At 35.7% G+C, this 240,540-nt stretch overlaps 3 protein-coding genes across 12 annotated transcripts; 1 reads left to right on the forward strand and 2 right to left on the reverse strand.

Annotated features, from left to right (window-relative positions):
* Nucleotides 1-3,679: 3,679 nt before the first annotated feature.
* LOC126966340 (regulator of microtubule dynamics protein 1-like) lies at nucleotides 3,680-12,025 on the reverse strand. Of its 2 annotated transcripts, XM_050810337.1 has the most exons (4): nucleotides 11,655-12,025; nucleotides 7,685-7,876; nucleotides 6,550-6,804; nucleotides 3,680-4,126 (listed from the first exon to the last, which is right to left on the reverse strand). In XM_050810337.1, the coding sequence occupies exons 1-4, from the start codon at nucleotides 11,757-11,759 to the stop codon at nucleotides 3,764-3,766; spliced, it is 915 nt and encodes a 304-aa protein (XP_050666294.1). In that variant the 5' UTR covers nucleotides 11,760-12,025; the 3' UTR covers nucleotides 3,680-3,763. The 2 variants fall into 2 exon arrangements, with proteins under 2 accessions (XP_050666294.1, XP_050666295.1); XM_050810338.1 differs by lacking the exon at nucleotides 7,685-7,876.
* Nucleotides 12,026-22,101: 10,076 nt separating this feature from the next.
* On the forward strand, nucleotides 22,102-102,901 carry LOC126966314 (septin-7). Of its 6 annotated transcripts, none has more exons than XM_050810296.1 (11): nucleotides 22,102-22,659; nucleotides 76,720-77,025; nucleotides 78,630-78,789; nucleotides 80,789-80,999; nucleotides 84,379-84,634; nucleotides 86,312-86,507; nucleotides 89,008-89,185; nucleotides 94,984-95,062; nucleotides 96,071-96,291; nucleotides 97,397-97,437; nucleotides 97,923-102,901. In XM_050810296.1, the coding sequence occupies exons 1-11, from the start codon at nucleotides 22,570-22,572 to the stop codon at nucleotides 97,967-97,969; spliced, it is 1,785 nt and encodes a 594-aa protein (XP_050666253.1). In that variant the 5' UTR covers nucleotides 22,102-22,569; the 3' UTR covers nucleotides 97,970-102,901. The 6 variants fall into 6 exon arrangements, with proteins under 6 accessions (XP_050666253.1, XP_050666248.1, XP_050666250.1 ...); XM_050810291.1 differs by lacking the exon at nucleotides 22,102-22,659 and adding an exon at nucleotides 48,858-49,510; XM_050810293.1 differs by lacking the exon at nucleotides 22,102-22,659 and adding an exon at nucleotides 48,939-49,510 and having other exon boundaries at nucleotides 89,008-89,176.
* Nucleotides 102,902-113,929: 11,028 nt separating this feature from the next.
* LOC126966312 (alpha-catulin) lies at nucleotides 113,930-238,510 on the reverse strand. Of its 4 annotated transcripts, XM_050810289.1 has the most exons (14): nucleotides 238,410-238,510; nucleotides 232,883-233,069; nucleotides 141,325-141,467; nucleotides 136,931-137,140; nucleotides 129,499-129,636; nucleotides 121,248-121,505; nucleotides 120,096-120,291; nucleotides 119,822-119,904; nucleotides 119,471-119,749; nucleotides 119,232-119,395; nucleotides 118,996-119,149; nucleotides 118,710-118,916; nucleotides 117,854-117,953; nucleotides 117,035-117,176 (listed from the first exon to the last, which is right to left on the reverse strand). In XM_050810289.1, the coding sequence occupies exons 1-13, from the start codon at nucleotides 238,500-238,502 to the stop codon at nucleotides 117,855-117,857; spliced, it is 2,211 nt and encodes a 736-aa protein (XP_050666246.1). In that variant the 5' UTR covers nucleotides 238,503-238,510; the 3' UTR covers nucleotides 117,035-117,176; nucleotide 117,854. The 4 variants fall into 4 exon arrangements, with proteins under 4 accessions (XP_050666245.1, XP_050666243.1, XP_050666247.1 ...); XM_050810288.1 differs by lacking the exon at nucleotides 117,854-117,953 and having other exon boundaries at nucleotides 113,930-117,176; nucleotides 120,117-120,291; XM_050810286.1 differs by lacking the exon at nucleotides 117,854-117,953 and having other exon boundaries at nucleotides 113,930-117,176.
* Nucleotides 238,511-240,540: the final 2,030 nt, after the last annotated feature.

Genomic DNA, 240,540 nt, shown 5'->3' on the forward strand with positions numbered 1-240,540 from the left:
CAGAGTAGGTATATGAAGAGGGAAGCAATTAGCTGAATGCAAGAGATAACTTTAGATTATTGGGCTGATGTTATTCGGTGTGCTTACAACAAACACATGTCACATCCCAACTTAGCAATACTAAGGCTCGGAGCGTTGTGATCGTTAACAAGTTCTGTCGCGTAAGTAGTTTATTTCTCAATTTAAATTATGATTCAAAAATATACACTTCATACTTCAAAAGAGAGTTACGTAAAGGGGTTGTACCTAATTATTATTCAAGAAAAGTCGCTCATCCGCTTTGGCGACTGACGGCCTTTTTAATCACGTCAGGTCCGGCCGGGAGAATCTTCGATAAAACACCCAAGAACTAAAAGTACCTACCGTTTGCATGATGGTGACTGCTTGCTGTCGTTACGCAATTAATATTCATCAAAGGTTTCATCTTAAGGCGCGGAGGTTATATTTCAGTTTCTTGGTATTGGGTATGTACCTTTAATGTATGCATGTATGACTTAATGTTGCATGAGAAATAGTCATTTATTACAATCAGAATTAGAATAAGGGCCCATCCATAAATTACGTCACACGAATTTTATGATTTTGTGACCGCTCCTCAGTCCTTGTAACATTTGTGAGACCCCCCTCTACCTAGTGTGATTTCCTACCTTCTTGTACATTTTGGTTTTTTTATCAGCATAAGCTGCACTGGATGCTTCATATAATTTACGGTAAAGGCCTATAACCTAATCACTTGTTTTGTTCATTTTAAGTGTTTCCGCAAGTTAAAAATCACAAAATAAAAAATTAAATGCGTATTTTTATACAATCTAATTCTAGTTAAAACAATTATTGTTATTGAATCGGTGTCCTCCCGCCGCGGCCCCATCGTCGCCTTGTCACGTAACACGTGCGACACAAGCACATCTCACCTACAACTATGTATATAGTAGTTACAAACCTACCTTGGCTGACACCGACTGCTCGGCATTCAGACGTTAAGAGTGTCATTATTTGCTCCTAAGAATTGAAGAGTTCCGTGAAGCATTATTGTCTTTAGGTCTGAAGGGCCCCGTAGCTAGTGAAATTACTGGGCAAATGAGACTTAACATCTTATGTCTCAAGGTGACGAGCTCTATTGTGGTGCCGCTCAGAATTTTTGGGTTTTTCAAGAATTCTGAGATCCACTGCATAATAATGGACAGGGCGTATCAATTACCATCAGCTGAACGAGCTCATCGTTCCGTTGCTTTGTCGTGGATCATAATCAGAACCTAGCCAAACTACCAACAAATATCACAACTTCCTCTAAAAACTTCCATCATTTGGGCTTCCCGAGAGCTTGTGCAAATGGACCTCCAGCTTCCTCACTGGGCGCAGCATACAGGTCGTTTTCGACGGATATTGCTCGAACCCGAAGCCCGTAAATGCTGGAGTGCCCCAATGCTGTGTGCTATCTCCCACGATGTTTCTTCTGCATATCAATGATGTGTTGGACACCTCCAACATACATTGCTATGCAGACGAAAGCACTGGTGATGCCGTATACACGGACCATGCAGGTCTCTTTCGGGAAATCGTTGACCAGTGCCGGGGGAAACTTGTGTATTCTATCGAGTCCTCTCTTGAGAAGGTTGCGGAATAGGGTAAATTGAACCTTGTCCAATTTAACCCCCAGAAGACTCAAGTTTGCGCGTTTACCACTAAAAAAACCCCCATTTGTCGTATCACCGCTCTTCGACAACACTTAAAGCCTCGCCTAGTATCGGAATACTGAGTCTCGAAATCTCGAGCGATTCCCAATTTCGTGGCCATCTGGAGGGCAAAGCCAAATTGGCTTCGTAGAAACTGGGCGTTATTAATAGAGCACGGCAATACTTCAAGCCGGCCCACATTCTACCGCTCTATAAAACACAGGTTCGGCCACACATGGAGTATTGCTGTCATCTCTGGTCTGGCGCACCCCAGTATAAGCTCGATCCATTTGACCGCGTGCAATGTAGAGCAGCTCGAATTGTCGGGGACCCAGTGCTCTGTGAACGGCTGGATCACTCGGCGTTGCGTAGAGATGTCGCTTCATTGTGTGTCTTCTACCGCATTTATCACGGGGAGTGTTCCGATAAGCTGTTTAACCTGATTCCTGCCACCGAATTCCACCGTCGCACGACACGCCACAAGTTAGGATATCATCCCCACCATCTGGATGTGTGGCGGTCCTCCACAGTGCGGTTTTCAAGGAGCTTTCTTCCACATACTACAAAGCTGTGGAATGAACTTCCTTTTGCAGTGTTTCCTGGACGATACGACATGGGTACCTTCAAAAAAAAAGCACCTTCCTTAAAGGCCGGCAACGCTCCTGTGATTCCTCTGGTGTTGCAAGAGATTGAGGGCGGCGGTGATCACTTAAGAACAGGTAACCCGTACGCTCGTTTGTCTTCCTATTCCATAAAAAAAATCCTTTCCAATAAAAAAATAATCATTGAGTTATTCGTCCATTTGTCGCACGTATATTTAGTGTTGTAATAATTGGGTATAAAATAATTATTATAATTCGAACGTGATGTCACAAAAATTTGGGACACCTCCCCGCCCCTTGTCACACTTCGTCGACCCTCCCTCCCCCTTACCGTATGACGTAGATTATTAAAGGCCTCTAATAGAATTGTGTTTAAAATTCCACAAATCCATTCATTGTTGTTTAGTCAACGATGAATTGTCGGGGATCCAGAATTCTGTAAACGGCGTGCTTTCTTGACATCGCGTCACTGTGCATCTCATTTCTCATACCGCGTCTAATATATTTTCTCTTTCGTGGTTCCGAAGAGCTACTTAAGCTAAATCCTGCGGCCGAATTACATACATCACACCACAAACTTTTATTATCATCACCTGGATATGTGATGTTTCTCAGTGCGTGGAGCTTTCTTCCACCTACAATAAAACTATGAAATTATCTACATTGCTCGGTGTTAGTCGATATGAGAAAATCCACCGAATAAAACCAGCAATGCTCCTGTGACTGTGCCAGAAGAACAAATAATTAACCAAAAAAAAATAAAACTCCGGACAGAACCAGCAGATTTATATAGATAACTAGCTGACCCAGCAAACGTTGTATTGCCGATATTAAAATCGCGATACAAAAGTAACTGTTGATCGTAGATGGGTAAAAATTTGAAGTTGTATGTATTTTTTAATGCTGACTCATAATCAAACAAATTTAAAAAAAATGTCAAAAATTAAAAAAAAATCGTGTGGACCACCTTAACATTTAGGGGGATGAAAAATAGATGTTGTCCGATTCTCAGACCTACCCAATATGGACTCAAAATTTCATGAGAATCGGTCAAGCCGTTTCGGAGGAGTTCAAAATTTAACACCATGCCACGAGAATTTTATATATTAGACTAGCTGAGCCCAGCAAACGTTGTATTGCCGATATTAAAATCGCGATACAAAAGTAACTGTTGATAGTAGATGGGTGAAAATTTGAAGTTATATGTATTTTTTAATGCTGACTCATAATCAAACAAATTTAAAAAAATGTCAAATAATTAAAAAAAAATCGTGTGGACCACCCTTAACATTTAGGGGGATGAAAAATAGATGTTGTCCGATTCTCAGACGTACCCAAAATGCACTAAAAATTTAATGAGAATCGGTCAAGCCATTTCGGAGGAATTCAAAGTTTAACACCATGACACGAGAATTTTATATATTAAAAGATAGAAAATAGTAAGTAAATAAGTACACTCTCATTAGTGAAAAATAAACGAGACAATATTTAATTGCTTGCTTTTTTTAACTTCTTCAACAACTCACTTGCTTCCTTGTTAGCTTGGTGATCATCATTACATTTGGCCGGATAACTTGCTGCAAGCTTCAGGTAATATTCTGCTTGATCAACTTTATTCAACCTTATATAGCAACATCCCAACCTTAGTAAGTTGATACTGTAGAATCGAGGCTGCGCTTCTTCGGCTCTCAAGAAGTATTCAAGCGCATCTTCATAAGATGAATGAGGAAGAGGCGAAAATAAAGTCTCCGCTGTTTTCCGTTGATGCCATGGCACCTCAGTGATCTGGTAGCACCACTCTCCAAGCATATGCAAAAGGGTTGCATCATTTGGGTTTAAACTAACAGCAAGCTAAAATAGAATCATTATTATAAAAATCACATACCTAGTAACTGAGTACCTTATTAGGTAATACTTAGTAATAAGAAGGTAATATTTTTTATCTACACCCATGCTTTAAATCCTCTATGAAAGATTCTGAAACAGTTAGCTTATTGCCAACATTAAAACACCCAATGTTCTAATAACCATTACACCACCCAAAAGAGTGTTGTAATGTTGTACTGACTTTCATAACAACATTCCTATGTTTTTTTTATCCCTTCATGCGCAAAGAGTTTCAACATACAGGCACATTCTTATTGCTCGATGCGTGGTATCTGTATTTCAAAAAAAGAACATTTTCGTTTACGCGCGCTCCACACTCCCAGAACGTCGCGCGCCGTAAAAAAAGTAGGTTATTCGAATCCCCGCCATTTTTCTTTGATTTTTTTATTGTTTTGTTTACAAAAAATGAGCGATTCGAGCATTATATACGAGTGAATTTTAATTATTGCACTTTACAAAATGTACATTACTTAAAATAAATAATTGTTCCATTAATACTTATTTTATTTGTATACAACGTGAACCAGAAAGGGTATAACATCCCGTCAATGGTACGTTATTTGGGTCATATGCAATAGTATGGTGATGTTTAAGTTTTAATAAATAAATAAAAAAAAAGAAAAAAACTTCCCTACGAAATAAAAATATTATTTTTCAATTTCTTTTCTTAGACAACCCCAACTTTTAAAGAGACTGCCAGTTTTAGGCGGAACCTTTGTATATAAACAGAATGAGGTCACCTACCTATGGACTTAAACATAAACAATAATCTATGATTAAGGAGTATGCACACAACATGAAATGTGGCTTGTGTCTATGTATTTATTCATTCATTTTTTACTTCCTGTTATTGCGAAACAATAAACAAAATAAGAAATTACATAACATTACACAGTTTCACATCTGTATTCCTGAAGGGTTAGAGGTGTTTTTTTTTCACCCATGTTTCACCATGTTTAATTCCCACGTAATAGGGGGCGAGCATCTACATTTATGAACTATGGGCTGCTAGTGAGATTTCCTACGAGAAACTCAATAACTGCCCCATTCCATACGAGGATGGTCAAAGATATCCATATTTGACAAAAAATATCCGTGAATTGGAAATTGGAATTGGATAAAACATTTTTGAATTAAAATGTCAAGTCTCATTTGCCCAGTAATAACAACAGCTACAGTCCCATTCAGACCAAACCATAATAATGCTTACACATTTTTGCTTCACGGCAGAAAAAGGTGCCGTTGTGGTACCCATACTCATACAATTACAAATTTGGAATTATTTTCAATGTAACTTGAAGAAAACTTCAAATAATTCTACATTGAAGTGCTTACGTAATAACTTATCAAAAATGTGAACTCATTTAATTTCGAACATAATAAACAAATCTTGAATTAAAAATGGTGCAGTGTGTAGGGTGCCTTTAGAATAGACATTTACACACACACAGAGCAGTAAATATCGTGTTTCAAAGCATAGTTCAAAGAATATTAACGCAGACAGGCCGATCTTTTCAACCTAACATATTTAAATAAACATAAAATGTAAAAACACAGTTACAAGTACACTAGTTTTTATCTTTTAAACGTGTTTTATTTAAATGTGTAACACTTGCGGAAATCAGAGTAAATACTAACACAACATAGTTTCATAATTAGATTAGAATTAACTATCTTTATTGGGTAATACATAACTACAGTAAATACAAATTTAGAAGTATTTTCAATGTCAGCTAAAGCAAATGCACATAGAAAATAACTTTGTCTTCATGGCAAAATGAGAACACAAATTACTTCACAGCTGCAATTAATAGTAGGCATTTTACTATGTCACATCTACGTTTTTCATCTGTTTTAGGTCAAAGATCGTTCAAAAAAACAGCTGATTAGGGTTGAGAGAATCATAGTTTTTGCGAAAACTTAGCACTTTAAATATTGTATTAAAATATAATGCTAATTCATTTCTGACTTCACATAGTCATTAGAGACGACCTAAGGAATGTCTGGTTCAATGCATAGTATACCCATTAAGTTTCACCTTGTATAATCAGTAACGAATGATATTAGGTTACTACTAGGACTGGTGTTTTAATGTTAGCAGTAAGCTAACTGTTCCAGAATCTTTAAGAGGATTCATATTCCGGGTGTAGATAAAGTCTTGTATGCAACTGTTGATAATTAGGCATTAAAACACTCATGTGATACTATTATCACACTCAACTTCGCCTCGTGAGATAAATCCACATTCGTGTTTTAATACCCCTTATTACACAACAGTTGTATAAATAACTATTTCTTTATTATTTTATCACAACTATCTGATCGTAAGTGATAAACGTCTATTTTGCAACACTAGAGGAATCACAGAAGTCTTGTCAAATACTTACTTCCATATGCTTTCTGACATTTTCAAGTTCTTCAATTCTGCTTTTCAAACCTTCACTAGAACTCTTTGCATCTAATATTAAAGCATACCATTTCTGAACTGCAAAGACATCCCAATGATTTTCTAGCTCTCCAGAAATTATGTCATGAGCTCTACAAATAAGATCTTTCTTATGCTCCTTGCTATGAATTGGATCCTTTGCCATATTATATAAAACTCGGCATATCCGCCATTTTATTTCTATATTGTTCTGATCCTATAAGATCATAGTAAAAATCAATATTTTCAGATGAGAACTCTTGAAAAACCAATATATATAGTTATAATGGTAATAGTGACTTTTTTGTTCAATTGACTTCTATACTTATAAATAAGCGCAGTGTAAAGTTACTCCAACTTTAAAATGACACGGAGAACCCTAAGTAAGATAAAAACAAAGAGTTTTAAATTTGGAATAACTTTACTTCTCGTTTATTAATAACACAGTTACAGTACAAAGTAAAATTGGAACACTATTTTTATTTATCAACTAATTTTGATTTGCCAAATCTTATTCATGAATATTTACCTATACTGAAAGAAAAAACTAAATATTAATAAGATTTAAGAATCAATAATTTTACTAAATTTGTTTGATACCATTACTTAAGGCTGGGGACCGAGCCAACGGCCTTGAGGAATCGAGCGGAGCTAGGTTACCTCTCTCGCAGAAGATCGCCACAGTTTTAATTCAGAATTAGAGGTATTGTTAATTTATTACAAACATAATACAGTTTTCTTTACAAATCTAACAAACATGTTAAATAGCATTGGTGTACAATTTATAAATTTTCGTACAATTTTTATGTAGATTGAATGATTAGCATGGCTTCAAATGTAAATGTTAGGGGTATTTTTGTGATTTTTTTTCGCACTGTATACAAAAAATAGAAATGAAAAGAAAACATCAACTTTTTTTCTCATATTCTGTAGGTATACAATTATTTTTTGTAAAAATATAAGCTTTATATAAACCATCAAGAAATGGTTTCAATTAAGCGCTATTTTGGCGATTTCTTGGGATAGGGGCCTTAATAAATTAATTATTTATGAAAACATTATGAAAGATGATGCTGCATATTTCTATTACATATTACCTGAGACCCTATTAGCAGTTTATAACATTCTTCATATTTCCCTGAATCAAATAATTTATCAGCAATGTCAATAACTGTTGGCTCTAAATCTGGTTTTGTTTCAGATATAATTTTGACTTTTGTGGGCCATAAGAACATTAGTGTTACTGGTATAAAGCATACTTTATTGTAGACAGAAACACTGTCCTGGGTCTGCAATCAATCATAAATATAATCAGGTGAAAATCAGGTGTATAGTAAATATTTTAATTTATAATTCGAAATGTATCGATAATGCAGGATTTAAACCTGTATCTCTAGGGGTAACCCAGCGCTCTAACCACTAACAGCCGTTCCCAATGTACTATCTACAGATAGAGATAAATTACTACCTTCTACTGTCTATATTTAGCTGTCAATAAACTGAAGCTGTCCCAATATACCCGATAAGTCATTCTTATCGCCTTATATTGGGACGCGTGCATTGGAATTTTCATACAAACTTTATATCGCTGGTAAGCTATACGTCGTCCCATTGACAGACAGCGTACACGGATAAGGTGAGTTACCGTCGATAAGTTCATTGGGACCGAAAAATCAACGATAGTTAAGATTTTTATCTCAAGTAAGAGATAGACTGAATATTGGGAACGGCTGTTAGTCAACTGTCCAGATGACACATGATCCATAAATATTGGAATGTTTGTTCAACTCTCGAGTTGTGGCGGTATCTGTTGATTTTTCTGATGCTTTTAACAGTTGATAGCCTGCTCAACTCTAATAATACAAACATCTTTACCAAATATATATCTATATATATTATACATCTACATACATATATATACTATCTATCAAACTATATCAAATCAAAACATTTGTTTTCTGTCCATATTTTTATTTCAGTAACTAGGTATTCACAGCCACTTTCTGGAATAAATAATTACTGGCTGCTGTTTCCGAACCAATCGACTTAAGGACCTTCAAGAAAAGTGCATACTCCCACTTAAAAGGCCGGTAATTACGGCTACCTCACCACACCCCATCACGTGAGCCTCTTGCCCGTTACCCCCCTAAACCCTTTAGTTTAAACTTGACAGTAAAAAGTACATGTCATACTAAATGTTGGCAAAATTCCTGACTTATTCATTCTACAAGTAAACGAAACTCAGCCGTGAACTCGGTCCAATGGCGGATAGCTAGCATCAGCTGAACGGCAATCCAAACGAATAAGGGCGGAGCGAGACCATAATGTTGTCCTTTGACTCAAAATGCCGACAATCGCGGAAAATAGAATTATTGCTTTAGCCTTTAGTCACCCGTCAAATCGCTTCTGAATCAGATGTGCCAATTTTGCGCTGGCGACTATTGCGTGATGTTCGGTTTTAGTGCGTAAGTACTCGAATGATGAGTATTTCAACATGCTCATGTGTGTTCTTTATGGAAAAAGAGGTCAAACGAGCGTACGGGTCACCTGGTGTGAAGTGATCACTGCTGCCCACATTCGCTTGCTAGACCAGAGGTATCACAGGAGCGTTGCCGGCCTTTAAGAAAGGTGTACGCACATTTTTTGAAGGTACCCAGATCGTATCGTCCTGGAAACACCGCAAGGAAAATGCCTAGGGCGGAATCATTGTTCTACACAGGGAATACAATAATGTTTTGCACTTCCGCTCGATCTGGAATTGCCGTCGTGCAATGACTTCCAGCGCGTTGACGCAGACCAGCGAAACGTTGCCGGACAGCTAAGCAGATCGTGCTGTAATTGTTCGCCGATGACACGATGAACATTTCCGATTTATGCGTGAGGAGCTAAGCGAGCACTTGGATGAGCTAGGTCTTGCTTTTCTCAGGCAAATGCGGTTTTAACATAACCGGGTTGCACGCGCCGTGCGAGAATATATCCAGAAGCAGACGGCGCTCGTCGGAAAAGGCAAGGACTTGAGTCCTGTTTAGTACTGTCTTATGACAGCGCTCAACTTTTACCTTTGGGGACACACAAAAGTTGCGACACTGACAATGAAATGAGAGCCCGGATCGTTACAGTTTACGATACTATGAAGTCTTACACGACGGTGCTTAAACGAGTAATTGTCAATCTCGTGAAACTGCACAAAATGTAACAAAGTTCGTTGCGGTCACATAGAGCACAACCTGTGTTTGAGAGACGCTCAACAAGTGGACTTAACTATGAATTAAGTATTTTGTACTCAAAATATCTAAATCATAGGTTTTCATTGTTTAACAAATGTCAAACAAAACAGGTGAGTGCACACTATGCATGGTCGCCACATTTCTCAGGGACTTGAATGAAATGAAGTGTGGCAGGGGAAAAAATCAAAATGGCCTATGGTAGGTGTCCAAGCTATAATTGGGTATGTTATTACAATTTTTTTCACTTTCTTCTCACTATTTGATATCAATATGATGTGTGCCTCAAGATATAGTACCTATATATGGATTTTTTTGCATGTATACATACTAAGTAAATTGTAATTACAAACATATCTAAAAAATAACTGTACATATTAAATTCTTTATTATATAGTTACATACTTAATTGCCATCAAAACATAATTTTAGAGATTTTCTTATTACATAAGCTTCAGGTAAATTTGTTAATAAGCAATACAATTAAGAGATGAGTAGCTGCTTTAACAACCAGCAACATTCTACAAATGATTTAAGTTTTCTTTAGTGTTAATTCCGCTAATATTTGTCTTTATGACTTGAGTCTCCTGCCAGATTTTGGTGAGAGAACACGTCCTGAGGATGCCTCGTGTAGAGGCGAAACACGTGTTGAATTGTTTTAAAGACAAATATTGGCGGAATTAACACTAAAGAAAACTTAAATCTTTTGTATAATTATGGATTTCCGCAAAGTAATACCTAAGTCAATAAATTTTCAACCAGCAACATGTTGCATCAAAACTAAAAGTTTATTGTGTTAAATTGTTTTAGTAATGTACCTAGTGACTAGTGGGTAAGTTTTATCATTCTTTTACTATTACATGATATCTTATTTTATTTAAGACATTAATTGAGTTAACAAATATTGCATACTTACATATATATTGTCACACATATTGTTTAACAATTGTTTTATTAGATATAATTAAGAAGCAATTAATATTATATAATATGCTCATACTTTTAAATATAGGTGCTTATTATTAATATGATATAGATAATAATAGTTATTGAATGATGCAAAATAATTAGAAATAATTCTGAAAAAATGAAATGCGTAGTAGGTATCTAATATCTATATACAATATTAATTTATAGATTAAACATGAAAACTGTCGCAGAAATAACATGTTTATGCAGTAGGTTTAATAAAAAATATTTGATTTTGCCATTGTTTCGCAACTGAAATGCATCTCAACAATTTAATATTTAACAAATGAGTTCTTATTTATTGATTTGGGTGATTTAAGCGAAAATCCATTATTATTCAAATGTTGTGAGCCATCTTCAGTGTAAATTCAGTCTCGACTCTCATGCCAGAATTGGTGAGTCAACATCTCTTGAGAATGCCTCATGTAGAGGCGAAACATGTGTGGAACTGATTGAAGACAAATCTTAGCAAAATTTACACTTAAGAAGGCTCACAAAATTTGAATAAATGAGTTGTAGTAAATTAGTCAGAATGGACTAGTTCTCTACTCAGTAGCCATATATGTTAGTTTTTAAAACACTACTATAATAAGGTATGATGCATTAGTAACATGGCACAAATCTAGATTCATTGTAATATTACTGTAACTAATACTAATTATAATACTACTAGACTATATAGGTTAAATGATGACCAATCTACAAATGTTTACGTATTTCATAAAAGTATATAATTTAGTAATATCTTGCTATTGATCTTGTATTAGTTACATTACTTTTTTACATATTGACAGCCTAAACCCATGAATAAATGAATTAAGACTTTGGTCAGGGATAATAATCTATTAAAAGCACATAAAATTATTGTACTTGCCTTTACACAAGCGCTTACTATTGAAAACCTTTTGTAACTATGTAACGTTTGCCGAAGAATTATCTTCACAAAAATATTTTCCACATAACGAACCACAATTTTCATAATTTTAAATTAACTAAATTATATGAACTGACGCCAGTACCTATGTTACATGTGAATGCAAACTTTTCAAACTCGGTATGTTGAACATGAGTAAATATGTACATTGTTATTCGGTAATGAATCGGTTAAACAAATAAGTAATAACACAACACAATAAGTTCTTAATTACAACCTCGTTAGAGCAAGTGTTCTGTTATTACAAGTTATAACTTTAAAATAAATAAAAATTAAATAACCGAGGCACGTCTCAACGACGTTTTTGGACGTTTTAAACAATTATACATAATACATTTATACGATATAGACTGTAGAGTTAGAGTATAGACTATTCACGTCATACAAAAACAGAGCCCAAACATGACACATGCCACAAATGACACCCTAGTAAGCTTCGACTGCTATGTCTATACATTTCTGCGTTTACTCCAGTTGTTCAAAATATTATTGGTCAATAGGGAGAAATTTAAACACTTTTTCAGTATATGCCGCGTATGTTTAATTTACAACCGGATTTGGACAGTGGAGTAGCAAATAAGTATTTTTTTTAACCCTGTCGAAAAAGAGAGTTGTTATAAGTTTTACGTTTATCAGGTTGTCCGTCCCTATTTTCTGGTTAAGGTCTATTCAGTCGGAAGTTTTTTACGTTGTTACTCAAAAATCGCACTCATTAAGGGGAAAGATTTTATGTTCATTTATTGGTTTTTGTTACTCCATAACATTCTAAATGGATTTGGATCTAATAATTATGGTAACCTATAATGAGAGAAACAAACACACAAATATAATATTTTTATTTACATAATATTATAATTAGGTAAATTTGACTGTTATGTGTGCCTCAATTTGACTAAAATATAATATATTGACATTCGACAGAGATTTCAATACTTTCTTAATGTCAAAAAAAATTCATCACACGTTTTGAGCATGAACTCTTAAACGCTTTAATCCTTTAGCCATTGAAACGTCCGAGCAACTAGAGCGGTTTGTTTCTTTAGTGGGTAGTCTCGAGTAAATGATTGGAGCAAATAACACTTGACTTATTTGGGTTGTAAAATTCTTCACATCCCTCTCTTGCTATCAACAGACGCCAATTCTCTTTCATTATGTCAAATATTAAGCTGAAAAAATTAGTTTTTACAGATATGCGGTGTCGATAATTATCAATTATCACTAGCTAACGATACTTCTGTGAAACCGTGTAAATAAAACAGTTTGTAGTTGTTCACGTTCTTGTAAGCAGTTCACATTCACTGGCAAGGACTTTCTGTACACAAAATACAATATTGATAAGCATTGTTCAAAAAAAAAAGAGCGACTCTATAGTTTTCATTTCTGATCATGTGCTGGTCGCGTCCTTGCATCTGTTTTCTTCTGACAAGCGGGAGAGTAAGGGATGTGTATACTTGTCAACAATTGTATCATATTTAATTAAACCGCTTGACGCTATGAATCAGAAATCAACAAAAAAAAACAATCTACTAACAAAATGTAATGCGAAACGGTACTTATTGATGAATCTAGGACGTCATTCTCTCTGATGTTTGATATAGTAGTAAACATTCACGACTGCTGAATTTTATACTTTTAGTTTGTATTGAATTTCTTTATCATTTCAGCTGGAAGTCGTCCACTGTTGTACAAAGGCCTCCCATAAAGATCGCCATGACGATCGGTTCTGTGCTGCCCCTATCCAACAAATTCCGGCGATCTTGACCAAATAGTCGGTCCATCTTGTGGAACCTACCAACAGTACTTCTTCCGGTACGTGGTTCGTCGAGCCATGTGCCACCCTGCCCACTGCCGCTTCTGTTTTGCAATCAAGTGGGCTATGTCGGTAACTTTGGTTATATATCTTAATAATTTTGATATTTAAAACAAAACTGAGTAAATTACCCTTTTTAATCCTTTCAATTTGGAAATAATTTTCAATCCATTTATTATTTGATTATTTCATACTGTCATTATTAAAATAAATTGATAAATTATTTTTCAAAATTTTATTTGTTTTATTTTTATTAATCTTAGAAGTGAGGAATCACTTTAAAAACATAACATATTGTTTAGATTTACAAGAGCGACATCTCAAGTCAATTTGTAAATATGCAAATATTGGGGTTGAGCAGGTTCTTTAAAAAAGATCCTGTAGATGAAGCCACAACCTGAGAGTTGAACAAAGCAAACAGAATTTTATAACGAGGCGGTACTCGAACAGTTAGCTAAGTTGGTTAGAGCACCGGCACGGAACGCCAGAGGTCGTGGGTTCGAATCCCGCATCGTTCATAAAATTTTGTTTTTCAAATTGTATTTGATTATTAAAATGGCAAAAAATATGTATTTCGTTAAGGGGGAGATTTTGCTTATTATTATATATTTTCTTTTTTTTTATACTGTATACTCTGTTCAGTATGTCAACTGTCAAATTCTAACTGAAGGATCTCAATTCTCAACCCAATCGCCAATCCCCAACCAACGAAAACCTAGTCGAATGCCAACCGAAATTATTGGTCTGCAGCGGATTATTGATGTTTTGTGATTTTTATAAATTCAGTTCAGTGTAATCGCGGTATAGAAATATTTGTGTGGCTTTGATTAAGTGGATTGTGTTCATCGAAATAATTGCTTGTGTAGCTATGTTTTTGCCTTGATTACATTTTAAATTCATAATGCAGAGATCAGGTAATTTTGAAAATTTTTATTTGCTCTTCTTAGCTCTACATCTAATAGTTTTAATGTTAAACTCTGTTTTCTACAGCTTTAAAAGGTTAAACTTTAGTTAAGGCTTAATTCATAAGTTATCAAAATATATGTACATATTTTTTCAAAAAAAATTAGAAGAATTATAATAGTTCATAGTAAATAATTAGACGAATGCAAAAAAAAATTGCTAACTGCTCTTCCCTGCAATACCAATTAACTTTTTTTCTGATAAAATTATATTACTGTTGTAGTAAAGACTACTTATTTTGGAAGCAAATTCACCCCCTTTTGTTAATTGAGGCTAAGTTTTGTTTTGCTTTTTTCTTTGCAAGTATGTCTCATAGACAGAAATGTGATATTCAAACCATTTTCTACTTTTTTGCTTATATTCACAGAATATGTTAACAAGTTGATTATCTTTGTAAATTTTTAGTATCTGTTAGAATTTTCAAATAAGCTTCATAATAAATTGTAGTTAGTAATTATTGATTTAGTTATAATTTTTATTCACTACCTGTATCCCCTGGTGTTACATGAGCATACAGGTAATAATCAGATATAAAAATCCAATTGAAGGTTAAGGAACTGCCCCAATCACAGATGTAGTGTATTTACCAAATTAACAAAATATAAATCACACTATGTGAGAGCTTTATGGGTTCTATAGTATTTTTTTATGAAAATAAGAGACAAACAGGATGTTCAGCTGATGGTAATTGATACGCCCTACCCATAACGATGCAGTGTCACACAGGATTCTTGAAAAACCCAAAAATTCTGAGCGGCACTACTATTGTGCTTGTCACCTTGAGACATAAGATGTTAAGTCTCATTAATCATCATAGTTAACAAAGAACTATAAAGTTTTTTACCATGTCTTTCCACTTGTCTGTTGGATGTTGAGGGGTGTTGTACCTTTTGAACAATATGAACGTACAGGGCTAATGAGACTTAACATCTTATGTTGAACAACATTTTTTTTTATGATAATAAGAGACGAGACGAGCAGGACGTTCAGCTGATGGTAATTGATACGCCCTGCCCATTACAATGCAGTGCCGCTCAGGATTCTTGAAAAATTCAAAAATTCTGAGCGGCACTACAATTGCGCTCGTCACCTTGAGACATAAGATGTTCAGTCTTATTTGCCCAGTAATTTCACTAGCAACGGCGCCCTTCAGACCAAAACACAGTAATGCTTACACATTACTGCTTCACGTCAGAAATAGGCGCCATTGTGGTACCCATAATCTAGCCGGCATCCTGTGCAATGGAGCCTCCCACTGATAATAATGAGCAGATGTCGCAATTTTGATGTCTTTATCTCATAAAGAAATGGATCTAAATAAATAATTATTAACAGGTCAATGAGTATTAAACTAGTAGATGATCGACATATTTGGACTAGATTATCTTAATGCAATTACATTGAATAACACAAAGGTCTTCTCTTGTTGAGCACCTTATTTTGTTGCTGAATTGGTGGTAGTGTATTCATAAAGTTAGAAAGTAATTATTATAATGCAGTCAAATTTTAGAATACAAATGACATACTTATATATTTCTTTTAGATCTTGCTTTATGTGTCTTGTCTCACACTAGGCCAATCAAACTACAAACTAACTTTATAAAGAGGGGCAACTTATCATGAAGGTCCTGTATCTTTTGTGAGCATATTACATAGACAGTGTTGGAGTGCTACCATGGTACCAATAGACAATAAGTAATAAACCAAAGATATTCTAACAATAGTACTTTACACACACATTAAAGAAATTGTAAGCAGAAGGTAACCAACTATATTAAGGATCAATCATTTTAAAATCATCTTTTCTGAGAGACCAATCAGGAAAAATGTTCAATAATACCAATGGTTATAATCTCACATACATGCACATATAAAGTCACATTGTCACATGTAAGACTATTTTTCAATTAATTGAGATGTTTTTAAATGGTAGATTTTGTGTTAACTAATATGTTAAATTTTGCAGTTTTAAACGAATGTACTAAGTAAGCATTACATACAAAGTTTATTGGAGTACCTAGTTGATATAACATAAGCTTTTTTTTTAAACAAAATGGACCCTAGGAGTTTACTTGCTGAAACAATAGCACCATACCATAATTTTAATTTTTAAGTTCTTAAGTTAGAAAATTTATTGAATTAGGCGTTACTTTGCGGAAATCCATAATTATACGAATGATTTAAGTTTTCTTTAGTGTTCTAATCTGTATACAGATTTTGGCGAGACAACACGTCCTGAGGATGCCTCGTGTAGAGGCGAAACACATGTCGAATTGTTTTAAAAACAAATATTGGTGGAATTAACACTAAAGAAAACTTAAATCATTTGTATTCTTAAGCTACTACTAGTACATACTAGGACATACACAAAAGTTTATAATTATAGCCCTTTGAGATAATATTAAGATTTCTGCTTACATAAATATGATACCCAAAACCTAATGTTTTTTTTTATATTAACCAAATACCAGAGATAATAGGTGTAAGATTAAGATTTTAAAGAAATTAGCCTTATCAATAAATTACCAAACATATAGGTATTTGTAATATAGATAATGTTTTTAATTGAACAGAATGTTGCTTTTAGGCAAGGTCAATGCTGTTAAAATCAGTCGTTAACAGCAATGACCTAGTACTTGGTCACATTTGATGATTGATAACATCATGGAGACATTTTTCTCATGATGAAAATTAATTTTGAGTTGTTAACTCAATACTCAACAATAAGTTGTGATTTTAAAAATTGTTGTGTTAATAGTCAGTTGTATGAAAAAATATTAGCAAGTGTGCAATGGTCTGTCGAATCACTTGACGATATACAAAGGAGTCATAATTTACTAAATTTAAATATGCTCTGTACATGACCTTGTCCAATGTGTCTGAGGACAATTCTTTGTTGTTAAAACTATAAAACTTTATAATGGCTGTGTGTTTAAATTAAATCTTTAAACTACAGAAGCAATTTGAAAAAAAGTAACATCTTGAAAGCATTTTTTTTTTATATGAGAGGGTGTCTCTGTGCAAGATTAAGAAAATATGTCTCACTGGCAGTAGACTAGGGCGTAAAACACGCAAAAAACTGCAAATTATACTGGTTTTTAAACCTCCATTATTCATAATAGTCTGCTAACTTAAAGCATTCCTAATTCTCACTCTGTCTTCTTCTATTGACCTAAGTCAGACTGAGAAAAAACACTCCTTAGCGGCTGTTTTAAGTTAGCGGACCATTACGAATAAGGGGGTAACACTTTGGCTTGTAATATAATGTCACTACGCAACTATATCTGCTCATTAGTTTTGCTTACCACTGAATATATGTACAAAACCCTATATAAATTTTTTGTATGAATTATTTTGTATGAGTATCCATGTACATGTTGTGGTACAATGGAAGTCATGCAATTTTTGTGATTATTAATCTCGATTAGAGATCACTCCTAAAATTGCCACAACCATATCAGCATACTCGGCGTCGATATATCGAGCGACGTTCAGTTACGTGGCCACTTGGAAGAGAAGGCCAAATTGGCTTCTAAAAAGCTTGATGTACTCAGTAGGGCAAGCCAGTACTTCATAGTGTATGTGCGTTCAGCCGTACATGGAAAAATAATCTCACCTCGGGGCGGGCGCTCCCCTGTACCAGATTCTTTCGTTAGACCGCATACAACGAATTGAATCATCGCCGATCAAGTCATCTCCGATTAGACTGATTCTTTGGCTTTGCATAGAGTTGTGCGATCTCTCTGCATCTTCTACTGTATCACGTGTAGTGCTGAGTGCAGTAGCCGAATTCCACCACCGGACATCACGTTAAAAATGCGAATTTATACTCGCATCAACGCCGTTTGCGAGAAAGTTCTTGCCTTGCACAACCACTTTGGAATTAATTACGGCTGCAGTCATCCCGAAGAGAGACGATTCAGGCATCTTTTGACCCCTGGTCTTGCGGATGTCTATGGGTGGTTGCCTCAACGCTTCCCATTACGTTTAAGTCTTGCCCGTTTGTCCCATCTTATATAAAAAAAAACTGCTAAAAAGTAGATTTCGGGTTGGGGAAAAGTTTCTTCGCATATGATATGACTCAAGACATTTTTTTTTGAAAGTTTATTTACAAAATTTAAATAATTCTGTATGATATTTTTTTGCCATCTTATTGGCCAACTTCTTAAAGCTTTCAAAAAGCTCACAATGAACAATTCTATTCCAATCCCACTTTGCACAAATCGCTGTGTTGGAGCCATGTGCATGGCTTTTTGCGTACCTAGCTTTTTTCAAATTCTTTTCAAAACCTGTTTTGCGGTGAATTCCCAATTCTTCAGCTCTGTCGTAATTTCTGATATGCCGATCTTGCTCCACTTTTTCTATAATAGCGTCAATTTAATGATTAACAGGACGACGGGTAATGTGATGCGTAAAGGTGCTCTTTGACATCAAAATTCCGGGATTGAAAACGCTTAAACCAACTTTGTACTACTATTACTGACAATGCTTTACGTCACAAATGATTTTCGTGGCTTGCGTTGCATTTTTTCATTTTTTTTTGTAATAAAATTTGAATTTCTTCATTGGACTTTACTCATTTTGTCAGAAAGAAAAAAAAGAAAAATATCACGAAACTTTACAAATTTATCAATAAAAAGAGTTTTGAAATTAAAACCTTATTAATGTTATGAGAACCAGCCAGATACAAATAGTATAGCCAAACAGATTTTATTACAAGTTTACACATACTATATGCGAAGAGACTTTTTCCGACTAATTCTTACCTATTCATCGTAAGTATATGGGGTTAAACGTAGCGTATTGCGTTGAAAAAAGTTCTTTGCCCTAAAATTTTAAGTAATTGTTTTTGCGAGGGCTCATCAGCATTATTTTTGTTTTTTATAACACATGATATAAAAAATTTTTAGTTAGCTATATGTAGTTGTATGAACGGTAATGGTCTGCTGGGACGTTCAAGTTGTGGTAGTTGACTGCACTTCTTAAAAGTGTTGGGAACGGTCGAATCAGGCGTTCCTTCTGCGATCAGATCGGTGATGTAGTTGCTGGAAAAGTTTGATGTCCAGATTAATAATGCTTCTATGAAAGGATCGGAATGAAAGGAAATAAGAAGGAAAAGTTGTGAGGACCTTGAGAAACAGTGGTTTTGTCTCTACCTGCCACTCTGGTACTTCAAATTCAAAAACACTTTATTCATGTAGGTCACGGAAATGACACTTATAAATGTCAAAAAAAAAAAAATCGTTTCTTATTGATTTTACTGCTACTTCGTAAAGGGTTGAGCTAATGAGTAGCAAGAAACTCATTGCCACTCTTTTAAGTCAAGATTTACATTTTAATTGTTTTACAAATCATTTCAATTACAATATATGCAAAGTGACGCAACAAAAATACTCAAACGTCAAAAACTGAAAGGCTTACACAAGTAAGTCAATAAAAGAAAAAAAAAAGAAAATTAATAGTTATAAACACAAGAGTTATTGAGTATAGTAGATGCATCAATCCACACATACCGTAAATAAATCTTCTCTATCGTATACCTAGTTATGCTTGCCATTGTCCTTTTAAACCACACGGTTTTTATTAAGTAATATAACTTTCAAAAGGAATCATTAAAATATTTCTATTACGCATGCGCTTATTTTATCCGCGTCTCCCATGCAGTACACAAACTAATTAATATTTAAAAAGTTCGGTCGTAATGCGAAAGTTACTTGTTAATTTTTTAGCTCCACAATATGTTCATCGGATCAGCAACATGTACTGTGTATTTTATACTTAAATTTTTTTCGGATCATGTACGGTTTAAGTTATTTAACTTACCTTAAAACCCCAACCTCACTGATTTTTTTAACATTTATATATTGAGGCTCTTTCAAGCTTAAACCACTGATCGTATCGATATGATACTACCACCATTCGATGCGAAATTTATCCTAGATGGTTTATGGCTACTTATTTTGTTATTGTATTTGTAATAAGATAAATAAAATTTATTTTATTTCCTTTTAAAATTCGCCCAGTGAAGCGGGCGGGTACGGCTAGTCATTTATATCTTTAGTACCTACATTATTTTCTCTGTTTATTGCTTATAGTTTTTTATGATATAAAATATAATATTCGTAATAATAAAAGACCTAGGGTAGTTGCAATGAAAGTTGACCCAGTTATGTGACACATCAGGCCGCGGCCAGTGTCATTTCTACGCTGATAAGAGTCAGCCTCGAGTGGAGAGCATCAGTGTCGTAAAATAGGCCACCCTTGACGAGTCTCGAGAAGAGAATCTGTCGAGTTGCAAATTCCCTGTTTGCGATGAAATATGAAGCGGTGCAGTTGTGTCCGGGCTCTCCGATACTGCGCGACTCGTAGCTACAATCGAGAGTGGTTTAAAGTGAACGCAGGCTAGTTGGCTATCCGGCATAGTGGACGATCATAACGCGCAAAGACAACATAATGATAATTCGCTTATTTGTCATGTTAATACTATACGTAAGAGTCCACAGTTAATTACTTAACGAGAGTACTAAATAATAATTGCTGCGCAGTGGTCGGTAAATGTGTTTGACGACTCTTTATTAGTGCAAGTGGCTTTGATTGTAGTATGTTATTTTTATTATTGTTCTAAATCGGCATTCGTTTCAACTTTACAAATATGGAGAAGTCTGCTGAGATGGAGTCTTTATGTAAGAGATTTTGTTCCAATATCGAAGCGTATATTAATTATAGTTTAAGTTTGTCACCTTTGTTTATTATAATTTTCTTTTAAACAACATCTATAAGATAAACATTGCGGTGGCAAACAATGCCGACATTTTCACTCGTGGATTGAGTCACAGACTTATTGTTGAGTTTTTTATCGTAGATTGTTGTACTCCAGTAACATTTCTAATTCATTAATCGCTCGTCTAGCGTTCCTATTATTGCAATATTTTGCTCAATGATATATTCTAAACGGGTGTGATATTTTAATTTCATGGAAGTTGGTTCATATAGCTCGTCCGATAGCCTCGAAGAAGTAGGTACATGCTGTCTTCCATGCTTCGGTACGATGATATAATATATTGCGTGGTTCAAATATAAAACGTTTGCAATAATCATTTTACTTATTATAATTATTTTGTTACATGTGCCGTTTTTCGCTTCTCTGCATAAACAGCGGTAAGTGAATTTTCATTATTCTTTTTCTAGCCATCAGCAATATTGATTACGATTGTTTCAAAATTAAAATAGTACACGATTTTAATATTGAAGTCAGTAGGTTGTGAGTGTAAACCGTTTTGGTCGGTTGATACTTTATATTGTATGCATAGGTGTTTTATGTTATTGAAATTAAAATATTGGGTCGCGGGGACCGTTCATTGTGTGTAACTCACGTACGAGGTACGAATACATTCTGAACAATTACGGATAGGAATTCGCGTCCGCTATTTGGCCCTCGTTCCTCGTTGCGATGAACGATTGTCGGGCTTCGGGACCATCAATTTGACACAGATATCGATGTCCCCGTGGCCAGGCAATGGCTAGATGACACACAATAAACACGACACGGCCATCAGTGACAAATGTGTTCGTCATCCACTCACACCTTAGCTGTTGTCTTCAGTACGCGATAGATTAATCGCGAAGTGGTCGCTCCTAGTGTAAACCAATGCATTCAATCATTCTGTAAATATACTGCGATTTGCATAAATACTGTGCTAATGAACATTCGTTACTATTTTGGTTTGGTGCGTAAAAGGGCTGGCGAGCAGTAAACTGCTAGGAATGCCGTGTTGGAATGAAACACTTGTTTTAGAAGCGCAAATAGAAACGGCCTGATATATTTATGCCCGCCGGCTTTACAACTAAACAGTTTGGTTATTATTTTTTCGTTTCAAACTGTTATCAGCCAGCTTAAAGCTGTTGTTGATTCACGGTGCTCCGGATGTGATTTGTCGACGGAATATGTGGTATCGCGCTTGCTGGCACCATATTGCAGTAATCGGAACAGTATGTTTCCTTTAAATACCGCCGACGGTCGGTACTTGTAAATAATACAAGCATTTAACTTTGGTATTTGTGTTTGTGTTGTGGATTGTGACAATGGCGTCACTGCCGAAGTCGAATTTTGACAGACTGCGCAATCGGCCCGTCCTATCTCGCTATCCACCCCTGATCTCAGATTCAGGACAGGTGAGCAATTCTTATTAATTTACGCAATATAGTATTTTTCTGTTAAATGAAGTGGTTATTATCTTATCTATAAATTATTATCGGGTATACATGACTCAATCTAACTGTATAAGACTGCACTTGTATTAATAAGTAGAATAAGTGATGGAATTATTTTGTTAATTAAGATTATATTTAATTCAGTTAACAATGTGCATAAAGTTAAATACTGACGTTCACACAGCCAGTTTCGCAGTCAGCGTTGCCTGAAAACTTGTCTGTCCAACAGAAATAGAAAAACCTTCATATTGTAAAATGTTTGCTTTAAAATTTAAATCCATTTTGCTAAGGGAAATCGCTTTTGTTAAGTAAATGAAAAATTCATTTTTAATATGTTATTATTTATGAGTAATTTCTATATTGAATGTTAACTAAGTTATTCGTATAAATTTTTTGTAAGTTTTTGTCACAGCCTCGTGTTAGTAGGTCACTCGTCAAAATATATTTAGTGTTCAGGTTATAGGGAGTCGCCAATTGATGTTAGTTTAATTAACTTTTTATTTATGAAAGACATTAGATATGATTATTTGCACCTATCCCATCCGAAATGGTCTCGTTATTTATGGTTATCTGTGTAAATACATGTCTCGTTAACTTTCATCCAATGAGTCTGTGACCTTGAAAAGCATAGTTCAAGGTCAAACCCATTTTCTAATAATTTTTTAAAAATAGAATTTCAAATCACATATTGAACGTCAAAAATGAATGATGAAAACGAGCTCAAGACACTCAGCAGGCTTCTTTTTAGTTTGATAAATAAAATTTTGTTTCAGTAAATTTTATTTTTTAAATAGCCTGAGGCGGTCGCTACGTAAAGAGAGTAATTAATGTTATAATAACCTTTATCACACAATCGTTTTTTAAAAACTACATGTTTTGAATTTCGTAACACATTTGTTTTGAATATTTTTTGAAATCAAATGGTACTTAACCTAGTAGTACGCATAACAGTGTTACGTTTGTTCGTGGCGTTAATTGATAACACCATGATAACCATACATACATAATATTATCAAGAATATAAATTTTTCAAAAAAAAATAATAGTTCTCATTAGAGTACAGTAATATCCCGACTTACGTTAACCTCGGGGTTAACTTAGTCGGCTAAGCAAACGCGTATTTCAGTAAAACGCGTAACTCTAATTACACGTTTAGCTTAATTCAATTTGTCTATTCGTAACTTGTTTAAGCGACTTGCTTTAAATCAAACTTTTGGGATGAAATAATAAATGAGTACTCACAAGACTTTATTAAGATATTAATTATAATCATAAAATGTTATTTTTTCATTAACTTTTTTATGTGCTTGTTATATGCTCGCGGCTTTATATACGTAAATAAGGGTGAAATTTGTATGAATACTTATTTTTAATTTAAACCATGCAAACAAAAACATTATTCTCTGTGCAGGCTACGTACGTGGAAGGAATTGGTGAAATTTTCATGAAAACCTATCCGACAATATTTTTAAATTTGTTTTTTTTTGTGTTCGCCTAGACTCCCTTTAATATATTTATATTTATACACACTTTTTACACAAATTATCTTGCCCCAAGTTAAGCATATATAGCCTGTGTTATGGGTTACAAGACAATGATATATTTAATACAATATATTTACTTAAACATACATATTACATTCATATAAACACACATAAATACATTTAAACATCCATGACTCGGAAACAAACATCTATATTCATCATATAAATGCTTGCACCTACCGGGATTCGAACCCGGGACCCTTTATCATATACATTCGGTTCTTAGATATCTATAGATAGATTTTTATCCGATACGTCGACTCTACAGTTTAATTACAGTATAGATAGAACGAAGATAGGTTTATGTGTGTAATTACACCCCGATTTATGCGAATTTGACGTACGTCGGTTATTGCTCAGTCCCACCTGTTGCGTAAGTTTGCTATAGATATAAATAAATATAAGGATAGTGTGTGTGGGCAAGTCGGTCGCGGGAGACCTCGTAGAATATTCGTCGACCAAATTGGGGACGTTTTGAGAAAAGGAGAGGTCCGAAGCGACCGCAACCGGCGAGCATGTATGAAAAGAGTAATGAATGTAGAGGAAGCGCGTGAGGTTTGTAAGGATTGAAGCAAATGGCATTCTATTGTCTCTGCCTACCCCGAGGGGAAGAAGGCGTGAGTGTGTATTATTTAATTAAAATTTAATAGAATAATAATAACTATTGTTTATTACAATACTTAAAATACAAATACATATAAAATTTGTGTTGGAATCTCCTTTTAATCATGAGTTGCCTGTAGTGAGAGGCTCGGCTTCTCTATAGCAGAAACATATTTAAACATTTGTATGAGTGTGTAAATTTTTTGCGCTGTGTGTGTGTGTGTTCGTATACTACTCTATATTTAATGATTTTATCTTAGGTACTGTAGGTTTTCTGTATCCTCGCAAATATAAGCCTTTATCCAATAAGTTATTTGCATTCATTTATTTTTTATTTTTATGGAATTGGAGGACAAACTAGCGTACGGGTCACCTGGTGTTAAGTGATCACCGCCGCCCACATTCTCTTGCAACACCACGCGTGTACGCGCTTTTTATTGAAGGTACCCATGTCGTATCGTCCCGGAAACACCGCACAAGGAAGCTCATTCAAGGAAGCTCCTTGAAAACAGCACTGTGGAGGACCGCCACACATCCAGATGGTGGGGATGATATCCTAACTTGTGGCGTGTCGTGCGAAGGTGGAATTCGGCGGCAGGAATCAGGTTAAACAGCTCTTTGGAACATTCCCCGTGATAAATGCGGTAGAAGACACACAATGAAGCGACGTCTCTACGCAACGCCAAGTGATCCAGCCGTTCGCAGAGCACTGGATCCCCGATTATATTGTTGACTGTATTTTTTTATAATGAAGAAAGGTTGCGGATTTTTCATACTGCTATTGTATAGATCAGGGGTCGGCAAGTAGTTTTAGGTGAGGTCCGTCGTACTAACGAACTTCTGGAACGATTTTTTTTTAAATTTTATCTTTGAGGAAGGTGTTTCACATACCTACGTGTGTCGAAGCAAACATAATAGCTCAACCAGGGGCGTGTATATCATATAGGCAATTATGCAGTGCCTACCTCGTTATGAACTAAACTAAAATAATTAAATCAATATAGCAATAGTGTTAAAATGAATTTACTACCTACAGTAGGCAGTCTACAGATTGCATATTATACGAAACAAGCAGCGTTTCATACAACTTATGTCGTACTGTCGGTCTTAAAGCGCAACTACGACTAGTTAGATCTACAGTGCCTACCTTGCGAGAAAAGCAATGCACGCCCCTGGGCTCAACTGATTGTTTTTTGCAATTTTCATAATATTTTTCTTTATCATAATTAGCTGTAAAATATTATTTCAATAAATAAAGGTATACTATACCTTATCTACGTATTAATTTGTACTTGGTCAACAATACATTACATATTTGGCGGTCCGAGGTTCGTACCTATCGCAGTCCGCCTGTTGCCGACCCTTACTATAGATGATAATGTAGTTTCAAACTCTTTACGAGCACCGTGCAAACCTTCTAACAAATATAAAAGTCTCTATCCCACAATATTACGCAGTAATTTTGTTGACCGAATCGGGATAGTATTCCTACGCCACTGCATTTGGGCGTATCCGTGAAAGCGTCGGTTTTCAATCAAAACACAGGATGGATTTTCCCGGCTCGGAGGCTTATTGCTCTACAGAACACCACTGCGCAGCTACGGTTCTCAGACAGTTTTAAAACACCCGGGCTTAAATAATCTTAATATATATAAATTACGTGACACGTTGTTTGTCCGCGATGGACTCCTAAACTAAGAAACGGATTTTAATGGGGATAACTTCATGGATTACAGTTTAGTCCAACTTGAGAGATAGGATACTTTTTATTTCGATTTGGGACCCATAATTATCTTTTTTTCCAATTTTTGTTTTGTATGGACATATTTTCTATGAGACAATTTAGTAACGCACGTTTTGACAGTTCTGCTGTGAAACAATTTCATTATAACAACGCATACGTTACGAAATAATTCTTGATGTTTTGAAATATTATTGTCAAATTCCTATAAAACAGTATTTTTTTTATTATCTACAGAACAACGTCTGTCGGGTCAGCTAGTATATTATATGTTATTAATATATATCACGAAAAATGATACTATCAATTATATGCATGTACCTAATTATATAAATTCAGTTCTGTATTTGCAAGAAAAGAATTTATAGCTAAAGATGTTACAAATTTAGGAGTAGGCACATGTTTCGTCTTGACAGACAGGCAAGTATTTTAGTGTCTACATTTCATGATAAATAAAATAAATTTATTATTGATTCTTTTAAGTGGGTTAACGTAAACTTTCACGTAACTATACATTACAATCTAATTTTTTTTTAACATCCTGTATATATTATACTAGTACAACACCTTCTCGCAAAATCTTCAAAAAGTCTGTGCGCTCAAATTGCTGAAATTATATACTTAATAACTAAGTTGTTTTATGTATTCCTCGTAGGGGAGGTATAAACATATTATAAATCTATATCTTTATATTTACTTTAAGCATTTTATTCAGACGATTCACATTATAACTTAAATTACCATTGACGACAACTATAGCGAAGTGACACCGACATCTTCGTCTTTTTGTCCTACTCAGGCAAAGACCTCCTCCATATATTTTCATTCTTTTCGATCACTGGTCAATCTAGTCCAGGTGGTTCCCACTGTTGAATTTAGCTCGTCCCCCCATCTTTGGAACAGTTCGTCTTTTTCGCGTATTGTATTTTGGATTCCAATGCATTATGCTACTTTAAATATAAAAAATTTCATAAACACTGTGTTCAAATACCCGACAAATGCGAAGCGCACTTAAAGAAGATTTTACTTCAAAAAAAAAATATATAAATTATCTGTGGTCTAGTTATGACCTATAATTAACCTCTAGTACATTATACAAATAATGATGAATATTATGAAGATGCATTGATATAATGACAGATGAGACGACTATTTACATTACCCAGTTACAAGTGGCTATATTCAGCTAGGAATTGTATTACAATTTACATGCGACGTACCACTGTTAGTGTTTAACGGATGCAGAATGTTTTGCAAACACAAATGTGGTTATGATGGCACGTGCCTTTTGGCCAAACAACCGCGCTACGTTCAAACAGTATCAGACTCCTGTGAATGATAAATCACGATTGACGGTACAGCTTGGTAATACTTCAAAATTAACGCGCTCTTAGGCTGATATCAATAGAGGGTACTTTGACTTTGCTCAGACTTTACTTACGTTAAGCTTAGATGAGTGTAATAAGACGCGAACTTGACATTTGCATTGGGCTGTCTTAGCTTAAGCTCAGAATGAATTCAGCTGTTCAATAACTATAAAAACGAAATCAATAAGTAAAGTTTGGAAAAAAAATGGGTACACTCTACAGATCTCAGCTTAGTCTTCTGGAGTGGTAAAAATAATCAAAACTCCAAGAGAATTGTATGAGGTTGGGGATCAAAAATAGAGAAACTCAGCACTGCAACATACAAAGCGCAGGCGCTGCCATATGCCATATGGAGTATTATTGCTCTCATCTTTGGTCTACCGCAACCTGCACCCCAATATCAGACATTTGACGCAGTGCCACAAAGTGCTGCAAGAACTGTAGGGTCTCTGTAAATGTTTCCATTTGACCACATACAACGAAGAGCGGCTTTAATCATCGACGATTAGTCATCTCAATCGGCTTGATTCTTAGGCCTTGGGTAGAGATGTGGATTTCTCTCTGCATCTTCTAACGCTTACCCCTGGTAAATCCAGGGGGCAAATTGCACACCACACTAACGTCAGTATGCTAAATACAACCCGCATCATCTTAACGTCTAGCGTTCCACAAACGCGCGCTATGCAAGATATTTCTTGCCTCGCGCAGCCTCTTTGTGGGATCAATTACCGGCTGCTGTTTTCCCGAATCGATACGACTTAGGAACGTTCAAGAAAAGAGCACACTCCCTTTAAGGCTGGCAACGGATTTCTTGACCCAAGTTGTTGCGGATGTCCATGGGCGATTGCCACACCGCAGTCCCCATCACGTTAGCCTCTTGCTCGATTGCCCCCTTTTGTATAAAAAAAAAATTATCATCGTATCGCCTCAAAGCGACGACCGCAAATTCTAGAAACTGAATTTTTCGTATCCTGCATTTTAGGTGAACGTAATTTTGGAATGGGAATTAAAGGAACATATATTTGCGTAACGAATGAAATGGAAAGCAAAATTACATTTATAATAGCTAGCAATTTTATTTAATGCGTCATATATAACATTCTATGGTATAATTAATATTATTGACGAATGTGTACCGCAAGCATACAAGGACATCAGTATTTTTCCTTGTACTTATGTAAGCATAGACCTCAGCAGGTTGAGTACACAGTTACAATTTGTGTACTTAATGACAAGTGCGTTTAATTGTTTTAACGATTACTAATTACCAACCTACATAACTATCTCTTATGGCTGTTTACTTGACCCTACACACGAATAGCATAATACATTATCTTCCATTATCGTTGAGTTTTACGAGTATAGGGCACTTGATTTAAGTATTGTCAGGACCACCTTTGCTCCTACAACATTTATGATGGAATCGGTAGAGGTTTTTTTTATGAAAATAAGGAACGAGACGAGCAGGACGTTCAGCTAATTGCGCTACACTACAATTGCGCTCGTCACCTTGAGACATAAGATGTTAAGTCTCATTTGCTCAGTAATTTCACTAGCTACGGTGCCCTTCAGACCCAAACACATTACTGCTTCACGGTAGAAATAGGCGCCGTTGTGGTACCCATAGGTAATCTAGCCGGCATCATGTGAAAAGGACTGGTAAAATGGTGATTTTCATATATTTTGAAGCTGTTTGTGGGTATCTGTGTGAGAATCCCTCATGTCTAGACGCTTTGGGCCGGATAAACAACGAGCGCTGGAACTATTGAAAAATAGCCAGCACAATGGTATAGCCTAAAATGAATGCGTCCGTTGTACGAGTAAAGAACAATATGGCTTTATTTCGAAGCGTGTTAATAATACAATAGTAAAATCTAGCGAAAATCCAATAGAAAGAAGTCGTAGTAGCGAATAATTAATGATCATGTCTCGAACATCTGAAGGCCGGCTCTGTCGTGTGAAACTGTGACAATAGTGAATAGAACTTACGAATAGAATAAAAATATCGACTATTTGGACTGAATATCATCAATTTTGATCTTTAGCTAACTGTATCACTACATATTATCAAATAAAGTCGTCCGCTGCGTCTGTCTATCCGTCTGTTCGCGATTAACTCAAAAACTACTGCACCGATTTTCAAGCTGTTTTCACCAATGAATAGCGTGGATCTCTAGGAAGGTTTAATTAATACTTAATTTATTAAGTTTTTATTGTTTTTTTTATTTTTTTTATTATTATTATTGAACCAACAGCACACAAAAATTAAACTATTAACAAAAATATTATGCGATGGCCGACTGCCAATTACAGGTTCACACTATTTATGGTATAACATTTAACGCTCTAATTAAACTATGATTAAATCAAAATAAAAAAAAATAACTAATACATATAAAGGTTTTTGTATACATTTATATAATACATATATCCTATTAATATTATAAATGTGAAAGTTTGTATGTCTGGATGTATGTTTGAACTTCTTTAACGCAAAAACTCCTGATTGGATTTTGATGAAACTTTACAATAATATAGCTTACACACCAGAATAACACATAGGCTATTTATTACTTATAAAACTATCGCGTGAATTATACTTTATATGGCAAAACAACGTTTGCCGGGTCAGCTAGTTTACAATATTTGTTGGAGATGTTGAAAATAAGACTTTCAATGGAAACGCTGTCTAAACCCTTTGATGTATCACAAAATAATGTATGGTGAAATTGCGTATCTAAAGGCTGACTGACAAACACAAGTTATATGCGTAACTTTTATTACTAGCTGCCCCGACAGACGTTGTTCTATAGATGATAAAAAAAATACTGTTTTATAGGAATTTGGCAATAATACTATGTTACTTAGGAAGAGTTATTAGTTTTTGGCCATTCGTTCTTGGCAAATTGGAACAACTCAAAGCAAGTAATACCTACCATTATACCTAGTCTTGCCATAAATAATGAGACAAAAAAAAATTCTATTGCAAATAACATTTATTACTTTTACAGTGTGTTAGTTTAATACATAAATATAAAACAATTTAAAATATATAAAGCTTATTCGAAGTGGTCTCCATTGGCTGCAATACAGTGTCCTTTAAACGTTGAGGCCAATAGAACAAGATCAATAGAAGCACGCCCTCTTTCCATGGCAAAATTCTTCTCTGCCAATCATACGGATTGTTTTAGGAACTCTAAATTGGCGTTTAGAGCAAGCCGTACTCTCTAAAACTGACCATATATCAAACATAAACATAAACTTGTTATGCCTACTACTCGGTTGGGTCGAGTTAGTATGTCTTTTGTTGGGCGATGTATATGCTTCTACAATATGATCCCAGAAAATGTACAAAACAAATGTGTTACGAAATAAAAAAGAATTGTTAAAAAACGTTTGTGTGGGAAAGGTTATTATAGCATAAACGATTTTCTTAATGACACCACGGACTGGGAATAAAGCGAACACCCTCAGGCTCTTTAATTATAAATGTTTATTGTGCGATATTACATTGTAATCCATATTTTATATTAAAAAAAAAAGCCCGCTGAGTTTCTTGCGCCCATTCTTCTCAGGTCTGAGGCAGTCTCTTTTGAATGGGTGGTAGATTTTGACGTTCAATAAGTGATTTTAAATCCTATGTTGAATAAAAATATTTCAATTTGAATTTGAATTTATCATAATCCAAACGATTACGATCGGAACTAGACGACGGCCAGTCTTCAGCTCTGATGAAGACCGAAACGTTCGTTTCCAACTAAGACTGCGTAGACTGATATTTATCACCCGGCGCAGAGTCTTCCTGGAGAACCATTCGTTTTGTTATGAGGCTTCACCACCTTCCCAACAATTATAAGTATATTGATACACTTTTGCCGATGTTTTGATACCTTTTTCACAAAAGTATGGCTCAGTCACTCCTTCATAGCTAATACCCCACCAAACTATCACTGAAGTCGTATAGTGCCCACGTTGCACTCTGTCGACTAATTGGGAAGCTTCCTTAGAGCTTTGAGCATAAATACGGTGATTGTTGAAATGTTGATCAATTGTAAAAAAATTCTCATCCGTAAATAAAATTGTTCTGTGACCTTTGCGTGCCGCTTCAGTAGTTGTTTCGATGTTACGACCCTATTTATCTTTAAATTATTAGTTACGAAATGACCAGTACGTCTCTTATAGGCTGCAAGTGTTTTAAGTCATCTTTTAAAACATGCGACATGGCTTTAGGTGCTATCTTCAGCTCCCGAGATAAAATATTTTGCTTTCGGACAGGATGTTTTCGAATTCTTTTGCTTACTGCTTTGACCACCTTTTTCGTACGAACACTACGTGGACGGCCAGATCTTTTCTGTCACAAACAGAGGAGGTCTCATTGTAAGATGTTTATAGCCCGGAACATAAACATCTTACTAATACCAAGCGTATGGAGAGTTTTAAAAATTGCATGTGTCTCCATACCTACTTTGTGTAGTGCAATCACAGCGATTCGGTTCTCTTTATCACCCCACTCCATTTTAATATCGCAAAGTACCTATGGTAGAATGTATTGGCGCCAAAATGAGAACTGACATACACAGAATGACAGATTCCAAATTCAAATGTTATATTTTGTTTATTTTTAATTGTAACAGTATTTATGGCCAGGCTAAGTAACACAGGCACAGTTTAAGAAATAGACATCAAATAGTTATATTGTTTATGATACTGCTTACCTACAAGGCTGGTGAGATGGAAACAAATTTAAAAATAAATTGTTATTATTAAGGAACCGACCAGACATAACGTGTATTACGGCCTCATCTTCACAAGAGCTTTCAGTATGTTTACGGTTCAACAAACTTGGAGAATTGTGTGCTGTTACAGTTTACCTCGCAAGTAAAGTACTTACTATCGGTGTTATTTCAAAAAAAAAATTAAACATGGCTTAGACACATGTTTTGTTAGACAGTGATCTAACAATAATGACGTCTAAAATGGAGTTGATCTTTTTCTATTACAAAACAGTGTTGGGTTGTGTTTAAGTAAAATTTCGTTAAGCACAGCCTAAACTGAAGTGTACAGGAATTAAAGGAGCGGACGCCATTTTTGTCAGCTGTCATCTATCTGTCATCATATAATCTAAATCTTCCATATGAATATGATCTATCTGTTAGACAAACCTTAGACAAGCTTCGACTCGTGTTTAAATATAAGCAATGTCTTAAGATTGTTGAACGCTAAAACACAGATTTGTAATAGAACTTTTTTAAAACAAGTGTTCAACACGTGTTTAACTCTTTTGTAATCTAATATATAAAATTCTCGTGCCATGGTGTTAAACTTTGAACTCCTCCGAAACAGCTTGACCGATTCTCATGAAATTTTGTGCGCATATTGGGTAGGTCTGAGAATCGGACAACATCTATTTTTCATCCCCCTAAATGTTAAGGGTGGTCCACACGAATTTTTATTTTTAATATTTTGACATTTTTTTTAAATTTGTTTGATTATGAGCATTAAACAATATAAAACATTATATACATACAACTTCAAATTTTCACCCATCTACGATCAACAGTTACTTTTGTATCGCGATTTTAATATCGGCAATACAACGTTTGCTGGGTCAGCTAGTAACACTATATTTGTTTAATTTTAGTTGTGGTATTAGAGATTGAGTAGACTGAAGGACAAAATCTGTCGCTTTCAAGTGTTGTAAGAAGCTATAGCCCGTAACGTAGGTATTGCCAATTTCAGCAACCTGATACTACTAAATATAATCCCGATAATTTTAGGTATAGTCAGCAAATATTTTCTTTTTACAAATGTACTTTAAACTCAAATAATATATTTATTAAAAAAATGGATTAAATGTCAAAAACTACGACGCATTCGTAAATTTATGCGTTAGATCTGAGAAGAATGGCGGAAACACTCAACGGTCATCTTTTTTTTTTAAATAAAATTTATTATCTATGAAGAAATAGCATCCGAGGGGGGCCATCGATTCATTCCCAATCTAGTAGTATGATTAAGAAACACATTTATGCAATAACCTTTTTTTTTCACTAATTATTTTCAGCATTTATCACAGGAGTGTTCCGAAGTGCTGTTTCAACTGATTCCTGCAGCCAAATTCCACCTTCGCACGACACACCACAAATTAGGATATCATCCCCACCATCTGGATGTGTGGCGGTCCTCCACAGTGCGATTTTCAAGGAGCTTTCTTACAGGCAAAAACAAAGCTGTGGAATGAGTTTCCTTGTTCGGTGTTTCCGGACGATACGACATGGGAACCTACAAAAAAGCGCGTACACCTTCCTTAAAGCCGGCCACGCTCCAGTGAATCCTCTAATGTTGCAAGAGAATATGGGCGGTGGTGATCACTTAACACCAGGTGACCCGTGCGCTTATTTGTCCTCCTTTTCCATACAAAAAAACCTTTACCATACAAACGTTTTAATAACAGTTCTTTTCAATTCCTTATGTTTAAGAAAAAAGCATCCCACATTAGAGTTATCACAGTGTCTGTGAGTAAACTCCCTCAAATTCAGAGCGTTTTCATATCTAGGGCAGACCACGCAGCCCCGTCGAAATATCCACTCTGTATAACAAATACGAAATTCGCTGTAGCGTCTCGCCGCAAATTCTTAGCTCCCGTTTCGTTTCTCATATAGTGCGACATTGTCTTGATGGCCCTACTTCTCACGCCTCAGGGACGCTGAACTAAAGACCTATTACATGTAAGTATTTACATGTTGGCTGGTTCAGCAACATGTTATAACCAACATATTATAGTATGTGTTGTGGGGCGTTGTTTATGCTCTTACAACATGATCCCAGAAAATGTTTAAAACAAATTATTGCGAAATTCAGAAGAATTGTTAAAATTTTTTTGAAATATAAATGACTTTATGAAACTACAGATTGGGATCTCAGGCTCATAAATCACAGATTTTTTTGTATGATTTTACATTGTCACCATATTTTTATATAAAAAAAGTAGCCCGCTAAGTTTATTTTATTTAATCATTTTTTTTGGGCATTGAAACCGATTATTCGCCGTAGACATCAACAACAGAGAAGCGACATCTATTGACAATTGTTATAAACGATAACCGTCCTAACCGATCGTACAGAAAATAGCATCCAGTCATTTTATTCGGTTCCACTGATTCCTATAGATGGCGCTGAAACGAAATGGCAAATTTTAATTATTATAAGATGATGAATATGCCGTATTAAATAATATTTATTTAATCGAAGTATTTATTTATTTTGAATGGAGGATGTCGAAGTTTTCTTAATAAAGGTCCTGTGTAGATTTTTCAAGCCGTGTAAGGGCTTGCGTTATGATTGTGAAAATTGGTTTGAAAATATAGCTAAGTTTACGAATTTTTTAACCGTTTTCAAAAAAGATTCTCAATTCGTCGGTATGTTTTTTTATTATGTTTGTTACCTCAGAACTTTCGACTGGGTGAACCAATTTGGATAATTTTTATGGAATAGGATGACAAACGAGCGTACGGGTCACCTGTTGTTAAGTGATCACCGCCGCCCACAATCACTTGCAACACCAGAGGAATCACAGGAGCGTTGCCGGCCTTTAAGGAAGGTGTACATGCTTTTTTTGAAGGTACCCATGTCGTATCGTCCCGGAAACACCGCACAAGGAAGTTCATTCCACAGCTTTGTAGTACGTGGAAGAAAGCTCCTTGAATACCGCACTGTGGAGGACCGCCCACATCCAGATGGTGAAGATGATTACCTAACTTGTGGCGTGTCGTGCGAAGGTAGAATTCGGCGGCAGGAATCAAGTTAAACAGCTCTTCGGAACACTCCCCGTGATAAATGCGGTAGAAGACACACAATGAAGTGACGATTTGAATTAGAATTAGATTAATTAGTTAGATTGCATAAAAATTCGCAATTATTTTTATAATTTTTAGGGCATATTATATCTATTGTTTTGTAATATTGTTTTGAAGTCGGTTGTTTTTTTGTTAAAGTTTTTTTTATATAGAATTGAGAATGGTGAAACCAAACTGGCATGCAAAATAAATGTTTAATAAGTATGTAAAACAGGGACCTGTCTTGTAGGTCTACCCTAAAGATCTATAGATCGTATTAAAACTTTGCTAAGACTTTACTCACGTAAAGTTTAAATGGGTGTGATAAAAACGCGAACTTCACATTGCGCTGTCAATGCTAAGCTTTCAATCAGCTAAGTTTAACCTAAGTAAAGTCTGAGCAAAGTCTAAGTACACTCTAATAGATATCAGCCTTAGTGTGCCAGTACAACTCGCGCTTGACTGCTTATTTATTGTGAAAAAGAAAACATCAACATTTCAATTTATTTAACCCTGAATGAGTTTTGAATCTCATTCACCCGGCTACTAGCAATTCAATCGAGGAATTATAATAAAAGACTGGAGTCTAATTAAAAACGTAGCGAGTGCCTTGAGTTAATTAATCGTGATTATAAAAGTCCGTTTTTATATTTCTTAGGATTTATCTTAATAGGTTCAAGTGCATTAATTGTACCTACAATATCAAAATCTTTTATATTGTGTGCATGCTGTAAAGTACTCTCGTATTTCGTATGAGTATTAAATTTATTTGTTACTAGCTGACCCAGCAAACGTTGTATTGCCGATATTAAAATCGCGATACAAAAGTAACTGTTGACTAGAGAACGTAGATGGGTGAAAATTTAATCAAGCAAATTTAAAAAAAATGTCAAAAATTAAAAGAAAAATTTGGCGTGGACCACCCTTAACATTCAGGGGGGTGAAAAATAGATGTTGTCCGATTCTCAGACCTACCCAATATGCACTCAAAATTTCATGAGAATTGGTCAAGCCGATTCGAAGGAGTTTAACTACAAACACCGCGACATGAGAATTTTATATAGTAGATTAGATTAACAAAAATACACCAACTTGTTATCTACTGGTATAAGCATTCTTTATATGCATAAAATTAGGTTCTTGCCACTATTCATTATGGAGAATTTGTTAAAACCAATAAAGAATTTTATTATTATTATTCTCTTTATTACAATTTCATCTTATTTTATACATTTATTTATATAACATATTTATAAAAAAAAACATTATTACTAATGCAAATATAATAAATTATTATTTATATATTTATATATATATATATCACACATCCAGATGTATATATATATATATACATCTGGATGTGTGACGTTCCTTCACCATGCAATTTTCAAGGAACTTTCTTCCACGTACCACGAAGCTGTGGAATGAGTTTCCTTGTGCGGTGTTTCCGGGATGATATAACTTGGGTACTTTAAAAAAGGCGCGTGCACCTTCATTTAAGGTCGGCAACGCTCCTGCGATTCCTCTGGTGTTGCAGGAGATTGTGGGCGGCGGTGATTACTTAACATCAGGTGACCCGCTTGCCCGGATCTCCTCGTCTTCCATACAAATAACTTTTAGCCGAGGTATGGTTGTGATAGGAATTGTTAGAATTAAACTCTTGTTCTTAATGCGTCTTCTACCGCATTTATCACGGGCAGTGTTCCGAGCTGTTTTACCTAATACCTGTCGCCGAATTTCATCTTCGCACGATCCGCCACAAATTAGGATATCATCCCCACCATCAGGATGTGTGGCGGTTCCACGTATTACAAAGCTGTAGAATGAGCTTCCTTGTGCGGTGTTTCCGGGATGATACGACATGGGTACTTTAAAAAAAGCGCGTACCCCTTCATTAAAGACCGGCAACGCTCCTGTGATACCTCTGGTGTTGCAGGAGAGTGGGGTCATCGGTGATTACTTAAAGGTAAATCAGGTAACCTGTGGGCTCGTTTGTAATCCTGTTTCCGTAAAAAAAAGAGCTAAATGTACTTGTTGCATTTTCTATGAATAAGTATAGTCGTGCATCTTTACAGAGCCCGAGTAACTCGATGTTATATGGTCAGATAGTGGGTGTTAAGGGATGTCACGGCGCATGCGTGTTGAACACTCGGTCGATTTCTGTGACCGTGAACAGAACACGCGTTCGTCACGTGGCCCCCTGCATTTCAGTCTAGACTTATGACAGGGTGACGTCATACAATACAAACGAACATACACCGCGTGTAAGGTGACGATTACATGGGGGCGCTTTTGGACTTGTTGTTATTTATTTATTTATCTTTGAAGTTACACTTCTTTAATCGCGTTATGAAAAATTGATGAGAGTGAAATTTTAAGATGCGCGCGCATCACTGTAACACAAAAGTAACAGGGTGGAGTTGGTTCCTAAAATTTTCTGACGTTTGCGTCATTCGTTATTATTTTTTAGTTTCTTCGTCCATTATAAGCACAGGTAAAGGGTACAAGCCCATACAGCCGTATTCATTATTTAGTAATTTTCCAATTTTTTTTTCTAAAAACGTAGAATTGCACGACGAAATAAATCAATTTAATGATTTTTGCTTTGCGTGCATACAAAAGTACAAACACACTTTTTTATTTATTTATGTAGAGGAAACAAACAGTATTAAAATAATAGATATTTATAGAACTTAAAACTAACACTTTCACCAGAGAAGTGTCCAAAAATTATACAACACTTTTAGTTAAAAGGTAACTATGGATATCGATATTAACCGCAAATCAAATAAGTTATACAAAACAGTAAAGTAATAAGTACCTACTAAGCTATATACGAGGGGCGGTCAAAAAGTTCGCGGAATGGCGGGGTTGGCGGGGGTGAGGTCGCTCCTCCAGGTAGCCGCTACTTGAGTAACTCATAATTACTATATATGCCAATTTCTAGCCTAATTGGGTCATTAGCTTTCGAGTTACAAACGAGTGAACAAGTAAATCGGGAACAAACTAGCCACTATGGAGAAAATTGAACATCGCGCCGTCGTAAAGTTCCTCACCAAACAAGGAAAAACGCCTCAAACTATTTTGCAAGAGATGTTAGCTGTTTACGGAGACTCTGCTCCTGGTAAAACCATGATTTACAAATGGCACGGCCTTTTCAAGCAAGGAAGGGAGTCAATTGAAGATGATCCTCGACCTGGACGGCCCATTGAGGCCACTACGCCGGAAATCATTGAAAAAGTTGAAAAACTTGTATTGGAAGACGGAAGGTTGAAGAAGAAACAACTTGCAGCATCAGTTGGAGTATCAGAAACCACAATTTTAAATATTCTTCATCAACATCTTGGCATGAGTAAAGTGTGTTCAAGGTGGGTCCCGAGAATGCTCACGCCGCTGCAAAAACGTGAGCGCGTCAACTGTTCCCGCGAGTATTTGGACCGCTGTGGAGAAGTTAGGGAAGAAATTATGGCCCGAATTGTAACCGGTGATGAAACTTGGGTTCACCACTATGAGCCTGAGTCAAAGCAGGAGTCGATGCAGTGGCACAAAAAAGGCACACCACCCCCAAAAAAATTTAAAGTGTCGCAATCGGCCGGAAAGATCATGGCGACTATTTTTTGGGATACTGAAGGTATTCTTTTGATCGATTATAAAGAACGTGGTGTTTCTATAACGGGAGAGTACTACGCTTCCCTATTGGACCGATTAAAAGAAGCTATTAAAGAAAAAAGAAGAGGAAAACTGACAAAAGGTGTACTCCTTTTGCACGACAACGCGCCCGTTCACACGAGTCATGTTGCGACGGCTGCCATTCATCGATGCGGTTTTGAACAACTACGCCATCCACCCTACAGTCCAGACCTGGCCCCTAGCGATTTTTATTTATTCCCAAAGATGAAGAAAGAGCTGCGTGGAAAAAAATTTAGAGACGATGATGAAGTCAAGTCGGCGATTTCGGCGTATTTTGACGCCCAAGACAAAACCTATTTTTTCGACGGTATTAATAAGTTATATGCCAGATCCCAAAAATGTATTCGTGTTAAGGGGGAATATATTGAAAAGGAAAAATAACATAATGTATCATTTCATCTTTTTTCCCAGTCATTCCGCGAACTTTTTGACCTCCCCTCGTAAGTTACAACACGACTACAAACTTATTACACAATACTACAAACTGTCTTATATTATCTTCTGAATAAAACTGGAGGGATTAAATATATTTGAAGAGCTACGATAGAAGCTATAGCTTAAGTATTAATTCCATCTTCGCACGACACGCCACAAGTTAGGATATCATCCCCACCATCTGGATGTGTGGCGGTCCTCCACAGTGCGGTTTTCAAGGAACTTTCTTCCACGTACTACAAAGCTGTGGAATGAGCTTCCATGTGCGGTGTTTCCGGGACGATACGACATGGGTACCTTCAAAAAAAGCGCGTACACCCTCCTTAAAGGCCGGCAACGCTCTTGTGATTCCTCTGGTGTTGCAAGAGATTGTGGGCGGCGGTGATCATTTAACAACAGGTAACCCGTACGCTCGTTTGTCCTCCTATTCCATAAAAAAAAAACTTTGCATATTAAAATGAAATATAATACATTTGACCCTTAAAATATTTATTTTTTATTTTATTCTAGGACCGTTGAATCTCAGCGTTAGCCCCGGTTCAATCCTCGCCCACAACCTACCAATGTGTATAATAAGGTTTTGTACACTTAATATAATATATCATAAGGTCGATATTTTTTTTTAGGAAGAGTAACACAAACAAGCACCCTTTGTCTTACAACATCACAGGAATCACAGGAGCTATCAAAGGAAGGTGTACACGCTTTTTTTTTGAAGGTACCCATGTCGTTATGTCACGGTAACACCGCACAAGGAGACCCATTCCACAGCTTTTGATTGATTGATTCCTCTGGTATTAAAGGAGGAGGAGGGGAGTGGCAAAGTCTATGTGACTTAACTGATATTTCGGTACTGCTAAAGTTATGTCACGGACTAGTAAAAAAAGAAGGACTCCGCGCCGTGATATAAGCAAGTGATGCACCTTTATGCCAGTGTGTGGAATTTACTACCAGTTACAAAAATTTTTATCACCTTAAATAATCATATATAATCCACAAATACTTTTATAGTATCGTTTTTACACTTTTTCACAACGCACGATGGCATTTTTAAAATTAATTTATTGCGACGCAAACTGATCTGTCACAGACGATGGCAAATCTCATCATGGCGGCCGATCGGCTTGTTTTAGTGTAAGTGTGCGCGTGGGGCTATGTATTTACACGTTTACCGGCTTGTTTTGGTGACACGGAGTCCTTCTTTTTTTACTTAGTCCGTGTGTTATGATTACATTGTTACATATATACCGCAATTTTATAGTCATATTAATAACAGTAAATTACTTCATGGTAAGAGATCGGTGAAATGGAACACTTTCTAGTTCGTTTCGTTTGCGTAATGCAATGCATAATTGGAGAAATTTTGTAGATTGTATGCTCTAATGAGTTGGTTAACAGGAAATTGAGTATCTGTGCTCATGACTGCCTTTGTCGATGTTTCAACAAGGTCCATTCAGTATTTTAACTTAATTTCTATTGTTTTATGGAGCATGGAAGCAAATAATCGAATAACATCGACGATAGTTACACGGTAGATAATATTATTAATAAATAATAGTTAAAAAAACTAAAAAGCACGCTTTATATAAAATTCAATAATAATATCTTAAAAAGCACCCCACGCTTTTTTTACAATAAAATATATTTTTTTACACTATTTTCAATTTAAATTTATTTTCTATTTTTTAGTTGAATTATATATAAAGCGTGCTTTTTAGTTTTTTTTTAACTATTATTTATTTTTCATTTTTTAGTTAAATTTTCTATAAAAGCGTATTTTTAAAACTATAAAGTACTTTAACATCAATTCCTGCCTTATCGACTATAGATGAAAATTATATAAATTAACAAAAACCAAATTTTGCAAATTGAAAAATTGAATAATTTTATAAAATTAGTGTAATGTCATCGGTCCTCGATAAATCAACAAAGTTTGAACGAAATCTAGCCGTTTAAAGTGGGTCAAAATCGCGCCCAAAGAAGTCGGTTACAAACATACAGGTGAAGCTAATATAAAGCGTATAAAAAAACAATGTACCTAATACCAAAAAAAAGTGTCTGTAAGTCTGTCACATGTGTCACTGACATATAGTTCATAATATAAGAAATAACTGATGTAAAAATACATTTTACTATTGTATATTACAATACTACATTAATTTGTAGTGAAAACCCCCACCAGTATACACGGGTTGATTTTATAGTGTTACTAGTAATATTTCACCAGCTTTGGTTTGCTCAGGATTTCGGCTAGATTATGGGTACCACAACGGCGCCTTTTTCTGCCGTGAAGCAGTAATGTCTAAGCATTATTGTGTTTCGGTCTGAAGGGCGCCGTAGCTAGTGAAATTATTGGGCATATGAGTGAAACACATCTTATGTATCAAGGTGACGAGCGCAATTATTGTAGTACCGCTAATTTTTTTTTAGAAATCTTGAGTGGCACTGCATTGTAATGAGCAGGGCGTATCAATTACCATCAGCTGAACCTCCTGCTCGCCTCGTCCCTTATCGTCATAAAAAAATCATACATGAAAAAGAAAGGTTAACAATAATTATTAAAGTAATACTACATACATTAAGAAGACAGAAATACATTTCATTACCAAGAGAAAGTAAGCAAATACAATGTTTTTATGCTTGTCATAACTATAATTATTAACGTATTTTAGTCGTATAAATACATTAAAATACAAAGACAAATACAAAAATACATTTATTTAAGGTAATAATAATAATATAATATTGACACACTTTTTACACAAATTATCTTGCCCCAAGTTAAGCATATATAGGTAATGAATTAGGGTTCTGCAAAAGCTTTGCAATTTTAAGCAAAATACGGTTTCTTAAGACTTATTCTAGTATTCAAAGTCAAATTAAGTTTATTCAATTAGGCTTAAACTGAGCGCTTTTTGATTTGTCATTAATATTTTAGTGATTTAAATTACTGAATGTACTATATGTTCGGAAAAGTAGAGCTCGTGAGAAGAACTTACAAGAAACTCAACGGCCAGTTTTTTCAATCAAATATAGTATTTTACAATGGCTGTAATATACAATATAACAAATTAGTTGGTAAGGTGCTACATCCAATATATGAATCGTGTTTAAATAATAAAGAATTAACTGTATATATATAAATTATCGTATATTGGATGCAACAATCTTTAGAGCTTGAATTCATTGTTTGTGTAAGGATGCTTCGTGAACATGATGGTATATATATATTGTTAAACATTTATTGAGATAAGTGAAAGTGCAAGATTCTACTTGCATATATCTATCTCATTATAGATGCAAAGCTATCTAGGAGGCGGGGTCACCGATCTGTCACGTGTCATTTCCTTCTTTCACCTATTCAGATCCATTCGTAAGTCATTTTAAAAATAAAAAATAGTTATTAAATTATTAAAACTTTCGTGATTCATTATTAAATTATTTATTCATATGGCTTTACTCACTTTTTTGTCGGTGTCGGTACCGACTAGCTTCGGACCATTCCGGAGGTCCTTCTTCAGGGTGAGTGTGGTGGGTTCGCGATAACGTCCCACCTCTTACTGCGGACTTGGGCTCGTAGTGCGCGGCTGGACAGGGCTGGGGGCGATCGACAAAAACGTGAGTAAAGCCGTATTAAAAAATAGTAGTTAAAAAAAAACTAACAAACACGCTTTTTATAGAAAACCGTACTAAAAAATAGAAAATTTGTTGTGAAATTTTCAAATTAACATCAATTCCTGCCTTAGACTACAAATATCTTATTTTTGCAAATTGAAAAATGGAATAAATTGTCATTGGTCCTCGATAAATCTACGAAGTTTGAACGATATCTGGCCGTTAAAAGTAATAATCTAATCGCGCCCAAATGAGTCGGTTACAAACAAACATACATGTAGGTGAAGCACATAAAAATTGTGTAATAATGATCGGATTTGAATAGGTGCCATTGGCGGCTGCGTTTTCTTTTTTGGAAGAAGACGACAAACGAGTGTACGGGTCATCTGATGTTAAACCGCCACATTCTAAGTAAGTAAGGGTTATATTTCACCATCAAAATATATACAGCTCTATAGAGAGTTACTCACCTGGTGTTTGTGTGGTGAATTGACCAGCTCGGACGGGTCATGACTCTGGTGCCTACTTTGGTAGCTTACGAACACCACGATAGCAGGACCGCTCAGAATTTTCGGATTTTTCTATAATCTTGAGTTGCATTTCTTTGTAATGGTCAGGGCGTATCAATTATCATCGGATGAACGTCCTGCTCGCCTCGTCCCTCATTGTCATAAAAAACATAGGATGAAAAAGAAAGTTTAACAATAATTATTAAAGTAATACATACATTAAGAAGACAGAAATACAAAAGTTTTCATTACAAAGAGAAAGTAAGAAGATAAATAGTAGTTAAAAGAACTAAAATACACGGTGGTAGTGCCTTGTTTAGTAGCATACGAACACCACGATATCAGGACTGGTTGTGCCTTTATAGCGTCACAGTGAATGATAGCACTTACAGTAGAAAGCGAACCCAACACCAAAGGAGTAACAGAAAGAAAAGTGTAAGCGCTTTTTTTGAGGTACCTCGTTGGTATAGTCCTGGAAACACCGCACAAGTAAACTCATTCCATAGATTGGTTATGCGTAGAATAAAGTTCCTTAAAGACTGCCTTGTAGAGAAACGCCACGTATCCAGATGGTGGGGATGAAAACGTAGTTAGTGCGTACTCGGCTATTGGTACATAGTGTTATTGCTTGCAAATTGTTGACCATTATTCGTTAAGTTGTTTAGCATGCCATCAATAATTGCCGCTTGTAACCCATTTATTTGCTGATGCAGAAACGCAATTAAGTACTTTCAAGGCGTTGTACTAAATGGCGATTTGTTGTATAGTTATTGTGAGACCTGCCCTTACTAGACTTTCTTACTAAATCCCACTCCGGATACGGAAATAACTTTATATAAAGATGCCATTGATGAGGGGCAGTATGTGCAGGATGCATTCACCAATTGGCAGGAACACGATTTTTGGACATGGTGTATGATTTTGTAAATTGACATCCTGTGTTTGTGGAACTGAAACAAATATAGCAAATAAGGGTAAAAAGGGTCAATTAATAGCACGTCGCAACCTTAGTCTGTGAATATCATCAGAAGGTATGAAGTACAGTTCCGACAGAAAACTGTTAGGCGAGCTCTGTTTTCGTTGGACGTCAGGAAGTCGAGCGGGCCGGATGGCATTTCTCCAATCGTGCTTAGAATGTGTGCCCCTGAGTTGACGCCGGTGCTAACGCGTTTATTCCGGCACTCTTATTCAAAAGGCGAAGTCCCTGATTCATGGAAGTCAGCCCTTGTCCATCCGATCCCAAAAAAAGGAGACAGTTCGGATCCGGCAAACTACAGGCCTATTGCTATTACCTCCCTACTCTCCAAAATCATGGAGAGCATAATTAACCGCCAGCTCTTGGTATACCTTGAGGGTCACCAGTTGATCAACGACCGGCAGTACGGCTTTCGCCATGGTCGGTCGACTGGCGATCTTCTGGTATACCTAACACATAGATGGGCGGCGGCTATTGAAAGCAAGGGGGAAGGCCTGGCAGTTGGTCTGGATATAGCGAAGGCCTTTGATCGTGTATGGCACAAGGCGCTCCTCGCAAAACTTCCATCATTTGGGCTTCCCGAGAGCTTATGCAAGTGGACCTCCAGCTTCCTCACTGGGCGCAGCATACAGGTCGTTATCGACGGTTATTGCTCGAATCCCAAGCCCGTGAACGCTGGAGTGCCCCAAGGCTGTGTGCTATCTCCCACGCTGTTTCTTCTGCATATCAATGATATGTTGGACACCGCCAACGTGCATTGCTATGCAGACGACAGCACTGGTGATGCCGTATACACGGGCCATGCAGGTCTCTCTCGGGAAAACGTTGGCCAGTGCCGGGAGAAACTTGTGTCTTCTATCGAGTCCTCTCTCGAGAAGGTCGCGGAATGGGGTAAGTTGAACCTTGTCCAATTTAACCCCCAGAAGACTCAAGTTTGCGCGTTTACCACTAAAAAACCCCATTTGCCGTATCACCGCTCTTCGAGAACACTTCCCTTAAAGCCTCGCCTAGTATCGGAATACTGGGTCTCGAAATCTCGAGCAATTGCCAATTCCGTGGCCATCTGGAGGGCAAAGCCAAACTGGCTTCAAAGAAACTGGGCGTCATAAATAGAGCACGGCAATACTTCAAGCCGGCCCACATTCTAGCGCTCTACAAAGCACAGGTCCGGCCTCACATGGAGTATTGCTGTCATCTCTGGTCTGGCGCACCCCAGTATCAGCTCGATCCATTTGACCGCGTGCAACGCAGAGCAGCTCGAATTGTCGGGGACCCAGTACTCTGTGAACGGCTGGATCACTTGGCGTTGCGGAGAGACGTCGCTTCATTGTGTGTCTTCTACCGCATTTATCATGGGGAGTGTTCCGAAGAGCTGTTCAACCTGATTCCTGCCGCCGAATTTCACCTTCGCACGACACGCCACAAGTTAAGATATCATCCCCACCATCTGGATGTGTGGTCCTCCACAGTGCGGTTTTCAAGGAGCTTTCTTCCTCGTACCACGAAGCTGTGGAATGAGCTTCCTTGTGCGGTGTTTCCGGGACGATACGACATGGGTACCTTCAAGAAAAGCGCGTACACCTTCCTTAAAGGCCGGCAACGCTCTTGTGATTCCTCTGGTGTTGCAGGAGAGTGTGGGCGGCGGTGATCACTTAACACCAGGTGACCCGTACGCCCGTTTGTCCTCCTATTCCATAAAAAAAAAAAGGTAGCTTGATGATAAAATAAACTCCTGATGGCTACGTGTTTCTTGTGCCTGTTTTTCTCAGGTCTGAGGCATACTATTTCGAATGAGTGGTAGTTTTTGACTATCAATAAGTGACATCATATCATCATTTTGATAAAATTTTTGAATTTGAATTGTGTCTTCTACCGCAACTATCACTGGAAGTGTTCCGGTGAGATGCTCGACCTGATTCCGAACTTGCCGGCCAATTCGAAGCCGCACAACCCGCCGCAAACTTATTTCACCCTGGATGTGTTTCATTTCTGTTTCAAATGAATTTCAGCATTGCGAAGCCTCGTTGCACATGATAATCCGTCCCTTTTTTTGTCGTGAAGCATTATTGTGTTGCAGTGAGAAGGTCGCCGTAGCCAGTTAAGTTACTGGGCATAATTTGACTTAACATCTGTTTTTATGGAAAAGGAGGGGAGATGGTGGGGATGATATCCTTAAGTGCCTCTTCGCCACGAAAGTGATTTAGCCGTTCACAGAGCACTGGGTCCACGACAATTCGGATTGATGTCCAATTGCGATGTCCCTCAGAATTTTTGGTCAATACGTTATCATCATCAGCTGAATTTCTTGCTGGTCTCGTTTTTGTCGTCAAGAAAACGTTCTTCCATGTACATCCAAAGTATGGAATGAGCTTCCTTGATTCCACTTCATTGTATCCAGGTTGAGACATGTGTATCTTCAAAAAACTATTAGTCAAGATAGTATTCGGTGACCACTTACCATCAAGTGACAAGTACTCTCGTCCGTTGATGATTGGTTAGAAAAATTGTGGAGAGATAATTCATATGCGATCTAAGATTAAAAATAAAGACAAAAATAAAATTAGAAAAACAAAATTTTATGAACGTTGCGGGATTCGAACCCACGACCTCCGGTGTTCCGTGCCGGTGCTCTAACCAACTGAGCTAACCGTTCGAGTACCGCCTCGTTATAAAATTCTGTTTGCTTTGTTCATCTCTCAGGTTGTGGCTTCATCTACAGGATCTACTTTACAGTTGATAACCTGCTCAACCCCAATATTTGCATATTAGGAAATTGACTTGAGATGTCGCTCTTGTTTTGTTCTTGTTTTTTGTTTTTCGAATTTTATTTGTGTATTAATCCTAGAAGTGAGGGTTATCACTTTAAAAACATAATATATTGTTAATAAACACAAACTTAACTGAAGCAACAGTGTTATATTATGCTGTTATCAGCAGCCTCTGGCAATAGTCCTTACATTAATTGGGGTCGAAAGTGAAGCGATTGGCGGCGAGGACCGGTGACGTCGTGGTCTAGACACGATACGAGTACGTTTCCACCAAACAATTGTGACTTAGTTGTACGTGAACGCTTGTTGTCGAAAGTAAAGTGTAATACACCGCTAGTGTAAAAACTGTTAGGACTGATAACTCCAGCATAAATCCGAAAATAATTCATTACACGTCTCCGCAGTCAGTAGTAAACTCCTCTCTAGGTACTGTCTAATGCTGATCGCAAAATGTAACACATAACTCTTAGATAATTTATACGTCTAGATAGTCTCTTGCTGTTAGACAACCGATATAAAACAGGCCAGGAATACGCTACGTCTTTCACTCGTGATTTGTATGACTTTTTGCCGATGTTTTCACAACTGTCATAGTCTACCTAGACGTATTAATGATTTAAGACATAACTATACCTTATTATAGAGATTGCCCTGAATGTTTGAATTTTTATCGTGAGCAGGAAAATACTTACTTACGTAGTGAGGTCGAATGCTTACTAGCAGGGCTCGTAAGTTTGAGGCCGACGTCTCATTACTTCATTTAAATAAACATAACAAAATAAAAATAACATTTAATTTCTTTAGATGTAAAAAATACGTAGAATGAAAATTAACCTCTTATTACGATTATTTACTCACAAAAATCGCTAAGTCGAATAGCTCCACGAGTTTAACTCTTCCGAGGTGTTGGTAAAATCTGTGAAAGTCACAAGTGATTTTTTGACCTAATTGAATAGATGCATATATGAATTTTCTTTTTTTCATTGCCCTAACGTAACATATAAACAGTACCTACTTGTCTGTAGGTTACTGCAAGGTGGTTTTGACCTAAATGTGTTACTATTTCGGTGTTATTGTTTATCGATATTTGTGGCAATAACATCTCGTGGCCACAGCCCCCCTGTTCTCTATGTCGGTCCGCCCGCGCGCCGTACTGCGACCGCCACCCGCTCGTACGGAGCTGTCAAATCGCCTCCGACGGGCAACCAATTCGAACGCACGCCGCGTTGCGCTCGTCCGCGATTAATTCCCACAGCCGTGTGTTTATTTGTTATACATGACGTGTGCACCATAACCCGAGGAGATGAACGGCAGTGCAACCACGACGGTCAACGGTGGCGCCATTAACGGCACTAATGGAAATATCAATGGAAACATCAACGGGATCACCGCTCCGCGCACGGCAACTCTTGGTACTCCCACCAGCTACGGGTATGCGTCAACTGGATCACTGTTGGGCAGGGGCGGTTCAGCCAGGCCGGTGCCGCCTCCGACGCTACCCAAGTACAGTGGATCGTTCAGCGCCGGCAGCAACACTGGACTAAGAGAGAGAGACAGAGAAGGTACCGGCGGCTCGCATCGACTGGCCAGTCTGGAGCGCCTGGCACTGCGGCAACGTATTATTGAGCAAAATGCTAATAATCAGGTGGTGGCCGCGGCTCCGCTCAATGCTGCCTCGACGAACGGAGTTCCCACCTCTGCCACGGTCACCCTCACAGACACAGCCACAGTAAGTCCCCTTTCGCCGTACATCTTACGCACCCTCACTACGGCGCCCCTATTTGAAGGGGAGTCGCGTTATTTCAGTCGACCTTACCCTCTACAACTCACCTTGTACACTAAAAACCTATAATTGTGCTATCATACGTCAACATTTTAGTCGAATTAGTTTACACGAGCCTCAAATGCAACAATAATGAATTGATTTTCGTAGCCGATAGAATGTATTGATACAAGCTGCAACAAAGCGAACAGAATGTCTTCATCATGACTCACACTGTAAACAAATCACTTCTGATATATATTTGCTTTTTAATGGGTCTATAATGAATGAAGTAGCCATTTATGTTTAGAAATTAACAATAATCAATATAAATGAGTATTCATTAAGTTTTGTTCGCGGTATTTTGATTCCACTACCATTCGTATTAGTCATTATTAAAATCTTCCAGATTTACATTGATTCATATTTACATTCACAACAAAAAGCATCGCTTTCAACGCTTTAAATTATTTTACATAATACAACGACCGAGATTGTTCCGCTGCGAAATAAAAGTTATTGAGTTCAAGTATCGTCGAGTCGAATGGTTTTGTGTTTTTTTGTACGTTTTCTTCGGATGTGTACTCTTTATTCCCACGCAAGTTCCTTATGTGATAGGACTGGTCTTCTGGTGGAGGAGTGAGCGGGTTGAGTGACCCCCAATGCCTACGGGGTTAAAAATAACCCGTACATTGGCGGCCATTCTGCTCGCATGTGTCGAATTCACTAAAAGACATTAACCGTTTCACGGTCGCTCCATGACCTGAAAATTCATAAAACTCGCAACCAATATGAGGTTGAGTTTCAACTCCTTTTATGATTCTAGTAATTTGCCAATTTAATTAATCTATTGTTATTTTTAATGCTTCTCTAGATACTAGTACAGATGTATAATATTTTAATAATTGTGATCCTTATATCTAGGGGTGAGGTCCTGGTGATCTGTAATACAGGGTCAACCTATTTCAGACACTAGCTCCTCACAACATACCAACTGTTAAAAAATGTAACACTACTGTACTGATTTAGCTTTAAGATCTTTATGAGGAGTAAATAAATAGATTTATTATTATTTTTTCGATCTTTAAATTCATACATAATAGCTTTAAGGGTAAATGTATACACTTCTATAATAAAGTCCCAGCCACTGTTCAGGCATTATCTATAAATAAATTTAAATGTTTTATAAAAAAATGGCTCTGTAAAAAGCTGAATATCTGAATGATCGGACAGCCTGGGACTAGATTGTGATTATTATATAGCGATAGAAATGACTGTACAATATTGTATATTTTTATTGAAAAGAGCGCAAAAAAAAGAATGCTGGGAGTTTCTTGCGCCGCTCCTTCTCTCTCTGAGCGCCATTTGTTTCCGAAGCGGTAGTAGTGTCTGATATATTAGAAATGACATCAAAAAGAATTCTAAAGGAATCAATTTTGAGAAAATAAATGCCTTTTATGCCATATTACAATGTAACATAAATATTAGCGTTTGGACGAATTCAATATAAGGACACCTCTTGTGAATTAACACTTCTCTTCGTCATAACACACCTGCGATACTTTCTTTCCATTATATAATAATAATTAATACATGTAGTTATCGTTCGGATCACGAGTTTAATAAATATTCGATTGTTATGCAACAGATGTCTCAATGTTTATTTAATGATGAATGCACCGTTTATATGTTGTGAGTAATTAAGATGCGCCCTTTCTGAAGCCTCTTGTCTCCAATCTGAATCCTTATCAACCGTGTTATCAGCGGAAATAGCAGAATACTTAGTAATATTATGAAGATCTTGAGTAATGCCATATTTAACAAAACGGCTCTCAAGATTTTTTACCAAGCAAAAGCGGTTAGGGCACGTTCTCTTCTTGCAGTTATCAATCGCATTCAGGAAAGGCTTAAACGTCCGGAGGTGATTATTAATTTTGAACCTTATTATTAGCGCGGTAAGATCGCGTTAGCAATAGCTTTCTGTCGGTTTAAATTCTTAAGTGCGACTGTCCTTGCTTTTGTGTGCTTGTTGGGTATTAGTGTGACGGACCCGGGATCCTTTTACGTCCACGTATTATATATATATAGCTAGCTACAATTAACTTATACCTGAGTTGACTTATTATAAAGTTTCATACGCGTGCAGGCTATTCAGATAGCCAGAGTTATGGTTCGTTTAAACACTGCAATTAAATTGTTTGTTTGAGTAAAATCTGTGGTAGTTGTGAAAGTTGCTTCTTGAAATGTTTGTGTATGTGTAAGGGCGGACGGGTATAAAACATAGACTCGATAAACATCTGTTGATTCCGTTCCGTGTGATAGGGCCCCGCTTGCCTCGCCCCTACCTACCGGCTTACGGACAGCCGGTAACTTAACCTCAAACTGATACAGACGTGCATCAAGTTATAACAGAGCACTAATTGGTTTAATAGTGATTTTAATAGGATTTGCGCTTGTAATTTTTGTGTAAAACGATACTTTGGCCATAATCGTAGTTTAAAGTAGTTTGTGGAAGTGAATAGCTGCATAAAGACAGTAATTACTTGGTGAAAACGGCTTTACGATGCCTGAGTCGCGATTGTACAATTATTCAAGTCGAGCGGAGTGAGTGTTATTGAGTCGGGACGTTAAGTAGATTTCTGTTGAGTATCTCGTTTTTTGCGTATACGTGACGAGCATGTCGAACCGGGCAGCTAACGGTAACGCGACTACAGACAGACAGACTAGAGTCACTCGGTGTGCCAGCAGCGTCGGTGACAGCGGCCCTGATAAAGGAAAGACGGGATGGACTAGCCCGAGGGATATATGGAGGAACTTATCGCTGCGCAGGAAGGCGGAGGTAAACGAACGTATAATTAGCATCTGTGTATTGTTCTTTCCGTGTTGAATGAATATAGTATATATACATGTAACATGTATAACTATGATTACTTAGTCTGAGATACTTAGACTTAGCTTACGTAAAGCTTCGCTAAGTGCTTAGCATAATCTTTGATTTCGTTTTTATAGTCATTTGACAGCGTAAATAATGCTGAGCTTAAGCTAAGACAGCCCAATGCAAAAGACAAGTTCGCGTTCTATCACTCTCAGCTAATCAAACTTGAATAGTTGCACAATTGAGGAAAATGTATGCTAAGAATTGAATTTTAGAAATTCCTCTAAGAACATATGATGAGGTTGAACGTTTGTGTGAAAGTTCGTCATTTTCAATGTCGGGTTGTAAGACGACAGTAATTTTATATTGCTCCTCCAAGTTAAAAATAATTGTACGTGTAATATAAAAGCGTTTTTTAAAATTATCCCCTAAGAGGGAAAATTAGGGGTTGAAAGCTTATATGGGCAGTTCTTCAAAAGGTTGAGGTACTGTGAAGCCAAGGTCCTAGTAGCTAGTTACTTATTAAGGTGTATTTAAATAGCAGAAAATTGTAAATCTCACCAAAACATTTCTCGTTAAGTTAGTTGCTATGACGTCCAAGTTGATAACTATGTTTATTACGTTATGATATCTCTATTAAACCCACGGTTTAATCATCTGCGCTTTCACCTAGAACGCTCCTGTTATTCCTCTATTATGTCATGATAAGGGAGCTCCTTTCTCCTTTCTGCAGTTGGAGTTTTAATTGGTTCCATATTGCGTGCACGATTGGCCAATTAACTCCAACCCAATTCCTAATTCCCCTTACTCCAGAAGGTTATACCTTACTGAAATGACTTATTGACCTCGTATTTTCAACCAAAAGGACGTTTCTTGGTCGGTCACCCCTACACATTCTTGCAATCGTTTCTTCTTCCGGCAGACATTCTCTTGGGCTATACGTTACGCTGATTGTAAAATTCCTCTTGTATGGGAATAGAGATAATAGGCGGCGGTGATTACTTAGTATCAAACTCCTAAAGAGCCCTGATTCTGCTAGCTATACATCTTGATAAACAGTATAATAGATATTCTCAAGTATTTACACAACTTGTATATTCAGTATTGATTTATTTGCGTATGTAACAACAAGAGCGTCGCGACTCGTAAGCGTCAATGGCGCCTAGATAATGGACAGATAACTCGGCAGGGCATTCGTGACTCCGTTTATAATTATCCCTTCAGGGTTCAGGGCATTGGAATACTAGAGAACAATGCATGGTTAGGCTCTGTGTTTTGAGGTTTTATAGGTACTAAACTGATTAAGCTTGTACAAATCAACTTTTAATAATATTGCCCAATACGTGATGCGTAAACTTTGGATCCCATTTTAAAAGTGAATTATGGCAGTGTCAGTCTACATGCAGAAAAATAGGAGATAGTTGAAGTTTTAACAATATCAAAAAGTGAGAATGAGAGCCACACATGGCATGGCATGAAGCATATTTCTGACTTGTTCCTCAATTGGATCGAACTCGTAGATTTTCCAGTAGGTATATTTGTTTTTGAAAGTCTTTTACTAGGTCTTCTTCCTATGCTCTAGTAATTTAGTATTGGTCTTTAAATTGTTTTAGAGTTTAATACCACGAGATGTATCGTTACTTTAGATTACTTATGAAAGAAAAAGCACCAGTTTTTTTTATAAATATATATACTAGCCGGTCCCGCCCGATTCGCTGGGCGAATTTTAAAAGGAATAAATAAAATTTTATTCATCTTATTACAAATACAACCAGAAAATATGTAGCCATAAACTCATTCGCTCTACATGTCCAAACCATTTCAGCATTTCTTTATCAATCCTTGTCACGACATTATCTTACAGACCACAGCGCCCATGGAGTTGGGTGGATACGGCCACCCTTTCATGTGTCTGCAAATATTTTTCGATGCTGTTTTTTTATGACAATAAGGGACGAGACGAGCAGGACGTTCAGCTGATGGTAATTGATGCGCCCTGCCCATTACAATGCAGTGCCGCTCAGGATTCTTGAAATACCCAAAAACTACTACTAAACAGCACTACAACTGCGCTCGTCAACTTGAGACATAAGCTGTTAAGTCTGATTTGCCCAGTAATTTCACTAGCTACGGCGCCCTTCTGACCGAAACACAATAATGCTTACATATTACTGCTTCACGCCAGATATAGGCGCCGTTGTAATACCCATAACCTAGCCGGCATTCTGTAATCATTTTCATGGTGCTCCCTGATATGATACACTAGGCAATTTAAATTTGTACGAATTTGGGACTGCGCCTGAGTCCCAAAGAGGTAGATTCCATTTGCAACGGTCCTTACATCTCCGGGCTATCCGCGAGCACGTTTTCATCCTTACATGCTTGTACTTTTTAAAAGTATCCTTAATAAGTGTATATTTATTGATAGAAAACTCTAAAAGGAGCTGAACAGTTCTATTTCCAAGCTACAATAATAGGTGACGGTCGTTGACTTGTTGCGTATTACAATAAATCTCGGCCGCATCAGGGTTTCAGCCGGCGAGTTGTTAACTTGCCTGAGACTTGTTTAATGTTGCTATTAAGGGTCTTCAACATGACTATTTACGTATTCGTGTGTATTTGTTAGCGTTCCTAACTATATAGCCCTACTCTGGGGTGTAACTATTGTATTTTTGCTCTAAATAGTGATTTTTATTATTATAACACTAGAAATAAGGGATTGCTTGTTACTTTTTACTTATCGATGTAGTATTCTTTCAAATCTTGAGAGACATCTACATATCTACTAATAGTTATGTTTATCTATTTGACCATTTTGTATCGTATAGTATAACCCCCTTATTCAAAATGGTCCGCTAACTTAAAACAGCCGCTAGGGAGTGTTTTTTCTCTTTCTGACTTAGGTCAATAGAAGAAGACAGAGTGAGAATTAGCAATGCTTTAAGTTAGCAGACTATTATGAATAAGGGGGTAAATGTTTCAGCTTTTTAATTTGTTTATTGCTTGTCTTTTTCGTTAGTTTATTTTAAGTCTTTTTTATTAATTATGTGTACTTACTATACGTTTCAAATACACATTTTTTCTTTCTTTCTTTGTATTGCACTTTATAACTTATTTCTATGTGTATTCACTTTTGGTACTATTACGTTATCTGCCTAACGTACAAAGGTTAAACGTGCCAATTAATTTAACCCTAATTAAAAAGGTTAACATACTTAACTCCTGCGTGTGCAATTACTTGTGGATTTGTCAACAAGGTCTGAACTTTGAAGTAACACAGTTTTAGATCAGCGAATCGATATAATCTACTCCATATCTGACTTAATGATAAATGCTTACTACAATTCATTTTTTCTTATAAGTTTTATAACGCGGGTTTGTTGATACCAATTTGTTTTGACTTAAATCGTAAAGGTGCAGTGTTGCTTTGAACGTAATATGCACTCTTTCTCGTGTGCCAAAGCTCTTGTATACTTTTTTTTATAGAAAAAAGGAGGACAAATGAGCGTATGGGTCACCTGGTGTTAAGTGATCACCGCCGCCCACATTCTCTTGCAACACCAGAGGAATCACAGTAGCGTTGCCAGCCTTTAAGGAAGGTGTACGGGCTATTCATTTGGCAGTCAAAATCTGCAGTCCGCATTATACACGAAATTAGGTTTTTGTAATACCGCCTATACATTTACACATACGAGAAAACGCAAGCAACACAAAATGTTTTTTTTTTGCTGAACCGTGAACTAAACCGAAGCCGACGAAAATTTTTGAGAATACACTGGGCGAAAACACATGTTTTAATGAGTAGCTAAGGCTATAAAAGAAATTGTAACAGAATCCAACATGATGGAAAACGGAATCTGTGGAAACTGCAAACCATGGCAATATGGATTCTGTCATTGTAAATGAAGAGCTAAGATAGAAATAAATTAATGCGACATTTTTAAGAACTCGTTTAAATTATTTATATTGTTACTTACAACAGCTCAATCATTTTGGACCGCCTAGTTCTCCATTGTTAATAGGAAGAGTAAAGGCGTGGGTGTGCGATGTTCAGGCGTAGGCAAAACCAGCTTGGGGGAACAAAGCCTCGTACAAAAAGGCTCAAGATTGAAATAATAATAGCGATTCAGTGTTCACGATATCAAACAGACATCGATCGATAGAGAAGCCTGTATAGTTGAGTAACTTGTAACTGATAGTTACTACTTAGTTTAAATGCAAGAGTTATTTCTTTTATTAAAAGTTTTTTGTTGTTGTTTACGCTGTGACCCTTATTGGAGTATACAATTGCAGAAATAAATTTTGTTTTCAAATTTTATTTCTGTAATTAATTCCAGAAGTGATCTCTTTAAAAAGACTTTATAATTTTTACGAATGAAATCCAATAAAGAAGTAGTACTTTGTGTACAACGCTAGTAGGGAAGATGTTCTACTTACTCCCAACCGCGCGCTTAACCCGCACGATACAATAGTATTTAGAGAATTTGCCAAAGATGTTTTGCTACTGTCATGTGCAATTTTTTTTTTAATTCAAGCATATTGATTTTTTAACGCTCAGTGTATTCGTAATACAAAAAACTTTGGATCATTTTCGCGTGCAGCGTAGAAAACAAAGTAAAAACACAATAAGTCGCCCACAAAGGGTAAAGGAGCAGCGGTTTCGTTTGCGTAATACCGAGTCATAGAAGACAATGGCTGTTGAATTGTAAGAATGTCCCCTTATATTCCTCATATTATGCACTTTTGCATCGACGTGCAGCTTAGAATTACTGTTTCAATAGTTACGTCGACCTCAATAATTGGATCGGTCGCGTTATGTTTATGAAATTTGATAATCGCTATGTCGTATCAAGATATACGAAGTTATTTTACCAGTGGGAGGCTTCTTTGCACATAATGCCGGCTAGATTTTGGGTACCACAACGACGCCTATATCTGTCGTGAAGCAGTTTTGTGTAAGCACTACTGTGTTTTGGTCTGGAGGGAGCCTTACCTAGTAAAATTATTGGACAAATGAACATCTTATGTCTCAAGGTGACGAGGGCAGTTGTAGTGCCACTCAGAGTTTTTGGGTCTTTTAAGAATCCTGAGCGGCATTGTGTTGTAATGAGCAGGGCGTATCAATTACCATCAGCTGATCGTCCTGCTCGTCTCGTTAAAAAAATATCAGAAGTTATTATTTATTTACAGTTAAAATAATGCCCGATTCTTCGCGCAGAATTCGATTACTTAGCTCCCTGAGGAAATTTCAGTGTGAGATGGAGCCTGTGCTCATCTCAGCCTTAGACTTACTATCATATAGACCTTACTTATGAAATTTACTACAAAGTCTGTTGGGTTATGGCCATGGGATATGTTAACAGAGAGATGAAGTTTACTTTCACCATTATGACATTACAGTAACATTATAAGATTTTTCTCTGTGAGATTCTTTTTCATTTGCCGTCATATTACACACCATTGCTGCTTATGCTATATCAATATCCGGAGCGTTGCAAGCCTACTTGGCAATGAAATATAAGTATATATATATATATATATATAAAACAGTCGTCCCGCAAGGAAATAACACTTATTGCCTTCTCATTTAGATTTCTATAGGCGGAACGCACGTTAAAAAGAGATGCAACCTCTGTATGACGTCACGAGGCATTCATCTCTTTGCAAAGTTTATTTATTTGAAGAAAAAAACAGAACAATTAACTAAAATGTACAAGTTAGTGGCTTATAATATATTATGCGAAAACAATTGTTCCTTAGAAATGTCTCACTATGATTTATCAACAGAGACAATGTTTTTGTTGAATGAATTCATAAGTCTATTAATTGGAGCGCGGAAACCTGCATTTGTGCGACATCTGTTAACAATGAATGGTTCTTGCGATTGGTTATTATTGAAGTCTATGCCTGACGTACTAAGATGGCGGCATAACTTAATAGGTCAGTTTCATGTATAAAATTAAATTATGAAATTGAAAAATTTTACCATACGAGATACGCATTCAATACTGATTTGTTTTATAAACATGAGAATTATTTACATTTTCCAAATTAAAACCATAAATTTATTATCATGTATGTCACGTGACCGAAAACACCGACACTGCAGCAGAAACAATTTCTTTTTTAGCAACAAACCAATGATACGTTCTATGAAAGTCTTTTTTTTACGACCTTTTTTGACGCGACTATTTATCGTCTAAACTTAACACATAATCTTAGTCTAAGTCATAGCATAAAGTGGAATTATTTTGAGGAAATAAAAATACCAGTTGGCTATCGAATCTTCACGATATTTTTAGAATATATTTTACAAAATCGAAGAATAGCCTATTTTGAATTTAAATAAAGAAGAATACTTCAAAGTTCAAACCGCTATTAACGATCCACGTTCTGTTCCATAAAGAAGAAAAATCTAAACGTTATAATACCTTAATTCCATAAGTAAATGTCCAACAACTCTCACAAGCTTGACCCGTACTGTAGATAAGATGAGTAACCTGTTATCAGCTCCGTAAACCATATTAGGGTTATCTGGAAGGTGTGGACTCAGGACTGTGGACTGTGGACACGACGTTACTCATTACTTGTAATTTGTTATCGAGGTTGTAACTGCACTTGTTTAAGTTAATAGGAATTATTTATTTATGTAAATATTTTATTCTATTATTATTATCATCAGCGTATAGAAGAGAGCTTGTATTCAGAAATTTATTGTCTATAACGTTGATGAAAATATTGAATAACAGAGGGCCAAGATGAGATCCTTGGGGAATGCCAGAAGTAATGGGGATAAAATTTGAATTATAGCCTTTAATCGTAACTGCTTGAGTTCTATGTGTAACTGTAAGGTAAGTTTCTAGCCATCTAAGAAGGTTACCGTGAATACCGATGCCAGGTAATTCCTTAATTAATATAAAATGTTACTTTAAAACTGGATATCAAATTATTACTATTGCTACTAACTAAAAATAAAACATTTTGCCATTCGTACTTTATTTACTTATTTTTGCTTGATGATATGTTATCTATATATATATAAGAGATTTCCACGTATATAGTCACTCATCACGATATCTCTTGAACCATTTGGTAGGAATATTCTTTTCACCGAGTAGAAGTCAGCTAAGAACGGATTTTCCAAAATTCCATCCGCAAGAGTTTTTTTTTATTATGAACAGAACAACGTCTGTCGGTTCAGCTAGTATATTATATGTAGGATAAATAACACCCCCCCCACCCCTCTTTGTTCATTTAAAAATTAAAATGGCAGCCATATTATATTAATAGTTGATATTCTAGGGTGAGTTTTCGAGCATTTTATGCCATTGAAATTGTGTTGAAAAATTAAATATCATATTATTTATTTAAACTGTGTCTGATAGCTATCCCTTCAAAACCATAATACGATCTTTCTCACAAATAAATTCTTAAAATAATTTGGTCAGGAATGAAAATTTGGAACGAATAGTTGAATGTCGTGCAATGTGCAAACCCGAGGTTTATCTAGTATTAGTTGAGCGTTGCTGTTAGCGCACGTGCAATAGCCTATTAATGTTTACTTCCCGTGAAGCAGGCTTGTTTTGGTGCTGGCTAACGGATACACGAACATAGGTCGACACGATGGCGACTGAATAATAAGGAATGATTATATTAACATCCACAGGCTGGTCGAGTATTAATAGAAAACTTGCGAAAAAGTGTTTGAAAGCTTTCGTAGGAATTATGTTTCTTAAATTTTTAACTGCCTCGGAATCCTCGTAAAACCATTTTAAGTAACCGCGCCTCTCGGATTCCGTCCGAGGCATCGTAAATCTCGGTATGCCTTGCTCCATCTACTGGATCTGCCTTACAGTTGATAACCTGCACAACCCCAATGATTGCATACAAGGAAATTGACTTGAAATGTCGCCCTTTCAAATCTAAACAATTTATTTTAAAGCGAGTCCCGCATCGTTCACAAATTTAATTAATCCCAGAAATGAGAGATCTCACTGTAAAATAACGAATTGTTTGTATTTATATTCTTTAATTAATAATATATTGTTACGAAGGTGACCGGCTGATTATTGCGTATTATGCCGAAGAATTGTGATAGTTTAAATAATTCGATAGGTAGGTACTCAAAGGAGCCTTGACTTTGATATGTCCTACCTGTTTTTGTAAACACAGTGGCTGCCGACATTTTGTGCGCGGAAGCCAACCCAACCCATTCATCTTTTTAAAATTTCATTATAATGTATGGATTCTACTTGCCAGCAACTCTAATAAATTTACTATGTATTCGCCTCGTATATTATATAAATATAATAAAACGGCAGAATTTGGTGTGTCTGCAAGTACTATGAAAGAAAAGAAATAAAATAGAAATGGGGCGATTAAGGGAGAGTAAATAAAACACAAATCGGCGGTTTTAGAAATTATTACTGAGGTTTTTTGATTGTTTTTTAGCGTTAACGTGTTTTCAAGTACTTAGTTTTCATAAGACAAAATATGTACGTTAGTATGATTAAGAGACAAAAAAAATCATATCTTCATCTTAGCTTTATTTATTAAAAATTTGAATGTCCCATTGCATGATTCCACGGAGACAAGCCAACCTTCCTTGTGCGGTGTTTCCGGGACGATACGACATAATTACCTTAAAAAAAAACGCGTACACCTTCCTTTAAGGCCGGCAGCTGTGATTCCTCTGGTGTTGCAAGAGTATGTGGGCGGCGGTGATCACTTAACACCAGGTGACCCGTACGCTCGTTCATCCTCTTTTTTCATAAAAAAAGACAAAACGACGTTTACAATCTAATAGAAACTAACAATAAAAATAGTTTTAAAACTATAAAACACGCCTTGGTTGAAAAGATAATGGTTGAAATTAAAATTGAACATCAATTCCTGCCTTAACGACGATAGATGAAAAAGTTATATAAATTAACAAAAATCTTATTTTGCAAATTGATATTGGAATAATTCTATCAAATTCATGTATTGTCATCGGTTTTCGATAAAACTACGAAGTTTGAACGAAATCTGGCAGTTTAAAGTAGGTCAAAATCGCGACCAAATGAATCGGTTACAAACATACATAAATATCAGCTTGGTTATAGACAGTCTCTCAAAGAAAAAATTAAAGAAATAAATATTATGACTGTTCATTCTCAGTACATTTATGAAAATTTAATATACGTTCACAAAAATCGTCACCTTTTTGCTCTTAAAGTGATTTTCATTATTATAACACTAGAAATAAGGGAATGCTTGTAACTAATTCTAGTAGGCTTCATAAGATACATAATAGCTTTAAGGGTAAATGTATACACTGCTATAATAAAGTCCCAGCCACTGTTCAGGCATTATCTATAAATAAATTTAAATGTTTTATAAAAAAATGGCTCTGTCGTAAATCCTATTACTCCATTGCTGAATATCTAAATGGTCGGACAGCCTGGGACTAGATTGTGATTATTTTATAGCGATTAAAATGATTGTACAATATTGTATATTTTTATTGAATAGAGCGCAAAAAAAGAATGCTGGGAGTTTCTTGCGCCGCTTCTTCTCTCTCAGAGCGCCATTTGTTTCCGAAGCGGTAGTAGTATCTAGTAGTTATTAGAAATGACATCAAAAAGAATTCGAAAGGAATCAATTTTGAGAAGATTAATGCCTTTTTATGCCTTTTAAATACAGGTGAAGCTAATAAAAAGTGTGTACAAACATAATACTGTGTGACCCGTGCCACTTGGGCCGAGATAGCCTTTGTAGTGTAGAGTCGTATACCGAGTAGTAATATCCTTTCATCAATTGTTGATGAATTACGATGTATGTACTCTCGCCTAGTATTATTATTGTCTCGATGGAGTCCTCTAGCGCCGGAAACTTGCTATTGAATTTACATGAAACGGAACACTGCGACATCTACGTCCGTGCGTCGTCCTGCAGGTACCTACTCGATATTCCTATCACCTATTACACCTATACATATGTATAATAAAGTCTTAAAGCAAAAACTGTAATTATATAGTTTGATGCGATAATTCCTTATTGGAGAGCTAAGTAACGTAACGCGTTACGCTGCCAGTCTGTCTGGCTTCCCTTTCTCTCACGCATACGGCAGCGGTAGGTAGGCCCCTCCCCTCTCACTCTAACCAATTGTTACTTTTGTAAGAATAAATAATGAAACTAATAATGTACATTCATATTCAAGAATGTTAACTAAAAATAAAATATATTACTTCCTATTAATATTATAAATGTGAAAGTTTGTATGTCTGGATGTATATTTGAACTTCTTTAACGCAAAAACTACTGATTGGATTTTGATGAAACTTTGCAATAATATAGCTTACTCATCAGAATAACACATAGGCTATTTATTATTTATAAAACTATCGCGTGAATTATACTTTATATGGCAAAACAACGTTTGCCGGGTCAGCTAGTTATAAATAAAATTTAAGTAATAACCTAAGCTTATCTCAAGTTAAACAATTTCAATGTTAAATAGTTCAACTTAGATTAGTTTAAGTTAACAGTTCTGTCGAGCGTCCCGAGGCGACTACTTTATTTTGCGGTTATTGAGGATGATCTGTCACGCTCGGCGTTGTAACACTCGTTTGGCAGACCCAACTCCTTACTCGAGTCGATTATTAAGTTAAAGAGCTTAATTAGTTTGAAAATGCAAAATTTACCAGACCCATTTATACACAATTTTAATTTATATGTATATTTTTGTTAATGAGTTTAGAGCAAAAAATTTAATTATTTTGCATTAATAACTTAGCCTTGATGACGTTTTTACTTCAGTACAGTTTTCATTTAAGCGCACACCGTTCTGTTATTGTCAAGAATGACAAAATTTTAAAATTTTATTTGGTCGCGGTATAATGGCCGAGTTGTGGTATCTTTATTCATTTATTCATTTATTTATCATTTATTTATTTTATTTATTTTTTTATTTATTTATTTTTATTATATTTATCATGTATTTTTTACAAATAAAAAAAGTTTTCAACAATTCTTTTGGATTTTTTTCGACACTTGTTGAAGTTGCCAATGCACTATGTAGAATAATAAATTGAAAACATTTTTTGTTAAGCCATGCAATTTCGGGGATAAAAGGTCCTATTCAAAAATTGTATAAATATTGGCAAACCATCGCTATGTGTATGTGTGACGAACATCAAAAAATAAAAGATTATTTTAAAGAAATCTGCGTAGTTTATAATAATTAAATTATACGGTACTTAATGACTGCAAGTTCTCTCCCACTTCTGAAGGACCCTTCATAATGTCAAGTTATGCTAAGCAGTTCAAGTACGCATCGTTGTGAGAGCATTTTAAATGATGCCTTAATGTTAAGTGTATCAAACGTATCATAACTATTAATTATTGCATGATTTGCGAACCTATTCCATTCTAAAATCTAACCTAACCAAACCAAATTCTTCATGCTATGGGTCAGTATTTTAAACCGCGCCCCTTTTTTTTAAATATGGACAGGTATGTACAGCAATTAAGGTATCAGAAGTGTTGGTGAATGAAAATTTAAATAATAATTAGGGTGTAGTCTAAGAATTGTGTGGTATAATAGACGCCCACACATTTAAATTGGCTTAGACTTTTACTGAGATAAGCGTGTACAGACGGAAAAAAATTTAAACCTTTTTTTTTGGTCTAGGTAAAGTACTTATGTACCTACAACGTGATATTGTATTTTTGTAATATGTACAATTTTTTAACAAAGCAGCCTTATTTTACTAGGTGTATAGATTTTTCTTCTCAATCGGTCACTCTTGTCAGAGTGGTCGTGGCCGCTAAGATGATGCAACATAAGTCGTCGTTGGTCTTCTTAGTTTTGAGTCGCACTGCCTTCCGAGCGATGCTCCTCCACTTTTGTCGATTTATAGCATTGCGGGAGCATTCCACCACGGTTGTGATTAGATCCTTCCATCGCGTAGGTGAGCGTCCTCTCGCTCTTTTCCCCTCCACCTGGCCCTGCACTATCAATCGATCCTTCATCTCTGGAGATGACACCAAAGAACTTCAAAATTCGTAGTTCCACAGTCGACAAGGGCCTTTCTTTTATCTTCAGTTCTTCTAGAAAAGCCGTTCAAGGTATCTTCAGGAGTCGACTCCATCACCACATATCTAAGTCATCAATTTTGCGCTGGACTTACAGTAGTCTATGGGACAAGGTTTCAGCCCCTTAAAGGAAGATTGGAAGCACAAGGCACCTCATAAGTCGAACCCTGGTGGTTTTGGTGATCCTTCTGATCTTATTGAGCCGACTTGGTTATAGCACATCGCCTTCGGATTTCCAGCTCTCAACCCACGGTGTTGGAGATAGTAGAACCAAAATAGATGTAGGTTGGCACCACCTCACAGTTGGCAATGCCTTGAAATTCTATAATGTTGTTATTTACGCGGTCTACTATCATCATCTTGGTCTTAACTCTGTTGATGGCCAGTCCGAATTCAAGGTAAGTTCTTCAATATCCTCCTTTGTTTGGGCAAGTAGTGTAGTGTCGTCCGCATATGTGAGATTGCAAATTTACCGCCTTCCGACATATATGCATTCATCCCAGTCTTCCAGAACAATCCGCATTATGTGCTCTTTGTAAATGTTGAACAGCAAAGAAATGTAGATATAGATAAACAAAGAAAAGAAAGCTTTATTGCAATTATGTAGGGTTGCGATAATAATATAACGAATAGTTGACCAAAATTTATGTATAATAGCTGTATGTATATGTAGCTATAAATACAATCTAATGTAACGCATATTATTGCTATCCAAATAGTTAGGTCACGTGACAAAAGTAAATATGGCGGCTTATACAAAAAGCATATTCAATTTAAAAAGAAACATGTATTATTACGGTTATTGGGCGACCAGTTCTATAATTAATTATTACTTGATAACAATACGTCGCTGCACCTAATAGTAATATAGAAAGACAATAGAAAATAAAATGTGTCCCCGATGGTTAATTGTTCAGCGTTGCGCGACAGTAACGCGGGCGCGACACGACGCGATGCCCCAGCAGCGTTCGTGCGCTTCACGGTCCATCTCTTGTTGTCGCATCTATGTGTCGTGTTGGTACTTGCGTGCATACCTTTATACATTACACTAAATTACTTTATAATTATCGATTGGAAACGATTTCAATGATTTACTTTTTAACCGACTTCGAAAAGGTGGAGGATTCAATTGGTATTTTTTTGTTTAGTTTGATGCGGAATGTTTGGCATTTGGTTCCATAAAAATTTGACATAGTTTGGTCCAGTACTTTTCTTTTTATGAACATTTCTTACAAGCTAAATGTAATAGCAGGTACCTACACTCGCCACGCGGGACTTTGAGCGGGATAGCTTCGTCTAGAATCAAACAACTCAAGCGGGCAAGCACCGACTTAAACCCTATAAATAGGTGGCCCCTACAAATAATAATATTTTATTAATATTAAAGGTGTATTAAATTAAATCTCAATTAGGTTATTTTATACTTTTGAGTTTTTGATGTCTGTTTTTTTAATAATAGTTTTTTTCATTGTTGTGTCGTTGCAGATATTGATAGGTGTTAGTTTTGTGAGATACGCCGATCTTGGCGTACATTCCACTTGTATACATTGAAAAGGGTTGATGCGAATGGAAGAAGAAGGGAAAGTGTGCCAGAATCGTGGCAAATGCAGAACCCGTAGTTTCTGCTTTTGGATACAGCGTTCATTCAATTCATTTAATTATTTAGTTTGAACTTAGGGTTTATTTATCAAAGAGACCTCTATAAATTAAATTTGTAACCAACATTTATGAACGATGTGGACCTCGGACCAGCGACCTCTCGGGTTCCGTCCGAGCGCTCTTTCCAACTGAGTCATCCGTTCGAGTACGCATGGGTCGTATATTTTTGGTATATCTTGTTCAACTGTGGCCGTGACTCTATCTATAGTTCAGTACAGTACAGTTGGTATACGGTTGTTACTATATTAAATCTAAAAATCTATCCCATATACCTTAGAAATATTAGGTATTAAACAAAAAAAAGCAGATTTTCCTCCATTACTTAACATTTCTTTTGTAATTGTGGTTAGTATTGCTTATTTTTGTCTATTTGAAACATGTCGCCTTAGCCCTAAATAATATATCATTAATCGCAATAAAAAATAATTACACAATTGCCCCAAATTTTTTTTTAGAAATAACGATTTTTACCGAACAATGAATTCAACATTTTCAAATTATCTCGACTTTGACAGAGCCTCCGGAAAAAAAATGTACAAATAACTAAAAAAAATTTGTACACATAACTGCCCAACAAAGGACCTTGCTAACTCGACTTATCCGAGTAGTAGGCATAACAGGTTTACTTAAGTATCTACTCAGTACTCCCTCTTTACAATTATTTGTGGATATTGGCTTCCTAAACGATTCTCTTCTGTCCCGTTCTATCAGAGGCTTACCATCTCCAAGATGTTTTCTTCATCTTCCTCGGGTCTTTAACCGCAACGGCACAGTCTTACCATCGCATCTCGACTCTGTCTTGAGGGTTTTTCAATTGCATGATCCACTTTTAATAATTTCAAATCTATTCGTAGTCTCAGAAATCACTATTGGAATGCTGCGTGTGAGCGAGTACGCGCAAATTGTATCCATGATTGATGTTATAATTAGTATTTTGCTAAATAAATACATAAATTAAAGCAGTGGGAGGCTCCTTTGCACAGGATTCCGGCTAGATTATAGGTACCACAACAGCGCCTATTTCTGCAGTGAAGCAGTAATGTGTAAGCATTAAGCTGTGTTTCAGTAAGAAGGGCGACGTAGCTAGTGAAGTTACTGGGCAAATGAGTTTTAATATCTTATATGTCAAGGTGACGAGCGCAATTGTAGTGTCGCTCAGACTTAATGGAGTTTTTCAAGAATCTTGAGCAGCTGAACGTCCTACACGTCTCGTCCCTTATTTTCATAAAAAAAATACAAAAGTTCTAGTATCGTTATTAATAATTATAAGCATTATTGTTAGCCCTTGTAGGTTTAGTATAATAATTAAACTAAATTATGTTATCGAATAATTTTAACTAGTTACGTGTTCAAATTGAATATTTCCTGAAGTTAAAGCAAACAATTTCCTCATTATTAGTTATATATAAACTTCCCATGTGACTAGTTGTTATTGTGGTGGCCCTAAAATGTATTTCTATGGCTCATATTGAACTATGAGATGTTTTAAAAAGTTTTTCGATAAACATATTATTAGCGAAGAAGTTCCGACAGAACAGGCACCATTAGGATCTGTAAGTACTTTAACTGTTAACCATTTCTTTGGCAAGCAACTTAAAAGCGTATGGATATCACTTCTAAAATATGTAGACCTGAGTTCGCATAGTATGTACTTGTATTACCAGTGGGAGGCTTCTTTGGACAGGATGCCGGCTAGACTATGGGTACTACAACAGCGACTATTTCTTCCGTGAAACTGTAATGTGTACCAATACTGCGTCTTCGAGGACTTTACTGCCCCAAGGGCCATCTATTTGTCGAGTTATGTGCTCTGCCCTCTGGTAACTTAATTTTAGATCTCCTCATTTCTGATTCGATCTCGCAGGGAAACTCCGAGCTCTCTCAATTGCGCTCTGAGCGAGCATCCACGAACTTCCTCACAGGGCCCACAGTTAGCGACAACGGCGCCTATTTCTGCCGTAAAGCAGTAATATGAAAGCATTACTGTGTTTCGGTCTGAAGGGCGTCGTAGCTAGTGAAATTACTGCGCAAATGAGACCTCATAACTTATGTCTCAAGGTGACGAGCGCAGTTGCAATTTTAAAAAAAACATGTAAGTGCCGACAATAATTAAACCGTAAATTATTCATACCTCTGTATTAATCCTGATCTAGTTAAACGATATTTTATTAAAGACCGGTTCAATACCTGTAAAATTCTTTTTAAATTATTAAAATCGGACATACCCTTCAAAAGGTATAACGAATTTAAAAATGCCAATCTAAAAAAAAAATATGCTATAATAAAAAAATAACTAAATCAAATAAAACTTTTATGTTAACTAAAATAAATCTATAGTCCGACTTACGGCCGTTCCCAATATTCAGTCTATCTCCGGTTGTGGCCTACTTGAGATAAAAAATCGTAACTATCGTTGACTTTTCTGCCCCATAAAACTTAGCGACGGTAACTCACCTTATCCGTACACGCTGTCTATCAATGGGACGATTGCGGACTTATAGCTTACCAGCGATAGAAGTTTGTATGGAAATTGCAATTCACGCGTCCTAATATAAGGCGAATAAAAATGTCTTATCGGGTATGTTGGGACAGCTTCAGATTATTGACAGCTAATTACTGACAGTAGAAGGTAGTAAATTATCTCTATCTGTTAATACCACTACCACGAGATCGGTATCTACGCGAGTGAAACCGCGGCGCATTGCTAGTGTGATAAATATATTCAAGACATTGTTGAAACAAGAAATAGAACGTTATCTGTTGACGCACGCAAATAATAACCGATGATATCTTCTTTATCGTTTATGTGTTGCCATCAATGCTGTATGTTTATTGAATATTGTTACATTTATATTGTAACGGTCATGTTGATTTACGATTAGTGATGTCCAGCCCTTGCCTTGTATACCTACCCAATTTAAATAAGGGGTAAATGAACATACAAAACTTGTATTTTTAAAGGGGTAATGAAACTGGGTAGTCTCGTATAACAAAAATACCCGAATAATTCGTATACAATTTTTTTTTAATGATAAAAAACAAATTTTACATGGAGGTTTCCACCAAACCACTGAGATTTGTACAATTGCTAAATTTGGTCTACACCAACAGAGTTAAATTAAAGAAAGAAAAAATAGTTCACAATCGTTAGAAACTTAGCTATAGGTAGGCTGGATCACTTGGCGTTGCGTGGAGATGTCGCTTCATTGTGTGTCTTCTACCGCATTTATCACGGGGAGTGTTCCGAAGAGCTGTTTAACCTGATTCCTGCCGCCGAATTCCACCTTCGCACGACACACCACAAGTTAGGATATCATCCCCACCATCTGGATGTGTGGCGTGGTCCTCCGCAGTGCGGTTTTCAAGGAGCTTTCTTCCACGTATTACAAAGCTGTGGAATGAGCTTCCTTATGCGGTGTTTCCGCGACGATACGACATAGGTGCCTTCTAAAAAAGTGCATACTCCTTCCTTAAAGGCCGGCAACGCTCCTGTGATTCCTCTGGTGTTGCAAGAGATTGTGGGCGGCGCTGATCACTTAACACCAGGTGGCCGGTACGCTCGTTTGTCCTCCTATTCCATAAAAAAAAGGTAGAGATAATACTCATAATTTTACAAATAAAAGTAAAAGTACTTGATACAAATAATTGTTAAGCATGATTAGTTGATCGGTGGTCAGTCAAGTCTTTAAAAGTTAGTTATAATTATTAAATATAGAAATAAATATATGTATTCGCCTGGATGGACTTTAAGTTATTTTTTTGCTTTCCTTTTAATTAACTATGATATCCGGACGATCGAGCCTTGCTCGGATTTTTAAGAATGTACAAAACTTGAACAAAAAAAAAATAACTTATAGGACATCTGGATTCGAACCGGAGCCTTCTGCTTTCCGGGTCACCAAATGTCCCATCTGAGTTATTATAGTCTTGTATATAGTCGCCAAATTTACCTTTGTATTCTAATGTTGCTACTTGCTGTTGCGGTTTCTCATTAAATCACGGATAAGACTACATTTTTTTAAATTGAAACCTAGCTTGATCCATTTCTCGCCACCGAAACTACCTGTATGCTAAATTTCATTAAAATCGTTGGAGCCGTTTCCGAGATTTATATATACAAGAATTGCTAGTTTGAAGATATAAGATACAAAACTTGTATTTTTAAAGGGGGAATGAGACTGAGGAGTCTCGTACGGATTTAAGAGGAGTGCGATCAGTTAGAACAAAATATATCCGAGTAATCTGTATACAATTATTATTATTAAATATAGAAAGATATATTGGCCTGGATGTTGTAACTATATTATTTATATTTATCTACAAGATGTTAATTTCAATTCATAATATCATATGAATAAATTATTGTATATATCTATCTTTTTGGGTTGTCTGGAAGAGATCGCTTCAAGCGATAAGCTTAAGATCTTTTCATAAATTATTATGATTTTTAAGTCTATGTATGTAAGTATGCAATAAAGTGTCTATGTATCTGTTTATCTATTTCCATGAAACGGTTAAATTTACCAGCGACAGGCTCCTTTGCACAGGAAGCCGGCTAGATTATGGGTACCACAACGGCGCCTATTTCTACCGTGAAGCAGTAATGTGTAAACATTACTGTGTTTCGGTCTGAAGGGCGCCGTAGCTAGTGATATTACTGGGCAAATGAGACTTAACATCTTATCTCTCAAGGTGACGAGCGCAATTGTAGTGCTGCTCAGAATTTTTGTGTTTTTCAAGAATCCTAAGCGGCACTGCATTGTAATGGGTAGGACGTATCAATTACCATCAACTGAACGTCCTGCTCGTCTCGTCCCTTATTTTCATAAAAGGCATAAAGGATTTTATTTTCTCAATATTGATTCTATTAGAATTCTTTTTGATGTACATTTCTAATATACTAGATACTGCTACAAATATATATAAAAAATACATCGAGATTAAGGCAGCATTTCCCGTCTTTTTGGCTCTTTAGACACGTTACCGTATGTTAGGACCAAAAAAGGAAGCGTGTCGTGACAACCCTACTGATCACCACGTCTCATGGCCTGATAATAAGAGGTCAAGACACTTTGCTGACAGCGTTAAGGCCAAGAACAATTATTAATTTTTGATACTATTATTATGTAAAATAAATAGTATCAAACTTACGGAGGTGAACTATACTTACAGTAATTTTCGTTTGTTTTTGAGTTGTTTCTCGCTAACGGTACTAGATAATATTTTTTTGAAGATATACTTCTTTAGGCGCGTTATGAAAAAATTATGAGAGTGAAATTTAAGATGCGCGCGCATCACTGTAACACGAATGTAACATGGTTAAGTTCCTTTTTGCTTTGTTACGCCAAAATACTTTTTTAAAAACTTTTTTTTAATAATTAAGCTTATTACGATGTTGAGTCATTGAAAAGGGCGGAGACCATCATACTTCAGCCCTATATCACAAATTGGCCTTTGAACAACGGTACCTTTGAGGTACCTCCGTTGTACTTTCAAGAAGAGTGTTTTGTTGTACTTCATATAGGGTTGACAATAATTAGGTATATTTGTACCCTTTATCCGTTATTATGTATTTTTTAGATATATATATCAGGTAAACTAATAAGTACCTGCGCTATGTTACGTAAATGGGAATTTCAACTCTGCAATACTAATTATTTCTATTATCAAAATTTAAAGTTGAGTTACTTGCTATTTCTTCTCCGTAAAGCTCAATTTTTTCGTTGAACATTGTGATTTTGACCTAAGTACATAGATTATTTTTCTTTCTTTCTTGTCTAATGGTACGAAACCCTTCGCGTGCGCAGACTAGACGTTTTCTTTACCGTTTTTTTTAGACGCATAGATACAAAATAAGAAAATTGACAACCCTAATTGCAGGGCGCAATATTTACACAGTCGCGTCCTTCATTAGCTCGAACAAATGTGATTCATGTGCACCATAATAAGAAACGGCAAAGTGAATCATGCCCCAGCTCCGTTATTCTTAAACTATTGTATATATGAGTTAGTAGGTCTTACGTCATATTAGTGTGTTGCCAGTGATGATATACGGAACGAAGACATTTTTTTTATGAAAATTGGGGACAAGACGAGCAAAATTGGGGACAAGACGAGCAGGACGTTCAGCTGATGGTAACTGATATACGCTCTGCCTATTACAATGCAGTGCTGCTGAGGATTCTTGAAAAACCAAAAAATTCTGAGCGGCACTACAATTGCAGTTGCCCAGTATTTTCACTAGCTACGGCGCTTCAGACCGTAACAGTAATGCTTCCACATTACTGCTTCACGGCAGAAATAGGCACCGTTGTCGCTAACTATGGGCCTTGTGAGGAAGTTCGTGGTTGCTCGCTCAGAGGGCAATGGAGAGAGCTCGGAGTTTCCCTGCGAGATCGAATCAGAAATGAGGAGATCTCAACTAAAGTTACCGACATTGCTCAGATGGTTGCAAAACTGAAGTGGCAGTGGGCAGGGCACATAGCTCGACGGATAGATGGCCGTTGGGGCAGTAAAGATCTCGAATGGCGACCACGTACCGGAAGACGCAGTGTTGGAAGGACCCCGACAAAGTTGGACTGATGATATGAGCAAGATCGCTGGAATACAACCTATTCCATGAGGGCAGCACAGGACCGATCGTCATTGAGATCTTTGAGAGAGGCCTTTGTCCAGCAGTGGACATCGTGATGACGTCATATCAAGTATCAAAGCGGTGGTAGTACTCTAAATTACACATAAACTAAAAAGAATATTGAAATACGATAGTGGTGAATCCCAAAATGGCCGCCATGCAAGTTTTTACAATGATGCGAGTCCGAATTGTACCAAATCCCGTCTTATTAGCCAAATAGCCTTTATATCACTGTGTTCAAAAAATTTGCCAACCACGAATTTGAGAGAACAATATTTACATAGTCGCGTCCTTGATTGACTCGAGAAGTTTTACGTTATTCATGTGTACCATAATGAGAAATGGCAAAGTGAATCATACTCCAACTCGGATTTACTTGATATAGAATATCAAAGCGGTGAATTAAACCCCACGGGTTCATATAGGGACAGAACGACATCTTAGTGACGTCAGGTCCATGCAGACACCGCAATATCTAGACGTCGACACTCCGAAGACGTCACGTCAGTTTTGTAAATTAAAAAAGCGTTAAGGTAACATACCTTGGTATATCTACAATCTGCCAGTGAAATTCCTGTAAAAATCGGTTCAGCCATTTCGTAACGAACGCCGTAACGAACGGAGAAACATAATTGTTACAAATACTTTTCTAGTAGGTACATTTAACTTCAGTGTAAATATTAGTGCTATGCATTAATAAAAATATGTACTTTATTTCCACATTATAAACAGACTCTCAGTTTTACTTTTTATGTAAGACTGGATGGTGTCCCTACTTCGTCTGCATGAAAGTCGTAACGCGGGTTATAACTTATAACCCTTTAACCTTTTCTGTACCTCTGATGTGTACAAAATTACATAATGATCGATTTAGTTGTTTAAACGTGAAATCGTATCAGCCTTTATGTTAGTTTCTTAATAAGTAAGGACTTAAAATGCATAGATTGTTTGTATTATTTACTTTAATTGATTACCACAAGGAGCTGTTATAGCCATGTTTATCGTTGTACTTGAGTTGGCTTCGTCGTCGGTGAGTCATAGCGCCAGTGGCTATGTCGGCTATTGAGAGCACGTGGTGAAACAGACAACCGGCTACACAACCTCCATATTGTGACTTGTCGAATGTCTTTATTTCGTATATCATTACATAAATAAAATTTATGAACGATGCCCGTCTTTCAACTGAACCAACCGTTCGAGTGACGTACCGTTGATAAATCTAAAGGTGTTGAACAAAGCATACGAGATTGTTCATAAATTTTATATGTGTAATTAATCGCAGAAGTGAGGGTTATCACTTTAAAAACATAACAAATTGTTTTAAATCATTTCTTCTACTCCCATTTTATAAAACCCTCAAACCATTACACGGACTTTTATGTTCGTGTAGAAGCAGGTCGTTTGGTAGCGACCATTTTCAAATGAGTCAACTGTACTAAAATGAAAAGGCATAAAAGGCTTTTATTTTCTCAAAATTGATTCCTTTTTTTGATGTCTTTTCTTACATACTAGATACTTTTTTTTTTATGGAATAGCAGGACAAACGAGCGTACGGGTCACCTGGTGTTAAGTGATCACCGCCGCCCACATTCTCTTGCAACACCAGAGGAATCACAAAAGCGTTTAGGGAAGGTGTACGCGCTTTTTTTGAAGGTACCCATGTCGTATCGTCCCGGAAACACCGCACAAGGAAGCTCATTCTACAGCTTTGTAGTACGAGGAAGAAAGCTCCTTTAAAACCGCACTGTAGAGGACCGCCACACATGCAGATGGTGGGGATGATATCCTAACTTTTGGCGTGTCGTGCGAAGGTGGAATATATAATATATTTAATACTACTACCGCTTCGGAAACATTATATTTATACATGCAGGTGAAAAAAGCGTGCAAAAAAGTATATAAGTAACTTATCATGACGTAATCTTTTGACCGTTAAACGTTTTAATAGCTCGATTATTTCAATAGACGATCGCTGCGTCGATTTTCACAAACCGTTATAACAAGGTCTATGAAGTGAGATGTCCATTATTGTTACAGTTAACAGCAGCAATTATAAAGTAATCTGGGTATATGTGACGTCTAAGCGAATATAATAATTGATTCATAGAAAGAAAACCCATTATCAATGCTGTTCTAAGGATTCATTAGTCGTTCGTAAAAAACGGTACGTGATTCAGCTAAATAGAATCTGCGTAGTAGTTTTGGCTTGAAATTATATTGTACTGACCGGCCGATACATAGAAATGGCAATTAAGTCGTAAATTCACATTCTTACGGGTATCTCTATATGCGCAGAGCTTAAATAATTTTATATATTACGTTCGCGTACGTATTTTTACACCTTTGGTTACATAACTGGACTTTTAGTAGGTATCACAATTTTTTTGAAAATGTAATATAGCCTATAACACTCGGGGATAATGTAGCTTCCCAACAGTGAAATAATTATTCAAATCGGTTCAGTAGTTGCGGAGCCTATTCAATGCAAACAAACAAACAATCAATTCTTTCCTCTTTATAATATTAGTATAGACAACGTTGCTGACCCAGCAAAAAATTGGGGTATAAAAAATAGGTGCAACCGATTCTCAGACCTACCAAATATATCGTACTACAATTATTGTATTCCATTGCCATCTTGCAACCCTATAGCGGATTTGTGGATGGAACAGAATAATATAAAAATCGCGATACAAAAATAGTTCAGGCGAAAATTTAAAGTTGTATATGTATTTATCAATGCTGAATCATAATAAAATAAAAATATGTCAAAAAAAATAATATAGTTAGGGGTGGGGTCATCCTTATCACTTAGTGGTATGTAAAATAGATGTTGACCGATTCTCAGACCTACCCGATATACACACAAAATTTCATACTAATCGGTTTTTGGTAACAAATACCGGGACACGAGAATTTTATATATTAAATTAATAATTAGGATATCATTCCCACCATCTTGATGTGTGGTTTTTCCTCCACAGCGCGGTTTTCAAGCAACGTTTTTTCCACCTACAACAAAGCTACGGAAAGAGTTTCTTTGTGCGGTAGGACTAAATCTGATTAAACTTCCCTCCTAAACAATGAATTATTTTTTTTTGAATTTCAAGTCGCATTTATAGATTAATTTAAGAACAAGATCAGCTCATGGAGTAGCTATATGGCTATATACAAATTGTTATATTTTTAAAGAGATAACTCTCACTTCTAGGATTAATACACAAATAAAATTTGAATACAAAATTTTATGAACGATGCGGGACTCGAACCCATGACCTCTCGCATTCCGTGCGAGTGCTCTGCCGTCCGAGTATCAGGAACGGTTGGCTCAGTTGGCAGAACTCGCACGGAAGAGGTCGTGGTTTCGAGTCCCTCCTCGTTCATAAAATTTTGTTTTCAAATTTTATTTGTGAGCTATGTATATATAAATTTATATCACGTATGTATATAGCAGCCCTCCTTACCATAAAGGACACATACACATGGAACAGACAATGCAGAAACTGTGTGAATATGAAACAAACAAGTTAAACCGCCACGTGTTTAGACTTGACAAAAAGTCGACTATGCTCCGACGATGTTTTTTATCTGTTTACCCTTTGTCGAAACATGAATAATAAGTTCTTTTTTACAATTTATTGAATTAGGCGCTATTTTGCGGAAATCCATATCTATTCAAATGTTATGAGTTGTCTTTAGTGTTAAACCCGCTAAGAATTATTGTCTTTAACCGTTTCGCCTCTAAACGATTCATCCTCGGGAGATGTTGGGTCACCGAACTGCAATGAGAAAAATCTGACTCACAGAAACTATTGCGTGAAAAAAGTTATAGCCTGTCGTTATTAGCCGGTTTGGACATTTTGCCCATCCCCGTTTATACTAAATTAATATTTGTGAAACATGGTCTGATACAGTGTGTCTTGTTTACAGTTGCAAAGTAAACGCGAGCTGTTTTTCAAATCGGAGTCCGTGAGCGGCGGCGGCGTGAGCGCTCCGCCGCTCGCTGTGAAGGACGGCAGTGGCCTGGTGAAGAGAGCCACCACGCTGCCCGAGCCGCACGAGAACCACGCCGAGGCGAACGGCGTCGCCGCCAACAAGCTGAGCGGCAACGTCGCCGTGGACGGCAAGACCGACAGCAAGCCCCAGATGCCGGCACCGGCGCCGCCAGTGCCTACTGCTGCGCCACCACCTGTGCCCACTGCTGCGCCGCTCAGGAATATAGAGAATATCATTAAGGTTGGTTCAGCAGCTAATTAAGATTAGATCATTTATACGTCTTGATAGACTATGACAGCTTTTACCAGTGTGTTGCACAGGATGCCGGCTAGATTATGGGTACGTACCACAACGGCGCCTATTTCTGCCGTGAAGCAGTTATGTGTAGACATTACTGTGTTTCGGTCCGAAGGGACGCCGTAGCTAGTGAAATTACTGGGCAAATGAGACTTGACATCTTACTCGCCGCTCAGAATTTTTCAAGAATCCTGAGCGGCACTACGTTGTAACGGACAGGTCGTATCAATGACCATCACCTGAACGTGCTGCTCGTCTCGTCCCTTATTTTCATAAAAAATAAGCTTTGAGAACATCGAAAACAATCGAGTTTAAAACTATTCTCTATTTTGAGAAATGCGCACACTAACACGAAGTGTCATACAAATCGCGTGTGAGACGTAGCTTGTCACACACACTAAACTAATATTCCTGGCCTGTTTTTAAAGGTGCTCTGACAGCAGGAAACTATCAAGACGTATAAACTATCTAAGGCTAACGCACTATTTGAATTTTATAACACAAATCATTACAAGCTACAATGTGAACAAAATTACTAAAATACAATATGTTTTGTCAATGCGTTTTTTTATTAAGTCATCACAATTGACAAATCAGAGTATTAGGCTTTTCTTAAAATATCTATAGGTCGCGTGTTTCAAATTATTATAGTGTTGTATTGTCGCAACAGCCTATTAAGTGGGGGAGTTGTATTAGACGAGCAATTCTTGCACATTACATTTATGTTTCTTGGAAAAGTCTATTTATAATATGTTTTTATCACATGCATATTCAAAATGTTTTCTCTTTTGAACATACACAGAGTATCGGCGAGCGAACAGGAGTTTTATTTAAATTTATTAAAAAAATATTTAATGGCGCGAAGTGGCAAACGTCCGCTGATGAATCACAGGAGCGTTGCCGGCATTACCCATGTCGTACCGATCTGGAAACTCCATGCAAAGAATTTCTTTCAACCGTTTGGTTAAAAATAATCAAATCATGTATCAAATGTTATTGAAGATCAATTCGACTGTAACTCAAAACCAAAAATGAACAATTTTAATATTTTATTTGTTTTTTTCATTTAGTAGGAACAGAATAGGTTGTATATTATGCCTTTAAAGCTTTCCTTTTTCCATATTGTGATATACCCACTCGGATTATGTAATTATTGTTATTATACTACTCGCTGACCCAGAAAACGTTGTATTGCCGATATTAAAATCGCGATACAAAAGTAACTGTTGATCGTAGATGGGTGAAAATTTGAAGTTGTATGTATTTTTTTATGCTGACTCATAATCAAACAAATTTAAAAAAAAAATCTCATAAAAATTTAACAAAAAAGTTTCGTGTAACATTTAACATTTAGGGGGGTGAAAAATAGATGTTTTCCGATTCTCAGACCTACCCAATATGCACTCAAAATTTCATGAGAATCGGTCAATCCGCTTCGGAGGAGTTCAAAGTTTAACACCATGACACGAGAATTTTATATATTAGATAAACATTATCATTTGCCCGACTCCAATCACAATTTGATTTAACAAATAACAAATTTTCAGAAGCCTGATCACCCGCCGGTTGCCCCTAAACCAGAGCTGCCTAAACTAGAGAAACCAAAAACCAAAGAACTAGATGGATATGTCGGATTCGCTAACTTACCAAACCAGGTGTACAGGAAGGCAGTCAAAAAGGGCTTCGAGTTTACGTTAATGGTCGTTGGTGAGTTGAACGATTCATTTTTTTTTGATAATATTGTTAGTAAATATCTTTAGGTAGGAGTTAAAGTTTATCTAATAAATAAACTGATTGGAAATTATTTTTTACTTTTTGGTTTGGTTTTCTATAAAAGCATGTTTTATTTGTAACTATTATTTATTAATATATAATATAATATTACCAGTGGGAGGCTCCTTTGCATAGGATGCCGGCTAGATTATGGGTACCAACAACGGTGCTTATTTCTGCCGTGAAACAGTAATGTGTAAGCATTACTGTGTTTCGGTCTGAAGGGCCCCGTAGCTATTTAAGTTACTGGGCGAATGAGACTTAACATCTTATGTCTCTAGTTGACGAGCGTAGTTGTAGTGTCGCTCAGAATTTTTGTATTTTTCAAGAATCCTGACGGCCCTACATTGTAATGGGCAGAGCGAATCAATTACCATCAGCTGAACGTCCTGCTCGTCTCGTCCCTTATTGTCATAAAAAAATCATTTTCAAGACGTATCTATGATTATAAGTTACCTAATTAAAATAACTACCGGCGAAAGAGTGGATTCAGTTCTTTACTTTTGTTTCATTTTACGTATTTATATTTAACAATTGAATTGTTTCGCACATAAAATGATTAATAAGAATAATATTCTAACATAAGCATCATAATACATATTTATTCAGCTGTATAGTTATTAAGATTGAGTTAACCCACATTATACATCAGTCGTTACATTAACCACAATTTGTTGAAACCCGACCGAAGTTAGAAACTGACATCGAAATTTAATACTCGAAGTATTAATACACTGGACTACATTATTTATTTATGTAGTGATACATTAATAATTCAATATATATAAATCAAGTGTCCTGATGTTTGTTTCCAGTGAACTCCTAAACCAATGGATGGATTTTAATGGGTACTTACTTCATATATTTGATTGCCAACGACAACAACGTTTAACATTATATAACAATAATAATATAATATTGACACACTTTTTTACACAAATTATCTTGCCCCAAGTTAAGCATTTATAGCCTGTGTTATGGGTTACAAGATAATGATATATTTAATACAGTATACTTACTTAAACATACATAAATTCACATAAACAGACAGATAAACATACATAAATACATATAAACATCCATAACTCGGAAACAAACATCCATATTCATCATATAAATGCTTGCACCTACCGGGATTCGAACCCGGGACCTCTAGCTTAGTAGGTAGGGTCGCTAACCACTCGGCTATACAGGTCGATGGAGTGCAGTGCAGTTTAGTCCAACTTGAGAGATAGGATAGTTTTTATTTCGATTTGGGACGCATAATTTTTTTTTACCATATTGTCTAGTAGAGATTTTACTGACGCACGGTTTGACAGTTCTGAAACAATTTCATTATAAACACAGGGAGCATAATTTACGAAATAAGTGTTGATGTTATAAAATACTAGCTGACCCAGCAAACGTTGTATTGCCGATATTAAAATCGCGATACAAAAGTAATTGTTGATCGTAGATGGGTGAAAATTTGAAGTTGTATGTATTTTTTAATGCTGACTCATAATAAAACAAATTAAAAAAAAAAAAAATTGGCGTGGACCCACCCACATTTAGGGGGATGAAAAATAGATGTTGTCCGATTCTCAGACCTACCCAATATGCACTCAAAATTTCATGAGAATCGGCCAAGCCGTTTCGAAGGAGTTTAACTACAAACACCGTGACATGAGAGTTTTATATACATATTAGATTATTTACTGTACTTTAAACCAACGTATCCTTTGTAACAGATATTTTGTAAATCTATGTAACTAATATGGTACTGCAATAAATTATTCTTATTCTTATTTATAGTTTTTAATCAAACGTTGGATGTGATTCACCGGGCGTCACTGTCAAACTGGCTAATTATCATAATGACACAGCTGGTAGGCAAAAAACCTAGGCATGAGCTAATAATAATGGCCGATATAAAATAGTCACTTTATTCCAGGTGAAACCGGTTTGGGCAAGTCGACGCTAATCAACTCGTTATTCCTGACGGAAGTGTACGATAAGGACAAACACCCGGGGCCCTCGCTGAGGGTCAAGAAGACAGTTGGCGTGGAGACCAGTGTCGTGATCCTCAAGGAGAATGGAGTCAATTTGACCTTGACAATAGTGGACACGCCAGGCTTCGGTGACGCTGTTGACAATAGCAATTGGTATGTTCAATGAAACTTTCTCAGATTAAGGATTGGTCTCCGCTGCGCTGGAGTTCGAGCTAGATAGTGCGCTATCTAGTTAGATACCGCATTACTTAAGAACAATAGCTTTTTTATTACGGCACTGTTACATGCTTGTGTGCGTGGCATCTTGACACTCAATGACATCTTTCAAATTTTGTAAAATACGCTTCGTGTTATTTTACATTGAAATTAATAAAATACAAAATACTTACTGATGTTATGTGATTCCAGTGTCTTTCTTATTTCTTGTAGTATTATTTTTACAAAGTTTTACTACGCAACCCGGCATTTTAGTTTCAATTATTATTAGCATAGTTTAACAGAACATGTGGCACGTCAAGGTCATACGTTGAGACTGGCTCGAGTACGCCCACTTGGGCGTAGTATTAGTTGCCGCACTTTGCGACTACACCTGTGGTATCTAGTTGGAGCGCAGCGGAGACCAATTTTTATTGTAAGAAACATCTTATTCTTTTTTTATTGTTTTTCATAAAATCTACCGCAAATTAAATCACTTATTAGCTGTTGATGTTTGACGATGTTGAGAGTATGTCGAGGCTGTTCCATATGTTTGACAGCAAATTTTTGTGCCTATTTGAAGCACCATTCGCGAGCGTCCAGAGAACTAATTTTGACGTGTAATACAAATGGCTGCGAAGGAAAATGAAGTATTGTTGCATGTTAAATTAATTTCTTTCGTTTTCTGTTATTAATACTTCACGAATCAACGTAATAAAGGAAGTACCCAATTTTTGTTGTAAATAGTTTCCCACCATCTATCGATGTTTGCCGAGGTTGTCATCACTAGTTTAAGTACCGCAGACTCTCGCTACATAGCCAACAGCGCCAAAATGGCGAATATCAAACAGGCACAAAAGCACTTTGACAGCCGCAGGTCAATAGTATCTAATAGAGGTCAGTGATGTCGAGTGACAGTGCGCAGGGCCGGATTTAAACTTAATGCTGCCCCTGGGCACCGGAAAAAAATCCGCCCCAATACTGGACTTTTACATAAACTTAAACTAAGTTTATATAATTTATTTTTCAAAAATAAAATATCAAATTTATTGCAGAAACTTTATTATATGTATATTCTAAAAACATGAATAAATTTTTGTTTTTTTCTAACAATTATAATTTTGGCACTATTTGGTGGCCATAACACGTCTGAATTTTTTTTAAACAGAATTAATTAATTATATTGAGCAATCTTTATAAGACAAAAAAAAATTTCTCACTTTCAAAATTTTGCCGCCCTAAAAAATTTGCCGCTATGGGCACTTGCCCCAACTGCCCCTAGTGTAAATCCACCGCTGACAGTGCGGTACAAATTACTTGGAAGTATGGCGGGTGAAACGCAAGTAGATCCTATATGTAATCGTTATCATTTATCACCAAAAACCAGTCTTAGAAATCAGAAAAAACTATAACGTTTTATCATATCAAACACATCGATGAATAACATGTATTGCTGGAAATGAGTAATTATTGTTTCTGTATTGATAAAATAACCAAACCGGTTTGATATGTATCGAATAGCGAAATTGAAAGCAGATATTCGTTTAGAATTAGGTACTTATTGATGGCTGGTGATCGAACAATAAGATAACGCTTTTTTTTAATAAGCACTTTTTAATCGACTACTTTTTTTGCTGTATGTTCGTGTGCAATGTGGAAATGTGGACATAGTTGGGTACAGTTCGATCCCAGTAGACTCACCCCATTTCTTGACACTTTTACTGAGAGTGGTCAAAACAAAGGAATCGGAGACATCAAAGTTGGAACCAGAGACTAAAAAAAAAACTACCTAAAGAGGACCAACATTACGTGGCCATTTTTGATTGATTAATATGTATGTGCGATAGCTAGTTGGTTTAATATTCAAAAGTACTAAAGGAGCTAATCTTAGATAACTTATACATCTAAATAGAGCCTCTTCCTTTTTTTTTATGGAATAGGAGGACAAACGTACGTACGGGTCACCTGGTGTTAAGTGATCACCGCCGCCCACATTCTCTTGCAACACCAGAGGAATTACAAGAGCGTTGCCGGCCTTTAAGGAAGGTGTACGCTCTTTTTTTGTCCCATGTCGTATCGTCCCGGAAATACCGCACAAGTTAGGATATCAGCCCCGCCACACATTCAGATGGTGGGGATGATATCCTAACTTGTGGCGTATCGTGCGAAGGTGGAATTCGGCGACAGGAATCAGGTTAAACAGCTCTTCTGAACACTCCTGCTAGACAACCGTTGAAAACAGGCCTGTTTTATTACTTTAGTGTGCGTGACAAGCTACGTCTTACACTCGCGATTTGTAGTGTAGTGTTAGGGTGCGTGCATTGCTCAAAATAGAGTTTTTACTGCTGTCTAATGTATATCTTAATATATATAAATTACGTGACACGTTGTTTGTCCACTATGGACTCAAGAACGGATTTTAATGGGGATTACTTCATGGAGTGCAGTTTAGTCTACCTTGAGAGATAGGATACTTTTTATTTCGATTTGGGACCCATAATTATTTTTGTTTCCAATATTTGTTTTGCTTGGACATATTTTCTGTGAGAGAATTTATTGACGCACGATTTGACAGTTCTGCTGTCAAACAATTTCATTGTAACAACAAGGAGCATTTGTTACGAAATAATTCTTGATGTTTTGAAATATTATTGGCAATTTCCTATAAAACTGTATTTTTTATTATCTACAGAACAACGTCTGTCGGGTCAACTAGTATGATATAAGGAGGCACTGCCAACCGTCGCTGACTGTTTATGACTTGTCCATCGATTCGCTTACCTTCTCTATCTTGCTGTATCTCCGTTGGAGATCTTCTTCTCTCTCGAACGCTTTGTTTTTCTATAAGCTAGCATATTGTAAGTAAATAGCTAATCAACGAAAGTATTTCAATGGAAAAAAGTTAGTTTAGTTTAGTTTGTTCCACAGTAGTGATGGTTGATTAACGCGCGAGTGTTACAAATTTAAATTAAATACTAATTGTTAAAGGATTAAAACGGGTGTAATTGTAACTGTGTTTTTACATTAATTTTTTGTGTAGGAGTTACTTTATTTTTGTTTTAGTTAACTCGACATTTCAAAAATACGATCTCATTTTTTCCAGACCTTTCCAGATCTCGGTTTCAGGGGGAAAGCAGATGAAAAATAAAAAAAATTGCACGCGCTTTCATCCTTCAAAAGTGTCCTATTTAATAGTTCCATAATGTAAGGGTAGACTAAGGGTGAATATCTATAGAGCGTACTTATACTTTACTTACGTAAAACTTAGCTGAGTGTGATAAAACGCAAACTTGAATTTTGCATTGAGCTGTCAAATATAAAACGAAATTATTCGTAGCTGGCAACCGATAATCGACTTCGTTGAATCGAAATACGAGGAGTTCCTGAACGCGGAGTCGCGCGTGACGCGTCAGGCCGCGCCGCCTGACACGCGCGTTCACTGCTGCCTGTACTTCATAGCGCCCAGCGGCCACGGGCTCAAGCCGCTCGACGTGGAGTTCATGCAGCGGCTCGGAGACAAGGTCAACATCATACCCGTCATCGCGAAGGCCGACACGATGACGCCCGAAGAGTGCAAGGACTTCAAGGAGCAGGTATGATAATGAAGTTGGTATAATCAAATCAAATCAAAATCAGTCTATTCACGTAGGTCACCGAAATGACACTAATAATGGATGTCAAAAAAAAAAATCTTATTGAATCTTCCGCTACTTCGTAAAGGGTTGAGCTAATGAGAAGAAGTAGGAAGAAACTCATTGCCACTCTTTTATATCAAAATTTACAGATCATTTCAATTACAATATAATATGTAAAATGATGCAACAAGCATTTTTAGTGATGAGTTATTTTTTAAAGTGAAAACTTTTATATTTGTTTTGGTAGAGGAAAACCTTTTGGGTTCGCGTCACCGAGATGCTCACGACTGGCGCACGCGTCAAGTAAATAATTGAAAAAAAAAAAAATATGTATATATTCTTAGACACTTTTTGGATGGGTGAAATCTCGTGAGTTCGCGTCACCGAAATGCTTGTAGCAGTATATCTGTAGCTATACAGCTGACGTATTGTACAACATTAGTGCTGTGTATATCTTCAACCTGAGAGTTGAACAAAGCAAACAAGATTTTATAACGATACGTTACTCGAACGGTTGGCTCAGTTTGTTAGAGCACCGGCACGGAACGCCGGAGGTCGTGGATTCGAGTCCCGCATCGTTCATAAAATTTTGTTTTTCAAATTTTATTTGTGTATATCTTATTTGTGAAATTGAATAGATTTAGTGAAAAGTTCATTGTAACTGTGCATTGTTGAAAAAGTGTTTTTTTTTTTATTAATATATTATTGGTAAAAGTTTAAAAATAAATTGAAATTAATAATTTAATTGTTTTTAAAAATTATGAAATTTCAAATATTAATACTAAAAGTTTTAAGTTTTCATTTCTATCGGCAATCTCTACAAATGTCAATTTTTCCGATGTTTCGATGAGTTTTTAACCATCGTGGTCATAACACTAAAATTATATAACGTAGAGGACATAGTTTTATAAATCCATGTACGAAGGCAACAGATGGCGCTAAACTAATAGCAACTTGGACAATTAAATTTAGACTCAGCTGTCAACTTCAGTTGCTCCGCTGATTGAAAAGTGTTTGTAGCGTCGGCTTAGATACTTAACTTTCCTTATTAATATCACAATTCATTGATAATTTTTAAATACGCTTTGAATGTAAATGTAATATTATTTTAATATACTTTGTCTTATTATGTATAGACATTACTGGCTGTTTATAATAGTCTCACAATTATTTTGATATAACAACAGTAAGGTGATCAAACTTAGACAAGGCAAAATATAAACGCTTGAGAACAAATAAATTTTAGAGCTTTCATATATCAGTGTACGTTATGCTTTATAACAGCGATTGCTTGATGTTAACGTTATTAATTTGGCATCAACAGATAACATACTCATATACATTCTTTTGAAGAGGTGGACAAACGAGCGTACCTGGTGTTAAGTGATCACCGCCGCCCATACTCTCCTGCAATACCAGAGGAATCACAGGAGTGTCGCCGGCCTTTAAGGAAGGTGCACACGCTATTTTTGACTGTACTCATGCCCTTTGGAAGCTTCTTTCACAGCTTTCTTGTACGGAACGTACCGTGAAGGAACGCCACACATCCAGACGGTGGGGATGATATACATAAAATACATAATCAAAATGTAGTTGAAATACGTTAATATTAATCGAGATACATATTCTTCCCAGATAATGAAAGAAATAGCTCAGCATAAGATCAAGATCTATGACTTCCCGGAGAGCACGGGCGAGGAAGGAGACGCCGCAGAGGCGACGAAGGCGCTACGGACTCGTGTGCCCTTCGCCGTGGTCGGGGCAAACACAGTCATCGAACAGGAGGGCAAACGTATACGCGGACGGAAATACCCCTGGGGCATCGCTGAAGGTAATAATACCTAACACCTTAAATGTATTCCTTGAGGGGGTTAGAAATATAGACGTAAATGGAAATACCAAAATTTTAATTCAAATTCAAAAACACTTACTCATGTAGGTCACGAAAATGACACTTAAAATATTTTTTCTTATTGAATTTACCGCTACTTCGTAAAGGGTTGAGCTAATGAGAAGAAGTAGCAAGAAACTCATTGCCACTCTTTTAAGTCAAGATTTACATTTTGATTGTTTTACAAATCATTTCAATTACAATATTTGCAAAGTGACGCATCAAAAATACTCAAATGTCAAAAACTGAAAGGCTTACACGAGTAAGTCAAAAAAAAGAAAAAAAATGTAAATTAATACTTTTAAACACAAGAGTTTGATTTGTACTGATTGATTGATTGATTGATTGATTGATTGATTGAGTATAGTAGATGCATCAATCTACACATACCGTAAATAAATAGAGGCATTATGTGAGCATTGCATAAAATAAAATATACAATAACTTTAACTTTAAAGGGTTGAGAGGGTGAGAAATTTAGACGTGATTCGGATGGGGCATTACTAAAAATTGAAATTACTTTTTTAAGTTTCTTTAAAAATACTGTACAATGAACGAAGCATATGCAAATCAACTAGTTTTGGTTGTTTGCATGTGCAAAAAATCCTTAAAAATGGCACTGTATTTTGAAGATCTAACTTTTTATGTAATCACTAACAATTGTTAACCCTTTTCGAGAAAACCCTTTAACCCTTTTGCGAACTCGGTAACATAATAAATAGTTTGACCAGTTTTTTTTGTATTAACCTTTGTAGCTGTATCTCGAGTTGACCTGCATTCCAATCATAATTGATTTGATATTGTTCATATGGACTTTGAACGAATGCACTTAGATTGGAAACAATATAATCAATGTTAGTATGTCGAGTAGAATATATAATGGATTGTTGACGTTGTATTGGTTTTCTATTATGTAATTTTTTGCTATTTTAAAATTACTTCTATAAATATAAACAATATGTTATGTTTTTTTTAAAGTGATAACCCTCACTTCTAGGATTAATACACAAATTAAAATTTTATGAACGATGCGGGATTCGAATCCACGACCTCCGGCGCTCCGTGCCGGTGCTCTAACCAACTGAGCTAACCGTTCGAGTACCGCCCCGTTATAAAATTCTGTTTGCTTTGTTCAACTCTCAGGTTGTGGCTTCATCTACAGGATCTACTTAACAGTTGATAACCTCATCTCAAGTCAATTTCCTAATATGCAAATACATATTGGGGTTGAGCAGATTATCAACTGTAAAGTAGATCCTGTAGATGAAGCTACAACCTGAGAGTTGAACAAAGCAAACAGAATTTTATAACGAGGCGGTACTCGAACGGTTAGCTCAGTTGGTTAGAGCACCGGCACGGAACGCCGGAGGTCGTGGGTTCGAATTCCGCATCGTGCATAAAATGTTGTTTTTAAAATTTTATTTGTGTACTATAAATATAAGAAATATATTAAATATATAAATTTAAGAAGAAATTAATTAGGAGCAGATCTTGTAAAGTTCTGAAAGCGTGGAGTAAGTGTATGAATTTATTTAAGGAACGTTGTGAGGTGGTTAATTCAAGTAGATGATGGATGTAAGAATATAAAATGTAGTCATTAATACAATAAAATCTATAATTGAAAGTGTTGGAATAGCCCTATTACGGCGTACATTTCATGACGTGACCTTATAGAGCAGTAGATTCCTGTAGGCCGACAACTTCGTGCGCGACCGTTCCACGGGGCGACAGGCAGTGTATTAGAGACGTCAGCGGGTATACGCGGCAACGCGTAAGACTGCCGTAATGTACTGACATAAGAGAACCGTCGATACTAATTTCCTCTTATACTGACTATGTTTTATGCAAGAGTTTGAATGGTTGATTCGATTAAAATTTAAATGCTTTAGTGTAAACAGTATAATATATGATGTCTACTGGAGAGGGTTGTGCCATACATTCAGACACGAGGTCACGGCATAATATTAAGATTATATCATACAGTGGGAGGCTCCTTTGCACAGGATGCCGGATAGCTTATGGGTACCACAACGGCGCCTATTGCTGCCGTGAAGCAGTAATGTGAAGTTACTGGGAAAATGAGACTTAACATCTGATGTCAGTTGTAGTGCCGCTCTGAATTTTTGATTTTTTCCAGAATTCTCAGCGGCACAGCATTGTACTGGGCAGAGCGTATCAGTTACTATCAGCTGAACGTCCTGCTCGTCTCGTCCCCTTTTTTTTTTTTTTTTTTTTTATGGAATAGGAGGACAAACGAGCGTACGGGTCACCTGGTGTTAAGTGATTACCGCCGCCCACACTCTCCTGCAACACCAGAGGAATCACAAGAGCGTTGCCGGCCTTTAAATCCCTTATTATCATAAAAAATATTATATTCAAGTACCTAGATGATATCATAATTAATAAATATTTTGAAAATGGTCTTCTATGTAAATTTCAGTTGAGAATCTTGAACATTGCGACTTCCTGGCACTCCGTAACATGGTGATCCGGACTCACCTCCAGGACCTGAAGGACGTCACCAGCTCCGTGCATTACGAGAACTATCGGTGTCGCAAGCTGGCCGGACTCTCGCACGACGGGAAGCCGCACCGAATGAACTCGAACAAGTATGTGCTGTATGTGGTCACTTTTGTTTATCACTTTTACTAATCTAATAACTTCCTCTCTCTCGGTCATAAACGGGGAACTGTATTAACGACTGTTGAATCATCGTATGAAGATGTATTATGAGTAGCAACAACACTGATCTCTACCATATACCACTGGCGGTTGTCAAAGTGCTTTTGTACCTGTTTGATATTCGCCATTTTGGCGCTGTTGGCCATGTAGCGAGAGTCTGCGGTAGTGAAACTATTAAAGACAACCTCAGGAAACATCGATAAATGGTGGGAAACTATTTACAAAAAAAAAATTGTGTACTTTATTGCATTGATGCTTGAAGTATAAATAACTCGGAAAACGAAAAAAAATAATTCAAAATGCAAAAATAAATCAGCGTTTTGTACGTTCCTTCGCAGCCATTTGTATTATACGTCAAAATTAGTTCTCTGAACGCTCGCGAGTGGCGCTTCAAATAGGCACAAAAAATTTGCAGTGAAACATATGGAACAGCCTGTCCAGTGGTATTTATACAGGTTAGTGAGCAACGATAACAAATCTAGGTTTATGATGGTTACATGATGCGTTTTGCTCACGCTCTGTCGACAAGAACAGCAATTTGCCATGTAGTATCAAGTCCTTCATCAAAAACAAATCAGAGACATTCTTCAACCATGTGGTAGGAACCCGTAAGTCTTTCCATTATAGATATAACTCCTGCAAGTAGTGCCAGCCATAGTCGTGCGAAGACCAGCCCTAATGCTAGTTGCCCCGGTCGCGCCTGCCATGTTGTGCCCCTTTCGGCTTCATTGCCCCCATTATTCCCCGAATGGGGAAAACCTGTGTTGATGTGTGAACACTTAACCAAGTTTTTTTTCGGCCCCTACGTGAAAAATTGAGACTCCCGAATGACCAACAAATCCCCGACCGCGTCTACTTTTTCGCCATTATTAGGTATTTGTTTTTTTTTTTAATTTGACCCATTAGAACTATTTTTGATGCCGCTTAAAGCAATGAAGAAACGGTAAAGGAAATTCACTCCTAGTATACGTTTCTTCGTTCACAATTCATGCAGTATTTAATATGTCATAGCTTTTGCTATAAAATAATCATAATCTAGTTTACCAGTGCTCCTTTGCACAGGATGCCGGCTAGATTATGAGTACCACAAGGGCGCATATTTCTACCGTGAAGCAGTAATGCGTAAGCATTACGGTATTTCGGTCTGTACCGTAGCTAGAGAAATTACTGGGCAAATGAGACTTGACATCTTATATCACAAGGTAACGAGCGCAATTGTAGTACTTCTCAGAATTTTTGGGTTTTTCAATAATCCTGAGCGGCACTGCATTGAAATGGGCAGGGCGTATCAATTACCATCAGATGAACGTCCTGCTCGTCTCGTCCCTGATTTTCATAAAAAAATTCTCCTTATTCTTTATATTTTCAGCATTTTTATTAATACCTTTAAATTTATGAACAGTGGTGCTTTTGTTTGCGGACGTATTATGTTCCATCATACAACTTACGTAATAATTGTTTGAAAAAGCTAACCATGAAAATAATTCAATATTTCAATCGTTAATGTACAGTTCCACCGTTGTTGTGGTTATGCAATAGGTAGAAACGAAAGGCATGGTAACATAACAACCTGAGTAGACGTGGTTGGTATTGCTAAGTGTCGTCACCGAAAACAAGGTGGCCAGACATACCGCAAACATTACCTGACGACAACTACTAACAATACTCTCTTTACGATATGCTCTCATTGCTGCATGTCTGGTCGCCTTGAGTTCGAGTCACTTTTAATTTATGCTGATTAACTTCCGTTTTACCTTTTCCATTAAACAGCATCTACGTTGAGTTGTGCTTGGGCATGCAGAAATGAATCGAGTACTATTAATTTCAATGGCTCGAGCTGTGGATATTTTGTTTTTTTTTTTTTTACTATCAGACATATAAAGGAGACGGGGATTTCTGGGCCAAAATGTAAAAAGTTGAGATATAGTTTAAAAAAAATTGTCATATTTTTCTATTTCAAAATAAAGAAAATTACCCTGATTCACAATCTAGAAAACGAGAAATCTTAATCTTAAGATTTCATTATCTTAAAATTCACGATTAAAATGGAATATCGATTAGCATAATCGAAAAAGATTGATTCAATAAAGGTACCTAAAAAAATACATTATAATTAACATAACATAATGTCTTTAGTTGAAAAAAAAAATCAACTTAATATTAAATACAAAGAAATCGATCGAAGAAAAAGTCGATTCTAAATCTCGTTCTGTATTTTTAATCTGTGCTGACAGTGACAGCTACAGAATTGTCTAGAGTGTCAATTGTCAATAACGCGATTAGTCATTTGAGTGTTTCCCGTTGTTTTATTGATATTTTCCTTCTTTCTATTTAACTTCTGATATTGCTAAACTAGTACGATCATTATCCTACAACAAAAAAACAATCGCATTTCCAAAATCAGCTGTTTTAATATAGATTGTTGCCCATATATTGCATAACCTCAATTTTACAAAACCTCCTATAACTCTGCTTTCAGATTGCCAAAAATCCTCAAATTGTCAGTGATGCTTTTTAAATTTATAAGCTATTTATTAACATCAATTTCATCCTTTTACATCTTGGCTGAATAATGTATGAAAGGGTATCCGTCTCCTTTGGGGTTGCGAGAAAAAAATATCGCTGGTTTATTTAAAACATTGATGTAATTCAAAATATCCATGACGCGGCCTTCATGAATCATAATAATAATGCAGCTCATACTCTGTCAAAGTGGCATTTAAAACAATTGATTGTAATATGTTTACATTATTAGTAATGAAGATGCTAATTCGCGACGTATCGCGGGCCGGGGTCGCGGGGGGAGGGTCGAGTTGTGTGTTAGGGTCCCTGTCCACTGATGCGAAGAGAGAAAAGATTTATCAAAATATTGCATAAGATTTAAACTACGCTCCGTTACGCTTTGATTTAAATAAACTTTATTCTCATGGTCACTAACATTAGATATTAACATTTTTAACAGTTAAAGTACTTACAAACAATGATTTTACAAAGATAAAACAATCCAGGTATATTATTAGACTCGCCTTAAAAAAGTCAATCATTAGGCATTTCTTATTTAGGAGGGTAGGTTGTTATATACCTACTTACTGTAACCTTACTCATTAAAAAATAATTCACAATAATACATAATTCACCTTATAAACCAATTTGTCCTTACAGTATTTCGGAACATCCTGTAAGTAATCTAGTTGCTGCGAGCTATCATAGGAAATAACACCTACATAATAATACTATAAGGGTGAATAAAATTTTGTTTTCTAAATGTATAATTTCTTTGTTTGGAAATTTCGAAATTTCAATTATGTACTTTAATATTTCGTTTTTTTTTTATGATTATGGCTAAGTAGCTGTGTCCGTGTGTTCTGTTAATGTCGCCATAGTAGCGTTACATTGTATACAGCTTACGGCCTTATGCAAAATAAAAAAAATTAAACACCTAGCGAGGAAGATATTTTATTCCTGCTATTAGTGTATTGTCTCTTTAAATGAGTCATCGCGTATTTTACAAACACAGCGCACATTATATCACCGCATCGCTCCGCGTCAATGGATAGCCAGCCTTACAACTGATTCGAGCGCTGTTTCATTAGTTCGTTGTACCCGTACGCTCCAAATAAAACAATGCACATGCCGAGCGCGCACGGATCGTTCACGCATTCAATGTGAATGTGCGATGCTAATTTTTGAATCTGTTAGCGCGCGTGGCGAATACGTAATCGATGGAAATATACGAGATAAACGATCTTCAACAGATTTTACTTTTAATAGACTCTAAAATGACAGTAATTGCAAAATATATTGTAGGTTTCTGTCAACAAACGTTCTCTGTTAAAATACACTTACATTTCATATAATATGTATTTATACTGATTAATGTGCCTAGGCCTAATTATCACATAATTAATTACCTACTATTCACCGCCCATATGTTTGTGATAAGTGGTTTAATTTTCAATTAATTAATTAATTATACACCCTAAAAGCGGAAAATACGCAAATTGCATTAAAGATCCTTCGTCTGGGTCAATACGCTCTGACAGGACGGTCATGGCTGTCGAGAAATTTCATTAGAAGCAGCCGTATTGCGCCTCTCAATTTATCGTCATCTCTATATCTAGCAGAGGTAAGACGTCAATGAATGAAATGAATACCATAAAAAATAAACATAATTATGTTATTATATTTATAAACCTAATTAGGTTCACAGTGTTATATTATGTCCAACGCGCATATGACCGCTATTTTATTAACAAATAAATCTAGTGAATAAAAGAACAGACATAAATTAACTAGCCACTATTTTCAATCATCTAAGAGGTATTAGTACAATGTAATTATCTTATATAAATAATCGCACCCAGACTAGGTGTAATGCCTTTTATTTAAATAATAATATACAAGCAATATAACAATAATAAGTTGCAAAATAAACGCACAGTGGCCGCATTAATATCCTTTGTCATCCATTAAGGCTGGGTACCGAGCCAACGGCCTTGAGGAATCGAGCGGAGCTAGGTTACCTCTCTCAAAGTCAAAGTCAAAGTTTTTATTTGCACAAACATGTTAGATTGATGTTACATAAATATTATAAAGTACATGTTTGCCACATTTATGACGTGCAAATTTTATAAAATACATTTCTAAATCATTAGTAACAATAATATCAATTTAACAAAAGATTATTAGCTGTATTATATAATATATAGTCAAGTTTTTAGTTGAATATATTCGTCTAATGAATGTAAGCAGTTTCGCACAAGATCGCCATATTTTTAATTCAGAATTAGAAGCGTTTTTAATTTATTACTAACATAATACAATTTTTTTTACAAAACTAAAAAATTATGTCATGTTAAATAGTATTGGTGTACAATTAATAAATTTTCCTACAGTTGTTATCTAGATTAGACACGGCTGCAACTGTAAAAGTTAGGGGAATTTCGGTGATTCTTTTTGGCACTGTCAATAAAAATTTGAAATGTAAAGAAATAATGAATTTCATTCTCATATTCTGTAGATATATAATTATTTTTTGGAAACATATTATAAGCTTTATACAAACTGTTAATAAATGGTTTTAATTATGCGCTATTTTAAAGCGGCCTTGATACTCTTACTTAATCTACCGTACATAAATGCCACTTTGTGTGTGTGAGTGTCAGAATGTCATCGTTTTGCTAAACCTGGTTGTGTTGGTGTTCAGTTTCTGCCCACAAGGATTGATGAACAGTTTCATGACCGTGTGGTAAGTCTCATCGCAGTGCATTTTATTATTGTATGCTTTCTGTACTCATTATGTAGTGTACTATATTTACTCTGTGTGTTCTATGTATTTATTTATTTATACTTATTGTAGTATATGAATTAACTGAATAGAATAACTGCATGTATATTTAATATTTGAAAAGGATTATTACGTTATATACATGTTTTATTAAGTAATTGGATTGTTATTGTAATAATTATATTCCGGATATTGGATGCATGTTAGTGTTGGATGTTATTTCTGTGTGTCAATTGAGTGTTATTTTTGTATAAAAAAGTTAAACATCTTATGATTAAAGTTGCAGTATTTTAAGTTTGTTTTGAAAAAATAGTATTGTGTCATCCTTTATTGCAGTGTCTATAGAAGTGTTTGAATTTGTTTAATTACTAGGAAATACTTGTAATTTGGTGTTTTAACTTTCTATTGAAAATAAATGAAAACTTAGTTGATTATTATTGATTGCAGGAATCCGTTGGTTCAGATGGAAGAAGAGAAGAGAGAGCACGATCTTAAGATGAAGAATATGGAGAGTGAAATGGAACAGGTAAATCAATTACCTTGAGTAATTTCCTTTGTCAATCGGTGGCCCTGATATATAATAATTTGTTTTCTATACAGGGTTTAATCGTTAAGTGTGACCAAGCGATTATTCCGTAACTGTTACAGATCAAAAAACTTTAAATTGATTTCGAAAGTACGTTAACCAATCAATAAAATGATACCAATAACTACTTAAAAATTAAACGAGAAGTACCCAATTTTTTTTTATTAAACACCCCCATACATTTAGTATGAGATTATTAGAAAGGTTATTGTTTCCTTATTTTGGAAGGTTATTTTAGCTTAGTACTGATATTAATGGAACCTATGTAATAATAATAATATTGACACAGTTTTTATATAAATTATCTTGCCCCAAATTAGGCATATATAGCCTGTGTTATGGGTTGCAAGACAACAATATATTTAATACAAAATACTTAATTTAAACATACATAAATACATATGTATTAACATACATAAATACATATAAACAGACTCGGAAACAAACATCCATATTCATCATATAAATGCTTGCACCTACCGGGATTCGAACCCGGGACCTCTAGCTTAGTAGGTAGGATCGCTAACCACTCGGCTATACAGGTCGTCAAATGTATTAACCAAACGAAGAAAAAAAACTATCTTTTTATAGAAAAATATTTATTTCTTAAGTGCAAAATTTTGTATTGAAAGCAGATGTTCGAAGTGAAGTACTTATATTGTGTGATACATTGACCTTTCTACTAATCTCATACTAAATGTTTGGGAGTGTTTATTATGTTTATTATGGGAGTGATTATTAAAAAGCTATTGATGTAATTTTACTGATTAGTTAACGTACTTACGATACCAGTTTAAAGTTTTATGACATCTGTAATAGTTGCGGAATAATCGCCTGTGCACACTTATGTCGACTACACAATCAAGCACAATGACCGAAAGAATGAAAATGAATTAAAAGTTTTGGTACTTGACAATATAGTCGGCTAACCAATACATATATTTGCAGGTGTTCGATTTGAAAGTGCGTGAGAAGCGCGCCAAGCTGAAGGAATCAGAGGCGGAGTTGGGGCGGCGGCATGAGGCCACGCGGCGCGCGCTGGAGGCACAGGCCCGCGAGCTGGAGGAGCGGCAGAGGGCGCTGCTGGCTGAACAGGCCGCCTGGGAGCGGGACACTGGCCTGTCGCTAGATGACCTGCGCCGCCGCTCGCTCGAGGCCAACAGCAAGGAGTGAGTACCTCTTCTGCCCCACAGTGCTTTGGTACTTGTAATGTCTCGCGATTCACGGGTGAATCAGCTGCTCTTCAGAAAGTAGCACTATACCAGGGTACGTCCGCTTCCAACCGATGGCCGATTGGAACTGGCATTCCGGTTGTGTTGTACATCATTTATATAGCACGCCGCCCACATCCTCTTCCAACACCAGAGAAATAACAGGAGCGTTTGACAGCCTTCAAAAACAGCACTTTTTGTTAAGGCAAATTGGCTTCGCTCGCTCGAGATTTCGGGACCCAGTTTTCCCATACTAGACGAGGCTTTAACGGCGGTGTTGTCGAAGAGCGGTGATATGAAAAATGGGGGGAACCTAAGTCTTCTGGGGGTTAAATTGGACAAGGTTTAATTTACTACATTCCGCGTTCTTCTCAAGAGGACTAGATAGAAGACACAAATTTCTCCCGGCACTGGTCGACGATTTCCCGAGAGAGACCTGCGTGCACCAGTGCTGTCGTCTGTATGTGTGTATGTTGGAGTTGTCCAACATATCATTGACATGCAGAAGAAACATTGTAGGGGATAGCATACAGCCTTGGGGTACTCCAGCGTTCACGGGCTTCTGGTTCGAGCAATATCCGTCGACAACGACATGTTTGTTGCGCCCAGTGAGAAAGCTGGAGGTCAACTTGCATAAACTCTTGGGAAGCCCAAATGATGGAAGTTTTGAGAGAAGCACCTTATGCTATATAAGATCAAAGTCATTCGCTATATTGAAGATAACTGCCAGGCCCTCTCCCGTGCTTTCGATAGCTGCCGCCCATACATGTGTTAGATATACCAGAAGATCGCATGCCGACTGACCATGGCGAAAGCCGTACTGTCGGGCGTTGATCAACTGGTGACCTTCTAAGTATAGCAAGAGCTGAAGAGTATCATTTAAGCTGCCGCCCATCTATGTGTTAGGTATACCAGAAGATCGTCTGCGGACAGACCGTGGCGAAATCCTTATTATCGGTCGTTGATCAACTGGTGACCTAGGTATACCAAGAGCTGAAGAGTTTCATTTAAACTGTCTTGTTTATACGTATAATTCACTAATTATAACTTAAAAAATTTCCAGAACGGTGGACGGAAAGGACAAGAAAGACAAGAAAAAGAAAGGTTTGTTTTAATGTCGGCGTTGTGTTGGCTTCGCACCCACCGTTACCCATACGTGACTAACACGACTCTTACCTGATAGACGTTCTTCACGAACCATATTATATATCGTATTTAGGGCGTACGTATTTCGATCGGTAGATGTTAGGCGGCGACTCGAACGATCCGTTACAGCGGAGTTTTATTCATCAATGCGCTTTAATATTTGGTTTTTATTCGCTTTAAAAATTTTGCTAAACAGATTCAGTACGATGTCGTTTTGTATGTATTATGTTGATGCAGTCGATTTTAAGTCTTATCAAAACAAATTTTAAACACTAAATTGTACTAGATGTTTCTTGTAATGACATTGTATTAAATTATACAGTTGATGTAATTATTAACGATTGCAGCGACAATTTTGTTCACAGTCATCTCGAGAATTGCTTTCAGCTTGTTGCTAAAGAAATTGTTGTACATACATTAACGGTAATGGTTTTGTTTTTAAGGTAAATATGCCACGTATCGTAATGTGTTGAAGAAATATACATTGTAATTATTTTGTGAATGTTGTGCGGGATACGATGAGATTATTTAACGTAGTGCCATTTCAGTGAGCGAAGGAGGATGCTATCCATTCCGTACTAATACTGTATGTATGTATACTTGTCACTATATATACCCTGTGTATTTGTTTTATGGACTTTTCAAATTATCATTCCTTGATCTCCGTTTTGTGATAAAACTTTAGTGGTCTCTGGACATTATTAGCACTAATAACGGAAAATTTTTCAACGTTTCGAGGATTTTTGTATTGAGACATTTTTCTAGGTTATTGCAAGCGTCATGTTAACAAGACGAAAGTTTGCAGTTAAGTATTAATTATGACGCTGTTTTGTGATCTTAATACTTGCAATTACGTCGGTGTACACAAAAATCCATGATCCGTTTTGTATTAATTTAATGTATATAAATAACATGACGTGTTGGACGATTATAATATTTTATAGTATAGTTTGTCAACTGACTAACAGGCAATAGTGACATATTTTGTAATATGATTGTGAAGTTAACATGCAATACGTTTTTACTTTTGTACACTTATTTATTAAGTTGGTATAGTTATGTATTTATTATTTATATTGTGACTTTCAGATTGGTCATTTAAGAATGTCGCAAGTGGAATATAGCCTTGTAATGACCGAAGCTAGATACCGTTTATATTTAAGTATGAGTTTGTAATAATTGAACAACGATTTCAAAAGACTATACCGAATTTAACGTTTTTATTTAGGGGCTGATTTTATATTAGTTTATATCTGACGATATTGTAAACATTGAACAGATGTATAGGGTCACTGGCTTGCGAATTGTGTTTTAAAACAGCAATGACAATTATTATTTTATGTCATTTTAGTCTTTTAGACTGGATGCGCACGAAAGCGAGTCTTATGTGTTTTGCGTCTTATATGATGCGTTCAGGAACCGCCCATTATGAACAACATAAAAATAGACTGTTTTGCAAGAACAAATTTCTTATCTGTGGCAATGTTATTATTGTTAAAAAGAAGAATAACAGCTAACAGAAAACTTTTCAATCACGCCATTAACATATCAAATTTATGGTGGTCCTAATATGCGGCTCGTGAATGCAAAATGGAGGCTTAAGATATGTGGGTAGGTTAAAAAGTATATGTAACTGTACCTAATTAGGCATTAAAACGCTTGTGTGATGGTATTATCCAGCATTTAATGCCCTTCATTATGTAGTCGCATAAACTACTATTATCTGTTCAGTGTTCATTAACTTAGATCATTTATACGTCAAGGTAGACTATGACAGCTGTGACAACGTCAAAAAAAAATTAGTTTAGAACTAATCTCTATTTTGAGAAATGCACGCGCACCAAGGTGGATGTAAATACCACGTAATAAGAGGCCTGAGTAAAAATTGAAATATAGTTTAGTATGAAACGTGCAGTGATTTGACATAAGTTTGAAATAGTAGTAATTGCAGTATCGCGGTAACGAAGTATAATCCGGCTAAGTTTGAAAGTGAACAGTTGCTTACAATTGCAAACGTGCATGACTGCACGTTTCAAACAATCGAGTGAATCGCTTTTTTCTTAGCGAGTTTCGCTAGGCTGACGCACACTAAGACAAAGTGTCATTCAAATCGCGAGTGTAAGACGTAGCTTGTCACGCACACTAAAGTATTATACCTGGCCTGTTTTTATCGGTTGTCGAACATCAAGAGACTCTATCTAGACGTATTAATTATCTAAGTTTATTAACTACATTATAAAAGTATAATTTATGTTATACAAGTTTCTAACACACGTTTGTCTACTTCCATGACAAAGCATTTATTCTAGGCCTAATTTTTTTTTACGGCTTTTTACACGCGACAGTGTGATTCTTCCATTCGCGCTTTCGACTTTGAATTCGACAGATACGTCCGCAGTGTTGCCAAATTAGCATAAAATAGTTGAAATTAAAAGATTCCATTTCTAATGTATTGATTATTGAAATAATAACTGTACAATTTGGCTCAATGTTAAAAAATTAAATTAATTTATTGTGTGTGGCTTAGAAGATGTTGATTGAGTTTGAGATTGTGAACGCTATGTATATTAAGTGCTGTACACACGATTTGATAGTATATTAAATAATTGAAACACGATTCTAAATTTTAGTGTAACTTTTGAATATTTTTTATATCTTTTCTAAATTTGGTGTCACGCTTTGACACGTTCTTGTGGTGTCGTGCTTAGTGATGTGAAGTCGCTCTTAGTTCGTTGGCGTTAGGACCTAGCTGTAGGTATTTATTCGCAGTTCTACATGTGGTGCCGGCGTTATTAAATATTACTCAACTTGTTCATGGTCAGTGAGAAGATTGAAACTGATGAAATCATCAGGATGGTCCCACTGTGACACTTTATTTGCTGACAAGCAGTAGTAGTAGAATATAGCACGATGAGAAGTCAAAGTCAAATTTCTTTATTTGCAAAAAAACTAAAGAAATTACAGCTAAAATAGTTACAAATTTAGAACATGTTTCGTCTTGACAGACATGCAAATATTCCAGTGGTCACGTTTTATAACTAATATTATAAACTAACATAAATCAATAACTGGTAAATTCAAGTTGGCCAACGTAAAGCCATACCTATAAAAGCCTACAATATACAATTACAACGTCATTTTTTTTCATATAAGTGATAAGATGTTAAAAGAGATAATATAGTAAAAATAATCACTAAATATTATAAGAATAAGAATAATATTGGTGCCAGTTACCACTTGGTTTTATAATATTCGGGTATTGAGTAGACAGGTCCTGTACTCGGCTCTCTCGGTATCTCAGATTTTTTTTTTTAAGTTTCCTGAACATCAGGTGAACTTGTACTATCATTAAAATCAATTGGGGGTCGCGACAAACGAGATCTTTTTGAAACAATTGTCGAAGAATGCTAAGAATACGTTAAAGTTAATTTGAGACTGTATGGTTTTAAGTCGATTCCCATCTCGATCCTGGACGTTCCTGAGCATATCTCTAAATTTATTATTTATTCGTTGTTATAGCTTCGAATAAAGTATCCTAATTTTTTATATAATCTATCTTTGAATTACACTTCGGTCGCATATTAAACAGAGTTTATCAAGTTTCTAAAGCTGAGATTTATAAAGAGTACTTTGACTTTTCACAGACTTTACTCACGCAAAACTTAGCTGAGTGTAAGCTTAGAATAATTTTATAGTCATTTAACAGCTGTAATTATTCTGTGCTCAAGCTAATACTGGCCAATGCACAAAAGTAGAGTTCGCGTTTTATCATACTGAGCTACGTTTTACGTGAGTAAAATCTAAGTAAAGTCTAAGTACGCTCTTAGCCTAAGTGATATATCATTAGATTCTGTGTCTGACAAACATATCAAGATGTATTCGGACGGTTGGCTAAGTGGTTGAAGCGTTGGGGCGTATCCTTAGAAGCGCAGTTTCGAATCCATTGGAATGTTAATTATATTTGAATCATTCGTTGCTACAACTTCATTGAGAATTGTGGAATTGTAAAACTGCCGCGGCACGTGTCGCTATAGTTTCAAGTTGAGTAACCGTTAATGACCGCTGGCTCTCATTGTCTTATTTATCTAGTATGACGCAATATGTTACGCGCGTTCAGTTATTCCTAATATTTACTGACTAATAATATTATATACTATATACTGTTGTGAATGATACGTAATTTAATTATGTTATTCCATATTAGCCTCTTAGATTGTATTGATTTGTAAATATTTTTGTTTAGTTGCAGTGACATTTATAAATCTATATAAAAGTTATTATTCGAGTAATTTATGTAACGCATAATCGTTTCGCTTCGCATGAATCAATTTTGATAATTTTTCTTGAAAAAATTACGACAGTTCTGACGTTTGCGATTTATAGAAACATTTTTCAGTTATATTTCTTTACAAGCAACTTATAAAGAATGAATGGGGTTTATTTAATCGTACTGTCTTATTAATAAAGGCAATGAAAAATTTATTCCAAGTTTAAAATTACTTCTACCTGTCTATCTATTCTGTAGTGACAAAGGTAAGATAAACACAAACGGCCTTACAAATAAACTTGGTATAAAGTTATACCTGCGGTTAAACCAAGAATATGGAAAATGTTGACTATATCGCTGACAACACTGTCACTACAATAATAATAATAATTCTGAAGTTTTCCAAATGTCAAGCAGCCTTGCAAATAAACGCGGGAAATGTTATACGTCCGATTAAACCAATCGTAAACAAGATTTCTATTTAAAACATTTTGCATATTATTTATTGTCAGGTTGGTATAACTTTATGCCATTTTTAGGCCGAAAAAGTTTTAAACTTGGAATAACTTTACTTCGCGTTTATTAATAAGACATAAACTGTGTTTATTAATTAATATTTATTAATAACACAGCTACTGTCCTATTAATAAATTTATTAATAAACGCAATTTAGAGTTACTCAAGTTATTTCTCCCTGTCATGTAATTCTGTAGAAACAAAGGTAAGATAAGAACAAAAAGTTTTAAATTTGAAATAACATTACACCGCGTTTATTAATAACACAGTATATGTCTTATTAATAACCGCAATATAAGATAAGGACAAAAAGTTTTTAAACTTGGAATAACTTTACGTCACGTTTATAACACAGATAATGTATTATGCTGTGTCTAAGGGAAAATAATTGTAGTTTCTGAACAATTAAAGTTAATATTCAGTTTTGAGTATCCGAATACACCAGTATTGAGTTCCGTGTTAAAGTTAGTGTGGTAGTTATGTAAGTGTAATGCTTAGTTTTGTATTTCGTGTAGGTACCAGTGTACCTCTGCGAACATTTGCTTAGTCATTACGAGGATGTGATGTATGTAGGAGCGATTTTCGGACGGTGTAATATATTGTACCTTTTAAATATAAATAAATACGTAATATATAGGAGCTACGAGTATTATTTCTTACCCTTTTTTAAATAGGAAGTAAATGAGACACCACAGGAATCAGATGTTTCGACTGTACAATTAGCGCGCAAGTTGAATTCAGTTGCGGCCTGGGATAAAGAGTTGAAGCATCTCCCCCCTGCCCGCATGCCTCCCCTCGGCGCGCCTACAGTGTAGTGCTGTGCCGTCGCTTACCGTGTTTTTTTATGAAAATAAGCAACGAGACGAGCATGACGTTGATGGTAACTGATACGCCCTGCCTATTATAATGCTGTACCGCTCTGGATTATTGAAAAGCCCAAAAAATTTAAGCGGCACTACAATTGCGCTCGTCATCTTGAGACAAAAGATGTTAAGTCTCATTTGCCCAGTAATTTTTCTAGCTACGGCGCCCTTCAGACCGAAACACAATAATGCTTACACATTACTGCTTCACGACAGAAATTGCCGCCGTTGTGGTACCCATAATTTGGCGCCATCCTGTGCAAAAGATGGTGTTATAGCGTTAATACTAAAGATGTGATCCCGTGATATTTTTTTTGATTTTAATAATGACTGATCGAGTCCATCAGATCCATTGGAACGGATCAAAAAAAAAAGTTTTTATTCATCGAAAACACGAGAAATGGCGAAAAATTATTTTTCTACTCTATTTTTATCTGTAATTTATACAGACACAATCATTAATATAAGTACATACTTTATTGAGTCTTTGATAAAGTCTATGATCTGCAAAATGCATTTATTACTCACTGACCTCTACCATATACCACTGAACTGGCGGCTGTCACACAGCCGTTGTGCTTGATTGATATTCGCCATTTTGGCGCTGTTGGTGATGTAGCGAGAGTCTGCGGTACTAAAACTAGTGATGACAACCAAGTGGACAACATAGATGGTGGGAAACTAGTTACAAACAAAAATTGTGTACTTTATTACGTTGATTCTTGAAGTATAAATAACCCGGAAAACTAATGAAATTAATTCAAAATGCAAAAATACTTCAGAGTATTGTACGTTCCTTCGCAGCCATTAATTGTATTATACGTCAAAATTTGTTCTCTGGACGCTCGCTAGTGGCGCTTCAAATAGGCAAAAATTTACTGTCAAACATATGGAGCAGCCTGTCCAGGGGTACCTATTTATTCAGGCAAGTGGATCGCGCACACTAAATTGCCGCACCGTGAGTGATGTAGTTAATTTCATCACTACTGTAAGTTGTGCTGTTGAACTTTATTCTTGTCAAAAAATATGATATAGAGATCTCGAAAACAGGCGCGGATTCCATATATTAATGTAAATATATAAAAAATGTAATGTTGTCCATACATAAAATGTAAAAGAATAGAGGCTTTATTATATTAATTTACATTCACTTTTCTTGACTTACTCGTGTAAGGCGTAATTGAATAATGGACGTTTGAGTATTTTTGATGCGTCACTTTATATACAGCGTGGCTTTAGCGTGGCGCTACATTAAATAAACACATAAGTAGAAAAACTTAACCGTAATCATAGAATATAATATTCATAAATAGCAGATATCATTTCGGAACAATTTGTAAGTAATCTAGTAGCCGCTAGGTAGCGTAGCCACTATCTACTTTGTGCCGTCTTATAAGACCACTTTAGGGTGATTAAAATTTTATGTCCTAAATATTATATAATTTGTTTGTTTGAAAATTTCAATACAAATTTTAGAAATATTTATTACGATTAAGTTAGATACCTCTCTCGCATGTTCATGTAATGTGGCCATTAAAGCGCCACAATATATATTGTAACTGATTTGTAAAAATATGAAGTTGTAAATGTTGATTTAAAAGAGTGGCAATGAGTTTTTTGCCACTTCTTTTCATTAAAGCTCAACCTTTTCCGAAGTGGTGGTAAATATAAAAAGATATCTCTTGTCATTCATAAGTGTCATTTCCTTTACCTACCTGAATAAAGTGATTTTGATTTGGTTTTTTTTTACGGAATAGGAGGACAAACGAGCGTCACGGTGGTGATCACTTAACACCTGGTGTTAAGTGATCACCACCGCCCACAATCTCTTGCAACACCAGAGGAATCACAGGAGCGTTGCCGGCCTTTAAGGAAGGAGTACGCGCTTTATTTTGAAGGTACCCATGTCGTATCGTCTCGGAAACACCGCACAAGGAAGCTCATTCCACAGCTTTGTGTACTACAAAAGAAAGTCGAAGAAAGATCCTTGAAAACCGCACTGTGGAGGACCGCCACACATCCAGATGGTGGGGATGATATCCTAACTTGTGGCGTGTCGTGCGAAGGTGGAATTCGACGGCAGGAATCAGGTTACACAGCTCTTCGGAACACTCCCGTGAAAAATGCAGTAGAAGGCACATAATGAAGCGACATCTCTACACAACGCCAAGTGATCCAGCCGTTCACAGAGCACTGGGTCCCCGACAATTCGAGCTGCTTTACGTTGCACGCAGTCAAATGGCTCGAGCTGATACTGGGGTGTGCCAGACCAGAGATGACAGCAATACTCCATGTGTGGCCGGATCTGCGCTTTGTAGTCCGCTAGAATGTGGGCCGGCTTGAAGTATTGCCGTGCTCTATTAATGACGCCCAGGTTCTTCGAAGCCATTTTGGCTTTGCCCTCCAGCTGGCTACGGAATTGGCAATCACTCGAGATTTCGATACTAGGCGAGGCTTTAAGGGAAGTGTTGTCGAAGAGCGGTGATACAGCAAATGGGTTTTTTTTAGTGGTAAACGCGCAAACTTGACTCTTCTGGGGGTTAAATTGGTCAAGGTTCAATTTACCCCATTCCGCGACCATCTCAAGAGAGGACTCGATAGAAGACACAAGTTTCTCCCGGCACTGGTCAACGATTTCCCGAGAGAGACCTGCATGGCCCGTGTATACGGCATCATCAGTGCTGTCTTCTGCATAGCAATGTATGTTAGAGGTGTCCAACATATAATTGATATGCAGAAGAATCAGCGTGGGAGATAGCACACAGCCTTGGGGCACTTCAGCGTTCACGGGCTTGGCATTCGAGCAATAACCCACGACAACGACCTTAATGCTGCGCCCAGTGAAGAAGCTGGAGGTCCACTTGCATAAGCTCTTGGGAAGCCCAAGCGATGGAAGTTTTGAGAGGAGCGCCTTGTGCCATACACGATCAAAGGCCTTCGCTATATCCAGGCTAACTGCTAGGCCTTCCCCCTTGCTTTCAATAGCCGCCGCCCATCTATGTGTTAGGTATACCAGAAGATCACCTGCCGACTGACCATGGCGAAAGCCGTACTGTCGGTCGTTGATCAACTGGTGACCCTCTAGGTATGCCAAGAGCTGGCGGCTAATTATGCTCTACATGATTTTGGAGAGCAGGGAGGTAATAGCAATAGGCCTGTAGTTTGCCGGATCCGAACTGTCTCCTTTTTTTTGAATCGATGGACAAGGGCTGACTTACATGATTCAGGGACTACGCCTTTGGAATAGGAGTGCCGGAATAATACGCGTTATCACCGGCGAGTAGGGGCACACATTCTAAGCACGATTGGAGAAATGCCATCCGGGCCGCTCGACGGTGTATTTCCGTTGTCATCAAGAGTCGAGTTGGAGGCGAAAAGAGCACACAGGACTCTTTCGCCGTACGGGCCAGGGTGTCATTCCTCATGTGCAACGGCGGCATGGACGGCTAGTTGAAGTTACCAACAGTAGCTTGCGACAACGACCAGAACTTGCGTGTTCCAGTCGGGTAACTGGAAAGCTGATCGCCGTTTTTGACGACGTGCTTTACCTTCGCACGGGCGATTTGCCGATTAAAAAATCTGGAGGCACGGTTATATTTCCTCTTTAGAACTTTGCAGTTCGGATCCTTTGAGCCCAGCGCCGCAACCCAAGTTCGATACGCCTGTTTTTTTCAGTCAGATGCTGCTTTAACTGACGCATCGAACCAGGGCTGTGATCTGCCACTGATCGGTACTACAGAGCTTGGTATAAAAATATCCATGGCAGTACGGATAGGCACTACACAGGTGTAGACCTGACCTGACCCGGCAATGGTCGGACGAGCCGAGAGACCGTCAACAGAGTCCTGGTAACTATCAATTTCAAACTTTAACCCGTATTACTATGTAAAGGTTTTTGTTGTGAAAAGCATAGCGTTTCTCTGTGGTTTTTTTAGCGTATTCGTTTGAGTTGAAAACATGAAAACCGAGGTCTAACGTAATCCGCTTAATCCAGGCTTAGAGGTATGGACTCAAACGTTTTTTTTTAAAGGAAAATAAGGGAAAAGACGAGCAGGACGTTCAGCTGATGGTTATTGATACGCCCTGCCCATTACAATGCAGTGCCGCTCAGGATTCTTGAAACCCCAAAAATTCTGAGCGGCACTATAACTGCGCTCGTCACCTTGAGACAAGATGTTAAGTCTCATTTGCCTAGTAATTTCACTAGCTACGGCGCCCTTCAGACCGAAACACAGTAATGCTTAAATATTACTGCTTCACGGCAGAAATAGGCGCCGTTGTGGTACCCATAATCTAGCCGGCATCCTGTGTAAAGGAGCCTCCCACTGGTGAATCGTCATTTGTATAAACTAAATAACTTCAGGCAAATACTGGTATTTTACAAATATCTCCTGATTAGTGTATGTAATGAAACATTTTTTGAATACCAGGGAAATGTTTCTTGCGCCGCATCTTCTCTCTCAGAGCGCCATTTGTTTCCGAAGCGGTAATAGTATCTAGTATATTAGAAATGACATCAAAAATAATTCTAAAGGAATCAATTTTGAGAAAATAAATGCCTATTATGCCTTTTAATGACTGTGTCTTGATAGTTAAATTAGTTGATAGTTAGACAGCTAAATGCAAAACTAAAGTACGTGTTATATCACACTCAGCTAAGTTAATTTATAGATTTATAAATGGATATTTGAGAATTTAAATGATTCAAAATCACATATTATAAAGCAAAATCCTCCGCCGCGTGTATCTGTCTGTCTGTTAGCGATAAACTAAAAGCTACTCCATATATGCATATATATATCCATTTGTGAAAACAGCACTGATTTTCGTGCTGTTTTCACTAATAGATATTGGATCACGTGGTTCTCGAGGAAGGTTTGAGTAAAAAAAATGTGAAGTTTTTGGCTACATTTGTATATGTTGGAAAAAAAATAGGCCATCTTGAGTCTGCCCTTTGAAGATAAAACAAATAGTGTATGGTAGAATTGTGTATCTTCTCGTATAGAACTACAGAAAAATCCACAACGGCGCCTATTTCTGCCGTGAAGCAGTAATGTGTAAACATTACTGTGTTTCGTTCTGAAGGCCGCCGTAGTTAGTGAAATTACTGCGCAATTGTAGTGCTGCTCAGAATTTTTGGGGTTTCAATAATCCTGAGCGGCATTGCATTCTAATGGGCAGGGCGTATCAATAACCTTATTTTCATTAAAAAAAAAATTACTTGGGTTTTTAAGTATTTTTACACGGTGTTGACAAATGAGTCAATTCCGTATTCAATAAAATATTTGCTTTTTATTACGTGCACTGCACTATGAAGTATTGTATTTACTAATAACTATAAATAAAAATACCATAATATTACGAATTCATTTAATTATATCGAGATAAAATTATGCACATGCCAAAGCAGTCAAAGTGAAGTTACACAATAATCGGTAATCTTTGTGATCTAGAAATTTCTAACGATTTTGGCAGTTACACATTACTTATAACTTTCGCGAATCCGAGTACAACCTCAAATATTTTAATTTCTATCATAAACTTTGGCAGCCCTATGGAAAATATACATTATTTGTTTAATGAAAAAACTTTTAACTTGAATATACTATAATAACAATCACAACGTTTGAATTAGGTACTTCTTAAACTCTTAACGAAGTAAATAAACTTTTAGATATACAGGGTGGCCGAGCAGTTGACGTCCAAAGCTAAAATTTGAAAGCCTCATGGTGATGAGTATCCGAATCACCCCTAAGGAGATATTTTTTTTCCCATATTGTCCGCTTTCTTCACCTAATTGTGGTTTAGGACGTTTTTCTAATTTTTTTGAACACTTTTAGTTAATTTTATTGTTGATAATTATTAACTATAGTTACAATAACCACATAAGAAACTATGAATAGTTTAGATAATGCGGAACTAGTTTAGAATTGAGTCGTAAGTTCAAGATAACTGCTCCAGCTAAATTCATGAAAATGTTCAAGTTATCAAAAATAAAATAAATGGCTTCTAGCTATTTTTAAAAACTTCCCAGAACATTGGCCAATAAAATGACCCAAATTCAAATTTTAGCTTTGGACGTCAACTTCTCGGCCACCGAGTATAAATCTTCGTCGACACTAAGCGAAAACTACAAAATGATTCTTAACATTTATATTTACAATACCTAGATACCTATCATTCGCGGGGTTTATCTTCTTCATTATTACATATTCTCACACAAAATTTAAATCGATTTTAACGGATAAATCTTTGATAACAAGCAATACATCAAAAAATAACCTAAAGTTTTTTAAATTTTATTTATTACATAATATATCTGTTCTTTTGTGTTACAAATAAGTTTTAAATACATGTAAGAGTTCATCTATCTAATGTGTAATAAATAAAATACTAACAAGAGATTGAAGCCAATACGTCACATGAAAGATATCTCCGTTAAAAATAGACAATTGATGATACTTTAATTACATTATTGTACATTTTTAATATATATAATATATTGTATTTAGATCTACAATCTAAATACTTAATAACTTATCGTTTTAAAAAATATGATGTAAGTATCCTGTCTCTAGTTTTAGTAAATGCGATATAATATATCTAACTTTTCAAAAAACTTCATAATATCCAACATCACTCCATCTTTAATAGTCTCACTTAACTAAAAGAAGCGTTGCGAGGACAATAAGTAATATTTAATGTATTTAAATAGTTACTGTAATGTACTATTAATTACATTATTGGTTTGTCTATGCCTAATTTGATAATGCAACGATATGGTGAATATAAAACAAAATATAAACATCACTGCCTTCTCAAAAGCCTTCAACATACATATTACATTCATTTTCCCATTAAAAAACGTCCCATACTTATAGCTAATATACCCAAACAATTATCATAACATTGGTGTTTTCGTTTTACTATAATATCGAACTAATAAGAATATTGTTTCTAATGTACATATATTAATATTCAGTTAACTTGTTATATCACAAATTACTGTAATAACCCGCTAAACGGACATCATTCTTTATCACTAAATGTAATGGAAGTAAAGCGCTTATTACACATCACTGAATTTAGTCGTCTAAATTCAGAAGCAACTTACAAATTAGAAGCTTCTGATCACACTGTCCTAAGTAACTGAATCAGTTACCATTTAAAGTGCGACGAAGTCGGACGTGTCGTATACCAGGAGGGCTCCAGACATCAAAAAATCGGCCTTTGCCTAGCCCTGGCCGTTGGTTCAATTCAAATAGAAAAAGAAGAACATGGGAAAAGGAATAATTAGGTGAAGGCAAATTAATATCAAGATTTAAAATTCAGTTCTTTAATATCCAAACCCCTGCTGAAAATAATTATCTTGGAAACTTGTTGGGCTACTACTATTATTGGGAAACACAAAACAAAAATTCGAAAAGTCCTCCACGAACGAAGAACCACGAGCGACAGAAATCAGTAACTTAATGCGATTACACCCTCCTAATTGCGTTTCTGATTAGGCTTCTAAATGATTCAGTCAGTCAGAAACCAGTCCTTATTTCTGAATTTAGGATGCTAGATTGCTATATTTGTTATATTGATTATACTTGTCTAAATTCAGTAGCGACTGAATTCAGACGACTAAAATCAGTGAAGTGTAATAAGCTCTTAATGCTTAGCAAGTGCAAGTTGGTGTATTTTTAACTTCAATTAAGGCTCCCAGATTATTCATAATATCATTTTTGCGATTACGGTAGGTAAGTAACAATATAAACTAAAGGTTTTGTGTCAGGAATCGCTTGTATACAATGTTACGGATGGACAATGATCTAGCTCCCCTACGGTCAGGCACATTGGCTATTATATTCACCAGTTATATGTATATTATGTCAACCGACAGCTAGGACCAATTATTACACTGTGCGGAGTGATAGCTTTAATAAATTATGTTGTTTTATGTATAATATATTGTCATATGTTTACTGTGTGCGTATGTAATTTCTTCTAGTAGTAGTTAAACTGTTTTTTATCGATTATCTAATACAAAATCACTAAGCATAATGAATAATTTTTTGTCATTTACTTACGTAGGAAATGATAATTCTGAGTCTTTTGCATTTTTCACATGACATTTTTTCATTGTTATTAATAGGTTTTTTACAAAAGCACCGACATTTATGAATTTTTTACTTAATTTACTAACCAAATCGCTGGCACAATTTTACACATACAGTGCGACGTTGCCAATTTACATGAGCTATCCTTATGACTCGTGCAAAGATTTCGAGAAATGTACAGAGATGTTAATACACATAGTATAGGAGTGGCAACAGCTCAAAGCAAGCTATAGATCCGTCCAGTTTAATAATTGGTCCGAGGGGTATAGTTATTTTACATAATGGTTATCTAGCGGATGTTTCTAGCTTGTGAACAATTACTCTGTGGTCATTGAAGACCGTTTACCTTCCCTTGTTATCTATGATTTTCATTAATTAATATAGGTGATACACATAAAAATAATACTAATTTTAAATTGTTACGTTTCTTGTTGGCTTGCTTAGTCTCGCGATACTCGTAACAAATAATATATTGTTGAAGAAAAAAAAATATTAAGTACAATAGATTTACAATAGTTAAAAATATCTATAACTTCGTTTTGAACTCGAAAATTGATATCCTAATATTTATTGAGTCTTAGAATGATAGAAGTTGTCCTATTTCTAAAGCCATAACTATGTATAACTTAAGGTGGCCACAATTTCGATTCACAACACTTATGATAAAGCCTGTTAAAGCTCGTTATGATATTCAATGTCCTTAAGGGATGACTGACAACTCGTACTTAGAACTTAGAGGCCATACTTAAGGCCTTACTTAACGTTATATACTGATGTACTACACGGCTCCATTATCTCTAGACCTCGCTGGAACGTGAAGCTCCCTCCCGATCCCCTTTCACCCCGTCGCGCTCGTCCTGATGATAACGCAACAAATCGCAATGTTTTGACCGACTAGACCGACTCGGTATAACAATTTACTCATACAGTGCGCGCGACGTTGCCAATTTACATGCAAAGATTTCGAGAAGTAGCGTCCGTACGGATTGCAGTTTCATTACCATTAGGTACATGTGATATTTTCGTACTATCAATGCTTCGTTTTTGAAGTTCCATTGTTACAATTTGACTTCTGTTGTTAATTATAGTTCTGTAGTTTCTGTTGTTCTGTGTCGCAGTACTTGCCAGAAATATATATACTTATATTAATATAACTTTCATTGATTTTTCATTATTATAATCAGTATTTTACACACCTTTAGTGCTGCATTGTGATGCTGATTATTATCAATCTATACTACTGGAAAAATAAATCGTTGTTTATTTATTAATAATAATATCTTAGTGATGCTTGTTTTGCACGCCGTACCAAGTGCGATGTTGTGACATCATAGACGTCGGGTTCAGAGATAATAGAACCGTATAGTAATTCTGTAATTTATTAGCTATTCATAAAGATTGTGACAACACAGAGATAACAAATTATACGATGACGTAATTCGATGAAGAGCCTTACACACACACATATATACAATAATAATTATGCTACTGAAACTTAGCTTTGTAAGCAATATGTGAAAAAGAAGTGTTATATAGATCTCGACAGACATAATGTGACCACAAATAGCAGGCAGTGTTGATGTAACTTTATGGTTTCATGCCAGCGCTCTCAAACTTTAAACAGCAACTCGCTTATGCACAGAAATTAACCAAATACGAGCAGTTTAGATCCCTATTTCAGATAAGTAATTGATGATCAAGTGTGTTTAGTCATAGTCTTTCTGACTCTGCAGAAAAGAGACGAAGCACACTTGTTCACGGCCTTAGTCTTATCCTGACGGAGAGTTAGAGGCTTATCTTCTGCAGCTCTGGCTATGAATTGGTACCAAGTCTTATAGTTGCGAATTTGTAAACGCGTTATTTCCCTAGCGCTACCTAAAAGCTTAAACACACGATCGGATTTGGTACGGCGGAACCATTGGACGTGGTCTGGTTGCGGACCATATTCGATAGTATATGGCATTGTCCATCGCATAAAATTATTATTATTACCGTCCAGACCATACCGAGTGTGACGCCGGACCACTTGGTGCGAGGCGCATGGGCCGCTGTCTGGCTACCGTCCGATCGTCTGGCAATACCAAATCCGACCATGTGTTTGGGCTATATTGACGACCAATGTAAGTACTGACCAGGGATGCCAACCGTACCAGCTTTAAAATAGAGTGTTGTACGATATTTATTGTTGTTTTATTCTATATCATCTAACAAAACACAGATCTAATATAAAAATAAAAATCTAACAGAACACGTAAAAATATCTTTTATTTACATAAACTGTTTTTGACACATTAACATAACACAAAAAATACTTTCCATATACTGAACTAAATATACCGGTTGGTACTCAACGTACAAAAACAAGGAGTTTCGTAACGAATCCAAAATCACTCCCGTAAAAAAAAAATTGAGTATGATGTATGAGGTTGTTAGAAGGAAAAACACATTTAAATAAATTATACTCTTTTTTATTTTAATTAAAAAAAATACTTACAGTTTACTGTAGGTATTTTTTAATCGTAATAAACCCTCTGTGAAATTAAAAATAGCTCTTCCAAAAAAAAAGTTGACAACTGTCCGTCAGAAGAAGACTACATACGACCTTAAGATTTTATTATTGAGCATATTAGACACATATTATAAACATAAAATAAATAGCGTTATGTTTATCAATGAGTAGACAGAAACGTTTCTTCACAACGGGCACAGTCTATCCAGACGATTATAAGATCAATAATACTTTAACTAATGGACCTGCGTTTTACAAAAGTACCAAAAATTGTGACAAACAATAAGGGTAAGCCTACAAGATGCTCTCCTTTAATGACTTATAAATTATAATATTTAAATTGCTCGGCAAGAAAGAAAGCTCAAATTATTAAAAATTTATTTGATCATCAAAAATTTATTATCATTCTAATTAGGCAAGTTTTGTTGTTATTAACTTTAAACATTAATATTAAAGTTGTTCCTAGTTAGGGATTAGCTTAATCATCTGTCCGGTGTTACCTATGTAAGCATAAGATGCAATGAGTTCAAATCGAGCCTAGGTCCTTTATTGTCTTACTAACTAAATAACGTTAATAGCAGTATTTTATAATCTATGATATGTTTCTTATTGCCATAATTTGCTTGAACAAGAGATGAGGCGAGCAATAGCATGTCAGCATTTCTTAGCAATATTCAGTGCTATCAAGATTTCATCTCACAGACTTTTTTACGGAAACATTTGACCCACCACAACGACTTGTTAAAGTTACACAATACATTATTTCAATAAATTAAATTTGTAACCAAATTTGATGAACGATGCGGTACTCAAACCCGCGGCCTCTCGGGTTCCGACTGAGCCAACTATTTGAGTACGCATTTGTATAGATTTGAAAGAGCATCATCTCAAGTCAATTTCCTATTGTGCAAATATTGGGGTTGAGCAGGTTATCAACTGTAAAGTAGATCCACAACCTGAGAGTTGAACAAGACATATGAAAATTTCCGTCGATGCGTCACTTGGACGGTTGGCTTAGTAGGTAAGAGCGCTCAAAAGGAACCCGTGAGGTCACGGGTTCGAGTCCCGCTTATTTTTTATGTATTTAACGCCAGTTTACGAGAGCAAAATCAAGATAGCAGTACAGTGATACATTAGCAATGAACATGCAGACAAACCTGTCAGTGGTATAACAAGCGTCGCTCTGTCTATAGTCTATATAACACTCGCTTTTTCAGGGGCAACGCGGGGCCTTCCGTAGCACCAGAGTCAAGTTCCACCATCTTAACACTAAACATCGTTCGTCAAGACTATGAAGTACGACATTTAATACATTGACACGTACACACATGCAACACACATCTATATCGTCCGATTCACAATCATGCAGTATGAATGTCTGCTTTTCGTTGGTATAAATTTGTCAGAAACAAGTGAAATTATTTATAGTAACGAACAACGATGGTATTGACAGTGTAGAGATGTAGTAACCGATGCAGTGTATATATTCGATGTACAATCTGCAAAATAATATTAAAAGCGTACGTGCAATACAAGAATGAGTGCAGTTCTACAGGACAACAGAGAAGGTGCAAGTAAATATTGGAATTTGGGATAGGAATTATCTATCTAAAGTATAATATATACTTAAGAGGAAACATTAGCTGTTATTTAAATGTTCTTGACGGTTTTGCTTTTTGGTTTAAATTAATATATTTTTTTAATAAGATTTACATACTGAATTAATTTTTTTATGTAAATAAGGGACTAAACGAGCAGGAGATTCAGCTGATGGAAATTGATAAGCCTTGCCCATTAAGTACAATGCAGTGCCGCACAGGATTCTTGAAAAACCCAAAAATTCTGAAAGGCAGTACTTACTAATTCCGCTCGTCACCTTGAGACATAAGATGTTAAGTCTCATTTGCCCAATAATTTCACTAGCTACGGCGTAATATCCGCCTCTCTCTGTTTTGATTTGTCTGATATTTTTATTTTAAATGATTTAATCACGTTGGTCGCAAATAGAAGCCTAGTATCAAATATAAACAACAACAATACAAGTGCCTCGATTTTTTTGTAAACAACACTTGAGTAAACAAGGCACCACTTAGATAGTCGTTAAAACACAAAGGTGTGTGTGTCAGCACCAGTGTGTTAACAGAAAAATTTAAACGACTCATTTAGTCTTGAAGGACGAAATGGTCGAGAGAGAAACTCTGATTTTATTATAAACGACAGAAATATTGATTTGAAATTCTTAAATCCTTAGCTAATGTTACCTCTTTACAGGTTGTCGAATAACATATTTTAAAAATAGAAAGGGAAACTTAAAAATAGGCGTAGTTATATGTAACTTACATATGAGTAACATGGTGTTAACAATTTTCTAGTGTAACAAGTATTTATTGTACGATTTCACTCTTTATTTCAACTTGGTCACAATGTGCTCACTGTGACTAATTCGTAAATATGTATTAGATTCTATGAATAATTGCTGTGGCATTCCTATATACAAAAAAATCAGATGTCCTTCCTTTCCGTTAAAGTAATCACTATTAATAACTTTAATGTATCTACGTACTTTAGTTCCACAGCCAAATGCGTTCTCGCATTAAAATCTACTTATTATAGTGACAACAATTATAATCTCTATAAAAAACTAACTATTTATGAACGTTTTTGTGTGTCGCGTGTGGTCATACTAATATTTATCGTACTATCCCTTAGTCTTTAAAATTACCTGTAATCCGTTGAATAATTGCAAATTAAGATTGCGATTATTTAACACATTATCAGTTTCGATTCGGTTGATATTATATTCAAAAAGTTGCTCCAATTGGGTTAGGATTGGGAGTTGGCAGTTACTTAATACAAGTACCACTTCGTGAATATAATAATTACAGCAAAGCATTGATTTAACTCGTACAACTCTGAATTTAGATATATTTTATAAATCGTCTTATTTTATGAATAGCATTTTGCTGCCGTTCAAAAAATTTTGCAAAAATTTAGAAAATAGACATCACCTCACACTATTATGATCTATTAGAAATATTTAATTGGATTAAACAAGAGAAAAGACTGAAGATCAATTAGAAGATGATGCATAGTTTAAAACTGAATCAGTTTATAAGCATATCTATAATTTAGGCAATTTTTCTGTCATAGACTAAAAAATTCAGAGTTGTTTAGTTCTTAACCAAGCGTTTGCTCAACCGAACACTGGCGACGATTGTTTTAAGACGTTTAAGTGCTTAAAACAAGAGGAAGCTGACCCTGGTCCGGCGCGCGTCGCCTCTGCCGCGCCGGCCCATGCCGTACTGTCACATGGCCGTGTCGGATGTGCTCCCCCCCGGCTTGGCGTCTGTGCCACCTCCACCACCGGACTCCTCGTCTCTTGTCCCCCTACTTGCTCCCGCTCCTCCCGCTGACAGTCCAGTGAAGTCCAATTTGTACTGTATCAGAGATAATCACGTTACTGTAAGTGTCACTCACGAAAATTCGAGCCTCTTCTATTTCCACCACTGCTTTTTCTAAGTCTGGAAACGCTCATAAATCAATAAAATTTGTTTTTATAATGTGCTTTTTGTTTTCGAATGTTCAAAGCAAATAATCATTTGCCCATTAAGGGAAATAGAGGAGGCTCTTAAGAACAACGAAACACTACGCCACCGCTAACGAACCCACCGATATTTAGACAAAAACGCCATGCATACGATACGTACCAATCGTTATGTAACACGTAATAATATAATATTATTTATAAAATAATCAAAATTAGCTCTTTTTGTTAGGATAATCAATTGTAACGAGAATTTCAATGACAAAACTGTCGTTATGTTAATCTAGCACATAAGCCATAAATAGCGTTAGACTTGAAGTTTTGGAACTGTTTGAAAATGTAAATAACATTAAATCATCGACCACACATACGCTAGTCTAATATGTTATTGTCATTGCAACACCACATAAACAACATTCAGTAATTAGCTATGGATAACACGATCAATTCTACACTAAACTCATTAAACCACGATGTATGTTAATAGGACATTGTAATTAAGATAATCGATGCGATGGAATCAACGAAGTTAGTGAACAGCTCAATAAAACTTATCACACGAATACCTACATTAACCATTCAATACACTATTTTCGCTCTTAAATGTAGATGCTTTTCTTAAATTTGGCTTCCAATACATAGGAACTCTCTCAGGCATACAAAGGGAGTACTGAAATTGTGTAAACAGAGAAAAATAAGAAATGGGAACTTTTGTTTTTCAACACGATAATCATTCTCGATAACCGTTTGACATTATTTGAAAAACTGACGATATTAAAATGCGTGAAAACAATAACAGGGCTAAATAAATACACAAACATGCTGGGAAGTCTACAGAAAGTGAGCATGAATATACCTATTATATATATATATATATATTTGTAGCCCATGTGACTGACTTACTAAAGCATTCGTTTATTATTTGGATACTTATGAGCACCAGTCCAAATTTAACTCGAGAAACAAAATGACGGGACATCAAGATGTATATAATATTAACTATTACTAAATTGAACTAACATCTAAATACTAAAGAAAAATTATTTTCGTTGTCTGAATATATAACTCATGCATTTGTACTATAGATCATTGTTATACAATTTTAATCAACCTTTATTCATGTGACCAACGAAATTAATTTCTCATTTATTTAAAAACACACTTTTCACCCCCTCAAAACTAACAGCCAACCAAATAAAATCTTTAAAGTACTTAACGGGTGCAACACTCTGGTGCCTTTTAACCACTCCCACATTCTTCTCCCACGGCAAAGGTACCTAAGGAACATTATGTTCCAATGCACTAAAATCTTTATTTATCCTAGAAAAATCTCTATGAGTACTTTAAAAATGTGCCAAGTGTTGTAAACATTCGGAACTTGAAAAAGATGAGCTTATGAATTCAAAAATTAAGTATGACAAATTACCTTATTGGCGCAGTCAAAACAAGTGGTCACCACTTTGCTTATGACGTTCATAAGATGCTTGGTTTCCTGAATAACATTGTCTACTTTACTAAATGTCGCTGCACGTCCTACTGTAGGCTCTTTTACGGTAAATTGCAACTGTTGTACATAAGTTGGTACTTTATCCAAGTGTTCTAACAATTCTTTTTTTGCGGTCCCTGCAGGCACCTTCAAAAATAAGATAAAAAAATTCTAGTTTTTGTAGTTTTATTCTTTTAGAGACGCTATGGCAATCTATGATTATTACCTGATATGAGAATTGTCTAACAATTTTGTATAGTCTATTTGCTTCCTCCGCAAAATATTCTGCTTGCGTGAAGAGGTCTTGTGTTGTGTTCAGTCGGCCCTCGCCTTTTGTAAATTGATACATAGCGAATGCCATGGAAGACATATTTTTTGCTCTGCAAGATGCATATTTTTAAGTAGTAATAATATATTAAGATGAAAAGCTATATAAACAAGAATATGAATACGACAACTTGCCTCTTTACAATGTCGTTGTTCTCGTCAGCTCCTTGCCACTTATCTGTTTCGGCGTCCATTTCAGATGACATCATTTTCATTTCTAATCCAGATTTCGCTATTTTTGCTTGTTCGTCAGAATCTAAGCGAACCGCTTTAAGAGGTTTACTAGTTGTGCCATGTTTCTGAAAGTTCATTAGTGTTTAATGAGAACTGATTATAACTTCATAGTATATTTTTAAATTCCAAAGAGAACTTACACCAGGTCTCGGTAAACTACTATACTGCTGCTTGTCTGGTTTGTCATCTGTTATATTTAACAGTTCCTTAGCAAGTCGAGCAGCGTCGGAAAGGAGCCACGCCCACATGTCCACAAACACGTCAAGATTCTCTCGGGCCGCAGCACTCCCGGGGTGAGCTGCTAGTGTTCTCGCAGCCGTCACAACTTGAGGACCGTATATCCTCAAATTGATTTCAGAAAACTTAGCACTAACTTGTAATGTTTCCGACATTGCTATATGCCTAAGTAATTTGCATACCTGTAAAATATATTATTGTATTGTTGAAAAATCTAAAATAATTGTCACAAAAGAAGAAAAAACAGAACCTGCCTCTATTATATGATCTAATTGCTCGTGAAGCTGGCTGGCTATATTATGCAGTCTCTCTGATTCTCTCTCACCACAGGAACTAGCTAAAAGAAAATTACCATTTATGTGTGTTGAACAGCAATTCTGGCAACTTTGTTATTCAGGGAACACCCCTGTGTTGTTAAACATGAAGTTATTGAATTTTGTTATTTAGTAAAACTGTTTTTACTTATTAGTATAACATACAAATGTCCAACACACAAGTGTTCGCCACACATAATTTAACAATAAGTACCTATTTTTCGACGTAGGTTACCTAAGTGTGAAAGGTCAGAGGCCAATTTTCTTGCTTGTTCTGCTAACGGTGCCAAGTCCTTGGCTTGATCTCTCGCAGCTACCACAAGAGCTCGTTCTAGTTCCGACGCGGCACTTATAGCTCCCGCACATGAACTTTCTAATGCAGCTAATGTACCACTACTCCCTTGTTCCTCCTGATTGAAATATAAACATGTTAATAGTTTTTGAAAAGATGAAAATGGTTAATTCTTACTATCTGGTAATAGATATACAGCGTTATAATGGCGACATTAAATTAACACACTTTAAAAAAAAAAAAAGAAAATAAGAGACGAGACGAGCAGGACGTTCAGCTGATGATAATTGATACGCCATGCCCATTACAATAAAGTGCCGCTCTAAATTCTTGAAAAACCCAAAAACTCTGAGCGGCACTACTATTGCGCTCGTCACCTTGAGACATAAGATGTTAAGTCTCATTTGCCCAGTATTTTCACTAGCTACGGCGCCCTTCACACTGAAACGCAGTAACGTTTACACATTACTGCTTCAGGGCAGAAATAGGCGCCGTTGTCACCCATAATCTAGCCGGCATCCTGTGCAAAAGAGCCTCACAATGGTAAATTATTTTATGATTAACCTTAATCATAAAAAAAGTTCAAAAAGAAAAATACATTATTCACCTACATAAATAAATTTTCCATAACATCATTTCGGAACATCCTGTAAGTAATCTAGCAGCCGGGGGCTAGAGTAGTCACTGATTACTACTTCCATGCCGTGCCGTAGCCGTCAGAACTCGTAGGTGAATAGCACCCACGTAAGGGTGATTAATGTTTTGTTTTCTAACCCCCTTATTCATAATAGTCTGCTAACTTAAAGCATTGCTAATTCTCACAGTCTTCTTCTATTGACCTAAGCCAGAATGAGAAAAAACACTCCTAAGCGGCTGTTTTAAGTTAGCGGACAATAATGAATAAGGGGTAGATGTATAATTTCTTTGTTAGAAAATTTCAAAATTTAAATTTTTTACTTAATTTTTTTGAAATATTATTTTATGATTACGGTTAAGTTGCTATACCTGCATGTTCATTTAATGTCGCCATTATACCTCTACGTTTTATAGTAAATATTTTTCAGTTTTACTCACTAAGGAAACAGCGACGGACACCAATCGTTCGAGTTCGTAGGCTATCCTTTCCGCTAAAGCTAGTATTCTTTGTCGATGTTCGTGTGAGGTATAGGCAGAGTCGGTGAAGTCATGTGTGCGTTCGACTAGAGCTCTCAGCGTCGCAGCTAGGGCTCTTCTTCTCGCCGCGTCAGCACCTCCCCGGGATCTCGCCGTCCGTACCTGAGTCGCTAATCCCCGCAAAGCACCAAGCGCCGTTCCTGTTTCCCATTGAGCTGCCTAACCAACAACACAATGTAATTTTTCTTTAGGAGAAATAACTGTAGAATTAACATCCAACTGCATCTCTAATGGATAATCCCAGATAGCATAACAGTAGAGGTGACTGTTTGATAAAAAAATGATCAAATGAATACCTTTTCTGTTAGATAAAAGCTGATTTTGCAAAGTTGTAGGCTTAAAGCGATAACGTATCAAACCTACCTAAGCAATTATTCAAAATATCATAAGATTTAATATCTACCAATAATTATTAAAAAATATTATACCTATTTAATTTATCTTCTTGTAACTGAAAAAATTAAAGGTAAAAAGTGCACAATTAGAACAATAGCAACGCAAAAGCAAATGCCAAAATTAAAACAGTATTTTAAGATTCATAAGAACGAAAAAAAGGTGTGATTTTTTATTTTACGCCTAAAAGAAATTTTGTACCTGTTCTTGACTGTCCGAAAAAGGTTGCAACTACAAGGAAAATAAATGTTTTATAAAAATAATTTTTTCATCACGAAAAAAATTATGAAAAGAAAACTGCACACAGTATTAAAGACGGGATAATATCAAATCTAAACAAAGAAGAAAAAGAAAGATGGTATATTGTGTAGTAAAATAGAAGGTTAGAAATCTGTTTCATTGCCGTTATAATACCGATTTTATCAATAGTGCTGGTAAACCTATCATAGAGGTGTGTTGTAATAAAACTATGGTTTAGCAATTCTTAGTATGCAGACCCTACTTTAAATAATTAAAGAATAATTTTAATCTCATTATAGTTAATAACATGTTGAACTTGTCAATGCGTGTGAGAAATGCAATATTCTAAACTATATTATGTGCATTTTATTTACAATTATTTATTACATACACATCACAAAGAATTGGCTTCATTTCATACATTACTTATAATGTAGCGATTTATTTTGACTTATCTTTTAAACAAGTGTAAATGGTAGATTAATTTGTTTTTATAAACTTGCCATTGACTATTATTGAAGTTAATTTTTATTGCCTTCTTTATAACGTGAAAACAAATGTCGTAAAATAGAAAAAAACACACTTACCAGATACAATGATAAAGACTTAACTTTAACCATAGAAATATAATTTTTTAAGCAATATGGTTCAAATACCTACATAATTACGAACCTCATGCAAAGTGATGTAATCACATAAAAAGCCTTCGTCAATGCATTTGTATACAATAGTATTAAAGTTTAAACATGGCGTGTGTATTTGTATTAAAAAGAAGTATTTGCTTTATATGTATTTCGTCAACTATTGCGCTCTGTAGTAATTGTTCGTGACATCGTAGAAGCATGAGCAAATTACTTCACATATTCCAATTAGATCGATACTATGATTACATTAAATTAAAACTAAGAGAACAGGAAATCATACAAACAATTCTGGCAGCATTTCCGCGTTGGATAGCTCATACAGTTGGATATTCGGCTTCGCTGTAAAAGCCTTTAGGGCTATCAGCACAGAGGAGGTTTTTAGTCGGTATTTACACCCGATCCCGACATATGGGCTCCGCTTTGAGGTCTTCAATACGTAAATGTATGTTCCTCCTCTCGAAAAAAAAGCATTTCCGCGTTGGATAGCTAGGCTGATCCGTTGATCGAAGATAAATTATAATACTTTTGTATTTTATATATTATTCTGGAATTCATAAGTTAACTAACACTTAAGTCACAATCAGAGTGAAATTTAAATGCGTAGTTATTTCTCTTTCTCACAAATTAGGCACTTAAATTAAGTTAAAGCAAACAAACAGAAATAAATGTTTTACGGCCGTTTTCAATAACCTATCTATGCTTTGTTTAACTAACTAGAGGTAGACAAATATATCCTTTTACGCTAACTTACATTTCAATAACCTATTGACAGGTAGTATTCGACTATAACTATGGATAGATAAGATCTTGTCGATTGTTGGTTGAAAACGGCCGTTAATAGGTTTGGTGTGTTTTGGGTAAGCAAGGCATCATGCAATTGACAAATATTGTAAATGGAAAAGCATATTGCATTGTTTGGCAATATATCTACTGCAGAAAACAAAATCGTACAAGAAAATAATCCTCCAATTAGTAATTTGTTGGATTTATTATGTTTTATACATATTTTTGTGATATACAGGTCATCGAAACTAATGCGCAGATGCCGTACATTGTTATTTAGTTCAGTTTTATTCACTAGTTCCTTGTACTAGTTATTACAAGAAAACTAATAAAAAAGTGTACATGACTATTACTAATTGTTTAACTAATTAAAGGTAAACACCACATGCATTGATACTACAGTACCAACCGTCCCTAGCTAAAAGTTATAGTACTTTTATACATTATTAAACTGTTGTACAACGCGTAACCTAAACACAAATAGTACATGCATATTATATATTGAAAATTTAAAAAAACCTTACACAAACTTAAATACAGCCTATATAATAAGTAATCAAAAAACAACAATAATAAATTTAAGATAAGAAACAAAAAATATATTGAAATATGTAATTACAAAAAAGAAAATATTACATTTATGATTTTGCATTATGTGTGCCAAAATTAATTTTAGTTATTTTATTTTCAGGTATTTTAAGCTATAATTTATATTATTAATAATTTTCTAGTGATTGTTCTATATTACTATCACTACTGTTATTTTTAGAGGAACAATTATATAGTTTTTTATCGATTCTTCTCAACATCAGCAATCGAATTTAACGAATTACGAATCGGTTGTAGTATTTTAAATATATCTGATAATTTAGAAATGTTTTTAACAACATATTTATTTATATTTATACTCGATTATTTTTATTCCATTTATTTATTGCTTTAATGAGACCTTTTTTAAGTTATTATCCCGCATAATCTATAATATGTAAGAACTCTATACATATAAATACATAACTTCATAGTCACACTTATTAATATTAAACCAGGGTTGATAATTTTTGAAAGAAAAAAAAAATAGTAGGATGGAACCCATTGGAAAAGGAAGAGGATATAACAAATATGAAAGGAAAAATAAATTACGTACGATCTGATGTCAGGAAGTGGAAAAAGGGGATAAATGTAAAAAGGATAATTATTCAGTGTTATATTATCCTTTTTTTTTTCATTTTTATAAATAGACTTGATTAGTTGTAATCCATATTGTTGCTGCTATGAAATAACAGGTATGAATTCTCTATAAAATGCCTTTTGATGGTTTCTTCCTAAAATTTTTTTTTCACTTTTTATTATTTTCAAAGGCTTCGTCGCAGGCCTACATATCAAGGATAATATTCTATAGAGATTTTTGTTAGTGTCCTTAATTTTTCATAACTGATACTTATAACATAATAATAACTCTTTTAAAATCTTCATCGTAGTGTAACGACGAATGATGGAATAGCGATGGCCATGTTTTTTCTTCTATCTACACCCATGCTTTAAATCCTCTATTAAAGATTCGAAAACAGTTAGCTTATTGCCAACATTAAAACACAAAATGTCCTAATAACCATATTATCAAACGAGTGTTGTAATTAAATTCAGTACAACATTACAACACTCCGTTGATGATGGTTACTAGGACTGGCTTTCTTAATGTTAGCAGTAAGCTAACTGTTTCAGAATCTTTTATAGACGATTCATATTATGGGTGTAGATAAAGTCTTGTATGCAAATGTTGATAATTAGGTATTAAAACACTCATGTGATACTATTATCACACGAGGTGAAGCCGAACCCACATTCATGTTTTAATACCCCTTATTACACAGCAGTTGCATAGATAACTATTACATAACATGTACTACCATTACAAACAGATAGTTTCAAAGCCGTAAAAGGTGCAAACAGGGATTAAATGTTGCCTGGTGCTTAAGAGAAAATATTTCTACATTGTTCTAAAAGCTTTTGAATTTTATATTTTGAGGAAGAAAGCTCACCTGCTCTTTATCGTGGGCAAACGTTACCTTTATAAATAAATAATAATGATAAGAACGGGTTTTTTATGACATTTTTTCATTAATGCAACAAACAGTGGGAGGCTACTTTGCACAGGATGCCGGCTAGATTATGGGTACCACAACGGCGCCTATTTCCGCCGTGAAGCAGTAATGTGTAAAAATTACTGTTTCGGCCTGAAGGGCGCCGCAGCTAGTGAAATTACTGGGCAAATGAGACTTAAGATCTTATGTCTCAAGGGGACGAGCACAATTGTAGTGCCGTTTAAAATTTTTGGGGTTTTCAAGAATCCTGAATAGCACTGCATTGTAATGGGCACTGCTGAGCTGAACGTCCTGCTCGTCTTGTCTCTTATTTTCATGAAAAACAGCAATCTGCAGCGAATTTTGAAAATTCATTTTGTATTTCTTTCATTTTGTGATTAGGTTCCACTGAGATATTGTATACCACAGGAATGAATTAAAAAAACTTAAAATTCTAATCGTTTTAATTTTGGGTAATACCAATCGACGTCCTTAATGAATCATAAGCACTTAGATTAAGGATTGGTCTCCGCTGTGCTCCAACTAGATACCGATCCAAGTGGCTACTAATACTACGCCCAAGTGGACGTCCTCGAGCCAGTCTCGAACAATGTGTGACGTTGACGTGCCACATGTTCTGTTAAACTTTGCTAATATTTAAAACTACAAGAAATAAGAAAGACACATGGATCACATATCATCAGTAAGTATTTTGTATTTTATTAATTTCAATGTAAAATAACACGAAGCGTATGTTACAATTTAAATTTGAAAGATGCCATTGAGTGTCAAGATGCCACGCACGCAGGCATCTAATAGGTGCGGTAGTAAAAAAGCTATTGTTTTTAGGTTGTGCGGTATCTAGTTGGAGCGCAGCGGAGACCAATCCTTCATCTAAGTATATCGTATTAAAAATTTCAATCTTTGGTTTTTCTTTTTTTAGGTACTTATTAAAACAGTACAATAATTAAGCATTTAGTTTAGAATTCATTTATTACATCTCTGTTGTGACCACTTTTGGTTGAGAGATGTGATAGCTGTCCAGACAATTTTGATGTAAAGTATTCTTTTAGACGAAAATAATTTAGTTATAGCTTCTTCGGATGTAATTTTATTCTCAGGTACAGCGGCTAAATTTAAAACATTCGTACAAGTTCCTCGCAATCCCATTCCGAGATTTGACACTTTCATACAAAGACTTGTAACAGATAAACACATAATCATGGTATGATAAATCTTTCTTATTCTTTAGATTTACATTAAAATTTTTTTTTTTTTTCAAATTTATCTTGTAAATATTTGTTTTAAAATATATATTAAACAAATTGTTTAGATTTGAAAGAGCGACATCTCAAGTCAATTTCCTAATATGCAAATATTAGGGTTGAGCAGGTTATCAACTATAAAGAAGATCCTGTAGATGAAGCTATTACCTGAGAGTTGAGGAAGACATACAAGATTTATCAACTCAAACGGTTGGCTCAGTGGAAGAGCGCTCGCACGAAACGCGAGAGGTCGCTGGTTCGAGTCCCGCATCGTTTTGTTTTCAAATTTAATTTATGTAACATTAAAAAATTCAATTTGAAACAAATATTTTTTAAGATTTTATGCGTTTAATTTGTACATTATATTTATTGTGTATTACATTAGGTGATTTATAAATAAATGTGGCATACAACGATTGAATGTAGCAACCTTCGAAAGTATAGTGGTCCCTTGGCCGTAGTTTTAGCCGAAGTCAACCGAATATCTATAAAAATCTGAACGCACAGAACAAAGTATCTAATCGAATTAGATTAGCATTCGTGTCGTATTGCTATCGCTGACACACGAATTTGCCTTCTTGTTTAGCTGGCACAAAATAGATTGTCTTCAACCGGTCGCCGGTGTATTTATCCACTCAATTATTCTTGAATTTCTTATGTGTGGTTGCGCCAGGGAATTTAAAGTGGACTGTATTTATAAATAGGGGTACTCAGGTGAACAGAACAGGAATCATTGGAGTAAAGGGAAAAGTCGGTTCTCACGTCTTCTGCAGGATCCTAAGTTCTCCTATATTCGCCTGAGCGTGCTGGCAAGCCACAATATATATTTCTACATACTACGATCTCACGGCGATAAATCAACAGGAATACTAGGATTTCTTGGATTTGTTATTAAATGTTGCGGGGCTCAACTTTCGCGTGCGGTTACTTGACGGAATTTGTGTTACGCCTTGCGACCATAGATGTCGCGGCTCGCGGCTTATTCTTAACTTGTACCAGCTAACGGCCGTTCCCAATATTCATTCTATCTCTTACTTGAGATAAAAATCGTAACTATCGTTGACTTTTCTGTCCCAATAAACTTATCGACAGTAACTCACCTTATCCGTACACGCTGTCTGTCAATGGGACGATGTATAGCTTACCAGGGATAGAAGTTTGTATGAAAATTTCAATTCACGCGTCCCAATATAAGGCGATAAGAATGACTTATCGGGTATATTGGAACAGCTTCAGATTATTGACAGCTGATTACTGACAGCAGAAGGTAGTAATTTATCTCTATCTGTAGATAGTATATTGGGAATGGCCGTAAGTTGCTAGGATAAAGAAGTAAGGGGTTAGGGAAAGGGTTGCGTATTATTTGGAAAACTGGCGTTACCAATGCTGAATATTCTTAGCTGCAAAAATAAAGAATATCAGACGATTCGAAAATAGAATAATAAGACCTTATGATGTTGGTTATTGACTTCTGTTATCTACTTCTATCGTGGAAACGCTTCATGCCCAATCCACGGCAACTATTTTATGATATATTTAATTAGTGGTTAACGACATGGCCTACGACGATTAACGAGTTTATTCATTGGATGGTATCAAACAACTTGGGAGTCAGATCGAACCCAGCTTAGATCTCTACAAATATTATTAGTTTGTTTAGATGAAATGCTGCCAACAGCATAGCAAGCCTGAAGTGGATTGCCCATTGGGGTTTGTCACGTCGTGAGAAAAGAACTTTTTTGATGTAAGAAGATTTGGAGAAGCGCCCAAGAAGAAGATCCCAAGTGTGCTTGAAAGATGGGATAAAACGAAGCATGAGCATTTATAGATAGATAATAACGTATTCAAATAACACGGCTTCAGAAGGCCTACATCGCTGAAAAGAAGAAAAACAGATCGTTTTGAATACTAATTCTAACTATCAACTTATCTAATAAGGATGGTTGTCACATTTAGTTCGTATATCTTCCAAGCTCGCAGTAAGTCGCAAACAGGACGAGACACCAGCGCAACCAGTTCGCTCCACATCAAAAGGAGACCATGGTAAGCTCTGTGGGAAGCAAGGTCACGAAGTACTATCAGTATTCATAAAAAAAATACTCCCCCAAGGAAATTATTAGCATATGATAAGGAAGAAGTGCACAGTGTCTGAAGACGAAGATTTTCAACCAGTGTGTGTTGCCAGTGATGACTTACGGTACGCAAACGTGGTCGCTAACTATCGGCCTCATGAGAAAGCTCATGGTTGCTCAGAGGGCAATTGAGAGGGCTATGCTCGGAGTTACCCTGCGAGGTCGAAACAGAAATGAGGAGATCCGTAGGAGAATCAAAGTTACTGAGATAGTCCAAATGTTTGCGAAACTGAAGTGGCAGGGGGCATATATGTCCTCGAATGGCGACCACGTACCGAAAGACGTAGTTTTGGTAGGCCCCCACAAGATTGACCGACGATCTGGTTAAGAGCGCCGGAATACGTTGGATGAGGGCAGTGCAGGAACGATCGTCGTGGAAATCTTTGTTGGAGGCCTTTGTCCTGCAGTGGACGTCTTTCGGCTGATGATGATGAAGAAAAAAGTTTTCTTTCCAGAAGTTAAAAATTTCCTGGATAAAATAGCTTCCAAATAGGGCGGATGTTAGTCAGGATAATTTTCCTCTCATCCTATTTTTATATCATTAATAAAAATGTAAGGAATAAAAATAATTAGTATAAGATCAAGAAAATGATATTGTGTAAAGAACAACAGACCTCGTGTGTCTGGTCGTCGTGGCCCGGCAATCCATCTCGCACCACATAGTGTATTAGATCCATAGCTCGTCTCATCTGACAGAAGACCGTGTCCCGATTCTCACGGGCTGACGCGCTCCCAGGGTGCCTCATGCATGTCTGTAATGGAGGAACATATTATTATTGAAAATTTATTGAATTAGGCGTTACTTTGCGGAAATCCATTTCGAATTGTTTTAAAGACAAATATTGGCGGAATTAAAACTAAAGAAAACTTAAATTATTTGTACATATTATTATTGTCTAATTTTTACTCTATTTAAACGTCGTCGGAAACGAGGTTGCCTTAATAAAAGTATCATCTTTTAATAAATAAATTTCAAGGCAACAAAATATCTTTGACAATGTACCTATGTATTGGAATTTTTGAAAAAATTATTGTGTGGTAAAAAGGTTGCTATAACGAATATGATTTTCTTAATACCACAGAATTGATACCACAGAATGGGAATGGAGCGACCGCTCCTATTCAAATATGATATTTTTTTTATACAATTTGTTGAGGCTTTTTATTTATAAATTTTATTCTACGATATTGCACTTAATATTGGAACAAAAATAAAAAAAGCCCGCTATGTTTCTTGCACTCGTTCTTCTCAGGTCTGAGGCATACTATAATTTCTATTGGGTTAAATGACATTCAATAAATGACTTTATTTCTATTTTGATTAAAAACATTCGAAATTTAATTTGTGTGCATCTGTCGGCCTAAAATTCTTAATCTGCCAAATGCTAGTAAATATAAATTTGGTAATTAAGGGGTATAAAAATATTTCCTACTCGAATTTATTTGTTATTTTGGCTAACCCCCAAAAAGCGAGAGATAGCTTCTTTTCCTACCTTCTCCGTAATAATTATTACACTTATGCAAACATTTATAAATGCATAAAATAATTTAGAAAAGGCATGAAAGGCATTTATTTTCTCAAAATTGATTCCTTTAGAATTGTTTTTGATGTCATTTCTAATAACTACAAGACACTACTACCGCTTCGGAAACAAATGGCGCTCTGAGAGAGAAGAAGCGGCGCAAGAAACTCTCCCAGCATTCTTTTTTTGCGCTCTGTTCTATAAAAATATACAATATTGTACAGTCATTTCTATCGCTATAAAATAATAACAATCTAGTCCCAGGCTGTCCGATCATTTAGATATTCAGCAGTGGCGTAATAGGATTTACGACAGAGCCATTTTTTTTATAAAACATTTGAATTTATTTATAGATAATGCCTGAACAGTGGCTGAGACTTTATTATAGAAGTGTATACATTTACCCTTAAAGCTATTATGCATCTAATAGGAAAATATACAAAAAAAAAGTATAATATAATTACGTTTTTTCTTATGATAACTATTATAAAACACTATGTGGACAAGAACTGCAAGAGACAGGAACGAGTGGAAACAATGAAGGAGGCTTTTACCGCTAAAGGTGGTCATTATATCGAAAATAATAAATAATAATACTAACAAAATACTTTTAATTATAATATTGAAATGTTAACACATACTTATAAATACAATTTATAAGTAAATACTTAAATAGTTTAAATACCGTAATTTACCTAGTTTTAAAGCTAAATTAAAGAAATTTATTTTTGAGCACCAAAAAAAGAGGAACTGTTAAGTATAGACACCAGTGTAATCTAGTTTGCTTGTTAAAATGTTTGTATGTATAATATTATCTTGAACTATAGTTACATGAGTTAAAGTTAACGAAGAACCTGCTACCTAAGATAAAACGTGTAAAAAGTGTAATTAGAAAGGCTTGCGCTACTTATGGCATTCGTGTGTGGCGTCATCTAGTGGTCCCACTGGAAGAACAGCGCTGGTTGCGACAGTAATCAGCATTATGCTGAAGTGTGACCATTTTGTTACAAACACTCGAAATTGCAATTTTTTTTTATAAATCTTTTTTCTATTATAATATTATGTAAATATTGTGTTTGTTACAAATAAATATATATTTCTTTAATTGTATTGATGTAAGCAAATAAAGCTGTAAATAAATAAAATAAAACTATAAAACATATAAATATGTTAATCTAATTACTGTAGTTTCCGTACTGTAGTTCCCAATATTCCAAAGCCGGTGTTACAATAAATTTATCGATTCTGTTAGTCAGCGAATATGGTTTACGTAGCTTTAATTAACGCTGGCTCTCTTATTATAATATATAGTTATGTTATGTTTAGTTACATACTATGGTATGAAATTAAATTATTTATGCAATTATTAATATATTTGTAATTATATATTATACAATTCCACTATTATTATTATTATTTTGTTTTTGTTTATGGAATAGGAGGACAAACGAGCGTACGGGTCACCTGGTGTTAAGTGATCACCGCGGCCCACACTCTCCTGCAACACCAGGGGAATCACAAGATCGTTGCCGGCCTTTAAGGAAAGTGTACGCGCTTTTCTTGAAGGTACCCATGTCGTATCGTCCCGGAAACACCGCACAAGGAAGCTCATTCCACAGCTTCGTAGTACGAGGAAGAAAGCTCCTTGAAAACCGCACTGTGGAGGACCGTCACACATCCAGATGGTGGGGATGATATCGTAACTTGTGGCAATCAGGTTGAACAGCTCTTCGGAACACTCCCCGTGATAAATGCGGTAGCAGACACACAATGAAGCGACGTCTCTACGCAACGCCAAGTGATCCAGCCGTTCACAGAGTACTGGGTCCCCGACAATTCGAGCTGCTCTGCGTTGCACGCGGTCAAATGGATCGAGCTGATACTGGGGTGCGCCAGACCAGAGATGACAGCAATACTCCATGTGAGGCCGGACCTGCGCTTTGTAGAGCGCTAGTATTATTAATTATTGTACAATTCACAATGTTATTAATAAATCGCTACGCAAACTTCAGTTTCCTGCCCAACGCTAGCACAATACAGTAATGCAAGGGCGTGCATATCATATTATAGGCAATTAGGCAGTGCCTACCTTGTTATAAACTGAAATACATATAGCACGAGTGTTAAGGCGACACTAAATGCCAGCGACCTTAAGCTATATGAGTTCACGGCTGCCGGCCCGCCATCAATGTAACAAAGCCAATATTTTCAAAATTCTTACGTGGAAAACAGTTTATATGCTTACAATCCTCGTTATTCACTACTAATCTGAATAAATGAACCTACACAAAAAAGTACAAGCTATAAGAATAATTTTTCTGAGAGAAGTACCAAAAAAATGCGTTACGCCATGCCAAAAAACTTGTTTAACTTCAAAGAAAAGTGGTAGTTCAAAAAGGCTCGGCAGTGTTAACTTTAACCAACAGGAAGCATTAGCAACCTATAAATAAGACTTAAGGATATGTGTAACAGGATTAAATAGTTTTCATAGCCCGAAATGCTATACTTTCTCCACAAAACTTGTCTAAAAACATCATGTTTTCGTGTTTTCTGCTTACTCTTCGCCTTACAGTTGATTTAGTTTAATTTCGTTCCGTTATTTTATAATCAAACTTCTATTGAACACCCACGCATAAAATTTTTCCTTACGCTAGATACTAAATACCTACGATTAGCAAGCTTTGCATTTTCCAAAGCTCAACTACGACTAGTTAGATCACAGTGCCTACCTTACTAGAAAACCAATGCACGCCCCTGCAGTAATGTAACAGTATTTTAATTTCATACTAGAGGCTTAACTTAACTTCGCACGACCATTTATGCAATTATTACTATATTTGTAAATTTTTCTATTAAAATTTTTACACATATAAAATTTGAAAACAAAATTTTATAAACGGTGCGGGAATCGAACCCATGACTTCTCGAGTTCCGTGCGAGTGCTCTTCCAACTGAGCTAACCGTTCGAGTGACGTATCGTCAACTCTCAATGCATGGGGTTGAGCAGGTTATCAACTGTAAATTAGAGCCTGTAGATGAAGCAACACCCTGAGAGTTGAACAAAGCATAAGAGATTTTATGACGAGACGTCACGCGCACGGAACGCGGGAGGTCGTGGTTTCGATTCCCGCGTCGTTCATAAAATTATGTTTTCAAATTTTATTTGTGTATTAATCCCAGAAGTGAACATAACAAGTTGATTAAATTTTTGTTATTAAATGTTTCTGTAGTAATATAAATATTGGGGATATGTATTGAGTTTATTCCAAATGGATTACCAACTAAATACGATTTATTTACTTATGCACTAAGAATTAAACAAATATAATAAAATAGTTTCAAAGTACTTAAAATTATAGTTTTTTTTTTTTATGGAATAGGAGGACAAACGAGCGTACGGGTACACCTGGTGTTAAGTGATCACCGCCGCCCACATTCTCTTGCAACACCAGAGGAATCACAAGAGCGTTGCCGGCCTTTAAGGAAGGTATAAAATAAGAAAACTATATGTATATGTGATATTTATAAATCTAAAATCCACAATTTTAGAAGAGAAATACAAATTTGAAGCAAACAATAGACTTATGTAATATAAAATGGTATTTAAAAAAGGAGAAGTATCAGTGGGAGGCTCCTTTGTACAGGATGCCGCCTAGATTATGGGTACCACATCGGCGCCTATTTTTGCCGTGAAGCAGTAAGGTGCTCGTAAGCTCGTGAAATTATTGGGCAAATGAGACTTAACATCATATGCCTCAAGGTGACGAGCGCAGTTGTAGTGCCGCTCAGAATTTTTGGGTTTTTGAAGAATCCGGAGCGGCACTGCATTGTAATGGGCGGGGCGTATTAACGTCGTGCTTGTCTCGTCCCTTATTGTCATAAAAAAAGAAGAATTCAATACTTTTATGTAGCCATTAATTAAAATAGCCCATGTTAAATTTACATTTCCCTTAGTGTTATTGTATCTACAAACAAAGATGTCGTCAGCAGTGGGGATGAGGGCGAACCGTTGGCCCTTCAGAATTGATGACGTCAGTGCCCTCTGTGCCGGTTCTAATTTACGGACGATACGCTTTCGAATTCCGATGCCAAATTTATGGCAACATTCTTGTTCCGTTGTTCTGTTGTTAAATCACTTTCATAACTCCAATGTTGGCTCTGGTTGGCTCAGTCCAAAATCTATTGTATGTTAACAATTTGTTGTTTTTAAAGTGATAACCCTCACTTCTGGGATTAATTACACAAATAAAATTTGACAATTTGACGCGTTCCTTCACAAACTGTGAGTTGGACAAAGCCTACAAGATTTTAACAACGATACTTCACTGGAAAACTGTTGGCTCAGTTGGTAAGAGCGTTCGCATGGAACACGAGAGGTGGTGGGTTCGAGTCCCGGGTCGTTCATATAATTTTGCTTTCAAATTTTATTGTATTTTATATATTTAAACTTACATGATCTTTTGCCAGTGCATAGCTTATTGGGTCCAAGTTCAGAATTCCACATATAATTTTGTATGTATTGTTTATCTCACATAAGAGTATGGGACTCCTTTTGCCACATCCATGATATCATTATACAGCGTTTTATAAAATCACCGAAAAATAAATGGTTTATAGTTACTATTTACAGAACACAAAATATGTGAAAGAAAGAGGTAAAAATAAAGTTAATAAATAATCGCTCGATAGTAGCAAATCATTGATGACAAACTTCAATGACCATTACTATTGTACAATTCACAATGTTATTAATAAATCGCTAGGCAAACTTGAGTTCTCTGACCCACGCTAGCACAATACAGTAATGTAACATTATTTTAACTTCATACTTTTTGACACGGCCTCTAAGCAAGCTAAGAAGACAAAACTAGTGATTGCCACGCCGCACCGTCCGCGTCGTCATTATTTTGTATGTACCAACCCTAGCACTCCGCCCAGACGTAGGTAAAAATTTTAAGGAGACCGCTGAGTCACGCCACTGTTCCATTACTTGTATTGTGCCCAAGCCCAAATGATTGACACATTTAAATTTATTGATAGGTAATATTTTAATTTCATTTGGGAGTTTATTATAAAATATAACACAATCCACTTTAAAAGATTTCGCAATTTTACGGAGCCTAGTAGATGGAATTGCGAGTTTATGTTTGTTTCGAGTATTGACACTGTGTACATCACTATTCTTTATAAATTGGCTAATATTTTTATGAGCGTATAGGAGGTTCTCGTATATGTACTGGCAGTTTACTGTCATAATATTTATTTCACTAAACTTTTCTCTCAATGAATCCCTTGAACGCATTTTATAGACTGCTCGAATTGCTCTTTTCTGCAGCACAAATATGTTTTCAATATCTGCAGCCCTACCCCACAATATAATTCCGTAAGACATGACACTATGAAAGTAGCTGAAATATACAAGTCTAGCCGTTTCAACATCTGTCAGCTGCGTAATTTTTTTTATCGCAAATACTGCAGAGCTTAGTCGATTACATAAGTATTTTATATGAGCACCCCATTGTAGTTAAAGTCTAATGTAATGCCTAGGAATGTTGTCGTTTCTACTACAACAAGTTTGTCATTATTTATTTTTATAGGTGTTAGTTGGTGCTTTATATTTGGAAGTGTAAACCTTACACATTTTGTTTTCCTTTCGTTTAAAAGTAAGTAATTAACATTAAACGAATTTACTACTTCAGCAATGTCGTCGTCAACCTGACAGATTTTTTTTTGCTGTCGTTTTATTTTAAATAACAAAGATGTATCGTCAGCAATCAGTATAATTAATTAAAGTAATTGTAACTTTAAACTTTTTTTAAAAAACTGACTGCATATTTACAATTTCTTAAATGTTGTATAACCCGTCCATCTTTTGGTAATCAATAACTAGTGTTTAGATATAGCTCCGTGGCTTCTTCCAATCGCATCAGCTCTTTAATTCAAGTCTCATAATTCCGGGCACTCTTGATCGGGATAAGTTTTAGTACAACCTATATCTGATCGTGGAATGCTAAAAGCTGCGGTTGACAACCTTTTCCCACTCTACCTTTCTGCTTCACTTTACTAATAAACTTTAAAATGTTACAAACTAATCTTAAAATAAATCGCGGTAAAATAACATTAATAGTGGGGATTGTTATTTAATTTATATGCATTCTGAAACGTCACGTATTTCAAAGCAAAAAATATAATTATACGGTTGAGCTAGGCCTATGAATGTGCTCTGAAATATAATTAAATATTTTTTTACTACGAGAGTATGGGTAACCTTATGTATCTCTCTACATTTTTTATGGAAGAGTAGGACAAACGAGCGCATGGATCACCTGGTGTTAAGTGATCACCGCTGCCCACATTCTCCTGCAACACCTGGGGAAACACAGGAGTGTTGCCAGCTTTTTTTTGTAGGTATCCATGTCGTATCACATAACATAATGTAGATAATAAAACTATACCCAAAGTCATTTTAGAAAAGTTGTCACAAAAATTTGCCTTACACAAAGTTAGAAAAAATCTGATTTACCTTGGACGAGGTAAGAAGCATGAGAGTAGATCTTTCAAGAACATTTCTCGCCGCCGCTACTTGAGCTCTTCTTCTCTCGTCTCTGAGGTCCGCTCTCCGCTCCGCAGTCAGCCTCGCTAACTCCACCATACTGCCACCAAACTCGGTGAAAGCGCGAACAAACTCAGCAAAGTTCGAGACCGACTCCAGGCGATCTAGCGAACGTGCAACCTGCCACATATAAAGTAAGCTGTCAACTTACTTACTTAATTTTTAATTTAATTTACTTACAGTGGAAGGCATCTTTGCACAGGATGCCGGCTAGATTATGGGTACCACAACGGCGTCTATTTCTGCCCTGAAGCAGTAATGTGTTTAAGCATTACTGTGTTTCGGTCTGAAGGGCGCCGGAGCTAGTGAAATTACTGGGCAAATGAGAGTTAAAGGTAAGGAGCGAAGTTTTAGTGCCGCTCAGAATTTTTGAGTTTTTTCAAGAATCCTGAGTGGCACTGCATTGTAATGGACAGGACGTATCAATTACCATCAGCTGAACGTCCAGCTTGTCTCGCCCCTTCATGATAATTCATAAAAAAAAACTAAATTTGAATACTATGGGTGGGATGCACCATCTAATTTTAGCAATAACAAACACGTTAAAGTACCAGTTAACATAAAATTAGTTGCATCATTTGACCAATTTTAAAAGAAAGAATAATCATATATTCTGCAACTTAAACGTAGTATAAAAGGAGACTTATTTATTAATTTCTATGAACATGCAGAATTGGAGTTCACCTCAGCATAATACTGATCATACCCACAGGTATATGATATGATTATGTGCGGCCACAGGTCACGGCAATTTTAACAGGCATCTTTTTAATATAGGTGTCACGGACAGCCCTCTATAGCCCCAGAGGTTGCCTGGGGGCAGGGGAAACAGCCGCTCACATTCTGCTGGAATGCAGTGAGGTGGCAAACTACAGGGCGAAGCACCTGGTGTCACCAGGCGCTCTTCGGGAAGTCTTCCGAGAGAAGTTGGGTGACTTCTTGGAGGAGCTTGGCTGGTTGGAGTAGCCTCTACCACCCTCGCACGCAAAATAGGCGCATATGACGTCGAGTTGCGGAAAGCGCCCGTATGAAGAAGAAGAAGAAGATATGATATGATCAGCGCTGGTCTTCCGGAGAACCCCAGGTGGTCTAGCGGGTTGTCAGACTACTTAAATGTTAGATTAATTCATAACTTTAACTGTCAACCGTAACAGTCCAACCTAAATGGCGATCCGTGATTTTTTTAATAAATATTCGATATTGACTTCATATTTAACTTTTTACTTTGAACTTTAACTATGCAAAGGAATACATTAAATTTGACTTAAACCTTAACTATAACAGCTAATAAGAATAAAGCAACCCAGCCATAATGAGTAAGGTATCGCAAAGTCCCAGTTTGTAAGTAACTCGCAACGGAAACTCTGAACAAGTTAGTTGGTACAAGTTGATAATATACTCCAGTGGAAATTTGTAGTTGACAATCTGTCTGTCTGTACACAACGAAGACGAGGTAAAATGTTATGTTATAATGTTGTACCATACATAATAAATAATTTGTTATTTTTTAAAATGACAACCTTCACTTCTGAGATTAATTATACAAATTAAATTTGAAAACAAAACTTATGAATGACACGGGACTCGAAGCCGCGACCTCTCGCGTTCCGCACGAGTGTTCTTTCACTGAGCTTACAACCTCTCACGTTCAACTCTCAGGTTGTGGCTTCATCTACAGGATCTAGTCTATCTAGATCTAACAGTAGATAACCTGCTCAAACCCAATATTTGCATATTAGGAAATTGACTTGAGATGTCGCTCTTGTAAATCTAAATAATTTGTTATTTTTTAAAGTGATAACACTCACACTGAGATTAATTACACAAATTAAATTTGAAAACAAAATTTATGATGGATGCGGGAATCGGACCCGCGACCTCTCGCATTCCGCACGAGCGCTCTTCCACTGAACCAACCGTCCGAGTGATCGCGAGTATTCGGACGGAACCCGAGAGGCACTACATTGGTTAAAACAACAATTTGAAAATACAGATCATAAGTCCGGAATATAAAATAACGGAAGAAGTAAAATAGACCCTATAGATGGAGCCACAACCTGTGAATTAAACAAGACCAAGATAAACGTTCGATAAGTCAGTCGGACGGTTGGCTCAGTTGGTAAGAGCAATCGGACGGAACCCAAGAGGTGCCGGTCTCAGTCCCGCATCGTTCATAAATTTTTGTACAAATTAAACCTGTATAATTGATCCTAGTGGTGTTATTTAAAACAAAACAACGAGAAAGTTGAATTTTTAATATAGAGTAATTATTAATCAACTCGTTCTTATCGCTTTCACGTGGATGGGAAAATCTCCAATTTCCACTTTAATCTTCTGATATACATTAATCTTTCTCTATCAAGTATCAACAATAAATAATTTAACTTTAAGATACATTATATAAAAATTATTCATATGTAAAGAAATAATAATCGAATTCTTTCTTTTAAAAGATCTTTGATTTTTTATGATTGTTATTATATATTTTTACTAGCTGATGCCCGCGACTTCGTCCACGTAGATAAAGACTTTAAAAGTAGCAAGTTTGGAATTAAAGATTATCCCCCTTATTCATAATAGTCTGCTAACTTAAAGCATTGCTAATTCTCACTCTGTCTTCTTCTATTGACCTAAGTCAGAATGAGAAAAAACACTCCTTAGCGGCTGTTTAAAGTTAGCGGACCATTATAAATAAGGGGGATGTCATGTCCTATTCCAGTTCCGGTTGCGTTTTCGCTCCCGTTCCCAACATATTATATGAATCATATTTCGAGGAAGATTGCTATGGCAAACTAAACCTACTATTGGTATAGTTATAGCTCGTCGACGGAACTTTCAGTTATTCACAAATCCCGCGGGAACCATGGATATTTCCGGGGTAAAATGTAGCCTATGTCTTTCCTCAAGCTCTAGTCTATCGCTTCACCAAATTTTATCAAAATCGGTTCAGTAGCTCCGGCGTAAAAGCGTAACAAAGAAACATACATTCACATTTATAATATTTGTAGGGATTATATCGTTGGTTGTACAATACATTTTATAGCTGTGGCAGTAGGTATTAAAATTTTGATGGACAAGATAAGTAAGGCTTTTTATATGTTAGGATCGTTTTGGTCAGAACGTACACATATTATTGTTAATAAAACCTTTCCTAGTAAGGGGTTTTAGGGTGAAAGCTGATGAAAAATATATGAAGTATAATATGAGTATTTCCCGGAGAGATAAGAGGCGATATTTGGGCTTCGCAATATCCGTGTTTCATTTCGTTTTATATTCCTCTAAGCAACAATATGAGATCTAGTTACAACAACTCTATATCCATACATATAAATAGAAGATATATAAGAACTGATAAAGTCTATATTAATTTTGGGTTCAATCAAGGATCCTGTGTTTCGATTTATATTCCTCTCAACAACAATATGAGAATCTAACTCGAACAATTATTTTATTATATAACACATTAAATAGATAAACAACTAAAGGTTTTTATTTTCATGAGAAGTGCACTGATAAAGTGTTTACTTTAGTTAAGTCGTTATTTAAGTTATTTTCCATTCTTTCTTGAAAGCATTATGACTAGAAGGAATATGTTTATTATCCTCATTTATCTGAACATCCCTAGTTTGTCACCGGTTTTGTAATTCTACTGTCAATGGAACCAATGTAACTAAATGACCGGTTAAAGTTATTTTTGTGAAAACAATTAAATAATAAATTAAATATTATAATGACTCTTCAGAATTATTCATTATATAATATATTCATTCACATTTAATTATTTGGTTTATTTTTGGGTATTTTAATGGGTATCTAATGGGTATTTTTTCTCAACTGCACTATTATAGGTTGTAGGTACTTTATTTGTGCGAAGCAAAATAGGCTGTGTAACAATATGGATATCTGAAAATTTATCGAAGTAGGCGTTATCCAAATGTTTTGAGTTTAATAAGTGTTAATTCCGCCAATATTTGTCAAGATTTTGGCGAGTCAACATGTCCTGAGGATGTCTCGTGTAGAGGCGAAACACGTGTCGAATGGTTTAAAGAAAAAAATTGGCCGAATTAACACTAAAGAAAACTTAAAAAAATTAGATAACTATGGATATCAATTTTGACTTTATTTTCTTATCTTCTCAGACTATTATACTGTTCTAATTTGGCTATAGTTATCTAAACAAGTAAGACATAGTCCTCCGTACACAAACATTAGTCTTTCAGAGATCTTTCTTCGAGAATATCATTGGCTTGTTATTGGAGAAGAAGGGCGTTTGTGCTGTATTAATAATGTCAACCTAACCTAACCTTATCCTTCGCCAGCAGCAACTGTCGTACCACAACCATGTCTGCCAGAAGCAGCACGCGAGTCACGGCGCCTAGTAGACCTCGAGCTGCCGTCACCATGCCGGCTCCATCAGTCCCCGCGCACACCCTCTCTATTGAACGACCTGAAAATAATACAATATACATCGTGTTTATATTGAATTCCCGTTAAAGTCTAATCTATAGCTAAAAAGAAAAAGAAAAGTCCAAGAATCTAAGTGATCGGATAGTGTGGGACTAGATTATGATTTTTCATAGCAATAGCAATGACATTATTGTATATTTCATTAAAAAGAGCACAAAAAAAGAAAGCTTGGAGAGTTTCTTGCGTCGCTTCTTCTCTCTCAGAGCGCATTTGTCTCCGAAGCGGTGGTGGTATCTAGTATGTTAGAAATGATTACAAAAAAAATTCAAAAGGAATCAATTTTCTAAAAATAAATCCCTTTTATACCTTTAATGTGCAATCATTATTGAGTTTCGGTCTGAACATTACCGCAGCTAGTGAGAATATTGGGCTAATGAGACTGAAAACCATAATGCCTTCGGGCTATTTAATTATAAATTTTATTGAATGATACTATACATTGTAACTAAATTAAAAATAAAGCCCGCTGAGTTTCTTGCACCCGTTCTTCTCAGTTCTGAGGCATACTATTTCGAATGAGTGGTAGTTTTTGATGTTAAATAAGTGATTTTTAAACCTTATTGGAATAAAAATGGTAGAATTCGAATAAGTCTTAAAGGGTTCAATCAAGGATCCTGAGTGACACTTCATTGTATGAATATTACTTAGAAAGTTTACTAGTGAGAGGCTCCTTTGCATAGGATGACATCCTACGCATGCCTATGTTGTGGTACCACATTTTTAATTACAGCAACTATTAGATGCTTCTGTGCATGGCATCTTGACACTCAATGGTATCTTTAAAATTTTGTAACATACGCTTTGTGTTATTTTACATTGAAATCAATTAAATACGAAGTACTTACTGATGATATGTGATCTCAGTGTCTTTATTATTTACTGTATTAGGTATTATTTTTACAAAGTTTTACTACGCAACCCAATTTAACAATTTTAGTTTTAATTATTAGCAAAGTTTATCAGAACATGGGGCACGTCAATGTCACACATTGTCCGAGACTGGCTCGAGTATGCCCACTTGGACGTAGTATTAGTTGCCGCACTTTGCGACTACGCCTGCGGTATCTAGTTGGAGCGCAGCGTGGACCAATCCTTAATTTAAGATTACAGCACTAAACATTTAAATTTTTTTATTATCATATTAAATCCTTAAAAAGTACAAGTTCAATCTATATGTTATCTATATCTAGTAGAGTTAATAAATTTAAATTTAATTACTTGGTACTTTTAAAATGTGTGCACAAAACATTTATTTTATTTCTCTGGAATATGATGTGTTGTTATTTAGTAAATAGCTTAATTATATATGCAAAATAAAATAATCTTCGAAACTGTCTTTTTTATGAAAATAAGGGTCGAGGCGAGCAGGACGTTCAGCTGATGGTAATTGATACGCCCTGCCCATTACAAATTACAATGCAGTGCCACTCAAGATTCTTGAAAAACCCCAAAAATTCTGAGCGGCACTACAACAGCACTCGTCACCTTGAGACATAAGATGTTGAGTCTTATTCGCCCAGTAATTTCACTAGCTACGGCGCCCTTCAGACTGAAACACAGTTATGCTTACATATTACTGCTTCACGGCAGAAATAGGCGCCGTTGTGGTACCCATAATCCAGCTGGCATCCTGTGCAAAGGAGCCACTGGTAAAAAAGTTATTCTGACAGTAAAGTCTTGGCAGAGAAATACGTTTTATTATTCACATATCAAGGCCGATATTCGTACAAAATAAATAGTCCCCAAGATAGCCCGGCCATTTAATTAAAGTAGGTAATAAGAGAGGTGTAATTTATTGCAACATCTTGGTAACAAAGGCGACGAAGGGACTATTCATTTCGTTATTAAATTCCTGTCTGTAACTCTGTCAATTTATCACTTTAAAGGAACTTTCGAGTTTCGAGTGAAAGTTAAATAACAACAACGATGTTAATATATTTTCTGTAATGACAGTTCTGTTTTTATAGTATACTAGCCGTTCCCGCCGGCGAATTTTAAAAGAAAATAAATTAAATTTTATTCATCTTATTACAAATACAATAAAAAACTAAGTAGCCATAAACCTTCTAGGATAAATTTCGTATAGAATGGTGGTAGTTTCATGTCGATACGATCACTGGTTACGGCTTGAAAGAGCCTCAAACAAAGACCATTTTCATTATTATATCTATCTAATATATATAAATTACGTGACACGTTGTTTGTCCGCGACGGACTCCTAAACTAATGAACGGATTTAAATGGGGATTACTTCATGGAGTCCGGTTTAGTCCAACTTGAGAGATAGGATAGTTTTTATTTTTATTTCCAATATTTGTTTTGTATGGACATATTTTCTGAGAGAGAATTTATTGACGCACTGTTTGACAGTTCTGCTGTGAAACAATTTCATTATAACAACAACGAGCATATGTTACGAAATAATTCTTGATGTTTTGAAATATTATTGGCAAATTCCTATAAAACAGTATTTTTTTACTATCTACAGAACAACGTCTGACGGGTCTGCTAGTATATATATATATCTCTATACGGATAGAAAATCTCGCAGCATTATTTTTTGTGCTCTTTTTAATAAAATACGAGTTACACATAGCCAACCGTTTGAAATCCACATCTTATATTAATATATTTTGGTATGTTTGTTCAACCCACCAATTGCATGTTATGAAAATAGCTTAAGATGTTACTTTTTGAAATCTTAACAATTCGTTTAGTATTTTTAAATTATTTGCCTCACTTCTTGGATGAAATATACAAAAAATTCAAAAAACACCCGAATGACAAATTTTCCATAAAGTTGGCTGAGTGGTCAAAGCGCTGGGGCGTATCCTGAGAGGTGGGGCTTGAATCCCGCGTCGTCCATAAATTTTGGTAAGTGATATTTGAGTTTTTACATTGCCTCATAATAAAACTCTACCTACTATGAACATACATGACTGACTGTTGCTTCTCAATATATTCTTGATAATGTAATGTATGTTCATAAGCTCATTGAGGAATTTGCTAGAAACTGTGACAATCATAATGTTAGCACGAGGAACAAACATAAACTTGTTATGCCTACGACTCGGTTAAGTCGAGTTAGTACGTCTTTCATTGGGCGATATATATTCTTTTACCATATGATCCCAGAAAATGTACAAAACAAATGTGTTACGAAATTTCAAAGAATTGTTAAGAAACGTTTGTGTGGGAAAGGTTATTACAACATAAACTACCACAGACTGGGAATGAAGCGGACACCCTCAGGCTCTTTAAATATAAATGTTTATTGTACGATATTACATTGCGATACATATTTTGATAAAAAAACCGCTGAGTTTCTTGCGTCCGTTCTTCTCAGGTCTGAGGCAGTCTATTTTGAATGGGTGGTAGTATATGACATTCAATAAGTGATTTCGAATCCTATTTTGTATAAAAATATTTGAATTTAAATTTGAGACTGTGTCTATTTAAATTAGATATATTTTAAAACGAATGTAAAATCTGTGATCCTCCTGTCAATTAGTGTTCGGTTTCCTTGCGGTTTTGCAGCATATTCGTTTGGGTTGAAAACGTGAAAACCGAGGTCTGACGTAATCCGCTTAATCCAGGCTTAGAGGGATACAATGCGACGCTATTTGTAACAACTAAAACATTACTTGTGACCGAAATAATCACTCGATATCCGCGTAATTTCCCGTATTTTCAAATAGTAATTTTAATTCCTTGCTTATGATGAAGTGGAAAATCTTCTGATCAGACTGGCATGACAAACACACGCAGTCTAAACAGCAAATATTATGTATCCACTAAGGAAGTTGCGAGATATTCCCAATACAAGTGCTGAGACAACTTACTGGGAAGTCTCAACCACTAAAATGTAATAACGTGTATTTCCTAAATATAACAAGAAATAACAGTTAAAGTTTAAAATATGTTTATAAATTATACCATGTACATACAGGTAGCAAACACATCTAAACTAGTGATAACTGTGTTTTAACTGTTAGGCGTCCCCAAGTTATGAGACATGAAGGGAAAGTGCCTTAAATATCGTAGATAGGGTATTTTACTGAAAGAAGACTTTATGTTATTTTTAAAAGTTAGTAATTCTGCATTCAAAGTTTTTCTAAAAATTACTTGCCGCGTCTGGGATTCGAACTGACTTAAATGTAAAAAAAAACACCCCACACAGGTGGGAAACTGTTTACAAAAAAAAATTGTGTACTTTATTACGTTATTTGTTAAAGTATAAATAACATGGAAAACGAACGAAATTAATTCAAAATGCAAAAATACTTCAGAGTTTGGTATTTTCCTTCGCAGCCATTTGTATTATACGTCAAAATTAGTTCTCTGGACACTCGCGGGTGGCGCTTCGAATAGGCACAAAAAATTTGCTGTCAAACATAAGGAACAACCTGTCCAGTGGTATTTATACAGGTCAGTGATACCAGACATAATTGCACAGTCAAATCAAATTCTTAAAATGAAATAAAATAAAAATATTGTCTAAATACAAAATTTAAATAAAAATAAAAACATAACTTCTATGAATGGGAAGAATATCTACTGATAAGTATAAAGTAGAATATTTTTTAAATGAAAACCTGTTCAGACACGTTGGGTACTTTTGGTATGAACATGCTTTACCACCACGCAAAAGATATTAAAGAATTAATACTTATATCTTAGATAATTTATACGTCTAGATAGAGTCCCTTGCTCTTAGACAACCCATAAAGACAGGCCAGGAATATTAGTTTAGTGTGCGTGACAAGCTACGTCTTACACTCGCGATTGTATGACACTTTGTGTTAGTGTGCGTGAATTGCTCAAAATAGAGATTAGTTCTAAAGTTTATTTTTTTCGACGCTTTCACAGCTGTCATAGTCTATCTAAAATGATGAAGGTGCTAAATTTGTTGATAGAACTACAAAATAAAATAAAAATAAAGTAACGGTTAAAATTTTATTTATTTTATTTTATTTGGGACACAAAACAATTACACACTAGATAAGTACATTAGAGCAAGAAATAACATAAGTAGTACTTACTACCTACGACAATGTCCACGGGTTACTATATAAGTGTTACATTACAAGAAAGAAAAGTAGACTCTAATAACGCAGTTATCAAGAGATTATTACAAACAAATGTTGCTTACAATATTATTATGATGTTACATATAAGTCTCCAATGAGAATATTTAATTTGAGAATTATTGTAGTTTTATTTAATTTATTTATTTCATGCAATACAGCGTAAATAATAAAAAATACTCGCGTAAATAATTCTTAAAACTCAAAAATAATGTTAACAGTTAATTTGTGAAGCTAAAAAGTTTTCACTTGTGATTGGGTTAATTACTGCAACATCCTAGTAAGTGATGACCTGAACAACAACAAACTTTCACACAAGGAGTATATACGTTACTTCTTTGAAGGTATATAACATGCGAGACTGACCGGAAAACAACTCTAAAGAAACATTCTCCTAGGGTTTGGTCGTCTGATATTGCGATTCCAACATCTTCTAGTTATTTTTTTATGACAATAAGGGATGAGACGAGCAGGACTTCAGTTGATGGTAATTGATACGCTCTGCCCATTACAATGCAGTGCCGCTCAGGATTCTTGAAAAAACACAAAAAAGAGCGGTAATATAATTGCGCTCGTCGCCCTGAGACATAAGCTGTTAAGTCTCATTTGCCCAGTAATTTCACTAGCTACGACGCCCTTCAGACCGAAACACAGTAATGTATTACTTCTTCTGATTTTATTATTCTTGAATCGAACCACATTAAAATGAAATAGGCAGTATGTGTCAAGATTCATTATCAAATAATATGATTATCAAACAATTTGTTGTTTTTTTTTTAAAGTGACAAACCTCAATGGGATTAATTACAAAGCTAGCACAAATTACTTTGCCGCTCTATGTGAAAAAGGTTTAATTATAAAATCATTTCTTTGATTCAACAGAACTTACGGCTTGCATTAAATAATATATATATATATATATATATATATATATATATATATATATACTAGCTGACCCGACAGACGTTGTTCCGTAGATAATAAAAAACAAAATATTTTTTAGGAATTTGCTAATAATATTTCAAAACATCAAGAATTATTTCGTAAAAAAATATTCCTGTTGTTCACAGCGGAACTGTGATCTCTACAATAGTAATAATATATATATATTATATGGAACATATGGAGTAATAATATATATATCCATAAAAAACATCATAATGGTAGTATTTTATTGGATCTTTATATAAGTTACATGTGCAATTCATTGTTCAAAAATCGTTTTAAATCAAAACGATAAAATCACACCACAGGGCTTCAAAACGGTTTATTAAAGTTTCAAAAATTATCATAATTTATGTTTAAAACATTTACTTTTGCAATTGCTTTTTCTGTTACACCTTCTTCCCACGCTAAAATGTTTTAATATCATATACTAAGTGTGCGCGCGAGTTCGTTCAAGTAAATTAGAGTACATTTATATTTTTTTTCTGACAGTAAGGGACGAGACGAGCAGGACATGTAGTTAATGTTAATTGATACGCCCTGCCCAATGCAACGCCGCTGATGATTCTTGAAAAACCCAAAAATTTCTTTGCACTCGTCTCCTAACTTGTTAAGTCTCGTTTGCCCATTAATTTTACTAGCTACGGCACCCTTCTGACCGAAAAACAAAAAAAAATTGACATTACTGCGTCACGGCAGAAAAAGGCGCCGTTGTGGTACCCACAAGTTCTCCGGCTTCCTGTCCTTCCTGTAAAGGAGCCTCCCACTGTCTAGCAAAAAGTTACACAAATATTGAATCCAAGATGACGAGCGTTAGGTCACATTCAAAACCCCGAAATAAAGTCATCATCACGCATAGAAGTATTGAACTTATAGCACTGTTATAACAATATTTATTACGAGACAAGCTAGGTACTCTGTATAAAATAAAAAAATAGTTTACAAAAACTAAAAAACACGCTTAGGTTGAAAAGATAATGGTTCAAATTTAAAATGAACATTAATTCCTGTCTTATCAACGACACATGAAAAAATTATATAAGTAAACAAAAATCTTATGTTGCCAATTGAAAAATTATGGAATAATTTTATCAAAATAATGTATTGTCATCGGTCCTCGATAAATCTTCGAAGTTTGAACGAAATTTAGCCGTTTAAAGTGGGTTGAAATCGCGCCCAAATGAGTCGGTTACAAACAAACATACACACAGGTGAAGCTAATAAAAATCATGTAATAAATACGATTTTCCTATGAGGAAAAATTTCACAAAAGCTACTGATCATATCATGATGTGACTATGAGACGATGCGGAATAATTCTTAGATTGCTATCGGCTTATTTGTTGGATTCCATTGACCCTTTGTAATTTTTATTAAGATTTAGTTTTGTGTACCTTTTATTAGGGAAAAGATTTTAAGGCGTGTTGAGCCCTTATATTTGTGGGTATTAAAAGGGACTGAGGTGAAATTAACTAGATTAAATTAAAATAAACATTAGTAACAAATAAAAACAAATATAAATTTATAATGCCTACTACTCGGCTAAGTCGAGTTAGTAAGTCTAGTAAGTATATCTTAGAAAATGTGTGTTAAATAAAGGTTACTATAACATAAATGACTTTCACAATGATACTACAGATTGGGAATGGAGCGACCAATTAAGCTATTCTATGAAAAAAAAAAGCAGCGTGAGTTTCTTGCGCCCTTCTTTCTCAGGTCTGAGGCATACTTTTTCGAATGGGCGATAGTTTCTGACTTTCATTATGTGATACCATATCTTATTTTCAATAAAAATATTTGAATTCGTAAGTATCATTTATTTGACCTAAATGATTAAATTAATATTGATTGATTGACTGGTACCGGTCTTAGGGTAAAATCGACTCGCACCGGCTATGGGAGTGCGGTCAGCTACCAAGTAGAAGAAAATTTACCAGTAAGTAATTTATACGCAGTTATATATAAAATATTATTTATTTTATGGATAAATAACAAAAAAATGTGTGGTTTTTTGAAAACACAATGCATATGATTTTTTTTCACAAAATAACATACTATTAATATCATAATACATACATAAAAACTGAAGAAAAAATATTATGTATAACCTTTTCATAAAATAAAAATATAATGAAATAAAAAAGTTTTGTCAGGTGTGGGGTTGGAACCTACACTAACTCTCGGGAACCGGAGCTGAAATCTGACCTCGAAGTGACAGCACTACTGCTGTATGTCGTATTCTCTCTCTTTCTCTCTTCGACTGCTAATTAGTGGTGGTGCGACCAGTTCCATTCCATGGTCGCGTGCGAGCTGGTCGTGGCACCAAACATATAGACCAAACCTATAGAGGTGTTTATATTTGATGGTACTCGTAGCAGCGAATGATTGCGCCACCATGGTGTCCTGGTGGAATATAGCCCTTATGCACTAAGATTGGGTTACACCGAACTGTGGCCAATAATTATTTGATTAAGTTTCTTAAATTATTCTGCCAAATATCCTTACCATAACCTAAATAATTATAATTTATGCAAAAAGCGAATACTTATTTTAAACTTAACATCTTTATTTATAAAAGTTTAAAATTTATGAGTGATTTAAGAGAGAGGCTTTCATAAGCAACGCTTGGCGAGTTCCACTTCAAATATTACTTGCTAGATAAAATTTTTGCTAAGGTTCACGAACTTTTTGAACTTGAATGGGAACGCTTAGCACTCAAGTTGACTATTAAGTTCAAGTTATTGTTAAGTTAGCCCTATTTTGCATTCATAAATTATTAACATTAAATATAATTTTCTTGGAAATTAAAATAGAGAAAAACAATCTTAAAAGTTATTTTTCAATGACTAGAACAGTCTTAAGATAGTTTTGAATTCATATAACAAATAAAGCTAAGATATGGTCTATGTAATGGGAGTTGGGAGTCATATCGAAGGGTTCCAGGGCTGATGCAATCCATCCTGTGGTTAAGTGATGCACACGTATCGGCAAGTGTCCTTATTCAAATGCAAATATTTTTATTCTAATGTAATTATTTTTTTTATGTTTTATTTATTTATTTCCTAAGAGTTCCGTTACTTTGTCATGGATCCCAGTATATCTTTTCCAATAAAAGAAGAATCATCGAAATCGTATTCGTAAATTTGTCGCGACATACTTATTATAAATTAAAAGGGTGTTTTTATTTGTTGTTTGGGTTTGTCATGGATGCCATTGACAAATCTAAACCAAATTGGACCACACGCGAAGCACCAGCTTTCAATTAAAAAAAGAATTAACAAAATCGGTTCATCCAGTCTGAGGTAACAAACATTTAAAAAACATACCGGCGAACTGAGAACCTTCTTTTGAAGTTCTTCTTTTTGAAGTCAGTTAAAAAGTTGATACTTATTATATAAACACGTTATACAGTTTTACATCGTTTTATGGCACCCATAATATAGGCTACACCTTGTTTGAGGCGAGATAATTTGTGTGAAAGTGCTTCAGTGTTATATTATATTTAGAAGACAAAGCCTGTATCAGATTGAATTCGGTAAGGGTGGTATAGATTTGCCGCAGTCTACGTCAATACTGCAGCGTTTTGCAGATACAAGTATACACGGGGACACAGGACAATTGAACGTATTCAGTCGTGGATACGTTTAACATTGTGTGTATTTACTATGCATTAACTAATGGGAGATGTTTAATTGGGTTTGTGACCATGTTATATTAATAGTAAAGATTTGTTACTTCCTGGCTATCCTGAAAACACTAACTATACTCTGAAGTGGAATTATAAAGAACTATATAATTTAACTTACTTTACGAGAAGTCTTAGCCTGATATCTATATAGCGTACGTACTTATATTCCAAGATCATACACATATTCCACCTTCGCACGACACGCCACAAGTTAGGATAACTTCCCCATCATCTGGATGTGTGGCGGTCCTCCACAGTGCGGTTTTCAAGGAGCTTTCTTCCTCGTACTACAAAGCTCTGGAATGAGCTTCCTTGTGCGGTGTTTCCGGGACGATACGACATGGGTACCTCCAAAAAAGCGCGTACGCCTTCCTTAAAGGCCGGCAAGGCTCTTGTGATTCCTCTGGTATAATATATACTTGCTAATACTTAACTGGAGCGAGAATCGTTTATTGAAATAATGGCAACCTATGCTTGCGGCCATGTTTTTACTTAAATTTTTTTCAAAATTATCAACAATAATGTACCTGTTTACACCTGGCAACCTGTTGACATAATTTCTTATAAAATGACGTACAATTTATAAAAAAAACATATAGGTCCAATTTACATCAAATTACAGAGGCTATTTTTTACAGGCAATATATCGCAAAATCATTGCATACCTGCATTATACTAGGCTTACATTCAGCTAAGTTTTACGTAAGTATACTCTTAGTACGCTTTATAGATCTCAGCCTTAGTGTAATATATTTATTTATTAAACAAAATGAGGTACTTACATATTATTGTTAAATTGTAGACCCACTTAGAGATTGCCACAGCTTGCAAAAGAGATACTAGTTAGAAGCAGAAGAAACGAAAAAGAAGAGGGGCAAGATATTATAAGATCCAGCAAGCTGTAACAGTCAACTAGCTGGTTCTAGTACAATGAACAAATAACACACAATTAGAGCTAACTTAAAAAATAAAATCAAAAAAACCTAATAATAAAACTTTCAAAAACCCAAATAAGAATAAAATAAAATACTTACTTAAAAGATACTAAACTATTTCGTCACTATATTGTGATAGAAAGTGGTCCTTTAGCTTTTTTTTGAATTTAGGAAAACTATCACCTACTATATCAATGTCGAGAACTTTATATACTGCGAGAATAAATACCATGTTATGCAGCGTGTAATTGTAATCCCAGTATTATCTCATCCTGAGTCAAACTTATTTCGTTATACGGGCATATCTATAGAGCAGAGCTTTTAGTGAAAATCTCGAAACTATTAAAACATTCATCAAGAAAATGGTGGTCAATTTAAATGCGACTTCCAGGCAAATTTTCGCAGATTTAAGATTTCGTTTGGAGATGTCTTCCTGCCAATGTATAATATTTTAAAAGGTAATAAAACTCTATACTTTTATTACTAGCTTAAGACAAAATAACAGAGGCTGAATTTTGTTTATCTAATTATTTAAAGAAGACAATCAAGTTTTATTCGATTCAACAGTTATAATTAGTAGGTACATTAAAATTACTAAAAAATTAGGTCCACTAGTCCACCTACATAAATAAATTAATAAATTAAATCATGGTCTCCAAAGACATGATTATGAATTTATCCCCATTTTTATTTATGAAATTATCTTACTCTGATGACCTGTCGTATTCTGGAGAGTATACAGACTCGTTAATAATTCGCATAATGTAGACTTTTGCTTCATCGCGAGATGGACGTCTTATTATTTCAGACAGAGACTAATCTTCGTCTTCTGTTGGGATATTATGCGTATATAACTCAACTGCACGTAATGAGCATACAAAATTTAAGACAATTTAATTCCTCATGTAGATATTACCTAGTCATAGTTATACAATCCGATTTCGAGGACTGTGTAGCATCTACGAGTGTTTCTACAGGTCACATAGCGCATGAAATCAGCTGTTGACAATGCACAGAATAATTCCGCTGAAGTTTTAGACTTGTTAAAATCAGCGGGCCTACCATGAACTCTTAATGAGATTCAATTATTTTTTTTATGTTTTATTTATTTATTTCCGAAGAGTAAATAAATAAATAATTATATTGACAACCTAAAATGAACTGCTTTGCTATTTCGTACCACGAAGTGATTAGAGCAATCTAATTTAGGTTGACGTCAAATCAACTAATTAAATGGCAATGATGTCAATTGAATGTCAAAAATGATGTCAATTGAATCGCAAACTGATTTGTTCGTTCATTCATTCGTACCATGAGGTAATATTTCAACCTAAACTGGATAGCTTATGTGTCAAAGTGAGCGATTCGAAAAAAGTTTCTATTTCCTTAAAGGAAAGTGAATCGTGGTGTTAATAACTTTTAAAAAATAGTGAAAACATACAGAAAAGGAAAATTTTATTAATGAAAGATGAGATGACAATACATTATTGAACTTTTGTATAGCAAAATACTGAAAATAAATACCGAAAATGAAAATACTAAAGACAAGGCACTAAGGGCCCGGGCCTGTTTGCAAGAACGAATTAAAAAAAATGTACTCTGTGCTCCTGTCAAATCAAACATCAATGGAGGTGCGTTCATAACTCGTTATTTTTATGAAAACAACTAAGCAAACATTTAATTTGTTATTCAAAGAACTATATTTATTTATATTACTATTATTTAATAAGTACAGAAAAGGGCTTAATAGTTTATAATTCAACGCTATACAGCGCAATTTAAAATGTATTTTTAGTATTTTCTATGCAAAAATCATATAAAATCATATCATTTTAGGTTTCGAAACGCAACGCATATGGTTCGAGTAAGAGAGACAAACTTATGCAACGACTGTACAGCGTGAACTCTTTCTCACACCGCGGACCACAGACAAATTAATTTCGTTCATTCTATATAAGCGATCCAAACACCATATAGTAAAAGTCACTTCATGGTACGAATTTTAGCGATTCAGTTTAGATACCTAAACTGAACTGCATCGGAATCGCATCGCTTAATAAAAGTTCATGGTAGGCCCGCAGATCTTATTAGAAATTGTGTGGAATAGACCACCTTCCCGTTTCCCAGCACCGAGACCGGCTATTACGAGAGGCAAAGAGCGATTTGTTACCATTGGACACGATGAAAAGTTTCTGCATTTGTAATTTATTTATTGTTTGATTTTAGTGATATACTCGCTACATTTAATTTTTTTTCTTTACCTGACATATAATTACATCTAAATATCCAAAAAGGAGTTAGAGAATCAATAAAATATTATCAAGTATATAGTATCCCTTACTATTGAATGATATATATTATACGTATTCTTTAAAAAAAGAGTGTCTTATTGCGTCAATTCCATTTTGGAATACTTCTATTTTTCGATCGATATTTCTATCGAAAAAAACAAACATATCGAATGGCGGTTAATGTTAACAAATTTAAATGACTATTAATTAAATTCCCGCAGAATATTTCACAAAATTATTTCTTACCATTTTGCATATCATGAAAGCGAGAAGTGGAAAGCTGACCTCTAAAATACAGTTATTATCACTTTTGATACATTGTCTTAATGGAAAAGGAGGACAAACGAGCGTACGGGTCACCTGGCGTTAAGTGATAACAGCTTAGCTCACATTCTCTTGCAACACCAGAAGAATCACAGGAGCTTTTTTTGAAGGTACCCCCATGTCGTATAGTCCCAGAAAACACCGCACAAGGAAGTTCATTCCACAGATTTGTTGTACGTGGAAGAAAGCTCCTTGAAAACGCACTGTGGAGGACCGCCACACATCCAGATGGTGGGGATGATATCCTAATTTGTGGTGAATCAGTTTTCATAAAACATCTAATATAATATTGTAATAAAAACTAAAAGGTGTCACGCTCTGAAGAGTGGGCAAGTCAAACTTATATTCAACTGTTTCTCTTTAAGCTCTACAATCTTAACAACATCTTTAACTACAGAAAAGCACCGGTACTAAAAATATTTTAGTACTGAGAAGTCTTATAATGTGTTATGAGTGCGGTGTCAAGTTGTAGTGAGAGTAATTTATCAGACGAGTCGTGAAGGTTGAGTGTGTTTGGGTAAAGTGTAGTAACTTTAAACCGCACCTGCGGCTTGTAAATTGGGTAGCTGAGAATATAGGGATAACTTTGAATTTGACTTTTTAATAGATTTTGAGATTTACGGTAGACGTGAATTACATGTTTATAGATAGTAAACGATTTATTATTAGTTACCAACTTACCAGTTTGAACGAAATCTGGCCGTTTAAAGTGGGTCAAAATCGCGCCCAAATGACTCGGTTACAAACAAACATACATACAGGTGAAGCTAATCAAAAGGTCATCAAAACCATCTTTATATATTTACTGGTGTAAATAAAACAGGTATTCATTACAACAAATCAGATCACGTAACTTAATAAACATCTTAGTAAGTACAATTTTCTCTCGTACCCATGTTAGCTTTTTAGAAATTTTCTCGCCGAACCTTGATAGATGTGTACACAGGCTTAACAAGTCGTGATGCTGCATAATTTACCAACAATAAGGAAACTCTCGTGAATATTTTAAAAGTTTTCATTATTTTTTAATTAAATTAACCTGTAGAATGAATATAAAAGGTATAATAGATAACATAAATTATCAATTAGGTTCTGAATTAGAAGATGTTAATAAAGCATAAAAAAGATTTCTAATAAATAATATTATTTCATGACATTAAGGGACGAGACGATCAGGACAATCAACTGATGCTAATTTATACGCCCTGCCTATCACAATGCAGTGCCACTCAGGATTCATGCAAAACCCAAAAAATCTGAGAAACAAACGTCGAGAAACATATGCGGGCAGAGTATTTTTGGCGCTTCATAGCGTCCACGCAGACGACGTCGCGGGCATCAGTTAGTAATACAATATTTTAATATTTCGACTACCCCGAATCTTGCAGGTTTCATAATATGATGACACTTGAGGACAGGCGCAAGGTTCTGGATCTCTCTTTCCTTCATAACATAGTTCATGGTAGGATCGACAGTACAGAGCTAACTGAACTATTCATACAATTACGAGTGCCGTCAGTTCGCACTAGACTAGGAAGGTTAAATTTTGAGTAATTCACAAACACACACACATTCACACACACATACACTCACTTACACACACACACACACACACAAACACGCACTCTCACCAAACCACACACGCACAAATATCATGTCTTATTATAAATTTTGTAAATCCGTTATTAGATGTAAGTCCTACAAAATAGTATTATTATAACTGAATTTAAGTTCTGTGGATTATGTGATATTTTAAATAAATAAATATGTCGATATGCATATACGATGTGAAATGTTTATCTTGTATCTTTTCTCAGAATTACTGTGTTTTTGCCCAGTATTTATATAGAACAATCCAATAAATATACAAGCCAAATTTAAATAACTTGCCTAGCTTACAAGCAAAAAGGATTTTATTTAGTGGCTGGCCGAACATAATTTCACATACTGCTGACTTTCAATGCAACAGGCCTGTGTTTGACGCACGAAATCTGTGTTTTTACTTATCTATACGAATTTTATGAATATTTCTGCCGTGAAGCAGTAATATGTAAGCATTATTGTGTTCGGTCTGAAGGGCGCCGTAGCTGGTGAAATTACTGGGCAAATAAGACTTAACATCGTATGTCTGGAGGTGACGAACGCTATTGTATTGCCGCTCAGAATTTCTGTGTTTTTCAATAATCCTGAGCGGCAGGGCGTATCAAATACCTTCAACTGAACGCCTTGCTCGTCTCGTCCCTTAATTTTATAAAAAAAAGTTTCTGTCGTTCTGTATAAATACAATTTTACTTAACCCAGATTCTTTGATCGATTTTTCATTATTATTATAATAATAAGCATCACAACAGAACACCTTTACATCAAACAATAATACTAAAAATATAAATCGTAGTTAATTTACTAATAATAATATCTTAGTGACGCTTGTTTTGCACGTCGTATCAAGCGACGTTGTGACGTCATCGATGTCAAGTCTAAAGATAATATTGTATGCGGGTAGTAGTAAGATCAGTCATTGTCAAAAATTAAAAAACATGTGTTGGGGAAAAATTAAAATATGGATAATTGTCGCATTATTTATCGATATCGATGAGTATGATATGAAATAATATTATTATCGATAAATGCATTCATAACTATTGTGCTAGCTGCAATCCCATAAACATCGGGAATTCTGTTTGCATGCTGTTAGAATTTAAAGTTATCTTAAATTTATAAAACTTTATAATTATTTACTAACACTTATAAGTAGAAATAAAGAAATATGCACTTTCGGCCGAGTTGTCACACCAATGCTACTTCAATTTCCGAGAGTTAAGAAAATGTTTTAACACTATTCTAGCATTTTACCAAACATTTTATACGAAATCTTGAACATAACTACAATTACATACATAATATGTTTATAACGTCATCCTTTTGAATAGGACATCAGTTATCCTGATAAGAATATATTAATTAATAAATTGAGAGATGTTTTTATGAAAATAAGGGACGAGACGAGCAGGACGTTCAGCTGATGGTAATTGATACGTCCTGCCAATTTCAATGCAGTAGCGCTCAGGATTCTTGAAAAACCCCAAAAATTGTGAGCGGCACTACAACTGCGCTCGTCACTTTGACACATAAAATGTTAAGTCTCATTCGCACAGTAATTTCACTAGCTACGGCGCCCTTCAGACAGAAACACAGTAATGCTTATACATTACTGCTTCACGGCAGTAATTGGCGCCGTTGTGGTACCCATAATCTAGCCGGCATCCTATGCAAAGGAGCCTCCCACTGGTAAACTGCGAGACCTACTGAAAATAAAAATCCTTAGAAGTACCTTTAATATAGTCGCAGTACAAAGTAATTCAATTAATTACATTTATTTACATATGACAATTTATACAATGAACGAGCGCGGGGTTATTAATTAATATGGAAAACCAACGTTTGCCGGGTCAGCACTTCTATATTATATTATTAAAGTTGACTGGACAACGAACGAATAAATTAAATAAAATTCTCGTATATATCGTTGACAGTGAAATATTAAAAACAGTCACACAGATTACGTTATACGAAAATACCTCTCGGGACACGAAAATGAAAATGTTACCGAGAGAAAACTACGCCAACAAGCTTTCCATTAGCTTTATACTAGTGACTACAGATAGAAAAATCTTTCTAATACGAACACAACACGTGCACACGGACGAGTAAAAAAAGAAGGACTCCGCGGCGTGATATTAGCAAGTTAAGCACCGTTATGCTAGTGTGTGTGCGGCTACGGGGGATACTAGTTGCACAATTTTTTCTCCCTTAAATAATCATATATAGCCACAAATACTTATATAGTATCGTTTTTACACTTTTTCACAACGCACGACGGCATTTTTAAAATATTTTATTGAGACGCAAACTGATCTGTCACAGACGATGACAATTCTCATAATGGCCGCCTATCGGCCTGTAGTTGTGTTAGTGTGTGCTTGGGGCTATGTATTTACACGTTAATCGGCTTGTTTTGGCGCTACAGTGTTTTGTAGGGTGGACACGGAGTCCTTTTTTTTACTAGTCCGTGCACGTGCATAAATAACTTGAGACGTTCGTAGTTATAGTGGTACAATAAGTGACATGGGATTATATAAGAGGGGGCAAACGGGCAAGAGTGATGGGAAGTGGTAAGGTAACCAATGGACATCCACAACAACAGGGGTCAAGAGATGCGTTGCCACCCCTTAAGCTCTTTTCTTGATGGTCCCTGAGTGGTATCAGTTCGGAAAAACAGCAGCCGGTAATTGATTCCACAAAGTGGGTGAACGAGGCTAAAATTTCTTGCACACCACTCGGTTGTGGAATGCCAGACGACAACGTGATACGGGTGGTTTTTAGCACTTTAACGTAATGTCCGGTGGTAGAATCCATTGATGATTGGTGGTAGAAGATGCAGAGAGAACCCCATCTTTACGTAACGCCAAAGAATCAATCCGATTGGAGATGACTTGATCGTCGATGATTCGTGCCACTCTTCGTTGTATGCAGCCAAACAACAAATACGACACTGGAACTAGTCTGTATAGTAAACATTTAGAAAAACAAACCATGTATCAGTTGGTATTTACTCTTAGAGTCCACTGGAGGTAAGTTCTAGAAGTACCGGGCAAACGGGCTAGAAGCTCCCGTTTCCAAAGCATCGGTGGCGTAATAGAAGTAACCGTTGCCTCTCACTGTTGTGCTCTCGGTTCGATCCTTGCGTGCACTAAGTTATTTGCGTTTGATGTTGTTACAAGAGCGTGGGCCGAGTGGGCAATCTCTTCCATAAAAAAAGGTAGTGAGTGAAAAAACCAACCGCCCATGGACATCCGCAAGAGGTCCAGAGAATTTTTGCCGGTATTTAAAGCTCTTACGTTGAAGAAGAAGTAGTATCGGTTTGGGGTAGTGCAGCCGGTATTTGATTTTTTTTAATAAAATAAGGGACGAGACCAACATGACGTTTAGCTGATGGTAATTGATACGCCCTGCCCATTAAAATGCAGTGCCGCTCAGGATAATTGAAAAACCCAAAAATTCTGAGAGGCACTACAACTGCTACTCACCTTGAGACATGAGTTATCAAGTCTTATTTGCCCAGTAATTCCACTAGCTACGGTGCTCTTTCGACCGAAACCCAGTAATGCTCACACATTACTGCTTCACGGCAGAAAATAGGCGCCGTTGTGGTACCCATAATCAGCCGGCATCATGTGCAAAGGAGCCTCCCATTGGTAAAAACAATGTGGCTGTGTGGGCTAAAAAGTTTCTTGCAAAACGCGCAGTTGCGGAATGCCAGACAGCAACATGATGCTAGCGATCCCCATGATATATACGGTAGAAACACAGAGATCCCAAATCTCTACGCACCGTCAAACCATAAGCCGATGGGAGGTTACTTGATCGTCGATGAGTGGAGCTTTGTACCTGGTCAAACGAAATAAATTGGTAGTGGGGAGCTATTGCCCAGAGGTGAGAACAGTACTGCATGTGAGTCCGGATTTGCACCTTATGTAGAGCAGGCCTTAAGGCCACCGGCTTTAAGAGAAGTTCTTTCTCGCCTTAAGTAGCTACTAAAAGAATCTTCACAATTTCGGAAAGATATACCTCTCCAAGTGTCGTTAATAATGATGAACGGAGATAAACAATTCGATGGATACGAACTGGCATAGAGGAATCTCGACTTTGTCGTATCTAGCTTGTGCACCTACCTGCTACAATGTTCGAGAACATTTGAGAATAATCCTTATGAATTATAAATATAGTTCCTCCTTTATACATAGTGAAAAAGTGCAATTTATTCTTTGGGTCATTCAAAACCGAGCTATAATGTGAAAATTCTTAATTATGCTCGTATTTTTCACACCCGTGACTCGTATAGCATTAGCCAGCGCGATAGCGGCGTAAAATTTCAATTAACATATTTTTTTTGTGAATCAATTGGTGTGAAACACAATAATACGGCAAAATCAAATCGATTAAGCTGTTTCTGAGATTTGCGTGCAAAACCAAACAGGTACAAATAGTAAACATTTTTTTTTTTACATTTATAGACATATTATAACGTTCAATACTCGATAGTCGAAACTTTTGAAATATATTACAACTATTTACAACAACGAGGTCTTTAGACTTTTCTAAATAAAATATCAAGGATATATTTTCAAACATCACAACCTGTATAGCCGAGTGGTTAGCGATCCTACCTACTAAGCTAGAGGTCCTAAGGAGAGGGTTCGAATCCCGGTAGGTGTAAGAATTTATATAATGAATATAGATGTTTGTTTCCGAGACATGGATGTTTAAATGTATTTATGTAAGTTTATATGTATGTTTATATTGTCGCGTAGCAACGCTACGACGTATTTGACGAGAGTTGTCAAACGTCATATCGTGCAGCAACGTACATGACGAGAGTTGTCAAACTTCAATACATTGATAATTTTAACAGCTCCGTCAGCAATACTCGTAGCTTTAGCGGAAAAGTGTTTACTTTAGACGCTGTAGACCCGGGTTCGATACACCTACCAGTGTATGGAGTTTTTTTGGGTTTTGTAAAGTTAATGGAAATTTCTAGTAAGTTCAGGATCAAATCGAACAGATAAAAAGGGATTGAAAATGTGTAAGCAGGATAAAAATAGTTAAAAGAATTTTCTAGTACAATTTAAATTTAAAGATGGAATGGGAGAATCATTTTGAAAATAGAACAGATCAGGGGGTATATAAGCCGTACTAAGCGTGGCCTACGGCAGTTCTAGTTCTGACTCGAAAGTGTAAAGAAGAAGAAGAAGAAAAGAAGAAGAAGTGAAAAGTGAAGAAGAGACTTAGTGTTCGGTGCAGTGTGACGCGTTGAAGGTACCGCCGCCCACATGAGGAACAGCGGCAGCCCGGCGAATTGCAAGTTCAGAAAAAGTGAACGCAAATAAAGACTCGTTCCTATAAGCGGAGTATTATTTCCAATCCCTGACCCACTCTCGTGTTAATATGAATATATGAATGTTTATATGAATATATGTATGTTTAAGTAAGTATATTGTATTAAATATATCATTGTCTTTTAAGCCATAACACATGCTATATATGCTTAACTTGGGGCAAGATAATTTGTGTAAAAATTGTATCAATATATTATTATTATTATCATCATATATCACTGAGTCTTGGCAAATCATAAACAGTTAAACGAGAATAAGGTGTTCTTGTAGGTATGTATAATTACACAGCGTCGATTGGAATTGGTTTCAGCGATTTTAACAAATAGATGATTTTTTGGAGCAAACAATAATCTAGCTTATCTCTTGGAAAACGCGTTTCCTTTTGTTTTCGAACAAAACAAAGCCCAAAACAACCTATGAAGATAACAGTGTTAATTGGAAAAAGTGACTCGCCAAACTCTGCCACCAGACATCTCCGTCATCCGTCTCGTGCCAAAGTTTGGCGAGTAAACATTTCCTGAGGATGCCTCGTGTAGAGGCAAAACATAAAAAATATTGGCGGAAGTAACAATAAAGAAAACTCAAAATATTTGGATAATTATTTGGATTTCCGCAAAGTAACGCCTACTTCAATAAATAGTGTTAATTTGTAAATAATTAATATAATCGTATAATTTAATATATTAAATAATATAGAACTCTATGTTAGCGGAATTAATAGATACAGTAAGCTTTTAAGTTTTACAAAACCATTATTAAATCAAATTGTACTTCAGATATTTAGGAAACAATATGAAACACATTAAGTTCTAAAGCAATAGTGGTTCCGATTGTTTCGCTTTGTGTGTTGCATCTGTTATATCCGAGCTCGTTCAATTCTAATGGCGCCTACGATTTATTTCATTCGCATCCGAAACGAGAAACTGGGACAACGCCTTCTCAAAAGGGATTCCATTTCTAAGAGGAATTTATTACAGCTTGTGAATCGCATGTGACCTGATCAAAGGGTGCCGATTCAATATTCTCGTTTGATATATTTTAATTGATTTTACTTTTACCGTCTAGAATTATTCTTTATTTTTTATAAAAATAAGGGTCGAGGCGAGCAGGACGTTCAGCTGATGGTAATTGACACGCACTGCCCATTACAATGCAATACCGCTCAAGATCCTTGAAAAACCCAAAATATCTGAGCGGCACTACAACTGCGCTCGTCACCTTAAGAAATAATATGTTAAGTCTCATTTGCCCAGTAATTTCACTAGCTACGGCGCCCTTGAGACCGAAACATAGTGATGTTTACACATTACTGTTTCACGGCAGAAATAGGCGCCATTGTGGTACCCAATCTAGCCGGCATCCTGTGCAAAGGAGCCTCCATTCAGAATTTTTGGGGATTTTCAAGAATCCTCAGCGGCACTGCATTGTAATGGGCAGGGCGTATCAATTACCATCAGCTGAACGTACTGCTCCTCTTGTCCCTTATTTTTATTTAAAAAAATCCTTTACATTATTTATTCCTCGTGCTATTCTACGTTTATAGAAAGAACAATATTGTAAAAATCTTGCAACGATGGCTTTGACAGTTAATTATTAAATAAGGAATACGGCTGAATGTGCTTGAAACATTTGCCTATCCTAATAATGGACGAATAAACCAAAAAAATAAATAAAGAATGTCGCAAACCTCAGAAAGTTTTAGGAACCAAGTTCACCCTGTTACTTTTGTGTTACAGTGATTTTTTCATAATGCGCCTAAAGAAGTACTTACGAAGTTACTTCAAAAATTAAGAACACAACGGAATTCGTGAGAGCAATCTCAGAATGTACTTCTTTGCTTTGGCCTTTAAATTCAAAATATTATAATATAGATAAATATTTTACATAAAAATACTTTACTGTAAAGTTTTGATATCAGTCCTGGATATAGATGGAAGTGGATCTAAGTAAAATAAACGACCCGACCGCTATTGTCAGCGAATGGAAATGTCAGATATTCACAGAATAATTACCGAGCTCGGGTTTCAGGTTCCCAAGTTTAGGCGAGGGTGCCGCGTTGTGGGCGGACGGGCCTTTTATATAAATGTTACAGTTTATTTATATCTAAAGTTATATTTGGAGATACGCCGTGATATTATAAATCAAAATATATTGTAACTGGTTGATAATTTGCCTTGGTGGTTTGTATATTTATGAAGGACATAAAAATTTATAATGATAGTAATAAAATTTATTGAAGTAGGCGTTCCTTTGCGGAAATCCATAATAATACAAATGATTTAAGTTTTCTTTAGTGTTAATTCCGCCAATATTTGTAGTCTAGTGGCAGATTTTGGCGAGACAACACGTCCTGAGGATGCCTCGTGTAGAGGCGAAACACGTGTCGAATTGTTTAAAAACAAATATTGGCGGAATTAACACTAAAGAAAACTTAAATCATTTGTATAATAATGATAGTGGCAATCCTCAGAAATGTTTTTGTCTGAGGGGTGATTCTTTAATGAGCTATTTTATATTGTAATATTTTTGGTATTAATGGACTGTATATTAATTAGGAGCTAATTCAGCTCAGATCCACACTACGGTATTTGCTTCTAAATCTCAAAAACCCCTTTTTAATTTATACGATGTTAACATACAAACAATATACACATTGGAATATAGTTGTCCACGCGAGAAATTTATTATTTATATGAGGAAAAATTGAGGAACTCACACCATGTCACGTACACCAACGAATTGTCCAGGATAGACCACGCCAAGTGCACTGATTTTCTTGATGTTCACAATCACTTTACATTGCACGCCTGCTAAATTTTACTATATCTCACACAATTTATATTGTTCCAATCGAGAATCGCACAATATTTTTAAGCTTTTACACAAGGTTCAATGGGAATAAATGTCAGATTTGCTGTTGAAAGAGATGAAGTTGCACAGTTAAATTATGTATAATAATATTATTATTCCTTGACAGCCTGTAAAGAGTACGGTGACTACATAATTATAAGTAAAAAATTATAATAAATATATAATAAAAGCATTGTAGTACGTAGATATATTTAAACCTGGGGTTTTTTTTTATTTGGAACATTTGTTTTAATACTGCTACATAAACACCTAAAAATAAGAAAATACATGAATATACTTAGTGATTTAGTGAAAATAAAAAAATAACTTCTTACTTATTGTTAACGAAAAACTAATGATATTTAGATATTCGTTATTTTACTAAAGTATATACTGTATAATAATATTTTGATTGGTTGTATTTGATACGTTCTTTTTGTCCAAATACACAATATTGTTCTTTTTACAAATGTAAAATAGCACGAGGAATAAAAACATTCAAGGATTTTTATTTGTTACGCCAAAGAAGTATAACTTTTTAAGTGCGTTCAGAACAACATACACACACTTTATTTTTTTTTATATACAGCTTATAATAAATAGGCAGTGGGCAGGGCACATAGACAGCAGTAGGACAGTAAAGTCCTCGACTGGCGACCACGTACCGGAAGACGCAGTGTTGGTAGGAGTAGAAAGATGGACCGAAGATCTGGTCTAGATCGCCGGAATACATGACTTCGACTTCGCAACCTTTCAGTCACAGGTACAATATGGAGTTGAATTTTGGGGACGCGCCGCGGACTTTGAACGAGTTTGTCGCCTGCAAAGGCGAGCCGTTCGCATACTAGCTGGTATACCGTCGGACCAATGCGTAAGACCTTTCTTCGTTTCTCTAAAAATATTAACAATACCAAGCCTCCTGATACTACAGGTAGGCTTATACGCCCGAGCTCAGTTACACCAGTATAAAAAAAGAGGCGACACCAGCCAGTACCAGCTGCGACACGCAAATCGCCTAAATACAGTCCCACATAGCCTGGAAAAAGCTTCCCGCACAATACATGCTATGAGCCCTCGGGTTTATAATAAACTCCCGGACTATATCTCAAGCGTGTCAAATTGTAACACTTTTAAATATAAACTCAAAAGGTGGCTCATTGAGCGCTCGTTTTACTCATATAATGAATTTATAAATTAATAATTGAATTATTATGTTAAGTATGATATAATTATAGTATGACGTGTAATAGTATTTACGAATAAAAACTTGAACTTGAACTTGAACTATACGTTGGATGAGGGCAGCGTAGGACCGATCGTCGAGGAAATCTTTTGAGGAGGTCTTTCGGCTGATTATGATACCGCTTACATACATATACAACCTAAATATGCATCAGTGGTTACTAAATAAGTGCTTCTAAAGTTTAAATGAATTTTACAATACAAAATGAATTAGTCTCTTTGATAATAATATATGTAAATTAATATGCTTTTATAACATTTGTTAATATTATACATAGGAATAATAATGAATTATTAAGTTATTTACGTCTCATATTATAATATCTTAAAATTTAAATTTTATATATATATGTATAACAGTAGTGTTAAGACAATTTTGTAACATATTTTGCATGTCATTTGACGAAACATATTGGATTATTAATAATATTATGTTAACATCTTCAGTACAATGTTTCCTGCAAATAAAAATTTCATTTCATTTCATAATAGTTATTTATGCAACTGTTGTGTAATAAGGGGTATTAAAACACGAATGTGGATTTATCTATGGCATGGTTATTTATGGTAGTGTAGAACGCGCGTAAACGAAAATGTTCTTTTTTTTTTAATTCATACAGATACCACGCATCGAGCAATAAGAATGTGGCTGTCTTTTGAAACTCTTTGTGCAAGAAGGGATCGAAAAAAAACATAGGGGTGTTGTTATGAAATTCAGTACAACATTACAACACTCGTTTGGATGATGTAATGGTTATTAGAACATTGGGTGTTTTAATGTTGGCAATAAGCTAACTGTTTCAGAATATTTAATAGAGGTTTAAAAGCATGGGTGTAGATAAACAATTTTACAACACTACAAGAATCATAGTAGAGTTCCAACCCATAGAACAATAATTAATAGATGTAGCTACACCGCAAAAACTCGTAAAGGCTTAAAATAAACAAACTAAAGACAGATTATGAGATGTCGTCAGTGGTTCCATAAATAAAGGTTATTTACCCAAACAACATTACCAACTCATCAAATAGAAGCCACGACGTAGATAAACTTTATTATGATAGTAAAGTTGGTATAATTACGATTACTACGAGTAAATCGTAGTTTCGATCAAAATATAAGCGGCCTTCGTCGAAACAAGGGCACGCTTCTGGAAAACTTTCGGAGTGTTAAATATAACTCTGGCTCTACCGTTATAGAACAGATCTATCCTAATAAATCATGGTTGTACTGTATTATAGTATGCACTGTAGTATACTGACCAAGAGGAAACGAAAAGCGAAACTTGACTCCTGGTTAAAAACACTAGATTATGAAGATACAGATAAACTTGTGGATGTGTAAAATATTCATCACTCCCTCACACACCTAAGAAAACCACACACAGCACAAATGTAACAAACTTCACAATCACTATATACATATCTCTAACACTCACCAACATACTTCACCCAAAACTAAACACATAATATAATAATAATAATGTATATATTTCAAATCACATGTCCTGTACTATTTTTTTAATGTCTTGTTATTAATTACCGTACTCTGTTTACTATTTAGATCTTTGTGCATGGAGCATCATTCCTTATTGTATTCGGAGAAGGGCGTTGTTAGCTGCGCTGCAGTTTATACTTTTGCAGCTATCATCGTTTTTACTTGATTGTATTATCTTTGTTAAATTGTTCCAAAAAAAAGTTTTATTAATATTATTATACATCATATCGATACATCAGTTCCAAAGTGTAACAAATCTGAAATTCAGTAAGTTTGAGATGAGTATGTGGTGGCAGGATGATCCTGTTACGGGACGCTCTGCTCAGATTCTTAAAAGTAATTATATTTTTATTATATAATCGCTTATAAAATGCTCGCAAAACTTTTTTTTATGGAATAGGAGGACAAACGAGCGTAGGGGTCACCTGGTGTTAAGTGATCACCGCCGCCCGCATTCTCTTGCAACACCAGAGGAATCACAAGAGCGTTGCCGGCCTTTAAGGTGTACGCGCTTTTTTTGAAGGTACCCATGTCGTATCGTCCCGGAAACACCGCACAAGGAAGCTCATTCCAAAGCTTTGTAGTACGAGGGAGAAAGCTCCTTGAAAACCGCACTGTGGAGGACCGCCACACATCCAGATGGTGGGGATGATATCCTAACTTGTGGCGTGTCGTGCGAAGGTGGAACTTTATTTGTTTGCGGTGTCTGTGAATGATGCAGCTACTGTATACGATAACTTTTGTTTTGTATTAATTTACATTTACTTTTATGACTTTTCGACACGGGAAGCATCAGCTTTCAAATAAAAAAATCATAAATAAAGAATTATGAAAATCGGTTCACCCAGTCGAAAGCTTTGAGGTAACAATCATAAAAATAACACAGTCGAATTGAGAACCACCTCCTTTTTTGAAGTCGGTTAAAAAGTGCCTCAATTATTATTATCATTACTGTGGGTCAGTGACAAATAATTACTCTGTGAACATTGAGCCTTAAGACGAAGAGTAAGCAGAAAACACGCAAACATGGTGTTTTTAGACAAGTTTTGTGGTGAAAGTATAGCATTTCGAGCTATAAACAGTACTTAATCCTGTTAGACATATCCTTTAGTCTTATTTGTAGGTTGCTAATGCTTGCTGTTGGTTATAGTTAACACTGCCGAGCCTTTTTGAACTACCACTTTTCTTTGAAGTTAAACAAGTTTTTTGGCATGGCGTGACGCATTTTTTTGGTATTTCTCTCAGAAAAGTTATTCTTATAGCTTGTACATTTTTGTGTAGGTTCATTTATTCAGAATAGTAGTGAATAACGAGTATTGTAAGCATATAAACTGTTTTCCACACAAAAATTTTAGCTTTGTTACATAGATGGCGGCTGCCGCCGTGAACTCATATCGCTCAAGGTCGCTGGCATTTAGTGTCGCCTTTAAACAATAGTAGCTTTATTTGAAATGATAAAGATAAGAGGACAATACCAGCGAGGTGTATGTAACCAGTGAGTCGTTCACGCGCGCTGCGCTGCCGGATAATTATGAAGAGTGATGGATGCGCCGGCTCCCTCGGCGGAGCTTCGCTTAATGAGGCAACCACTTTGTTTAGCGGCCTTCCAGATTATTACGGCTCTACCCATTTTAATTACGCAACTTATAATTTGAATACCTAATATATATAAATTCAAACAACTAACAATTAAATAAAACAAACTACTAATTTGTAACTGTGTTTAAATACATTAGACTTTTGCGTAAAAGATACATTTAAATTTTTATTTTAGTTAACCCGCGTGACGTTTCAAGACCTTTCCATCTTTCTTTAGGGGGAAAACTCCCCAATCTTACAATAATCAATCATTTAAAAGTGTTTTATTTTAATGTGTAAAACTCGCGTTAATCAAAGAAAATACTTACTAACAATTACAATGCAACTCGGCTGCCCTTTATAGGGCAATTTATTAATTACAGGTAATTATTATATATACGAAATCGCTTCCCCGAATGAGTGACTTAACTCCAAAAAAAAAAGAGTGACTTAACGAAGGGTCTAAAAACGTCTTATGGTAATCCAATGTGTCGTAACTAATATTATTTCAGTAGCAGTAGAACTAACTAACCAGTGGGAGGCTGCGAATATATTATAGGTACTTCTAAGGTTTTTTATTTTCAGTAGGTTTCGCAGTTTACCAGTGGGGGGCTCCTTTGCTCAGGATGCCGGCTAGATTATGGGTACCACAACGGTGCCTATTTCTGCCGTGAAGCAGTAATGTGTGAACATTACTTTCAGTCTGAAGGGCGCCGCAGCTAGTGAAATTACTGGGACAAATTAGGCTTAACATCTTATGTCTCAAGAAGAGGAGCACAGTTGTAGTGCCGCTCAGAATTTTTGGGTTTTTCAATAATCCTAAGCGGCACAGCATTGTAATGGGCAGGGCGTTACAACTACCATCAGCTGAACGTCCTGCTCGTCTTGTGCCTTATTGTTATAAAAAAATCACTGTATATGCAGTCATTGCCCGGGATTCTGCGTCCACCAGAACGTTCTAGAAGTTACAAAGTCACTTTAAACATGGCAACTCACAGATGACTTATAGCACAGAGTAGGGAGGGATACGTACGTATTAAAAGAGAAACAGCTCCCATATTACGAATGAAACTACCGACAACCACATAACAGCAGTGACAGTGGTGAGAAGAAGGAACTAATACAATTTTTACTTAGTTCCGCCACGCGTTTCTAATGTGCTTATATATATATTACGCACGAGTAAGTAGTAGTTAAGTCACACAAATAAAATTTGGGATTGTGGCTTCCTGAGAGTTGAACACGACTTTTTTCGGTCATAAATGTCTTCATGTTCATGTTCATAAAAGCTTAACAAATAAACTTACAACCGTAGCTAATATTTAGTTTAGGGATTAGCATTCATTCTGCCCCGATTAAGATAAAATATTCTATTAATTAGTCCATATATTTTAACTACAAGATCTTTTATTAAATTAAGCATAAAATATCACACCTCCGTTGCACAGGATGCCGGCTAGATTATGGGTACCACAACGGTGCCTATTTATGCTTGAAGCAGTAATGAGTGAACATTACTGTGTTTCTGTCTGAATGGCGCCGTAGCTAGTGAAATTACTGTGTAAATGAGACTAACCTCCTTATTCAGAATGGTCCGCTAACTTAAAACATCCGCTAAGGAGTGTTTTTTCTCATTCTGACTTAGGTCAATAGAAGAAGACAGAGTGTGAATTAACAATGCTTTGAGTTAGCAGACTATTATGAATAAGGGGGCTAATATCTTATGTTTCAAGGAGACGAGCGCAATTGTAGCGCCGCTCAGAATTTTTGGGGTTTTCAAGAATCCTGAGCGGCACTGCATTGTCATGGGTATGGCGTATCAATTACCATCAGCTGAACGCCCTGCTCGTCTAGTCCCTTATTGTCATACAATATACATCAGTTTTTCAGCTGTAGTTAATATATGCAACGTACTAAAGCTGTGCTCGTATAGAATACGTTGTGTCGGTGTATTACGTAAGGAGGGTCGAAGTGGCGCAGCGGTAATGAGAGCCGCAGGCTACACTCCTCCGCTGTCACTTTAACTAACCGTATTTACGTATAAAGCTTATATTTATGAAAATTTAAAATAACGTAACATTTTCTATTTGCGGAAAATGAAATTTACATAAAATTTATTGAAGTAGGCGTTACTTTGCGGAAATCCATAATTATCCAAATGTTTTGAGTTTTCTTTAGTGTTAATTCCGCTTATATTTGTCTTTAAATAATTCGAAACGTGTTTCGCGTCTACACGAGGCATCCTCAGGAGATGTTGACTCGCTAAACTCTAGCACAAGACTCAGTCTAAGCACTAAAGAAAACTCAAAACATTTGGAAATTTAAAAAAATAGTAAAAGCTCCGTCGGGGTACGAATCACAAAGATAGACTTTATGATAACTAAGTCTTAGGCTTAGATCTATAAAGCGTACTTAAACTTTGCTGTGCAGTGCAGTGTAATAAAGAATTGCACAATTTGGGCTCAGTTTGTGATGATAAGTTAAATAAAAATCAATTTAACCGTATAGGTGTGTTGCGCAACAGTGAATTAAAATAGGGAAAGAATTCGGGGCCCAAACACCAGGTAAAAATGGGAGCAAGTTCGCAAAAGCATCAAGTATATTAATGAAGCATGGCGTTACCTTTTATTTTGGGGCGATTATATAAATAAAATAATTAATTAAAATAAAATAAAAATATTTTATTCTTAGAAGGATCTTGAAATATGCAGAATAATCATCGAAAACGATATATAAGAAAAAAGACCTGTTCAAAGATCACTAAATGAGGTATTAAGGTGAGCCACCATTAAGTGAGCCCCACTCGATCGTTCAGTTCAGTAAATTGCATTTGGATGATTTCGCGCGCATACTAAGCTCTTTGATACTGGGATGAAAGGGATAATCACGTGGTTAAATCTATTTTTTATTTTCTGAATCCATTTTGCGTCAAAACTAAAGTCAAGTCATTTTATACTTTACCATCCACACTTCGGAAAAGTAAAACTTTAATAAGAGGAGTGCAAAGTCTTTTTTGTCACTGTTTTGTACAATATTAAAAAATTTAGCAGTTCACAATATTTATCTAATATCATGTGGATAAGCATATGCAGTAGATGCAAACATATAACAATGTTATATTTTTAAAGTGAACACTTCTGGCATTAATAACACAAATTAAATTTGAAAATAAAATTTATGAAAGTTGCGGGAATCGGGATTTGAAAGAACGACATCTCAAGTCAATTTCCTAATATACAAATATTGGGGTTGAGCAGGTTATCAATTACTGTGAACTAGATCCTGTAGATGAAGCCACAACCTGAGAGTTGAACAAGACAAACAAGATTTATCAACGAAACGTCACTCGAAAGGTTGGTTCAGTGGAAGAGCGCTCACACGATACACATGCTTAAACATACATAAACACATTAAAATATCCATGACTCGGAAACGAACCCGACACCTCTAGCTTCGAGGGCTCGTATAACTCACTCACCAGTTATTTGGGTTGTAGAATTAGTTCAATATAACATTTCCCAATAACATGGAAAATTCGAGCTATACAGAATACATAAAGTTGAATTTTATTTCAATTTAAACAAAAGTTATTTTAAATTTCATTGTCTTGTATCCCTAGATAACATCAAATGAGTTATTTAAACTTGCGAATGTATTAAGACTCGGGAAATTGTATAAAAGGTCTCCAAACAATCTCTTTTGTTTTAAATTAAAGCTCTCCCCGTTAAAGGCGGAAGGCAAGCCTATTTAGAATTCTCATTTCCTTCAGTTCAAAAACAACATAAAGCTTTTGAAACACTTTCTTTTTAGAGATATAAAAACAGTTAAAACCATCCATCATTGCCGATAAAATGAAACTGTAGGTCCACATAATGAAACATTTAAATCTGGATAATCACTAACGGCCTTACAAATAAAGTTAAAAACCAAGAATATTCAAAATGTTTTATTACCACATCAACCGGAAGACGTCTGCTGCTGGGCAAAGGCCTGCGCCAAAGATTGGTCCTGCGCTGCTCTCATCCAACCTATTCCGGTGATCTTGACCAGATCGCCGGTCCATCTTGTGGGGGGCCTACTAACACTGCGTCTTACGGTACGTGGTCGCCATTCGAGGACTTTGCTGCCCCAACGGCCATCTGTCCGTCGAGCTATATGCCCTGTTCACTGCCACTTCAGTTTCACCTTTAGTAATCACTGGCAACACTGGTTGAAAACCTTCGTCTTCAGACACTGTGGTATTTGGGACGAAAAGATTTTACGGAGCTTCCCGAACCATCCAAGTTGGATTCGACGAGTGACCTCTTTCGTATTTTGCTTATGATTAATTTATTCAGTACTGGTTGATTCGGACGTCTAACCTTTCCCGCGTTTATTTGCAAGGCTGCTTGACATTCGGAAAACTTCAGAATTATCAAGGTTTTATCATTGTATTGACAGCGTTCTTAGCAATATACTCAACTAGCTGACCCGGCAAACGTTGTTTTGCCATATAAATTGTATTGATCTTGTGCTTGCTAGTTGATAAGAGATGGCGCTAGTTGTATTCATAAGTAACAATCACACTTCTTTTACATTTTGTATAATTCACACTATAGTTTTATAAATTATAGCCTATTTGCTATTCTGGTGTGTAAGCTATATTATTGTAAAGTTTCATCAAAATCTATTCAGAAGAGTTTGCGTTAAAGAAGTTCAAACATACATCCAGACATACAAACTTTCACATTTATAATATTAGTAGGATATTTTGCAAATTCTTGGTTTATTCTCAAGTGTAACTTTATACCAAGTTTATTTGTAAGTCCGGAAAAGTATGGAAATACAAAGTACTCCACGTTGATAAGCATTGCAGCTACTTAAACCTTCATTCATTACTGGCGATAAGCTTAAAATATAAGCCATCAGCTATGTTATTTTAAAGTGTATTCGTGAGAGTGTCGCCGCTATGTCGTGGCAGTTTGCCAGCTATCCATCTTACCTACATAACAGAGGCTTTCTGTGTAAAGATTTCTTCTGTGACCCATACGGCGCATAGGTCATAACTCATGAACTTCAGCAGTGATTGAACAAAATATAGCACAAATTAAATTTGAAAACATATCAATTTATGAATGATGCGGGAATCGAACCCACGACCTTTCGATCAATTTTCAATTCTAAATAATTGTTTAGATTTGAGATGTCGTATCTCAAGTCAATTTCCTAATATGCAAATATTCTGGTTGAGCATGTTATCAACTGTAAAGTAAATAATGTAGATGAAGCCACAACCTGAGAGTTGAACAAGACATATCACGATTTATGAACGTAGGTTTATAAGGTACGTCACTCGAATGGTTGGCTCAGTGGAAGAGCGCTCGAACGTCGCTCGTTAATAAATTTTGTTTTCAAATTTAATTTGTGTAATAATTAATCCCAGAAGTGAGGGTTATCACTTTTAGAAATGATTTTCCTCGAAATACCAAAAAAAACGACTAGTAAATATGAGCGTACTTTAAGTTAGTTTACTTTGACACTATTAAACTATTCATTACTCTTCATATAAAAAGTTTTTTTTAATCAATACGGACGTAGCATATTAAATTAATTGATAAAATTAATTCTTATTTATATTTATTTCATTTTAATTAATATTAATTTCGGCATTATAAAGTTATTCTTCGTATAAGCTATATAGCTTTGGCAATGATACTGCACTGTTTTATCTTTGATAACCTCACCTACATAGTACAGATGTTAATAAAAAAATAATTAACTGTGATTTAAGCACATTAGTAAAACAATGAGAATCTTGACCTAGTTTCCAGCAAAAGAAGCTATGAGAGGTCAGTGCCCGCTACCATTACCTTCATTTGTTATTTCTGCGAAGCTGCCTCCGTTTTATATATCCCTCATGAATTATGTCAAATGCAGTTTTATGAATTATTCAAATTCAAAAGATGGTTCTAGAATTTTAAAATACAACAATAAGCAAGCAAACCTAAAAAATTTAATATTTTTTAGAAATAGATGCGTCATGATATACCTACAATGATAAGGTAATGTTTATTTAGTTGTTAAAAAATTGCTTTTTCTCAATATCTGTCAACGGATAACTAAAGCAAGCGCTAAGTCTAAAAAAGTCTAAAGTGTACCAAGAATACTGGCAGCATTTCCCTGTTGAATAGCTAGGCTGGTCCGTTGACCGAAATAGCTGCCAGCGCATGGGTTTCCAGTAGCCTTATTGAGGCGCGAAGATAGTACTCTGTAAATTATCCGCGCCTATGGGCCCCACGGGGCAAGTGTACCGAAACCAAATAGTACAATGATGTATTGTATTTTATTTGCATAGATTACGAACGATCTTGACCAGATCGTCGGTCCATCTTGTGGTAGGCCTACGAACACTGCGTCTTCCGTTACGTGGTCGCCATTCGAAGACTTTACTGCCCCACCGGCCATCTGTCCGTCGAACTATGCGCTCTGCCCACTGCCACTTCAGTTTTGCAATCATTTGGGTTATGTCGGTTACTTTGGTTCTCCTACGAATCGCCTCATTTCTGATTCGATCTCGCAGGGAAACTCTGAGCATAGCCCTCTCCATTGCCCTCTGAGCGACCATGAGCTTTCTCATCAGGCCCAAAGTTAGCAACCACGTCTGCGTACCGTAAAATTGAAAGTAAAATAATGTCACATTAGTTTAATAACGTATTTTTCTGAGCAATTATTATGTGTAACTTTCATATAATTTCGTTTTTAAATATGTAAATACCATTCGTTATTATTAACCATAGAATAAGTTTTGTTAGCATAACGAAACCTATTTTAAAATGGATACAAGAAAATGACTAGTCTAAATATAGCTTCAGTAAAAGTTTTACGCCGATCTGTCTACGAGGCACTTTGTAAGTTCTTCGTATTTTATCCTCGAGCTGTAAACGACGGCGTATGGCGTGCTAAACAACATTAAGAACATTTAGTGCTTCAACTAAGTCACATTACGTTACCTACATTCGTTTAAGAGACGCGATTAGCTTTTATTGTTTGAAATATTGCATTCACACACGAAGGTATGTTTATCAGCGTCTTTTTCTTGTCCCATATAGTTGCCATGTTTATGTTATTGTATAAAATAATCAGGGACATTTCATTATTATTTATCATTACTATTAGTACTTACTACTACTTCAGTGTGCTATTCTCTGATGGCTGGACTTTCTCACATTTTCAAGAAATTTAGTTTGAACATAGTTTGAGGTGAGTATATTTTACCCTATAATCCGAGCGAAGAGACTAAAACTGACGCAAAGAAATATTACTTAATAAGACATCGAATCGCACGCATCGCAATTAGCCGTAAGTAGGTATTAGTATTTCATCACCATTCCGTTTCTCTGGCTGAAAATATTTTTTGCAACAGCAGAAAAAAAAGGAAGAGCGTTGCCAGAATTGATTGTCAAGCTCCATCAGTTTACCAGTGGGAGGCTCCTTTGCACAGTTTGCCGGCTAGATTATGGGTACCACAACGACGCCTATTTCTGCCGTGAAGTAGTAATTATTGTGTTTCGGTTTAAAGGGAGCCGTAGCTAGTGAAATTACTGGGCAAATGAGACTTAACATCTTATGTCTCAAGGGGACGAGCACAATTATTGTAATGCCGCTCAGAATATTTGTGTTTTTCAAGAATCCTGAACGGCACTGCATTGTTATAAAAAGTAAGTCGTGCGTATCAATTACCATCAACTGAGCTTGTCTTATTTTCATAAAAAAAAGCGTTTATTTTGAAAAGCTACCCAATAAGATATGATATGAATCTTGAATTGGGTTCGTTTTGGGTTAAATTCTACAAGATCAGATGCTTCTTGGGGTGTTAACCGACTTCTCGTAGCGAATTCACATTTTCAGCCACTACCTTATATTTTAGGATATATTTGACCGTATCGTCTTAGTGGTATGTGTCCTGTTACGGTGCTTATTATAATTTGGAAGTCGTGATTATTAAAGCTAAAGGTTTTGGTTTGAGCTGCCCCAATATTTTAAATATATATATCTTTTTTTTATTAAAATAAGAGACAAGGCGAGCAGGACTTTCAGCTGATGGTAATTGATACGCCCTGCCCATTACAATGCAGCGCCGCTCAAGATTATTGAAAAATTAAAAATTCCTGAGCGGCTCTACAACTGCGCTCGTCGCAGTTTGATTGACACATAAGATGTTAAGTCTCATTTGCCTAGTAAGTTCACTAGCTACGGCGCCTTTCAGACCGATACACAATAATGCTCACACATTACACATAACTGCTTCACGGCAAAAATAGGCGCCGTTGTACCTATAATCTAGCCGGCATGCAGTGCAAACGAGCCTCCCACTGGTAAATATCTGGATGAAAATTGTGTTAACACTGCATGAAGAGTAAGCTACGCTAAACTAATAATATTTTGTAATACTGAATAATAATTGTGTACCTGATAGCAAAAGGAACAGAAATTGGAAAGATCATTTAACATCAAAGCAAGGAATAACGATAAAAATGTCTAGGACATTGCAAATATTTCCACAACAATAAATGAAATTGTTTTGTTGGATGTGGAACTTAAAGCACGTACGAGTGCAACTGATAGCTATAATTGAAGTTGAGTGCGGACAATAAATTGAGCCCGCGGGCCCGATCTGAGCTGCGGGCACACCGACACACCGCCGGAGTCTCGCGGGAAATTATTGACTTTCTGTATCGATAGATTGCAATACGGTGGGATCACTCGTTTGGTGCGACACTAGAAAATTCTTGGAAAATTGTTCCTAATGGATGAGAATTTCTTTTAAACTAAGTTACAGTATCGTACAAGTTCTGTGATAGTAGTGGTAAACACTGTAGCGAATATATTGATGGAAACTTAGATCATATATCAAGATAAGCTGTGGAAGCTATGAAAACATAAAAAAAAATAGGTTGACTGTTAACCCCTTTTTATAAGCTAGCACAAAGTTATAAGTTACCAGTGGGAGGCTCCTTTGCACAGGATGCCGGCTAGATGATGGGTACCACATCAGCGCCTTTTTTCTGCCGTGAAGCAGTAATGTGTAAACATTACTGTGTTTCTGTCTGAAGGGCGCCGTAGCTAGTGAAATTACCATCTTATGTCTCAAGGTGACGAGCGCTATTGTAGTGCCGCTCACAATTTTTGGGCTTTTCAAGAATCCTGAGCGGAATTTCATTGTAATGGGTAATGCGTATCAATTACCATCAGCGTCCAGCTCGTCTCGTCCCGTATTATCATAAAAAAGTGACATACAAATCGCGAGTGTAATACTTAGCTTGTCACGCAAACTAAAGTAATAAACCTGGCCTGTTTTCATCGGTTGTCTAGCAGCAAGAGGCTCTATCTAGATGTATAAATTATCTAAGGGTATAACGATACACATAAGTTAAGTTTATTTCGACTGGCATATTTACGCGCTAAGCCTTCGTGATTGGGCCATTGTGCGTGTTCAAAGATACACACACACACACAATCATGAAAACCGATCCAGTCAAACATACACAAATATAGTTGCTAAAAATGTTGATAAAATCGTATTTTCACCTTCTATATTTTTCTACTCCTATATCTATGTGTCATTTGTATAGCCACGATCACTAATGTTTATGGAGTCTTTAAAATAATCTATACACTATGGCTTAAAAAGCATAGTTTACCGTACTATAATGTCGCTAAAAAGCACAGTTGTTTTGGTGCCTCAGATAACTAAATTAAGGTTTGGTATGGTAGGTACATAGTAATATTTCTTTATACGTAACATGCATAATATTTTCATGTTTTTTTATCATTAGACTAAGCATTTTAAGGTCAACTTAAGAAAATAAGTTGTAAGTAAATATTATTTGCCAAGATTTTGCTAGGTATATTTCGTAATTTAAAATTTTCCCACGTTGGCTGTATGGGTGTACCTTTTCCATTTCTTGAAGGAAGAATGAGACCATTCACCAGAGATAATCATATAAAATATTTCTCGCCCACTTAAGCGGCAACTTAAAAACTTGTGATATTTGGTTGTTTAATTACTTTATGCGACACGTTATATAACTGGGTCAAAAAACAGCGTGACAGCCCACGCCACTCGTATGTGTTGACCCTCATTATACAACTGTTGCATAAAATGCTATAAAGGTATTTATATCTTTTGGGTATAAGTTAAAACAACGCAGTTAACCGATGACAATCAGAGTCTTAGGTAATTATCATAGAATCAGTGTGTAAGTGTATCTTATCTCTAATCACACCCTTAACCGGTACATGATAATAACTGTTGCCTCACAATATATTCTTGATACTGTTATGTATATATGTAAATACGCACATAAGTGAATTTTCTAGAAACTGTCCTAATCATAATGTTAACACCAAGAAAAATTAAAGTTAAAAGACGTTAATGTGGTAAAGGCAGTGGTAAAGATTACTTTTTATACGCTTTATATTAGCTTCACCTGTATGTTTGTAACCGACTTCTTTGGGCGCGATTTTGACCCACTTTAAACGGCTAGATTTCATTCAAACTTTGTAGATTTATCGAGGACTGATGACATTACACTAATTTGATAAAATTATTCAATTTTTCAATTTGCAAAATATGATTTTTGTTAATTTATATAATTTTCATCTATACTCGATAAGGCAGGAATTGATGTTAAAGTACTTAATAGTTTTAAAAATACGCTTTTATAGAAAATTTAACTAAAAATAGAAAATAAATTTAAATTGAAAATAGTGTTAAAAATATATTTTACTGTAAAAAAGCGTGGGGTGCTTTTTAAGATATTATTAAAATAATAATTTTTCTACACCCCACGCATTTCTTTAGACTAAAATAGATTTATTTACACTATTTTCAATTTAAATTTTTTAAGTTTTTTTATATACTTAAAGCGTGATTTTTTAGTTTTTTTTAACTATTATTTATTTTTATTTGAAAATAAGGGACAAGACGAGCAGGACGTTCAGTTGATGGTAATAGATACAACCTGCCCATTACAATGCAGTGCCGCTCAGGATTCTTGCAAAAACACAAAAAAGAGCGGTAATGCAATTGCGCATAAGATAAGAGAATAAGAGACATAAGATGTTAAGTCTCATTTACCCAGTAATTTCACTAGTTACGGCGCCCTTCAGAACGAAACTCAATAATGCTTACACACTTCTGCTTCACGGCAGAGTGGGAATGGAGCAACCGCCGTCAGGCTATTTACATAATGTTCAAATTCATTTCCGATGTATTAGTTTCCAATTGGGTTACAATAAGTGGCAAAGAGGAATTAAATACTACGTAATAAGAGGTGAGACTGCCTAAGTAAAAATTGAAATTTACTTTAGTATGAAACGTGCAGGTATTTGACATAAGTTTGAAATAGTAATAACAATATTATGGTGACGAAGTATAATCCGAATAAATTTGAAAGCGAACAGTTGCTTAAAACTTAGCGCATTTCAGTTATTTCCGTTTTTTACAATATTATAACCGTCATCTGTCAATCAAATCTTCACGTTTCATACAATCGAGTGAATCGATTTTTTCTTAGAGAGTTTCGCTAGACTGATAAGTAGTTTTACATCCTATTTTGAAAAAATATTTGAATTTGAATTGTCTGAAGACATATCCGTATTCGTAGCTACAATGTATTTGATATAAACACATGGTATGGTACGTTTCATACTTATAAAAGATTAGCGTCATGTTAAGTGTATTAACACGACACTAAGCTAATCTTTTTAATGAATTAGTGTCAATACAGTACGAACTGCTTAAGTAACACAATGTTGTTGTTATAAAGATTTTAGACAATTATGTAATTTTGTTTTTCAGAATTGGAATTCACTCGGAGCATAACATCGAGTTTTTTTAATTTATTTGTACAGAACAAATTAATAGGACTCAGTATATAGCCAAACATCGCTACGAAATTCTACTAAATTGTAAACAATATGTTATGTTTTTTTTTTAGAGTGATTACCCACTCTTCTTCTTCATTAATACACAAGTAAAATAGATTAGAGCACCGGCACGGAACGCCGGAGCTCGTGGGTTCGGATCCCGCATCGTTCATAAAATTTTGTTTTTCAAATTTTATTTGTGTACTTAATTGTAGTCTATTCTAACGCTAATAATTTCTTTAAATTTTTTTAATTTCTAGTATATTGTACGACCACGGTGGCAAACTTATCGGCGGATCGATGTCAAAATTTCTTGATTGGTTGGTCCCCGCTGCGCTCCAACTAGATACCGCACCATCTAAGAATAGCTTTATTATTACGGCAACTATTAGCAGCTTGTGTTGCATCTTGACACTCAATGGTATCTTTAAAATTTTGTAAAATACGCTTCGTGTTATTTTACATTGAAATTAATAAAATACAAAATACGAAGACGTCCACTGCTGGACAAAGGCCTCCCTCAAAGACTTCCATGACGATCGGTCCTGCGCTGCCCTCATCCAACGTATTCCGGCGATCTTGACCAGATCGTCGGTCGTTGTGGGGTCTATCAACACTGCGTCTTCCGGTACGTGGTTGCCAATCGAGGACTTTTCTGCCCCACCGGCCATCTGTCCACCGATCTATGTGCCCTAACCCCACTTCAGTTTCGCAATCATTTGGGCTATGTCCAGTGACTTTGGTTCTCCTACGGATCTCCTCATTTCTGATTCGAGCATAGCCCTCTCCATTGCCCTCTGAGTGACCATGAGCTTTCTCATAAGGCCCATAGTTAGCGATCACGTCTGCGTACCGTAAGTCATCACCGGCAACACACACTGGTTGAAAACCTTCATCTTCAGACACTGGTATTTGGGACGAGAAGATTTTGCGGAGCTTCCCGAACGCTGCCCATCGGAGTTTGATAACTAGACTACTATAATTAGTTACAAGCAATCCCTTATTCATATTTATCGAAATCGCTAATAAGAGCAAAAAGGTGACGATTTTTGTGAACATATATTAAATTTTTGTAAATGTACTGACAAATAACGGTAGAGTTTAGACGTATGAAGGCGCTAACGGCCGTCCCCAATATTCAGTCTATCTCTTAATTGAGATAAAAAACGTAACTATCGTTGACTTTTCTGTCCCAAAAATCTTATCGACGGTAACTCACCTTATCCGTGCACGCTGTTTGTCAATGGGACGACGTATAGCTTGCCAGCGATATAAAGTTTGTATGGAAATTGCAATTCACGCGTCCCAATATAAGGCGATAAGAATGACTTATCGGATATATTGGGACAGCTTCAGATTATTGACAGCTAATTACTGGCAGTAGAAGGTAGAAATATATCTCTATCTGTAGATAGTATATTGGGAACGGCCGTAATAGACTTGAACACTCACTCGAAGTACAACGTCGAGCTTTTTAATTTTTTTGTACAGAACAATTAATAGGGCTCAGTATATAGCCCAACATCGCTACGAACATTTTCACAATAATTCTCCCGAATGCTAATATTATATTTTCTGCACGATGCAGATGATATCAGACTTAAAAGTCGCGTATGCTGCATTTATACGTTTGAGCTATATTAAAAAATATTAGAGAAAGAATATGGTGGCCAACTTACGTGATGTCTAAATTTCTTTAAATTATGGAATCAATTTAAAAATAGTAATATCAATATAAGAAATGCACATATTCTAAGTTTAATCTATCTAGCAGTTTAAGTTAAAGTAGAATTTCTTATTAGAGTAAGTTAAGGCTAGATTACATAATCGATTGATATTGTTGAGAAAAAGAAGAAAATCCTGTTCATCTTTTGTTTGCATTGCATTCTCTAGAATGCTCACTACAAGTGAGTTATCGAGTCTACCAGCAAAGTAGAGTCGAGTCTACCCTTAAAGTGATGTACAAAGAGTTTCAACTGTACACAAACGTGTGAGCGCTCTTCCACTGAGCCAACCATTTGAGTGACGTATCTTGGATAAATCTTGTTCAACTCTCAGGTTGGGCTCCATCTACAGGATCTACTTTACAGTTGATAACCTGCTTAACCTCAATATTTGCATGCTAGGAAATTGACTTGAGATGTCGCTATTTCAAATCTAAACAATTTGTAATTTTTTTTAGTGATTACCCTTACTTCTGGGATTAATACACTATGTGTGTATTATAGTACACATAAAAGTATGTTTAAAAAACATAATGCGTCGTGAATTCCTACGACTAATAATTAATCTGACATGTGGCTCTGCATAATCGGAGCGCTTAAGATTCGATCAATATGCCGAGAAGACCACAGACTCTTGGCCGGCCGACGAACGTTATAAAGTTCATGAATGCAGCTGAAACTATCGTAGATACAAGATAAAGGTAAATACTGATCTCTTTTCTGATTGTTATCTAATGATTAAAAAATAGACTATGGCTGTAGTTGACAAAATATAGTAATTATATTCTCTCTCTCTAAGTTAAATATTAGTATTTAACTAAAAGAAAAAATTAAAGAAATAAATACACACGTCAAAAAAGTCTAAACAACATGTACTAATTTAAATTTTAGGATGGTTTTTCACATTATAACGTTGTATTTTATTTTTAAAATAATATTTTTAGGGTCCTATGATGTAAAAATAACAGCTGTTGTCTTTATAAGTTCTTTTAATAACAGAAATTAACAATATTAGAATATACTGCAGAAACTACGGTACATAAGGAACTAAATATTTTTTTAACAAAATGAAATTTCTAAAGAAAATCAATTTATTGTGAAAGAATATTATAATTTAATACAAAGTATGGCCTCCTCTGCTATTCAGAACTTGTCGGCAACGATTATTCACTGAATTAATGAGACTGTTTATGTCATCTTGCGGTATTCGCTCCCAATGGAATTGTAGCAAATCCTTCAGCTGTTGGGTTGTTGGCACTCTGGAGCATGTTCCATGCGTGCTCGATGGGGTTGAGGTCTGGCGATTGTGCAGGCCAGGGCAATACCCGGACGTTCTCCGTTGCCAAGTATTGACTGGTTCGCCGAGCTGTATGTGAACGCACATGGTCATGCATTCACGTAAAATCGGAGCCAAAAGTTTAGGCAAATGGATGGACATAAGGTCTGAGAATATCCTCAACGTAATTTTCAGCGTTCATGTCTCCATTTACAAAAACGAGCTCAGTTCGCCTATACTTCATAATACCCGCCCATACCATAACTGTTGAGCCGCTGTATGGATTAACCTCCTGAATGCACCTGAGCCTTTCAGTATTTTCGGGCCGACGGTACACTCGCAACCTTCTTGTATCAGGCCTAAACCTGAATCGCGACTCATTGGACAATATATTTTTATACCATTGTTTCTAGGTCCATGTTCTGCGTTCTCTACACCATTAATTTCGACGAGCGCGATTCCCGTGACGTATCGGTGGGCACCTAATTGGGCGTCGAGCTCGTAGGCCGTACTCATGCAGTCGATTTCGCACAGTTTGGGGACTTACATCAACAACACTTGAATTTTGTAGCCTCAAACTTATCTCTCGAGCGGTTAACATCAGCTGGCGTCATGCAGTCAGTTGTAAGTACCGGTCTTGCCGAGTGGTTGTACTCCTTTTACGGCCTGAATGCTGTTCAGCGGGTTCCCTTGTATTATTGTAGCGCTGCCAAAGACTACAAATAATACTTCTATAAATGCCAAAATGCCGAGATACCTGAGATTGATTACTTCCCGCTTGTAACATCCCTACAGCTCTTTGCATTTAATTTGCCGTCAATTGACGTCGCTCCATGACGTAAAGAATATCTAACAATTCAATTTTGTCGCTAAATTTATTTGAATGGTTGGTAAAATTATAAAATCAAGACTAAACGAAGCAATATAAATGCACTTAAATTCAAACAAAATTCCCTTTCATTTATTTTTTTGTAAAAAAAAGAACAAAACATAATCGATTTTTTTTACAACCAGCCAGTATGTCATCAATAACAAAAAAAGTTTACATACCTATGCACTTTGAGTGAATAAAGACTTAGAAATTAATTAACATAAATGGTAAATTTGTAATATCATGCATGTTGCTTAGACTTTTTTGATGTGTGTATTATGACTGTTCATTGTCAGTAAATTTATGAAAATTTAATGTACGTTCAAAGAAATCGTCAACTTTTTGCACTAAATAGTGATTTTCGTTATTATAACACTAGAAATAAGGGATTGCTTGTAACTAATTGTAGTAGGCTTTATAAGATACTTAATTTCTTCAATAGCTTTAAGGGTAAATTTATACACTTTTATAATAAAGTTCCAGCCACTGTTCAGGCATTATCTATAAATAAATTTAAAGTTTTTTTTAAATGGCTCAGTCGTAAATCCACAGCTGAATATCTAAGTCCGACAGCCTGGGATTAGATTATAATTATTATTTAGCAATAAGAATGACAGTACAATATTGTATATCTCATTAAAAAACGCGAAAAAGAAGAATGCTGGGACAGTTTCATTTTTGGAATCGTACTTACTGATTTACGACACAATCATTCTTCAATAATAAAAATTAAATAGCTCTACATAGCGCAGGTCCGGCCACATATAGAGTACTGCTGTCATCTCTGGTCAGTCGCATCGCAGCATCAGCTTGCGTAGAGCCGTCGCTTCATTGTGTGTCTTCTACCGCATTATATCACGGGAGGAGTTCCGAAGAGCTATTTCACCTGATTCCTACCGTCGATTCCACCTTCGCACGACACGCCACAAATAGGATATCATCCTCACCATCTGTATGCGTGGCGGTCCTCCACAGTGCGGTTTTCAAGGAGCTTTCTTTCACGTACTACAAAGCTATGGAACGAGCTTCCTTGTGCGATGTTTCAGGGACGATACGCCATGGGTACCTGCAAAAAAAGCGCGTACACCTTCCTTAAAGGCCGGCAACGCTCCTGCGATACCTCTGGTGTTGCAAGAGAATGTAGGCGGCGGTGATCACTTAACACCAGGTGACCCGTACGCTAGTTTGTCCTCCTTTTCCATAAACAAAAAATTAGAAACTATCGCTCGGAATTCTTGTGAGCATAATAATATATACGACACATATAGCCTCATTCAGAGTAAATTTCTTCAGATTTCTAGTGGATATTATAACCGAATAAAATAAATCAAATCAGCATACCTGTTAAAAAGGATAATTAATATGATGAATGTAATTTTTTTTATTTGACCTTGATATTTGAACAGGCACATTTCAGCCCGATTTATAACGACCTATCCTCATTGATTGCAAAAGATGAATAAAAAATATATATTTCAATCGTAATTACAAAACCACTGGTTCAAAAAATATAATCCGGTAAAATAAGTGATTTTTAAAATGTTCATATGTTTTGAACGCTCACCGCCAGCTGTTAGTAATGTGGATGTATTACGGGAATATTAATTTGGATCTCGGAGGTGTAATTACTTTGGATGGCAAGGCAAATCCATTTCGCTAATGAGTCAGCTACATAAATTATTGCTTTCCTGTTTTTCCTTGACATATTGGGGAATATTCAATAGTAGCACAATACAAGTGTCAGCAATATTATATCTTAATATATATAAATTACGTGACACGTTGTTTGTCCGCGATGGACTCCTAAACTAATGAACGGATTTTAATGGGGATTACTTCATGGAGTGCAGTTTGGTCCAACATGAGAGATAGGATAGTTTTTATTTCGATTTGGGACCCATAATTATTTTTGTTTTCAATATTTGTTTTGTATTGACATATTTTTTATGAGTGACGCACGGTTTGACAGTTCCGCTGTAAAACAATTTCATTATAACAACAGGGAGCATTTTATACGAAATAATTCTTGATATTTTGAAATATTATTGGCAAATTCCTATAAAACAGTATTTTTTCATTTATCACATAACAACGTCTGTCGGGTCAGCTAGTTGAGTATAATATATATATTCGATGTGTTAACAAGCGCTACCAACGTCATGAACTGTCATAAGATATCCCAATTAATAATTACATTTATTTAACTGCTTACTGTGTAAAGAATGTTTTTTATATAATTAGAGGTTATCATAATAGCGTATTATATTTAGATCTTTAGTAGTTAACTTGATTCGTGTGAGTAAGTTGGCACTACAGCAGTGCCAACTAACAGTTCGTAGCATCATCACGGTAGACGGTCGTGCCCTATATAAGCGAGAGTGCTAAGTTTGAGGAAACATTACTTAGTGTGAATTGTAAGAGGACACTATGCCCTAATTGTCTTTTAATTTTAATTAAAAAGTGTATAATGTAATATTGAGTGTAGAAACTTTAAAATACAGATGCAACAGTTTTATTATGTGCGTTTAAATTACCAACCCCTTCTACACAAGTAATAGAACAGAAGTGTAACTCAGCAGTCCCTTGTAATTTATACCTACGATTGGAGCGAAGGAACGTAACATCTTGTGTCTCAAGGTGACGAGCGCAATTGTAGTGCCGCTCAGAATTTTTGGGCTTTTCAAGAATCCTGAGCGGCACTGCATTGTAGTGGGCAGGGCGTATCAATTACCATCAGCTGAACGTCCTGCTCGTCTCGTCCCGTATTTTCATAAAAAAAAACCCTCCGTGCATAAAAACTCGGACTCAGTCTCAGCGGAGTACGGCTGGCACGTAATAGTTTTGTCTACCCAAGATGGCTTAGCGGCCGTGTAAATTGTATGTATGTGTGTGTATCGATTCGTGCACTCTAGTACGAGGTTAAATCAAGTTTGTAGTTTAGTTCTATTACTGTATTGTGATATTCTTCTTCTTCGTTACACTCTCGGCAGAGCGGTCGTAGTCATCACGAAGTGACAAATTTTGGGGCAGATGTGATTTGCTTTGGGGCAAATGTGATATTGTGGTTGTATTTTTCGTTATTGTGATTTTAGATACTTTATGACAGTTTGACACGACCAGTCTGTTGGAGCGGAAGATTGCGAATGTAATCTTCCTTAACGACTTATAAACTCGAAAAATGTATATATTCAGATACCGAGGGCTCTTTATTCTTATATTGAAATATTTTTTTTATGACAGTAAGGGACGAGACGAGCAGGACGTTCAGCTGATGGTAATTGATACGCACTGCCCATAACAATGCAGTGCGGCTTGGGATTCTTGAAAAACCCAATAATTCTGAGCGGCACTACAATTGTGCTCGTCACCTTGAGATGTTAAGTTTCATTTGCCAGTAATTTCACTAGCAACGGCGCCCTTCAGACCGAAACATATTAATTCGTACACACTACTGCTTCACGGCAGAAATAGGCGCCCATAATCTAGCCGGCATCCTGTGCAAAGGAGCCTCCCACTGGTAAATTCTGATGCCTGGCGTTTACACTGCGGTTTTCAAGAAACTTTTTGCTACGTACAACCAAACTATGGAATGTGCGGAGTCTAGGACGATACGACATATTGTTTTCAACATTATTATGTAGATATTTATAGAAATTCAATTTTCGATAATATCTCAGAAATCCTCATAACTAACCTAGTTGACAAGATAAGTGTGTATTGATAGTTTCCTGAATATTCGGTCAGGGCTGGCGCCGAGTCGTTCCACAAATTGGGAACTCTTGATGAATGTCCGGCGAAGCGCGTCACATTTCCGTTAGATGACGAGCGGATTAGTCTGTCATTTTCACAAATAAATTGAAGTTTTGTTACACGATTTCGACGTCTCATTGAAGATATAGTTATGTTTAGTTATTGAGTGTTCACTAATATATATATATATCAACTAAACAAATACATAAATATTATAAATCAATCATCACAATAACTATTTTGGTTTTCCCTGTTCTTGAAATGACAATGTCAAAGCAGAACTGTCAATCTGTGCGTCAAAAATTTGTCTCATATCTCAATCGTAAGAAATACTATCCTATCTCAATTTGGAACAAAATGCACACCGTGTGCATAGTTTGATTGTGACAAACAACGTGACACGAAATTTTTATTTAAAGGATATAAGAGATTTCCACCTATGAATTCATCACGATATCTCTGGAACCAAAAGGCCAAGAACTTGAAAATTTGCAGGAAGATTCCTTTCGTCGAGTAGAAGTCAGCTAAGAACGATTGAAGCGTGATTATGTGGGACTGTGGAAATTTAAAGTGTTAACGCTGTTAAAAAATATTGTTTTTCATCATCATCATCAGCCGGAAGACGTCCACTGCTGGAGAAAGGCCTCCCCCAAAGATTGCCACGACGATCGGTCCTGCGCTGGTCCATCTTGTGGGGGGCCTACCAACACTGCGTCTTTTGGTCCGTGGTCACCATTCGAGGACTACACTGCCCCAACGGTCCGTCGAACTATGTGCCCTGCCCTTCAGTTTCGCAATCATTTGGGCTATATCAGTGACTTTGGTTATTCTACGGATCTCCTCATTTGTAATTCGATCTCGCAGAGAAACTCAGAGCATAGCCCTCTCCAAAAATATTGTTATTACTCAATATTAAATATTGTTGTTACTTAATATAATATTATCAAATGAGGTGGTAACTGGCACCAATGTAATTCATATTATTATAATTTTTAGTGATTATTTCTACTATAATATTATCTCGGTAATAATTTATAAATTAAAAAAAAATTACATTGTTTATTATAAGATTTATTAAGTATAGCTTTACGTAAACAACTAAAATGGACCAATTATTAACACAATACAGTAGATAATAAAACAGTACTTAAACTTCATTATGAACACTATCTTTTAGTGTTCTATGAGAGCACCCGAATAGACGCACGCACATACACACGGTTTACACGGCTGCTAAGCAATTTTGGGGACACAAAACTATTGACTCAAAATACTATTGACCAAAGACTAGTATTGAGTGCCATGCCTTACGCCGCGTAGACTGGTCGCTGTTCGAGTTAAATTAACCTGCGCCGCGTCGTCCGTGTCTTCAATCTTTTTGTATGTACCAACCCTAGCGCTCGCGCGACGTAGGTATAAATTTTGCAAGAAGACCGCTGAGTTGCACTTCTGTTCTTTTACTTAATTGTGTTATGTTACTAATTGATATATTATTTAACTTATATGTGTCAAGACGAAACATGTGCCAACTCCTAAATTTGTGACATCATATAAATGTTTCTTGCAATTAAAGAACTTAGACACTGACTGTGACACACATCAACACGTTTTGTGCTATCTTTAAAAGATGTGCAAATGTATCAGAAAGATCATTGGCTACCACTTACTATGAGATGATAGGACACTTTTTGGAGCCCCTACCCTACAACTACCCTAAAACTACCAATAATAAATAATAAACATTCTAAATCACGATATTGAGCAGCTTTGATAGCTTGATAGAAGTTGCCTAACGTAATAAACTGTCGTCACGTGACGAGTCACGCTATAAACGTGTCATGTCACGATCAACGAAAACGGCATCAAACGGGGTTGTAGCGAGTGACAACTTCACTATGTGTACCTTATTATGAAACATTACTTTGAGAGTTGTATGACGGCTTTCTCGTGATGATAACTTTTAATATTCGAATTCAAAGTTTTTGTTTGAAATACAGTTTAAACCTTAGATAATTTATGCATCTAGATAGAGTCTCTTGCTATTGGACAACTGATAAAAACAGGCCAGGAATATTAGTTCAGTGTGCGTGACATGCTACGTTTTACACTTGCAATTTGTATGAGACTTTGTGTTAGTGTGTGTGAATTGCTCAAAATAGAGGTTAGTTCTTAACTACTTTTTTATCGACGTTTTCACAGCTGTCATACGGCCGTTCCCAATATACTATCTACAGATAGAGATAAATTACTACCTTCTACTGTACTTTTATAGCCGACAAACAACGTTATAAAATTATTTTTCATGCATGTCTGATTGCCTCTAAGTACAAAAGCAATTATCCACTTTTTTTAAGTATGTTATATTGGAATGCATGTGGTAGTTTCTGTAGGTAATCTTAAGTAAATAAAGAAACTGTCAGTATTTAGCTGTCAATAATCTGAAGCTGTCCCAATATACCCGATAAGTGATTCTGACATTGGGACGCGTGAATTGCAATTTCACTACAAATTTCTATCGCTGGTTAGCTATACGTTTATTTGGGACAGAAAAGACAACGATAGTTACGATTTTTATCTCAAGTAGGCCACAACCGGAGATAGACTGAATATTAGGAACGGCCGTTAGTCTATCTAGATGTATAAATGATCTCTTCACTTTGAAAATCGTTAACGTCAAATTGGAGAAGAAAATGAAACAAGGAAATCAGTGGAGTATTTTTTCTAAATCAAATTGAAGTACAATTAAATTAATTTACTAGATAGACTGGGGATGCAATATGATATAGCACCTTTTTCTGCGTTCTAACCATAGAAAACAATACAAGCGGGCCGACGTCGTTGACGGTCGTCTCGAAATATAGTAACATTTTGATGCCTTACCTAACCTATTTATATAGATTTATATAATTTATCTGTTGCACGAAGCTTTATAAGTCATTTTCATAAGGTTTTCATATACATTATTACGTAATTCTATAATTTGTTTCTCAACGAAAACGCAATACCAAAAGGTCCTTTTCAGTGCCTCAAATATATTAATAAATACGATTTATATAGGTTTAATATAGCTATAGTTACTCATTCAGGTATTAATATTATATATATTTTTATCATTTCATGATTTTTCATATATAATTCTATACAGATTGGTATTTTATGTTTCTTCTCTGAGGTTGCAACTTTGATCGTTACAACCGCTACGGTACTACAACTACAAAAGGCTTCTTGAGAAAAACATTGTGTCGTAAATGTCCAATTCAGAACTTATTCCAACATTTTTAATTCCATTAAAATAGGCGATTATTTTCGTACACACTCTATTCAGTTGTGTGCTAGCACTTCAAATTTGTATTTTGATAAAAAATAGTAAGCTTTTAACCATTGAGTACAGTAAACTACTAGATTCCCAGTAAAAGATCGTCCAAAAATGTCCGAGCAAAACGTATACATTAACTTATACAGATGACATTAAAGAATTACTCAAACTAACACCTTCCTTGCTTCCTAGTACGGTGCTCCCAGGACAATCCGACATGGGTACCTTAAAAATAGGCGCGTATACAAAAAGGCCTTCAACGATATTAATTCCTCTGGTGTTACAATAGAATGTGGGCGGTGTTGATCACTCTTCCATTAAATATTAACGTGACGAGCGCAATATCGCCATATTCTTAGTATAGTAGCGTAATAGACGAACCCTGTGTGAAAGTAAGATAACTATCCTGACATAAAAAGCTAGGCGTGAGAAATAGATGAAGACCGTGAAACCTTTATAAATAAGTAATAAAAAAATAATATACGATATATTATAGGGCCTCAAATATGATATTATGGCGTCCTGATGGAATGACGCTGGTGGCTTGGCCACGGGGTAGGGCACTGGTGTGGGCTCCATCTTATGTCCAAGTTACATCAGTTGGTGCTGGGGCTGCTGCTGCTTCGACTGCCGAAGACAGCAAGCCTCGTAAATATGTCGGTCTCAGTGAGTCATACATTTTTGTGCCGTTTGGTGTCGAGACACTTGGCACGTGAAGCCCAGAGGCGCGGAGAATGTACAAGGTACTATCTTCTCGCCTCAATAAGGCTACTGGAAACCTAAGCGCTGGCAGCTATTTCGGTCAACGGATCAGCCTTGCTATCCGACGTGGAAATGCTGCCAGTATTATTGGTACACTTTCCCGTAACGATAGTTTTAATTTTATGTAATCATAGTATTGTAAATATAGGGCGTGAAATAAGACATTAAACTGAATTCTTATTTAATTTCGGCCTAGAGGCGTAGAGGTGGATGACTGTTTGTGCTCATTTAATTTACCGTGAAGCCCCTGAAGGCTTAATCCGTAGCTTATTTGTGTTGTGTCCTGCTTCTCATGCTCCCAGAAGCGAGCTCACGTGCCCTAACTGTGTCCCAGTAACGTTAAATACTTATTTATTTATTTAGATACACTTACAGGTATTTACCATTGCTCAGGATGCCGACTATGCTTTGAAATTACTGGGCAAATAAGACTTAATATCTTACGAGTTGCAATCGTAGTGCCACTCAGAATTTTTGGGGTTTTTCAAGAATCCTGAGCAGCACTGCATTGTAATGGGCAGGGCTTATCAGTTACCATCAGCTGAACGTCCTGCTCGTCTTGTCCCTTATTTTCATAAAAAAAAGGCAATGAATAGAATAGAATAGAAATACTTTATTAACAGTTAAACACACACCAATAAAAAATTAAATTAAATGTAACAAAAATTATTAAAATATAAACAAAAACAAAATATTAAATAACTGTGCGGCGCGTGATTCCCTGCTAAAAGGAGTTGACTCAGTATATTGTTGGTCAGCGCAGAAGACACCAACACAACACAGGTTTTCAGCAGCCCCTCGTGACATTTGGAGTAAACAGCTGTTGTAGTTTTCCCATTGTAATTTTTTTTCATGTACATGTTGTAAATTTATAGAGTAATGAAATAGAATTATAAATAATATTAAATCATATTATAATTTTTAAGCAAATATACATAATACTTATGTTAATACTTATATTATAGGTGGTACAAGGTACAGTAGTATAAAAAATGTGATATAGATAATATATTGGTAAACATTAAATACACATAATTAGATATAGTTACACAGACCTAGTTTTTATATTACTTGCACTGCGTTGCCCTAGCCATTCAAGTTTTTTAAATAAGTAAAGAGGTGTTTTATTATTTACGATACCGAAAAGTAACGTTGCTAAGTGCAGACGTCTCCGACCTTCCATATTAAGTAATATGAGTGATGTGCTGCCTGGGCGGTATATTCCAACAGAATCGAGCGCACGCATTTTTCACTCGTTGGATGGAACATTTTGTTTTGTATAGTAATCTTGGCCCATACACCACGTCACAGTAGTTGAGCTTTGATAGTACAAGTGCTTCACATAATCTAACACGAAGTTCTGTACTTAAATATTTTCGAATCTTATAGATTACTTTAAGTCTATAAAAACAATTTGTTATTACTTGGCTTATATATTTTTCAAAGCGCATGTTTTCGTCAATTATGAGACCTCGTGTACCCGCTCAATGTCCGTGTTAATGACACACAACAGAACGTTGACAATTCTTACCAATTTAAACATGCCTTATTATAAGTAACTCAGCGAAATGTTTTTTTTTAATTGTATTTTATTGTAACTTCCGCTGCTACGGATTTTGTTTATTCTTTTGATCTATGTATTCAGAAACACTATTACACTATTTACTAGTAAACAATAAAAAATATATTTCGTAACAGACAGCCACATTGAAATGGTAAATTAATAATATCGTTTAAGACCTTCCAGGGAATACAGTGTTTGGGTTCAAAATTATCTTATTTAAGTATTAGTATAACAATATGGCAACACTATTTTTAAATTAATTTTCTGGTTATAATAGTCAAATAGTTATTATACAAGTAAACTGTAGATATTTATTATTATTACTATCGCACTCTATTTGGTCACTAACGGTCGTTCCCAATATACAATCTACAGATAGAGATAAATTACTACCTGCTACTGTCAGTAATTAGCTGTCAATAATCTGAAGTTGTCCCAATATACACGACAAGTCATACGTATCGCCTTATATTGGGAAGCGAGAATTGCAATTTCCATACAAACTTCTATCGCTGGTAAGGTATACGTCGTCCCATTGACAGACAGTGTGTACGGATAAGGTGAGTTACCGTCGATAGGTTTATTGGGACAGAAAATACAACGATAGTTACGATTTTTATCTCAATTTCAATTTATAATACTATAATTATACAAGGTAGTATTATGGATCCACCCAGTTTGGGTGTCGCAATTTGCTCTGAACAGCAGACCGTAGTAGGGAGACCCATATTTTTATTTATTTAGTTTGGCTCGTTTAGGAAATCATTTGCGGCATAGTAGCACTTTTTTAATAATAAGTTTTTCAGTATTTTAATAAATTCATTTTCATTATTTATGCTTCGAATTTTGAGATTATTATATATTTTTATAGACATAAGGACTCGATGTATGTAGTACTAAATTTGATTGTGGGAGGTTTAATTTATTTATATATCATTCGGGAAATCGACGGGGCTCATTTTCTTTTTTTGTGTAATTGTGTAGATTACTTTTAACAAGTTTGCATATTTCGAAGATATATATGGAGGGTGAGGTTTGGATGTTTAATTTTTTGAAATGGGGTAGACATGAGTCTGTTATTCTCAAGTAAGAGATAGACTGAATATTGGGAACGGCCGTTAACCGACGTTTCTATTTTAATAGTACTGAACGTTTATTTTTGTGCAACAATAGAATAGCGTAAATTGTGTAAATCTTCTGGCTTTCATTGTGGCCTAAGAATAGATTAATATTGTCTACTCTGAATGAAATATTTTGTATCAAAAGTATAAAGAATTAATAGTACCTACAGTGTTAATATTCTTGCATAGAAATAATGATGTAAGAGCGATTTCACACTACATCCGATAAGACTCCGATCCGTACCCGTGAAAATACAGATCTAGAAATCGAGATTTCTAGACCGAAACAATATGTTATGTTTTTAAAGTGATAACCCTCACTTCTAGGATTAATACACAAATAAAATTTGAAAAACAAAATTTTATGAACTGTAGTGTACTGACATCTAGTCTTAACAGAGAATATGTTAACTATCATTGTCACTGTCACGACATAGACAGTGATTTTAACCGTGTGACGTTGAGTGCTATATAAGGAATTAGGGCTACATAGTAAAGATTAGTTGTTTCACTCGTGAGTAAACGAGAAGCATTACATGAACGATGCGGGATGCAGGTTATCAACTGTAAAGTAGATCCTGTAGATGAAGCCACAACCTGAGAGTTGAACAAAGCAAACAAGATTTTATAACGAGGCGTAACTGGAACGGTTAGCTCAGTTGGTTAGAGCACCCGCACGGAACGCCAGAAGTCGTGGTTTCGAGACCCGCATCATTCATAAAATTTTGTTTTACAAATTTTATTTGTGCTTCTAGGCCGAATTCGGATATCACTTATGCATAAGTCCGATCTCTGACCCGATTCCAAGCAATTCAGCGGCAACTTTTTGGCATACGGCATTTAAGGCGGAGCCACAGCAGAGCATTCACGTCGTTGATCATGAGTGCTTTTAATCGGCGTCAACTTCTGACAATGCTATTGTAAATCGGATTCGGTTCGAACGCAGCGCGCGAGCGTTCATACAAATAATACTATGGCTACCTCGGTCAGCCGATAATCTTCTCCGTAACGGAGATTAAGGGTTGACAGAAAGAAATCGGATGACGAAAGCCGGATCTAGTCCGTAAACTATGATAGAAGCAGTTGTACGACTTCTGCGGACCGTGTTTTCACGGATACGGATCGGACGTAGTCCGAAAAAGGGTCTTGAAATCATGTTATTATTTATCTATCTATCTACATATATATAAAATGAATTTCTGGAAGTCCAGGGAAGGTTTAAAAGGTGAATAAATAGGAAAATGCTGCTAAATTAAATAATATCGTATCTATCGTATCTCTCAAGTTGGACCAAACTGCACTTCATGAAGTAATCCCCATTAAAATCCGTTCTTTATTTTAAGAGTCCATCGCGGACAAACAACGCGGTGACACGTAATTTATATCTATATATATATAAATGAATTGCTGTTCGTTAGTATCGCTAAAACTCGAGAACGGCTGGACCGATTTGGCTAATTTTGGTCTTGAATTATTTGTGGAAGTCCAGGGAAGGTGTATATATATATAATAAATAGGAAAATGCTGCTAAATTAAATAAAAACAACAAATTTGTTTTTCCTTTGATGTGTCCATACATAATTTCTATGAGAGTATTTATTGACGCACGATTTGACAGTTCTGCTGTGAAACAATATCATTACGACAGCAGGGTGCATATTTAACATAGTAATTTCTGATGTTATGATATATTATTGACAAATTCATATACATTATTTATTATATACAGAACAACGTCTGTCGGGTCAGCTAGTGTCATATAAATATGTTTTATTTCAGAAATCAAAAGTCTGGTGAGATACAAAAAAGCATTTATATTGACTGTATTAGATTAAGCTTCCAAGTTACTAGTTACTTCGTGTGACTGCTTAAACTTTAAACTCATAAGTAATGCAAGCCACGTCACTTTACTTAGTAGGTTAAGCTCGATAAGTAACGTTTCGTGCTGAAACCACAGCCAGCTCACTTTAATGTGAGATATGGCAACATTTTAAAAAGTCGATTGCGTCGGCACTTGGAAACTACACCAGCATATAATGGAGGTTGGCAATTTATGGCTTAATGTATCGATAAATTTATAGCTATATCGACTTAACTATGACTTTAATTTTTAGTAAGTCCCCTCCTTATTTAACTTCATATTTATAATACAATAAGTTTGTCAAATTATAATAAGAAATTTGTTATGTTTCAAAGTGATAACCCTCACTTTTGCTATTAAATTTAACACACAAATAAAATTTTGAAAACTTTTTTCTAACGACGGGGCTCGAACGGGAGACCTCTCGCACGAAACGCGAGAGGCCTCGAAAATTATACCTAATAAGCAATAAATAACATATTTTGAAGCTATATTGTAACTAGTTTTAATTACTGATATTATGTAGTTAGTAGTATATTTTCATTTTCTCTTATTGCATTATTTATAACATTCGACGATTGCAATACACGGTAAAACTCGAATATGTCTATGTTTTTGTGAATAAATTAAAAAAAGAAACAACATATATTTTTTTATAACTTAGCATGGACGCTATATCGCTATAAATCGAAATCTAACTATAAATCGATATCTAAATTTTATGATTAACTTATTAAAATGTATTTTTTTGTTTATAAGCTATAATTTATTTTATTTACGTATTTTATTAAGTTTTAGAAAAATCAACAACACTTTAATAGTTAATAGGCTCAATTTCTTTTGACATCGTGATCCTGAGTATGCCAGCTAGTGGGAGGCTCCTTTGCACAGGATGCCGTGTAGATTATGGGTACCACAACGGCGCCTATTGGTGGCGTGAAACAGTAATGTGTAAGCATTATTGTGTTTCGGTCTGAGGGGCGCCGTAGCTAGTGAAATTACTGGGCAAATGAGAATTCCTACGTCTCAAGGTGACGAGCGTAATTGTAGTGCCGCTCAGAATTTTAGGGTTTTTCAAGAATCCTGAGCGGCACTGCATTGTAATGGCAGGGCGTATCAATTACCATCAACTGAACGTCCTGCTCATCTCGTTTAAAAAAAATATTGAAGTGAAACTGTGTTTAGGCACATTAAGAAATTTCGGAAAAGGAAAAATTCTATATCTATTATAACTCACTCCCGGATGAAACTTTGCGTTCTAGTGAATAGCTTAATAGCCTATTAACTTTTAAGGGAATAAAGTTTGTAGAAAAAATGATTGCGCTGTTCTTGAATTCCCACTGGCGGTATTTTAGTGACTCTCGGAGCCCGCTGAGCTTAATAGAGTTACGTCTTCAACGCGAAATTTTGAAGTGAAATATTTAGCTTACCTACCGACAGACGACTTAAGCTTTGTAAATTATAAAAATAATAAAACTTTAAATTGTCACTTCTTCGAGTGACGTTTCGTCATAAAATCTTGTATGCTTTGTTCAACTCACAGGTTGTGGCTTCATCTACAGGATCTACTTTACAGTTGGTGACTTGCTTAACCCTAATATTTGCATATTTGGAAATTGACTTGAGACTACGTTCTTGCCAATCTAAACAATTTGTTATAACAATTTTTTACAACTCTCTGACTGCCTATTTTCATTTTATGGAATGACCATGCCATGTTTATTTTTGTATTGTACTAGGTACTAGTGCCATGCCATGTTTATTTTTGTGTTGTACTAGGTACTAGTGCCATGCCATGTTTATTTTTGTATTGTTCTAGATACTAGTGCCATGCCATGTTTATTTTTGTATTGTACTAGGTACTAGTGCCATGCCATGTTTATTTTTGTTTTGTACTAGGTACTAGTGCCATGCCATGTTTATTTTTGTATTGTACTAGGTACTAGTGCCATGCCATGTTTATTTTTGTATTGTACTAGGTACTAGTGCCACGCCATGTTTATTTTTTTTTGTACTAGGTACTAGTGCCATGCCATGTTTATTTTTGTATTGTACTAGGTACTAGTGCCATGCCATGTTTATTTTTGTGTTGTACTAGGTACTAGTGCCATGCCATGTTTATTTTTGTATTGTACTAGGTACTAGTGCCATGCCATGTTTATTTTTGTATGCTGAAACTTTAAGAATATATTTAAAAGAGTGCCAAAGAATTTCTTGCCACCTCTTCTCATTCAAGATCATTTTCTTTAAGTGGTAAAATATTTGGCATAGCCGTTATTTTTGACCTCAGTGAATAAAGTATTTCTTCTTTCTTTCTTTCATACCGTGTAGTATTCAAGACTATATTCTACGCATCACCATATCATGGTAAAGTCAATCCAAGAGATCCCAAAATTTTAAAAGTTGGAAAGCTTTTATATTAAGTTATATTCAGTAATTTATTTGTTTATTTAATTCAGAGAGATCTCCATATTATATATATTAATTAGTAAATGTATTAGCAACAATATTTCTTATAAACTATGTTAGTATTATTAGTCAAATAATAATAACAATAAACTTAAAGCTAACTGTATCCAGTGTTTTTGGAAGGAACAGTCAGCTCTCGCAGCAATCATCTTTAGGATGTAATGGGCAGCGGTGATCACTTAACACGAAGAACCGCACATGCTCCTTACCGTTTTAAAAATACTCTGTTTTAAAAGATTCTTGTAATAATTTTTTCTAATACTCTGCAATGCTGCCTGCTGATAGCTGCTAGTGTGAGAAAAGAAAAATCCAATATTGTCTGGATAATTCGCGAGGGTGTCGATAATGAGATGGGAGTTACGGGCTTATTTACGCGAAGAGGCTGTTGGCTATAATCCGCAGACTTGGTCGCTCGTCGACGTTCTGCAGAGATCCTTATTCAACCATACCAAGGCTTATTATAATGCGATTCGCTGGAGAGAGCTTTTTATCACAGTATAAGAAGGCCTTTGATAAAGGCCATGCATACTTTGCTGTGTAAAATTGTTGAATGAAATCATCGAAATAAATAACACGTCACGCTGTCACCCAGCTGTCAGAAACACAAGTGTCACTACACTACGCTCTGTCAATATATATTCCCGCTAAAAATCCCGCTGTGTGTGTCTCCGTCTCTGTAGTAATTTAATAAAACAAGTACCTATTGAGTCTTTTCAAGTATTTTTATTTACTTAATCCTTCAAACACAAAAAAATACACATATACTGTCTTTTTAAATAAAACTCTTTTAAAGGATTAAAACGCGTGTAATTGTAACTGTGTTTGTACATTAGATTTTTGCGTAAAAGTTCACATTTAAATTATTTTATCAAGACCTTTCCAGGAATTGTCGTCCCTCTGAAAACGAGATCCCTCCGTCTTAATCCTTTAAAACTGTTTTATTTAAAGAGATCCCCCTCGTTTTAATCCTTTAAAAGTGCTTTATTTAAATTTGTTACACTCGCGTTAGTCAAAGAAAATACTAAATACTGACTTAACCATATCTTTATGTGTATATAAAATTTCGGGTCACGTTACTTACGTTTTAAGTTAAAATTTTACTTTGAATTGAATGAGATAAATTTTTGACGCACAATTAATTGGTCTCCGTTGCGCTCCAACTAGATACCGCAGGCGTCGCAAAGCAGCAACTAATACTACACCCAAGTGGGCGTACTCGAGCCAGTCTCGAACAATGTGTGACGTTGATGTGCCAAATTTTCTGTTAAACTTTACTAATAATTGATTCTGAATCTGCGCAGCGGAGACCAATCATAAACCTAAGGTTGAACTGTTGTGAATTTATTTCATTACAAGAACAGAGAAAAACGAAATAATTATTGTAATAATTTAACTTCTACCGTAATTAATAAAAAATATTGCAAATTTTTGTATAACATTATGTATATACATATATACATTTGTTTAGTTGAAGTGAAGCGCTATTTGTGCACTTTTAAACAGCTAGAATACTATTGCATACATTCAATTGTGTCACGTCACTCAAGTGAACTACGTGTGAGCGACGAATCAGGCGTACCATTGCTCAAGTACGAGAAAACGAATTCGGCATTACTGGAGATGTAATATACTCGAACACTCCATAAGCTGCGGGGTATTTTTGGTGCATTCCAGCACATTTCTTAATGGAAGAGCAGGACAAACGAGCATACGGGTCACCTGGTGTAAAGTGATCACCGCCGCCCACATTCTCTTGCAAAACCAGATTTCGGATCACGGGAGCGTTGCCGGGCTTTTAAAAAGCTTTCGTTGCCGGGCTTTCTTTGAAGGTACCCATGTCGTATCGTCCTGGAAATACCGTAGAAGAAAGCTGATTCCACAGCTAGGTTATACGTGGAAGAGAGTTCCTTGAAAACTGCAACGTGAAGGATTCGGCGGCAGAAATCAAGTCAAACAGATCTTCGGAACGCTCCTTGTGATAAATTCTGTAGAAGACACAATGAAGAGACACGGACGTCTCTACGCAACTCCAGCACTAGATCCTGGCATTAAGTATATTTTCATTAGTTGGCCGTATATAAATTTGGACAATATTATTGATCTACTGAAATTTGATCCAACAATCCGAGCTAGACGGGTCATTCTCAATCAATATGTCAAATTCAAATTCATTCCTACAAAATAAACTGTTCACTGCGCCTTAAGAACTTTTAATACAGCCCTGAAGATGGATTACCCGAGTCACGCAAATTTTTAAGTAATCAGTTCTGCCGAAATTTTTTTTATATGTCAAATACTACTGCTGACCCGACATACGTTGTTCTGTAGATAATATAAAAAAATACTGTTTTATATGAATTTACCGATAATATTTCAAAACATCAAGAATTATTTCGTAAAAAATGCTCCCTGTTGTTATAATGAAATTGTTTCACAATGGAACTGTCAAACCGTGTGTCACAAAATTCTCTCATAGAAAAAATGTCCATACAAAACAAATATTGAAAATAAAAATAATAATGGGTCCCAAATCGAAATAAAAACAATCCTATCTCTCAATTTGGACCAAACTGCACTTCATGAAGTAATCCCCATTAAAATCCGTTCATTAGTTTAGGAGTCCATCGCGGACAAACAACGCGGTGACACGTAATTTATATCTATATATATATAAAAATGAATTGCTGTTCGTTAGTCTCGCTAAAACTCGAGAACGGCTGGACCGATTTGGCAAATTTTGATCTTGAATTATTTGTAGAAGTCCAGGGAAGGTTTAAAAGGTGAATAAATAGGAAAATGCTGCTAAATTAAATAAAAACAACAAATTTGTTTTTCCTTTGATGTGTCCATACATAATTTCTATGAGAGAATTTATTGACGCACGGTTTGACAGTTCTGCTGTGAAACAATTTCATTACAACAGCAGGATGCATATTTTACGAAGTAATTTTTGATGTTATGATAAATTATTGACAAAATCATATAAAAACATTATATTATTTATTATATACAGAACAACGTCTGTCGGGTCAGCTAGTAATTTATATATATTAAGTTAACAGCCTCAAACCCTACTTCGTATATCTCTTTTATATCAAGTTTCATATGACTTACCTCAGTCACAGCCTCAGTTAATATTTATCTTCACTAATACAGTGGCAAAATAAATGCAAGTTTCTCGCTAAAGGTTTTTAATTCATTCATTCATCGTTTGCAAAATAAAATTGAGAATAATACTTGTATGAGAATAATTTAAACTGTATTTACAACATAATTTTTGTTTACTGAGATGTCCCTCTTCAGACATAAGATACATAATAGCTTTAAGGGTAAATGTATACACTTTTATACTAAGTCCTAGCCACTGTTCAGGCATTATCTATAAATAAATTTAAATGTTTTATTAAAAAATGGCTCTGTGGTAAATCCTACTACTCCACAGCCAGCCTGATCGGACAGCCTGGGACTAGATTATGATTGTTTTATAACGATAGAAATGACTGTACAATATTGTATATTTTTATTGAAAAGAGTGCAAAAAGAGAATGCTGGGAGAGTTTCTTGCGCCCCTTCTTCTCTCTCAGAGCGCCATTTGTTTCCGAAGCGGTAGTATTATCTAGTATATTAGAAATGACATCAAAAAGAATTGTAAAGGAATCAATTTTGAGTAAATAAATTATCTTTGTATAAATAAAATGCCTTTTTACAGCTAAGGACTATAATATGAAGATTGTATAAAATTGAAAGCAAAAGATAAATAAACAGAATTCACTTAAAATTGTTTAAAACAATAACAGTAATACTGTACTAAAACCCGAAATAACTTAAAACGACAATTATTCTTACACGTTCCCAGAAATTCCATTTGATCTACACAAAGGGAGTATTCTATGCCTCATTTAATCTGTCTCACTTATGTATACTGCCTGGCGAGAAGCTTCTCCCAAATACCTCCATAAAACTTAACGGTCTCAAGTATAATAAAACGGTCACGAAATTTTCAACTTAACGCCATTTACTTAGACTTTGTAACGACATAAATGTATCACATAAAAACCCGAGTCATCCACTCGGTTTTTTATGTGATGATCATTTATTTTTGATTGTCAGTTCCAAAATCACTTTTTTTATAGAAGAGAAGAACAAACGAGCCCGTATGGTCACCCGATGGTAAGTGATCACCGCAGCCCATACTCTGGTAACACCAGTTACAAGAGTATGGGTTTTGGGTTACCAGTAAGCTCTTCTTTGCACGGGAAGCCGGTTAGATTTTGGGTACCACAACGGCGCCTATTTCTGCCGTGAAACAGTAATGCGTAAACATTACTGTGTTTCGATCTGAAGGGCGCCGTAGCTGGTGAAAATATATCTCAGGAGACGAGCGCAATTGTAGTACCGCTCAGAATTTTTGGGTGTTACAAGAATCCTGAGCGGCTCTGCATTTTAATGGGTAGGGCATATCAATTACCATCAGCTGAACGTCCTGCTCGTCTCGTCCCTTATTTTCATAAAAAAAAAACACCAGACGAATTACAAGACCATTGCCGATCTTATAAAGCGTCGGCGGTTTTATTCTGATAAAGGTACATATGAATTCGAAATCAGAAACCACATTGACACGTGGCAGGCGAAGATCGAACCGGGGGCTTCGTGGTGAGAGTCAATGGTTCAACCTATTGAGTTTCATCAGTAAAATCATCGAGGCTCTCCTCGATGATTTTAAGAAAGATAGTAAAGAGTTACTATCTTTCTTAAAATCATTGGTACTACCTAAAGTCGAAGACGTAAGAACGACTGAATACAAAATTCGGAATCAAATCGTAGACAATCTATTAAAATAAATTTAACTATACATAGAATAATAAATAAATACTTCAATACTGAATTAAAAAAGAAAGAAAAATTATTTATTTTGTAACTTAAACCTAGTATACAAGTAGACATATTTATTAATTAACATGAACATGCAGAATTGGAGTTCACCACCAAAAACAACTGCAAATAGTATTTTCTTTGATTAATGCGAGTGTTTTAAAAAAACACTTTTAAAAGATTAAAACGCGTGTAATTGTAACTGTGTTTTTACATTAGTGTCTGCGTAAAAGTCACTTTTTTATTAATATTTTAGCTAACCCGACAAACTACCGTGGTTAATACATTTTATAAGCTACCAATAATAGAATTTTCATCCCCCTTCTTCATCCCCACAAAAGTGTAAATTTTAAAAATGCTATAATTTTTTTTTATTTATTTCTTATCAAATGCCTAAATACAATTTTTCATGGTGTTATCTTCGATAATAACGAACGTCATACAAATTTACACCCCCTATTTCAACCCCTCCAAGCCTTTTATTCGCGATAAAAGCACAAACAAACAAACTTACATTCACATTTATGATTAGTTATTTTAAGGGATCAAAAGTATTTCAGTTCACAGGCAGTTAGCAGTAGTCGAGGTCGTATTTGTTTAACGTCATCAAATTTCACTGTGTGCCATGCGCTCTTAGTATCGCATGCTCTGCATACAATAGACTAACAAGCACCCACTTACACCTCAAGTAAAGTAAACGCTGAACTGAAGGCACTGTGCATATATGTTTGTCTATTTCAGGAACAATGAACTCGATGGTAAAGGTTTTTGCTTCAGCTTCGGAACACTTTTTCTATGTTAAATTGGATAGTCTAAGAGCTCTATTCATTGTTCAATTAGGAGATATTGTTGTTGCTGTTTTGTGTGAGCGACTCTGGTAGTGTTTCTGTTTATGAATGATGAAAACTTTTTACTACAGATGGATTCTTTGAACGAAACTCCTGAGGCCCTGTAAAGATTTCATTATCTAGCCTCGATGACTCATAGATAACAACTTTAGTGTATTTCTTTTATAAAAATGTATTTTTATAAAAAAAGGCCACTGATACACAACTAAAATTTGAAAAACAAAATTTTATGAACGATGCGGGATTCGAACCCGCGACGTCCGGCGTTCCGTGCCGGTGCTCTAACCGTTCGAGTACCACCTCGCTATAAAATTCTGTTGGCTTTGTTCAACTCTCAGGTTGTGGCTTCATGAAGCCAGAGCGCCGGTACGGAACGCCGGACGTCGTGGGTTCGAATGCCGCATCGTTCATAAAATTTTGTTTTTCAAATTTTATTTTTGTATTAGTCCTAGAAGTGAGGGTTATCACTTTAAAATCATAACATATTGTTTAATAGGTGGTAGTTTTTGATGTTCAATTTTTTTTTATATACTTATTTATATAATTTTATTATTTTCATTGCCAATGTTTATGGTAGCAGTAGACTTGGGGTTTATATATGTATATTAATTAATAAATATTTAATTATCTGTGTCTCGTTGTCTAGAGAATACCAGCGTTGAGTACTAAAATTTCCAACATTATACTGACTAGACACTAGTTAGGTTCTTTAATGTCCATATTGTTATTAGTTATAAGATTCCTGTAAACTTTTTGAACCAAATAAACCTTTTAATAAAAATTATTGCTATTTTGAATAAAAATATTTCCATTTGAATTTGACGTTGCTTATTTATTACGATGTTATTCGAAGACTTCCATTACTCATGATGTATTTTTATTGATAAAAAGTTTTTTTTATATACATAAATTTAATTCTCTTTTCAGTAGAGTCAATATGATACTATAAAGATAATTTATCAGTTATTTTGTACCGATAATATTAAAGTAGCTGTTTTTAACACAAAAGCAGGCTCAAGCTGATGATGTAAAATCTACTTACCTACATACCTTAAAATCAAATCAAAAATGCTTTATTCATGTTCGTCAAGGAAATGACCTTTACATTTACCACCACTTCGGAAGAGTTTGAGTTTTAAAGAGGAGAAATGGCAAGAAATTCATTGCCACTCTTAAAATCAACATCTACAGTCTCATCGTTTTACATCTCATTTGCATTACTTTATATGTAGGAAAGTTATGATAGTGTCACGTCTATCAAGAACTTATAACTCCATCTGTGGTGAAGTAGATATTTTTAAAGATTATTTACCTGCGTTTATAAAAAATATTACGAGATTGTAAGGCGCCCAATGATTAATATTCTTCTTCTTTTTTTTTTCTTCTTTTCAAATTCGTATCCTGATTTTATAATTTTTGCTTTATTTTATATAATTGTTTTCTTGGTGTCACGGAAGCAAAGACTGTGCATGTTGGCACCTTAATTTGTTGTACATTCAACTAATTTTATGTTAATATTTGATATATTTTAAGCGTATTAGAATGTAACAACTACTGGTTGTCCTATAAATAAAAAAAAAGATGTGGTGTCGTGGGACACCAGGTAGGAATGAAGTTCCTTCGGCTAATGTAGAATCGACACAATTTGTAAAAAAAAAGAATGTAAATTAAATATTTTTTATGAGAGAACTTTCGTTGCACTAATTAAATAAATTGTTTATTTTTCAAATCAGATTTCATAAAATTGTAAAAATATTTTCAAACAGAGAACGTGGCGCCATCTTACATGCCGTAGTAGTTACGTGGTCATCGAAAGCATATTACCGCCATCTCTAGAAGAGTTTTTAAATTACGATACAGTTTAATGCAACCAAAATGCAATGTTATATAAATGTATGGAACAATTGTAGAGTTGCTATCCATGTTAATTTTTTTAAGTTATATTACATCTATTACTTGATTGCCAATGACAAGATTGTCAACCCTGCTAAGATTTCTTGCACTCACATAATAAAGTCCATTAGAAAGAGAAAGGTACTATACACTACTCGCTTCAGTTCGGTCCCGCAGCAAAGGCCCTATCTCCTCCAAGCCTGCCGTAAGGAACTTCGTTCCAATAAATAAATAAATAGTGGCAAAATTAAGTAAAATCAACAATAAAGGCAACTAGTACATTTTGGTGTAAGCCAATTTATATAATACTTAAATCAATGTGAAATGTATTCTATAATAATATTGACACGCTTTTACACAAATTATATTGCCCCAAATGTGGCATAGCCTTAGCTATGGGTTGCAAGACAACGATATATTTAATACGATAAACTTACATAAGTACATATAAACATCCATGACTCGGAAACAAACATATGTATTCATGAAATAAATGTTCGGGATTCGAACCAAAAATTCTATTTTTCAAAAATAATAAAGAACAATTTTTAAATTTATTAATCATGACACTACTAGTAAAAGTATCTTTGTACGGTTACCACCGCACATACAGCGGCGACAGTAAATCGACATTGAGTAATCAATGTGCTCTCTGATAAATACTGTATTTTACTTTTACAGTAAAACCTTTTTATTCGCGGGGTATATGTTCCGTGATTATGTGCCAAAAACAAAAATTTTGAATATGGAATGGTTATTTATATGGGATTACTAGCCGACCCGACAGACGTTGTTCGGTACATATGTTATTTATGAATTTGTCAATAATGTTTCATAACATCAAGAATTATTTCGTAAAATATACTCCCTGTTGTTATAATGAAATTGTTTCACAGCAGAACTGTCAAACCGTGCGTCAATAAATTCTCTCATAGAAAATATGTCCATACAAAACAAATATTGGAAATAAAAATAATTATGGGTCCAGAATTGAAATAAAAACTATCCTATCTCTCAGGTTGGACAAAACCGCACTCCATGAAGTAATTACCATTAAAATACGTTCATTAGTTTAGGAGTTCACTGGAAACAAACATCTGGATTGAGATATAGCAATATCATAATATACAAATAGGATAATTCAAATCCAACTGACAGATCTTCAACTGACAGACAGATTATCTCACACTCTGTATCGGCATTACAGTAGCTATCGACCAAGATCTAAAAATATCTCTTCAGCTCTGTAATATTACTACGGAATGGTGAATTCACTTCAGGAAATACTGGCCTAGGCTATAAAAATAACCTAGCGTCTAAATTCCTTAATTCTTCAGCTTTGATAGTTCCGACTCTGCGGTGTTGAGTGGGCCACGCCAAAAAACATGTGATGACAAACTCATGATCTAAGTTTATTTTTTAATGTTGAAATTGTTTTACTAGAAAAAAGCTTAGGTTGTTTATATTCTATATATATTAATAAAAAAATGGCTCCGTCGTAAATCCTATTACTCCACTGCTGAATATCTAAATGATCGGACAGCCTGGGACTAGATTGTCATTATTTTATAGCGATAGAAATGACTGTACAATATTGTATATTTTAATTGAAAAGAGCGCAAATGCTGGGAGAGTTTCTTGCGCCACTTCTTCTCTCTCAGAGCGCCATTTGTTTCCGAAGCTGTAGTAGTATCTAGTAGTTATTAGAAATGACATCAAAAAGAATTCTAAAGGAATCAATTTTGAGAAAATAAATGCCTTTTATGCCTTTATGCCTCTTATGATAATGCAAGGACTAATAAAATGTTTTATTGATCATAAAATATATTATCTTATTATTAGTTGTTATTCTTGAAAATGTACATTCAAATATTGTGTATGTACATTATAAGTATCATTATTTAATCCTTTAAAAGTAACAATTGGTTAGAGTGAGAGAGGAGGAGCCTGTCTACCGCTGCCGTATGCGTGAGAGAAAGGGAAGCTAGACAGACTGACGCAGTAGCACGTTACGTTACGTAGCTTTTACCCTCGCATAACATGTTAAAACTTCAAAATGCTTTCCTCTTTATAACATTGGCATTGAAGACACGGATGAAGTCGCGTGATAAAATAAAGCTGTGTTTAAATTACTTACAAATAATACGTTTATTTTAGCACGAACTGGAAATAAATTTCAGCTAGAGTAATTATCTTGACCGACCCTTACGAGCGGTCATGTGACCTTTGACAATTAAGTCCACGTCGGTTATACCTCTAATAATGCTTTTTCTTATATAATGGAGATTATCTTCGTTTTCTTAATATGAATCATATAATTAGAAAATACATAATTTAAATTTACAATCTGTAATTTTCTGCAATGTCTAAAATTGTGAAAAACGCACGAGAAACACGCAAAAACACTAACACAAAGGGACGTACAAATCGCGAGTGTAAGACGTAGTCACGCACACTAAAGTAATAAAAGTGGCCTGTTTTAATCGGTAGTCTAGCAGCTGGGGGCTCTATCTAGACGTATAAATTATATAAGGTATTATTATGAGTCATTAATAAATATTCTACTACTTTTGAGAAAATCTGTTCTCCTGGTGTCTATACAGTAATATGTCGTGCGAATGACGTCAGAATATATTAAGGTATACATAAGACAATCTCTTCTCAACTATGATGACCTACCAAAACAATGTATAAAATTAATTTCAACCGCTACGAAAGACTTTACAATCACCGCTACCATATTTAAGTTTTCCTGGTGTCTATGTATAAGTCGTGCGAATGACGTCAGAATATACTCGTACATATTAACGTATACTAGTGTCATACATAAGACAATCTCTTCTTCAAGTATGATTCCCTGGTACCAAAACACTTTATAATGCTTCCTTTCTCATTTTTCCCCACGTTAAATATTATCAAAATACTATGGAGGCATACCGCGTGATCAGAGTTTCCCGGAACGGTAAGGTGAATTCAATTGAATATTTTCTAACAGCATTGCCTTTCAAGATCCTATTTACTGATATTATTGAAACATCTCTAAGTAAAGAAGCCATAATGAAAACACAGAAAAACAGCCACTTTCTTTTTCTTAATATAGCATAACAATAAAATAAAAGACTTAACATAGTTACGTGCGAGTCAGTGAGGGAGGTATTACTGCATAATAGCATTATAATATTATGTTTATGGTTGGAATCTGGTTCAATGTGTAGTTTTCATGTATTTTTATTGGGTCGTTTGTAGTCCCAAAGCTCGTATATCACCCTCGCGTGGTGTAGCACTACTTTCAAACGATGCAAGATTGTAAACAAGTAGATTTATATCGCGGCGCCATTGGGAATAAAAACACATTTTGTTTTAATTAATCCCGTTAAAATTAAAATAGAAATACAAATATGAACGTACCGTTTTTATCTGATTTAAAAAGAAAGATTTAATTGAAAAATGACAATTTGTTATTTTTAAAGTGATATGTCTGACTTGGCATTAATTAATGTTTACAAATTTAATTTAATTTGAAAGAGCAACATATCAAGTCAATTTCTTATTATGCAATTATTGGGGTCGAGCAAGTTGTCAACTGTTAAGTAGATCCTGTAGATGGAGCCATAACCTGAGAATTTAACAAGAGAATATTTGTTTTTTTTTTACTTTAATTATAGTGGGATTTATTAAAATAAAATGTGTGTTTATTCCTAATGGCATGTTTACAGTCTTGAAACGTTTGAACATGACATACATATATATAGATATATGTTTATGGAGATTTTCAATTTTGAACAAACAAACGTAAGATTTTTTATATAGGTATATATATATGTTTTATAAAAATATTGACTCTCTTTTAGCTTATTATAACTTTTTTTAATGACCAAAACACTGTTTTTACTTCATTTTAGAAATAAATTATTCGTGTTTGAATTGTTTGTAGTACATTGTATGAAGTATAAAGTGGATTTATCATGTGCCATGTAAATGTGGATAGTTAAAAAACATCGTAGACAAGTTTGACCTTTGTTCCGAGAACTATAATTTTAATTTACCAATGAATTAGTTGAATAATATACAGAACAAAAAAGGAATCGTTTTACGTAACCTCGACTTGATTGCTCCTAGAAAGAACAATCATGTTAGGAATGGAAAGAAGCGTCTTGACAATAAACAAAAATTTAACGGACAAAAAACAAAGTATAAAATGATCTTACACAAGCCCAGAAACTTGAATAGGTTAGGTAGTCGCAAAATACTGACAATGGATATACAATATTAAAATACATAGGAAAAGTTGGAAGTTCAATTCAATGCGTAAAAGCAATACTTAATAGAAAATTGGGTAGACAAAATATGGACATTGTTTTCATCTTAAATTTCTCTCTAATAGAAATGTTACAGGGAAAGATTCAAAGCATAAAAGCAATACTAAATAAAAAATTGAGTAGACAAAATATGGATGTTGTTTTCATCTTAAATTTCTAGTTAAAATATCTCATACAACAAATGCAAAGTTTCTATTCAGAGTGAAAACTTAACACATGTATAGAATTTCTTGAACTAGATAAACTGCAGACTGTATTATAACCCAGAATAACAGTGACCTAGCTGCAATAGGCTTGTCTATAGGACAGTTTACCCAGAGGCGAATTCAGAGACCCCATTAGAAACTATGCAGTCTGTGATACAACACTTTTAGCTGAGTTTTAAATTAAAAATAACTACATTTGTGAAGAATATATTTTTCATATTTAAAGCCAAGACGTTTCATAATAGTACATTACGATACAAGTGCGCAAAGTAGGTCGTTCCCGCACGAGCGAGGAGAGTGCAGGATGGCCTACGTGCGCACGAGTATCGTATACTATTTTTCCTATTAAGGCGAAGAGTAAGCAGAAAACACGAAAACAATGTCTTTTTAGACAAGTTCTGTGGTGAAAATATAGCATTTGGAGCTATAAACACTACTTTATCCTGTTACACATACCCTTACGTCTTACTTGTAGGTTACTTATGCTTGCTGTTAGTTAAACTTAACACTCCAGAGCTATTATGAACTACCAGTTTTGTTTGCAGTTAAACAAGTTTTTTCTCGGCATGATGCATTTGTTTAGTATACTGCTCTCATAAAAGTTGTTCTTATAGCTTTTACTTTTTTGTGTTGTACCAACATTTATTAAGATTAGTAATCAATAATGAGGATTGTAAGCAATTAAACTGTTTGCGCCTGTTAAAATGTTAAATTTTCGACGTAGGAATTTCGAAAATATAAGCTTTGTTACATAGGAGCCGTGAACTCATATCGCTCAAGGTCGCTGGCATTTAGTGTCGCCTTAAGTTACGCAAAGTTCGACCACTATAATTATTTTCAAACATTCCCGCACGCTTAGCTCAACGTGTGGGAAAGTGGTACTTTGCGAACGCAAATGCATGCGCAAAATTGAAATTTGCGCACGATAATAGGAAAAAATATAACTTTTGATATTCCTTCATGCGTGTTATTTCTTTGACTTAACTGAATAAAGTGGATTTGATTTGAGCTAACTTACGTGCAGTATTATTATAACCTGTCCTAATAGTACTTTTAACTGACGTACTGCCATTACTGAATAGGCATGGCAAAAACGGCAATGACTCAACTGAGCAAGGTGTGGTGAGACAGAAATATCGGCAATCGTCGTAAAATACTCCACCCACACTTGTCTTTCCCAGCGCTCTGTACGGCGCAGATATATGGACTTTTAATGCCGCAAATAGACATATAATCAACGCCCTTAAAATGTGCCAAATGCATGGATGGCCCGTCGCACAAACATCATCTGCATCTGAAATTAGCTGAAGATAGAAAATGTTCAACGTCTTTTGCACGTGAAGGAACAGTCAGCAGACAACCTTGAGCGTTGGATGGTGACGGGGAATATACAAGAATATAAAAGACCAAGACCTCTAGTCTTAAACGGTGGTCGATTCAAATTTCCGAAAATCCAGAAACCATGGCTTCAAACTCCAATAGGCGACGGAGCAAAACCGATGGAGACAGCTTGTTGACCCACTGAGAGTCATGATCCTCAGCAGTGAGGGAACGACTAAGAAGAGACTGCCATTACACTCATTTCTGCCACTAAAGCATGATGATATCGTGTGAATCTACATACAACGAACGAAGGCGAAAGAAAACGAAAGACAAGTCTGACTGGCTTTCTTTCTCCGTCTTTCGTTTGTTTTGTGGCTATCTAAACACTATCTGTCATACAACAACCTCCTTTTATACAAGGTTAGTTCAAAGGCCAATCTGAACTAACGGGATCAGTAGGCAACTCCAATTATACAGAGAGCCCAAAATGGCATCCTTAGAAATCTATCGAATGCTCAATGGTTCCTAAAAAACAATGAACTTCATTCATGAACTTAAATTGAAAACAGTACAGGAAGAAATCAAAGAATACTCTTCAGATTTCAAGGAACGCTTAGCAATTCATCCAAACCCATTGGCAGTAGAGATACTAACTATAAACCATCCAAAGAGATTTAAGCGTAATAGCATTATCGAATTAGACTTTAAGTAAAGGAAAGAAAGGTCAATGGAAAAATCTTCTTACTAAATTCTAGATATCCAAAACATCTCCTCATAGTTTGGGGACTGATTGAAGATATAAAAAATATATTTTTCGTCTATGACGCTCTGTCATGAACACCTTAACATCTTATTAGTTTGCAGACATCTAGCTTATAGCTCATAGAAGACACCGAAAGTTTAATACTCAACACATTGATAATAAACTTCCATGAAATAAAACTTAAATGTTATATCCCCATATTTCACGAAATTCTCCCATTTCACTATCAGAAGTTACGCATCATTGCACCTTACAACTGAGACGGTAGCTACCGACCTATATTGTTATATTTATGGGTACAGCTAAAGGGGAAAGTTAAATGGACTGATATTCTTGAAGCGACACCCTCTGAAATGCTTTTAACATTGTCTTAATTATCTGAATTATACAGTCCACATTTTATGCAATCGCCCAGAGCTTTTAGTAAAGAATTACTGCAAAATAACGGCATGGGATTGAAATTAAATTCAAATATCCTTTGCTGTTGTTCGTATGTTTATTATATAATTTATACGCCTAGATAGAGTCTCTTGCTGTTGACAACAGATAAAAACAGGCCTACAGTCTTACACTCGCGATTTGTATGACAGTGTTAGTGTGTGTGCATTGCTCACAATAGAGATTAATTGTCACCCTAAATTTTTATCGACATTTTAAGTATCTAGACATATAAATGCTCTAAGTTATTTTGTATATATTTGTAATTCAATAAGTAATATATTAACTAGCTGACCCGACAAACGTTGTTTTGCCATATAAATTATTTTTAGCGTTAGACCGTTTCTTGGACATTGCAACATTACTTTATTTTTCTAAAATAAAAAAAAATCTAAAATGAACTTAGCCTAAGTTACTTCTTATTACATCAGCTACCTTCAAATAAAAGTCCCATCAAAACCGCTCCTCATGAAAGACAATTATATGAGAGAGGATATACAAAAGATACCACCGAGTGCCGAATATATGTTTAGTCCTGAAGCGTTGTCAGTCTACATACAAAAAATCGGGGGTGTAGATAAACTTCATATAAAAAGTGCGAAGTCGCCCACTCTCTCAACGTCATATCAGGACAAATCATTTCAGCTTCGCACTAATAAAACAAAAGGACACAAGAAGTTTTTCATTTTGGAAAAAATGTTATTTTGATGTAAGTACCGTATTCATATACATGTAGTAAAAAACGGTTATTTAAATATTTCAAATAGACACTCCAATTTTATTTATATGTATAGATAATATGTAAATTGTAAGAACTTGATGATTTATAAGACTAGCACTGAGTCTCTTGGCACTTAAGCTTAACCCAAGAGGGGAGAAAAATGTATAATTTTGACACAAATGGACAAATTCTTTTGTCCAATATCCAGAAATAAGTCGACATTTCTACTATTTCAGGAGGATCTAGTTTCTTTGTTTTTTTGTTATTAAGTGCACTCTATTACACACTAGTCTTAGCTTAACACAAGTTATAATAATTATTAAATAAAAAAATGGGTTTTGTATTATTGTCTGATTTAATTTGAAGCATTAAGAAATGTGCCAGAAAAACTGAACGAGTGATTTCAGAGAAAATTCGAGTTGGTTAGTAGAGTTTCATGCAATAAAGCTTTCAAAAGTTTTTCTTCAAGACTCCCTGGTGAGCGTGTCCAAATTCTTGCCTTTTTATCGCTGTACAATGTAAAACAAACTTCTTTCTTACTTATCATTTTGTTTTATTGTTATAGTACAGGTTCCGGATAGGAAATATCTTAGATGATTTATTTAATTTTTGTATTGTTATTTTATGAAGTTGTTGTGAAGACGATAAACCTGGCCTGTTTTCATCTGCTAGACAACAGATGAAAACAGGCCAGGTTTATTACTTCAGTCTGCGTGACGCTACGTCTTACACTTGCGATTTGTATGTGACTTTGTGTTAGTGTGCGACGTTTTCACAGCTGTCACAGTGTATCTAGACGTATATAGGATACATATATAGATATATACATATATATATACATATATACATATACATATATACATATACATATATACATATATATACGTATATAGAAGTTTGTTTTACATTGTAAAGCGATAAAAAGGCAAGAATTTGGACACGCTCACCAGGGAGTCTTGAAGAAAAACTTTTGAAAGCTTTATTGCATGAAACTCTACTAACCAACTCGAATTTTCTCTGAAATCACTCGTTCAGTTTTTCTGGCACATTTCTTAATGCTTCAAATTAAATCAGACAATATATGATTCCTCTGGTGTTGCAGGAGAGTGTGGGCGGCGGTGATCACTTAACACCAGGTGACCCGTACGCTCGTTTGTCCTCCTATTCCATAAAAAAAAAAAAAAAAAATATATGATCTAAGACAAATATCTTCACTCTTCCGTTTAATGCATAAAAAGTATTTTATATATGTTAAAAGATATTTACCAGAGTCAAGATTATACTCGAACTGTCCATTATTCCCATAAAAAATCTGTAAATTTTTGGATATTGAGTTCATAAAAATAAAATATTTAAGAATATTTGATAACAATAAAAAATACATTTTTTTATATCATCATATATAATCGACGTGTGTCTTTTCGCTATTGGATAATGACGCATCAACGTTGATGAAATTTTCAGGCAATCTTCAAAATAGCCCAGGATCGGATTGTCGAATCAGCTTTCAATATCATCTTCATCTTGTGTAATCCTTTTTTGGAGGGCACAGCTGAATTGAACGCGAACGTTACATTAATCAGAGATCTTGCACCAAATATGTTTATAGGACGCCAAATCTAACCAATTTTTCAATGGAAAAGCAATATTTTAATGTCTAACTTTTAACATCCTTCAGAAAATATTTATTCAATATTAATAGTTTAAAAAACACACTTTGGTTGAAAATATAATGGTGAAAATTTAAAATAAACCTCACCATCTGCCTTATAGATGGAATAAAAATTTATATAAATTCACAAAAATGTTATTTTGCAAATTAATGTATTAGTAGTGAAGTTTGAACAAAATCTCGTTTAAAGTGGGTCAAAATCGCGCCCAAATGAGTCGGTTACAAACAAGCATACATACAGGTGAAGCTAATAAAAAGCATGTAAAAAGAATGCAATTTAATTTACATATCATCTACTTAATGTATCGCAATTTAGAGAGTTAAATACAAGATACTTTTTTTTATGAAAATTCGGGACGAGACCAGCAGGACGTTTAGCTGATAGTAATTGATACGACCTGCCCATTACAATGCAGTGCCGCTGAGGATTCTTGAAAAGCCAAAAATTCTGAGCAGCACTACAATTGCGCTCGTTACCTTGAGACAATAGATATTAAGCCCAGTAATTTCACTAGCTACGGCGCCCTTGAGACTGAAACACAGTAGAGTATACACATTACTGCTTCACGGCAGAAATAGGCACCGTTGTGGTACCCTTAATCTACAAAATACTTCAATAAATACAGTACATATAAAGATACGTAGTTAACACATACAGACGACAAAAATATGTTATTTACAGAGTTAATATAAATACCATCTGGATTGTAGAATCAATAACTCTAGGATCCAGATTCTATTATGCTATTAACCTAAAATATGTAAATAAGATGTAACATAGTACCTATGCTAGGGCAGCTTCGAGCCATAGAGGCAAGGCTGTATGCAAATCCCGGCCTAAAGACGCTCTCGTGTTTATTGTATGAAGAGATAATGACTCGTTTCAGGAAATATGCTTCACAATGGGCCAGAATATGGATAAAATGGATTGTTTACTTAATAATTGATCTATGCGTTAATAACATTTATTAGAAAATATATTCTGAAATCTTCGCAATATGGTGTAATAAGTTGTGTAATAAGGGGCATTAAAACACGAATGTGGGTTTTTTACACGAGTCGAAGCCGAGTGTGATAATAGTATCACAGGAGTGTTTTAATGCCTAATTATCAACAGTTGCATACAGGACTTTATCTACACCAAAAAATTTGAATCCTCTTAAAGATTCTAAAACAGTTAGCTTATTGCTAACATTAAAACAGCCAGTCCTAGTAGTAACCAAATATCATCCATTACTGATTATATACAAATAAACAAAGTATTAATTAAATAATTATTTATTTTACTAGTAATATACATTTTGTATATTATAAAAATTCACTTGAATATTATGTTCTTTTGCAGCGTTTAAAATACCTGGTTGTGTGCTGTCAAATAAACCAAACAATGGATCTTTTAATGTTCGCAATAAGCTAACTGTTTCAGACCTAGCAACCAAAAAACTTAGCAAACACTCAAAATCAGATAGTTATTTGTTATCTAAAAATGTACTTATTTGATACCACATTAGTGGCAAAAAAACGAATTTAAGAATGAATTTTGTGTACGTATTCTTAAGAATATGAAATGTTAGTACGTCATTTTTATATCAGTTAGAATAAAGATACTGCAAACAAGACATGGACACAGAAATAAAACCCGCAATCCTTACTTTCAAGGTGTAAGTACCTGTTTTTTTATGTAATTTATTTATTTAAACATACTGGGCCTGCGATATTTTTTTAAAATTAGGAAATGATCTGACTATCAGAAATGAGAAAATCGGAGTTAAAGGTAATGTAACTATATAATAATACCACTAATAGCGGGACATAATTTGTGTTATTTGGTATCCCCCGTAACTGCACACACTAGCATAAAGGTGCTTCACTTGTTAATATCACGGCGCGGAGTCCTCCTTTTTTTACGTACGTGGGGTGTAGATAAAAAATTATAGTATGACATGATTCTATCGTTTATTTTTGTTTAAAATAAAAATGGGGTTTTTTTTCAAGAGTATCTTATCGTGTTTTGAGCTATTCTGTAGCTACTTAAATGTTTATATTTTAAAGTATATTAATACGGGATGTTCAATTAACAAAGAGGATGTAAATACTATAGTGAGACTCCGCGCCGTGATATGAGCAAGTGAAGCAGCGTTATGCTAGTGTGTGTGCGGTTACGGGGGGTACTAGTTACACAATATTTTCTCCCTTAAATAATCATATATGGCGACAAATACTTATATAGTATCGTTTTTACACTTTTTCACAACGCACGACGGCATTCTTGAGACGCAAACTGATTTGTCACAGACGATGACAATTCTCATAATGGCCGCCTATCGGCCTGTAGTAGTGTAAGAGTGTGCGTGGGGCAATCTATTTACACGTTAATCGGCTTGTTTTGGTGCTACACTGTTATGTAAGGTGAGACGGAGTCCTTATTTTTTTACTAAGCCGTGATATAAACCAAAATAATATGATCGATACAACTGTTCTCGTATTTTGATAACATATTTAGTATGGCTTGATAATCAGATAGCATTATTGACCTACGAAGGGTTTTATGATTGCGTTGGTACTATTTGCGCAATGTTACATTTCAACGTGTTGTAAATCCATCTAGTCTCTTTAAATTGTAACAGGTGCGAATTATTCGAATTCAGTTTAATTATCTTGTCCCAAACTAGGCATTGGTGCAAGACAACGATATATTCAATACGAAACATACATTAATCCGTAACCAAAGTTACCGACATAGCACAAATGCTTTCGAAACTGAAGTGGCAGTGGGCAGGGCACATAGTTCGACGGACAGATGGCCGGTGGGGCAGAAAACTTCGCGAATGGCGACCACGTACCGGAAGACGCAGTGATGGTAGGCCCCCCACAAGATAGCCGACGATCTGGTCAAGATCACCGGAATACTTTGGATGAGGGCAGCGCAGGACGGATCGTCGTGTAGATCTTTGGTGGAGGCCTTTGTCCAGCAGTGGACGTCTTCCGGTAGATGATGATGATACTTTAATACATGTAACCAACCTGAGATTCAAATTTAGGACATCTAGCTCATAGAGTAGGGTTACTAACTATTGGGGCTATAATAATTATATATTTATAATATCTGTCATCATAACAAAAAAGGTAAAAGAGATCTTTTTTAACTGTTCCGTGGTCGTCATAATGTCAATAGACCCATGATTTCTTTTTAAAGGTCCAAAACTGCAACACGACTTTACTGCTACGTGAAAAATACTCAATTATCGTGGCGGAGAAAAAAGCAAAAAGTTATGAATACGTCAAAAATAAAATAGGTGATACTTTACCTACCTATTCCAGTTATCAATGCAACTCTACGAAACTTTGTTTAATGACAAAAGTTCGCTATTTCATTAGCACAATCGCTCGTAAATATTAAATGTTCGATAGCAGGAACGCTCATGAATAAATGGAGCGGTAAAATTTATATCAGACCCCTTTATGAGCGGTACGTGGTTGTAAGCCGAGGTGAATGTGTGCTCCGGCAGGTAACAGCCTCTGAGGTGCTTGAGGAAAGTCGCAATTTAGGCCCGGGGAAGGTAGAGTAAACAAATAATATTTGAATTTCAAAATGTTCACATGTATATGAGGATTTGTATTGAAAATTGTTACAGTTTTATGTCTGCTTATAGTTAGTTCAAAATCAAAATCATTTCGTAAGTACTTCCACGTTCCATATTAGACAAAAGAAGCATTTTTTAATAGAATGCAGGCTTATTTTTTAAATACAAAACTCAATTTTGTTATAATTTCGTATAGTTTGCATATAAATTATAACTGGCGCGTGTTTCGTATTTTGATTACAACATCAACAGATAATTATTTCTCTACCCGATAAAACACCGCAAATGATTTTCATTCAACGATTCAGCCGCATATACACGAAATAATGACACAGTTTCATCGTAGGTACGAAATCAATAATCGAGGATACTTTCCGATAAGGTAATAATTATGTTGCATTATGAACGTAATGACGTTTTTACTCGTATGTTATGCCTTCGAATATACCAGCTATCAACTCGTAACAATCTGAATAGTTAAATTATTAAAACTTTCGTGAGACATTAAGTAATAGTATGTAGGCGTATTAATAAATAACTACACTGAATAATGTGTAATGCATTTATGTGATAAAGGAATACAATAATTTCGATCGAAATGAAGGGCGCCGTAGCTAGTAAAATTACTCGGCAAAGGAGACTTAACATCTCATGTCTCAAGGTGACGAGCGCGGTTGTAATGCCGCTCAAAATTTTTGGTACTTTCAAGAATCTAGAACTGCACTGCATTGTAATGGGCAGGGTCTATAAATAACCATCAGCTGAACGTTCGGCTCGCCTCGTCCCTTATTGTCATAAATACACCAGAGGAGGGTTGCCGGCCTCTAAAAAAAGTGTTCGTTGTTTTTTTGAAGGTACCCATGTCGTATCGTCCTGTAAACACAGCACAAGGAAGCTCATTCCACTGTAAATGAAAGCCAGAAGGCATACAATGAAGCGACGTCTGTACGTAACGCCAAGTGATTAGCCGTTCACAGAAACTGCATCGATGCACATCTATTGTAATTAAAACAATTTGTTAAACGATGAAGCTGTAAATATTGACTTAAAAGAGTGTCCACCTCTTCGTATGGAAGCTCATCCGTTTAATATCGAAATGGTAAAATAATATGCAAATTTAACTCAGGATATTCTGAGTAGAGCCTGCACTGCTGGGGGGGCCTGCTAATCCTTTGGGAACTAAAAAATAATAATAAAACAAATATTTTCACCCTCCTCGTCCTTCTTGCAGTGTTCTATTGTTTGTAAATAAAATAATCACTCTGTAGATAAAGCAACAATACTTGTAGTGCTAATATTGAGGGTATTTGTAAGTTATTTAGTTTGTTATGTTGTTCATAAAATTTCTTAGCACCTAAATGTTTATGCCTTTGTTTTGTTTTTTTTTCTGTATAATAAATATTTGTATGTAGTTTTAAGTTGTTTAATTTTTCTTTAAAAATAAGTAATTTAATTTAAGTAGTTAATTAAGTATTAAACTTTAAATAATATTATATGTCTTCCGACGACCTTATTGTACACGGTAAAACTCAAATGAGTTTATGTGTGTACAATAATTGTGTTACCTATAATATGTAATTTGTTAATAAGAAAGAAATAAATAAATAAAATAAATAAATAAAATAAATAAATAAATAACTGCCTCGCGTATGTGCTAAAATATGTGTCTGCTGGTGATCGATTGATCAGGTGTAACCGGCGCGAGAGTCACGGTTGGCATTAGATCAGCCAATCAGATACTCGTGAGTCTGTTGTCTATAGGTATCTCGCTATTTCCTACAGGAAATTATCTGCACCATAGTTTGCCATAACAAGAAATTTATAACAATAAGAAATGACAAAAAAATGTATAACTTTTAACCTTAGATAATTTATACGGCTAGATAGTCTCTTGCTGTAAGACAACCGATAAAAACAGGCCAGGAGTATTATGTAGTGTGCGTGAATTGCTAAAAAAATAGAGGTTAGTTATTATTACATTTAAATAAAAACTTTTAAAGGATTGAAACGCGTGTAGTTGTAACGGTTTTACATTAGATGTTTGCGTAAAAGTTACATTTTTATTTTAGTTAACCCGACGTTTTAAGACCTTTCCAGATCTCGTTTTCAGGGGGACTGCAGATGAAGTGAGTCAAAGATAGTATTAATCAAAGTTGTCATTATGAAGTTCAGCGCCATTTATTTCCTCGGAGGTGGTATTTGCTGTACACAGATGGTTTTTGACAACATTTACTGACAGTATCCTCTTCTTTTTTGGTATGTGTAGTTATGGGTTTTAATTTAGAGATTATTGGATCCCAGATGTTAGATAATTTTGTACCATCTTCTCTATTGAAATTTAGGTGTTTTTTAATTTCGATGTCTTCACGTACCAGTCTTGGGTGAAATCTATTCTCTTTTAGCAAAATTTTGGTTGGTCGAACCGGATGTAGTGGTTAGGACGGTCTGTTCAAAAATTACAATTCACAAGACGTTATTTTTTGACGTATTAGAATAAATCTGAACTGATTTGATGATTTGATTTAAAAGTTCGCTATTAGTAATATCAAAGTAAACTCTTTTGTTCTGCAAGGCTTATGATTTGAACAAAGATTTTGCGCTTCCATTCTCTTGTCAGACAAAAGCAAATTTCGATGTGATCAGCAGCAAATCTGGAGCGATTTGTTTCAGTCGGCGCGAATTTCGCTGACACTTTTGATTGATAGCCAATGTCCAGATCGAAAAAAGTTTCACTTTCTGAAACTGAGTCAACTGTTATGAATATATGGAGTGATTTAAAGTTAATTTTAATTAAGAGTTTTCAGTTTTTATGTAAGATATCCACGTTTCTTTTCACCTTGACTATATACATAATCAAAATAATAAAATTTGATTATCAAAATTGCTGTAAAAAGACGCAGGGCCATTTCATATTTATTTCTCATATTTTTATGTATAAAATTTAAACCGAACGAAGTCAAGTTTTAAGAAATAAAAATTATGTTAGTATAATTTTAAAATAGAAAGATAAAAGAAATCTAAACGTTATTATAATAATAGACTGGTTTTGAAACATTGTCCTAGAACAACACTTTCTTAAAAATAGTCATAACATTATATAAAAAAATGCTTGAGGACTTGAAAATACTGTCAAGTAAAATGTTTATACCAAGACTCTTCAAATGGCTGGTTGAAAATCATTTTTATAGTATAAATGAATATTTAAACAAGTGTTAAGTTTTTGCATGCTTTTAATTTAAGCTAGATAGAGGACAATGTAATATTTAAGATCTGGACATTTTTTTTTATGGAATAGGAGGACAAACGAGCGTACGGGTCACCTGGTGTTAAGTGATCACCGCCGCCCACATTCTCTTGCAACATCAGAGGAATCACAAGAGCGTTGCTGGCCTTTAAGGAAGGTGTACGCGCTTTTTTCGAAGGTACCCATGTCGTATCGTCCCGGAAACCCGCACAAGGAAGCTCATTCCACAGCTTAGTAGTACGAGGAAGAAAGCTCCTTGAAAACCGCACTGTGGAGGACCGCCACACATCCAGATGGTGGGGATGATATCCTAATTTGTGGCGTGTCGTGCAAAGGTGGAATTCGGCGGCAGGAATAAGGTTAAACAGCTCTTCGGAACACTCCCCGTGATAAATGCGGTAGAAGACACACAATGAAGCGACGTCTCTACGCAACGCCAAGTGATCCAGTCGTGCACAGAGCACTGGGTCCCCGACATACCCTATTCCAAAGCAAAATAAATAATTTCATTTCTTTTCAATAATACCAATAAATTGACCCACTTTTACACAAATTATCTTGCCCAAAACTAGGTATAGCTTGTACTATGGGTTGCAAGATAAAGATATATTTAATACAATATAATTACTACAAATATTTATAAAAACAAATAAACATCCATATTCATCATATAAATAACTCAGTAAGCAGGATCGCTAACTACTGGGCTGTGTTATGGAAAGAAGGAAGAGAGAGAACATTAACATAATTTAATGTCGTTAGTAAATTATTACCAAAAAGTAATGAAATGTGTTCTCGGTTTTAGCATTACTTGATTGGACGATTGGTTTCGTAGGTAATAGCGCTGGGTCGTTTCTCGAGAGGTGCGGGCTCGAATCCCGCATCGTACATAAAGAACAATGGCGAAGTTTCATACTACAAAATATTTGAAATCGAATGGTAGCGTCTCAAGAACTGACGTGTACTAATTAATTCACTATAATTTTCTGAATCTACTGACATTATTCATTTATAATTTGGAACCGGGATAGTGGAGAAATAAATGATTATTTTGTTTGAGTTTTTAGGTTAGGTTTTTCTTTTTATTGCTTTAGCGTTATAACTATAAGTTATATATATCTTTTATATTCCAACTAACATATTCCAACAACAACAGCACTGAATAACACCAATTCCAAAAACCTTTAAGGATAGGAAATAGTTACCATAGGCAAATAGTTAATATTAATTCGGTCAACAACTCTGACTATTATATATGGAAACTTTGTGCAATGGTAATAACAGTTTATTTGCAACAGAGAGGATTTATAAGAGGGAAGCCAAATGGGCAATCCATAGTCGAGATAGGAACTTCTACAGTGTACCTAACCAACACCCGCTTTTAAGGCTCTGGTCGACTTTTAAACCAAGTACTTCCATTATTATAATCTTAAAAATCTGGTAAAATAAGTACCTAGTTTTTAAATGTCTTTTTCTCAATCCAATATCTTATTTTGTAGAAGTAGGTAGCAAGCAGTAAATGAAACAAGCAAAATATTCTATTATGTTTATTATTATATAAACAGCGTACGTTAGACCAAATCGTGGGGCAAATCATAGTCCGGTAATAGAGCGGAGAGCAGAAGTAGTTCAAAATGAGGTTCAGAGTTTAAAACGAGAGAAAGATATTATTCGAGTCGAAAAACAAACCAGGTAAAATAGAAACTAGTTATTAAAATAAAGAAAGCACAAAACAACACAACCGCGGTAACTATAATTGATAGGTACTATTAGTATTAGGTAGATCATAGGTGACAGGTATAGAAACTCATTGATCATTCACTCATGGCTGTCAGTCATATTGACAGATAGCTTTCCTTGATGTACGAGTAACCTAAAATGGATGCGATTTCATAGTTGTGACACTTATAAAGTGGAAATGAAATAAATATTTTATATATTTCCCCGGTTCCTTTTGCAATACAATTTTATCTAACAAGTCAATCTATCAGCGAAGTTTTTTTTTATAACTATCCTTAGACGGTTATTCCTAGTTAGGTAAAATTTCGCCATTGTTGTTTTGATACAAGATAAATTTGTATAATTACTTGATTGTAAAAATGTACGTTTTATTTGATGCTTAACGAGGTGGGCAACTCTCATACGATAGCCGTATGTATGCTCCTTGTTCCCTTCACCATCATCATCAGCCGGAAGACGTCCACTCCTGGACAAAGGCCTCCCCCTTTGTTTGTTTTATTCCTTACTTAAAAAAAACTTCTATCAAAGCTTAAAACTTCATTAATCAAATTTAAATACTGTAACAGGAATATAATATCTGAATATTAAAAAAGATTTAAAATAAAAACGTTGACGAAAGAACATCTTATACCGAACTTTTATTTGTCTATGGCCGTATCAAAGGGAGCTGTTGTGTCAAATCTCCTATTAACTTCTTCAATAATAGACCTATTATAACAGACCCCTATAGGCCTTGATCGGTCGACCAAAGTTTAATCTAAGTTCCGAAACATCGCATTGTTGTCCATATGTGAGGGACTAGAAATGAAGGACTTCACATGAACTGAATATGTGTAGCTAACACCATATAATATAATGTTTAATCTTCAGTTTAACAAATATTTTCTACTATCATTAGGGAATCGTCGATAATATCGCGGTAAATAAAGTAGTTATAATAATTTTTATGCAATTTCGGTGTAGTTATTTTAAAATTGCTATAATTATGTAAGAAAATCTATTAATAATTCTATCAATTTAGTTACAGTATGTGCGGAAAGATTTCCGTCATTAGATTTGAGGCCGCAGCTTTGTTTCATTAACGTGTTTGTTATGTTGACAACACTATAGTACGACTGTAGCATTTTGATACTTTAAAACTATGTTAGAACTAGCTGCTGTTCGCGCCGTCGTCGTCTGCGTGGACGCTTTAGTGCAACAAAAGTATATCTATGCCTGTTTCCAGTGTTACAATAAATAGCTTATACATTTATTTCAAGTAAATTTATTCAGTAGTTCACCCGCCACCGGACCGCACCATAGTATCGCGCACTCGGTTGGTTATCATCGTCACTATTAAAATATTTGTCCAAATGATATAGCGTGAAAGGCAAAGTTACTCTACTTTAAATAACAGAAGCGATAAAAGTGTTTGGAAGTTTTTTTTTACTTACTTGACACTTATCGTTGTATTTTGGATAATTGATACTATATCTTTATAAATTATAGTCTTCGTGTTATTATGATGTGTTAGCTATATTATTGTAAGGTATCATTAAAATCAATTCAGTAGTTTTTGCGTGACAGAGTGACAAACATTTTTACAAACTTTAGCTTTTATAATATTAGTATAATGTATTCAGATTCTGTCTTAATAATTATTTCAAGGAATGAGCCACATAAAAATCATAATTTTTAATCCATTTCATGCCACGATACTTATCTTTTTGAACAATAAAAATAAGATTGTTCTGGAAGAAAAAGTGATTACTTTACTTTAGCAAAGCTTTAAATTGAAAGATTTAAAAGAATACCGTCACGACATTGCGCGTGTTAAAAATGATTTAGTACGTACTCAATAAGCAAAGCCTTAAACCTACCTCGGTTAATTTTATGGCAGTTTTATACTACAGAAGAAAAAAAATTATACAATGTAGGTTAAAATTAACAATATAAGCTTTTATTTTTATTTGTTGTGATTAATATAGAATCATGCTATGGCCGATTTTATACCACTAACATGCACACACTAAAATTATTTCCGGTTCGAAAATTATTTGCACTTGGTATAAATTACGCATTTAATAATTCCATAATTCTTGAGGCATTTTCCACTGTATGCATGTACAATTGAATAAATCAATGAGTACATCTATATATATAAAAATGAATTGCTGTTCGTTAGTCTCGCTAAAACTCGAGAACGGCTGGACCGATTTGGCTAATTTTGTTCTTGAATTATTTGAGGAAGTCCAGAGAAGGTTTAAAAGGTGAATAAATATGAAAATGTTCGGAATTTAAAAAAAAAACAGCAATTTTGTTTTTCTTTTGAAGTGTCCCCCGTCGTTCAGAAATCAAATTGAAAGAATAGTTTATAATGAATAACTAATTATAATTTTTATAACTTTCTCAGGAGGTAAAAAATAGACTTAATTTTAGCTAACTACAATTGTTAATTATCTATCACATTATTTTTATGTAGATTGATAAATCTTAAGTTTTGTCACAAATAAAAATTAATAAAAATCATTATTTTATCTATAACTAGCTGACCCAGCATACGTTGTATTGCCGATATTAAAATCGCGATACAAAAGTAACTGTTGATAGTAGAAGGGTGAAAATTTGAAGTTGTATGTATTTTTTAATGTTGACTCATAATCAAACAAATTTAAAAAAAAATGTCAAAAAAATTAAAAAAAGGAATTTCGTGTGGACCACCCTTAACATTTAGGGGGATGAAAAATAGATGTTGGCCGATTCTCAGACCTACTCAATACACTCACAAAATTTCATGAGAATCGGTCAAGCCGTTTCGGAGGAGTACGGGAACGAACATTGTGACACGAGAATTTTATATATATGATAAACAGAACAACGTCTGTCGGGTCAGCTAGTAATATATATAAAGGTATATTGGTAAATCCTAAGTTAACAGTACGTTCTATGTAGACAAGGATTCTATTGTTAGTCTCCTTTGTTTAAAGCCATGGAAGCGCTCGCAATAATGATCGAGCATTAAAATTGGGGTCAGGTGGTTGACACAAATTTATGACGGTTTTACCAAATTATACCCAACGTTTAGATGTTCGGGTGAACCCTTTATACCGACGTATATCCAAAGGATTTACGTCATTCAAATGTTTCTGAATTATGATGTCATTTGACATACGGATATTAATATTTTGCTTTTTTTTTTTTTAATGCAAAGCAACGGGTATAAAAATAAATCCCCGTCGGTAATCTTTACACGAAAATGACTTTTGCCACTTGACTGACCTGAAACTTATTTTTTTTGAAGTGAAACTTCGCATAAGGGTAAATGTTTTGGGAAGCATGAAAGGCAATAAAGTGTCACGAAAATGTGGGACGTTTTTATTCAAGAGGAGGAGGAGGAGGTTTTCGTTCAAGGGAGATAGCGATTGACACCGATTGAGGAAGAGTGAGAAAGGGCAAACGTAGCATGAAGCACTTAGCGCCGCGAGTAAGTAGAACATCTTCCCTACTAGCGTTGTATCGTGCAGCTTTAGCGCGTGGCCGCTAGTAAGTAGAAAATCTTCCCTACTAGCATTGTATCGTGCAGCTTTGGCGCGTGGCCGCTAGTAAGTAGAACATCTTCCCTACTAGCCTTGTATTGTGCAGGCTTAGCGCGTGGCCGCTAGTAAGTAGAACATATTCCCTACTAGCGTTGTATCGTGCAGGCTTAGCGCGTGGCCGCTAGTAAGTAGAACATATTCCCTACTAGCGTTGTATCGTGCAGCTTAAGCGCGCAGCCGCTAGTAAGTAGAACATCTTCTCTACTAGCGTTGTATCGTGCAGGCTTAGCGCGTGGCCGCTAGTAAGTAGAACATATTCCCTACTAGCGTTGTATCGTGCAGGCTTAGCGCGTGGCCGCTAGTAAGTAGAACATATTCCCTACTAGCGTAGTATCGTGCAGGTTTAGCGAGCGGCCGCTAGTAAGTAGACCTTCCCTACAAGCGTTGCACCGTGCAAATTAAGCGCGTGGCACCGTGTGAGTAGAACATCTTCCTTACAATCTTTAGAGAACACATAAGTAAAAATATAACCGGGTTTTAATAATTATTTTGCCAAAGAAGTTTCACTTCTGACCTATGTACTTTGTACGCACGCAATTTTTTTTTGTAGTCGACGAGGGTAGTTCAAGAGTAGATATAATGTTGGTGACTCAAGCAATGACACAACAAAGTACTGAGTCAGCTCTTTTAGCAATGAATCACGCGCCGTACATGTATTTACTTAATTATTAACTTAATTCTTTTATACTTATTTTCAACGTACTACTTTTTTTCTCTTTTGATTTTGTATTTTAAGATGTGGTTTCTATAACTAAAATTAGTTCGTTATATTGCTAATAAAGTTAAGCAATTTGCAGAGGGTGGCTATATTCCTCGTCCTGATTGGGTCCTAGTAACACCGCGTCCAAAATTGAACTATTTTGTTCGCCACTCATACTTATAGCTCGTCGTCAAGTCCTACCGCGTTTACGAACCGCAGTATCTTCTTGACGCGAGTATTACAAACAGCATCTGGGAGTAGGATATAGTCGCCAAGGATGGTGTTACGCTTATGCATTAGTGAGCCGCAATTGCAGAGGAGATAAAGAGGAGATAAAGAGGAGTCATCGGCTTCAAGGCAAAATCTGCAATTTCTTTCGTTTTTTATTCCGACAAGACTGGTGTGCTTATTTAGGCAACAGTGCCCAGTTAGCATCCTGGTGAGTATGTACAGGTTTTTCCTGCTCAATGATAGGGCGTCATTTGCGTTTCTGTTAAATAGGTAGTTAGTAGGTTGACATAAGAAATGAATAAAATCAAACCGGCTAAATGCGAGTTGAACTAGCACACGTGGGGGTTGTACCATGATAGTACACAAAAAAATATTTTCTGCAGTGATTCCTCTGGTGTTGCAAGATATTACTGTGGGCAGCGGTGATTTAGAGACCCCGCAAACTGCAGACTTTCGATCGACCGATAGTTTGGTTGAGTTTGGCTGTTAAGTGCGCACACTGGCCTGACTAAACAGTTGGGTCTGTGATGAGTGCACACACTAGACAACTATAGGCCGACAGTTTTAGGGATTTGCATCTGAATATTCTGTAAAGTTCGTTTTTTTTATAAAGCGCGGGCCTTTTTTCGACTTCTTCTATCAAATTTTCGATCGACATTTCAAGAATCAGTGCGGGAGTAGAACAGGATAGCGCCATCATGAAAAACAAAAATGACCGTCCGATGCCAAATCCTGGAGCAAACTGAACTATCGGCCGAGTCTGGCCGACTAAACAATCGGTGGTGTGCGCGCCTAGAAGAGCGCCGTACTGATTTAACAGTCGGCCGATAGTTTGCCGACGGTTCAGTTTGAAGGCAATCGTGTAGCCCATCAAACTTTTTTATCGGCCAATACCGAATCGTTATTAAGTGCGCACTCTCATACATCTTCATACTGATTAAGAAACCAACCAAACTATCGGCCGATCAAAAGTCTGCAGTTTGCGGGGTCTCTTAACGTCAGAGACCTGTACGCTCTGGAATTACTGTCAGTTTGTCGGTTTTCTGTTTTTTTTTTTATGAAAATAAGGGACGAGACGAGCAGAACGTTCGTCAGCCTAATTGATACGCCCTACCCATTACAATGCAGTTCCGCTCAGGATTCTTGAAAACAAAAAAAAATTGAGAGACACTAAAATTGCGCTCGTCACCTTGAGACATAAGATGTTACGTCTCATTTGCCCAGTAATTTCACTAGCTACGGAGCCCTTCAGACCGAAACACAGTAATGTTTACACATTACTGCTTCACGGCAGAAATAGGCGCCGTTTCGGTACCGATAATCTAGCCGGCTTCCTGTGCAAAGGAGCCTCCCACTAGATTCTGTTTGTTTGTACTTACCCGATAATCTCATAAGCACTAATTTGCGGTTTACTGATTTAGTATCGCAAACTCCCAGTACCATTAGTGTTTTTTTCATTACAAATGGTTGAGCAACGAAAACGTTTAGTAAACAGAAATAACAAGTTAATATTCCATGACAATTTATAAATCCACGACACAACCAGAAGTTTTAAAAGTGAAAACAGAACAGAAAACTAGAAAACATAATGAACAGGATCGAACTATCATGGAAGTTGGCTTATTTCCATGCAAATTTATGTGCATTACAAACTTTGGTTATCCGTATTTAATGTCGAATGAGAGATGTGCTTTAAATAACTTTGTAACTGGATTCTGCATAATTTTTCCATCTAATTTGCTTGTGACAGCTTTTGTGTGAGGGATTTTCTCAAACAAATGATATTTCAGAAAATTTTAAAGGTGATAACTAAGTTTTATATCGTCTGCAAAAGATATTATGCATTGTTGAATGAAATTTTCGATTATCTCTAGACAAATATAAGGAGATAAATGCTTTGCAAAACTCTTGTTATAACAAGAACTTATTTTCAAAATACTTACTGTGGATTTTCGATTTGACAACGATAAGTTCGTTGTTCTTAGCTATTTTCTAATTTAAATATTTTTATTCTTAAAAAAACTAGCTAGGTAAATACGTTTAAATAAACCGACTTCAAAAACTGAAAAGCGTAAAAAAACTTAATAGAGATTTTATTGAAAACACCTCTTATGCAAATGTTATACCTTTAATATTAATAAGCTACTATTATTTGTAAGTGCCTATTGAAAGGTTTTTATGGGACCAAATAGCAAACATTCTGCATGAAACTAAAGAAGAATCACGAAAATCGGATCATAAATCTCAGCGTAATCGGTGTACATATATAAATAAAAATACCAACCCAATTAAGAACCTCCTCCTATTCGAAGTCGGTTTAAAAATAGGATTTAAAATTATTGAACCTCAAAAACTGTACAACTCATTCGAAAAAATATAAATCAGAACTGAGTAAAAAAGGGCGCAAAAATCAGCGGGCTTTTTTTCTTAATTTAATTACAATCATAAAATATTGTGAAGAATCGTTTATTAAATAGCTTGAGAGCGTTCGTTCCATTCCCAGTCTTTGGTAACATTAAAAAAATAATTTTTGAGCTCTATCTATAGTAACAAAACAAACAAATACATTATGTACATGTGTATATTACATTATTATCGATATTATGAGTGAATCAGTATTGAGAAAGTAGTATTTATAACAATGATATTCGATACTATTTAAATAAAGCAGATATGTATCTACTAATTGAAACGCATATTCATAGTAAGGAACGTTTGTGTAAACAACGTTTAAGACTAACTCGAGCCATTTTGTTTTATGTTTTCATCACGCAATCCTATTTACATCCTTTCAATCTGTCAGTTAATATTACACCTGTTAAAGCGCTTTCACACTACGTCCGATCCGAATATGATCCGTACCCGTGAAAACACGGTCCTGTGTAGTCGTAACTTTATGATTGTTTTAATACTAGCATATAAAAGTTCAGTGACTATTGTTAAACGTTTAAAACTATCAGTCGTCAAATCATATTAAAAATACTTACTTTTTTACCCAAAAAACTTTTTAACATCAATAACACCAAACATAATTAATGGCGGTAAGTGAATACTTTCAAATACAATAGAATTTAACATCGCGGGAATTTTTGAAACCATCCTAATGGTAGTACACATAGTGCCAAAGTTCAACAGGTTCCCCCACATATTATTACAATTGTAAATAATGTTAAGCTTATATTTAAATGTAAATGTACTAATATTTATTCTGTTGCAGTGCCTAATAAATAATTAAGTCTAATTCATACCTGCAGCCCTTGCTTCTTTACACGCGAGCACCATGCTGTGTCGTACGTCGGGATTGTCGTCCGCGATGGTTTCTCCGACGGCCACGAAACGCTCAACCGCACACGCGACAGCGGCGCCCACTCGTTGTACCGCCGCTCCACCCGCCGACGCGTCCGCTCCGCTCCTGGCCGCAACTAACGTACTGATCTGATGATAAAACGTGTGTTTGTGTGGTAATTATTACTACATAATGCATATACTTAGTCTTTTTTTTATATGAGAGGGGTAAACGGGCAAGAGGCTCACGGGATGGGGAGAGGTGAGGCAACCGCCCATGGACATCCGCAACAACAGGTGTGTCAAGAAATGCGTTGCCGGCTTTTAAGGTGGGAGTATGCTTTTTTCTTAAAGGTCCCTAAGTCGTATCTGTTCGGGAAGACCGCCGCCGGTAGTGGAATGCCAGACGTCTACGTGATGCGGATGGTACTATGCACGTAATGTCCGGTGGTGGAATTCGGCCGCTGGAATCAACCCGAACAGCTCCTCCGAGCACTCCCCGTGATAAATGCGGTAGAAGATGCAGCGAGAACCCACATCTCTACGCAATGCTAAAGAATCAAGCCGATCGGAGATGACTTGATCGTCGATGATTCGAGCCGCTCTTCGTTGTATGCGGTCAAATGGAAGAAGCTGGTACAGGGGAGCACCCGCCCAGAGGTGAGAACAGTAATGTGAGGCCGAATTTGCGCCTTATAAAGTTGCAGGCGGTGGCTTTTAGTGAAGTACTGTCTCGCCTTACTGAGTACACCAAGCTTTTTAGAGGCCAGTTTGGCCTTCAACGCCAAGTATGCCAATACAGGCTGTGGCAGTTAAAGGAGTGATCTCGAATCGAGGGGATACGACAAAGCGAGACTTTTTAGTGGTGAACGCACAAACTTGTGTCTTCTTGGGGATGAATTGGACTAAATTTTGTCGGCCCCATTCCGAGACTTTGCAAAGCATAGTCTCGATTTCAGACACAAGTTTGTTCCGGTTCTCGTCGACGCTATCCCGGGACATGTTGGCACGGCCGGTGTAGGAAGCATACCCTGTGCTGTCGTCTGCATAGCAATGAATATTGCTGATTTGTAGCATATCATTGATATGCAGAAGAAACAGCGTAGGGTATAGCACGCAGCCTTGCGGGACACTAGCGTTTATGGGTTTTAAGTCGGAGCATGCACTGTTGATAACATCCTTGATGCTCCGATCGGCAAAAAGCTAGTGACCAATTTGCACAACTTCTCGGGAAGCCCATAGGATGGCAGTTTCGCTATAAGCGCTTTATGCCACACCCGATCGAAGGCCTTCGCTATGTCCAAACTCACCGCCAACGCCTCTCCCTTCGACTCAACCGCTTGCACCCATTTATGGGTATGTATATATACTTAGTCTGGCCATAAATACTGTTACCAATTAAAAGTAAACAACATATTACATTTGAATTTGGAATCTGTCATTTTTATATGATTGTTCATTGAGTTTTCTCATTTGGGCGCCAATACATTGTACATTATTTTGCGATATTAAAATGAAGTGGGGTGATAGAGAAAACCGAATCGCTGTGATTGCGTTACACTAAGTAAGTAAGGAGTCAAATGCAATTTATAAAACTCTGCATATGCTTGGTGTTAGTTAAATGTTTGTTTGTATACCGGGCTATTAATAGGCACAATGAGATCTCCTCTGTTTGTGACAGACAAAGATCTGGACATCCACGTAGTGTCCGTACGAAAAAGATGGTCAAAGCAGTAAGGGAAAGAATTCGAAGAAATCCGCTCCGAAAGCAAAATATTTTATATCGGGAGATGAAAATAGGACCTAGAACCATGTCGCGTATTTTAAAAGATGACTAAGGATTTGCAGGCTATAAGAGACGTACTGGTCATTACTTAACTTATAATTTAAAAAAGAATAGGGTGGTTAAATCGAAACAACTACTGAAGCGGTACGCAAAGGGAGGTCACAGAAAAATTTTGTTTACGTCTTGGCTGACACCGACTCCAAAAAATACAATAATCGTAACTAGAATTAGATTAATTAATTAGATTGTATAAAAATACGCAATTATTTTTATACTTTTTAGTGCATATTGTATTTATTATTTTGGAATAGCGTTTTTGAAGTCAGTTGTTTTTTGTTAATTTTTTTGATTTTTTTATTTTTAGTGAATCTGAAGTACACTAACTAGCAATTTGTCTAAATATGTGTAGATTGACATCATATTCGACTACGACAATTACTTGACCATAACTACGTTACGGTAGGTGACTTAAATATCCTAATAGCATAAAAAAATCCTCCTAAGAATTGAAAAGTTCTGTTACTTTGTCATGGATTCCATAGTCAGAATCATCGGAATCGGTTGGCGCGATATTGAGTTATTCGTAAATTTGTCGTCGACATACGTATAGCAAATTTAAGACTTTTATGGTTTTCTCATGGATTATCAGATCTGGGCCAAATTACAATGGAACCATACGGGAAGCACCAGCTTTCAAACAAAAAAAATTACCAAAATCGATTCACCCAGTCGAAAGTTTTGAGGTAACAAACATAAAAAAACATACCGACGAATTGAGAACCTCCTGCTTTTTTGAAGTCGGTGCAATGTGGGCACTATCCGACTTCAGCGATGGTTTGGTGGGGTATTAGCTATGAAGGAGTGACCGAGCCATATATTTGTGAAAAAGGTATCAAAACATCGGCACAAGTGTATCAAGATACAATAATTGAGAAGATAGTGAGGCCCCTTAACAACACCATGTTCAATAACCAAGAATGGTCCTTCCAGCAATACTTGGATCATAAAGCTCGGTCTACGCAGTTTAGGTTGGAAACGAACGTTTCGGACTTCATTAGAGCTGAAAACTGGCCGTCGTCTAGTCCCGATCTTAATCCGCTGGATTATGATTTAAGGTCAGTTTTAGAAAGTACAGCTTAAAGCTGTAACGTAGTTCTGGTCAAGTAATTGTCGTAGTCGCATAGTATAATAATAAAAAAGTATAATAATATATTATATCAAACATAAAATAGAAAGATATTACAATTCACTCAAAAATCATTTCAATGTATTATCAATTATAACTCCATATCAAATTTTATTGTTTACGCTTTTCCATTAATTTTTGATAGCATTTATGGTTATACTTATTATTATTTATAAAAACGTCTTTTCTATGGCCTCTGCGTGAGCCCGACTGTCAGCGAGCAACATATCTTTTGTTTTCAGCATATATTAGCCTCATATAAAAACACATTCTCGCTCTACTGAACCTATTTACGCAGTGCATAATTATTATAAGTGAGGTTACTAACTAAGTATATACTTAATTGAAAATTATATGTTAAGATATATCTGTCCGCCATTTGTATGACATTGGTATTAAATAGAAAAAAGGAGTAAGTGAGAGAATATGAAACTAGAAATAACCAGATGTAACCAGATAATAAAGAAAATATGAAAAATGTCAAAAGTAACAAACTATAAAAAGAAAAACTATTAGACTACTAGGTTGAGTTACGTCGTATGAAAATTGTTTAAACAATTTCGCATTTATATAACTTATAACATAACTGTTAAAAATATTAGTTGTTAATATAAAATAACTGTTATAAAAGTTGTTGATTAGTAACAAAAATATGGACTAGTTTATTTTACTTTTATTAAGATCTCGTAGAAGTCAAGTCGCAACCTCAATTCCACAGTGTAAGATTGCGCTGGGTATATATTCACAATATTTTAAATTACTACTTTCTATACCCAGTAGTAATATAAGTGAATCCATTTCCTGCCTTAGTTACACTGACATGTGACTTCATACTCCATTATTTTTGAAAAAAAAACTTCTTCAGCGGCGTTGAGCACTTTTCTTGGAATAGGTGTAAAAGGGACCTATGAAATGTTAAACTCGTCTCAGGACACGTAAACTGATCGAAAAATCGTAAGACAGTCGTTGAAATTATGGATGAAAGTTGATTTTTCTAAGAGATAAATTTAAAACTGGATATAAAACTATGTTATTGTTTGAAGTGTTTAATAGTTTAAGTAATACAAATTTTCATATTTGTGTACAATAGTGCAATAAATGTATATTGTTTTTAACCACATAAATACTAGAAGATACTTTTATACTGATAAATAAAGCAATTCGTGCAAAATTATTCCCTGACTATTCAAAAATATTCAAATATTCACAACGTTACTGTTCACTTTTTCACTTGTGCTGGCACTCCCGCATTTTTTGCGTAAAAGGAAGTATATGTGCCTTAATTACAAATAAAATATAACATAATATCAGGAATGCATTAAATAAATATTAATTAGAAGTTTGAAAACAGTTTCACTTCTACCTACCCAACAATATTCACAAAGAAATTGATTTATTAAACAAATAAAAACATTTACAAACAAACTACGAATGTTTTATTTTGGAATAATAATTATATTTTGTCAATTTTTTTTTCTATTTCCCGTTAGAAGAGTATTTCATATTCGTGTATTTTAACTTACATAGTAAATTCTATTTTTTATGTTACAGTAGTTGAGATTTTATCATCTTCAAATGAGCGATTGTTTGTCAACGGTGGGGATTGTGTGCGGCGGCCTGGAACTCTGAACTTACGGCGCCGCCAAGCCCGGAAATCAGGAAGCCCGGGAATTTCACCCAAGGTCATATAATACGCAAGCATTCTTCATAAACTCACAACTTGTTGCATTTATATAAATGATCACAATGGGCCTGAGAGATGAGACCTAGATATCCAGTACGACCTTACCTGCCGATCTCGGCACATGTTATATTCATCGTCATCGGAGAGGGCGTCCATGACTTGACGGGTTAGGGTGAGCGCGCACTAGCGGCCGCGGAGGCACGCACGTGTTCCGTGGCGGCTGGTCCGTGCGGCACGTGCCGCTGAGCCTACGTCCGCCACGGCACTGCCGGACCCCGGACCTCGCGCGTCACCCGGCCATCGATCCATTACTCTCCCCCGTACCCCGCTCCTCTACATTACCCCGCACCGCCCGCCCTTCGAAACCACGTGGCCGCCCGCCTTTTACTCATTTCACTTCACTTCTCCAGCAAACGAACGCGTGAATTTCTCTTCATCAAGTCCTTATATCACACAACTACAGGCATGCGTAAAAAATAATTAAGTACAATTTATAATCGCAATATAAAATATTATCTTTTAAAAAATATTTTTTCCGCCACACACGAATGAGCAGTGCGACGCAGCGTATGTCAAGTTGTGCAACAGATGTCAAACGGGCGGGAAATTCAGTTTTAGACGTGAAAACTAAAAGCAACGTATAGTGACGGCCGCGTGTCCAGAAATAAAGTTACGATTATAGACAGGACGTTGTTGATCGTCAATGCAACGATGAAATTACGTCAAGATATCGTAATCGAGCGCTGTGGGTGTTGCGAGTGGTTGGAGTATTAACGCGGCAGGCTGCGATGAATGCATTCTGTGGAATCAATCAAGCATGGATGTATAGCGTACCTGCTTGATGAGTGGGAGTAGCGTTCTTTCGATGGATCGTGTTTTGATCTGTGAGAGATCAAAGCCGAGATCTGGCAAGCCGGCGGCCGCCATTGCTGGCGCGAACGCGACTGCGCGGGCGCGTACCTACCATTGGGCAGGTGTCACGTGGCACTTCTAACTCCCCCCTCCCCCCGCGCACACGCCACTTTCCCCGCCCGCCCTAAACACACGATTGCGTGTTCACCCACACTCTTGTGGGACTGTAAAACTTCACAGCTTTGCGTGTTTTGTTTTGATTGAGCGCGATAATTATTATTCTAAACGCAAAACATAGCTCTGTAATTATACCCTACTTTTATTACCGCACTGATTTAATGACCACGAATGATTTGGAATCTATTTGTGTTACTCAGCACGGGTACAGTAGCCATTGACTATTTCACTTCTTATCCATGAAAGGGTCACAGTTTCGAGTCCCTCTGTTAACTGGACAGCATCTTTCTCTAGGTGTTTTTTTTACTGTTATTAAAACATTTATTCGGGGATTTGTATAACATAAAAATGGCATACGTAGGTAACACTGAAAATGTTTAGAACTGGCCAGTTAGAACCATTGCTAATGAAAACTTTTTTGAGTATAAATTTTCGAACTCTTTGGTAACCTAATGTAGTATATTGCATTCATTTATCATTTCTTTTTGTGAAGTGGCGGCAAGTCTTCAACTCTTGTTATACGTGAAAATGAACCTAACACGAGAAATTTTTCGGTCGATGATTTATTATGACTTTCGTTGTGAGCTTACTCAACAACAAAGCTATGATAGGCTGCATTAGCATTTCTTAATGAAGTCCCATCTCGTGCCACTATTTACAATTGGTTAAACGAGTTTAAGCGTGGACGTAGCAACCTCAATGATGATCCGCGTGAGGGACGTCCTTTAACAGCGACTACTGAAGATAACATCAGTGCTGTGCGACGCATGATAGAGGAAGATAAGAGAGTGACCTATCAGCAGATACGGGCAAGCCTCATTGGTATGAGTCAAGTTCTAAATATATTACACGAACATTTAGGCGTCAGGAAGGTTTGTGTCAGATGGATTCCCATACTTTGACCGACGACCAGAAACACCGCATACTGGTGGACTGCATGGACTGGTGTCGCCAAATGTTAGATAAGTTTAACGGTGGTGACTCAAATGCTGTATTTGACATCATCACAGGTGATGAAAGCTGGATATATTGCTACGAACCCGAAACCAAAAGATAATCAGCTCAGCGGGTGTTTCCTTTCGAGGATCGGCCAACTAAGGTAAAGAAGAAAAAAGATAATTGCCTAATTCTCTGGTTGAGAGGGCACTTCCAGACAGTTGTGCTAGAAGGTGGAAGGGCAGTTACTGCAGACTGGTATGTCAATCAAGTTATTCAAAAGAATTGTTAAAAAACGTTTGTGTGGTAAAGGTTACTATAACATAAATGACTTTCTTAATGATACCACAGATTGGGAATGGAGTGACCGCCCTCAGGCTTTTAAATAATAAGGTTAATTGTATAATATTAAGTACTTTGTAAACATATTTATTCGATGAAAAAAAAAAGCCGGCTGAGTCTGTTGCGCCCATTCTTCTCAGATCTGAGGCATTCATTTTGAAATAGGTGGTAGTTTTTTGATTTTCAATAAGTGATGTCACATCCTATTTTGAATAAAAATATTTGAATTTGAATTTGAATCGCTGTTTGCCTGTTGTCTTAGAAAAAATTCGACAGCAGCGCCCTCGAAGCAGGATCCTCCTTCACCACGACAATGCTTCAGGGCACTCCGCAAAACGGACTGTTGAATATTTGACTATGGCAGGTGTCGAGATAATGAGTCATCCGCCATAGAGTCCTGACCTGGCTTTTATTAATTCCCAAGAACTAAAGATAAAATTCGAGGTTTACGAGCTTTACGAGCCCTGAGGATGCGGTGAAAGCGTACGAAAATGTCATAGAAGAGACCTCTAAGGAAGAATGGATCCACTGCTTCTCTCGGTGGTTCGATCGAATGCGACGACGTGTAGAGAGGAACGTAAGTATTGGTAACTTTCTACATTAAGCCGTTTTACATTTTCTAAACATTTTAAGTGATACCTAGGTACAGTGGCTTCAT

The sequence above is a fragment of the Leptidea sinapis genome, chromosome 10, assembly GCF_905404315.1.
Source record: "Leptidea sinapis chromosome 10, ilLepSina1.1, whole genome shotgun sequence".
Taxonomy (NCBI): Eukaryota; Metazoa; Arthropoda; class Insecta; order Lepidoptera; family Pieridae; genus Leptidea; species Leptidea sinapis.

Coding starts and splice junctions, on each gene's coding strand:
- LOC126966340 (XM_050810337.1), bottom strand. CDS start 11,759: ATGAAAATTGTGGTTCGTTATGTGGAAAATATTTTTGTGAAGATAATT. Junction 6,805..7,684: donor AACTGCTAATAGGGTCTCAG/GTAATATGTAAT, acceptor ATGATCTTATAG/GATCAGAACAATATAGAAAT. Junction 4,127..6,549: donor ATGTCAGAAAGCATATGGAA/GTAAGTATTTGA, acceptor ATTCTATTTTAG/CTTGCTGTTAGTTTAAACCC.
- LOC126966314 (XM_050810291.1), top strand. CDS start 49,085: ATGAACGGCAGTGCAACCACGACGGTCAACGGTGGCGCCATTAACGGC. Junction 81,000..84,378: donor GCTGTTGACAATAGCAATTG/GTATGTTCAATG, acceptor AATTATTCGTAG/CTGGCAACCGATAATCGACT. Junction 97,438..97,922: donor GAAAGACAAGAAAAAGAAAG/GTTTGTTTTAAT, acceptor TTTGTTTTTAAG/GTAAATATGCCACGTATCGT.
- LOC126966312 (XM_050810286.1), bottom strand. CDS start 238,502: ATGGCGGCCGCCGGCTTGCCAGATCTCGGCTTTGATCTCTCACAGATC. Junction 233,070..238,409: donor TACTCCCACTCATCAAGCAG/GTACGCTATACA, acceptor TTTTATCATCAG/ATCAGTACGTTAGTTGCGGC. Junction 119,905..120,095: donor TAACCTACGTCGAAAAATAG/GTACTTATTGTT, acceptor ATTTTCTTTTAG/CTAGTTCCTGTGGTGAGAGA.